Raw genomic sequence first — 288,358 nt, forward strand, 5'->3', positions numbered from 1 at the left:
ATACGCTGAAAAAAGAAACACAGTTCTATGAGAGCCAATAATAAAGGGACTGCAAAAAAACACCCCTACCCTTTGTGAGCCTCAGGAGTAGATATCACACAGGCAGTGAGTGCCATGAGCTGCTCAGTGCTGTGAACAGAACAGGAGGCAGAGTTAGAGAGTCTTGTTCTCAAGACAGACTTTTCCATCATGTCCTACAAGGCTGGAGGTTCCCAAGAGGTTCCAAAGGTTAGTTTTGTCCTTCTCCTACCTTGACCAGCACCTTCACCAGTCCTTTGCTTTCCTTTAGTCCATCTCTGACTTCTGGCCAGAGAAACATGCCTAAAGATCAGTTCCTGGAGTGCCTCACCCCTCCCAACACCTGTCCCAACTCCCTTGGATACTTAGGATTAAGACAAACTTCTGAAGTTTCTCCTTTACAGGTTGCATTTTTCTGCTTCATATTCATACAAAATTGGAAGTCCAAGCAGACAGTGCCTTCCATCTTACCAGCCTTCCACCAGTCTTACCAGATTTGCCATTCATTGCTCTTCTCCACCCCTAGACACCCTAAGATCCAGCCTCAGTTACTATTTTGTAGCAGAATTATTCACTTCCCTGAAGTAGGCATGTGTTATTTCCTTTTTCTGGGAAGCATTCCCTCCCTTTCTGCCTGGAAAGTCCCTACTTATCCCATAATATCCAGGGCAAGTGTAACCTCCTCACTGCAGCTTTCTCCTACCCCCTAGGGCAGTTAGTCACTTCTTTCTTGGTGCTTCCTCAGCACTTTGTAGCAGTTATACCTCTCCTCACATTGTACTGCATCTATTTGTCTTTGTGTTATTTCATAAATTACAGTGTGGACTTTCTGAGGTTGATGACTAGGTTTGAGGCATGTCCCTCATTTTTCTTTGGAACCTTTTCCAGGTGGGTACCTAATACCATGTTTTGCATACACTAGTATATGATGTGGAAGGAGTGATGTCTGTCTGTGTTTTTGTTTTTTAATTTATCACTAAATGATCGTGTGTCTGAAAGTCTACTGGTATGAATGAAATCAAGAGGTCAGGCGGTGTTTAAGGCCAAAACTTTGAGGTCCAAGTTAGAAAGCCCTATGATGCACAGGACTAAGAGTGGTCACTAGCTCATATGAAAACTGTGTATATTATACAATGTTGTCCTTTACTTCAGATACTTTACTTCTTTCTATTGGGATATTGTCATTATTTACTGATTTTGTTAGAAAAAAACATTTTTTCCAGCTCTCTGTAGTTGTGGGCACACATATGCAGCTGTATGGTCTCTATAATAAATCATGGTCACAAATATACACATACGTGATACCTATAGTAAAAGCCACAGCTTTGGACGTTCAACCTGAGTAACTACATGCAGTGGGCTTTTGGAAAGGCAGTATGTGCTCTATTATAAACAACACCAGATTCCAGTTTTAATAAAATAAAATAAAATAAAGTTACAAGTTGATCTTCAAATGGATACCATGATTTATGTCACGATCCATAACAAAGACCTAGAGCTTATCTAGAATATGGAGGCAGTTATGTGAGCCGTAGAAAAGAATGAGGGACCGCAAAGGGGAAACTGGTTTCTTCTTCATCTGAATGTCTAGGACACATTTTCTCTTCTTTGTTTACAGTTTAACCCATCTATACTTCGAGTCTTTGGATTAGTTTATTCATTCTATTTTTCTCAAGCGGAATCTTCTAGGGCTTAGTGGTACGTGTTGGACTTCATTTTAAGCCAGCAAATTATCTCTGGTATTGGTAGCCAACAAGACTGATGGATAGGGGTAAGAGGAAAAAGTCTCAACTGACTCCAAAATTGATGGATTCGGTGGAAGTGAAGAAGTCTGTGTAACTTACTGAAACAATTGTGGTAGGATAATATTTTATATCCATGATCATTATTTTTCTTGGCAATTTATCTACATGTTTCCACATACCTGCTTAATCAAAACGGTAATTGTTCTAGTGTTGTTGACTTCAGATAAATAAGTTTCTTAAGTCTAGATAAGAGACAAAATATCTGAAAGGAGACCAGTTGGCTTCCTGCAGACCACAGAAGTTTTCAGCATCAGAGAGGAAGTGTACATGACCATTCAGAGCTTCTGCCCTCACTGTGGCCCCTTCCCACAGCACCACTTCTCAGATCTTTCTGTGGCTCACCCCTGCAACTCATTCAGGCCTCTGCTCAATTGTTCTTCCCAGAGAGGCTTTCCTTGGGCATAATACCTAATTATAAACTCCATCTCCCACCCAACCCCTCTTATTTATTTTTGCTTTGCTTCAGTTTTCTCTATTGTACTTGTCAGTAACTGACATTGTATTAATTACTTATTTGTGTGTTTATTATTTATTTATCTTACTAGAATGTAAGCTAAATGTAAGGGCATGGTCTTTGTCTAACACCTCTCTAATTCTTGGCCTAGAAGAGGTTCTGACACCCCATAGGTGCTTGATGAATATTTGTTGTATAAATGAGTACATAAATTAAGAATGATAAATCATTGCTATCATGATATCATCATTGCTATCATTATAATTACTAATAGCCAGTATTTATTGAGAGTTTACCCTTGTGCCAGGACTAGTTATTGAAGGTTCTACTTGGTTACTTCATTTATTCCTTGCAACTACTTCCTTGCTCCCTGAGTCACACAGGTGAAGAGACTTTTGTAAAATTACTCAGCTAGAAAATGGATGAAACAACGTTTAAATCTGGGATGGTTAAGCTACAGTGGTTTTGCTACACTGTATAGTAATAGGATGTGTGGTAACCACCATGCTGTATACAGAAAAGCACTGGCACTGTGCCTGCAGGTTAGTCAATGATCCCTTGAACACAGATCACCAGGTCAAAAGGAAACTGGAGAATGTAGCTGGTAGTATGCCTTTGGGTTAAGGTCTAGGTACCCCCAGAATAATTTTGCTTTTTGCTTGTAGATTAAAAAAAAAACTTTTCTTAAATTTGTGTCCAGGCTTTGGTATATTTGATTTCCAACAGCCTGAAATTGTGGCTGTTTTTGGAGGATTGCCCTTGTGTCACAGGAACCTTTTACTGGAACACACAGAGAGCTGGAAGTGCCTAGGAGTTTTAAATGTCTTGGAGAATGCTTTACCAATGACAAGTATGGGATTGCAAACCTTAAAGTCCTCAGCTTCAGATGGGGATCTCTTTGAGGCAACCTGACATTCCATAATTCACCTTCAAGATGCAGCCATTCTGTCCAGGACTTTGCCTAATACTGTACCCTTGCCTGTTTGGTGTTCTACGCTTCCCTGTCCTGCTTTCCCTGCTTACTATTTTCCCTTGGGGCACTTTGTCAATAAATCACTTGTACATTATGAACTTTTGTTTCTAGGCCTAACAGTAGGGAATCTAACCTAAGATAGTGAGTCACTCAGTTCCCTTTCAGGACAAATGAGACTACTCTGGCCACACCTCAATTGCCTTTCAGGAGGCATTCATGCCTTTCTCTCCATTCACATTCTTCCCAGATTTGCAAATGTAAGATTCTTATTCACTGGAGCCAAGTGCTAGGAAGACTTACTGTGAAGAAATAACATTTCATAGCAAAATCACTTTGGGCATGTATAAATCCTAGTTCTTTGTTTCATGGAACTCAAGCACAGATTTGACCTGACTCAATTCCTCCTCACATTCCTGGCTGGTAGACAAGGGCAAGGAGGAAGGAGGAGCTGAGTCACTAAGGCTTAATTCACTTGCTTGTTCCTTGGCTCCTAGAGTTGCTTTAATTGAAGCTTTCAGTAGGATTAATTTTCTTGCATAAAAGCATTGTGGGTCTCCTTTCAGTTGGGCCTTTGGCTGTGTTGGAACAACATGAATACTTAAGACCTTTGAAGAAGGCAGAAGAAGACAGGTATTTTCTAGCTCTGATGGGACTGTTTTTCTAATTGGGCCCACAGAAGTCACCTTGCCTTGAGTCATATCTGTCTCTGCAATAGAAGCCTAGAAACAGCTGTGTCTGGATGCAGTGGCACAAACTAACTCCATCAGATAACTGGGTCAGGCCCTGTCCCCTGAAGCATGGGGGTGGTTCTCAAACACCAGGGAAATTTAGGAGGGAACAGATTTTCCTCTTTACCACATAAAAGGAACAGTGAGGTTGCCCTCACCTAATATCTTAGGGAATAATTTCCATTCTTGACATCTTGATGAACTGTTGCTTGGCTCAAGCCAAACTAGAGCATGCTTTGCACAAGAAAATCAGAGAAACAATTAGGAATGTTATTACAAGAGAAATATGGGAAGAATGTTGCAGTGGACATGAAGCCAACACCTTAGAAGTCAATCCAGATTGATCATGGACTACTTGTATGACCTCAGGATACTAACTCAAATTACCTAGGCAACATTGACCCGATCTGTAGAATGAGGTTGTCCCTGTAAGCTCACCATTGCCAGTGCTCTATGATTTTGTCATTCTCTCAGTAGTTTCCAGTGCTTCTATGGACATCGAATGATTCCTTTATCATTTAGACTTACTACAGCAGAGCAGGCACTTCCCCATATGGCATTCATTCCAACACATTAGCACTTTCCTGCTTCCCACTCCTTATCTTGGAAAGTGTAAAAACTGCAAGTTATTCCAGGAGAACTGAGCAATTCTCTGAATGTGAAGGATAGCTAACCCCAATAGCAATTTTTAATTGCTTAACTAAGCTGTAGAGTACCAGGAAAACAAACTTTTTCTAAAATTCTGTAATCCTGTCAGAGGAAAAAAACCTTTAAGCAGATGTAATGACCTCTCTTTCCTGTTCCCACTTTTATCCCTAGCTTTATGAAGCCACCTATTGACTGCCTCTCGTATTTTCATGCCGATATGGCTTTGCCTGTGATGCTTATCACACAGGGTAATCCAAATGCTGCTGCCTCTCTGATTTTAACTCAGATCTCTTTAATCAAAAGTATCTCTTCTTCCTCTAGACTGTCCAAGTGGTTATGCCATAATCCCACTGTGAAAGGCCTTACAGATATTTGTTTATGCTTCTGTATCTTCCATACCTTCTCCCCAAACTCTGGACTACATGTATCTAAAGGACAAAGGCCAGGTCTTATGCATATCCATCTTGCTCCTAAATATACTTCATAGAGCTTAGAACACATTGAAATTTAGGGACTTCAGAGTTCAGTAGCATTGGCACGTGTTTTATTCAACCATTGTAAAAGAGGCAGCAAGATGCAAAGGAAAAAAACAGACTTTGGACTCAGAAAAATAATGTTTCAAATCCTAGTCCTTCAACTTACTCTCTGTATGGCCTTGGTCAACTTTCAAATAGTCAAAGCTCTGCTTTTTCATCTGGAACATGGCAATGCCATCACTTAACATACAGGATTGTATAAGGGCAGAGAAATTGGATGTAAAAATAGATCTTAATAAATGGTAGCAACTGTTAGGATTAGGTTTATGGTTACTTGTCTCTGTGAAATGTATCTATCTGCACTATGGAAAATTAGATAAAAATGGATTGGACCTAAATTTATGATACAGATTGCTTTTAGCCCAAGGTAATGGCGGGGTGGGAGTGACAAGGAAAGGTGTATAAGCCTATAGATGGGAGATAAAGGGCACTTCGTAGAGTGTTTGATCCATAAACACAAACACACAGGTTTGTAGTAAACATGGAAACATGCTAACAATCATGATTTCTGGGCATAGGTACATGGGCATGTATCAGATTATTTTTTTAAACTTTCTATATTTTTAAAAGTACAAAATCTATGTATACTAGAAAAATCCTCATATACATCATAGGGCTTAAGGTATTCCTTGTTGACACTCTCTTATCCTCAGTAGGAAGCATTTATCTGGCAGGCCAACAGCCAAGCAAGGCGAAGCTTGAGTACATGTTAGTGGAGCTTCAGAATGCAGGAGAAAATGCAGATGCAGATGGGAAGAGCAGGTTAGATCTCTAATCCAAGTGATTATTTAAAAAAAATTATTAAATTTATACATTTCTACATTATTATTATTATTAATCCAGCTAAGAATTGGAGTCACCCCATTGTCATAGCTCTTTCCCTTCTATAACAGACAAGAGCTGAAGAGTTGATGCTTCATTTACTGTGACTGAAAAGGAAACCATCAAGGAAAAATTGTGAAGATAATATATAATATACATATTACTTAATATAATATATATATTATTTATGAAGATAAACTTTGGCTATGCCATCAAATTATCTCTCTACCTTTTTACTTCCTTACACTGAAAGCCACTCAGAGAAAGAAAAACATATTACCTGTTTTTCCTGTTTGCACAGCATTTGTTATAACTTAAAAACAATCCATCAAATCTTTATTTTATACTTAGTCTGTTTTAAGTATCTTATCTAGGAGTTAGGATACAATATTGAATATTAAATGGCCACTTTTCAACTTTTAGGAGATACAGGGCCACTAAACAAAAAACACAGAGCATATTGTTGTGACATCCATAAAAGCATGGGTTACATTCAGACTATTTAATAATCCATACGAAATGGGCACAGAACAGTTAGAACACACACAGAATTAACACCTAAAGAATTAATGTTTAGGGTTCTGAAGCAAGAATGATCTTTCCTGTGTTAAGGAGCACCTGGGTTTTTTCAAAAGGCATTTTGACAGATTGGTAATTGGAAATGTTATATTTGTCTTGTTTTCTTTTTTTTCCCCTGAGGGGAAGGAAAGTGTTGTTCATGTTCTATAAAACAGTAATTCTAATGCTCTTTAGCACTCAGAAACAAACCCTTTCTTCCCACAAAAAAAAAGAAAAAAGATGAGACTGGGTGGCAGATGTCATCCATACTGTACCATGGAAACAGAAATACAACAAACAGCTAGAGAGTAATTCCCATAGTGGAGAATCAAGGAAGCTTTGTTGTGAAGGTGATGTTCGAGTTAATTTTTAAAAGATGGGTAACTGAGAATGTATTGGGATGGATATGGGTGGGAAAGGCATGATAGGAAAGGATAGTGCATGGAAAATATCTATAATTGTTGTACAAATCTTTTACTTTTTATTCCAGCAATTCCCACAGTTTTTCCTTAAATAGTTTTAATTACTACGGCCTTGTAAGTTTAACTATGTAATACCAGTATATAGTCAAGTCAGTGTTGTCTTCCTCAAACGGTGGGCTGCCTCATGTAGAATTACATGTTTCTAGAATACTAATAATAGAAGGAAACTTAGAGCTCGTGTACTCTCTTAGAGATGGGAAAGACCGAGACATACACATTGTCCAGGGATTCATGAGTAAACAGCAGAGCCCAGGCTCCGGAATGTCCAGTCGTTGTCACTCCCATTCCTTGTTGTGCAGCTCCTCTCTTCCTATGCTATTATCTCTTCATTGTCCCAGATTCAAATTCCTTGATGCTCTGACTATGAAAGGGAAGGGTTTTTCTCAGAGAAAGGCATTGAACAAAACTTTGGTACAGATATGGAGCTTGAATATAAGAGGTGTCCAGGATTCATCTTTGACAGAGATAGAGCAGTCTTCTCATTCAAAAGAAATAATAAAATAAAATTGACATTAAAAGACCATTAACTATGCCTTAGGGTTTAAAAAATGCTTTGCAGATATTAACTCATGTAGTCTCACAACAAAGTTACAAAGTACCACAACTATCTCCATCTTATAAATGAGGAAAACTAGCAGAGAGAAGTTGAGTAACTTTTCTAAGGTCACCAGCTGGGAGTGGTAGAGTGGGAATATAGGAAGTCAGGTTTCAGAGCCTAAGCTCTCATTTGCCATTTTATTCAATATATATTTCCTAGACACAGTCTTCAGTGCAAAACACCAATTTTCCTATAATGTGAGAGTTGTGATATGAAATCATTAGGTCTAAGCATTCTCCAGCTTCAGGACATTTTGCAGCTGGGAAGGACATTTGCTCAGTCCCTCTAAGGGGGGCCAGGCATAAAGCAACAATGATGTCTTTCTTGGGTTGAAGAGCAACTATGTTTTACAAAAGGAATTTTTGATAGGCAAAGGACTTGGCTCTTTTTGCCTTAAAAAACAGTTTGTGAGGTCAGAGAAATTGTTGATCCTTAATCCAGGAACCATAGTGAACATTCTTTTTTGATTCAAATACCAAATCAAAAAACCAAAAAAAGATCAAATCAAGTGGCAGAGGCAGGGTGAGGTGATCTACTCTGCACCAAAAACATAGAAGCCTTTATTGATTCCAATGCCCCTATTGTTTGATTTCCAGAGAGTGCTTCAGGCCAGGGCTATTTGTGTCTAAACAAAAGCAGAGGGGAGGAGGGGAAAAAGTAAAGCAAGGAGAGAGGGAGAGAAAGTTCCACTTGTAAAAAGTATCCAGAAGTATTCATTGCCAAGTTCTATTAAGAAAGAGCAATAAAAAATAACAAAAACATGAACAGAGAAAAGAGACTGTGGCATGAAAAAGAGACCTCTTCCAAGTAGAGTTGGGTCATGCTACACTAACAGTGGAAAGAGAGGGTTGGGACCAGCCAGCTCCTCCTTGCTACTTGGCTATTTGGCTGCCGCCCTTCTGGGAGATATGATGGACAGTCCTATTTCCTGCCTAGACCTCAGTTTCCTACCCCATAATATGAAGATCTTAGACTAGATGATTCCTAGATTCCTTTTCGTCTACAGTTCTAAAATCATAGTACTGTGTTTTTCTCAAACCTGAGTTTCACACAGTGCCTTGGCACAGGCCAGAAAGTACCAAGGAAAGCTGAGCAACCCCTTGGAGAGGAAGCACAAAGGGAAGCCTCATATGACCAAAGCCACATGCCACCTCTGGGCAGACTTGTGCTGAGCTCAGGCTGTCCTGTCAGATTCTCACACCTGTCCAAAGTTCACCACCTCTGGTTTTCTCACCGTGAATGCACCCGATCCATTCATCATGAGGAGGAGAGCCTGGCATCACACAGGAGTGCCACAGAAATAACTGGAGTGCAGTTCTTAAGAAAACAATCTTTCAGCCAAGAGACAGGGGAGCTCTTTTCCTCAGGGAAGGAAAAAACACATTATAATCATGGAAGAGAGGCAGTCACCACTCCTGCCACCCTCAGCAAGGGAGTTCAAAGCATTACGGAGGCTGTGGTGATGAGCAAGACCATGGTATTGTACCTCAGGACTAGAAGTAATGAGGCTGAAGAGATGAAAGACAGAGAGCAGAGGTAGCAAAGCTACATTCTCATGAATAGGATATTATGTAAGGGAAGAAGAAAGGCAGTATCTGTGAAGACAGAACTCCCATTGATTGCCAAATCCTGACTGACTTCTAGCCAGCCATGAGACAATATGATGCCGTCTGCTATGCACTGGTGAGACTACACTTCAACGTGACTTCCTCCCCTGTGTGTGACTCTTGAAGGTATCACAGGTCTGAGGGGTGGCATCAATAAGAATGAGGTGGCAGGCCACTCCCTCCAAGGAATGGCTTGAAACTTCTGGCAAAGTACAAAGGTCCATGGCCCTACCTAGCAGAGAAGGAATTCCAGTTGCCTAGGAACATCAAGTTGGAGTGCAGAAAGGAATATGATGTGGATGTCTTCAGTACAGAGAAGAAAGAGAAACAGACAAGGAAGTGGGAATGTTCCAAAGACAACTATTCACATCATTTTGCTAAGGCTGTGTTGCTTATGAATAAACCATTTAGGATGAAACACCTTAGAGTCTCTGAAAACAGCAAAAGGCAAGGGAAAAGGACATTGAGATGCCCCGTTTCAAAAATAATAAAAAGAAACACACACACACACACACACACATAACTTTCTGGTGGCCTGAGAATTATTTTGAACACCAAGTGTTAGAAATAGATTTCTTAGGGTTGCTCCTGCCTCAGTAAGATTCACAAAAGTGAAATTCCTAGAACATTCTTTTACAACCTTTCTGTTGGATATTTATGAATACCAGAATTTGTTCTATTATACCAAACATGCTGGTACCTTGATGACATGGTAATTCCAGAGTCTTTTAGAACAAACATTTTGGACAAAACCAGAAAGCATTTGGCTGGAGGCCCTGTGGAGTGACACAGCACAATTCCTGTTCATTTCAAAGCCCAGAATCTGACAAAGGGCTGATCTTTGTGCTCTTTCTGCTTTTCATTCTCACTTAAAATACTGGCTCTTCTGTATCCTTGGTGTTGTGAGTACTTCCAAGGGCTTTCTCTAACTTTGACTCATTAAAGAAGCAGAGTAATATCAGGAAGTCATTGGTGAATTGGAGAAAAAATGGATACAACTGATGTGAACCTAGATAAAAAAAAAATGGTAAGGCAGAATGTCCAACTTACAGAAGGTAGTATCTTGAGCTTAGGAATATAAAACCACTATTCAAAGTCATATTTTCTTTTACAGATAAATGTGGTGTTCCCAAAATTACAGAGCAAATATTAGATGAGTTAAAGTGCCACAAAACTAATAATTTACTATCTGTTGTTCCCTATGTCAAGCTCTCTTTGCTAGAAATTTCTTCCTGTCTCTCCGTATTCTATATCTAACTTTTACTCAAATTACAAAATGCTGTACCTCCAAGGTCTGAGGCCTAGACTTCTGATCAGAATCGCGAGAAGTTCACTTGCCAGTACTTGCCACCCACTTGGCACATAGATTCTGGATTAGCGTGAGGAGTTACAAATCTTGTAACTTTAAAGTACAGATGCAACATTGACTCTAAAAGCACCACTTTAAACTAATAAATTATTCTTATCTGAAAAAAATATATCAATATATATGTATTTATATACTTTTTGAGCTTTGAGACTATAATTTCTCTTAAAACTACAGCCTCATATCTATGTCAGCAGAGTTGTTTTATGCCATCCTTCAGCTCTCTCCTAAAGGATATTACTGAAATACTAACAAACTCATATTACAGATGCTGTAACCGAAGCACAGAGGATTAAATAACTGGCCTATCACCAGACTTCTTTCAGTCCAATATTCTTTCTGCTTTGCCTAATTGCATAATCAGCACCAAGAGTCTGAAGCACGAGGAAAAAAGACAATGTCAATCAAGTTCAGAAAAGTAATAATAGATACTAAGGCTTTTATGGGTACAAAGAGGATGCTGGGAAATCTATACCCAAGACTGGTGGTGTCCTATGTCCTAGTTTACCTAGTAGGAGAACTGTAGAGTATGAAAAAGAGAGTTGGAGAATGAACACCTCCCCCTGCCAGTCTGTGGGTGCCCTGAGTCAAGATTAAGGGTACCTTCCTTGGGTCAGGAAGGTTCCAAAATGTACCCACCAGTCATGTACAGCCCTTTATGCCATTTTTATTTTTCTATCAAGAGAGCCTTGTATACCAACTAGGATCCATGGATTTCTTTCCTAGGTAATCCTAAATGTACCCAAAAGCAGATATATGTGGTCCCTGGCTTTTAGAAGTCTTCTGCAAATTTTAGATAATTCAAGAATGTTTAATTGATATTAAGTCTTTGGTGTTGTATATGTTATTAATATTAGGTAAGTTATTCTAATAACATTGAAACAGGAAAAAGAAAGTCATTTCCCATTATCATCTGGGTCTAAATAATCCTTTTAAAACTGTTATAGTAATTATAGGATTGAAATACAGAATAATGAGATAAAAATTTTAATAAGAAATTTTAATAAGAAGTATAGTAAATCAAATTTTTTTTTGTTTGCATTATTTTATATATACACAAAATGAAATGCTATTAACTGCTCATGAACTATCATGCAGTCTGGGACATAACCATTTTGTAAAGTTGATTTCAAATACATCTCTGACACATTGCAGCTTATCATTACTTCTGACATTCACTTTGAATCATCAAAATGCAATACTTGAAAAAAACTGGAATTATTTGATAGCTAATGATCTTGTTGAAGAGAGGATGATGATGTTCTTTGCACCAAAACTGCAAAATATTTTAATTTTTACATTTATAAACACCAATTAAAATTATCAATTCAGTGAGTTAAATTTCTACATCTATTTCTTTGAACTACTTTAGAGACATACTTACCTTCAGCATTTGTCCGCTTGTGAAGCATATGAGGTAAATTCTGTACAAGAATCATTAGAACTAAAGAATACTGTCACATGTCTTTTTAGAAAAGTAGGATTGTCAGGTTCTTGACCCAGAATTCATATGGTAAAATTCTACTTGCTGAATAAAAGTTGTACAAGAGTACCATATATCCTTTTTATCCTTAGAACTATATTCTCAACCCCTTAGCCTTTTGAAAAACTTCATTTAGTATATCATTGAATGTAGACTCAGTCTGAGATTTAACTTATAAAATGCATGTGACTGTCATCATTAGAGCCCAGAGTGTTACAGTCTCTTTGTATTCATCTTCTGACTTAACAATTTTTAAACATTTTCCTCTGTCAATTGTAATCTCTTTGCCATTGTGGGGATAAAATGAAAAATTCTGAATTCTTATGGAAAACTAAAAGCAGACTATGAAGATAAATATCTCTTGTATTATTCTATTATTCTATATTAGAGCAACACAGTAAGAAAACTGGAAAATTATACAATAGTAAGTTAATTTCATCACCCTTCTAGGTTTCTTATTACATCATCTTCTAGGCCAGTGTCCAATAGAATTATAATGAAAAACACATAATTTAAAATTTTCAAGTAGGCATGTAAAATATAAAAAACAGGTAAAATTAATTTTAATAATAGATTTTATTTAATCTATATTAACACATAATACAAATAATCAATGAGCTCTTTTAAATTCTAAGTGTCTGAAATCTAATGCATATTTTGCACTTAGAGTGCGTATCAATTTTCAGTAGCCACATATCAAGTGCTCAGTAGTCACATGCAGCTAGTGGCTACCGTGTCAGACAGCACAGTTTGGACAATTCCACCAGTCTTCCTTTTTTCCTAAATGTTAGTCTTTTATGCTTTGGCTCATTGGAATTGGTGACTGTTAAGTAGGGATCAAGTGATGCCTAGAATGGTAAGAAGAGAAAATGTCTTAAGATATGGAAAAACAAAATCACTAACTTTCCATAGTGCATTTTAAATTTATAAAAGGGTCTCACAGACTTTATGATAATTGTTAAGAAATAAATTTTATTCTTTTTTTAAAAAAGTATTTTTGGACTCTTAAAGTTCAATAATAGAACAAGCTAAAAAATGGGCCCAAAACCTTACCAGTCAACTAAAATAAGCATAGGGAAGGACATTCCACACATGTCATCAGTGAGCTGCAAATTAAAATGTTGAGATACCACTACACATCTATTAGAATGGCCCAAATCCAGAGTGCTGGCAACACCAAATGCTCTGAAGGATGTGGAGCACTGGGAGCTCTCATTTATTGTGAATGGGGATGCAAAATGGCACAGCACTAAGAAGACAAATTTGGCAGTTTCTTATACAACATATTCTTACCATACATTCCAGAAATTATGCTCCTTGGTATTTACCCAAAGAAGTTGAAAACTTATGTCCACAAAAGAAGTTGCACTGGATGTTTATAGCAACTTTATTCATAATTGTCAAAATCTGGAAGCAGCCAAGGTATGCTTTAGTAGGTGAGGGACAAGTAAACTGGTGCATCCAGTGGATTATTATTCAGTGCTAGAAAGAAATGAGCTATTAAGCCATGAAAAGATATGGAGGAAAGTTTATGTGTATTACTAAGAGAAAGAAGTCCATCTGAAAAGACTACACACTCTATGAGTTTAGTTATATGACATTCTGGAGAAGGTAAAACAATGGAGACAGTAAAAGTGGTTACGAGGAGTTTTTGGGGAGAGAAGGATGAGTAGGTGGAGTACCAAAGAAGTTTAGGGCAGTGAGAGTCCTGTATGATACTGTAAGAGTGGATACATGCCATTATAAATTTAACAATATCAGTACTATATACTATCCACAATGTTTTTCTGTAAAATTAGTTATTAATGCTATTCCCACATACAACCAGGGTAATCTGTATCCCACCCTTGCAGTGCTGAGGAGGTCATTGCTGAACACTATGGGAAGGTCACTAAATTAGACCTTAGGTATACTTATGGTCAAGTACCTGTCCCAAAAACTCATTCTGATCACAACCAAATAGAGTATTAAAACTGTGAGCATCTCATGCACCAAATGATGACATCTTCCTGGTCTTTCTTACTTAGCAGATTGGGGGGGGCTAAAATAATAAATCAATGATTAGTTATTCTGAGATGTGGTAAAGTTTCTTTCAGTGTCTCTTCCTCTTTCTTAATAATTTAAATAAGACCAAAGGATGGACGGACAGACAGACAGACAGACAGACACACACACACACACACACACACACATACACACACACAAACACACAAACACCATTTCTCAATGCATTTTTTATTTATTTTTTAATTTTATTGCATGTCCTGGCAAACATTAGTGGCTTATAGATTTGCCTCTGGCTCACCAAAAGCCCATTACACAAAATACCAAACGACAAGCAACTGAAGCTTAAAAAAAGTATTATATCTATAAGAAAGAAACTTTCAAAAACATTAATAAAGCATATAAAACATTTGACATTTACTTAATTTTTGTACAATTATAAAAATAATAAAAAAAACACAACCCTTTAACATTCAACATCCCACATACTGTATTTTAGGGGCATATCAAGAAAACAAAAGGTAAATGGATTTAATGAAGGAAGTTCTATTCTCCATTTCTGTTTCTAATCACCTTCAAGCAAAACCTATCCATCCTTCAGCTAACTGCATTTAGCTGAGGCCACCAGAACTCCATTAAGCCCACTCCCCCTTGTCTGCCCTTATTATGCTTTCACCCCTTATCCTAGCTATTCATACACTCAAATTGCATAATTTGCCACCAGGACACAAGATCAGTAGTTTTGCCTAGCCTTGGCTAATGCCAAACCCATGAGATACAGTACAGGAATTTCTGAGTCCCTAGTGCCATCCAAATAGTGCTAAAATAGCGCAAAAGAAGTCCTAGGTTTATTCAAACACTCAGGACACTAGAGGAAGCCACTGTCCTCAAAGCATTGCCAAGGCACAGCTTTCATTCTTCCCCTAATAGGTTTTCAAAGCTGCATGCTTGTTCCACAAATTAACAGTGCTTATTATCGTTTAAGCACAAAAACTTTGAAATCAAGGACTCACTCTCTTTAACACACAAAATAAAAAAAAATAATAAAAAACTACTTCCCTTTCCCCCCATCTGACAGTTACAGCATCTTTTCTTATTTGACACTGTAGTCTCACTAAATGGTGGTTCCATAAAAATATAAAAAACAATAATAATAATAAAAAAGTTTCAATTGTGGTTCTGGAAAACCCGCTATCCCAGGAAGAAAAAAAAAGTATGCAACTTCACAAAACACAAAGTATGCAAATTCACGAACAAAACATATATACACTTTTCAGATGAAACTCATACATTATATTTTTGAGCCACATTAGCCCTTTTGCACTTTAAATTAAAAATGGAAGCTTATGTGCAATGATAGCCCCTTACTAGAATTCATGGAAGGATTTTAGAGCTCATTAGCATATATACAAAATATCTATTTATGGTCTGAAAAAAATTGCTACAAAGTGTACTTGGAAGATCTAGGGGAATATTGTCATTTTCATGTTTTTCCAAAGTCTGAAAACAACTCTTGGTTTATGTGGTTCAACCCCTCTCATGGAAGACTCACTCCTGATCTCTGGGGACATTTTTATGTCCCCTGCACAGTCCAGAAGAGAGTGGTTCTGTCAGATAAAGCGCAACTCCTATTGGTCAAAAAAAGAAAAGTGATATAATGATGTAACCGATGCCATTAAAAAATTGATCATAATCTTATGTTTTCTGAATCACTGCTCCTATTTTAACCCTGGAAAGAGAAAGACAAAACAAGCCTCTACTTGGAGAATTTTATAAAATAAGAGGGACTTCAAATGAAAAATTTGCCAAATATCATCTATATTTCAAAAAGTCTTCCAAGAATTTCAGATCGTGGCTTTCTGAAATCTCATACTGCTTAGTGGAAATTCAATATTTCTATATGATTCCTGGTTTTCCTGGCTTTTTTTAATAGATATTACAACTTTACTATAAGAACTAGATTGATGGCATTCATTCCAATCAAATCAACCTTAATTCAAATAAAGGTAGCATATGTGTAACTGAGTTAGTCAGTCTAATAGTAAAATTTAATTTTAAGGCTTCTATAATGGCAACATACATTTTCCCAATAAATACAAAGAGATAAGGCATCTGGAATTAAATATGAAGCAGAAGTGGTGGTGGGGGTGCATTGCCAATATATCCAGATATATGATACTGGGTGTTTTTGAATTGGCTGCATGGACTTTTAAGAATTTTTGCTATGACCCACATTCCACATTCCCAACTAAAAGTAAGGGAGAGTATTTCCTTACCTCTAGTGTGTGATAGTGTGAACATGGACTTTTTCTTACAATTGGACTACCTAGTCCCAAGGTAAACCATCATTAAGAGTAGGGATGTCAGTAGCATGAAGTAAACTGACATAGAAAATTGTGCACATATGTATATAGTCTCACACACATAATAAGTAATGGTCAGTATAATCTGAATCTATCCAAAGGTTTGATATAGCATGTGCTTAGCATCAAAATAACTGGAGGGATTTAATATAGCTTTTTCACTCACATGTGCCATAAAACACTAGGTACCTATGAGCACAATGGTATTTCTTGAGAGAAGTATAGATAAGCCATCCAAAACAAGTAAACTAAAAAAAATAAGTCAGCAAGTGCAACTTAATTTCCTTTCCTTTAAATTACATTTTAAACAATACTCAATGCCCCCACCCAAAAATATATACCAGGTATTTATATATTTATATATATAGTCTTAGACTATAAAGGTGAAAATGCTTTACGAAAGTCCATGAGAGAGCTCTGCAGCTTAGGGAGACACCGACGGCTTTTTTGCTCACTTCTACCTAGCTACGACAACTTCGGTCCTGCAAGCAACAGATTTGAAGGCTTAAAGCCAGAATCAGAATCAGATGCCAGGTAGATAAAAGGTAGCCTCTCACTTCTCCTTCTCTTAAGAAATCAGACTGGGAAGAGAAAGGAGAGGAACTAGGAAGAATACATTGAATGTCAAGCAGTAGTGCCTTGCAGGGAGGTGTGCAGATGGGAAGAGACTGGAAGAGCTCACACTGCAGTGCTCACTCTCCCTCCTCTTTGATGCGCTGCTGCTTGTTGCGCCGAGCATCCATGTCAAAGTTGAAGTCATTCCACTCATCACGGGGAGGGAAGGAGATGGTCTGGCGGAGGGTGAAGCGCACAGCATCGATCACACGCTCGCCCCGGGTCTCACTGGAGCCCACGCTGACGGTAGAGGCACCACTTGGGGTCCGCAGGAGGTGGGGAGGGGAGGAGAAATCGTGGAGCTGCCGGTGGTCCAGGATGCCTTTCCAGATGGCATGTCGGAATTGCTCAGGAATTTTTAGACTTGCCAAATCCTGAGCAATAGAGAAGGGCATCAGGGAGAATTAGGACCAAGAGACAAGTGACCGTTTAGTCCACACCATTTGGTCATCCCCCCAGTGCTCTGGCTTAACTGACTTGAATTTATATTGAACCTTCAATTGTAAAATCAAGTTAGCTCTCTCATGACTTTTGGCACTATACATAACCAGGCACAAAGGCATAGCCTTAAGGTGCCATCTCTGTTGTGGATAACAGTTCACTTATTCTCTACCAATCTCAGTTTCTTCATTGGTATACAGGGAGAGGAGTTAGATCAGAGGGCAAAAAGTCCCAAAACAAAAGTACAAGATAGTTTTACTTCCCACTCACAAATCTACATGGCTCTAGTCAGTAGAAGACAGATATTAATGGAATGTCACCACCAATTAAAGGAGGCAATGAGAAGAAAAGATACTAGTCAGTACTGAACACAGTGTACACTCCAGGCACTGAACTAACTTATAGTCATGATCTCATTTGGTGCTCAGATTAGTGGTAGATCTTACTACCTATTTTATAGATAGAAAAGCTGAAGTTCAGAGAGGTTAAGGCTAAAGGTGTACAACTAAGTGAATGACTTGTAGGGATTCAGGACCACCTCTGAGCCTAAAACTGCCCTAATGGCCAAAAGGTCTCTTGGTGTTTGTATAAATCAGGGTATCAAAATGCAAAGTATGTGTCAGTGTTCTGTGGATGGTGGTGAAAGGTCGTCTTCCCAGTGGCACCTCTTACATTTATCTGTGTTAGCCCTTCATTAGCTTGTGTCAATAATGGCTCGTGTTTTTTATGGAGCAGCATTGTGGATAGGAAAATCATTGTGCTTGGAGTCAGAAAACTTGACAGAGGTTCTTATCGTGTCACTGACTGACTCTAGACCTTCACTGAGTCACTTGTTCTCTACTGACCTTCAGTGGTAAATTGGGATACAATTCCTTTTCTTGGTCAACATATATTGTGGACTCATGCGTAAGTGTGGGTATGAAAACATTTTGCAAATTATAAAGCACACTACATAAATCTTAACCATTTATATTATTACTATATTATATTATTATTAACCCATCCTTGCCTCTTAGAGGGGATACTTAATGAAAACTCCCCAAATTTAACCACATCCCTTTTCCTGAAAGGGATACCAAACTTAGACAAGCTGAAAAGAGGTATCTATTTCCAGTAATGAGATGGAAGAAGCTGAGGTGAAGATGCAGAAATTAGAGAGTTTCCCAATATTTTCCAATTCAGAATTTTGCAGTATGGGCATCCCGATTTCCTATTCTAGCAGAAGAATACATTATAAAGAAGGTAGTTCATAAATAGATAAGTAAGCATAGATCTTTATGCTTTTGAAATAAGCCCCAATAAGTCCAAAACTCTCTATATACTAGGTTCCATTAATCTTCATGACTCTCTGGATAGATATGAATTTATAAATGACAGGGGAGAAAGCTGTGGCCCAGAGAGTGGCCCAAGACCTGGCCAACACCAGTGGAGATGGGCTTGTGGAGAGTATCTGTGGATCTCAACAGCCAAGGGAGAGTCCTGACACACTCCCCAGGCAGAACAAGTGAGCAAGTGGAAGTTAAAACTTTAAAAACACAGGGAAGGGACAAACGCCCCATTTCATCATGTGGGGCTCTCAAACACAGAGTAGCTCTGCTCTCTTCACTGGATGGATGTCACTGTAAAGTTTTCCGAAACCTGTTGGAACTTACTGCAAGGCTCTCTCTCTATAGTTTTTACTGATCATTTATTCCATCAGGGAGCAGCAGACAGGGATGACTTATGGGGTAGCGAGGGCTGGGCATAGGGGCAGCACAGCACATTCCTGGCACCACAGGGCTGGGCACTGTCATGCTACAGGGGCATCTCTAGTATCGGTGCTCAAGGAGGGGAAGAAGGAGGTCCCAACTACAGAAGCGGCAGCAGAGGCAGAGAGTATCTTCTTCCACCAGGCCAGAGGCCCTCTGGAAGCTGGAAGAGAGGACAGTAAACCCCAAAGAGAGAAGCATGAAGAGTAGCCCAGAGGTAAACCAGCTTGCCATCAACCAAAACAATATGAGCTCCCCATGCAAAGTTGCTCAAGAAAAGGTGTAGGAAGCAAGAAAAAGTCCCCACCCATCCAGCTCATTCAAAACAAAACAAAACAAAACAAAAAACAAATGAAAGAATATCAAAGCTGGAAGGGAGTGATTTTGAACCCAGTTTGATAAACTGAGGCCCAGAGAGGCAAAGTGATTGATTACCCCACGTTCTCAGTGCTACTAAAAAGCATGGTTGGAACTGGAGCCCCTGACCAGTGATCTTTTCCTGTGTTCATTGCTTTGATAGAGCTGAAAATGAGTGAGCATACGGCTCTCATTGAGAGAAACAGATGAAACCCCCACCCCTACAGAAGGTCCTGTGTTAAAGAAAAGCAGAACAGGCCAGTTAACAGAGTTAAAGATCAGAAGCTTACACCTCAGTTTTCTAGTATTGGTTCCCTCATCAGCTCATCATGGCAAATGACTCTGTTACCATCTCTCCATGTTTTAAAGTGAGAATAAAATCAACCTGCTTCCTGTTTTCCTTCCTGGGGTCTAAACATTCAAAATGTTATCTGAATTCTTTAGAGATCACACATTCCTCGAAGGTGGGAATTAGATGTCTTCTTTCCCACTCTGCACATAGTATGCAATGGACAATGGTCGGCTCCTCAGACAAGCTGAGGACGACTGACTGCTAAGCTTCTCAGGTGTACAGGCTGAGGCCTAGGAATGTTTCTGATATGGGTATGGGTCCCATCAAAATTGAGGATTATGGCAGGGATAAGACAATAACAAATTTTAAAACCAAGAGGAATTGAACTACAGGGTGGCTGTCACCAGACGGAGGAAACGAAGGAGTGAAACTCAAGAGAAAAGTCTAACAGTTACTTACATCCATGGAGTAATGCTCAATCTGATAGATGGTGGTCAGCCCCTGGGTCGTGAAATAGTCCAGACATGATGAACAGCCCAACCTCGCTAAGAAACTGCAGAGGGAGGAGGGAAGAGGAAGGAGGAAACAGAAAAAGAAAAGTTCACCCCAACGGCATCGGCGAGGTAAAAGAAAACGCAACATTTTCCCCTGGATGCCCTATAAGAGTGACTGGGGCAGGAAATAAATATGTGGGCCTTGGATTTGAGGTTTGGGGATGATTAGTGACTTGAACTTCAGGTCCACAGAAATTAAAATCAACTGTGAGGATTCCTGAGGAGCAGTGATTTTCAAGCAGTAACTGATAGAATTCTAGGGGTTCTATGGAGGTGCCTTAGGGGCCACTGCAGGAGTGAAAGGAAGGAGTCCAGTCATCAGTGTCTCTGCCTGCTCACCTCCTGGCTCCTCACTTCCAAAAGAGCATCATCTCTACTCTAACTGTATTTGGGATTTTTGAGAATGGTTTAGAAAAAAAATTGCAGGCCACTGTACTACGAAGTTATAAATACTTCTTTTTCAACTTATGTCCTCTTCAGAATACAGACACCTCCTTATCAGTGCTGGTCCCACACTGCTGATGCCACCAGATGCTGGGTGCGATAAGCCATGCAATTCGCCATCTTGCTGACAGACCCTGCTGGCACTCTTGTGTCAGTCACATGGGGATTGACACACATTATTCCGGTGGACAAATGAGAGAATCATTCTGCATGTGAAGCAGGGGCAGATGACGTGCACAAGGCATGATACATGCCTCTATGGGAAATATCTGTCAGGTTCCATGCATTTCTGTCTTCTGGCTACCTAAACTTCCCTGCCTAGGAAGTACCCGTTTCCATATGGAAAAGCAGTGGAGACCGTCAGGTTCTTGAAAATGCCTGCCATTTTTGCTAACATTAAAATTTTTTTATGGACAACTGCAAAATGATGATCCCATGGTGGCTGAGAGCTATGAGGCCTAGAGAGCAGGAAAGGGAGAAAGATAGCAAGTTCATGGCCCTCTGTGGGAACCCCAGCCCTGAGCACCAATTTGAAGGCCACAATAGACAATGTAAAACTCTGAGGGAGGCAGCAGGGAGTAACTGAAGATGGGGAGAACAGGCATGAAAAATTATGCCTATAAACCTGCATTTTCACTTTTCTGCATGCAATTATAGTGGTTTTTCCTTGATTAAACACTGGTGATCATTCCACAGATCACAGAGAACAGTGGTGGAACTTCAACCATAGGGCTGCTTTCTTTCTTTCCAACTGTGCTATTGACTTTGACAGCATCCACCCACCACCACCCAGAGATGTTTTGGGCAGGCCCGCAGGGGCACATGCTGTGAACTCACCTGACAAGGCTGCAGTCTGTGGGGTACGGAGGTGGGGGGGTGCAGTGGGAGGTGGATGGCATGGAGAGTGGGGGAGGGAGGGCTTGGGTGGGGCTGAGTCCATTCATGTCTCCAGCCATTGGCATGTGGGTGCCCATCATAGGAACTGAACAGAAGCAGGAAGAACAGACAGGGTTACTGCAGTCATCACATCCCAGCATCCCAGGGGTCCATCTGACCTGGTTTACACTTACAAGGACCTATTCTACCAGCTTTCCTCTTGGGTCTTGTCCCTGTGTCTGTTCAAGCACCCTGCATCTCAATGAGCAAAGCAGTCACCAATCTCCAAACTAATTACACACTTCCTGATCCCTGGGCATTCTCTTAGGACAATCTCTTCCCTTCCTTCTCTACTTCTAAGGCACAGTCCAGTTGCTCATTGCTCCTGAGGTTAATGTAGACCCCTTTGTTTTTGCCTTCATGGGTTATATTTCTGTCTCCCTCACTAGACTAATCTCCTTAAGCCTGGAGTTTAGACCTTATATGTGTCTAGATACCCCCAGACTGTAACACAATGTTTGGCACAGAGCAGATGCTCAGAAAACTTAGGTTAGATGAACAGATGAACAAATCTGTGAATGACAGAGTGACCTTTGGAATATTTGTTTGGGAATAGGAAGATTTATTGTAATATTTGTAGGGGACCATAGGCCTAATAAGGAAGGATGCAATTAAAAATTTCAGCTCTTTCTTATTGTCCATTTAAGGGTTACAGTGATTGTTTTTTTTTCTAAACCATAATTATAAACATTCCTTTACAGAGAAGATAAGTTTAATACCCATGATTTTCATTAAACAAATAAGCAAATGTCTTCAGGTCAAAGAGCAAAATAGTAACATAGCTACAAAAAGATGAATGTAATTCCCCTCTACTTTAGTGAATGTTAGTGTGCCAAAGGGGGAAGGCCTCCGACGCCACCTGGCCAGCGAATGTGCACAGGCTTGTCGTGTCTCACTGGTTTCCCCTCTGACTTCCCTGAGGACATCCAAGGAAAATCGTGAAGTGTAAATGAGAAAAAGTGGGCAACATGGAAGTGACACAAATGTAAAGGATCATCACCATTATCACTATTGTGTCATCCCAATTAAAAGTTGAGGACTCTAAGATACCACAAAAAAAGAAAAGAAAGTGAAAAAAATAATTGATTCCTGTTCCTTTTATGGTCAAAGTAGCAGACCTGTCAAGGGGTCAGATTTTGAGCTTAAGGTGCATTTACCACTAGTGAGAGAGCAGACTGGCTCTAAGGTCACCATTGTCTCTCCAGGGAACCATGCCGCCTCTCTCTCATTAAAACATAAATAGCCGTCAGACCATAGAAAGTCACAATCCTAGCCTTCTTAATTTATTAAGAAAACAGTCTTTTCAAGATGATACTGAAATGAAAATTTGAAGGGTTTTCTTTAATGTTGGGAATTATAGGATAACATGTACTGTGCTCAGCCTTTTGCATCTCTGAGGACATTATACATCCTTCTGCATTTTTACCATCCCTTTTTTATTTCTAGTTTCATATCAAGTTTGCTGTATTTAGTTCTTGTGGGCAAGGCAGGTATATTTACAGCAAAGCTTTGTTCCAGTCACCATCCACTGGAGGCCCACTTCTCACATTGTCTCCTATAGCTATACTTTGTTGATGATGAGGAATTTGTGTGTGAATAAGTAAAAGAGAAATTCCTTTCTCTATGTCAATTCCTTAACAACGGTGGATGGTATAGAATAAGTGAGTCGAGAAGACGAAGACTGTAGGGACTCAGAGTTACACCGTGTCAAATGTGCAGAGTAATCGTTTCATGAATGGGAAACTGAGCATTAAAGCAGAGAGGTGACATGTCCATAGTTACACACTCATCTAATACTAATAGAGTCCAGACTACAATCTATTTCTTTAGATTTTAAGTCCACTGCACCATGCTACCTCCCACATGTTGGATATATTTCATTTTGACTATCTCAAAGGATGTAGGCCCCTTCCAGGTTGACCAGAAGTGGGCTGTTCTTTTCACAGAGATCCTTATCCCTACCTGGAAAGCAACAGCCTTCTCCATCTCTACCAATGTGCTTTGTAATGAACCACACACCTCAAAAGTGGGAAAAAGCTCAAGCCCCTCAACTTCCATCTGTTCTGTCCCACTGAGCTTCTTACTTAGCTTAAGAGCAAGCCTTTCCCCTCTCCCAGAGCAGAGACTTCCCCTCCACTAGCTCTGCTGGTCCATCAGCTGCAGCCACAAGGAGATGCTCTTACTGTTGGCTCCCATGCCATCAGGAATGGTGGTGGGAGTGAGGGCGTTGCGCTGCTGAGGGTTGATAAGCTGGCTCACAGAAGGCAGCTTGTTCATGCTGTTCATTTTGTTCAGAGGTGGGGAGCTGTTACCGTATGAAGACTGAGACTGCATCGAGGTCCTAGGAACATAAACATGGGAATGATGGTGAGCACGGGACACTGACGAGTGAGGACAGGTCATTTCCAACGAGTCTCAGACTAAAACATGGCCCTGAACTGTACCCTTGAAAATTATTCTTCCAGGATTGATGACAAGTTATTTGTGTATGCATCTGAGAAATTTCTGACTAGGGAGGGATCACAAGGCTATCATCAAATCCTATTTTTCCTGAATGTGTAGAGTACAAAGGTGAATATCTTACTAAAGCATCTCCTTTGTAAAATGGAAAATAATTGCATTCTCTGTTTTTCCTCTATTTTTTTCTCTATCCCTTTTCCCCTCTCTTGATTTTCAACTCAAACTAGCTTGAAAACCAATAAGGGAAAAGAACTGAATGAAGACCCAGTGGCTTAGAAAGACACAGAGATCCCCAGCTCAAATTGCAGCTGAGGCATTTCATTTGTAGCTTCCTAGGCCACTGGGGATATGCAGGAAATAACTGCAAAGCTGATCGCACAGGGCACTTAGCAGCACACCCTGCCGTCAAGCAGAGGCCCCAACATAGAAGCATGCTTTCTCAGCTTAAATGTTCATGGGCCACGAGGGAGCCCACCAGTATGCCAACAGCCTCTTCACACTAGAGAACCCTGGAGCCTAAAAGACTGTTCTGTTGACTTCCTGTGAGTCTCCTGTGAGACAAAGGGGAAAAAAACAGAACAGTTTTCTATTCTGCATAGCTTCCATTTGGAAACTTACTAGAATTGGTTTGTTATACTATGCATTGTTACATAGGAAATTCCCTACTCAGCTGCCATTCCTGACTTTTCCTTTGCATACAGAACTAGTGATTTCTGCTAGAATCAGGGAAGGATATAGAGTCAGAAAATCAAAGCTTAAGTCTTCTTCCAGCATATTTTAGGAAACTACAGGTCCCTGTGCAAGCCATCAAAAATCCCTGCTTTAGTTTTCTCAGATGAAAGCAGTATAAACTAAATACATATACATTTACCACATGAGTTAGATAGTAAAGGTAGGAAAACTAATAAGAAATGGTCTCATTTTAGAGCAGCTTATAGATTAGTGGCTACACAGGTATAATAATTCAAGCTACCTTGTAAAGGGTATGCTGAGAGCTGAAAAAGATGATGAGGAAGAACTTTATAGACTAAAGGCATTTAGGGTGAGTAATTACTATGACAACAGAATGAGGACTGGCTTTTGAGCATGTTTCTAAGCTATGGTGAGATACGTTCCCCTCTTACACTCCTCAAACACAATGAATTATTTTGTCTCCTCCTGCTGTAGCCATATTTATATTAGATGAGAGAGAAAAAAATGTAAATGTTTGATTTTTATTTGCATATATATCACACATATTTTAAAGCCTCTATAAATGAACTGAGGTGCCAAACAAAATGGTACAATAATGTTTGAAGAAAATAATAAAAAGTGGCTCTAGCACCTGAGTGCTACAGTGGTGTGCTTGGTCTGTGAAGCTGTCCGTCCGTATTCTCCATATTTACAGGAGCCAGGGAAGGCCCCATTCCATGTCATTGTAGAGCCACAACGAGAGGAATTCAAACAATATAATGCATATGTATTTACATAAATGAGTATGACAATTAATGTGCAATTACAATTTAGCTGCATTTCATAAGCACTACCTTTAAGGTAGGAAGATACTGATTTTTTTATGTTAACTCTTCTCAGGAACTCACATTATAGATCCATGTTATATAAACAGGTATTTGTATAATAAACACTCCCAATTGTAAGAGTCTTCAGATTACCAAGTTCTTTATCCATTTTCTGAATGATTCGCGCATCATGGAGGACATGGGGTGGCAGAAATTCCTATGCCTACATATACATGGGAAAACATAAGGATCTAGGAAATAAAATGTGGCCAAGCCACACATTGCCAAATGATAAGTTGACAGGTCACCTGGGTCCTAGCCCAAGAGTTCTTTCTTTCATTCTCTAGCATCTTCCCAAAAATAAGATAGTGATGGGCAACAGGTTACAGAATCAAGAAATGGGTAAAGTGGTAAGAGAAATGTAGGAGACCAAGACAGACCAGAGAGCAAAGGATGGAGTAAAGGAAGCCCACACTGTCATCAAATCTTCCCCGTGTAGGAGTCTTACATAAGAACACACTTGGATATGCTTAGGAACACCTCAAGTCCTTATCAGAGTACAAAAAAGCACAGGGCAAGGCGGCCAAGGCAAGCTTTGCCTGGTGCTGCTCCTCTCTTTCCCCATGTAAGATGCCAGGTTGCCCAGACCACAGAGACAGGTTGGTCCTCTGTCATGTAATGAAACCTCTATTCATCTCTCTTATTCCCCTATATCAATCAAGTGTATAGAAGATCTAAGTGAAGCATTGCTTGAACCATTAAGGTCCATCATGATAAAAATACAAATATAGGAAGGCTTTGATTTTTTATTTTAAGTCAATAAAAAAGCTTTGCATTTTCCCTGAACCCTTGGTTTTAGTAGATGCTTATTCCCAAATCCTGTTATAATTCCCTTCTCTTTTTCCATTTTTGACATTTAATCACTTCATTTATAATAGTCTATCTAAACTACTTTTAAGGAAGGAAGTTGGGTCAGAAATTGCAGATGAACAAAGAACTAAAATTTTGGAGTCCACCAAAACGTCTAGGTTCACCTTTTAGGTCTGACATAAATTAAGTGACTTGGATATATTATGCAAGTCTCATGAGTCTCATTTTCCGGATCTGTAGATAGCATGATACACACCATAAAAGAGTTGGTGTGATGACTAAATGAGATGGACATTGCCCCCTAACTTGTAGTACTCAAAAAATCGGTTCCCTTCCCTCTTCCCCTCCAGACCTAAATGTTTACAACTCCAAATCTGATTAAGGAGATAAGAGGCATCAGTTGAAAAATTAATAGAAGTAAGTGGCAAGAATTCTTAATGGAGCAAATCCAGGCATTCGGGTGAGTGGATGAATGGGGATAAGAAAGTCTGAAAAGGCCAGGAATTCTGAATGTGTCTCGTTTACTACAGAGGTGAGTGTGAAAGCCACAGGGAGGAAGGTCAGGGCAGTCATTTATTACTGTTTACAATGTCTGAAATAGAAGGAGCATTCTGGTAATTGCTATGTAATGCAGAAAAGGGAGCAAGGCTGAATACCTTTGTTGTAATGAAGAACAACCTTTTTTTTTTCTTTCCAATACATCACAGTCCTTGAGTAGATAATCCCAAAGACTGCTAGGGAATCTGAAGAGATGGAAGAAGTTTTTGAGGACAGCAGGACCTGTGCCATTATGGTTTTCTCTGACCTTCCACCACCAAAAATAGCCCCCAAAACAAACAAGGTAAAAACACAGCTCTCCTCAGAAAAATAACAAGGTGTAAGCCTCAAGCTGTTTTCTCTAGAGGTGTACTACATTTTTCTAGGAATTCAATATAACAGAGATGTAGAAAAGCATGTTCCATGTATTTTTTACTTTTGAGGAGAAATCCTAGTAAAGTCAAGCCCCAGGTCTTAACACTAATGATTTAATTGTCTATATACATTGTGCAGAATAAAAGTCAGTATCTCAGACTCTAAGTGATCTTAAGATTTCAGGATTAGAAAATGAGTTTCTTGATATCAAGTCCAGTGGCTATCTATGTGGTAGAGAGTCAACATTTTTGAGAAGACCTAAATGTAAAGTAATCTTCACCTGACTGGAGATGCCTAGAATTCTGCCACATATTCCTCCTTTTGCCTTAAATCTTCCATTGTCAACTAAAAAGCAAATCCATAGTAGAATCTGGTACTACCTCGGGGTAAGTATTTCACTAAACTATTTCTGGAGTGCATACTTTCTCTCAGAATCAAACCATTTCAAAGAGGAGAAAGGGATATTGGGGTAGAACAAAATACCTCTGGTATGAGAAAGGTAAAAAAAGGGAAGACATGGAACACCAGAAAAGGAATTTTTTTTCCTCTAAATTTTGCTCAGTACCTTGCTTATAACCTTTCTTTCTAATTGGGTAATTTTACTTGTAAAGACAAAAGGTAGCATATATTTCATCAGTTCAAATATATGCATTTATAGAAAATGTATATATACTATACACACATTGAAAACTTACATAAAAATAGCATGAAAGAAAAAATACTTCTGAAAGAAAAATTAAATGTTAAAAAACTTAACACACTTATTATCCCTTTAAGGGATTTCTGAATCCCTTAAAAATGATTAGAAAGTTATTAGATTAATTGAAAACAATTTACCAATATAACAAGATCTAATTTTACTAATATACTTTTATTGCTAACATAAAAAATGTTTTTTCTGAGGTATTTATCTAAGGTCCTTCCTTGATTAATTATTTTTATACGAGACAATTATTTTGAAGCTTTTAAAATAATTATTCAGAGATCAGAACATACTGTAATTTTTTTAAAGCATTAGATAACAGGGTTTACTACAGATTTCTGGATGAATATTTGCTAATGAATATGTCATGGAAGTCAAATTAGTTAATAAACTTGGATTTTATTAAACTCTGGTAAATTTGCAACTTAAGATATATTAACAAACGACACTATAGTGTCTAGCTCTTTATAATGACCTTAAACACACATAGGGCTAAAACATCTTCAGGTGAGTGTAGGCATTGAAATTTATTTTTAGGATTGTGACCTTGATACAGAATATCTTAAATAAAAGTGCCAAATACTGACAGAAGTGTAGACAGAACCAGTGACTGTTTTCTTCTTGTTCTTTAGACTTCTACATGTACTTCAGGCATTTAAATAAAAATATCTAGTGTTTAAGGAATTAAAAAAAAAGCAAAAGAGACAGAAAAGAAAAACTGCAAGATAAACCAAGATGCAAAAGTTTATTGAAAATTAAAATCACACATCCGTAAAGCAACAGCCTCAATAACAAGAAATCATTGCTGCGTTGACACAGAAAAAAAAGAGCTGGTGATCTGGTGTGGGGAGATGCAAGGAGGGGAGGAGCTTTTGTCTTCATACTGTTATTTTAAAGCATATATATATATTTTTAATGGAAAGAAAAACAGATTCGCTTTGAGCCAAAATAAAGTCATCTATGTTTAATTTTCTATGTTTTTCTATGTTTCATTTTTAGGCAGGAGTGTTGATTTTAACATGTGTCTGCTTGAACATCATTTAAAACTTAAATCTCCAGGACAAAAGATTTTGAACAGTGTCAGTCATCTGGCTAGTGCTACAGTAGGACTGAGGGATAGGAACGTCAGTCAAACAAATCATGAATTCAGTGAGAGGACTTTGACCTCCATTTGGGGCACTGAAGAATCATATGTAATTGTCTGGAAGAATGCTACTGAGGTGGTTTTACCCTTCTATTAAAATGAAAAAAATAAGTTTACCTGCCTTGGGGTCCGAACAACAGTTTGAGGGGTAGGTGTCTGGGGCTTCCAAGAGCAAGGAAGACTATCATGTCAGATGCTCCCCGGTGGCAGCGGTAGGACCTGACACAGCTCTGATGAACTTTCTACCTACATAGGAGAGGAAGCTGCTAATACCACTAATATGGCAAGTTCTCAAAAAGAAGAAAAGAACATCCCCCACGTTGGCTACTTAGGGTAGTTTTTTCTGACCAGCAGTACACTTGATACCTTAGTTTGTTACTATTTGCAATATAACTGCATGACCAGCATTAAAAGGGCCTGACTGAGTCTCTCAGTCACCTACAGTTTACTTATGCACAGACAATAACAACTTTTTCTCCTTTTCTTAAAAAGATATCTTAAGTTTGAGACCTGCTCAAAAGCTTCATTATGAGTTTTAGAAACACAACAGAAGGTAATAACAGAAAAGGGTTCTAATAAACATCTTAATGCCCCTCTTTCCAACCAGAGTCCCTCCCCACTCCCAAGAAACAACACAAAAGCTCACACACAAATGCAGGGGTTCCTGACTGACAAATGCTAGATCTGAGGATACAATCTCCAGAAAATATCCTTTCTTGTAAAGTTTTGTGTCCCTTCAAAAGATTTTCTCACTAGTGGCTGTGTTCCTTTGAGCAGTTGGGTCTCTGAGCCAAAGTGTCTTCAAGTCCTGCTTACAAGGGCTGTACACACACACGTACACACACACACACATACACACACACGACACACACACACACACACACACACACACTCAAAATACAGAGATGGGGCTCTATGGGTACACTGATCGGTTTGGAGGGCTGGAATGTCTAAAGAAGACGTCAGACTGTTTCGGGGTTTCTCTCCGGGGCTCCACAAGCTCATTCCTGAAGCAGGCTGAAAGGAGACTGCAGAGAGGAACCAGAGAAAAGAAAAGATGAAGGCTTAGGACTTCATATATTCAAATCAGTTGAATACAGAAACACATCCTTCTACCTTCATGATCATAGTGCAAACAGAACAAAGTGCCTGTAAAACAATGTTTGCTCCTTCTTCTCTACCCTCCTTTAAAATGACTCAGAGATGACTTCTTAAGATTTTTATGAAGAAGAAATGAGATAGTGGTAGTTAACTGGGAATTATCAGTGCAACTTAACAACAACAAAACAAAACAAAACAAAACAAAACAAAAAAAACACCTTCCCAGATCCCCTCTGAGACCAGGCTGGGCCCCAGTTTATATATTTGTAACATGTTCCAGGAGTGTTTCAGTTGAGGATTACAGAGACAAGGGAGGGCCAGGAGCTTAGCACTGTGCTTGGTGTATTGGACTTGATTAATTAAAACACAGAATGGAGAGACAAGAGTTACCTTAACTCTTTCGTAAAATGTTATCTGCCCAATTATGATACCTCATTACTGTTCCTGTCTAGCCCAACTATGAAGTATGAAGAAATAGGATCTTATCAGTCTGGGGACTGTGTCATCATGCATTTACAAAGAACTATTAATGAGCGTTTTGTATGTGCCCAGATTGAGATGGATAAGTATCTTAATCCTTTCAGTCACAAACTTGGCCTATAAATGCATAAATCAAACTCAAGAAAGCAACTTCTGCATAATGAAGAAATCAATTATGCCACAAGGATGCCAGAAGCAAATCCTTTTATTTTGTAAAGATTGTGCAACCCCATGAACTGTTGGGGAATTGTTTCCCAGATGGTTTTTCAATCACAGTCGCTTACTCCTTGCAAAGGAACAAAGCCATCGTTACTTGGTTAGGGAAGAGATTCTGTCAGTCACCTCGCTGGCATGAACTGGGGTCATTTTAAAGAATATGCCAAAATACAATTAGGAGGGAAGCAATTTTCTGTCAACTAAAGAACTATAGCTTTGACCCCTTGTTTGGATATTACATTTTGGGGCTTCTCTTGCAGTGAAGGCTGAATAAGACAACATGCAGAAATCATGTTTTCTTCATGATATGAATACATGGACCACAGGGTTCAAATTTTAGGACCTAGAACTGAGATCAGTTTTGCAACAAGATAGGAGAACTTAGAAAAGTTACTTAATCTATCTGAATTTAATTTGAGGTTTTCCTCATTACTAAGTCAGAGCTACTAAATTTCTGCCCTGACAACTTCCTTACACAGCTCTAAAGTTCAAAAAGGAACACTGTATAAACTCTAAAAGCTTAGGCATTTCCATGACCTGTAAGGCTGAACCAAATGAAACTGTCAATATTCACCTGTTGTTTTTTCTATATGAAACTCGCAATTTCAAACAAATATCTAGGAAATGTGGAGGGATTCTCAGTCAAACTTACAAACATGGTCTTAATCACAGTTATCAGTGAGATAGAGATTTGTGTCCTCTGTTCTTTCCTACATTGGTAATCCTGAAAACATTTCTTGCTTCTTCCTCAGACACATGCATCTAAGGAAAAATTAACAACATTCTTGGCTAAAATCCTAGCTCAAAGAGATGTAACTTCATATTGAAACCTCAAGGAGAAATACCAACTGACTGGTACAGAGGGAAAAATGGGATTAGATGTTTAGTTTTATTATTGTAACTTCCTTAACTAATGAAGCAGACCAAACATTGCAATGAGCTGTGTCTTTCAAATCTGATTTATTTGAATTTGATCTGGCTGTGGACTCTCAGCCATGGTGCCTTGGGCCTCAGTTTCCCCAGCTATGGTATGAAGGGGTTGGAACTATGGTCTTGAAGATCCTGCTCTGCTCCAATATTCTCTGACCTGTAGTATTAATGAGTCACAATCATCAAGTGACCATAAAGAAGGAAGAAACACTACTAAGGCTCCTTAGGATGTCAAATATTTGTGTTAAAATTAAAATGTATCTATACTGTAGAAACTCAAAAATAATTTTCCAGATGAAAGCAAAAGTTAGGCTAAGTAACGTTTTAACAAAGTGAAGTTGACCTGAGAACAGGATGGAAGCGAAAGAGAACAATAAACTACATAAATAAATAAATAAATAAATAAAAAGAAAAGGGTACTAGTCTAAAGTATCCACATCAAAATATTGCTTAAAAAGGTCTCAGGTGGCATTTGCAAAGCTGTCTTAAGAATTAATGTCCCTTGAAAATATGGAAGTCAGGAATCTAATGTCAAAAATGAGTTCAATTTGTCCATCTACTAGATCTGGCTTCTTTAAACATAACCCGTATGTTTATCCCAATGTGAGCCAATTGAGTAAAATCAAATTTCTTTTTTAAATGGTATAAAACCTATTTATATCTATAATAATTTGATTTAAAAAACAGTGTAAAATCTATATTCCATAAAGCCTATGATCATGAAGGTAATTGTGAAGGAATTTTTAGAAAAGGAAAACCATGCACAAATGCAAAGCAAGCAGAGAGAAACACATAGTAGGAAACTAATAGAAGTAATAAAACTAAAAATATTTCATTGCCACCTTGTAGAATGTGTATTCCCTTCCCACTAATTTTCCCTCTACTATAAAGAAAAACACAAAATATATTCCTTACCAGCATAAAATTGGTACTATGTTTTTGGAAGGGAAACCACAGGCTATTATAAGCATTTTCCAAGTTGATTTATTCTCTTCAAATGATTGCCAGAGAATTAGATTTCCATTTTTCTTTGTCTAGTCATTCATGCTTTTTCTTGAAGATTTGCATGAAAATAAAAGAGCTGAAAACTCAGCTGAATAATGCATCAACTGAAGAATTTTTATAAATGCATATCAATCATTGGAGAACTATGTATATATAATGTAACAAAGGCATAATTGGACCAAATGTCTATATTTTGCAAAGACTTAATTTTGCAGTCTGTTAGATTTCCATGCACAAGTAATCACAGCTGAAGTTAGCTCTTGTACACTGTAGATAGCAACTCCAATCAGGCAGTGGAACTTCTAAACTGACACCCCAGGGAACTATTAGGTCACTAATTCACTCTTTATCTGTGCACACATACACAAAAGTGACAATATGCCTCTAAAATCTTTTGGGCATTTTAAAGTAACACAATTTTAAGATATGTTTTCCTCTTTGATGAAATAGATTGTTTTATGATACATGAAATACAAAATAATATCCCTTCAGAGCAATGTCAGACAGACAATAAGCACGGGACAGATAACTCATCCTACGGGGCTATGTATTCTCAGACATGCCATGTTAATGAACACAAATAGCATATGGCCCTGACTGAGGAAGATCCTCTTGGCTTACAAAGTTTCTGAAAATTAACTATCCCCTTATTGTATGATCTAGACCAACTATTTAAAATTATCCTCTTTACTTACATTATACTGAGAATAAATTTCCAGAGCTTTCTTAAGATTCCAAAGGTGTTCTGGTTAGGAATTCACCACTAAATTGTAAACTATGGAAGGGTGGGAAATTTCACCTCCCTTATCCCTATCCTTAAAGCCTTTACATAACAGGTACTCAACAAAAATTTGTGACATGAGTAGACTTAACTATTTCAGTTTTAGCTGACAATAGGGTTGCATCATTAACCGTATCTTGTGCTGGAGGGGCATGCCTCTTCCTCAGACAAAAGAGATCACTGTGAAAGACTGTCATTTTATTAGATACTGAAATGTCACCTTAAAAATCACTTAAGGATTTCCTAAGACCTTTTAATACCTCTTTATTTTAGAGCACACGTATTAGCTTCAAAATATTCCTATAAAAAATCCGAGCCTCAAGAAGCAGTGAAGGAAGAGCCACTTATTTATCTATAACAAAAAATTGCAAACTACAGTGAATGGGTCAAATCTGGCTCATAGGCTAAGAAAGTTTTCTTTTTTCTATTTTTGAAAGGTGGGAACATTCAAAAGAAGAAAGATATTTTAAGACGTAAAAATTAAATTAAATTCAACTTTCAGTGCCCATAAAATAAAGCTTTACTGTAGTAGATACCCTGGTCCCTTTGCATATTGCCTGCAGTTGCTTTTGTATCACTAGGGCAGAACTGGGTAGCTGCGTAGACTAGAAAGCCTAAGACAGTTACTACTGGTGCTTTACAGAGAAAAAAAAATAACAGTTTGCCAACTCCTGTACTAGATGTTCAAATGTTTTAAACCACACCATTTAATAAGTATGAATTTGGCCTGATGGTACTTCCCCTATTAACTGGAAAACTGATGGGAAAGAGTAACAGGAAGCAACTAGTTCAGCATGAAATGCAGCTGTGTAATTCTTCTGAGGTCATTTTGGTGAGCCAGCATTTCCAGCGTGAACTGGAGGCAATCTGGGAGTGTTTCTTAATACCACGATTTGCATATCTTGGGGAAGGCAACTGTCCCCTCTGGGTCTATAAACGATGTTACAGGTCTGTTTCTTTGATCCCTGTTGATTTTATAAGACCTAAATTTTATACTTGAATATATTAACATTCATTTCTATTTGATACTCTAAAGATTCTATAGGATTGGCAATGGAAATTCTGTCTGCAACCTTTAGGTATAATTCTCCTTTGGAATACTCTGTGTGCCAAAAAACCTTCTGATTAAACTTTCCACCCAATCTTACTATAAAACTGTATAAGTATGATTTATAAAACTTTCATGCTAAAAGCAAATGGTGAGATCCCGTTCAGGCAAAAATAACTTTCAATTCTCAACAGGCTAAAGTTCTTGAGAGAGTACTCATTTTCTCTCTTGGCTATGGAGTGTGCTCACCCCACACTCCATAGCCAAAGGTGCTCAGAAGATGCCTCCTTCTATCAGAGATGCAGTCCAACCTCCTTAACTGCATTTACATTGGTTGAAAAAGAATAACGAGCCCTTTTTGTTACATTCCCCATAGCTATCTCTTTATAGGAGCTAATACATGGGAGAAGAATCACTATTTATCATTTATTTGCATTTCTATTATAAAGGACAATCTTTGCCTTACAAGATGGTTTTGGCTTCATTTCTTTTTGCCTGAAGAGTAAAGTCAAATGTTTGAATTACTCAACTGAGCCCCAAATGTATGCATTTTATATTTATCTACAGACTCTGGCAATACTTTCAGTACAGACACAGTATCTTAATTAAGCTAACAAGTGATTATTCTTAACCACAGAAGGGTAAAGTATAAATGGAGTCCTGATTTGCCAACTTCCCTTCCTTTACTAAGAGCTTTTTTATTCTGGTTAGTCATAAAACAATCATTATAAAAGATACAAGAGTCAAAGTAAAAATTAACAAATAAATAGATCATCTGGACATTCTCATGTGGTTGCAAAATCTGGCCCAATTTATATCAAAATGTATAGCTCAAATGTAACGCAGTACAGGGATGCTAAAACATGGCAATACAATGCTACTTTGCTGCCCTTCTGCACCCAGACGTTTTCCCAAGGAGCATGCACTAGGTCTCAGAATCCTCAGCACAGCACTCAGAGAAGTCACTCCTAGTAAAACCTATGTGCTATCCCTAATCTGCAATGATTTTCCCATAATGAATTGTATAAACCCCAGGAGAGGTATAAGATAATCCATTGAGATAAGGAAAGATTGCAGTTTTTAGGTATATATACATTATAACTAGAATAGAGTGTATACTCAAAATTCTTATGTTGACAGGATCCGGGGTAGAGAGGAAAGAACTGTTTGTGTGAGTTGTTCTGACTCACCTGAAATAGTTTGAATTCAATTTCAGAATATTGGTGGACTTCTCAAAGGGAGGGTATGATTAGGACATAAAAGGCTGTTCAAACTTTGGACGGGACGCACCCCAGTGCTTCTGAGCCTTCATGCCCTGCTGGCAACCCTCGCCTCCTACATCGCCACCTGCGGGCTGACCCCAACCCCCCACCCCGACTCCTGACCCCTGCCGCACTCACTGTTTCTGAAGGAGGTGCTGCTGCTGCTGCTGCTGCTGTTGCCTGTAGGTCTCGATCGTGTGCTGGGGCAGGTACTGCATGAGTTCCAGGGACTCTTTGATCTTCAGCAGCATCTCGTATGTCTCTCGGCCCCTCACCTGTGCAAAGGAGCACACGGAAAGGCAGAGAAGGCGAAATGAGGAACTGCAGAATGCGAAGCACCGCCGAGCCTCACTGTGCAGATCCGCGCTGCCCGCCTGCCTGCCTGCAAGAGTCTATCTGTGACGGAGCATAGACGCTGCAGGGCTGTGGCCCCGTGTGCACGGGCGACCCATATGGGCATGTGGAGGGATGGAAACCTGGGTCCCGTGTGCACGTGACCGGATGAGGCCGAACAGGGAGAATCTGTCTTCCTGTCCAGCTCTCACACTGAGGTAGGCGTCCTTTCCACGGTCTATTTAGTGCAACACTGTTCACTTTTGTGTGTTTTTTCATTGGTGAATTTGCCATTTAGAATGGTCCCTAGGTGCAGTGCAGTGCTGTCCAGCGTCCCTATGTGTGGAAGGCTGTCACACTCCCTGTGAGTAAAATATGCTCTAGATAAGCCTTGTTCAGGCATTAGTTATAGTGCCATTGGCTGAAAGGTCAGTGTTGATGAACCAACAGTATACATTATATGAAGTGTCTTTAAACAGAAACACACATACAACAAAATTATTGATCAGCAGCTGCTGAAATCACTGTGACCAGAGCTCACAGGAACCTGCCCCTGAATTTCCCCTAGGGAGCAACGTTTCAGTACTTGCTAGCACAGTGTTCACAGTGACTTTATAAAACAAAACAATCACAAAAAAATGAGAATGAACTCTAACTATCTCTGGAAGGACATAAGCTTTCAGCCAGGGTAAAATGTGTTTCTTTCTTTAAGAAAGTCTCTTAAGGGCTTTACAAAGGATGGGCAGAATCAGAGTGAAGCCAGCAAGGCACTGAGGGCATCTAGGTACCTGGGGGCCCTGAGAATGGGCACTGATTTACATCTAATCACCTAAGCACTTCGCTTGCCTCATCCCAGTCCCCTTTTTGAGTAGGAAATGTGGAGTTTGTCAGAATTAAGAAATGGAAAGATTTTCTCTACCTTATGCTCTAGAATCACCTTTGATAAGCTTTTCCTGACCTCTGTCTTCTAGGCGACTTTTCTGTCCCTTCTCGGTGCTCCCACAGCTTCCTGCCCAGCTCTAGTGGACCATCTATGTTATTACAATATAACCATCTCCTCTCGGAAAGCAAGCTCTTTACAGGTAAGAATTGTATCCTACTGATCTCTAAATGCTCAGAATCTAGCACATTTGCCACTCAACCCATTACCAATCAAATGTATGTTAAATGGAAAGACTTATTTATTAATTCACACAGTTCAGTTTGGCTAATTCTTCACTAAACTTAAGATGTAACTTAGGATTACAGGGTACCTCCTTCATTAGTATAAACGGAAACTTCATTAAAAAACAGCTCTTCAAAGTGTTCCTATCTCAGCAGCTCAAAAAATATTAGGTCCTTGGAGTATTTGGTGTATCAGGATAATGTAACTTAAAGTTTACAAGTCAGTTTCCATATGCAGCCTGAGAAACAAGACAGAGAATCTTAACCAACCCACCGTCTTTTCTCCCAGGCAGCAGTCTATTGCCCTGCAGGTCAGGGCTCAAAGCAGGTAGGGAAGCAGGGAAGGCACACCCAAACCTGTTGAGTTGCTTCAGCTTCAACCCAGGGCAGTAGCTCCCTGTCAAATCCTAGCCCTGCTCGACTTTGTCTTATGTCAGTTTGTTTAGGTGGCAGCAAGGGTTACCAAACCTTTGCTGCCACTCTAGATAGCAAAGATCTAAAGTAGTAAGAATTCAATGAACTGTGGCCACAGTCTGAAAAAGGGCACCTTAGTGGTTTCGAGAGGACTCATGTTTTTTGTGGGAATGAAACAAGTTCTTACACAGCAATTGAACAATTGGGCTGAGTCTGCTGGCATTCATGTTAGTAAGGATTCTGTCTTACTTCGCTTTTTTTATAGCACTCCCTAAAAGATATCACAAATGCTCTATAATTGGTATATATTACTTAACTCTGTGAACTCTTTCTGACAAGATTTTAGTCCTAAATTGGCATGGCCATGCTGTCTAGGATAACGATCATTCTTAGAAAATGAACTGCAAATTAATTTTAAATATTTGGGTGAGAAAAATTCTACAGAGGGTAGCTCTGACTGGGTGAGTAGTAAGTAAAGGAACCCACACTATTAACATGCTACAAAATGGTGGAGGAGAGTGATAATTTCCTGATCTTTTTAAAAACTATATTCCCTCTGTTTCCTCTCCCTAGCCACCACCTTTGTCACTGTCACACATAATCAGAAGATGGCCATCAAGGCAAGGCTCGGCCAAAGGTGAAAATGAAGCAGTCATGAATACCCAAGGGAGACTCACTGGTAAGTATAACAGTTCATCATCTGGAGATCTTCGTTTCTTGATGGATGTCATCTGGATGCCATGTGCATTCTGACGAAAAGCTGGTGGAGGGAAAACACGAGTTTCATCCTGGGAACCTTTCTGACAGCAGCACGAGCAAATCCCATGAGATTAGGGCTTCTAGTTTTAAGCATCCATTTAATTGCTGGTGATTGTGTTTGCATTAAGCATAAATTTAAAATAATGCGGTGGGACTTGGTGAGAAAGAACCAATGAAAGCCAACTGTTAGAATCAAAGCTCACAGGTTAGAAGAAAACATGGATCAGCGTTTTTCACACTGTTACCTAGAGGTCTAGGCCTCTGTGGGAGTGTACCTCATGGGCAAGGGATGGCTGCAGGTAGAGCATAGAGCCACAGACCCTGGCTCCGGTGCACCCAGGGAGCCCATTCAGCACCTCCATCAATATGATGGTTCTTCCAATTGGCTCTGGGGCCTCACATTATACTTGCCCCTTAGCCCTCACTCTTACTATACAGCTTATCAGATGTCACTCCCCGGTGTGAAGAAGACTCAACCCTGCCCCTCTTGGCCACTACAGCTACTTACGGCGCTTCGTACCGTCACCGTTCTTTGTGCTGTCCGTGACTTGCTGCTTTCTGATGCTGTCTTCATCTGCCTTCCTGTCTCTGCCTGGGCAAGCACAGATCCGGGCCTCAAAGCAGCGTCGGCCCAGGACTTGGCCACTAGGAATTAGAGAAGAGGAGAAGAAAGGATTAAACTGAAAGGAATCTTTAAAGCCCTGTGGAGATCCCCCACTCCCATTTGTGCTGCTGGCCACCACCAGCCAGCACCACCACCAGCTCAGTCACGGCTGCTTTCAGGGTGGACCCAAAAGCACTTGGCAGAACACAGAAGTGCTCACACTCCACAAGCAATATTAGTAAATAACATTCCATATGTTCTGCAAAGAATCTCCAAGCCACTAGCTGAACAGCTGTATTTAGCTACATATTTTGAAGGAAATTTAAGTGAAGCCAGTGGATGTCTCTGGATAAAATCCCCTTAGGCAGCCCAGACTTACTCAAAGAAACTGTTAAATGCCTTGGGGGCCACGTGAAAACAAACACTGTCTAATCAACAACTATTCCAGTCAAATGTCAAGAATTCAGGTATGAAGTGACTTGCATACCTTTCCAGTTCTTTTTTTTTCCCCTACTGTTGCCCACCCAGTTCTGTCTCCAGTTTCTTAGATCTTTTATGTAAGTGTCTATAGGGAGGAGTCAAAGCACAAAGGATGAAATCAAGGGTAGCTCTGCTGCACATGCAAACTCTACGACAAAGCAAACAATTTCACTTTGCTCTCTGACTATGATTTTTGCAGAATGACAGTTCTGCATGTGCCACTTACTCTCTGGTTTCCAGAGTAACAATGATTAAAATTGGACGGCGATTCATCCCTCCAACACAACTGCTGTTGCACATGAAATTGTACAAGACTGTTGTGAATTCAGTGCCGACCTGAATACGTGGAAGAGAGTTTGTGTTAGCAATGGTTTGAACAGATGCTCTTGCTTCTCAGTTCTTCCCTCTGTTTAAATAACCACACTTCTGATGAAGTGATACGCTCTTTTCTAGGAAAGCAAGCTCTACAATCCATTGTAGATTCCTCTTTGCCTTGCCTCTTGGGAAGCTGAAAACTAATGCTTGCAACATTGGATGGTACATGAGGTGAGATAAGCTTTAAAAAATAATGATCTTTGACCTCTTCAGCTGATTCGTACCACCCATTCACACGGGGGTCATCATATCTATCATATCACTGAAAAGGAAGAGCTGAAAGCATTACCAAAAATAGCAGCAATACTGCAAGGATATTTCCCCTATGTGGATAAAACAGTGTAACAGATTTGAATGTACATGTCTATAAATAGTATTCTGGAGCATAAAAGATCCTCAGAATTAAATCATCTAGTCCAAAGTGCTCATTTATGGGTTAGGCATCTGAAGCCCAGAGAAGGAAATTCATAAGCTAAAGGACCACACAGCAAGCCAGCAAGCTAAAAGACTGGTCTCACTCTGCTTTTCCAATCTGCCACCTGTTCATTCAAACTTCAGCTGGGAGGTATCACTTAGCGTCACTTGCAGACTAGGGTACAAATACTTGCATCCAGTGTTGGGGCATGTCTACTACTAGTTCAATTTCTAGGTATATTCTCTGGATACAATAGGGTTATGTGTTTACCCAATTGCCCGTTCAATTATTATTGACCTTTAAGATGGAAAAGTGAACCCCAAATCATGTTACCAAGTTCACTTAGTACCAATTTAGGAGTTTTGAAGGGGATAGGAAGCAGTCTGTGGAAAAAGGAAGAGAAGAAATAGAAAAGTTTATGTATTTAATGACAAAGACTAAGACAGAGATAGATGCTAGAAACACCCCCTACCACCAAACACAAATGCTCTCCCAAGTCAGCCTAGTGTTTATCTTTTTACCTGGGGGGGCTCATAAGGTACCAGCACACTCTGCCTTCCTGTGATGGGGTCTTCTACATACTGGGCATGGCTGTTTCCTTCTACTCGAATCAGATGACTAGGAGGGGCAATCTGTCCTGCAGAACAGAGAAAGACAAAATGGTTAGTTCTTTGCCCTCAAAATAAAACAAAATTAAACTGCGTAGACAGAATATTGGTGGCAAAAAATGGTTTGTTTAATAGAGGAAATATATGTCCTCGAGAAAAGAAACTGATCCTGTCGTTAGATCTCTAATGCAAGACAGTGTCACAACCTTTGTAGCAACAGAAAGGCCCAGAATTTCTCATTTGCATTTAGGGAAACAGTCCTGTGTTTCTGGTGCTTAAGGTTAATGATTCAGGCTCTCACAGAATTGTACAACTACCTCTCTGACCTGATCCACCCAGGAGATTTTGCTACGTTCCATGGGAAATGGAAGGAAAAAAGAACAATTAATTCAAAAAAATCAGCTTGAGAGATGATGCTGCCTAACAATTGACCAGCAAAAATACTAAATAAAAGGCAAGAGAGGGCAAGGACATAACTTTCACTTGGCCTCTTCTTTCCTCCATCACAGGCTCCATTGTTAGACCTTGCTGCAGCCACAAAGCTGAGAAACACACTGGTTCTGTGGTGCTGGAAGAGTCCCAGGTTGGAGGATAAGAAAAGGGAACCATGTTTTAGAGGAAGCCTAGGCAAAGTTTCACCAAGTTATTATACTTGACAGAGCTCCAAAAGAAAGGAGTTGATCTGAAAATTGGGAACCAGAAAGGTGTTCTTTACCTTTGGCCATGTACTGCCGTTCAGTAATGTGATATTCAATAAAAGCAAAAAGTGAAGTGTGTCAAGATGCTTTCTGAGACATCACCTATTATAGCCCAAACTAAAAGCAGCCATTATATCAAACAATGAAAAAACAAAACAAAATGAAAAGCAGTTATGTCACCTTGATGGATAGAGGGTAGTTCGGGAAATCTGCCATAAAAGCCTAGCTACAAGAAATAGCCTTTATGGCATATTGTTTAAAAGCTGTGTGGTATAATGTTGAAAAGCAAGACACAAAGGTATGGATAATGGGGCCATGTAGACAAGGACTAGAAATTAATATGCAAAAAATAGTTGTGTGAAGGTGGAAGGATTTTAACTTTATTTTCTCTTTTTAAATTTCTATCTGCCCTCTTTCTCCCTCCATTAATTTTTTTCCGTCATTTCTCCTATATTCACACATTCTACCTACCTACTAATCTTTCTATTTTTTAATATATTTTCTGTAGATAGTGAAACTTCCAGTCCTCCTACACCCTCACCCCCCTTTGATGAACCCTTATCTTTCTCCTGTTCCTCCTTTTCCACCTCTGTGGTCTCTACTTCCCTTCATAGAACCTTAGCATATCAGATGTAAGGGAATCCTTCCAGACAGTGAGCTCTTCTCTAAAGCTGTGGTTGGACCTGAGGCTCAGAACAGAGGGTGTGACTTATGCATGGACACAGGGCTTAAAGGTGGCCTCAAGATACCTGCTACCTGACTCCCAGTCCCTCACTTTACTGTCTCCCCTTCCAAGTTTATGTTCTAGATCTTCTGTTTATTCCTTCTGTCTGTTATTCATTTTCATTTCTTTTCCTTCTTTCTTACTTTCCTCTTCTACTTTTTTTGTATTTCTCACATTTTATGGCAAGCTCTTATTTACAGTGGGCTCTGATCCCTCTAGCTCTCAATTGGCCTAGCCTTGACAGTCACTTTGAGAAAGGCACTAAAGTTGAATGACACTCTAGCCTGGTCTGAACAGGCAGATGCTGCATGATTCCTCTTATATCCTCTCATGAAGAAAAAAAAAAAGGAAGAAGCGAAAACACAAATCTAGGTCATCTAGTAATTATCAATATTAAACAGTTCCTTCATTGTGAGAGCCACACATTTATTTATCATTATTCTCAGACACTCTGTGAGCAAAAAGGTAGACTGAGCAACCATCACATGGGCCTCAAACAGGAATCTCCGCAGGATCTCTGTTTTTCTGGAGCTTAGTTGAACAGCCACAGATTCTCATTTTCCTTACCCTCATTGAATTCACGGCTCAGCTCGTGGTTGGGACACCGTTTCACCACCTCAGTGACGTGCTCAGCCTTCTTGTAGACAGGCATGGCGCGGATGACAGCTCCCTGAGGGGGAGGGGTCATCACTTTGATCTGGATGGGACACGTCTTTGCAATTTGGCAGTACAGCTTCTTCAGTTCAGTGGAATACTGCTTAGAGATGGGCCAGTGGTGGAAGGAAGGAAAGAACCATCAGGAGATATTGTTACAGGCCAAATCAGAGCAAGGAAATATGTCTACTTTTACAGTCTTTATACCTGTACACTTACCCTTGGACACTATATGTATAACATCTGACATCTAGCTGTCTTATTAGAGAGACTTTTATTTGTTAATCAAGTTAATCATTTTTCCTACTTTTAATAAAATACTGCATCTACAAAAGGTTTCACATTTACCAAAACACAGTTGTGTCCTTATTTCCTGTTACCTTTTCTTTCGGATGAAGAAACTGTGTCTCAGAGGTGTTTAAATGATTATTGCCATGAGCCGCTTTATAGAGTACTAGAAACTACATGGAAACACAATGTTCTCATGTACTGAGTGTATTAAACAGATTATCATTTATTCTGCTCTTACAAATACTCTAGAGAAACTCACAGCAATTAGCATTTATGGAAATGTTTTCAAGACAGAATATCTGATGAAGAGTGAAGAGATTTTATCCAAAGCCAGCCAACTAGAGAACTGCAAAGCAGAAGTTCCCTAAACTATTGTACACTTATCTTCCAATGTGACAGCCTATAAGAATGTGAGATCCAGAAGGGGCCATTCAGCTACACCCTCATGAAGAAGAACTGGCCTATAGTAACACAGCAAAAGGGTTAAGAGGTGGGTCTTTTTACTCACAAGCAACTGAAACATTTCCTTCCCATACTTCCATCTATCCGCAGGGAGAGGAAGTTCAGTCATTTGTTGTTTGGTTGTAGAATTGGCGAAACAGGGTGGAGAAAGCATGATAACTAGAACCAAATACAAGCAAAAAGTTCTATCCTGTATAGTTCCCCTTTCTCACCTCTGAAGTGCTACAGAAAGTCCCCACCTGATCCTTGCACTATCTGAACCTTAGCAGCCTGGTCCTCTGGGTCAGTGTCCCTAGTAAGGACCTCCTCATTCTGATGCTGGAGTGAAAGCCCCCAGGCACTGGAATTGCCAGCCAAGAGTGGGACACCTAGGAACACTGACCCAAACAAAGGTAAACACACAGACACAGACAGCAGTCATAAGCTGGCAGCAATGTCCTTTCAGGGAAAGGGCACTGGGAGCCAGAGCCAGCAGGGCAAAGGGATTCATTATTGATATGTTCTGACCCAACTCTGACTAAAGGCAAGTGTTCCACAAAAAAGGAGGTTTAAAAATAATTGCTTTATTGTTTCCTTTTGAAATGTAATATTTATTTAAATAATCTTCCCTTTTTATCCCAAGCATTTCAGTGTATAAAATTTTCAGTTGAAAATTTCCCAGTTCTAGAAATGTATTGTGTAATCATTTCTCCTGCCTGCAGGTCAAGGATTAAACACAGCAAAAAGGTTTTACATAGCTTGAAGAAATAGGAAACACACCAAAAACTGACCACAAAGATAAAATTCTACTTGGCAAATAGTGAATGAAATTTAGAAGGTTATTTTTGCCTTCTAAAGAGTATTCTTAACCAAAGACTTTACAAACAAAGACACTGTCTTAGGTTGTGTTGAGAACTCACTTTAATTGAGAACTCCCAGTGAATAAGCATATCCATTTGTGTTTTAGCTAGCTGTATAATCTAACTCTGAGTTTTATACGATGCACCCAAGGAAAGATGACTGAAAAATAAGTTTGTAAGCTAATACCTGAAGGCAAATAAGGCACTCACCCAAATAGGTACAGATTTCAGAAAGAGAAGGATATGTTCAGAGTTGAACAGGTGTATGAGAAACATTCCATTTCAATAATTGATACACCATAAATCAAACTTGACAGACTGCAATATAAGTACCAAGAATAAACTTAGGCATTATCAGGTGTTAATCCTCACTTGTTCTCAGGTACTGGAGTGGGGGTCTGATTTTGGGGCTTAAATGATGATAAATAATAATAGTTTCACCATTTCCTGAGTTCTTTTGTAAGAAATTTAATCCTCACACAACCCTATGAAGAAGGTATTGCAGGCATACAATCTCTTATCTGAAACTCCTGGGGCCAGATGTTTCAGAATCCAGAATTGCCTAGATTTTAGAAAGGGAGTAGAGTTCATATAGCATATATTATAAACCCTTCCAGAAGAATTTAGGTCCATACCCATAATCAGACATTAACATTTCTTTAGAATTCATGAATATTCACACCAACTGGGTGACTAGAGAGCCTCAAAGCTCAGGCCAGGTTTCACCACCACATGAATTTGCCACAAACTTAAGAAATTCAAACTAAACCAAACCAACTTTTGCTTTTCAGAGCTCTTTGAATTTCAGAACTACAGATAACAGATAATGGATCAGTATTATTACCCCCATTGTATAGATAAGAAAATTGAGGTAGAGGGAGGACTTGCCTGAGGTCACAGAGAAGAGCCACTTAGCAACCAGAATTTAAGAGTCCATCCTAGTCCGGAAATAACAGTACCTCATCTCTAGTCTCTTAGCTCAGAATTGCAAACTTATGAAATTTTTATTTTACATTTTCCTAATTCCCAACAGTGTGGCTATTTTCTGAATCAACTTAAGAGTTACAGAATCTTTGCTGACATTAAAACAGAGTTTGAAAGTGGTCTACTTGCCATCAGTGATTCCTCTTTATTTCTCAGTATAATGTTGGCTCAATTTAATTGCAGGGAGAAATAGCAAGCGATAGAATTGCAAAATCCTGAACTAGGAGGAAGCTGAAAAAAATCCTGGACTGGAGTCTGGTACCTGCTGTACAATACGGACTTCTAGTATAGCTCTGGGGGATTCATGAATGGAGCACTGCTCTTCTACATGGTTCATTATGGCCCTCTGTGCTCTGGCCCGATCTCTCTCCTTTTCCTTTCCCTCAAAACACACACACACACCCCACCCCACCCCACCCCACGCTCTACTCATGCAAACCTTTTAATGCTTCACACACACCATACATTCGTCACCCACAGTTCAAACACGCTATTTCCTGTCTGGAACACTTGTGTTTTTCCTCTGTTCTCCACACCGTGCCAAGACATTTAGCCATTACTCCTCAGCTAGGACTGCATCTGGTTCTGTAGACCACATTTTCTAATTTTAGTGATGAGGGTTTCATATTGACTAAATATAAATATATGACTGTGGCTAAGACATATTCTGATTACGAGTTTCGGTTAAACTACCAGGCCTGCTTTTCAGTAACTAGAGGGGCTGAGGCAGTCTGGCACAGTCAGTTCTTTACAAAGTGGAGGTACTGCTACTCTGTTTCCTTTATTGTTTATAAATGGTTCTGTGATAACACTTAATATTTATCCACTACTAAATTTAGTCTCCATGGCCCATAGTATATTTACAATTCCTTAGACTTGTCTACTTCCCTTATCTCTTACCAAATAGCTGCTATCAGCCCCAATTTTTGAGGCTTCTGCAAGTTTACAAAAAAAAATGGGAATATGATTTATGCCAAGATCTTAAAATACCCTGGTGATTTCAAATCAGCAGAGATTGCAGATTGGAGCACATCTGGCTTCTTTAAATGTCTCTGTCTCTCTCTGGGATTTCTACTCAGGTCTACCTCTCAACTCCTCCCCAACATTGATGAATTCTTTAACTTTCAGACCTAATTTCTCCTTTTGTGGTGCGTATACTTTGTTTCTTTACTTAGCTTTAAAGTTTAATTTGCAGTTTTTGAATGCACAAGTTGCTGACTTGTGACAAAAGTGCACACTTATGTAACTACTACCACAGTCAAGAAACAGACTATTTCCACCCTTTCCCACCCCTCTCCCTAATCCCCACCCCCGCACCACGCTCATCAACATCCTCTTTGGCCCCTTTGCAGTTATCCCTCCACATAAATCCTTCCCACACAATCATGTATGTGCTTTGTCTCACTACACTTTGGCCTTTTTAGAAGTTTATGGAAATGGAGTAATGTAGCATATAATCTCATGTGCCTGGCCTCTTTCCCATAGCATGATGCTTTTGAGATTCACCCATGTTTTATTGTTTTGTGGAATTTCTTTATTAATTCAACTATTTCCAGATTGTATTTACTATGAATAAAATTCTTATGAACATTCATATACCAATCTTAGTGAGACATATGTTTCCACTTTTCTGGATAAGTACCTAGAAGGGTGATTGCTGGGTGATTACACTTGTATGCTTAACTTCATAGGAAATCGCCACACTGTGTTACAAATAGGCTGTGCCATTCCACATTGTCACCAGCAACAAATGAGGGTTTAACATCCTTCTCAGCACTTGGTATTGTCACTGCTAATGCCATTCCAGCAGGTGTACAGTGGTTCTCACTGTGATTTAAATGATCACTTCCCTGATGATTAATGACGTTGACCATCTTTTCGCATACCTAGTTCATATTTCTCTTATTTGCTGTTCTTTTTTGAAATGTCTGTTCAAACCTTTCATATTTAAAAAATTTTTTTAACTGGGTTGTTTGTATTCTTAATTTGAATCGAAAATGTTGTTTATATATTCTGGATCCAAGTCCTTTATCTGATTTAATTTTTAATATATATTTTCTCCCAGTCTGTAGTTGGCCATTTTTACCCTGTGTGCTTTTCCAAAACAGTTATTTTTGAGGACATATCAATATTTTTTTTCTGTAAGGCTCATGATTTTGTGTCCTAAGCTGTCTTGATCTAACCCAGGGTTAGAAAGATTTTCAATGTTTTCTTGAAAAATATTTATAGTCTTAGCTCTTTGCCTTTAACCCTATATTTATTTTCAGTAAATGATCCCCTCCGCTTTCTTGTCTTTTTTTAACAGGTATCCAATTGTTACAGTAACAGTTATTGAAAAGATTATCTCTATTTTTCCCCTTTTTAAATTGCCTTGGCATCTTTTTTGAAAATTAATTGACCATATATATTCAAGTCTTAATCTGGACACTACCTTCTTTCTATTGATTTATATGTCTATTCATATGTCAGTATCACACTGTCTAGATTATCTAATTTTACAGCAAGTCTAAAATCAGGTAATATGAATTCTCCAATTTTGTCTCAAAATTATTTTTGGCTATTTTAGGTCCTTTGAATTTCCACATAAAATTCACAAGAAATTTTTCAATTCCCTTAAAAATGCCTGATAGAATTTGGATGAGATTGTGTTGAATATATAGGCCATTTTGGAGAGAACTGATCTTAGCAATATTGTTTCTTCTAATCCATGAACATAGTATATCTGCATTTAATTAAGATAGCTTTAATTTCTCTTAGGAATGTTTTATAGTTTCCAGTGTGCAAATTTTTCACACTTTTTGTTAGATTGCTCCTTCAATATTTTTTTATTGTTGTAAATAGTCTTTCAAAGTTTAAATTTCGAATAGAATTTTCTAGAATACGAAAACATGTGACTTCTGTATATTGGCTATACATCCTGTGACCTTGAAAAATTTATTCATTCTAGCCTTGTGTAGATATTTTATGACTTCTACATAGATGACATCAATTACAACTAAAGACAGTTTTACCTCTTCCTTTCCCATATGCATGACTTTTAATTTGTATTCTTGTATAACTGAAGGAATTGAATTATAGGTCAATTGCTACTGTTTTCTTTTCCTTTTTTAAATCAGTATCTTAAGTCATTGATTTTAGACTTGCATATTTTCCTAATATAAGCATTTAATTCTACAGTTTTCTCTAAGCACTCCTTTAGCTATATCTTAATATGGAGGAACATATGAAGCATTTGTTTTGGAGGCTATGTTAGTCTTCATATCCAAATTAATAAAGGACCATGCTTCCAATACTGAGAAAACTAGTTCTTTATCTAGGCTTTCTGCTCATTTCAGCAGTTCCATTTCTAGTTCAAACTTATTACCCTCTTTGCACATTTTCTAACCATTCTGATTTTTTTTCATTGCTGTTACAAGGTTGTTTTTATCTCCAGCTAGGTTTTTCCTATTTACAGGTATCACATCAAGAACACACTTAATTTTACTGCAACAAAGAGAATCTACTATAGCTAAGAGCTTCTTTGATGAAACGAGTCCATTGTATTGAATTTCCAGTACTTTTTGGGTGGATAGTAGACTTATCAAACATATCAAACTTTATATATGGAGGTATAAATTATCTCAAACTGTAGTGCTGTCATTAGTAGAGGCAATCAGAAATGTTTTTTTAAGGCTTTTATTTTCCTCATAATAATAACAACATGGATATATAGAAACTCTGGTAAAAAAGAAATATATGACATTGTCCTCCAACTGAAAGATACACACCATTAATATTTTTTACTTTTTCCTACAGACACACACACACACACACACACCCTTTACAAACTGGGGCATACAATAAAATGTTTTTTTTAATTTAACATATCATGAGCATGCTGTAATTTAAAAATATAATTTTAAGGAGCTGCAATTATAGTATTAAAGAGGAATATACTATGATTTATTTAATGTCTTTTTTTATAAAGCACAAATTTTATTACAGTTTAGAAATATTAAAAATAACACTATGGAGCACATTTTAGAACACAAATCTTTAGTATATAAATAAGTTTTAGTTGAATCCCTTGAAAATGCATATTTTAGTGTTGTGTAGAAATTTGAGGTCAATTTGTTTGAATTTTCTTCCTTTAAATTAAGTAAACTGCTTTTTTTCCCCTAGACCCTTGCAGGCTTTTGTTTCCTTACTGTTCTGTTAGAAAAAGAAAAGTGAGGATGTTTCTTAGTTTTTTTTTCTTTTTTTACCTTGAAATTACTTGAAAATTGGTGAGCTCTTTCAACTTACATTGTTGAACTCAAGTTAATAAAAACTTTCTTTCCCTTTTTACTTTTATTTTTATTCCTTCCATTCTTATTAATTCCTAAGAACATGCAAGTCTTACATTGGATCCTCATTCTCTATACACCATACATTTTATACACTCAGACCCTAATAGCATCTTTTCCTTTTGTTTGCATTCTGGGAAAGCTTCTCAGGTTCGTTCTCCATATCGTGTACACACTTTTCTAGAGTTCATTCCGTGCTAGTCCGCTACAGATCATTTTAACTCTCCTCTTGCATTTTGCATGTCCTTCCTTATCTCCTCTACATCCCTTTGTGCCTTATCCAGTCATCTTCTCATCAGAGCCTGCTATTCCAGGTTTATCATCTTTTTCTCTAACTCTCTAGTGCTTACATTTTATTGCTTTGTACTGATGTAATCTTCTAAACATTTTTTCCAGTTGTTAGGATGCTTTTGCTTTCTTCAGTTCATAAAATGATATTCTCTTATACGTAGTTTAGTTTTGTGTTTGTTTGTTTTAATGCAGGCCCCTAATTGACTTTTGTAGTTTCCCATGAAGACAGCAAGATACAGCCACAGGTAGTATTTGGACCCTTCCTGTCAATCTGACATTTTTCAGTTCAGTTTCTTAAGTCCTTTAAGTAATAAAATTGATACAGGATTCTCAGTAGCTTAAGTATCCAATTTACTTAGACATTTTTCTGGAATTAAAAATACTTTATGGGAAAATTAAGAATGATTACATTAGAATCTGCTACTTCCTTGCCATTGGAAACTAGAAATGAGATCTGTTTATTTCTGTATTTGCACATCCATTCAATAATTATTGAACAGACATTTGTTGAGCACATACTGCAGGATCCAAGGTGCTCTGCTTTGTACTAGGACCAGAGAGAAGTAAGATTTAAAAACCTTGGAATGCAGAAAATATGTATTTTCACTATAGGGAAGTCCTTGAAACATAAACTATACTGAAAGAAAAAAATTACTTAGCTGTTACCCTCAAGTTGCTCAGAGTTTAGAGGCAGAGTAAAACACAAACAGCAGAAACACATTGGGTATAACAGAGGTATGTAAAAAGAGTTACTGAATTAAAGAGTTGGGGGCATGGTTTGAGGAGGATATTATTCCATTAGGGTTTTCAGGGGAGGATTTTTTGATAAGTTGATATTTAAAGAAAGGTATAAAGGAAGCATTGGAATGAACCATGCATCCACAGAGGGAAATAATGTTCCAATTACTGGGGACAAATGTGAAGCTTCTACAGTAAGTATGTCTGTCATGGAGGCCAGTGTCACCGGAGAGCAATGAGAACAGGCTACAGTGGTAGGAGATAAGATCAGGCAGAAACTAGAGAGACCATGGGGCTGGGGCCCTGCAAGACCTTATGGACCATGGTAAAGACTTCAGCTTTCCTTGATGTCAGATAGGAAGCCATAGAAGAGGTTTGAGAAGGTTATCATATTCTGATCTGCATTTCAATAAGATTCTGGCTGTGTTGTGAAGAACACACTTTATGAGTTAAAGATGGAAGCAGGGAGACCAGTAAGGAAGCATGCAAATAATCCAAGTAAAAAATAAGAGTAACACACAGCAGCAGAGTTGGTGAGAGGCAGTTGGTTGGTTTTCAGACATATTTTAACCAGATTTGCTGATGGATTGGATGGAGATAAGAGAAAAGTTAACTGTCTTCCACTAAAGCAGAGAAAAAAGGTTTCACAGAGGTAGTAATATTTCAACTAGTCCTTAAAAGACGAGCTATTCACCAACTAAACAGTGTACCCAAGAGTGGGAGGAAGGGACAGCCATGCGACTGAGAGCAGGCTTTCCATGAAGAGAGAACATTGTGAGTATAAGCAGAGAGATGTTAACTGCAGCTGAAATACAGATGGGCTGGGAAGGAGAGTCAGAGCAGAAAGAGTGAGCTAAGCTAAGAAGGCAGTTACCAGCTTCTGAGTGGCCTTGGATGTCGCAAGAAACATCTGGACTCTACTAGCTGTCAAAGAAGTGTCACTGAGGAGTTATATGTATTAAGTAAAGCGAAGCTAGTAGGAGTAAGACTGGAGCAAGTAGGAAGAAGGGAGATCCATAAAGAACTACTGATGCAAAATATGAGAAAGGTCTAATCTAGGGCAGTAGAAATGAAAGGAAAGGTGGAGAAAGGGAGAAAATGCTTTAGTCTAAAAAACATTTAGGTAGTGTTTTAGACTGAAAATGCTTCCTAAAATTCAGTCTTCTAGTTTTCATCGTGAAAGATATGCATGGAAGTACCAAAACAGTGTCCAAAAACTATTATTCATTACAACAAAAGATGCTTGCAAAGATAATACCAGTTATTCGCTTATGTCTTTTCTAAAATCAAAACAGAATGAATGAGAGTTAGTTTAACACAGAGCTCCCAATATTCAGTGGGTATATGAGACCTGGCTTAGTCAATGGATAGAGAAACTAAAATAGAAAAAGAAAAGATAATTAGCTTTAATTCAGGACAAAGAAAATAAAATGTGATGTAATACTGGAATTAACAGGCCAATTTTGTTGAAAAAGAAGAAACGGTTTAGTTCTCAAAGCCAAGGGTATTAGAAACCAACACCAACAACTGTAAGCAACATTTCCTGGAGTACGGGTCAAAAGACAATATTTAAATTCTGCCTCTTCAATTTATTCCCTGGGTCTTTATTTAGTCAGTCTACTTCTCACAAACATAAAATAGAAAAAATTTATAATATGCAATATATATCAATATATATAATTAATATTCTGATAGATACTTAGGTATCTAAATGTACTTACTCTTTTTTTGTATGCTTAAAATATTTCCTAATTAAAACTTTTAATGAACACATAGGCAGCACCTACCTGCAAAATTGTTGTAGACTTACGATTTTAGATGACAGAGATAAAGAAATAAGATGATAGAACCCGGAAGGGACATAATAGCAAGTCTTATCCAGACTTTCTCCCTTTAATTTTAAGATCTAGAACTTAGACTTAGAGGTGAAGTTGATTCTTTAATTCAGCAAATACTTACTGAGCACTGCTTCATGCCTGGCTCTGTCCTGGGTGCTAGGGAACTAGCAGTATCTGTTACCCTAAGAGAATTGGTTTAAAGAAAGCACTGACATTTAATGTTATTTCTAAAATTGTGATATATGTTCAGAAGAAAAAGTAGAGGGAGACAGGGCAAAATGTGGGGCTATATTTAGTTCATCATGTCAGGAAGTCACCTCTGAAAACATGATTTCCAAAGGCCACACAATGAAATCTAGGCAATGTGGGGATGAACTTGAATTTCCTTACTTCTGGAAGGCTAATACTTTTATAGCTACATCATTCTGTAATGACTGAGTTTTCGTAGAAAACCAAACTGACATTTTAAACCAAGGCCTTAGTTCTATGTTCTTCTTATGAGTCACCTGTTTCAAGGCATTTTTAGTTTAAGATATCGTTGCTAAGCTTTTCTTAGAAAGTTGGATCAGGAAAAGCTTAGAGATCATTTGGTTCAGCCGCTTCAGTTACAGAGGAGGAACCCACACCACACAGACAAGATTTGCTCAAAAACACTCAGCAGCAAGGATCATCTTGAACCACAGACCAATGTTCTTTTCCATTTACCATAGGATCTAAATGTTCATAGGTACGGGGCAAAAGTGGAACTGGTGTATTTGGTACCAGAGTGAATTAATATAACATATAATATTATTAGAAAAACATGTACAAAACTCAGAGGTCATCAAAAAATAAAATGTGATCACCAATTTCCTATTGGATCATAAGGATAATCTATACTGCTTTTTGATTCAATATCATATCCTTTTTGGTCTAGTAAATAAGTTTGCTAGGAATTGAAATTTACTTTCTTAAATTATAACTATGTTCTAAGATTAGGATCTTGAACATAAGAATAACATGAAACATCCACCAATTGTTTTAAGAACCAATTCTACTCCATCAGGTCCTAGATTTGATAAGTCAGCAGTAGACTGTACTATTCTTTTTACATATTTAGCTAAGACAGCACATGAACTTGTGGCTCTTTAATTTATGTAAATATTAATGTGAAATTAGAAAATGAAATACTGTGATGGATTTTAAAAAAAAGAAAGCACATGTGTAAGGATTTGCTTCTAAAGATGGAACTAATTGACTTCTCAAAAGAGGTCATGGACTTCTGATGGTCACTAACTGAGGAAGTTCAGACAACTTGCATGGTCTCCCTGAATCGTGAGCTAATCAGCCATAGGGGGAAAATGAGGGAGCACTATTAGGTGATCTACGGTGTTTCTTCTATTCTGAATATTTTATGAGCTGGTGCAATTTGTTAGAGAATCCGATTACCAGGCTCACATTAACAAGGTAACTCTTAAAAAAAATATATATATATGGAAAACAAGTTAGTCATCTTTCTGATTTCTTATCAGAAATACATAGGAAGAATAGGAATCAGTGTATGTGCTTATATATATAAGCACATACACATATTCAGTCATGATGATTATTCCTAGAAGTACTAGCCCCTTTGGGCAGAAATGAAGATTCATATTTTCTGTTGGGCCTCAACCAAATTTCCTCTTACGTGGTCTTGAACCTCCACATGACCAAATTGTTTCCACAGTGGCATGGAACCAAGGTGCCTCAAAACAACAAATGAACTAAACTCTTTGTTGCTTTACAATACCCCTGACAAAATGGAAAATCAAGCTTTGCCTAAGTTCTGTTTTCTTTCAGGAGGGAGGGGAGGATGTTTGGCATGTTGAGGAGTGAGCTGCTCAAAGCAAATATCATGTTTAAATAAAATAACTCCAGGGGATTTTGGAAAACAAGAGCAAATCAGCTCCTTTACTAATAATATGTTGCAAAGAGAAGGGGGAAAAAAGCATTCCAGTAACTATGACCCCACCGTCACCACCTGCCTCAGTAGACATACTATATTACATACTCTTGGCTACCAGACTGGTAATTCAGTATCACAATGCAGAGATGCCAGCTAATATCAGCAAACACCTGCATAATTTTCAACAGCTCCCTTTCCTAAAGGTGCATATATCCTCCCTCCCCACAAAACAAAAACTTTACTCTTTCCACCTCTCCCAAAAGAAATGTCATATTTTTCTATGCAAATCCCAAATCACAAGGCTGCCTTGACCCACAGATCTCTGAGACTATGGCTAGATTAAACTTCCAGAGAATAAGTAAATCAATACCTATATAACCCACCTCACTACTCAATTTATCACGAAAGCCATCCTGATGCTACAATGCCAGCTCTCAGATAAATCCACAGATGGTATGTTAGCATACTCATGGGAAATAGGTAATTTTTTTCCTAATATAATACTATGTACATTATGACCTATTGGCCATTAGCCCACAGAATTATCCTTAGAATATAAACCAGATACAGCTTTGGCCCACTAATACTTAGTACAAATTACCTACTGTGAGGATGGCTGGGTCTTCAAAGGAGTAAAACCTAAGCCAGGGCTTAAGTATATCAACAATATTTCTGGCCTTCTGCATATACTTAAGTTGATAAAAAGAAAAGAAAAATAACGAGATTTATGAATAATCTAAAAGACAACCACCATTCCCTAACAGGAAATACTCGGTGTACTTCTGACTTACGGTTCTTATCTACAGAGTTCAAAGACTATAGGACGTAAAAGATGGGATCTATCCTATCTCAAATAACCTAAAATAATTGGCAAGAAAACGAAAGGGGTGGGAGGCAAGCTCAAAAGCTCTCACAACTCCATTCATTCAAACTTAGTAATCATCAAGTGCAAAGCCTATCTTAATTTAGTCACAGCTATCCTAAAACATTCAGGGACTTAGTTTTTTAAATTTACTTTCTAAGTTAATTTTTGGGAATTGACAAATTAAAAAGGCCCTTTTATAAGAGTAAGAGGTTGATGAAACCAATAACTGGAATTGGTAGGAAAGAAAACAGATAGGATATTCAGAGGGGACAAAATAAAGTCTGGTCACTAACTTTTGGCTAGGGGAAAGATCACCAGTGGGGAGAAATGAGAGAAATACTTGAAAATAAAAATATAAGGGTCAAAACATAATTTTTGATCAAGAAGTTTTGGAAAATTAACTGTAAGTATTCATTCACTAAAATAGGAAGAGTGTTAGCTAGAAGGAGCCAGACACAGCTTCAGTATGATCTGCTTGAAGTATATTGAATAACTTTGTCACATGTAACCATATGGACCAATGACTAATTATGTGCTATATACCAGATTTATCCTCTACCAATCAACTCAATTGAGAAACATCATAAATTTTACATCCAGCAAGAGAGTTTTTTTCTTTTACTTTTCAATAATTAAAAAGTGATCATTTCAAAGATTTTAGTTAAGTAAATATACTTGAAATAGTCATCCAATTAATGTTCTGTGATGGCCACAATAGATGGTGCCTCAAAATACCATGAACAAAACTGGAGAGTGAAAGCATGTATATGGTTTTAGGTTGGGGTATGGGTCGAAAAGTCAACTTTAAAAGGTTAGGTGAACAGTAAAAATTTCATTCAAAAGCCAACTAATTACCCTTCCTTTGACTAGGCCACAGTTTTAGCACCCAATTTCTAGACTACATGTGTACAGGGAGGCACTACATATATTGTGGCCCAGAGGATGACGGACAGGAAGTCAGGAGGACAGAGTTCTACTCCTCTACCTGCCCACTGACTTCCTGTGTCACCTTAGGCAAGTCATTTCCCCGCTGTGCTTCAACTTCTTCATTCATATCTAAGGCATTCATTCCACTTATGACTGTCTACTTCAAAGGAAGGGGTAATCTGCAAAATGACCTTGCAGACAGGACCTGGCCACCATATCCTAGCAGGGCTCTCATAATGGGGCAGGAGGAGGTCCCAAAATTGGCCCCATAGTCATCTGGCCAGGTATCTACTTCTCCTCCCTGTCTTTTTCCTGCCACAGTCATCTAGCTGCCAGACAGGTACGAATTGTGTTCTTGATTGTTTGAAAAAAAACCCTTCCTCCAAGCACTTTTCCTGATGGCCCCAGCCAAAGGGCCGCCTGTTGCCACCTGTCAGTCGTGGGGATTAATTACCTGAGCTTCGGCTGGGAGCGGCACATTCTTCCCAGGGCCGCGCCCACAGTTGTTGACATCAAGCAGGTGGGCTGTCTGCTACCCTCTTACTGTGATGACTGTGGGGGCCTGGCAGGTGGGGGAGACGGCTGGGGGGACTGGGGCTGCACCACAAAGCCACAGAGCCCTGGCGGAGAGGAATGCGCCCTGGGGCCTGTCTCAGAGACACAGGCTGCTCTGGGGCCAGTCCTGGGCCCTGGCCTGGCCAGGGAGGCAGCCACCGCCTCCCAGAGGGAGGACAGAGTGGGAAGGGTGGGGGTGGAGCCGCCAGCCTCCATCCAGTTGCCTAAGGGTATGCATTTGGAAAGCCAGTAGAGAAAGATTTGACAGTCCTGATTGGTAATTTTGCAACTTTATCTCCCCAGGAGGGTAAAATGTCCTTTCATTCAGTGTCTCCTGTTAGTGCCACTCCCTGCCAACCCTGCTGGACTGTAACCCCATTCACAGTTCTCTTCACCACTCAGAAACTGGAAGACACATTGGCCACACACACAAAGCAGATGCATTTGCCAGAGTGACTGGGATATGGCAGGTATTCAATAAACGTTAGCTTACCTTTAATGTGTCCTGAAGTCAGGACAGCCATGAAAAGATACTCCTGCTTTACATGTGTAGACACAGGGCTCAAATATTTAAGGTGACACTAATGGAAGGACTGAGAACTGAACTTGAGGGATTTGTCTTCTCAGCACTGATTTAACTCCTGCAAATGTCTCTCTTGCAGCCTCTCCTACATGTAGGCCATGTCCCTCAACAAAACAAACCTGGGGAATCCTAGCAATTCAGGAAGATACAATTATCTGTGGAGTAACAATTCTTCTAGTGGGAATCCTGGCAGGCAGAGAACTCACACCCTTCATCCCCTGGATATATCTAGTTTAAGTAGATGAACAGATGACGGACAGCACAGACTCAGAGGGGAGGTCACACCAGAGGTCTGCAATAAGATAGAATTAGAACCTGTGACTCCTGAATTAGAACCTGTGACTTCCAGTCTTGTAATTCAATCCCGTAAAACACTGTGTACCTCTTCTCTCCAAGAAAGTGTTATCTGGCAGGCAGGTGGGTGAACACATCACAGAGCTCCCTGGGCATGCACACACTCTACACAGGACATGTCTACACCAACCATCCACTTCCCTTCTACTATAACAGTGCCACATCTGGTTGACCAGGCCACCCTCCAGGGCTCTGCTCTGGGTTTCAGCCGTCATTTGCCCTTAAGGGAGAGAAAGTGTCTTCCTTCCCCCTCAGGCTGACTCATTGTTCCCAGCAGCCTGCAAAGTTCTGGGCCCATACCAGTCATTCCTCCCCCCTCAGGGCCCAAACCTGATGCCACTGCTCCTTCCATAGCCTCTACCTTGACATATGGAGAAAATAGCCTTTTGTCATAAAGGCACAGGTCCTGCACAGAACTCAGATCAATGCTCATCAGGAATACATCCTATTCCTAGCCCAGGACAACAGCTTTCAAACTAGCAAGAGTCCCTCCCCTGGTGGCTGCCCTTCTTTAACTCTTAGATGCTAAAAATGAGAATAATTGTCTATACTTCCACACATTCTTGTGCTCTCTTTTAAAATGACTCCCAGATTTCTTTCTTTTTTATGGCTGAATAATATTCCATTGTGTGTATGTACCACATCTTCTTTATCCATTCATCTACTGATGGGCACTTTGGTGAATATAGCCAGTGATTCCGTAACACCCTATGTTGACAGATAGTAACTACACTAGTTGGAGTGAGAATTTAATAATATGGGTAACTGTTTAGCCTCTGTGTTATATACTTAAAACCAATATGAGTGTACATCAGCTATACTTCAATAAAAAGAAAAATAAAATGACTCACGGTGCACAGTTCCTACATCTTTAGTCCCAGCTAAAGGCTGTGTCTTTACACTGAACAGAAACAGATTTAGACATTATTCATTGCTGGATACTCATGTACCCCTTTCTGTACATAATTGGCCAGACACCATTTGAAAGGCATTGCCAAGCACAATCATTCTCTCATGTTCGATTCACTGCCTGTTTGGAGCTTCATTTGTAAATTGACTCTAAAAGTGAACCATCTATTCCAGTCATAGAGATTTGTTCCCATCTGAGGGACATGCTTTTTACTGGAAGGCTGGGTAAGCACTCTTTTCAGAAGAGATGGGAGAGTATCTAGGGATATCAGTAAGGGTAACAATTTCTATCAATTGCCATAAAGGACACCATCACCCACCAATCTGTGGAGTCCTTAACAGTTTATAGACCATTTTCATAGACACTATTCAGCTAACCTTATGAGAAATCATCTTTATCCTCTTTTGGTCATCAAAACATGAGAGACTCAAGTAGCTAAACTAGTTTGCTCACAATAAAACAAGGGTAGAAAATGAGGTCATGCCTATGCTCTAGATTTTAATTTAAAATCTAGGGCATCTACTGCTCATGTATATACATCATGCAGTACATTATATGATATCTCCTTGTGCATTTTTGGAGCCCCCGTTGTGTTCAAGTCACTATATGCTAGGACTATATGCTAATACTATAGTTCAAGTACTATATGCTAGGACACAAAGGGGTCATGACCAGGATCCTGCCCTCCATAAACTGACAACATGAGAAAGGTCAGTATAAATAAATATTACTGACACACAACAGAATATAAAATTAAGACACAAATATATTGCAGCATGAAACCAAAGTGCTTTCTGTCTTCAAAGTCCCAAAAGGTTATTGAGAGGCCTTCAACAAAAGTGTGTATCACCTCACAAGGATATAGGTTTATAAACAACAACAAATACCAAATCCTTACTGTGTACCCCTTTCTCCATACCCCCTTTTTTCCCTGTCCCACTGAACACACATGCACAGTTAAGCTCCATTTTATAACATCAAGAGTTCAACCGTTTTTCTCTTTTGAGAAGAAAAATAAAAAATTCATTCGTAAAACTATTGCATTCCTAAAACTAAACTTCCAATTTCAGGTTTCAATCAGTAGACTGAATTATGAATAGACATCTATAGTTCTGAGGATCACTGCACAAAAAAGAAAAATTTAGGACTTGTACCCTTCAATGAACCATGGCCTTTGCCATTGCTAATGAGTTCTCAAATATTCTGCACACCAGGAAACAGGATGCATCTTTACTGTATATTAAAGAACAAGCTAGCATTGACCATGATTGAGTCTAGTCACTTTGCTAAATTCTTTATGTCTTATGTAATCTTCACAGTAGATATTATTACTCTCATTTGCCAGATAAATAAACTGAGACTCAGAAAGGCTATATAAGTTGCCCAATCTTTCAGAGCTCCTGAGTGGCAGAACCAGTGCCCCTGACTGCAGCAGCCTGTCCCCAAACCTGCATGACAGCAGCTTAGGGTACCAGGGAAGACAAGTCTGATCAGCTGCAAGCCCTTGTGTGAATTTTGCCAAATGCTGTGAACTGCCAGAGCCTCAAGCTTCTCATCTCTAAGATAGAGGTAATACTGCCACCCACCATCAGCTTGCTGGGAGGGTAAAATGGGGAAAATCATGCAATGTTCACAGTCTAGTGCTGGGTCCCAGGAAATCCTTGGTGGACAAGAGCTCTCATCATTGTATCACTGCATTTAGTTTCAGTATTTCCACTGCACAGCTTTATTGCTAGTCCAACGACCAGCAAAATTATTTTAGTGACACAAAGAATTTTCAAATCAAACTTCTAAAGAATAATCTCTGACTCAAGTCCTAGCAAATGTATGGGAAGGTACGTTTCTTGAAGGAATCGGAAACAAAGAAGAAAAAAGTAGAGACAGAAAAAAGAAATCAGAAGGCCAATTTTACCATCATAACTGAAATCAATGTAACTGGATTCTTATTTCCATTTCTGAGGTTCCTAATCATACATCATGTTTTATTATATCTGCGTGGGAGGCAGCAAGCAGTACACGTTCCACTTTGCGCTTCTACCTACAGTATTTAAACTGTAATTCTACTGTACTGTCCTTCTGACAGGAACTAAGTCAGATTAGCAAAGAGTTTTAAATCTCTCCATGAAAGAGTACCAACAATAATTGTTCTCAGAGAATCATTGTTACTCTGATATTTTATATCCTTCTTTCCTTTCCCCTCAGAGAAATGGATGTCCAGGTGTAAATATAATAGGATTTAAAAATGAGGGAACTGAGTAGCAAATGGATTTCAAAACATAAACAGAGGCCCTGCTTGCTGAGCCACTACTACTTACTGTATTTTTATTACACTTAAGATACTAGGTGCTTTTAAAAATGCTATAATGTACTTGTGAAAAGTTTAAGGGACTTGAAGTTTCCTTCAGCTACAGCTGTCCCTAAAGTTCTAAGTGAACAATAGTAAGATGAATTTCTTTCAAGGCTACAGCATCTTATAGGCAAAATGCTGAGTTTCTTTATTCCAGATGAATACAGGAAGTCCATGTGCTGAAACACTGAGATCCTGAAGGTATTGTTAAGATACAGCCAAAAAGGAAAGGTGTAACTTAATAAATTAGATCAGATTTGCTCTTAATAACTTGAAGCCAAGTCTTAAACTTTTTCTCTCTTTCCCCTTTTAAAATAATCCATAAGAACTAAAATAATTTTGGGATGTCTATTTCCATTGTTGATAACTAGGAACTGCATGGGCCACTAATATATATGTGTCTATGTTTGCTGGGGGTGGGGGTAGGAGGTGGTGGGTGGGGAGAGATTCAAACCAACTCTTTCCTCTCCTTGCAACACCTCTCAAAAGCTTATCATAATGTTACTTCCTATTTCTTTACAGTTCATTTGTTTAAGGTGGAAACATGCTACATCTTGCTCAATTTTTCTGCATTCCTTATGAACTCAATATTCTAATTAGCCCCAGTGGGGAAAAGAATGCAATACATCTGTCTTAGTTATACCACAGAGGTACAGAGTATATCTATTAAAATGTTTTAGCAATACTAAGAAAAATAATAAACCTGTTAAGAGCAGCTGCTCTTGCCAACAAATGTGAAACATGATCAGGAAAGAAAAGAGGAAGGAGACACATAAGATACTTACAAAGGAAAATGAAAGCAGAAAGGAAGGGAGGGAGAAAGAAGAGGTGGATGGAGAGAGAGAAGGGGGAGGAAAAGAGAGAGAAAGGAGGGAAGAAAGCAAGCCCAAAGGCTGTGAAAGGTCAGTGTGAGAGCTCAGCTTGTATTTAAACTCAGGCACAAATCTTTTGTCACCTCACTAATGCTGAACCCAGTATGGTGAGAGGGATGAAAAATTCACCTGTACTTAAAGGGTTGTTGTTTGAGCTGAGAATATGGTTGCACACCCAGATAAAATTCAATTTCAAAAACAACTAATCATTTTCTAGCATAAATACATCCCCAATACTGGGATGTACTTATGCTGAATTCTTTTGTTGTTTATCTGAAATTCATATTTAACTGGGTATCTTGCATTGTGTCTGTGTGTGCATACGTATGCAACCCTCATTGAGAAGGCTGTAGAGAAATTTTCTGAAATTGTATTACTGAAATTTTCAAATGTGTTCGACTTCACATACCCATCACCTGTCTTCAACAGTTAATAACATGTTGTCAACCTTACTTCAGGATGGGGTGGGGGGTTTGACAGGTAGGAATGAGGGGGGGACAGAAAGGACTATTTGGACAGAAGGAAGAGCAGGAGACCAGGCATGGGATGGGTAAACAAACACCACCCATCTGATGACTGTGAAATATCACCCGTGGCCGTGGGGCAGAGTGTCTGTCCCCAATCAGCATGCTGTGAGGCACACAATGCTCACGGGCAGAGGCCGGCTCTTCTCTGCACCAAACTGGAGTGTAATCTCGAGAAAAGTTACATAACTCTTCATTTGAGAAGTGAAGGAAATACCTGCCAACTTGACAGGTTTGTTATAAGGATTAAATATGATAATATACACATGTGTGTGTTTTGAAAAATACAAAGCATTTTACAAACAGAAAGGGATTACTGTTATTAGTGGGAGATTGGGCCAAAAAGGAACACTTTGAGCAGAGCATGACATGCATAGAGGTCACTGGGCAGTCACCAAGAATGGGCCAGCAGATCCTTGATCTGAACTGTGGGTGAGAAAGATCCCCCCGCTTGAACACTGTGGAGGATGAGTTGGGAGGAGCAGGGATGGAGCAAATTGCACGGCTGAACCACAGGTATATGAGCTTGCTGTGGAAGAGGGACAGTGAGAATAGGTATAAGAGGTATTGCCAAAACTGAATCAGTGAGCTGCCATCAACTCTAAGTTTCTGCAGGAGTGAGATGAGAGATGGCATCATTTGGCGAACGATAACACTTTCTGCAAGTCACCGGACAAAAACTGTTGGGTGTGTCCGACCCTAGAAGCAATATACTTTCCAGTTGCCTACTAGTCCCAGAGCTAAAAGGAATTTTCTAACCAATTCCATTTCTTTGCATAAACTCATACATTAAACACTGATTCTTATAGACCTCCCAAAACTCTGGGCACATTCAGTTTCATGTCATATGCCAATTGAAATAAGAGTATCTACTCTTAGCTGAGAGATTCTTTGATATTGTAAGTTGATTTATCTCCTTAAAGGAACCAAGTAAAAATATCTCTTCTTCAAAACTGAAATTTCTCTGAATGTGGAATGTGGATAGAACCAAGTAAAATTACTGAAAAACAGCAAATACCCATTAAAAGATACCAGTATTCATTCAACCATGGAATGTATATTCTGAGCACTTGCTTCAAAGACAGACCTGCTGACAGAACACCTGTCTAGTAAGCCAACTCTTTCTTGATCCACTTCCATGGAACATCTCATACAGGTTTGAACCCACATTTGCTCTAGTTGAAGGCAAAAGCTGCCTACAGAAAGGGACTAAGCATGCAGTAAGAATGTACTGTGATGTTGTCATGGTCATTATATCTGAGATACCAGGAGACTGGTATATACACAGCACAGTCAGTATTTCCACTCATTTTATCTATGGGCTCCTGATTTATTTCCAACTAGGATTTAGACAGAAAACACAACAAAACAGTAACAAAAAATGCTCAAGGTGTTTCCAATCAGAGAACTAAGGTGAGAGAGCTGGCAGAGGTCTCTTGTTTTAAAGACTATCCTAAGCTATAATATATTCTTCCCCCTGGTAGTCTCTGTTAGTATTAAGAGTTGAGGTTTATCAAGTTTTGCCCTCCATCTGTGTTGCTGCAGACTGTACAAGTCACCCTATATGCAGCTTAATAAACTGCACAGAATCTGAGAATATAAAGCACAAAGGGATTTAATTCCCAAATCCTATAACTTTATATGTGTGGGATCCCAATCTGGGCACCAGACTGAATTCCACTGCAGTCACAGGGAATCAGGGATGCATCAATTTAGGAACTCAGGATTTCTGTCTTATGGGACTCTTTTCATGGGGTGGCACCACATATTTATATTACCATCAAGATTAAATTATTTAGAAATGCATGATTCTGTTTTCAGTTCTCAAAATTGAACGTGTATGCTTTAACAGCTTAGCAAAATTGTAATAACAATAAGTAAAGGAAGAAATAGATCTATAAAATTGACATCTTATTATTTTTATTTGAATAAAGTACCAAAATATACATGATTTTTTCTTTTTTTCAAAAGTGGATCCTTCCTAAGCAGAGATTTTGGTACAGAGATTTATGAATTGATTTCCTGATGAGAAAAAAAAGGGTGTGCTGGCTGTTTGGTGCACCAAACTTTCTCATCAAACCAGTTGGATTATGGGCTTAATCACCATCACGGATGAAAGTCACCCAGAAGTCCAGGAACTCACGGCGCAAGTGCAAGGGAGCATCCGCTCCATGGGAACACTAGGGGTGTAACTGGAGAGACACATGTGCAAAAAGTATGCAGAATTATGGCCTTGTATGGTGGCTGCCTTTCCGTAGAAATCCCAAATGGTAAATTCCTGATTTAGACTTTACTAGGGGGAGGAGCAATCCTATAAATTTGATGGCATAAAGCCCACTTTTCCCTCCTTCCTCGCAAGTGAATAAGCACAAAAATCTATGTCGTCCAAGTAGAATATTAACAAATTCCCCCGTCTCTCCTCTCTCTCCACACTTAAGAATCTGTCAGACTATCAAAGCATTGTCAGTGCCAGTAAAACACATCATTAAGGTGAGTAATTTTCCTGTTTACTTCAAACACTTTTTTTCCCAAACTCAAACCTGGGCAGGTCTGATCAGGTAAGGCTTTGGAACGAGTAAAAGCGTCCCCAATTTCTACATAAGCGCTGCAGGCCATGGGGCAAAGACAAGTCTCAACTGAGCACTCCACAGTAGTCAAGCTTCCCGGCGCCTCTGGTCTTGCCTCCCTCATACCTTACAAGTATCGTCATGTCTCTTAACCTTCAAATCTGTTTAATCTGTAGCACACATACACACATGTACACACGCATCCTACCTGTCTTCTTCCTTTTACCTGTAATTAATATATATATACATTCACAACAAACCTTTCTAACAATTCTTTCTTTCCTGTGCATCTTTCAAAATCAAGCATTTTCCACTGTGAGCTCATGGGTTGTTCAGGCAGAGTGCAAAAGAAAAAGCTTTTCTAATTGTTAAAACTGCTGTAGCTCTTAAGTGAAGTGGAAAAGAGATCTGAATTCTCTATTGTTTTTTCGAAGGGAACATGTATAGTCATCTTACAAAGAAACAATGTTTTCAGGACCTGCCCTTTAGGCAAATAAATATATTTATTATATAATTTGCATTTTCCTTCCTACAAAAAAGCAAATTAGAGAAAATTGCTATCTTTGACACCAGGTTAATCTTTCATCGTGGTTGGCTTCTAAGGAGACAGGAAGTTCAGTCTGAGATTTATCCTGTCTACATAGACAGTTCAGTAGAAATCCTTGAACTGACTTCCCAGTCTACAAAATGGAGCACTAAAAAAAAAGTGTCCCTAGATCACAGGGCTTTTGTGAATCCTACTATTTGCAAAGCACTTCACATTTTTGGGGTGAGAGGTGTTGGTCTTGTTATTAAGATACCACACTTACATAATCCTATACATGCTTACAAATTGGGAAGGCAGATTTCAAGACAAAGGTACAATGTGTTTTTTACCCTAGAGATAAACCTGTTACATACTGATCTAAAGCACTTACTTGTTCCTACTCATCTGCCCTGTTTTCTTCCTGATACCATCACTATCATCCCTACTGCTGACCCCCACCATACTTACTTTGATTTAGGTAGAACAGGGAAATGGAAAGAAAATAATGAGGGATACAGGGCTTAAATTGAATGAAAGATCATATTATTTTCCTACCCCAGGGGCAGGAATGAAGAGGACAGAGTAAAGGAACCAGGAATGGGGGCGGGCCTTAGCAAATCTGATCCAATTTAATCTCTGCCAATGGCAAATACAGGAAGACCCAGCCCACCTTTGCCCTAGCTCCCTTGATCTCATTTGAAGCAATTAAATTTGGGCAGGGATAAATGACAGCTATAAAACACAGATACAAAACAGTGAAAGTCAAGATACTCGTAGGAAGGCCTCTTGATTCAAGGGTCATTCATTCCTGAGTTTATATCACAGCTTGGCTATTTATTTGTTAGATGACTTTAGGCCTAGAGAGGTAAGTAACTGCATCTATAAAATATAAATATGAATCACTTACCTTGCAGAACTGTGGTATGAATCAGTTACCATAATGTTAAGTATCCTGTGGATTCTTGGCCTGATGCTCAATAAATGGTAACTACCAATTTTATCTCCATCATCTAAATGTTAGAGTTGGTCAGCATTTGCCAAATCCTGATACCATAATGCCATACACAGGAGAATAAGCATAATTGGCTATACTGCCACAGGTAAAAAAATTAAGTCAAACATTATGTTTTATTAGAAAATGAAGGAAGGAACAAACAACTTTTTAAATTTTACCTGTCTTTGCTAGATCATTACTGCAATCGCTGGTTTTCACTGGTAAACTGTGTCCAGCTTCTGTTGTACCTGAGTCTTACACTGAGGGAAGTTGGCCCTGCACAGCCTCCTCGGATTCAGGTCTCAGGCTCTAACAGCTGTCCGTCTGCCAGTCCCTGGGGCCGACTATAAGAAGAGAGCCCATCAAGCCCTATATGCCCAGAAGTCAAAGCTAACTTCCTGTTTGCATTCGCCAGTCACTTAGTAAAGAGAAGGAAAAACCTGAGTGTTTGCAGTGCCTGAGGATCCATCTCCTCTAAGGAGAGCATGGTGACTTTCACGGCAAACCAAGTTCCAGGCCAAAACCCAAAATGCCAGCCCGGAATATATCATAAATTAAAATCTACCATTTATTGGCCCAGTGCTTGCTTCTCTAATTACAGTGCTTCTGTAATAGTGAAATATGATTAGGAAAGGGGAGGGGGGTCAAACAGTGAAGATTAGGAACAGACTCATGCTGCTATTATAAAATGAGTACATGATCAGAAAACGGTCCAAACTCCACCATCTAGCAGCCTGAAGGCACAGGCTCCCCACTTTACCGGTGACCTTTTGTGCCCTCATGCTCATCAGAAAGATAAGAATAACTGCACTGCACTTGGAATGGTGTTGTGAAGCTCAAATGGTATCACGAAAGTGAAAGCTCTTCTTGTATTATTAATGTATAAATAAAACTATTACTTCAAAAATGAGAAACAGCCTCAAAGAGAACTGTGGAACTTTCTGTCTACTTACATGATCCTCTGTAATAGATTTATATTTTTTCGTCAGTTGATAGGATGGAGAATTAGTAATGATGACTAATCCATGCAAGAGGTACTATTTAATAGGCATAGAAAAAAGGCAGAAGCCACAGAACCTCAAGCAGCAGATTTAAATGACAATCTTCCACTTCAAATTTCTAGGATTTTTGTTGTTGTCACAGAGGACAAGCCTATTCTCACCTAACTAGACTGTGAAGCCGCTCTCTGTTTCCTCTTAAGGGACGCTGGCAGCGCTGGAGCTGGGAAGGCAAAGCACACGGACAGCAGGAAGACAAGCTGTTCCTCTGAGTCAGCACTTCCAGCGCATCCCATCCAGAAAAAGCTGGTGAAGGAACTTTGGGGTTTTTTCCTGTTTTCCCAGTAGTGCAGTAGGACAACTTTACGTAATGTTTTAAACCTTACAGAGTTCTATGGGATTGTTTTATGTTTCAGTTGCTCCAAACCCTGTATTTGATGTTCATTCCACCTTCACACATCTATTCCTTTATTCCAACAATATTTACTGACTGTTCACATACTCTCTTACTCCTTCAAAGCCCAGAGAAAATGTATCTTTATTTTTCCTGTAATATACATTAATTTGCCTTTTATTATAATTATAGGTCTTCATTTGTCTTCCCTGCCAAAAGACTCTGAACTTCTAGATGGAGACCTTGCCTTACCCATCTTTCACTGCAGTGGTAAGCATATAAAACAAGAACAAAATTGCGTGCTATGTAAAGGGAAATGACATGTAAAAGTAAAAGAGAAAAATATATTTAAGATTAATAAATATATCACTGAGGTCTGTTATATTTCTTTTTCATTAGTATGAAAAGAAAAGGAGCTAATGATTTTCAACTCTTGTTACTTAAATGGAAGTTTTTCACTCCAATAAAATTAATGTTGATATCCAATTTCCAGATTGTTTCAGAATGTTTTTTTTAATTTGATGCAATGAACTTTGCCCCTAACCCTTGCCATGAAAATGGGAGTTACAGTAAATAAAATTGAAAAGTAGATTTTGTTTTATTTTTCAAACCCACAAGTTATCAATCCTTAGTATCAGGAACTGAGACAGACTACTAAAAAGGTAGCTCTTAACTATAGTTTGTAAAGGTCTAGCTTTATTTGCCATCCAGATTCTCTTAATCAGATCTAAAATCTGAACTCCAGCTATTTTGAACTGTCTTTGTGTCAACAATAGTTTAATACTCTCTCACCAAAGCTCCCTCCCCCTCCTATTCTAATCCCAGTAAGTGGCCACTTGTTTTTCTTTCCCGAGTCTAGAAAAATGAAGGTTGACAGTGTAATTAATATTTAATCGGAATAATAACTCCCAAATTAGAGAAGAAATTATTGTATAACAGATGAGATGTGCCTATGAAATGAATACAAATTTACCCCAGAAAAATAGATGATCTTGACTGGAAAAATGTTAAGGTCACATTTTGGGTTGCTAATTAAAAGATTAAAAGGACACGTATTTGAAGAAAACTGTGAGAGAAGTGAAGGAATCATTGACACTGAATCTATTTAAAAGGTGAAATGAACTAATTTTCAGTGAAGTCATTCTAAACACTGTGTAGTTATAAGTTTAAAATAATGCATGGACTCTTCTCTAGCTCTTCCATCCCCTCCCTTAATATCTGGGTTAATAATTAGGCAGAGGAAAAGGGCAAATGGATTCTCTAAAAATTGACAGTTGGATTCTAACTTGTTTGCATGGATCTTTCTTTCAGAATAAGTGCTTAAAGCTCATAATCATATTATATTTAGTGTCAATTAGAGCAATCTATGTAGCAGACTTCTCAGAAACGGCATGTTCCAGACACTAAAGCAGGAAAGAACATTTAATCGATCTCCTGATTCCTCTTTTCAGATGCTTGGGTCTCTAGGCAGGTGATTTGCAAAGTCTTCTCTCTTGATTCAGTTCTTACAGTGAGATTTAGAAATACGGTATCTGTCAAGAATTTTGAATCCTTCTTTGGGTACTTGTAAAAACAAAAGTAGTTTGCTAACAGCAACTTCTCTTTCATAATAAACTCAGATCTCTCAGCAAAAAGGAATGAGGAGATTTTATAACTGAATTCACTAAATATTCACTGAGGGCCAACCCTGGGTCAAAGCACAAATATATTTTTTTGGTTACTGATTTTGTAAAATAGCACTGTTGTTTTTTTAATAGCATGCTTTTCTTTTTCACTATGCCAAAAACTGAAATGAAAGACATTTGCATTTTCTTTAAGCTACTACTAGATATATTATTTTTACTCATTAAAGTCCAAAAGTATGAATTCTTCCATTTAGAATAATGAACAGGAAGAAGGCTTAAAGATTTAGTCCAATCTGTTTCACTGATAGGAAAACTGAAGCCCAAAGGAGCAGAATGGCCTGGCCGAAACCATCAAGCCAGTGGCTGGATCCCTGGACTGAGCTTTTCCTTCTTTGGTCAATAAACGTCCTCCCAGATATTTCCAATGCAAGGCAGACCAGAGAAGAGGAGTGTTTCTTGCATCTGGTCAGCTACAGACATGTGGGTTGTCTCCCTCCCAGAGCAGGAGGATAAATAGCCAAGAGCAATCCTAGGGGACGACAGCAAAGCACAGCACCCCGCACTGCCCAGGTGCGTAAGGAGTGTTGTCATTTGACTTGTTTGGCGCTGCCGTCCTGATGAGAGGTGGCTCTAAAACAACGACCTAGGAAATGAAACATTAGGAGCCAACACATCACCTACGGGGAGTGGGTTTCCATCTCTGAAATGGACATTGCCAATCCACTCCCAACCTCACACTCTTCTCCATTTCCCCTTGCCCTTATCTCTTATCTGATTATTACAACAGCCTCCCCACAGCTCTCAGTCTTTAGGCTTCTCACATTGACACTGCTGCCAGTTATCTTCCTCCACCAGAGTAAGATGTCACCCCGCCGCCCCCCTGCACCTGCCCATGCTCAAAGCTCTTCCGTAGCTCCTCAGTGCCTGCAAGACTGGAGCCAAACTCCCTAGGATGATTCAGAGCTCCTCGTTTTCTGGCCTTGGGGACTTCTTTCTAGCCTCATTTCCTGCTCCTCCGACATTCCTGCAAACATGCGTGATCCGGGTCTACCAGACTGTTTCCTCCTGCTAGACATCCACATGCTCATGGCTCCATGCCTTTACTCACCAGGTTCCTCTACTTGTAATGTCTTTTCTCTTTTCCCCATTGCAAGCCCCTGCCCATCTATGGAGAGACAAATTTAAATGTTAAGTCCTCTGCGAAGCTGGGACTCACTCTGTTTTCTGTGTTGCATCACACTTTATACAGATGAGATATTATCTGAGAAATATTTGTGTACCCATTATATGTACCTAAGCACTAAGAAACAGAGATGAAAAGAAAAAGCTACTCCCTCTGAGTTCATATGGTAATTGTGGGACAGACATGATGTACACTGTGATTCTGAATATATGTACAAAGGGTAATAAATGGAAGAGCGGGAACTCCTGAGTGAGTGTGTGTGTGTGTGTGTGTGTGTGGTGGCGGGGGTGGGGGGTGTTGGCAGGGAATATGGCAAGGAAAGGCTTCGTTTTCAATTAAGGCTCTTAAAGGATGAGTGGGAGTCTGCCTTGGCAGACTAGGAGGGTGGTGGGTCGGGAACATTCCAGACAGATTATGGCACCTGTCACACTGAATTACAGCTACTTTCATCGGTTTTCCCTGATAGACTGTGAGCTCTTTGAAGAAGGGCTAACGTACCTATCTCTAATATGATTACCCTACAGCTTCTAGCTCTAATGATACCTAGCATGAATTATCAAGGGCCCGCTCGGTGGTACCACTGGACAACGGGCTTCTCACATTGCACTCTCAACAACCTGCAAGTAGGATTATTTACACCTGAAAGAGGAGGAAATTGCATCTCAGAGGAGTCTGCTCACTTCTTTAGTCAACCCTCCTAGCAAACTGTGTAGTTTTTCTTCAAAGTGCACCTCCTGTTGCTTAAGTAATATGCACATTGAAATTAAAAGTGTGGTTCAGTGAACTGTAATAGATGAGGCCTAGTAATATGGGGTCCTCAATTCAGCTTCAACAAAGGTACCAGGGGACATGTGTGCAGGTGCATTTGATACAAAATATACAGAGCAAGAGATGGAGAAATCCTATGAAAGTCATGATAAGCATATACTTGCTCATCCCTGTTTGGGTGGGTAGTAATTCTAGAACTTCAGAGAAGATCAAATTTAACATATTTCAAGAAAAATGTTTAATTCTGCCTTTTCCACCTAATAACAGAGCTCCCCACATAAGTGGTATTTCTTAAAACTTACTGATAAAGAATACTCTTTCTCTTTTTACTGTGGCATTTCACACATAGTGTATTCTGTTAATATTTCCCTCAAAAATTGTATGTGACTTGATGTGACAAGAAAAGCTAAAAAGAAAAAAAAGAAAAATATGCACAGTCTCCTTTCTTAGAGAGATCCATTGTTACCATTTTGGTGTCCCTAAAACCATTTTTAAAGTAGGTATGAACAAAAGGGAAATTCAGTTCCTGGATGTGAACTAATAATGCCTTTTCCAAGAAACTGATCAAATATAATCAACCCAGATTCATGTAAGTGACAAAATGTTTCTGAATTATCCAAGATAGAAGACAGTGTCTGTCTTTGATGCATACAATATTTACAGATGCCTCAGAAAGCATGAAAAGATTAGGTTTTATGGGCAAGAAACTTCATTATACTAATTTCCCTTTTAGAAGCTCAGGAGATTCATTTGACTGCAAAGAAACTACATTTTCCTCTTTGGAAGTTTCCTTACTTTTTTAAATCATGCCCTATCCTTTCTGTGCTTTCTTTGCCCTTTTCTCATGTAGCCCATGCCTTTGGCAGAATGAAAAAGAAAGAAGGGAGAAAGTGAGGGAAAGCCGGAGTCACCCAGGAGCGGTGGGGAAGAACAGTTGGTCTCGGGAACTCTGCATACTTGTCATAAATTCCAGCACATACCCTCAATCTTCTTCCCAAAAGGCCTGCCAAGAAGTAGATTCTTGCCACAACATATTGCTACTTTTAAAGCACATAGATTAAAGAAGGTATAATAGAAGCAGGATTCTCACTATCTCTCCCACAGGGCATTTCCTATTTTATATATATGTATATATAAAAGACAAAGGACAGAGAGGAGTAGAGACAATTAAAAATCCTCTCGGTTATTGATGTCAATAGTATTAAAGCTTCTTCTCTCTCACTGACTTCTGTCTCCCTTTCTGTTGTTCACTTTTTGATCCAGTTTGGAGCAATACCTCCAAGTATTTGGGAACAAATATCTAGGTATTTATCTTCTTGTTCTTTGCACAAAATCTCTATTGCAAACTCAAAAAATTTGGAAAGTGTAACTTATTTGTGCTTATTGCTTAATTGGTGGATTCATGAACTATTCCTGATATTCCAACTATTTTTATATCCACTTCATATTGACAACTGTTTTAATACCTCTTAGCTTAATGCTGTCACTACCTTCAGGGTATACACCTAACCAACAGGCTATTCATACATCTATTGTTATATGAAGAGATAACATGTTTAGGGGAGCCCTCTAAAACTTTACAAATCTTTTTAAAATTAGACATGTTTGAACAGGCAAACAAGTCTTGGCCCCATCGCATGCAGAGTGGGTTCTTTGCAGATGTCTTCCTGCAAGCTACATCTTGCCTGTTACAAGCACATTCATCTCCCAAACACATCATTTCACCTGCTTCGCCTAAAGCAAAGCAAAACACACAGACAAATCACAGGATTTAAAAAATATTATTATTAACTCTTAAAGAAACTCTTACACTCATTCACTATCCTTACAGAGGAGAAGAACCAAATATCTGATTTTCAAAATGTCACTACCTGATGATTGCTCAGTTAGCTTTTTCGCTGCGTGAGGCAAGGACCATGGGGGAGTCTGACCTGTGTCTTCATTCTCTTGCCTATGACACGACGCCCAGGCTGGCACTGACTCACAAAGCTGGAGACATTAGCTCATGGCAATGATTCAGTGCTGAGAATTCTGATGAAGGACTCTCCCCTCTGGTGCTTCAAGGGGGAAATCAGTCCCTGGAAGGTATGACTTATGACCCAGGCACAGATGTTAAGACATCTGTGATCAAGTACTCTGAGAAAGGGGGCCACCCTCTTGAGAAAATCGCTGTCTGCATGGGGACGTATCTGCAGCACACCCATTAGCCCATCTCTACAAAAGCCCTTATCACTTACAGCCAGCCATTCAGCAGTCCAGGAGAAGAGTGAATTCTATTCCACAGAAAGCTAGGGCTTCTCCTCAGGGGGAGGGGAAGGGCAGGAGGTCAAGTGTTAGGAGCTAGCAAGCTGGTGGCTTTTATTTCAGAGGTGAGAGAGCACAGTGGGAAGTTTTGAAAAAGGTTGGATAAGAATCATCTCATTCAACCAGCACCTTCAGCTTGGGCCTCAGGTAAAAGGATGTGAATGTTAATTTTGCATGACAGGAAGATGCAAGCATTACCTGTGCAGTGGCAGTTGCATGAGGAGAGACTTCCTAGTTTAGAAAACATTAGTGCCTCATTATCTTATTTGATCCTCACAACAGCCCTGGAGAGTAGGCATCATTCTCCTTCTCCCTTTCAAGATGAGAAAAGTGAGGCACCAGGGAGGTTAAGGGATTTGCAAAGACCCCAGCTAGAAAATGGCTGCCAACCCTTTATTAAAAGATCTCCTCTAGTAAGAGAATTAACCGCTTCAGCTCCTTCCCTGGCTGTCCATTCCTCCTCCCTACCTCTCCTGGTAGCTCCTGAAAGCAGTGACTTCAGCAACCAGCTCTTCTCGCCCTCTCTCATGTCTGTCTGTGCCACATCGCTGAGTAGCGTTCAGCCCCACCATCCTGATGTGTGCACTTTTCCAAACAGCTTCCCTTACTCCAGTCCCATGCCAACCAAACTCCTGTATGCTACTGAGTTGATGGGCTTAATACACAGATCTGAACATGATAATTCCTGTGCTCAAAAAATATCCAATATGAGCACACTGACTGACTGTGAGGTGTAGTCCAAATGCATTAACCTACCCAGCCTGGCTTGTCCTATGTTTTGAGCTTTCACGTCTGTAGTTCCCTAAGTACGAGCACAGCTTTTGGCAGAAGAGTAGAGTTTCTGTCTCAGAACTAGCATAGCATGCTTGCCTCCATGCTTTTACTCCACTGCCCTGTCTGGAAAGAATGCTCTCCTTCCCACTTCCCCCAGCTGCCTAGCGCACAGTAGGTCAGCTGCCCTCTTCCTCTTCTGGTCCAGTCACAAAGACTTCTCTTCTGGATACACAGAATTTTTAATTCAAAGAGAACCTCAAAGGACACTTGATTCAATCTCTCATCTAAAACTTGAGTCAGGGTCTAGCCTCTATTTCACACACTCCTGAGGCTGAGTCCTCACTACGACTGGAGGCAGCACATTCCATCCCTATAGAACACTACCATTCTTCACTTTCACCCTGGGATCTGTGGCCTTGTGATTTCCTCTCTTTGGTAGTAATTGTGCCCTCTGGGGCCATCTAAACAAGTCCAGCATGTGGGCAGTTACAGGAAAGCAAGCAATAAAAGAGGAGCTTTGCACAAGCGATTAACAGCTTACACATTCATAACATGATTTCTATTTCTTTTGGGGTTGAGGCTGGAAAAGTACTTCTTCCAATGTCCTCTCCCAGAGGATATTAATTTTTCTCAAAATTGTTCTCTTTAAAAAAGGTACTGTGTTTAAGGTACATGCACATCAGAAATATACAGAGCAGTGTACCTGGGTGCCACTCAAAGCCACAACATAAATATCCATCTATCTGGAATTTCATTCTTAAAACTAGTTTTCTTTATTTTTTTTGGTATCATTAATGTACAATTACATGAGGAACATTATGTTTACTAGACTCCCCCCATCACCAAGTTCCCCCCACATACCCCATTGCAGTCACTGTCCATCAGTGTAATAAGATGCTGCAGAATCACTACTTGTCTTCTCTGTGTTGTACAGCCCTCCCTGTGCCCACCCCCCACACATACTACATGCTAATCATAATGCCCCCTTTCTTTTTTCTCTCCCCTTACCTCTCCTTTCCCATTTATCCTCCCCAATCCCATTCCCTTTGGTAACTGTTAGTCTGTTATTGGGTTCTGTGAGTCTGTTGCTGTTTTGCTCCTTCAGTTTTTTCTTTGTTGTTATACTCCACAGATGAGTGAAATCATTTGATACTTGTCTTTCTCTGCCTGGCTTACTTCACTGAGCATAATACCCTCTAGCTCCATCCATGTTGTTGTAAATGGTAGGATTTGTTTTGTTTTCTTCTTATGGCTGAATAATATCCTATTGTGTATATGTACCACATCTTCTTTATCTATTCATCTACTGATGGACACTTAGGTTGCTTCCATTTCTTGGCTATTGTAAATAGTGCTGCGATAAACATAGGGGTGCATATGTCTTTTTCAAACTGGGCTGCTGCATTCTTAGGGTAAATTCCTAGGAGTGGAATTTCTGGGTCAAATGGTATTTCTATTTTGAGTTTTTTGAGGAACTTCCATACTGCTTTCTACAATGGTTGAACTAATTTACATTCCCACCAGCAGTGTAGTGGGGTTCCCCTTTCTCCACAACCTCGCCAACATTTGTTGTTGTTTGTCTTTTGGATGGTGGTGATCCTTACTGGTGTGAGGTGATTTGTCATTGTGGTTTTAATTTGCATTTCTCTGATGACTAGTGATGTGGAGCATCTTTTCATGTGTCTGTTGGCCATCTGAATTTCTTCTTTGGAGAAGTGTCTGTTCAGCTCCTCTGCCCATTTTTTAATTGGATTATTTGCTTTTTGTTTGTTGAGGTGCGTGAGCTCTTTATATATTTTGGATGTCAACCCTTTATTGGGTCTGCCATTTATGAATATATTCTCCCATACTGTAGGATGCCTTATTGTTCTACTGATGGTGTCCTTTGCTGTACAGAAGCTTTTCAGCTTGATATACTCCCACTTGTTCATTTTTGCTTTTGTTTCCCTTGCCTGGCGAGATATATTCATGAAGAAGTTGCTCATGTTTATGTCCAAGAGATTTTTACCTATGTTTTTATCTAAGAGTTTTATGGTTTCATGGCTTACATTCAGGTCTTTGATCCATTTCGAATTTACTTTTGTGTATGGGGTTAAACAATGGTCCAGTTTCATTCTCTTACATGTAACTGTCAAGTTTTGCCAATACCAGCTATTGAAGAGACTGTCATTTCCCCATTGTATGTCCATGGCTCCTTTATCATATATTAATTGACCATATATGTTTGGGTTAATATACAGACTCTCTATTCTGTTCCACTGGTCTGTGGGTCTGTTCTTGTGCCAATACCAAATTGTCTTGATTACTGTAGCTTTGTAGTAGAGCTTGAAGTTGGGGAGCGAGATTCTTTATTTTCCCTTCTCAGGATTGCTTTGGCTATTTGAGGTCTTTTGTGGTTCCATATGAATTTTAACACTATTTGTTCCAGTTTTTTGAAGAATGCTGTTGGTATTTTGATAGGTATTGCATTAAATCTGTTGATTGCTTTAGGCAGGATGGCCATTTTGACGATATTAATTCTTCCTAGCCAAGAGCATGGGATGAATTTCCATTTATTAGTGTCTTCTTTAATTTCTCTTAAGAGTGTCTTACAGTTTTCAGGGTATAGGTCTTTCACTTCCTTGGTTAGGTTTATTCCTAAGTATTTTATTCTTTTTGATGCAATTGTGAATGGAATTATCTTCCTAATTTCTCTTTCTGCTAGTTCATTGTTAGTGTAAAGGAGTACAACAGATTTCTGTGTATTAATTTTGTATCCTGCAACTTTGCTGAATTCAGATATTAGTTCTAGTAGTTTTGGAGTGGAGTCTTTAGGGTTTTATATGTACAATATCATGTCATCTGCAAATAGTGACAGTTTGACTTCTTCTTTACCAATCTGGATGCCTTGTATTTCTTTGTTTTGTCTTATATCGCCATGGCTAGGACCTCCAGTACTATGTTGAATAACAGTGGGGAGAGTGGACATCCCTGTTTTGTTCCCAATCTTAGAGGAAAAGCTTTCAGCTTCTTGCTGTTAATAAAGACTAGATTTTTAATGAGGTGAAAAAATAGATACACTTAAACACACTTTTATATTAAAATGAAAAATTAAAACAGTTTTATAAGAAAAATAAGACAAAACAGGACTTATATATCTTCTGCGGACTAGTTCAGATTATTCCCTCAGGATGCCCAAGGAAGAGATTCATTTTCCTCTTCTAATTGGGATAAGTTTAAAAGTACTGTTCTAATACCACACCCACCCCACAGTAGAAAGCTAGGCACCAGCAGCTAGAGTTACTCCATGGAGAGGACTCCCTATTTCATTTCTCATGAATCTGTTGGGGCAGGCTTAGTCTAAATTACAATCCTAAATTTATGAACCATACAAAAAAACAATCACCGTTTACAAGGCACACTTTACAATCATTATATTTAATCCTATCGGTAACAGTGCTACTTAAAGATTCATTAGCCCCATTTTAGGGATAAAGAAGCTGCCCTGGAGACAGTGTCTTCTTCACCAAGGCCACATAGATGGAAAGAGATGGAATTCAACCCCTGGTCTATCTTACCACAAAGACTGAATTCTTTCCACTTGTCACCCTGCCTCCTTAGGCACTTTTATTTGTCCCTGCTTTAGTAAAACAGCCATAGAGTGCTTGCAACAAGAGGCAAGGATGTGCTGGATATCCAAACACTAAGATAGGTCACAGTGTTTTTAACCTTCAGCCACATAAGATAACTAAAAAAGAGACACTGTACGTATCTCCCATATTTTACAGATTATGCTTTATATCACACCTTATTGCAACTTAGTGATTGAGAGAACATTTTCATTTTTAAATCAGGACTTTCTGGAAAAAAAAAGATCATTCTCTATTCTGCTTAAATGTTTCAAAGTATTTAATTTTCTGTTTCTGAAGTCTAAATTCCTATGTCAAACACTTAAGAAAGCAATAAATTAGGAGCTAATCTATGCCCCACAACCATATGTCCAAGTGACAACTTCAAAACAAATTTCTAAACCATTTATAAAAAGAAAATCTGTTAGTTTGGGAATGCTTGTAAGAAAGATTTAAAAGGATATAATCTCTCACTGTTCATATAACAGCATGAGCAATACACAGGCAAAATGTATCTATTCTAATTCTCCATGCAGTGAGCACAGCTGGCCCTCTATTGAGACCAATGACAAAAGACATCCAAGTAGCTCTGGTCATTTCTTTGTATATGTGGATACTCGTAAAAACTGTCCAAGGCAAACGGTAGGAATGTCAGAATCAAATCTAAACTCTGAAGTTAGGTTGTGTTCTGAGATAATAAAGGAAAGCTTAGATTCAAAAATAATTCAAGTAAAAGATACTTCTAAACAGAAAGAACATAATATAATCCATTACCAGGGAACATTATGAAAGAACAGTATAAATTTAAAGATTATCCATGGTTGATGGTTTATTTTTAACTGATTAAAATAGTTACTTGTCAAGTATCCAAAGGCAAAGGGAATAAAGTCAGATGAAAGCATTTTAAGAGAGTGTGTATTTATTTATACTTGTATAACTTCAACACATTTTAGGCATAAGAATAAGGAAAGGAGAAAGAGTTTACTTATCTATATGGGTTACTTGAAGAGGAAATTACTAATTAGCCCAGCAGGATACAATTTGTACACATCCATTCTAACTGTGGAAGTAAAGAAAAAATTATTCTAAATTTCTATTATCAAAATACTTTCTATTTTACCTGTTGGTCAATCTACTTTATCTAATCAACTAACCATTTCCCCAAAGACTTTCCAATTAATTCTGTGGTTTTGTACGGAAAGGTTGGGAGAGCGAGTGTAGGTGATAAAACAGTGTCTAAAGGCAAGCACCAAATCCAAGGTCTAATATACAGCTCATGTTCTTAAAGGCCTATCAATCACCAGGGCAAAGACACAGAATTCTCTCCCTTAACCCTGCTTGCCCTTCTCATAACCAGCTGTTCTAGGGGATGTTTTATCCCCTCAGGATCATTGTGCTTTCGAGAGTGTGATGGCAGGCAGGGATAGGGCACACATACAAAAACTGTAATTTCAAATTTGATAGAACCTGGTTTTTCTTTCTCTTTTTCTTCCTCAAAATCTTAATCACATCTTTAATAATTGATTGTGTTTTTTTAAAACAAAGGATGGTTTACACTATAGAAATTTTTTAAATGTAATTCTTAGCAAAAGAAATACATTTGGTACATATCCATTCTAGTTTGACTAGAGAAACATAGGTTTCTCAAATGATTACACATCAAATGTGTCAAAATTCTGGCATGCCAAAATGTTAATTGTATTGTTTATTATAATTGAATATCAGCTTTAGATAAGTTTATAAAAATAACTGTTAAAATTTTATGTTGTAAGTAAACTTAATACACATATGTCAAGGCATATAAGATATTTCAGCACATTTTATAAGACTATGATTCTCATTTTATTTTAAATGATTACAGTGGATTACAGTAGTCAGACTTTGCTTTTATTACATACAGTTAATCATACCTATGACTACCTGATGACAATTCATTGGTCAGAAATATAATCCATAATTATAATGTTGTTCTTATGGGAAAATGAGATTTGCTTTTCCAAGAATATAAAGTAGTAAAAAAAAAAATGTAGAGACAGTTTATGTTGTTTAACATCAGGGTTCTGTATTCTTAAATATGAAAATTTCAAATTAACACAGGGTAGAAGGAATTAGTAGGGAGAGAAAAGGAATACCTTTCAAGTCCAAATTATGATTAGTGTAAATTAATTTACTTGTTACTAACCATAGCAGTATATTTTTATTTGTAAAAAATATATGTAAATTATATTTTTGTATTTTTATGAAAAGGAAAGTAAATTTCTCTCTTAAAGACCTTGTAAAAGTGATCATAATATACAAGTTTTTTACTGGTTCTGTTGAAATGGTACCAGTAAAACACTGAGACTGTTAAGAAAGTAATTGATTAATGGTTACAGCATCTAATTAAACATGTTTTAAGAAGAAACTATTTTACATTAGAAAAAATACATATGTACATATGTGATTATGTGAATGGGTATTTTTATAAAAACATAAAATATACATATAAAACATGTATAATGCAGTTTAATCCCATATTTATTTATAGGGATTGACATATCGACACTGTTTCATTTCATGTCTGCATTTAAATGGAAAACCTCAGAAAACTGCCTGAATTATAAGCATGGATACAATGCTGTATTCAACCAGGTAAATTTAGAAATAAAAACCTAGGATAATATAATGACATATGATGTTTTTAGTTAGAGGATCATCTCTCAGGCTCCCAAACTACCTCATAAACTTTAATTAAACCTCACAGCAGTCCTGCCAAGTAAATATGATAATACCCATTTAACAGATGGTCAGAGACAGAGCAACTTGCCCCAGATCACACAGCTCATTAGTATCCAAAAGTTGTCCTTCTAAGCCTTGTGTTCTGTTCAATGATCTGTGCTCTTTACAAGCCTGTCAGATGACGTCTCAGATTCAAATGAGGACCCTTCAGCTAAGCAATCGTTATTTTTCCCATTTAATACAACCTGGCGACTATTCAAAGAAAAAGTCTTTTGAAATGGTGTCCCATCTTTGTTATGTTTTTGACAAGATTTAGTGCAGATGACCCTCATTAAACAGCATAAAAACTAAAGCAGAAATAAAAACGAAATGAGTAACCCATGAAGGAACACCTGTTTGATTAATGAACTTGAAAAGTCAGCATTAACTCTGCATAAAACAATTAGAAATTACACTCCAATTCTTCAGGCCTTACTAATACAATGACAAGGTGACAAGTTATACTGTTTTCTTTTTTTCCTACGAAGTCATGGGTCTTCATCAGATTCAAGCTAAAATGAGAAGACTCATTCTGTTTGTAAAGTGAAAATCCGTCCCTAATTTACCTCATAATAAATTAAATTGTGGGTCTCTGGCCAAATCAAATTTTCTTTTAAATTCCACGATAATGGGGTTGTAATCATTATTGAAAATCATGTGAGAGATGGTTGCTAAGATCATTACTGTAGGCCTCTGTGTGCCTAATTATAGGAGCCCTTGTACTAAAAACCATTCCATGAATACAAAACATCTGCAAGGCTTCAAAGAGTCTAACATTTTCCTTTACAACAAACTCTTTTTTAATCTCAAAGAATTGGAAGTTGTTGAGCAGGAAGCTATGCTTTCTCAACCCTCCTTCCAGTCACAGTGACCTGAGTAGATAGACTAATTATTGCTGATATAAAATATGAGGATTCATTTCATATGCAATTGCTTTCACTTATGATATGACAACTGATTGCTAAACACCTTTCTTGAGAAAAATTAATATATCTGCCTTTTTCCACCAGAGTGGGTAACAACTATTGCAAGACTTGACTGGGTCACAGTATGGAATGGATAATAGTGGGGGATGCAAACAGGAGAAAGCACAAAGCTCATACATGGTAATGCACCCAGAGCAACAATCCCACAGTAAATGGCACACATCGCCAGGGGCTGATTTTAAGGAATCTTTGTCAAGCTTAATGATATGCTGTATTTGTTTTGAGTCAAAAAAATCGTAAGACATTATTCCCTGTTTATACCTCAACTTTCAGATGAGTTTTGTTCCTCCCCACTGTGTGCCAATTAAAACTAAGTCATCAGTTAGTGAGCTGAGAAAATTGATTCGAAACTCTGTAAATCTACCTGCCCTTTTCTGATTGCAGCTTTAGCCAATTTTAGAGAGGTAAGTTACAGAGTTCCATACATTCTCCAATGATAAAAACAAAAGTCAGTTCCTTTCTTTATACAAAGGATATAACATTGCATTTCACTATATTTTTTATAAAATAAAAATTATGAATAAGAATGAGAATGTAGAAAGGTCAATTTTTGCAAGAAAACAAACTGGGAAAAATCTATAATCACAATGTGTTGCATAGTTTATTGTGGGAAAGGATTAGGCTACACATCTTTTTAAAGGGATAGAGAATATTTCTGAATGAAATATATTTATTAGTAACCTTCCCCTTAGATTCTTGCTCTAGTTTCCACTTACTTATTTAAACTTCAAGTGATCTTCCCTTTTCACTGTTAAATATATTTCAAGGACAACATCAGCCAGCCTATTGTTTTGTTTGGTCTACAGTGTTTTATAACTTTTTTTTTTGAATTATTATTGTCACTTAAAGATCCGAAATTTCACATGCAAATCCAGGTTTCTAACTGTTCCTGAAAAACTAATCTTTTAATACCAGGCCTACTTTTCCCTGTGATGACAGGCTAGGGTTGCACAGCAGCTGCCACCATAAATGGGGTATGTAGCTCATCTTGCCACCATCCTGTTCTCACCATTTGATTCATTTATGCGTCCTCCCTAACCCCCGCTGATTTTGGGGTTCTCCACCTCTATGGTAGCTCATTACTGGTAAAGTAATTTGTTAAACAAAAAGGGCCTGATGATCTGATTCCAGGTCTTGATGGTATTTCCTTGGTAATTCATTTGTATCATGACCCTCGCCATATTAACCTATCATTCCAGGAAAGCAAAGCTACAGCAAAAAAACAAGAGACTGAGGGCTGATAATATCTATAAAACCAAACTGGCCACTACTAATGGTAACATAGTGAAGAAGGAGGAGGAAAAGGGGGAACATAAGGAGAAAAGGGAAGGAGAGGAAGGGGAGGGTAGAGGACAAGAGAGGAGCAGGAGAAAGAACAAGAAAAAAAGAAAAAGGATTTTTGCTCTTAATTCTTTTTGAAGTAGAAAAAGAAATGGAAGCTTTTTAAAAACATCTGCTGTTTCTTTTTAATCAGTGGTTAGTTCTTGTACTATTAGATATAATAATTTTTTTTTCTTTTAGATAGAAACTCTACAGTGCACTCAACAATCACTCAGAATCGTGTGGGAAGGCCATAAACATTAGATTAGGCAGAACTGGCTTATCACAAACGCATTAACCTACAGTCAACTACCAAACTAGCAAACATGCTAATTAAGCCATTCTGCTCTGGACTGTACACCACACCCCTGCAGCCAGTCTTCCAGTGGAAACTCATTTGTAAATCCAAAACCTGAAATTAAGTAACATGCACTATCACCAAGAAGCTCCCAACCTTTATGTAAGTCACTCTTCCTCAATATTCGGTGAACTTAGAGACAGCTTGGATAACAGGTAAATATGCTCCATGTCATTTTTTTCATCAAGGGAGGGGCACAGAAAGGCACTCCTGTATGTACCTCAGGAGATTTACAGGACAGCTAGGGCAAGGAGTGAAAAGAGCCTTTTTGTGATTAACACATGTATCACTGGCAGAAGCCAAGTTACTGGTTTCTCTCCTGTCCCTCAGGAATGGAAGCTAACTGCTGCTCAATTGTATGACTAGCTCCAGCCCCAATCAAGGCTCAAACTTTGAAATGTGTTTCTTTTGTGAAAGGAAACTGATAAATCATATTTACCATAAAAAGTTCATTTGTACATCATGTCCTTTGATAGGCTATTCTAAAGAGTCCAAGATTCCAGAAGGCCATGCAACAGGCTGGCTTGCATTAGATTTCTGCAGAGCTGGCAGCTGTATTCTGGAAGTCTTACATTACGGGAAACCTGATGACAGGGAGGGTGGGCCACAGTCATGCATCTCAGCTCACCTGTGGAACCAAGGGGAGCGAATCTGCAAGACCCAAATTCTGGGATCAATGGAACTCTCAGGGGAACTGACTGTTCCCCTTACAAATGCCACCTCCCTAATCTCTCCATTCACTCAAGGCAGATTCTTCAAAGCTCTGAACATGATGTGAGGCTGGCATGATGAGTAAAGGCAAGGAAGAGTGCCCTCCGTAAGTCATGGGTGAAAGCCAAAGCATCAGACTCATGGGCAGCCAAGGGCAAAGTTGAGGGCTACTGCTTGGAACGATAACTGTTTCCTCTAACCATGAGGAGAAAACAAAGTTTCTTAATATTTATTAAGGGCTTACTGTATGCAGGACATTGTGCTTGGCGCTAGGCCAGGATGCCTGCCCTACAAGACGCTGAAGTATAGGAAAGGAGAAATCACAATAGCAAAAAGTCATTTCATGTTGAAACGCCAGAGTCATTATTCCAGACTGAGCACAAGAGGAAAACACTAACCTGAGAATTTTCAGTATTTGCACACAGAGGATACTGTGTGTCACAGGTCATGAAAAATCAGCTCTCGAACTGACAAAGGTGTGTGAAGTTGATCATGAAGGAAGACTGATCTATACTCACAGAGTCCTGGTCACCAGAGTTCAGTGCAAGAAAACACTCTGCCCCCCAGTCTTCTCAATTCTCAAGTAGGTGTCATAAAAAGCTTATCGTTCCCTCTCCAGCAGCTCCAAGAGCATTCCAGATGAGTGCACATGATTCTTTTTAATGGCCATATTTTGTTATATGGTCAGGCCACCATTTATTGAACCAGTTCCCTACTGGGGAGTGTATAGATTGTCACCAGTACTTTGCCACCACAAATTAATATGCCAGTTCTTCAATAAGTGAGATCCACTGTTATTCTTTATTTAACACAGGAATAAAAAAAAAGGCATCCTCATCAAGGAAGTGGCAGATTAAAAATGAGACATAAATGACAGAAGTCAACAGGTTCTTCAAACTGGAAAGGGCCCTTCCTCATGCTGCATCTGCTTGGGCAGGCTTAAGAGAGCAGCCCAGCCAACCTGCAGAAAGCTGCTCGTGGGAGAGCCTGTTATCGTGCTATGTCATCTATTCATGTATTTGAATAGTGGATAGTATCACAGCCCCTTGGGGCTGGAGTATGCATGTTAATAGTCTGAAAGAAAGCACTAAGGAAAAAAAAAAAACAAGTAGAAGACATTTTGTTTTGCATTCTCTCAAATTATTACATGTACAACTGAACCTTCAATGCAACTATAATAAAATTCCTTCACGAAACTAAGGAATTCAAATTCTGACTCAGTAAACACTTGTGTGTCTATGGCTAGCCAGATGCTGATAGGGGCACTCACATACGTCACATAATGCTCACGATAAGGAAAATATTAATAACCTCATTTGTAGGTGGGGAAAGTGAGGTTCAAAGAGGTTTGAATTCTTTGAGCAGGTTTTACATGCTGCTTATAAATTTCAGGGTTAAAATCTCCATCTACGTTTCTTCCCCTTCCCATGTTACCATTCCATCAACTGTCCCGTGGCTGATGGATGCCAGCTACCACACTAAACCATCCCTTCACTACAGTAAAGGGTAAGCCTGTATGAGTAGCTGCAATTACACTGTAGAAATGACAAAGTCTGAAACTAAATCCTAAATTCAGTGTTGGTTTGTGTGTGTGTGTGTGTGTGTGTGTGTGTGTGTGTGTGTGTGTGTGTGTGAAATAGAGAATATGGAAAAATGTTACAACACTTCACTTTATTTCATTGGAAGAAGTTTAAAATAAATGCTGATACTTTTATGGAACTGGAAAGATAATCACATTCCTTGTTTGAAACAGCAAAGGCAAAGGAAATGTGCCTATATACTTTAAATATATTAATTATATTTTGGCAGTAATTAAGCGTAAAACCAGAAATTAAAAGAGAAAAACGCAACACGAAAGGATGACAAGTGATAAAATGGTACTAAAAAGATATTTATTAAAGAATTACCAGAAGACTATGCAGTCAGCGCGGCTGCTCTAATGACAGCTGCTTCTGCTGCTTCCAGTTTGTGGGCAGTTTTAAAACACGGTGTCTTATTTTGAAAAATTGCCTTAAAATGCACAGATGCCTAAGAAACAGGTGTTATATAATATGTCATACAAAAGTATCCTCTCTCAGGGGCTCAGCTTCCTACCACACCAGGCCTGTGCCCCTCTGTATCTCTGTCCTTCCACCAACCAAGAGGAAAGAAAGTCCAGGGAGGAGTGTGGAGAGACCTGACCGGGTGTGAGGGGCTCCTGGGCTTCCTTTCTCTCCTTGCTGGTGATTAGCTATGTAATCTTTACATTCTGAGTTCTCCATATTTATAAAACTGGGAATAACAACCTGGTTTATAAGGCTCAACTGAGATTAATGTATGGGAAAATACTTCTAAAACTGTGAGGTCTACGTATAAATGTGAGGATATATAATTTGGATCAAAGAGTTAGATGTTGCTATGCTCAAGATATTGTGGTTCCAAAGAACTTACATCTTTTTAGGTGATTTCAGCAGACACTGAAATGAGGGTGCAACTGCCCTAGATTTGGAACATAGGCAAATGGGCTAAAATAAATCTGATTGTGAACAAGAAAGAACTTAATAAAAATATAAAGAGTACGTGATACCCTACTGGGAAAGAACAAACAGATAATTCAATCACCTTATTCTGTAAAAGCTACCCTGTAGACAAGTGAACAGAAACCCAAGAAATGCAAACTAGCTGGCCAAGGTCACTCATGAAGGGTAGGAACAATACTTGATTAGAACCAAAGTCCTTCAAAAAATTTTCTATGCTGATTATTAAGACTATCTCACCTTAAGAAAACAGTGGGTTTCACCATACTCATCCTTAGCCTCATCAGGGACACAGACTGAATTCTAGAAAGATGAAATCACTTGGCTAAGGTCACAAAGACGATGACAACTAGAATCCAGGTTTTCTGGGTCCCAACCAGTGCTCTTTCCCATTACCACAAAGCCTACCCCCTTTTCAGGGTACTGATGTGACTGTTGTCACATGTAAGGAAATTTTACCAGGTACTCCACAGAATACGGTCTCTACTTTTTAACCCACCACTTAGGTCGACATCCCGAACCTTTTTTGTGGGACAATTGATTTCTTTGAGACAGTGACTTGGATGGTTCAGAATTGTGCTGAACGTGAAAAAAGTTTTAATATTCTGTATGAGGAGGGAATGAGGGAGGAAAGCTGATTTAATGTCATCTTTGTATCAGGCTCCATCCCCATGATTTTTTAACCATCTTAGAAGGGAAATGATTCATCATTTAGCAGCCCTAATATGCCCACCATCCCTTCAAATGTGCTCACTCCTGATACAGTGGCCCTCTGCCTGTGGCATATAAGAAACCGTGTGCCTTGAAGTCCAGTGACTATGCACATCCAGTTCTGACCCCCACTCTAAAGCACATCAATGCTGCACTTCTAGAACAGTTATTCTAAGGTTCTTCAACAAAATATTATGTAGATCAGTCAATCAATATTTATTTAAGGCCTATCAACTCTTGAGTTCACTCACCTTTAGTGTCCATCTCCAGGTTTATTAATGTATAAACAAGGCTAAAGATTATGACACAATTGATAAGTAATACACGTAAGAGTAACCAAGTTTTAAGCTAATACTTAGACTTTATGATTAAAATATGAACCACGACAGAACTGCTTCTCACACCATGAAAGAAAAACATGGAAATACATTTTTAGACAACTGGGACATTCTGATGTGAAAAGGTAGAAAAAGAAAAAACACACTCCAGTTGGGGATCAGAACCAAATCCAGCTGCACACAAGGCTCTGTCACTGTAGGGCTATCACTTCACTCCCATATTCTTCAGCTTTCCTTACTAGTACATAGGAATTACAAAACCTGTCCTACCAAGCTTACAAAGAAGTGAGGACAAAATGAGGGAACACGTACAAAATGACTTTGGAATGTAATGTTACAAATGCAAATTATTTTATAAACTCTGTATAGCTGAATTAAAGCCTGAGGTGAACTAGAGGCTATGACATAAGAAGAAAAATTCTTTCCAAAGACACCTATTTGTCAAATAGGAGGGGAAAAAGTTAAAACAATTCTAAAGCTACTTCTCAATAAAATGATGATATTTGGAAATATTACTATAATCCGGGCAAACATTAAATTGTTTGACAAACATACATGCCACTTTGGTCTTGGGCATTCTTTGATCAATCAGTTAAAACAGAAACGAATACAGTCTCCCTTGTGTTTGAGCTTTATTCATATTGTGATATGTTACAAAATAAACTTTGGAATAGAATAAATGTTCTTGTACCTTTTAAAAATATTCCCATGCTTTCCTAGAAAATTCATATATGGAAAGTTTTTTCTTCTCAACATTTTTATTCAGAATCTCTGCACTAATTCAGGGCTCTGGTAAATACTTTTAGAGGCTTATCTGGGGGGCAGATTGTTTTTAAATGTACAGAACTTGCACATGTAAACAAATTTAGCCCCTCCTTAATTAATGAGCTTCTAATTTCTTATTACACCTTCTTTGTGATTTTACTTATTTTTTAAAATCACACCTTAACATGACTTTACTTCTCCCAAATAAGACTGGTTACTATCCCACATTCTGGGGACTGCAAACACATCCTATGACTATGCTACTTCTCCTTGGCATAAAGATTTATATTTTTCCAAAAACTTTCACACAAAGCACCTTCCAACATCCTGAAGCAGGCAAGAACACACGGGCTGAAATTGCTAGGTGCCAGCCAGAACACCAGAACTTTGATTCCCGGATCCAGGCTTTTCCCACTAAATGGTACTTTCTCTCTCTGGTTCAGGGCTAAGTATTCAAAAACAGTATGTTCTGAGAGAACTGGGAGGCCATAACTGCCATTCAGTATGACCTCTAAGCTTCAGTGGGGGAGAAATTCCTGAGGATAAGGACAATCCTAATGCTTGTTACTCATGCTTAAGGGCATAGAGGGGCCCGGTGCACTTACCGTCCAGGTGGCTGACTTGGCAGTGCTGGACTGCTGGAAGGACACATCGAAGCTGTGCGGCCCGGGGTAGTCGGTGTTGGAGGGGATGGCAGGGGATGGAGAGAGGGCGTCAAAGGTGGAGCTGGGCTGCGCGTAGGGCGAGGGTGCCGTGACGCTGTTCTGTGCGTGGTCTGTGTTGTAGGGACTGGTGGACGAGGAGCCGTTCTGAATCTGCTGGTCCATGCTGTTCAGGAGCCCCAGGTTCGTGTACTGTGGCTGCAGGACACCCAGAAGAGACCCCAACATTAGCCATTTAAGCTGTAAATCATTACTCCAAGGTAGGCACCATTTAGTGCATGCATTCTTTAGAAATCCACCTCAGGTGTGCAATGCCTCACATTCGAGGTAAAATGACCAACTCATGAGGTACAGAGAGAGGTCTGAGGCGTGTGTGTTTGGCAATGGCCCACACAGATCACACGGCTGTCTGTGCAGCCTTTCTCCCCAAGAGCATTTGCAGGAGGTGTGCTTATTTACCAACTGGGCAAAAAGTGCCAGTGTTCAGTAGTGTTGAAGAATTCTTTAGAATAAGTGAATACTACTTGCTGTTCCTTTTATTAATTTTTTTTCCCTCTGCCCTAGCATTCAGAATGAGAAAGACCACTAGATAGATATGTTCTAGGGAGGATTTAATCACCAAATTGTTGTATATGGAGCAAAATCAGATATCTCCCAAATTTCCTTTTAGTCTTACAATTCTAAATCCTGTCCCAGGGTACCAAGAGTTCCCCCCAAGGGACAGACTCATAAGTACTGAAGGACATGGATAGTAAGATTTGGGAGAGCCAGCTACGTATTTTAAAAGGCTACATGCTGGTATGTCATCTGAACACAGCCTAGTGTTTCTCTGTTTTTTTCATTTTCCTTGTAGCAGTTTATTCTTTTCTAAAGTGGAATGTTCAAGAGAAATAAAAAATGGTAACTCATAAGTATATCATGCCATGCAGTTCCTATGCCAGATGCTTTTATGTCTTCTGGGTGAATGGGCACAGTACAGGTACTCAATAAGATGTTTATGGAAAGAATGAACTAACTTCTTATTTATTCTGCAAAAAAACAACAACCCTTTACTGTGTTACTATCAAGGAGGGGAAGCAATTTGGCCGAACCCTGGCTAACAAAGAAAAGAGTGGGGATTCTGAAATCCAATCTTCTGATTCTGAGTCCAGGGCCCTGCCCACGCCCTCATACCTGTCAGCCTGATCAGATGATTCAAGTCATTCCTAAACCTGAGTCAAACTGGACACATTTCTGAAAGAGGCAAACTAGCCTCCGGTACAGTGTTCTCTTTGTGAAACCTTCTGACACATGGAAATCTCATTGTTTCTTCAAGTTAGCAAAAGGAAAACAAATCAAAAGCAAGAAGAGGAAACAGTTCTGTTGGTACTTATTTTATAAAGGAAGTGAGAAGGAAAGGAAACTTCAATTGACATAGAACTCTGAGAGTCCCCAACTAAGCAAAACTATAGAGGATTCACAAAGATACAGATGCTTGGAAACAATTTCAATTAAGCTTCATTAAAATTACTTTACTAAACTGTAAGTATTTCACACAGGGAGGAGAAACTACAGCCTCTGCCATTCCATTCAGTCCAGAGAGCATCTGTCTAAATGTTAACGGTCGCACGCCCATTCCATTACATTTATACATTCGCATTCCACCGCTGAATGCCGCGTCCCCATTTGCTCTTCAAATAACTCTTAATCTCTTTACACTCATCCCCACGCTGACAAGAGCAGCTGTTTGTCTTGCCTTCTCTCCCCTCTGCCTTCTGCAGCTCCTCGTCCTCTCCTCTCCTCCATCTCCCATTCCCCCTGTTGAGAGGGGAGGCCAACATGAAGGTGAGACAACTAGGGGAGAAAAAAAGGAACCCCGCCGGGCTCTGGACAAATGCCTGCACACCCCAGGCTGAGGAAAAGTTCTCTGGTGTGCACACCTGCGGCAACAGCCTGGAAAAGGGATTGAAGACATGCTACTTGTGTTCAAGTTAAGGGTCAGCAGACAAAACACTCCCGAGCATCCTGCAGGAATCAGATAATGCTCACAGAGGCACGTGCTCCCCTACAGCAGTACAATTAGAGAGGCAGCCACCCCTGACAAAAAGGACAAAGAAACTCACCGAGCACTTGCTCACAGGCAGTAAAAGGCCTCCTGGGCCACCCATTTCCTCCTCCTTCTAGCTACACAGAAAGGAACCTCAGCTAATTGTGGGCTTGGATGAGAACAAAGAAACGTGGCCCTTTGAATTTTTTTCAGTATATGTAAAGAGAAAAGTTTTGGGACTCAGCTTTAAAAGCCAATGAGCAAACACTCAACACTTCTTGAAGGACTTAAGAGACATGGAGACTCCATTTACCCCAGAGGCACAAAGGAGACCCCCAGAATGGCAATAAGACTGGCCCTATAGCGTGGCACTAAAGAAACAGACATGGTATTCTGGCTCTTGGACAGCAGGGAGAGTGCTGATGGTTACTCCGTTCAGCACCATAACTGTTAATTACATTCAGTTCAACTGGAATATTTTACTTAACAACAGGATTTGCTTCCAATGCTAATGCTTCAAGTTATGTAACCTAAAACTTTATTTCTTAGGTGTGGGCAAAGAGCTGCTTTTTATCAAAGTGGAAAACACATTTCAATTTAAACATGCCCCAAATTTTACTGTACAGAAACATAAGCCAAGTAGTTTGCTCAATTGTCTTAAAAAAAATAAAGAACAAAACCAACACTACTTTGAATTAGTTAGCCTAAACCATAAACAACAACAAATGTACTAAAGTAAGAATTGTATGATTGGAAATCTGCTTGGATACCTTTCTCAGGTTTATTAAAAATCAATGTTGTAAACCTGCATAGGAAATAGTACTTCTGAAATTAATTTAAAAAGCAGTTAGGTAACAACAACAAAAAACTGTTCTTATTTGCTCATTTCATTGATGTGAAGAAAGAGTGGACATGGTGACAGAGTACAACTGGGGGCCAAGGGCAGACCAACACAGCCAAGAAGAACAAGTGTTACACAGGCAGGACCAGCAAATAATTTGCATGGCCCGCTGCTAAATGAAAACGCAAGGCCTATTGTTCACACAGCATTAAGAGCATCAAAATAGTGGCAGCAGACCACTGAAAGCACAGGACTCTTCATGACTGTACCCTTTGCACACCTCCAAAGCTAGCTCTGTGCTGGATTAATGTAATAGTCATGCCTTATTTTCCTCCAAAATGAAGCTGGTGGAGTGAAGGGAGCAGTAGCTGTGTCCCTTCTTTACTTACAGTAATCCCATGAACACAGGGAGAAACTGGGGGCATGCTGGGGATGCTACTGCCATACCCATTGACAATGACAAGTCAAAGCATCTCAGAAGGTAGAACATGACACTCTCATATCAATCTCAAAAACTACCTCTGTGGAGTCCCCATTATCCCACATGTTTACATACAAAAGCTATCAGAATATTTGGATTGAAATAGGAAATATATTGTTCCTTTCTAACCACAATGTATCTTGACCTTGGAATAACCTTAACATGCACTCAATGAACTGAATACATGAAAAATGTTATATATCTACCCTACCATGTCTGAAAAAGGAGAGTCTTCTCTCCACAAGACATGAGCAAAAATGAATACAATGTGTCTGATGTCTCCTGTAAGCCTGATAAAGTAAAACAGTTGATTTCCTCTGTATTCAAACATATGCCTCATTTTCTATAAAATAACTTGGAAATAGAAGACTCATTGCCGGGACCCTCAAAAGTTACCAACATCTCTAGCTGGAATATATTCAGGATCAACACAGACTAGTTGATTTGACCACAGAAAGGATGACGCACACCTTGGTCACAGAGACCTGACATAGTCCAGGTCACCACAGATCACCCTGCGGGTACTCTGAAACATGGAATGGACATGATAAGTGTAGGGTTACCCAGGGGCTGAATCGCAAAACTACTTGTTTTCACCATGAGGAAAGAGCAAGTATAACTACCATTGCTAAATATAGGCAAGAGTGTTTTCTTGTTTTTGTTTTTCTCCTCTTATAAGTCCTGTTGTGATCTCATAGCCATCTACAGACTTTGACTTATTTCTTTACAGAACTTCAGTTTGGATGATTAGAATTAAAATAGTGATATAGAAGATGAGATTTTTTTCCTCACCAAGTACTACTTTAAAAGTGTCCTATACATGCAATCCCTTTAGTTTCATTTATTTTTCTTCCCTGGATTACACTGTTTAATGATCTTAAAATCTGAGTCTATTATGGGCCTGGTTTTTCTTTTCATCAGTTCAGTAATAATGTGGCAGTATATATCACTGTAAACAAAACTCAGTATTCAAAACCTGGGTTTATACTTAAAGTTCATGACATAATTACTTTTCCTATAAAAGAATTTCATATCAAAAAAGGATTCCAATCAAGATCAAGAATCATTTGATGAGTGCCATGGAAAGAGAGATGTAGGCATTATTTGTGTTTCTCAAAAATCTCTTTTTTCTAATATTATGGTGTGAGACATTTTCTAAGCTCTTTTTCCCACATGTTACTATCTGAAATAGCTAACTTATGTCAATATGACAACAATATATGGTAAGACGTTAATTACAAAAATGGGAATGAGAACCAAATCAGTGGTAGGAGAGGTTATAGTTAGGACATATCATCAGCATTTATTTATCTCACTTCAAATGTTCCCTTGTCACAGGAAATGATAACTTGCCCCAATTTCATTTGGAAGAAATTATATTTATAATCCTTGACTGACTGTTAGATGAGGCTAGGGAATTGAACATTCTTCAGCTCTTCTTACGTGCCTGAATGGATCCTAGTAGTGCCAAAGAAGTCCGAACTTAGCCTAGGTGATGTGGGGTGCAAGTCATGTGCCACTCATGTACTAGACACCCCTGGGCAAGGTCCTTGAACAGCACAAACCTAGTTTCCTATAAGGAGATTGATTTCTGAAGCTGAAATATAAGTCCTGCACCAATTCTAACATGGTAGATGTGACCATCTTCATTTGCAAAGCAATTTTAAAATGCTACGAGATCACTTTAAACAAAAATAAGATAACTCTTCTCCTTTAAACAGATTTGCCAGGCCAAACCTACAAATCTTAAGATATTTCAGGCAGCCTACACACTTTCCTCAGCTGATATAACCTTTCACCTTAGGCTTCATGGAACAGCTTTTGTGAACATTCTAAAGCCCCTCCTGGGAAAAGAAAACAGTTTTCTTCATGACCCAGGCTTTACAAAACATTCATTCGATTATGCTGTAGCAGACGGTACTACATTTTCACCCCCAAATATCAGCAGAATAGAGACTTCTTAACAAGCACTGCCCTAGGGAGAAATACTTGTCATTTTTTAGTTTTCCACCACCTGCCTCATCTGAAAGAATGATAGTTGTTTTATGCTAGAATCAAACACATTTGACTTAAAGTGCTTCGAAGAAGATATTTGTATCATAATGTCAAGTTCCGCCTTGAGAATTAGTTAGTATCACATTTTTCTCAAATCAGATTTTGTTAATGAAAATATTTTGCTTCTTTTGTCTTCCAAATGATCCGCAAAAGGGAATGTCTGGATGTAAAATAAACTCATACCCTACAGTGAACAAAAGGAAGAATAAAGTACCTGAACACACATGCACTTAGATGGACAGGTGGCAGGGAGTTTACTAGAATGTTTTATGTTCTGACAGAGTGTCAAGATTCCCTTGAAATCCAAGATTCCATAATTTAGGAGACAGCTCACTAAATGCCCCAACCATTGCCAAACAAGGGCAGGAGAGACAAATAAATACAAAGTTGGCTGACCAGGTGGGTAACAATGTTGACAAATTACCGACAGAGCACTTGGAAACCCAGAAACTGAAACGTATTGAAGTTAAAAGTTGACTCAAAGATACTTAATTTATATTGTATAGAGCTCAATTAGGTAAAGACAAAATTTAACTTCTATGATTTCAGTAATTATTCCCTTCTAGTAATAATGACAAAATTATAATCATGAGTATCTCATTTCTGAAAGAAACTGACATCACCTTTACATATGAAGGGAGCATTGGGCTTAGCAAAAAGTAGAAAGGTATCATTTTAATATTCAATTATTCTTGATTCAGAATGTAAGGAAAAATATATACAGAGTTTCAGTTTCTCCAAAATAAACCGAGGTATTTATTAAAGTTGGAACAAAAATGTGTTTGAGGACATTTTTAATATACAATCACTATTTAAATCACTTTATTTAGCAGATACAATAATGTGAAAAGACAGAAGTGCATAGTAATGAAAATCTTCAGTGAAGGTTAGGCCATGTGCATGGAAAGCATACCGTGATGACTTTTCAAGCTTATCAATAGTGCTTTGTTGGTTTTTAAAGTGAGTTTCACACATTGAAAAGTAATTTTGATAATCTATCTGTTTAGATCATATCAGAAATTATGACTGAAAACAATGGGGTGATTACATGTGATTAACATTTATCACAGGAGACAGCTTGGCTCACTACATCATGAAACTGCAGACATATCAATTTCAATAAAATAATAGTGACCATCAATATTATTAAAAAATCTGAAACATATTTAGCAGATATGATAACATATCTACTCTTAATCTTCTCTACAAAAATAATATGAGCTATTACTACTACTCCCATGTACACTGAGTCCTTACTATGTTTCTTATAGCATACAAGTGCTTTGTATGTATTTATACATTTAATCCTCATGAGTTATGTGGCATCATTATCTCATGTTTTATACATATTTTATAGATGAGGAAACTGAAGCTCCACATGATTAAGTAATTTGCTCAAGGTAGTAATTGACAGAGCCCAAATGTGAAGCTGGTAAATCCTGCTTGAGAACCCGCTTTCTTAATTATCCTTCATTCTGATTGCATGTAAATCAGTCACTTAAATGTCTGCCTGGAATTTTTATCTAAAAGTTACACTTAATGAAAGCATACCCCTTCTTCTACACCTTAAAATTTTTTTCCACTCATTAAAGACAAGATAAAACACTTTAACTATTCTTAGAATGCATGTAATTGCAGAGTTTAAAGTCCCAGCTCCTTAGAGTTACCACCTGAAACTCACCGCAGATCTGCTCATGTCACTCTCAAACTTGAACACCTTGAGTAGTTTCCTATTCTCCTAAAACGAAGGTCCCAAATCATTAAAAAGACATGTGCTGCAGTATCTGAAACTCTCCCCTTTGCTCACTAAAGAACAACTACATACAGGCAGTCTTTCAGTTTTTCGAAGGCGGACCTTTTCAGTCCAACACTCTTCTTGCATTTGCAGGCTATTTCTTAACTCATCTTCCAACTTTCAGCTCAATGTCATGTCCCATAAGAAACTTTCTTTTACTGCCCAAATAGGTATTCACCTTTGTTCACGTTGTCATAGCATTCTAACTTTCCCCTATAGCTATAATTGGAATTATCTGTATAAATATTTTTTAGAGTTGGTCTTCTCTGCTAGACCATCAGTTTATGTGTGATTAATCTGTCTTGTGTAGTGCTGAGTCTTGTATATGGAACAGTGTCTGAGACACAGGAGATATTCAGGAGATATTTATTAAAAGAATAACTGCAAAACATTTCAAAATGAAAATCACTTTCAGAAAGTATCTCTCTTATTCTAATACAACTAAGTATTGATTTTTATGCTGAAGTTAGACTGTTTCCAAATCAGATTCACCACATTACATACTACTGCCAGGTTATATTAGAGTGCATCTCCAAGTAATCTCTATGACCTTTTCTTTGTGTTCTGATTTGTTTTGGTGGGTGGGAATTGTGCTTTTAGCTTCAGTTTTTATGGGAACTAGTAGCAGAATAGCCAGTCCTGTCACTCACAAGGCAATGAGTAATACTTGGTAGTTCACACCTACCTGGGAAGTTTATTAATGAACTTCTACTTCCTTAAAACCTTCACATACACATTTTTGTGCCAAGGCAATTTTTTTTACTGAATGATCTAGATTTTGTTTCTAATGCATCTAGGTCAACAGTAAGTATCCTAATCTTTGTGGTTATTTAATTATTCACTTCCTGTGAATGCTGCTTGTGGCCAAATGTAGGTTGCTCTGGGAAGAAACCACCCAGAAACAAGCTTAGAGTAAGACGTTGGTTTCTGGTAGATAGGCTATAAAATTCGTCCCTCCCTCTCTAATTTCCATGATTTTCTGCACAGTTAGCTAGAATTCAGTTTAGGATAATGCTATAATGAAGGACTTTTAAATGCATGTTTTAAGGAACTGAGATTGTAGCTTATCAGACTCACACACAATTTCTTACAAATGGTCTAAATTCCTGACTTCATTTCCCATATTTTATAACACACAGAAAGACAATGAAACACTAACATTTATTTGCAAAGGGAAAATGTTTCATGAGTTCTAATTTGGTTTTGCTTGGCAAGTTCTTTGCTGATTGCTACATTTTTCATTATACTTGGGATAAAGTTTTTAGTGATTTGCTGTGCTTTGTAATTAAGCACAGTGACTTGATAATACTGAGTGTTCCTTTGTCACTTTTAACTGAAAATAATCGGTTTCCAGCTATGCAGAAGACATGCCTTACTTTGAAAAGATACCCATCTATTCATTTCATTCTACTTATCCCATTATAAAAGTATCAATCCAGTCAGTTTAATAATCACAGCAGCTCATTAGTATCTCATTTGAACAGAAAAAAAAAAAGACTTGGGACACTACTTTTAAGAACAAAATAACTTAGAAGATTTCTCAGATATCTTTTAGTAATAGCACCATAGAAAATAAAATGAGAAAGTGTTTGCAAATCATCAAGCTTATTCACCCAGATAAAATCCCCCCGCCATCTCTGACTATGATGGAGAGACATGCAGGGGACTGAATCAAGGGAACCGTGTGGAAGCAAGTAAACACTTTTAAAAAGTGACTGCAAAGCAAGATAAAATCTAATCCATTCAGTTTTTTAAAAAAATCAAACACATTCTCTGTCCTCATGGGTAATCAATTACGTGAGAGCAGCACACACTTCACACTGTTTACCTCTGTTGAGCACAAGTCATTCCATATTCAGGAAACTACCCTGTCTTTTAAAAACTTTCTTGCCACTTGAAGTATGTTGGAAATGAAACCTGGGCTCATTAAGAAAAAATAAGATTTGCAAGATGTCAAGGAAAACCATATGATTCAGAACATGCAGAAGGAGACAAGGCTGGCACGGTGTGTGTCATCTCTTTGCTTTTCGCACAGGTCAGTTAAAGAGTCATTTCTGTAAGTATACACAATATGCCTGCTTTGTATCTGAAGATACTCCTCCAAATAACAGCAACAGACACCTGCCTGCATCACACTCAGGGACATGTTTGGGTGGCCCTGGAGATGATACGGAGATGAATACCACATATCCTCTACCTTCCAGGAGTTTTCAATCTGGAGACAGGGAGAAGGCACCTGGGCCACATGGAGAGCAATGAGAACAGAGACGTTCTAAGAGTTCAGGGGAAAGAGGAATTATTCTGAATGGGGGATCTAAGGAATGTTTAAAGGTGAGGTAACCATCCAGCAAAGCCTTAACTGGAAAATATTTGACTGGAAGATAAATAGTTGATGGGGGTGGTGTTGGAGTATGGAAAGAAGGCCGGAAATGTGTATCTTCTCTGAAATCTTGCTGTTCTGATTTCCAGCCTTTCAAGCACTTTGGGATCATCTGTTGAAACAACTTACCAGGCCTAGGCTCATGGGCTTTCAGCTCCACTCAGAGTTCCCATTTCTCTCTGTGTATTTCTGTGGAATCCTCAATTTAAGTCTGGTGACAGAATCTCACATGGTCTATTTAAAAGTAATCTAGCCATTCCCCAGACATCTGATGTTGCCCTTTGAGAGGGTAATGGTTTTCCTTTTAATTCTGATTCCATCAATAGAGTGACACTAATCCAGACTGATTTGAGTAAACATGGCATATTCCCTATTGTCTCTGTGATCTGAGAAAGAATAAACTTGAGAGAGATCATTGCCTGGATTGGAAACAGCCCCTTTGGGTGTTTTGCGCAAGTTTAAAAGGAAAAAGAAAATGCCTGTACAGAGTTCTTTCCAAAAAAAGCTCACTTTGGGGGTGGTAATTCTCATAGGGGTATTATACTAAACTGCACCTATTAGTGGCTTTAGCACCAATAAGAAAGTAGAACTATTTCTTTTGTAGTGTTTCCAAAAGAGCTGAGGAGAGTGTTTCATAAATTTCCGCCTCTGGCAACTCACCACAGTTTGACTCAAAATTCCCTCTTTTAGCTATTAAAAGTAAATCTTTTTTTCCATTTAAGAAACATAGACAAGATGCAATTCAGATCACAAGTTTTGCATGAGATATCAATTTACACTCTATATACATCAACCAACATTCCAAAAATGTTTTATTCTTGCCAGTTATTCCCTCACCTAGAACCAGCAAGTACTTTATCTCAACATGGAGTTACTGAATTTTAAATGACAGGTAAATATTATCTGGTGAAGCCACTTCATAATCTGCATGACAATCCAATTTTACTTTGTCTTTGGAAAAGAAACTTAAACACAGTGTATAAACTTAGTCATTGTCAAACATGAAATAAAATTAGAAATAAGAATTTTCCAAGATATATAGATATAAATAAAGATATATTTTAGAAGATGGAAAGGAATGCTTTTGAATAAGATAGGTGTGCTGTATTACCAAACCAAATAAGAAAAGCAAATGTGGAGGAATATAAAGTACTGTGTCTAAAAAGACTTTACAGACACTTCATTTAACTACTTTTCTTTCTGTAACAGAGGTTGTACAGTGATATAGTACCTTGTACAAATTTACCATTTCCCCTAATATCTACAGAGAGTTAAAATCAGTACAATCATATTTCAACACTGGATGTTTTCAAAATCCACTTTATGCTAGTGGAAGATGAGGTTGATAGGCAGAGAAAGGAATGAGATACAAGGTTAGACACCCCCACCATTTAACATAAAGCCCAGCTCTTTCATCTACCCCTCCCTCCACCTTTAAATCAAATCACTGAGTTTCCTCTCCCATGAACCTACCCTCACTCACCCCACTATTATCCCTTTAATTGCTTACATTTTCTTCCTGGGTCAGATGGAAGAAATGAAGGAATTTATAGGAGAGGATGTTAATGTAGAAAATATTTCCTCCAATATTTCTGTTCAAATCTTAAACGCAAATGTGTTCCCTTTCCCCAAATGAAATATGGAAAATTTATGGCAAAGGTTTTTAAATTTGAGATATGAAGATTTTTTTGTTTGTTTTTCAATTTGGGGAAGTTGTTTGCTTCTTAAATGGGACATTTGTATTTGTTCTGTTCTATTTCCCAACTGGGATTCTTATCTTGAACACATGTCATACTTGGTATGACATACTCTCTCACATTTCACTCCAGGATCACTATTTGAATTTAGAGCAGTGACCAGAGAAAAAAAGTTTTCTTGTCCTCATTCTAAGATGGTGATTTAATAAATAAGGTTAACCCTAATTCGCATAGAGAATCAATCTGGATTTCTTTTGTAGCTTCGACTAACTTAAAAATGTAATGACCAAGTCCCTGCAAAGGTAAGATCCCTTATCTGTCTCTATAGAGGTCTAAGGAATGGGAAAAGGAAACCTTCCTTCTCACCTGGGCCATGTAATTATTCAGGCTAATTTTTCTAGTTTCCTGTAAGCTGACATCTGTTTTTCCTAGAGCATGTAGACAAAGTTTTGAATCTTGAATACCAAACATAGCCCATGCTTTTAAAATATGCATATGGGTTTTCAGGTCTTAGTGAGATAAAAGCCCCTACTATCTTGTTGCTGTGGCTATTTTTCCTTGTATTTTTATTACTTAGCTACCTTTACCCCAAGTGATATTCCTCCCTTCCCACCTTGGCTACATTCTGGCCCTCAAACTACGTGAAACATTACTTTCATACTGAATAGTTTGCACCCACTTCACTGTCTTTGAGAGCCCTTTGGTGTCTCTCAACACGCTCTGCTTTATGCTGGAGGAATTTATGAACACCTTTTGTCTACTCCAGGATTGTGAATTCTCAGAGGCCAGTCGCACAGCTTACTCACTTCTGCTTATCTTCCAGGGCCTAGCACCATGACTGTGCCTAAATAGTTCTCAGTAAGTGTTGGGTTATAAAGAAATGCTTCTTTTCATGGAGAGATAAACCAAATGGTTTGTGGCTGGGATATCAAAATCACTGTATATGGTCTACAGCCAAATTCATACACCTTTTTCATTTGGGCCAGGGTGTTGGAGGAAAATAATGAAATAAAGAGTGAGTCTTTTTTTATAGGGTGACCCATATACTTTGTCTTCTAAGTGGAATCCTTTTGAAAGTGAAAGGGATGCTATTAAACTTCATTTGAATAACATGCATTAATAAGGACAAACCAAGACCAACTGCAACCAACTCATCAATAGCGGGGCCCACAGCTATTAAATAAAACTGTAGGCAGAGAACATACAAGCCATATGAGACTTCACAAACAATCCATTTCTGGCCTACAAATGGCTACAGAGAAGTGACAGACATTCTTGCAAAACACGCATCCAATGTGCAATGCAAAGAAATGTGTTTTCATCCTTCTAGGCAGTCATGAGCAAAGCCATTTATGCCCCATCACCAGGGTGCCTGGCACAGCTCCCATCACAGCCCTCCTCTGTTCAAAGCACTTCCATGGGTTGTCATGGCCACCATAGCACTGGTCACAGCCCTGCATGAGCCTCCCTATCTTACACCTCTAACTTTATTTCCTAATTCTTCCATACTTCTAATTCCACCTAAAGTATTTGACATTTTGGAGTACACCGGCAGGCTTCACCCTGCCTCTGTGCCTCTTCTGATACTTGTTTCTTCATCTGAAATCCTTCTTTTTTATATTTCTAGGAATTAAAAAGTTCTACCTATCCCTCCAAGTGCAGCCGCATCCTAAATATGCATGTGGACTTTCTTGATCCTCTTGCTTCAGGGTACTCTCTCTTCCTTTGATCCTGTATGTACCTTGCTCACACCTCTCCTGTGAACTGAAGAGCTGCCTTGTGTTATACCTTCATGTGTTCATCCCCACTATGAACTGTAAACCGCTTAATGTAGGAACTGCTTCTCAATCATGTTAATGTCCTGTGTACCATTTTATACATAGTCGATGCTCAGTAAACATTTATTTTAAAAGAGTCAGTGAGTCTTTCTTCTACTCTAAGTTTCTCATCTTCTATTTTGCTATTCATGAGTATTGACAAAGTAATTCAAAGGCATAAGTGAAAACTATAAAATGTCTAGAGAGTGAGCATATCAATAAACCACATTTCACTATTTTCTTAAGTCTCTAAATCGTGCTAAGATTAGGAATAAGACTTGTAGCTTAACTCTTGGATCATCTGTTTGCCCTGATACTTCAATTTGTTCTCTATCAGAACCAAAATCCATGACCTTACCAGATATCCTTCAGAGGCAACTCAGTCCACTAAACTGGCACTGGGTGCTACTACTACATCAGTCATCTGGCTCTTTTCTAATCTACATTCAAAAGAAAATTCCGAGTTCATTGAGCTTGGAAAAATTTTCATCTTCAAAATGGTAAGACTTTCACAGAAATAACCAAGTTTTTTCACTGAAGTGTCTTTTTGTTATCTGTGTTCATTCTTCCTTATTTGTTGACATAGAACAATTAGACATGAGCAATGTATACAATAAAGGAAAAAAGTTTCATTTCATGACATTGCCATGAAGAGAGGTCTTTTATCAATACCCCTCTACCCTTCCAGCTCAAGTCCCACCAAAGCAATGATAAGCCCCTCAAAGAAAGCTCAGATTCATTTGTAGTAACATATTTTTCAACTGATTGACCCCTATCTTTCCTTGATAAATATAAAATCTCATGACTTCAGATATATACTCTTTAATAGGAAGGTGATAGAATCTAAATTCTGTATATGCTCACTGTCTAAGAAAAACCTTAGCAGCTTTGCATTCAGGAAACGTATGTGTTATGATGAAAGAGTAACCCAGATTTTTTGGTTTTTACAGCTAACCAGACATCCATTCATGCTTCCTACTGTCTCCACACCCCGTTGAGGATCATTGCTCTTCTAAAAAACAGCAAACCAACCATGTTTTTCCCTTATCTAGGTGAAGGATAAGTGATTTTTATTATCATAACTCATTTTTCCAATAGTAGTGAGGGAAGCTATGATCTATGACCTGTGATTTAAGATCTCTTTCTCCTGCTCCCCTCTGGGCTTGACGGCAACCAGTTGTAAACAGAGCAGTGAATCTACAACCACAGCATGAGCAAAGAACACATCCTGGCTGACACCTGAATTATATCTGCAGCTTCTGCTTTTACCCTACTGTGCTTTTATCCATGGTGCTAAACCTCTCAGATGCACAACATAAGAAAACTTAACTATTAAGAGAAAAATCATACTCATGGAAAAATATGATTGAGCCCTTAGAAACAGTGTTAGGATAGGAAAGACAATTTCCCTTGACCGTGCAGGCCCAGAGGTCAATTAAATGGCAGTGACATGGACTCTGAGAGCTAACACTACTGCTTCAGCACTTGTTTACTTGCTCTCAACTAGATTTGTACATCCGTTCTTTACAGAAACTTTTTTGGAGCATTTACTATGAATCACAATAGCCCTTTTTAGAGTGTATTCAATCTTGACATTAAAGAGAAAGAGGTTAAGTAAATGGGACTCATTCATACACCTATAGCTCTCTCAACTACAGAAAGAAAAATCATTCACCTCAATTTGTAAAATGAGGTGTTTCAGTATATGAGCCTTGAAGTCCTGTTTAGATCTGAATACTGTAACCCATTCACCAAAGTACCTTTTCCTTTTCATACAGAACACCAGATGGGGACTGGAATAAAAATGTCCATTTAATAAAAGTGTCCTTTCAGAGTCTGTCTCTCTCAATCTCTTTCTCTCTCTCTCTTTCTCTCTCTCTCTCAATCTCTGTCTCACACACACGCACACATACACAAGCCCAGCTTGTCAAGAAAGTTGAATGAAAATTTAATCTGTGAAGACTTTCCTTTCTTTTAAGCTTCTCTCTCCAAGTTTCTAGTCTCCCCAAGTCCCAGAGACTGTCATGCAGAGCTGGGCTCTTGCTTGAAGCTGCTCCATTATAACCCAAGGGTGCAGCCTTCAGCGGGGCCTGCTGCATCCTGCCTGTGTTTGCCTCCCTTCCGGACCTTTTCATGTTCACTCAGAGCTCCCCCAAATCTAGCTCTGCTTGAGGGTAAGAACTATAAAGTTGTGGGGAAGGGAGTACAGAAGGAAGAGTGTTCTTATATTGTTTTGAGTTACCAGGCCAAAGAAGTTACTAACAAATTAAATTTAAAATATTTGAAGTCAAAGAATGGGTTATAGCTCTAAAATAATTTTCACTCTCAATCTGTCCAATTGTTTACAATTCTTGTGTGATAAAGTAGATTGCTGTTTCTGTCCTGACAGTTACTATAAAACATTATCCTAGGGCAAATCTCAAAATGTTAGAACTGTAATAAATTGCATGATTCTCAGGGCCTTGTGGTCCCAGGCATTTAATATACTCAGATGTAGAACTTCATGTTTACAAACGACTAGATATTAAAGTAACCCTAAGCAGAAAAGAAAGCTGTTGTTAAGCCGTGGCATGGAAAGTAAGCCATGAAAATAACACAATACACACTGGCGAAAGGGGATAAAATTCGAGATGGCAATATACAAAAAGACTTCCATAGGAAGATGGGGAACTTCAGCCATATTTTTTCATACATCTCCTCCACATACCTGAACAGTATTCCAGGGAAAAACAGATAACTGCTGTCTCTTGAGCACCTGACCACAGATCTGCCTAATGTTTTGAAAAATGCAAAACCACATAAAGGTATATTCTATTATCTTAAGGATGCTGTACTCGCACATGTGGCATGACTCTTTTGCCTAGATAAAAGGCAATAATTCCTACAGATGTCTTCTAAGCACAGCATTTATACAGTGTTTTCTTTCCGTTCATGAGAAATAACCATTTCTTCCTACTTCATGTCAACTTCATAATTTCTTATAGGTATCTTTAAACCAATGCTTGCTTCTGCTCCTTTATATTTAGACACATAAGCAGATCTCAAGCTTGCTTGTAAATATGTGCTCAGAATAGTCATGAACAAACACAAAGTCTGATATGATATAACAGACATCATTTTTTTTAATGATTAAACCTGTACTACATTAGATCAAGTAGAAACAAGATAATCTTAAAAGTTACCTCCATTTTTTTTTTTTTTTTTAACTATTTGGTAACATTTTAAGCTACTTTCAATATTAAAGCCAAACAAGAAACTCAAGTTTCTCCGCTGGGGACAGGCAAGCCTACACTAATGTTTTAAAGGAAAAGAGGCACTTCCTTTTCCTTCTTTAGATAACTTGATATTTCCCCTGCTATATTGACACAGTTCAGGTGTCTAGACAAGAGTGTGGTCAATATGACAGCACAGGCCCTTCTCTGTGGCCCTTTGAGAGACTCTTCATTTTGCCGCCTGCACCAGAGCATTCTGTTTTGATTTTTAAGGAGCCGGGTTTGAGTACTCCAGTCTAATTTCCCAAGCATTCGCCTGCAAGCATTTTCATCTGAAACACTGAACTCACTCTTTCTACACTGCACCCCCACCCCCCAATCTGATTAGTGTCAACACAGCTGCCCTATTCTGAGGAATGTAAACTAATATTGTTGTCAGACCTCCCTCAACCCTTAGGAAACTTCCTCAAAGCTTTATAGTCTCTTCAGGAGTTTTTTCTTATCCCTTTGCCCAGTGATTTAAGTCCCTGGGACAAACTGGCTGAGGAGAGATCAGAAAGGCAGATCACCAATTCCTTAAATAATATCCTGTATAATACTGATTGCCATGTCTGCACATATTAATATTTTAATATTGCATTACTCCAAAATAACTTTGTTATTACACAGCAAAAGTCTGAATCAATCACCAGACAATAGGGACAATAGTGAAGTCTCCTCAAGATTTAGATGGGTCTCTGGATTGACAGAATTCAAAACAAAAATGGCTTTAAAAAATCTCACCTGATTATTTTGAAAAAAGCTTCATTTGCTTTTAGGATGAAGTCTGGAGACAGAGCTGAGAACTTAACTGAGTTAAGACACAGCCAACTAATTAGTCTTACTGGTACATGAATACCCAACAGAGGAGTCATTTCAATGTATCTAGCAGAATGCGATCTGCTCTCTCAGTCTGTTCTTATAAAAAGTGATTTTATAAACTCCTGAATATTGGATTTCTTTAAATATGTAATGTCACCCAGAAATTTTTCTTCTCCCTTTTCTACTGTTTCATCTCCTACTTAAGGAAAAAAATCTTACAGTCACCACAGAAAACATTAACCAAGAAAGGAAGATTCCCATATACAATTTGCAAAAACATTACACTGGGTGACCGAGAACCATAAATATATAAACTTTTATTTAAAAAATAAAAATGTAAAAGCATCCCTAGATAGAGTGCTAAAATCTAAAATCCTTACCTCACTAAATTGAGTCTGGGCATTGTTTTCCAGGTACAACATGTTAGCTGTAAGATTGATCAATGCCGCTGTCCTCTCTTCTGGCTCCAGGATTTTGCCAACCCCCCCACCCCCTCTGAGACCCTTACAACAGGAATCTACTAAGAAGATAACAGAACTCAAGTCCCTCTCTCTCTTTTTCTCTCTGTACATAATTTTAGGTTCCCTAATATATACCCAACTATAGGCATGAGGGGGCGGGACTCTTCTCTTTACCTGTCCAATCCATCAACTTCCACCTGGACACCTCCACTCCAATGGAGAGAGGCCTCTCCCATCTCATTAAGTAGTTAGAATTCCTTATCACCAATCTTTAAAAGCAAAAGAAAGAAAGAGAAAAAAAAAAAAAGCAGGGGAGAGACAGACAGGTAAAACTTTCCCTTGTCTCTTTCATAAGAAAGTACACTCTCCTCAAAAACAAAAGAATATCTCCCCAAACAAATCACAAACCGTACTTCCAGGACTTACAGAAGGCATTCGGAAAGTTATTTTACACTTTGCAACTGAAAGGCAAAACTCCAGGGAAAGCTTTTAGACGGTTTTTTGTTTGTTTCTAAACCTAGATGTGGAGTTTCAAGAATGATCACATGAGTTTAGAAATGAAGGGGAAAATATTTCCTCAGTATACAAATTAAAATCCACTGTCTAATAAGTAAAAAGTTTTCACCTTATTCTTCCCAGAGAAATGTCAGTGGTTTCATACAAAACTATGCCAACATAAGCCACTGGATTTTTCAGAGCATGTTTCAGTAACAATTTAAATCACTGGACCCGCTAACTTGTAAAAACAAACAAACATCCATATTATGTACAGGAAATAGAAATCCTGGGAAACATGCCCATTTTTTTAAAGCCCTTAAGAAAACAAAAACATAAAAACACTGCTTGTTTCTGTGATTTCTTGAGACATAGAATTGACACAACAACTAATCTATGTGATTATTTTACCTATTGTATCTAGTTTTTACTAATATTTAAATTTTTTTATAAACAGGTAATAAATTACTAATAGAAATAATACAGCTTAAGATATGACAGACCAACTACTTTTTGCCTTAAAAAACATATTTACATAAACACATAAGAACATTGAGGTGGGATGATCTGATCTTGGTTACCATAACTTAGTGAAGATGAAATACACCTTGATGGTTTTCTTGTGATTCACTAAAATATTCTCATTACTGCTGAGTATTCTATGTAAATCACTTAGATTTATATCTCAACAACATTCCCTAGACCCCACTTAGGAAGCCAGTTCCCTCTGTCTTGCCTGAAACTTATAACAAATAGTTTTAAGTGAATATTTAGATTTGTTTTAAAGTTTAAAACATAAGAAGATTAAAGGAAAATTAGAAGCCAGACTAGATTAGTATATAAACTTTAGGAATAAATTTTACAAACATATTCATGACTTTGGATTTGTCTCTTTCTTAATTCCTCTTTTTCCATCCTCTAAATGTATGCACATAAAGGATGTCGTGATCATTGGAGTGATGCTTATTTTAAAGCTCCCGAATTACCCGTAAAAATGTTTCATTTTTTGAAAAAAATTTCAGTAACATCATTTGATCTCAAGTGTCAAAGAATATAACAACACTTTGTAACACAACAAATTTACATCAGATATAATGTTCATTTTCATAAAATATTACCTATTACTACCTTTAATTAACCAAATGAATGCCAACAAGGGAAAAAATAAAAGCAAAAACAAAAACAAAGCAAAAGTAAATTATTTACAAATAAAGTATAATTATTTGTACCATATATTTAAATTCTATATTCACTGACAGCTTCAGCAGAGAGCAGATGGTTGCTTCCTTCAGCTATACTTTGCTTTAGTGGTTCAAACACTTGGGTGACCCTGAGAATCATTCAGGGTGCTTCTTAAAAAATAGATTTCTGGACCTGACCCCAGATCTACTGAATCATCCTCTCCAAGGATGCAGTCCCTACCTCTTTATTTCACACAGCCCACTGGGCAGTTCTGAATGTATCTGGTTTGGGAACCAATGCTTTAAAGTACATACCATTAGCACAATTGCCCAGGAAGTCAATACCGGATTCTTTTATACTCATGCAGTAGTGTAACCATTTGAACCCTGAAATCTAGAGTTCACAAACTCAAATGTTGATGCTGTTCTATCAAAATGTAAACAAAATTTCATTTTTCACAGAGTCAAAATATCACCCGCAAGATATGAGGACTAAAAAATCAAATTCCATCTATCTACCACCTCAGCCTTCAATATGATCAACTCTGACTGTGGTCTCTATCTAATGTATCTCCCAAGATTCTGGACAAAATCTAAGACATGTATCTTGCATGAAAGATATGATGTATCAGTCACAGCTGCTTGGGTGCTTTAAGTAGCTGAGGGGAAAGAGCACTGGACTGGAAGTCAGGAGGCATCAGGAGATAAAGACTTGATTTCCAGCTCTGCCTTGAGCTGCTCTATGCCCTGGAGGCAGCTTACTTAAACACTCTGGATTCAGGCTCCTCATTTATGAAATAAGGGACAGGAGTAAATGATTTCTAAAGACCATTACAAAGAGTGGCCAGACTTCATGGAAGTGATTTAGAGAATTATTCATTTCTCTTATTTTACTTGGATATATTTGCCTCTATTTGCTCATCTCTGAACTATGCAGTTGAAGCAGCTGAGTTGCATAGATACTAAGATGCTTAAATGACATAAAGAAAAAGGTACAATGTATTGGGAGAAAAAGAAAACATGCTTTTTGGCTTTAAGATCCTCATGATAAAAAAGTAGCTATTGGCTACTAATCCATTTAAATTAAACCTAGCACAAATAATAACATTAAAGAGCTAATTAAAGAACAGCTGATAATGTTTGATTTTAGAATTAGTGAGTACCTGATATAACATGGCATGTTTATGCAGGGGTTTACAGAGAAGCAAACTTTCTCTGCACTTTCCACACAACAATGCTTATCTGTGGATCTCAGAGATATAGTAATGTGCATTAATTTTCCTAACAACCTAGTGATACAGGTAAGTGTTACTATCCTCAATTTGCAGATAAATAAATTAACTCAAAGATCTTATGTGGGTTTTCCAAGTCTTCAGCATCAGAATAACTCTATTTACAGCTCCTAACTTTCCATTTTCAGTAGTTTATCTCAGATTACTCGAAACCTCATGGCCTCAATTAGGGGTGAGTATAGCCCGCTCGGTGAAAAGGCCACTGTCATAAATCCAGCACATTGGGAGCAGAAGTTGACCAACATGTGGGATCAACATGTATGCTTTCCTGAAATTATGCTGTTAACATTTTGTTAACTTTGTTCTTAATGTTGTTTTTGTAGGAGCTCTTTTTATAGTAAAGATATTAACCTCTTATCAAAAGTACTGCAAGTATTTTTCTGTCGTGTGTCTGAGTGTGTCTGGTCTTTCAAACCTGTATATGGTTTTATGGTTTTTCTTTTTGATGTAAAAGAATTCTAATTTTTTCTATAGCCAAATTTATCATTTTTCCCTTATGACTATTATTTTTCAAACATAGTTTGAAAGGCCTTTCCCAGTCGAACATTAAACAATTATTCAGCCATATTATCATCTCATATTACTATGTTTTTTTTAAATTTCACATATAAATCTTTTAACTCTTTGGAATTTGTGTTAGTATGAGAAACAGATGAAGATGCACTCCCTCCCAAATAGATGAATTATCTTCATCATTTCAATGAATAATTTTTTCTTTCTAATTTGATGTGCCATCTTTATAATATACTAAGTGTCAGTGGCTCCATTTTATTTCTCTATGTGAGAAAGTGAAGCAAGTTTAGGAATCCTTGCATACAGAAAATTTTTGTTTGAAGTTCCTAATCCATGATAGGTAAGGTTGGGTAGGGAACAACAGGGTACCTGTAACATTCTACAAAGTAGAAAACGGAAGCAATTTTGTGTTCTTGGACTATGTCTGCCCCCAGTGGCTGGGGGTGTAGAGGGCAGGGAAATGTTTAGGTTTCACAAAGCCAGGCAATGAAGATTAAGTGTTTTAGTGGGTTCTCTTGTGAAGACCTCAATTCTATTGAATTGACAGAGAAGTTAGAAGAAGCTTGGGCAAATTTGGCTGGGATTAGGTGGTCATTGTTAAAGTAAACAAAGATTGGTGAACTGTTTTTATAGTAGCAGTTGATACTCCAAGAAATAATATGTACCTGGTCCTAAACATACCAGTCCTTCTAGCTTTAACCAAAAATCTACCTGAATGAGGTAGGGAAATGAATGTCCCCACTTTCTCCCCTCTCCTTTAGAGCTCCCTCAGCATCATTTCATCTTTCCCAAAGAACTCCTCAATATCTGTTGTACTTTCTGCTACATGCTGGTCTCTGCTGGCCATTTCTGCCCCTCTGCTTAATCTGATCCTTCAGTTTGGAAGGCCTTCATTCCCTCTACCCAATAAATTAAAACATACCAGATTCTTTAAATGCCACCTTCATGAAGATTTCCCAAATCCTCTAGTTCAAGTTCAATCTTCTCTTACTTTATAGGAATGGATATAAGTAATAAAATATTACCTTACAATGCAAAAATGTGTCTCCTCTAGGCTATGGCTATGAACTTTGAGGTTAGAGTACATTTCTGTTTATCATATCACACTGAGTGCCTAAAAGCTTGGTAAATGTAAGTGCAAATGAATAGTTTGATTTATAGAGAAGAATTAGAAAAGTCAACAGTAGATCTTTTCCCCAAACTATTTATTATGTCACAGATGCCTCTCCTTAGAAATCAATGCACAGTATCTAAAATAGAAGAGACAGAAAAATGATGCTTTTAATCCAAGCACAGTACCTCAAACCTGCAATAATGATTTGTCAAAAGGGAAAATTGTCAGCATGATAAGGCTGCAGTAGTAAAAAATGATTGGGGTTTTACAGAGAATGTGTGAAAGCCAAGAAATGTTGGGACTTTTCAAGCTGCTGTAGTACAAAATCAATTAGATCATTTTAATGCCAGCTACTATAAAGTTAAGGAATGACTGACAGAACACAGTGAGTAGCTTTCAAAGCTCCAATCTCCCCCAAGTGATTTCTTTCTCCTTTTGCTCCAGATAGGTGAGAAGAATTAGCATTTGCAGAAACTAATGAAGGCCAATAAATTACTTGGCCAAATCAATTTTCTCTTTGGTCTTAGGCTAGATTCCAAAGCAAGATATAAAATCACATCTATTTTAGGATCACTAGCTAGCTCTGAAAAATGAGTGAGCTTTATAGGCACAGAAGTGGAAATGAGTTCTGTCCTAAATCTTACAGCTGTATTCAAGCTATAATTTGTCCTTAAATGTTTGTAAACCATCAAGAAGAAGGAAAAATGGTGGACAGGGTTTTGACTCTCTCTTTGTATTTTTTATGTGCTGTGTACCCTCCAAAGCATTTTATATGTATCAAACTAACTTAATTCTCATAAAACTTTATGATATAAGAACTGTTATTATTCCTACCTTACAGATGAAGATTAAGACACTGAAATGCAGACAAATATGAAATGGTAAAATCACATTAGAACTTATATATTTGGGTCCCCCAATCCACACACTGTGCTACATGGATAGATTGTACCTTCATATCTTCATATCTTCTCCCACACTTATATGTATCCTACCTTCAATGTCATGTCCATAGCAGTCCTACAGCTCATTTGCCAGATAGCCCACTCTATGATTATACTAAAAACAGTATTTTTAACTACTTCCTTAAATTTAAGTTATTTAGATAGTGCCTTAATTTTAAAGGGTTCCTTAACAGTCCAAGTAAATAGGTACACAAATGCAGAGATGAGATCATCTCTCCTTGTATTGTCTTTAATTTACATTTAAGCATTTTAGATTATAAAACTAATGTGATCTTTAGAGACAAACCCTGAAAAATTAAAATTAAAATTAAATGTCATTTATAAACACACTACTCAGAGAGTTATTATTAAAAGTTTCTATAGTCTTCATCCTATATTTATGTATGTATTCTGTAAACAAAGTTAGGTTCATATTCTACATATCTTTCTTTAGTTGTCATGAAAATGAATTATGTTTATTTTCCCATGTTAAGCATTCCTACAACTAAAAGTACTGGGTCAAAGATTATGGACTTAAGTTACTTGATAAGTATGGAATCAAGTTATTTTCCAAAAGGAGTTCATCAAATTGCATTTGATTGAGGATAAGCACCATAGTATTAAAGATTATCTTTTCCAAATTTGCAAATGAAAAAGATTTTTATTTTTATTTTAATTTTTATATAAATCCCCTTGATTGTGAATGAGATTAAGTATATTTCAATATGTTCATTAGGCCTTTGCATTTCTTCTTTGAACAGTCTATTAATGTCCTTTGCCTTCCCTTGAATCCCTATCCCATTGGAGTGCTAGTGTTTCCCTTATTAATAAAGATATTAACCTTTTGACATATTTGTCAGAGATTTCCAATTTTCTTTGCTTTTCAGTGTTTATAGATATTGAAATAAAAACCCTGATTACTTTATTACATACAAATGACCTGAGTCATTCATCCCGGAACCTAGAGGTAATCACTATTAAAAATTTCGGCATATTCTCTTCCAAAGAGCCGTATTTCACACAATTCTGTGCATAGGATAGTGTATATTTAAGATATATTTTATTAAATATGTAAATATGTGTTGTCTGTATGAATACATGCATATGTCTATTTTAAAAATTAAACAATATGGGTGCATACTCAAGTCATTACATGTATTTTTTTTAATGCTGTATTTTTAGCTTGCTACATAGTCTGATTGAATGAATGTAGCCATTTTCCATTAATTGGACATTCAATTTGCTTCTATTTTTTCTTAACACTATTATCTTAAAGCAAAAAATATTACACTATTCACTAAAGAATATTACTAGAAACTGAATCATTCAATTAAAATATTAAAATATTAAAATATTTTAATGGTCAATATATACATTCATCGGTTTCTGGATATTATGCCAGTTTGTGTTTCGACCAACAATGTAAAACAGCTCACCTCAGCATCATTAGGAGCTACTATTATTTAAACTATTTTTAATATTTTAGAGTAAAAATACAAAAAACAAAATAAACTTCCTCCTATGCTATTATATATTATTCATTAAAATGAACATACTCATCTTCATCCCTATTGAGTGGTCTCTTTGGAAAGAGCAGGTTTTTAAGCCAAACCAACTTATGCTTAACTACTGGTGTATATTCACCATATTCTTACATATTCTTCTAACCATAATCTATAAAATCAAAACATCACCCCATATTGTAACACTTAACTTTCTAACCAACCTTATAGCAGTAATTAGTTTATGATAGGTTCTAAATAGATTTCAGTACTCATGTATTTTCTATATTTATTCATAGCTGTAGTTTTGTAGATGGCTACCAAATATATTTTATAAATTCTTATTTTTTAATCACCATATTTCCTACTGTTTCAATAGTCTGATGAAAACTATTTCATTCCTTTCTTTTCAATTTACTGCCATATCCTCCAAATGGCTGCTGCCACAGGAAGTGGTCGTGGATGATACAGTTAATAGCCAGCTCGGAATAGTGGCAAGAGCACTGGAAGAAGACTTCTGGGGTCCAGGTCTCAGTTCTTTAATGTTAAGTTAGTTTATTTTGTTGAATGGACAGATAACAAATATTTTCACTTATAACACATCATGGTTCCTCTGGTCCCACATGGGGATATATTCCAATACAACATCAGCTTTTAAATAATTTACTTTCAAAACCATAGGAAAATCAACCCATCTTGTCTTTCAGGATCAAGCATGAAAAGTTATCATCCCAAAGGTCATGGACTTCGGCTTCAGTTCTAGTTCTACTGGGAAATTGATAATGTTACCTAAAGCAGACACGTTGTCTTGTCCTCCAGTTTTCCCATCTATTCATTGGACTATGTTTTCTTGCATATTTGGCATCCTTTACTACTGTGACTCTAGTCTCCTTGGAGTTCGTATTTGCCTATTTAACCATGATCTGAATTCTACTACTGATGAAGACAGACAACTTCCCTGTCAACTTTATATCTCACATCTTTTCCTTGTGGGATTTCCTTTCTAAAGAGCCTGTAAGGCAAATGATCATATAGACCAGTTGATTTCTACCAATCTTCCAGCCATGGAAATTTTAGGCCTCACTTTTAGCTCTTCGGTTTTTCTCGTCTCAGCAGGAATAGTAGGTTGGGCAAAGGATGCCTCATTCTCCCTGAAGGCTGTATTTTGAGGCAACTCAGCTTTCTTTCTTGCGTAAATCCTCTCCACCTTTTCCAGGAAAAAAAAATCTCTAGGCAAAATAAAAAGGAGGTGTATCTACTTCAGAGTCCTGGATGAATGCCAGGGAAAAATCATATTTTGCCTGTTTTAATTTGGACTCTTAGAGAGTTCCAATGTCCTGTGGTTTAACTCACTGGTCTACACTCACCTTCAGTTATAGGATATGTGACCAATGGTAAACAAAGTATAGCTCCAGGAAAAAGGATGGAAAAGTCAGGGGTTTGTCACTTTGGGAAAACTTCAATTATCCCATCTGTGAATCTTCTCCCAAGTTACACAACTACCTTTGCATTAGGGACTGTAGGGATTGAACTGAACTATTCTGGGAGAGAGTGTGTGTGTGTGTGTGCCATTTTTGTACCCTGTGAGCTGCTACTTGACTTTGAAGTAGTTATCTAGCTTCTCTTTCTCAGCCCCCTACAACAAACTGTTGGCCAATTACCATGTGATTTCTAAGGCCCTTTCTCGGCCTGACAGTCTCATATTCTTCATACATTTCTAAGGGACACTACTCTCTATACAACTGTTTCGATAGTATGTGTTTGGGTAGAAAACAGCCCTTTACCACAAAATGCCACATAAAAAGAGGAAAGACACATTTAAGAAAGGAAGTCAAAATGATCAAGAAAAAGACTGCAGCCTTAGCCGGATCCAAGGTAACTGACATCTCTACCGCCTCCTGCAGAGAGGGGCAAGTAATTTAGGTATTACAGACGGGTGGTTTTCAGAACTGGGAGAGCAGCATTCACTGGCTACTCTCCTGGGCACACAAGTCACCCACCTGTTGCAATCTTCACTTGGGGACAACAGGCCATGGGAGAAAAAGTACCTGCCTCTGGAAACCATTTCCATTCAGTCTAGTATGATACATAGTACAGTACATAGGAAGCCTTGGTCCAAAAAAATAATAAGACATAAAGATAAGTGGCTTGCTGGTGTCATTTTTTTTTGGTCCCAGGGACCCTGAGTACAGAAGAAAGTGAAGCACTAATGGCATTAGATAACAGGGCCTAGTATGTTAAGGTTTAGAGGTGACCCCTGAGGATTGTTTATCACAATGGAAAATCAAATCAACTTTACAAGTACAGGAAAATGTTGTGGTAAGAACTCCATGATCAATTTGAGCTTTGCAATATCCTATATGTCTGTCTAGATTAGTCATAACTGAGTACTCCTATTGAGAAAGTCCTATTAACATGCAAAGAAGGATGCAGTTGTTCAGGGCTATATAACCAGAGCATTAGGATGCATATCATGCACTGTAGCTTAAGAACGTAAGATTTCACAATTTTACAGCTTTCTATACCCTGGTTCCTCTGTTCCCTCCAATGGGCAAACTCAAACACATTCTTCAATACCCATATCATTACCTGTTTCCTTCATTTTATGTGGCACCTGAGTGTCTGCTCTGGGCCCAGAATTGTGCAAGCATCTGTGGATTTCTTGTCTCCACTAGGCAACCAGTTACTTTTGTGCCCAAATTTTTACCCAGTTCTGGGATAACAGATCTCATCTCATTACTTCTTAAATTCTGTTTTCATATGACAGCCTCTTCAACAGCTGTTATTGGCAAAACTGGACAGCTACATGCAAGAGAATGAAACTGGATTATTGTCTAACCCCATACACAAAGGTAAGCTCGAAATGGATCAAAGACTTGAATGTAAGTCATGAAACCATAAAACTCTTAGAAGACAACATAGGCAAACATCTCCTGAATATAAGCATGAGAAACTTCTTCATGATCCAATCTCCTCGAGAAAGGGAAACAAAAGCAAAAATGAACTCATGGGACTACATCAAACTAAAAAGTTTTTGTATGGCAAAGGACATCATCAAGAAAACAAAAAGGCATCCTACAGTATGGGAGAATATATTTGTAAATGACATAACCAACAAGGGGTTAACATTCAAAATATATAAAGAACTTACACACCTCAACACCCAAAAAGCACATAACCCTATTAACAAATGGGCAGATGATGTGAAGAGACGGTTCTCCAAAGAATAAATTCAGATGGCCAACAGGCACATGAAAAGATGCTCCACATCACTAATCATCAGGGAAATGCAAATTAAAACCACAGTGAGATATCACCTCACACCAGTAAGGATGGCCAGCATCAAAAAGACTAAGAACAACAAATGCTTGTAAGGATGCAGAGAAAGGGGAACCCTCCTACACTGCTGGTGGGAATGTAAGCTAGTTCAACCATTGTGGAAAGCAATATGGAGGTTCCTCAAAAAACTAAAAAGAGAAATACCATTTGACCCTGGAATCCCACTTCTTGGAATATACCCAAAGAATACAACTTCTCAGGTTCAAAAAGACATATGCACCCCTTTGTTCATCGCAGCACTTTTTACAACAGCCAAGATATGGAAGCAGTCTAAGTGTCCATCTGTAAATGAATGGATAAAGAAGATGTGATACATATATACAATGGAATACTAATCAGCCATAAGAAAGAAACAAATCCTACCATTTGCAACAACATGGATGGAGCTGGAGGACATTATGCTCAGTGAAATAAGCCAGGTGGAGAAAGACAAATGCCAAGTGATTTCCCTCATCTGTGGAGTATAACAATGAAGCAAAACTGAAGGAACAAAATGGCAGCAGACTCAGAGACTCCAAGAATGAACTAGTGGTTACCAAAGGGGAGGGGTGTGGGAGGGTGGGTGGGGAGGGAGGGAGAAGGGGACTGAGGGGTATTATGTTTAGTACACATGGTGTGGGGGGTCACAGGGAGAACAGTGTATCACAGAGAAGGGACATAGTGGATCTCTGGCAATTTGCTGCACTGATGGACAGTGACTGCATTGGGCTATGGGGGGGACTTGATAATATGGGTAAATGTAGTAACCACATTGTTTTTTCATGTGAAACCTTCATAAGAGTGTATATCAATTATACCTTAATAAAAAAATTTTTTAAAAATTCTGTTTCATGAACCACATACTAAAATATGAGCTCAAGGGCAAGGGTGATGCCCATTTTATTTCTGTTCTTTTGCAGCTTGGAAAGTGTGCAGAATAGGCACTCAATTTCTATTTGCCAGATGACTATTCTGGTTTGATCTATAAGAATTATCTGGGAAGCAGGCATGGCCTTATTACCCCAATTTTCAGACAAGGAAATTAAGTTACAGAGGGATTAAATGTTATATTCAAGTTCACACATAAAGTATGCTTCAGGCTGCATGCATTCCTGTGCCACACAAGTTGCCCTGTCACAGAAGAGATTACCGTCTTGCACCCATGCCCCAACAATGGGGAGGGATACAGTCTGGAGCAAATCAATTTGTCTGCATGCTCTGCAGGAGTTATGAGAGGTCCTGTTGCTGCAAATGACTTCTGAAGATAGTCCTTCCCCTTTACCAGCTTTTTCCCCTTAATGTTGATCTCTTGAGCTTCCTACTGTTACAGAAACAATAAACTGACTTAGTTCCAGCTTTCTAAGCCTGATTCACATCTTGATTAAAAAGTGGTGCAACCAAATAGGTGTGCCTCTGACCCAGGTGGTTAAGCCAGATCTTCTGGCCTATGGAAATCACTGGTTTGATTTTGTAAGAAAATGTTATTTGCATCGATCATTAAGTGGGCAACTCTGCAACAGTCATTACAATGAGATTAAAAAAAGACTAGAGTGCTGCATCTAAAAAATATAGGTAATTTCCAGCAAAGACTGAAACTTGCTTTAGGATTAAAATACATGTCTCTTTTAAGTAAAGGGAAACTAAGTATTACCGTCTCTTAACAACAATGAAGAAATCATTTCTTCAAATGGAAAACACTGTAGCTGAGTGCAAATCATAGAAAGAAAGATGTGGCAAAGTCAAGCTTCATTATGAATAAACTGAACATAGACACACACACACACACAAGCTGCGGAGCTTCGGGCCTCAACACAATGACAATACATCTGAGGAATTTTTTTGTACCTCGGTTGCTAAGAAAATGAAATGGATATACTACTCCCATGTTAATCAGCTATGTATGCTCTCTTCTTTATTCCTTTTTACTCAGTAGGTTTTATAATTCAGGTAGTTTCTCTGCAGGAAAAGGGGTTTAAGCTATACTGTCAAAGGCTAAGTCGAGGACACTATAACTGGTGTGTCTTGAATCTGTGCATAAGTTTACAGTCAAACCAGAGCACTGATACTTCAGTCTGTGCATCTCTTTAAAAGATGTACTCAGTTTCTTCTCTGCCAAGTCATTCTTAAAATGGTCCATATTCTTACAGTTTTTATTTGGCCATAATAAATTCTTAGTCATGGTCAATAACTGGAAGACTAGGAAAATTAAGACTCATGCATGATCCTCAGACATCAGAACACCTCTCCTTTTGATCTCCACTGTTAACTTTAGAGAGGAATAGGTCAAAGATGCTTATTGGTTTACCTAACTGGGAAAACTGTCCATTTTGAGTTTTACCTCCTCTTTCTGCCTAACTGGGAAGTCTAGACAGAAAAATGAAAGTAAAGGCTAAAATAAATAGTAGCTGGCTAAAAATTAGTTGACTTGATTTTATTCTAAGTTAAAATCAGAGGTCCATTTGGGATTTGTTAATGCTACAAGGGTTATTAGAGATCATCCATTAGAGACCATTTAATTTTTTTTCACATACACACATGCACACATATGCATTTCATTTTTAACTTTAATGGGTCCTTTATTGAACATGGTCTTGCAAAAAGACCCAAAAAAGAATAGGATTCAGTATCTGTCCTCAGACTTCCTGATCTATTGGCAGAGACATATTAAAAAAACAAAACTAATATGCTTACAAAGTCAGGATGAAGTGTACATAAATTATTAACTAAAATAAATACTAATGAAGTTACAAGTAACAGTTCTATAGAAACACAGGAGAAGGAGTGATTAATTCTCCATGAGGAGATACAAAGTTGGGTCTTTAAGGTTGAGAAGGATTTACGAGGAAGAGGATGACATTCCTAAATTAAATCAACAGTGGGAGACAAAAAACAGAGACATGAAATTATGTATTCAGAACAGTAAGATGGAGTTAGGTGAGCAAGGGGGAACATGGAAGATGGAAGACGGAGTAGGAAACATAGGTTCAAATAAGACTGTGGTGGACTTTTATCTTTATCTTTCTTATATTTAAGACGAATAAGCCTTCGTGATTTATAATTTATGATTTAACTTCTCTGAAGATAAAGGTCAGGGCTAGATCAGCTCTTATTTCCTATGACTCTATTTTTCTAACTTCTTGAATTAAAAATGTAAAACCTTGAGTGTGAATTGAAAGGATATCAAGGAGACTCTAGAATTAGATGAATTGTCCTCTGCAATTGCTATCACCAAAGATCAACGGCAACTGCTCTTCTCCCTCTCATCCTCTCTAGAGAAGTGTGCCTGCCAAGTCCACCCAACTGTCACAAGTGCATTTGCCCTCTGACCTTCAGTAAACAATGCGCAGAATGCCTTCTTAAACTGCTAGATGTTACAAGGCTAGAGAGTTCAATGTTCTGCCCATCTGGGGCTAACATTTACATTTAATACTGTAAAACCGAACCAATCCTCCTGACAGATCCACAGCCTTGGCAGACTCTAACCCAGCAAGGGCTGGCCTATGTTCTTGAGATAATTTAAGGATTCAAACACAAGGACACATTTCTTCATCATTACTCTTCAGTAGTTAGCAACCAATTAAGCATTTGCTCATAAATCCTTTTCCCATTATTTCCTAGGATTATAAGTGGACACACCCATAATGAGTGTCACTTTCTCTCATTGTATCTCAGCAGGAAGAGCTCAGAAAGGAGAAAGATCTCTGCCAGTTTCTCTGGAGGGAAATGTGATATTCCAAAGACAAGGGATGAAGGAAAATGCCTGGCTTATAATGATGATAATATGAGCAGCAATTCTAAACATTGGTAAAAATAGATGCTACACCATTAAGAGACTTTAGAAATCAAATAACCAAACCTTTTCATTTTAGAGAGACTGTAAAAGACAAACCCAAAAATGGAAAATAAGTGTCTCATTGCGTTGCAACTATTTTGTGATATGAAGTGGCTCTCCTCATTCTTAGTATCATATTCTTATTTGAAAGAATTACAGGAACCACTGAATTTAACTAAGAAATACACATTTATATATGTCACCATGACTGGTATTCCAAGGGAACCAGAATTAAATCTCATGCACCCCATCCAGCTGCCTCAAGTTCTGCTTTGAAATCTGTTAAGTTTTAATCACTAGGACAGGTTTTCTAATAAAATCTGTTTCTGGTGAAAAGTTTTTCAGTTTTCAGTTTGGTTCTTCTAAAAGATAAATGAATGTAACTCCAGGGGAAAATCCTGGGGCAAAATACCTTTGAAACTGAAAGCAGTCAAAGAGAGAAATAAAGTGGGAGAAACCTGTTTATTGCTTATAAGCAGTTGTCCACTTCTGCTCTCCTGTGTCTCTCAAGACCCGGCTGCAGAAGAAAAAGAAAAGGGGTCCCACCCAACCTCTCAGGTCCAGATATGCCCTCGCTCCCCCTTGCAATTACCTACTGATATGGAGATGGACTACCTCTCTCCACCCCTTGAAAACAACTATTGATTAAGGCCAGGCAAGAGATTCTGGAAATATTGAAATTTTACCCACAATGAACTATGTGAATTAAACGAGGAAGGAAAAGTTAGATATCAGTTAAAACTGATGACAAGATGCCTAAGACACTCAAAGAAATATAATGGGTGTTCAAGTATTTTGGAAGTTACCTTACAAAAGGTTGGCAGCAAAGAGTACACCCAAGCCAATAGAATGACAAAATTAAATGGAGACAAAGACGGGAAAAAAGTGACATTAAGATTTAGGTAGCTGTGTAGAAGGTAGTTTTCACTTCACACTGAATGCATAGAACTTAGAATCTAGCAAGAGGAGGAACTTCACTGGGGGTGAGGGTAAAAACAAGGAAATAGACTCAGTTGGGGAGAATGAGTTTGAGGTATAAAAACCTTATCTATATATTAAGCTATATCAAGTGGGTTCAGTTCATGGCAAATTGTATTCGTGCATAGTTTTAATTCTACTTCCTTTCTGAAGATTTGCACACAAAGTGGCCAATTGAGTGCATGGGTCTTGAGGATATTGATGACAGTATTTACTAACCTTTTGCACAGCATTTCATAATAATAGACTGATGTGCAGCACCTGATGCTGTATTTGAAAGTACTTTGAACTTCACTTGGAGATTAGTGGCTGCAAGTCAAAGGCCTGCTTAAGGTCCTGGTTATGATATCTGCTATGTCTGCAGGCTCAGGGAAAATCTGAAACTCCATTTGCACATTTATTAAATGAGAATGCCACCTTCTACATCACCTCACTTATAAGGATTGTCAAATGAGACAAAGTGTTTTATAAAGTGAAAGGAAAAACAGAAGAGCTCAAAATTACAATAGTATATTGAGGTTGCCAAAACCATGAGACATGCAATATCTGTATGCACCCCTTATCATACTCCTTTCCCCAAAACACAGGCAGACAAACACACAACTTCTTTCACATTTTGTCTTTCTCCGGGTTCACAACCATCAGCTAAACCATCAGCTCTCGAAAGAATTCGGTCACAGTGAAAGATAGCTGAGGAGGCACTACTAAATCTACCTAGCCCATTTTTATCTTCTGCCAAGTATGATATTTATTTTAAATGAAATACAGTTTATAAAAGAAAGCAAATTTGTCTTTGAACAAACCATAGAATGTGAAAAATCTGGCTGTGAATTTGGTGTTTTTTTCTCCACAGCCAGTGATATTTTCCTGATCTTCAGGGTACACAGACTGGCTGAATCTGAGTCCTCTTGTGTCCTTTCTTCTTCCCACAGTTATGCCAGTTACTTATTTATTATAATTATAGAGCTAAAGGCCAGATTGCTTGACTGGTTAGATCTGATGACATTTAAGGTCTCTCTTAACCCTAAAATTTCTATGTCTCAAGAAAAAACAAAATACAAAAAACCCACATTCAACCACAACAAAGTTTCACAAGCAAAAAAACAGAGATGGAGAGGAGGATTCAACAATATTTTTGTGTCACTTAGTATTTATGTTTGTTGGCTTAATGTCTAGAAAATTATTCTAGTCCCTGTTAAATAAAAAACAAAGTTATCTATAGAGAAATGTGGTAGCCAGTATTGTATTCTAACTTTCCTAGGATTTGGCTTCTGAATTTCAAGCCCTGGTCTGCTTAAAAGGAAATAATTTTGGCTGGAAATTCAACCTCTTTGTCTGAATTAACAAGATGTGTTCAAAATTAATGAAGGCATGCTCAAAGAGATCTCGGAGTCCATCAACCTTATTAAACACAGCTTCACTTCACAATGGTTTCTTGGAGCCATAATGGCCTGAAGCTGTCTTGACAGATTTACTGTCTAAGGACTTTGACCTAAAATAAGATTTTCAAGGGAAATTTTAGAGAACTAAAATAAATGCAAGAATGAGAATTACTCAAAGGGAGTGAGTCTGACATGATCAGAAGGGATTAAAAAATACAGTAAATACCTTGGTACAGTAGAATTTTCTTTTTTCAGACCCAAACATTATAAGGGAAAGTACATACAGAACATTGCATCAAGATCAAGATAACATTTAGAGCTATTGCTTCATATCCTGGTGGCTTAGCTTCCCAGAAAAAGAAAAAAAAAATCTTTACCACTCGTCTTCCTTTGGAAAAGTTTTCACTGATTTATTGATTGTGGAGGGGCCAACAAGTCAAAGGAGAGGCCCGTTCTCTCTTCACAGTGAGGGGCCTTGATGTTTGAGGATACACCTGCCTTCAGATGCACAGATAAAAGACACTAAGTGCAAAGTAGTAGTATTATCTGCTTATTACCCCCACTTATCTGCTTATTCCTTCCTTGAAGTCCTACTTCTGTCTACAATATCAATCACTTCTCTGGCAGCTTGTCTCACTACAAAGGGAAGATTTGATCCCCTGCTTAGCCCTCCAGAAGCAGCAGACTCGTGCAAGACTAATTCATCACACCACCAAGGCTGCAGGACGGGATTATCTGGTAGCTGGGGGTGGCATGCTCTTAGAGCACAAATTTTTGAAAATGAGGCAGAAATGCAAAGTACTTTTCCATCAAACACAACAGTCTGTGCACTAAACTTGGCACTGAGTAAGTAGTGCCAAACACCTTAGAGGAAAGGGCTTTATACTCTCCAAGCAAATACGAGCTGTGGTTAGGCAAAATGACCACATGAGAACTATTTAACATTATCCAAAAAACGTTGATAGTCTCAAGTGGATACATATTGATTGGTGAAATATGGAGTTCCTTATATTATATAGGTACTTAAAAAAAAATTAAGGAAGCATCATAGAATAGTGAAAACAACCAGGAAACCTGGATTCTAGGCTGGTTGCTTCACCAACTGGCTATGTAACCTAGAGTTTGTCACTTCACTTCTCTGAGTTTCAGTTTCCTTATTGGCAAAAAAGTATTAGCAACTAGATGATCTCTAAAGCCAGTTCCATCATTGACATTCTGAGTGAGTAGAGTTTTAAATCATTAAGAAAAACAAGCTGGCTTTTGATTAATTTCAAAATAAGTGTTCTGTTTGGGAAGAGATGTGTAAAAGTTTGGGCCAGGGACAAGAAGCAAATGAACAGGCTCTGTCTGTATGAAGATGCATTTCTGTTTATTTAACTGTCTTCATTAGCAGCTCTTAGTACATCAAAGGAGTGGTTTCCAAACCCTTAAAATTAGCCATGTAAACAAAGGCAAAATTTATCACTTCACCAAGCTCAACAAACAAGGTTTCTGATACATTATCAAATCCTACTGAGGATATAATATCCTGACTAAAAATCATTAAGTTAGGCACGAAAATATTAAACAGGGTCTTTACAGAGAAATTTTTCAACATATTTTAAGAAGTGAATCAATCGATGAATTTGCTGAATGTTGATGAGAACTGACCTATCGATTGGTGCAAACTGACATATCCCAGACATTTTCTGCTTTAGTTGAATGAAAGCCAAGATCTCTTTCTCTGATAACCAAGCTTTCAATCAAACAAACGCTTACTCAATCCTAAGTAGTAGCCATACTATCAAGTATGCCTAATCAATTTAGAAGGACTCAGAGTCTGAAGTATTACTAAAAAGAAGGCAATCATAATAATTAAAGAAAGTGAGGGTTTCTTCAAGGCCAATCAGGTGATCAATGCTGAAATATCTTTCATGGTTAGCTTTATGATGAATGTCAGCTGCACATAGAACATGAAACAATACTAAAGAACATGTATCTCCAAGATCTTATTCTTTTAACTTAGAGCTCCAGACAAGAGCTATATTTTCAACTGTTCAACAATAGAAAATATTATGGGTGCCATTATGGGTGATTTTGATAACATTTAATTACATCAAAATCCCAGACAGTTAATGTCCTTAAAATGGCATGAGATACAGATTGTATGTTGTTGTGAAGATCCACGGTGATAATGAATGTGAAATAACTCTTTTAAACTGGAGAAGGTTATTCAAACATAAGATATTTTATTTATTTGCTTGTTTTTGATGAATAGGTATCATTTTCTAAATCCTTACTGCAATTAGCTTTGATTCATGCAAACGAAAACTCTGACACAGAGCGTGATTTATGCAGTGGAAGTGACTGATTAATTTCAAGAGAAAACTTGCCACTAAACGTTTTGTCCTGCCTAACAGTCTTTAGCAGTGACTTGGATTAGCGTCTACAAATTTGCATAAACTCAGAGAAAAATGTTCTTCAAAGGAAAAAAGAACAGCCTGCTAGGCACAATACTTTTTGATAATTCCCCAAAGGCCCAAACTTCTGCTGCTTGATTCTATTGTAAATGGCTTAATAGATGTCAAAGAAGCATTTTACATTAATATCTATACATTCTCAAGGAACAAAAAAAAGCAATAGCTAATATCTGGGAATAGAAAAACATCCAAGAAGGATGGACAAGAAATTGTTGGAGGACTAGCTTCTGGTTCTCAAAACTCATATCAAACAATGGCAATTAGAACCAACCCAATGTTAAGTTAACAGAATATTGAGGGCCACTTAGTATGTAGTCTCCAGTAAATTCTGCATGGCAGTCTGAAGCCTCAGATTGCACCAATTCCTCACAGAGCTGACAATTTAAAGAGATGGGGCTCACTGTACCTTCAAACCATCCCACAAACATTGCTGAGCACTAAATGGTGCCAGGCTTTGTAATCTGTTTTATAGAAAAGAAAGTAATGATTCCCACTTTCATGAAGCCTACAGCCTGGTGAAAAATATGTTGTAACTTATTAATCGATTTGTGACTCATTATTGGAATATAATTAGTAATGGTGACAAATTTTCAGTCTTTAATAAAATTAACCGGGAATGTATTCAGCACTGCCAAATTTAATGTATAAAGTGAGTGATCAATGTGGGTTAAGATGGTTCTAATTCTGAAAAAAATTAGCATTAAAATAAGGAGATATTTTCTAATGCCCTGACAAGTTTTCACTGAAGGTAAGTGAAAGTGACAAGGGGGAGTTCACTTTGAAGGACGGCATGCTTGGATGTCTGCATGAGTACAGTCATTTAAAAAATTCTCTTTTGGTGGATCTTTAATAGGGTACCTAAACCCTGAAGAGTGTATGTTTATTATAATCATATTTTTACTCAGAGACCATATTATTTTATCTATTTGATTAATTCTAAACAAATTATTATGCTTCAAATGAAGCATAAATGGGAGAATACTAAGGAAGGATCAAACATAATTCCTAAATCCACTGGGCATACAATCTCTCATCCAAATAGTTGGTAGAACTGGTTTGTCAGACATAATCACAACAAAAATACACACACACAGATAGCAATATCTCTAACATGTTTTACACCCAGTATTCTCAATTTTACCTTTGTTTTCACCCAAAATAAGTTTTTGCTCTGCTTTTTAATTTAATCATTACTTAGAGTCATAGTATTAGAGGATGGTATAAATTTTAGAATTTTAATATTAAACATTTAAAATATATGCACAGCACAAATAGAGTTAGCAAACAACAGCAAACATTATTAAGCACCTCTTAATTCTAAGCATTATTCTTAGCGCTTTCTTTGCATGGTCTGATTTAATACTTACATCAGCCTGTGAGGGAGGTACCATTATATTCTAAATTTTACAAATGAGGGAATCAGCATAGGAAGATGAAGGAACTTGCCGCGTCACATAATTAGGTAAGTAGTAGAAACAGGCATTGAAAAGGGCTTCTGCAGCCAAATTACCTTGCCTTTGTGCTGACCATGAAATGAAACTTCTCTGGCCATCACTGCGTACATACCTTTACTTCCTGTAAATGTCATGGGCTAGAAATGTGTACATGTTCTTTTTTTCTCAGGCCTCCACTTTATCCACTATATGCACTTGAATCTGTACACAAACTCTCACTATGGCATTGAAATGCCACTGTCAAATACATTTTCAATACATGCCTTTGTCACAACCTAATGTTAAGTCAGCCATACAATGACAAGTCAACCCTTATTGCATAATTGGTACTATTATATCATAGGTACTTTTAGAATTTTTATGGTCACATAGTACACTTGGGATTTTTATGGTCAGAATTATTTATTGTTTTTAATAAAGAATGGAAGCAATTGATTCATAAAAGTGTTTTGACTTTTTCTTTCTTTTTCTTATTTTTTACTATTTGTCTTTCAGGATTTTGGAGCAGTTTGACAATTACTAGAGATTTAAAATGAAAGTTAAAAAAATTACAACTACTTGAACACTTTGATTCAAGATTTTTTAAAGAATTACAAAATAATAACACCACTACCAAAAAAAAAAAAATTGAATCTTGAAGCTGGCAAAACATTGTAACTTCTATATAAAAACACCCCTTAAACTGTTTTAAAATTTATTTCAAACAACCCATTGTGTTTCATGATTGGCCTAATAAAAGTTATGTTAAATAAATAAAAAGCTAACATTCATTGAGCAACAATGCTTTTGTGATAATCTCTTTATATTTATCATCTCATTTAGTTTTTGCAGTAATCATACCATGTTTATAAAAGAAAAAAAAAGACCAAAAGGTTAGAAGAGGATAGTTATTCATACACCCAGGGTATTTGAACTCAGGGCTCAAAGAATTTAACCTTGAAATAAATCTCTAATAATAAATTATTACTTGGTTTGCTTTATGTGTTGGTATACTACATGAGATTTCACTCTTACGGGTTATTCTAGAATACCCTTGATATCTAAATCTAGATATCAAGATGTCTATGTTTGAAGATGAGCTATCTAATTATTTTGTAAGTGAAGAAACTGTACCTAGAGAGTGTGAGTGATGTGTGTCCAGCCACTCAGCTAAATGGTGTAGAATCCATGACCAGGATTTAGGCTCCCAAACTTCTAAGGTAGCACTCCTTTCTTCAACAGTCTTATTTTTTATACAGACTGTACAGTCTCCAGGAATGTTTGACTCAATAGTTTCTTTCTTCTTGTTATTCAGTCGTATGATAATGGTTCCTTTTGTTGCCCAAAAGACAGTTTAGTATCATAGACTCAGCATGGTAAAAATTAAGACTCATGGTTTTCCAACCATCAGCTACATTCTAGCTGAACTTGATAGATGAATAAGACTGGTTTCATCATGTGGTTACAGATGAGGAATTAGAAATTAAAACCAAACTTCAAATTTGCTTACTCTCAAATGATTCTGGATATTCCTTCAAAAAGGAAACGAGAAAATAAAATGTCTATTTTATCCTTTCCCATTCAGACTTTCATCAGATGAAGCAAGAAACTCAATTTCTATAATGCTATGAATAGCATCCCTTTTCTACTGCACAAACTGAGAGACTGGCACACTTTAATTCTTTGTCTTTTTTCATTTAATTTAAGTTATAAACTATTCCTATTTAGTTACAAACTATAGACAATCAGAATAAGAGCACATTATGTGGGTCATTACCACTGAGAATTTTTTGGTAGAACTAGATAAGCAACTAGGTCAGAAAAGGAAAAACAAACAACTCCTGACACCTCAGTCATTGATTAAAATTCTATTACACAATGAAGAAAAGTTTAGGGGTACATACTCTATAATTATTAAATTTCCCTCACAGATAAAGAACTTTTTACATGTTTGTATGAAGGCATGATTTGTTACATGGCCAGATTTGTGTCAATCCATAGTTTATATCTTTTGCTTCACATTTCATTATTTATTCATTTAAAAGTACCAGCAAAGACAACATATACTTAACATTTTCATAAAATCTCCCCTAGGCTGTAGGATGAGGGATCCAGGAGGTGTGCATGTGATGAGGAGGAAAGATTACATCGAGAGAGCTTAATTCCTGTCACCTCAAAGAACAAATGCAACCAAGACAAAAATTCTTTTTAAAAGAACGAGGCAATTGTTGCCCTAATTGCTTTTGCTTCTGTTGTTGTTTCAAGGTGGAGTTGGTAGGTTGGTACACTTTTTTAAACCAAAGGAGAGATTCTGTAATGCAACATATACCACTGTTTTCTGAAAATTGTGATTTATGCGCCCAGGGAGGTTTTTCAGAAGAAATCTGAATGAGGAGACAGTCTGTAGAAAGACATTCCAATGAACTGGTTAGGCAAGTAGTTGTTTGGAAGGAACACTGCCTCGGGACTTGGAGGAAGATAGAGGTAGCACATTAGTGGAGGGAGTGGGAGAGTAACAGAAGGAGTTAGTTACTTCTTCTTTCACCAGCTCCAGACAGTATTCATACTCATGACTAATCTGTATGAGTGCAATCCCTCACCGCCCACCTCGCCTCCACAAAAAGCACTGATTAGGAAGTATGCATTTTCTCAGATATAAAAATGTTGCTTTTGTGTTGATTTTTGCAAATCCCTCCATTCCCCCTTGCCCCAGAGAAGAGAAAGTTAAATAAGCTCTTTAGATTCCTTGCCTCACAGCCATTATTTAGAACAGGTTTTGGTTATCCATTTCAGAGCACACTAGTTTATATGTGCTTTCACTAATGATTCTGGCAAGTGTGTTTGCCTGTGCTATGTTCTCATCAAAGCCACAGTAAGGCATAAGTGGCCTAGCAAGACTGAATTCAGAAGCCAGGAACCGGTGCTTTATCTATTACAGGGGATGTAGGAATTGAGTAATCACCTTGTCCAGCTCCACGTTTTTACACAGAAGAAAGCTGAGACTCAGAGGGGGACGTTATTGGTTCGATAACAGAAAGCCAGTTAGTGACAACGGCATGAAGACTAGGAACCAAACATCCAGACTCCCAGGCCAGTGTTTTTTCACTAAACCTCAGAACTGCTAAAGTTTGAGTGCTTTTCAAAATGCAAGAAACAGTAAATTTATAAAGCTCCAAATTTAAAGCTCTAAATTCCCTTCCTATGCTAAAGGACCTCCTAAGAGCTTAATTTTACATGTGATATGTTCATTCTTGAATCTCAAGAAAGAGACAACATACTGGGTTGTGTTTGTTTTCCAGTATCAATTATTCACAAAATAGATGTTTTTTTTCCTTCTCTGTAGCTCCCTGAGTTTTCCTTCTATTCCATCAATTTTAAGCCACTGAGCTGTCTCTTTTTCTAACAGGCTACTGATATGAAAGGCAAATAAAACATTTTGGTTAAATGAGAGGCAGCTGTGCCTATTTAATTCAATAGCAGAGATGGTTTGTGTTGATTCCCTTCATCAAGGGCAGCCAACATCACTAAATCCACAAAGCCCTACTGAAGTTCAGGTAATAGAAAAATCATCTTTGTACCCAAACCCAGAGATCTAAAATAGATGGCTATTTTTAAAAGCCATATTTTATAAAGCTCTGGTTCTAATTTGAGAGAAAGCATGTAGTAACATCCATTGGGACGAAGCATACTCAATTCCAAGGCATATCATGTGGGTTTTATTTTGAATGTAGTTTCTGCTTCACTATCTTGTGCCATAGAGGCACAAAATTGAGATGTCAAAATACCTGCTGCTCTCTTCTACTTCGTTAAGAGGGTGTGGTGAGAATTGGCTTGAATAATATCCATTAAGAGCTCTTCAGCTTCTTGGGAGAATGATAAGCAAACACATGAAGTAAGAACTTTTAAACTATAGATGAATTTATGTCTTTTCTAAACACAAAGAATCACTTTGATAGAAAAAAGAGATCAAAATGAAGCTCACATCCATGTAGACAATATACTTTCAATAGGCACCTCACTCAGTTAACCTCTATCCACAGAGGCCCATGCTGCACAAACTGAGTGTCACACACATGCACACAGACACACATGCACATGTATTTTTTTCACATTTTACCTTTTATCAGATGAAGGCTCCCATTATCATTCTAATAAAAATCACCCAGCCTTGTTTCTATCAGCCTTATTTTTTATCTCCATCCCAGCATTTTATCAACATTATGATGTGAACACTGTCCTGAAGTTACACAGCCGATTGAACTCTGGCCTGTCGCTCAGTGCTGGGCACCCATTTATTGTCTTTTGTATTTATATCTCAACAGGTAAGCAGCAAATATTTTCTTGTGTAGGATCATTTAGATCATTTATAATCTAGTGCATTAACTTCATATCTGACTCCCTTGCCAATTCTAAGATACAGGTAATGATAATAGACTCAGCTCTTTTAAACTTTGTACCCCCAGTAGAGTATCTTGAACTTATGAATAATCAGTAAATTCTTGTTGAACTGACAGGAATACAAGCTTGAAATTTTAGTCATTTGGCAGGAAGATTCTTATGAACCATCTCTATAATTAAAGAAAGCCAGGTATGAAACTTGTTTAACAACATCTTACTGATAAAGACACATGTAGCCAAGCACTTAATATATTTAATTACTCCTTCTAAAGTATTACATTCTGCTGTTTTTTTTTCCTGTGGCATAAACCAGCAGAACTTCCCACATGTTTAAAGATGCATCACAATTAGAAATACGTTTTTTAAAGTAGAAATTGACCTAGAAGTTTCTTCTCTGTCATTATGGCTGTGCAACCTTGGGCAAATCACTCCTCACTCAGAACCTGAGCTTCCCCAACTTATGAAAATATATATGTTAAAACACTGGATTGTACCAGTGTTTTTCCAGTGTCAGAATCACCTGGAGGATTTATTGAAAGATTGTTGCCCTCCCTGTCATTCTATTTTCTGAGTCAGTAGATCTGGAATAGAACCCAAGAATTTGCATTTCTTAAGTTTTTAAATAATGCTGATGCTGCTGACTTGAGACCACATTTTGAAAACCACTGAATTAAACCATCCAGGAGTCCATGAAACTTTAACTTCACTATCACACTAAGATTCAAAACCAGGTATATCACTGCATCCAATTCCAAAGCTTACGCTCTTAATTAGTAGGCTGGAAAAAAATAATACTTTATTATGTTACAATTACTGAATGATACCCAAATAACTAAAATAGCATTTAGTAATTAAAATGAAACTGTTTTCTGTGAGTTCTATGAGTCCTGAATTGACACAACGGTATATTGGCTTTTAAAAGAAATCTGCTTCAAAATTTTATCTTAGTTTGAGGAAAACTCAATTTTCCAAGTTTCAAATGGGAAAGGATGCTCCAGAAAGATTTTATAGCAGCATGCTAGCGTATCTTCAAACATTACTTCCTTTTTTGGAAATACAAATCTATACAAATTTCATTTTTTTCCTCATTAGAATTGTTCTACTTGGAATTAATAATTTCCTGTTGCCAGATTTATCACGTTCCAGAGAGTAACAGCAACAACTGCCACTGAAAACTGGCCATGCGTGCTGACTGTTCATGCCTTATCTCGTTCTCTAAACAGCTTTTCTGTGGTGTATCACCAACTGCATCATCCTCATTTTGTAGATGAGGAAACTGAGGCTCAAAGCATACCGGCATTTAGCCACGGTAATCAGAACAGTGGATGACAGAGCCGGATACAAGGCAGACAGCCATTTACCTCTTGAGCTTGAACTCTTCACACTATATCTTACAGTAGGTGGAGAGGCAGGTCTAGAAATCCTGAAAGCAGGGTTCAGTCCTGGCTCTTCCACAAACACTATCAGAAATAATGGAGAAGGCAACACTAATTGACTTGGATCTTCATTTTCCTGTCTATTAAAGGAAGATTTAACTAGAACTCAATCATGTCTACAGTTCCTAAGACTAATATTCTAGAATTTTCCAATTTTCACAGATTTAAACTATATTAAACTGGTTGCCAAGGCAAGGACAGGTGACTAATAGCATGTGTATTACTTCAAACAAATCAGATTCTCTTTAAGCCGGCATGCTAGGATTTCAACCTGATCAGTTTTTAAGAGGATGCAAGGTCAAAATCAGCTCCTGCGTTTCTGCTAAAATCCCTTTCTGTTTATCTGCCCTCTTCAACTTTGTCATTCTGAATGCATACACACTGAGCACAGTGTCTTAAGTAACATTACTGAGGTTACACCAAAGACAGGTGTTAGGCGAACTATTTCCCTGGGGCTATCATTTCCAACTCTCCCTTCTCAGAACAGAGGGAGGGGATAGAAGGAGAAGGATTTCTTTTCAGATTCAACACAGGGACTGCAAACACCTTCCCCTAGGCAATAAATTCTCTGCCAGTGTGCTGCAGTTTACCCAAACACCAAAGCAAAAAAGCAAACAGCCCCTTTTGTAAGGGAGGAGCTGTCACCTGTCAAGTGATGTTTGTGAATTTCTAGAAAAGAGGAAAAAAAAAGAAAACCCTTTCCCTTATTTTATTAAGCAGATTGTTTGTTCAAGGTTTGAAATGCATACTTGTATTTAAGGTAAAGTCCCTGGCTTGGCTTGGCACTCTTGAACAAAGTGGTGCCTTCCGATTGGCTCTGCTATACAAAGAACAGAACAGAAACACAGTGTGCCCTTCTGGGGACGCCTGAACCGTCTAAATCGAGTGGATATTGAGCTACCTCATCAGAACCTAAGTAACTACAAACACATTTTCCAAAAACTAGAGGGATTTTCTGTGGGGATTTTATTTTCTTGTTTATTTCATTTGTGCTGATAGAACTAATATACAAAAGGCCTATTTGGCACAATTACGGTTGAATGATTGTTTTAAGAGTATTAGAGATACTGCAAGCAAGACTTAAGAAGTGCCAAGTGGAAAAGGAGACAATGTTATGGCCATTCCCGTGTTCAGGGCTAATCGTAGGAGAAAGCTCAGAAGTATATATACTTTGTCTACCTCTCTTTCTCACCTCTTTCCTCATATAGTTTGTTCCCACCCATCCCTATTCGGCCTGCCTATCCCACTCATAGGTGCTCCATCATTCAAGATGTCTTTCTCATCTCTAGTCAAAATTATCATCACTTCCACAGATTGCAATAAAAGGTTTCTCAGGAAAGAATGTTTCATCTTGATGTGCAAATGACTAGAAATTCATTTAATTATCTAGAATATGTGCATTTTTAAAGATGAGATTATACAAACCAAAATTGATTTCAAGTTTATAGACACTTCAGTTGGTGTAAGGGTATACTGAAAAAATAAAATCATGAAAAGAAATTTGATAATAACTATCAATAACACAGGTGTTCATACAATTTTTTTCAATAATTACAATTTTAAGCATTTAGCACAAGAAAATGTTATATATAAATGTTCTTAAAAATATATAGAGTAGTTAAATAAATCACTGTGTGTCTATGTAATGTGATATAATACAATTAAAGTTGTTTTGAAGATTAGTAAATAAGAGAAAATGTTTCTCACAGAATTCAAAGGAAAAGATTACAAAATTTATATATAACATGATCCAAATATGTCATATAAAAATTTATTTCTTTTAAAGAAAAATACTAGAAAAAAGACTAAATTTGTTATAATTATTATCACTAGGTAGGGATTATATATGTTTTTGATAATCCTAAAATCATTTTTAATTAGTATGCATTGCTTTTATAATCAGAGCAATTTTTCTATTTGTATTATAAAAAGTAATACATATTTACCTGTCTTAGAGTTTTTATAAAAAATAGCATAGTCAGACTAGTGATAACAAAAATACATTTTAATTGACTGTATATTTATATCCCAGAAACTCTGAATGAAAGCAAATCAGATAATGAAAGAAAAAAATCACAGTTCTCTGAGTCTGATGATAAATGTTATGTCTATCCATACGAAAGAGGAAAGAGAGACTCATAGAGGTTATCAAGTTCATACAGGTAAAACTGGTGAAGACATAATTCCATCTACAGTGTATCTTACTAAAAATCATATGCCATAATTCTAAAGTAAGAAATTATAAATCTCTATATTAAATATGAGGTAGTTGTCAAAGTTAAAAAATAAAAGCCTGCATTCAAATCTGCCTACTCTGAACTCTAGACGTTTTCTGGAAGACACCAAAAGAGGGAAGTAGAGATGGGAGAAAACTAGGAAACTTGGAGCAAGAGAATGTATAGGAAGAACAAAAGGAAGGGGATAGTGGTGGTAGGAGGGTTGTCTGGAGGCCCTATGGAGACCAAAGTGGGACAGTAAGGGAAGGAAAATAGGGATGCCTTCCTTGAAGTGAGCTCTTGATATCACAGTCAGATGTAGAGTTGGATAACATTGTACACCACCAAGACACATAAAAAATGATTGCTCTTTGTATGATACATCAGCAATCATGTACTTTCCACCTTTGATCCAGGAAGAGGCATGCAGGAAGGGTGATATAGAATGTTGGAGTGACTCAGGCAGCAGCGTTGTTAACCAGCCTGACTGTGGTACTTAATGAAAAATACTTTGTTCACAGTGTGTTTAATATATGTATATATTTTTAAAGAGTTACACTTATCAAATGGATACATAAAACAACTGATTAAAAACTATTTTGATACAATTCTATAATGCTAGGAATATCTATAGGTGTGGTTCAAATTGGGTTATATGTTAGTCTGTGTGTGTGTGTGTGTGTGTGTGTGTGTGTCTGCATATAGAGGCAGGGAGGGAGGAAAGGATGAGGGATGTATAGAAGCAACATTTATAAACTTTTAATAAAAAATTTAGTAAATTCTAGCTTTTATATGGTTTATATTCCCATTTATAAAACATAAGTATTTATATTTATTTGGACAAATTCATTCTGATGAAAAAAGGGCACATGAAATTCCTTATTTTTCCTGATAACATTCCATCAGAAATGTAACAGTAGTACAAAGAGAGAGCAACATCTATGATAAATATCCTTCAAATAAATAGACACTTCTCTTTAAAATATATTTGCAATTTAAAGTAAAAATTATAAGACAATCTGAAGGAGTGTTTGGTGTACATAGATGTAAAATATGTGACAACTATAATAACATGGGTTGCAGTTATGAAGCCAAAGTTGTGGTAAGTTTTCTACATTCCATTTGAAGTTGTAAAATAATGATTCTCAATATAGAAAATTTTGTGAATATTGTGAAAATTTACAAATATTGCAATCTTTAAAGCAAACACTAACAAATAGGCAAAGAGATATAGCCAAAACCAAAAAACAATTACAATCAAATACTAAAAAACAGATCAAATAATCAAAATGGTAACAGTAAAAAGAGAAACAGAAGAAAATGAAAATGAAGGGAACACACAAATAGAAAATAAATGATAGACTAAAAAAAAACACCATCAAAACAAAAACACATTGATAAACACATTAAGTATAAATGATGTAAATATGTCAATTAGTAGACAAAGAGTGCCATGGATGGTGAAAAGATTTAACTGCAAACATTAATAAAAATAAAGTTAGATGACTATATTAATTAAAATAAAGGCAAAGTAGACATCAAAGCAAAGTATAATAAGAGGGATAAAAAAGATATATAAGGATAGAATATCAGTTCACCAGGAAGGTGTACAAACTTAAATATGATGGATCTAAAAACAGAGTTCTAATATACATGAAGCAAATTTGACAGATTTAAAAGGAGAAAGTTGAAGATATTGAAACTCTTTTCTCAGTAATCAATAGAAATATCAGACAGAAAATAAGCAAGGGCATAGAAGAACTACATAATACCACAGACCAATGGGATCTAACTGACATTTATAGAACATTCCATCTAACACAAACAGAATACAGTCTTCTCAAGTGTCTGTGGTGCATTCACCAAGATAAACCATATCTAGACTTATGGAAGAAACCTTAACAAATTTTATAAAATTGAAGTCATACATAGTATCTTTTTTTATCATAATGAAATTAAAGTAGAATAATGGAAAGATAATAAAATATCTAAATACCTGGAAATTAAACAACATGCTTGTAAATACATATTTGTCAAAGACAAAGTCTCAAGGGAAATTAGAAAATATTTTAAACTGAACAAAAATGAAAATACAACATATCAAAATGTATGAGATGTAGCCAAAGCAGTGTTCAATGTGAAATTTAGAAAAGTAAACATGAATGTTAAAAGAGAAGAAATATCTCAAATTCATTAATTTAAATAACCAATTTATGAAACCTGTAAGAAAAAGAAGAACAAATTAAACCTGAGAAAGCAAAGAAAGGAAATACCATAAAACCAGAAATAATGAAGCTGAAAACAGACAGTAGGGAAAAACAGTGAAACCAAAAAGCTGAGCTGGTTCTTTGGAAGATTAATACAATTGATAAATCTCTAGCAAGACCAACAGAGAAAAAGGGAGAGGCTGCAAATTACTAGAAATGCAGCAGGATATTATGGATCCCACAGACATTAAAAGGGTAATAAAGGAATACTCCCCAAAATTCTACACACATACAACTTCAAAACCTTTGATGAAATTAATTCCTCAAAAACCACAATTTATGACAACTTACACACACAAAAATAGATAATCTTAATAGTCTCATTACAACTAAAGAAACCAAATTTAAAGAGCTCCCCTACAAGAAAAAAAATACTGAGGCTCACATGGTTTCACTTGCAAATTCTACCAAATGCTTAATAAGAAATAATATCAATTCTGCATAATACAGGATATAAAAGATACCTCATACAAAATACAGACAGTGAAATCACACTGAGGTTCATAAACAAGAGGACTGCCAAGACGAAAATGACCATACATCATAACTACTAGTGCCATCTCTCAGTGGTGAGCTTAACCCTCATTCCTTATAAACTGTAATTTGTTTCCTATCTGAGTCCAAAACTTGTAAAATCTATGGGTTTATAACTGGTCTTTTCATTTTAGATATTATAAAGAATGCTGCAATGAAGCCTTCATTTTTGTTCATGCATGTGTATGGGTGTGTGTGCGCATATTTATTTATATTGAAATCACTTTGTGGAAAAAAATTTCCCATAAACAGCACTTATGGGCAAAGGGCTAGTGTCTTTAAAACTAAATAAATTATGGGCAAATTGCCCTCCAAATACATTATATCAATTTATAATCCCACCAGAAGTGAAAAGAATGATTGTTTCCTAACCATCTCACCAGCACTAGATAGTATCAATCATTCAAATCTTTGCTGACCAGAGAACTGATAAATAATCCCATTGTTTCAAATCAGAATTTTTTTTATTATTAGAGAAGTTGAATATTTTATATCTGTTAAACATCTGTGAATTATTTATACTCTTTGCCAAAGGGGGAGATTTAATCTTTCTCTTATTAATTTTTAAGTATTTAGTTTATTAGGGCTATTAAACTTTTGTCATGTGTTGTAATTTTTCTATATAAACATCACATTACCCAAAGTTTTCAGTTTTATCTCTTAAAATTTCTGAGCTTTACATTATGGTGTTTTAATAAATTATTTTCATAATAGCTACCCAAATTTAAACTACTTTTTCCTTTTCCTGATTTGATCAACTGACTCAAGTCTCAATGCCTAAATAAAAATCACCTTTCTGTAACACATTGCCTGTCACTCTCAGGCATATTAAATCATTCCTTTTTCATGCCTTAAAAAAACATACATCTGAATAATTTCATAAGTGATATTATACATTCTGGCCTTTCTGCTGGACTGTGGTCTTTTCAAGGCGAGAGACCATGATTTGTTCATCTGTATCACAAAGGACATAATGTATAGTAAGTGCTAGCGAAATGCTTGTGGCCCGATCTAGTGGATGTACTTGAAATCTTATATGACTCTTGGGTGCTAAGATATGTAGGGGCTCTGGCATTATGCTGTGGCCTGAGCCTTTCCAGATACAAACACACAATCTGTTCTTTTCATACGTAATGCTGAAGACTCTTCACATACAACTGGGATGCTACAATAAGAATTTACAAAAATGGATGGTTTCAAATAATTACTACTCAGATACTTGGGGAAAAACGCCATTCAGCTAAACAGGGCTTCCTTCAAAGTACAAAGGAAAAAACAGATGCAAAAGTAAGAGTTATATGGTTTCCATGAATCATTCTGGGAGACTGTTCAAGTGTATCATCGTCCACTTCTTGAAGACATAACAAGAATGTTTAGTTTATAAATAATGCAAAGCTGATATGTAAGTGTATTAGACAACAGAATTAACAGCCAGCAAAGATCTGGGAAACAGAGGTTAAATGAGGAATTTTTTGGAGAAATCCCACTCAGCTGCATTTGCTAATCCAATGCAGTCATCCTTCAGTGACATTAAAATCAGTCTAATGAAGAAGGCACATGCATTCTCTGCAATTCAAATTTCCTTTGTTAATAATCAGATAAAACCATTATGATTTCATTTCATAACTGTTGTTAAAGTGAAGGTTGTATAAAAAACTAATAAAATGGAATGACATTCTCAATTTTAACATTTCTGTCCTTAATAATCTGACATGTTGTTTCATGCCCAAGATTCATATTTCTTGCATAGTGAGAGAATGCTTGGCCGAGATTCCACATTTTAAAAAGTATCGTATGTGTAAGGAAAATAATTTATTTGCAGAGTTTTGGAACTATTTAGTTATTAACCTATACACAGAAAAGTGAAAATTTGCTGCCAAGTAGTGGAACAAAAAGGGCATCACATCACTTTCAGCAGCAGTCAGTTTAGGATGAGGAAACTAAGAGGATCCTTGTTCTAATTTTTCAAAGCTAACGCTAGTTGTAACATCCTGAGGAGACCAACATTTTGCAACTTGTGTTGCTAAGGATGATTGCTGTTATCTAGTCCCACCTATGTGGCCTCCATATGTGGACATACATGATGATGTTGGAATAGTCCTAAGGTAAGGGAAGACCCAGGATTTATATAGACCTATAATTTATTAGCTCTGCCTTACTTCTTTGGAGATAAAAACAGGGTAGCCACAGATAGGCAAGTCTGCTTATTTAATTAAGTTCATTCTCACTCTACTTGTATATTTCTTTCAATATAGTTGCTCCCAAATGACCTATTTTGTTTCCCTCCATTGGAAAAATCCCATTTCATTCCCATTTCATTATTTTCCAGCTCTTTCTGAATCAATTCAGCCCCCATTCCTCGCAAAATTTTCTGTCCTGGATCCTATTTCCTCATTTCTGGTTATTCTCAATTAAGTTGTAAAAATTTTCAAGTCACAGGTGCTAACCAGTGATGGTAGAACTCTGCATTATCATTCATAATAGCCAATGGCGTTCTGTGCTTCTCCAGGGGAGAAAAATATTATGGAGATTCTCTACTACAAGAACATTCTATGGGGAAAGAGTAGAGGTTTCTCTACACACACTTAAAATACATAGGAATAGACAGATATTTAAGAAGAAATAGAGCTTAAGTTCCTCTCAAATACCATACCTTGGAGGAAGAATATGAAAGGAAAAGATTGAGTTCAGGAAGTTGGATAGAATACTGACATTGCTGCTGACTGTACATATCATCTTAAAAAGTCATGTAACCTCTTTTGCCTTGATTTATTAATTTATAAGAGGCTAATAAATTCAACCTTATAAAGCTATTAGAAAAACTAAATAAAGTATCAAATATGTTAATTATCATCAGATACTGATGCCTAAGAAAAATGCAATTTCAAAACTTTGTAATTTAGACAGCTAAAAGGAAGATCTGGTTCAATTTCAAATTGAATATATCCAGTTTCAATCAGGTCACCCCTCTTATGAGCATTATTAAAAATCTATTTCAAAGCATTCATGTCAAGCATATTTACTAATAACTGATGCTCAGGTAATAATGTTGAACACAAATGGATAATCCTCTTAAATATCAATATTTCTCAAATAATAATAAGCTAAAAACTATATGGCAATGCATTCTTAGCTTGACAAGACACTTAGCATGAGAGCAATTATGTCTATGCCTTTCCTTGGCTTGCTCTCTTTCTTCATTCTTACCTTCTTCCAACATTATTGCAAAGCTTCTCTGACTCCATTCAGATGCTATACTAGGTCTTCTTCAAAGTTCCCTTTAGGTCTTTTATAAAAAGTACTAAAATAGACTCTAAATGACTGAAGTTTTAGGGCTCAAATCTGGGTTCTTTCAAAGAGAATTCAGAAAACAATAGAGACAAAGACTAAATAATTAGAAAGTATAATATTTCCTGCAGGGATACAACATAACCAAAAGGGAAAGGATACAAGAGGAAGATGGGACAGGAAGATTTGCTGCTGTGACTGTTGGGGAAGAGAAAAGCCCCACTGACTGGAGATTTCTAGGTGGGTGCTACTCAATACCAACCAACTAGCGACATGTGCCAACTAGAGACATGTGGTAATTTACATTTAAATTGACTAAAGTTAAAATTAAGTTCCTCAGTTGTAGTAGCCACATTTCAAATGTATACATGTGGCTGTTGGCTACTGTGTTGAACAGTACAGATAATAGGACATGTCCATCAATGAGAGAAATTTCTTTCGGACAGTTCTTTTCTGTTTGAAAGAGAATTTTTTAGAACTTCCAAGTTTTATTTCCTATGACTTCAACATTCCCTAAAGACTTCTTATATGCCAAATACTGTAACAAATACTGAGCATGACAAAATATGGTCCCTCTTTCCTTTAGAGAGAGACAAATTAACAACCGTAATATTGTATAATAAGTAATATGACTAAAATATACCTAGGTCACTTCAAAGAAATGGTCTCTAATTGAAACGGGTGGAAAATAGTGATATGAAAAATCTTAGAGAAGGTAGGACAAATACGTGTTGAGAGATGGATAGGAACTGGTGACAGAGAAGAAAAAATAAAGTGTGTTCAAGGAGTAAATTTCTAATAATACAAAGAACTAAGAAAGAGCATGACACATTAAGAAACTACATGCTTCAGTGTGTGAAAGATATTAACAGGAACTGTAAATACAAACCTTGATTCTCCATTTTAAACTTTATGTAACTTGCTTACTTTTAAGTGCAAGAGTCAGCTGAAAACCCCTGGACAGAATATAAAGAGATAGGTTTTCCTATCCTGGTGTTACTCAGCAACTGAGAGGTGATATTACTAAGTAAATTGGGATATACTAATTTCTGAGTCTTTGTCAAATCAGAATTTACCCATATTTCTGTTTAATTATAGTACATTCCATGGTCTTCAGTTACCTGCCCACTGATTTATCTGCCAGTTATTTATTATTATTATTATTATTATTATTATTATTATTATTATTATTATTATTATTATTATTATTATTTATTCCCTCTCTTCACCAGCTCAAGAATAACTGAGAAATGGAAAGGGCCAATGAAGGAATTTTTCCCTTATCAACTAAGTGACAAAACATCAAGGTATTTGTAAAGTTACAGCTTTCCATATTTGGTTGTTTCCACTCTCATCTCCCCACTTCACCTTCTCCCAAAATTAAAACATACAATTCATATAAAAAAGTATCTAGTAAAAACTCCAGTAAAATCTTATTATCAGACAAGAAAGCCATTTTCTAAAGGAATTTCCAAAATCAATCAGGTCAGCATATAATCTATGACAAGTCAACCTCTTTCTCAGCTGTTTTTTTTCCTATTTATATAGAATTTTTTTAATGGAAAATCTTGCAAGATTTAAAAAAATCTTGGTGAATGAATGATTTAAAAAAAAAATGAAAGGAAAGAAACCCACCAGCATGATGTACTGTGCAAATAAAAGAAATTTCCTCTAAACATCTCAGAAAGGTTTTTTACTATCATTAATCCATTCCACTCCTTAACTACCTGGGAGGTATGTGGCACAGAAGGTCTCCCCAATTTATAGATTAGAAGTTTAGGCCTCAGGTCATGAGTGACTAGATGGTAAAGTCAAAAAAGAAAAAAAAGCCTGTGCCTGTTTAATGTATTATTTTCTGCCCTCTTATTCTTTTGCCAGGTACTTCATCTATGCATTTTCACATACAATTTACTTCATCCTCCTTCATTTAAGAAGGATGGCTCCTTGAGATGCTGTTTGCCATACTGGCAAGTGTGTTTTTGAAAGAATTCAGATCTAGGATCTGGTTTTGACTCTTGCCTCCACAAGCTGTAAAACCTTAGACTGATACCATCCTCTCTGAATTGGGACAGACAATGAAGAGCAATTCAGATAAAGGATGTAAGGAATTATTTTCAATGCCCTTCTTCACACCAGTGAAAACATATGCATTGTGGAGAGTAGAGGCAGACCCAGAATCCACAAACTCCTCATCCCTCTGCTGACCACACTGACCCTATTTCCAATGGCTTTGCCTATTTGGGACCACCGGCCTTTTACTATGTCATGAAAACGACAGGTTTAACAGAGATGTGGATAGCATGGCACACAGATTAGAAGGGAAGTTCATGCCACTCACCCACATGGGGTCCCCCAGATCTGAGTCTTGCATACGGATACAATCCATGCTAATCTCAATCTTGTTTCTTGCACCATTTTCTGATGGTTCATCCACAAAGTTTAAGTCGATGGGCTGAACTGAACATATGGGCCTACCGTGAAGGAAAAATAGAAGTGTGTTAGTTGTGGAAAGAGACTAAAACACACTTACCCATTTGGTAACAAAGAAGTCTTTTTGCTTCAAAATTGGCAAATCTGGTTGGTTGGTGTCAGAAACCACAGGTTTGCATCCTGGCTCAGCTACTTACCAGATGTGTAATTCCAGGCTGTTCAAACCTTAGCCCTATTTATAATATGTGAATCATGACCTTGTATTAGTTGGAAATTGCTGGGTGGAACACAGGAAAAAATGGGGGTGTCAGGGAGAGTATTGTATACCCTTTCCTTTAGGGTCCCCAGTGCTCTGATACCCTTTCACCTTCCCCTAAATTTACTCACTTATCAAATGAAGTATAAATGACCAACAAATTTTAGTGTTTTACTTCTCAGGAAGTATTTGCTTTGTAACAAAGTAAATATGTCTTTGGGCCAAAGGAATAGATTTTGTGTATCAGGGAGTCATTGGGGAAATTGTTTGGGGTTAGGCAGGAGAGCTCTTTTGAGCCTCCAAAATTATATCACCTTGGAATAACAATTATTGTTTGTTGTTGCAAACTGAATAAATCCCCACTGAATTTTGAGCACAGAGATACTATTGGAAGCAATTATTATTTTCCAACAACATCAACTGATTTTTATTGATTCTAGTATCATGCCCTAAGAAGCAATATTTTGACAGCCCACATTTGCCTATTTATAATAATTTAACTACAACATTTTTCGCTTATTTGATACTTACTGTTCCAGAAAATCCCAGATATGCTGGAAAACTTCTGGACTGAGGAATTCACTTGTCTGTGTGCTCTGGGACATAGTGGATCGGTAATAACTTTCTTTCCAAGAGAAATGAGTTGGGGTTTCTCCAAACCTTAAAAAGACAAAAATGAAACCAAGATTATAGTTCCTGTATTTAAGATACTGAATATTAAAATTAAATCATACTCAATTCAGAAAAAACAAGTGATTCCCCAACTCAGGCACGCATATATTGTAAATTTTACAAGTTGCACAATTGGTGTTTTTTCAGGCAGTGCCATGGATCCCATTTTGCCGTAAAATAAGATAATCATATCTTCCATCCAAGCTCTCCTTTCCTAACTAATCATGTTGTTACACTCTACACTTCCATTATCCAATATCTACATTCTGCAGATTTCAAAAAGAAAATAAACATTCCCTCATTAAATCTGATAAGTCTGACCTATTATTAAATCCATTTAATAAATGTCTCAACTAATTATCTGCTCATTCTGCCTCCAGCAGGTAAAAAGTAGAATAAAAAAATAAACAGAAACAAGTTGAGAAAGTTTCAATTTCACTCTCAGGATAATCACCCTTCTCATAACTACCACCTTAGCATCATGCCCATGGACCATAAAATCAAACCTCAGGACGTGGGTGTGTGTAGGTTTTTAATTGGAGTATAAAATTCTATGTTCGACTAAAAGACAAGAAAACATCCAAATACTTTACAAATGAATACTATGTCTGTTTGCTCCATTTTGTTGCTAGGTCTTCAAGTTTGCCTTTACTTAGAAAAAAGTAACCTTGATCCCTATATATGTAAAAGAAAACATGAGCTTTTTCAGGTGATATTGTCTCCAAGTGTGCATATTATCTGCACAAATCATCATAGTATGTGATTCATTGTGATTATCGGTAGACTAATTTTACCCCAGGATGAAATTAGCTAAGCTCTTAATCATCACCATGAATATTATAAAGAGTTAAATAATGTACTAGGATAGTCAATCATCTTAAATTTGCAAATGAATACCCTGCTCTAGTTGAATTATAGAAGATAATAGCATTGAATTTACTGTTGATAATTTCCAAGCTATATGGAGAAGCATATTCAGGTATTCAAGACAAACATACATAGAACATGTATAATTTTCCAGGAAGCATAACAGACACCTGAAATAAAAAATGAACAAAACTGCCTCATCCCCTAGAAGGTCATAGTGTAGAAGGTAAGGCGGGAAGACAAGCCTCTAAAAAATGCAGCAAGAGTATGTCTAACACTATAAAAGCACAACAAAGATGAAACATGTTTCATCTGAGAAATCAAGGAGAAGAGCCTTAGCAGATGAGGATAAATTAGCCATGCCAGGTAAGGACTAATGGTATGAGTGAGCATTCTGCAGCAATAGCATATATATAATCCTAAAATGGAAAAGAACTTGGTGTTTGAGAGCAAATTACAAGTAACTTTATGTCAGTACAGTGTAAATATTTGGGACAGAGAATGCTAGGGGATAGAGCTGGAGAGGGAAGTAGAAACTTGTATGCTATCTTAAAAGCAAACAAACAAATATTTCAATACTTCTAGTGAGAATTGAAGGATATTTTTTGTAAGACATTTTGAAATGAGCTTTTTATTTTGAGATAAATGTAGATTCACATGCAGTTATAATAAATAATACAGAGGGCATCCATCTCCTCTTTACCCAGTTCCCCCAAGGGTAAGTAGCATCTTGCAAAAGTATCACATAAGATTACAATCAGGATATTAACATTGATACCATCTACTGATCTTATTTAGAAATTTTCTATTTTACTTGTGCTCATTTGCATATGCAGACATACATGTGTTTGTGTGTGTATTTAATTTAGTTCTATACCATTTTTTATCCCATGTGCAAGTTAGTATCCACCTCTACAGTATTAAGGTATTTGAAACATAGGATTAACATAGAATATGTTTTATACTGATATATCTGGAAAATGTGTGCAGGAAGGATTTATAGCAAATCAGTTTATAGGCAGCGTAGTCATTTAGGAGTTGTTGCAGCCATCCAGGTAAGATAATAGGATGAGAGCAGAAGCTGATATGGAGACTATAGGGACAAATTCAATTATTAACAAAAAGGTTAAATCATATATTGTTTATGTTACTAAAGGAATGACAAGAAAGAGTCAAGGATAACTTTAAGTTTCCAGCTTTCTTGGCCTGAGTGGTTGGTGATTTTACTACCTAAATCAGTAAATACAATTTGAAGATCCAGCTCAGAGAGAAAGGAGAAGTGATGAGTTCCATTTAACCATGAGTTTGAAGTAGACAGTTAAATAAGCCTTCAACACTGGGAAGAGGAATGGGTCAGAAGTTTTGAAGCAGAAATCTTCATTGTAGGGTGAAAATGAACACATGCAAGTGGAGACAATGGTCTATGCAGAGCAAGTGCAATTAGCAGAGGAGAGGCCTTACTGGAGACTCTAAGAACTAACAAGCACTGAGAAGTTTATGGCATCTTAGAAGCTAAGGGACAAACATTTTTAAGAAAGGATCTACAGCTGGGTAAGAAAGATAAATGTGGGGGATGGATCCAGAAATGTAAGAACTGAAACATACCTACTAGGTTTGACCTGAGGAGGTCATTGGTGTCCTTGCCAGTAACACTCTGCAAATTCATGAAGGCACAAAGCAAATTTCAGTGATTTTAGGAGTACATAGAGATATAGAGGATATAATCTTTTGATATATTTGGATGAAAAGAACCTGAATTATACTTAAAGAGGCAAATCAGAAAGGAAAGAACCAGACAGGAAAGGGTCAAGGACATAGGTAGAGAGGATGGCCTTGAACTTAAGCCCTAAGCTCCTCATTTCAGGATGGACTAAAGGAGACAAAATGAAGGGTGGATATAAATGTGTTTAAAGACAAACAGAGACACTGCTTGACAGCCTCAATTTTCTTGAAGAAGCAGAAAGCCAAGTTATCTAAGGAGGGAATAAGGCATTGAGTATTCAGTTAGATGAGAAAGATGAAGGCTTAGAAATGGAAGTGAGGTCTGGAAATATGAATTTGCCAGAACTAACTTAGCACAGTTCTGTGATTCTCTGGCTCATACCACTTGAGAGTAGTGGGGAAGAAAATAGATAAAATGACTCTTAGTATTGTTTCACTCTTTAGGTCATGGGTGTCAGAGAAATAAGGGAACTGTGAAGACTAGTTTAGGGTCCAAATTGGAGAGGACAGGAAAAAGGCTAGAACAGAAGTAAGAATGGAGAAACAAAATGGCTTTATTGATGTTGCAAAGCACATCTATAGAAAGAATGAAGTGAGAAAGTTAGCCTGGTTGAGATGGAAGTAAAAGTGGGCTATCAGAGTTTATGATATCCTGATAGCCACATCTAGAAAATTAATCTCTAATTAGAAGAGAATCTGAAAATCCAATATCTTTAAATTAAAGGTATAAATTAATTACTGTTATTTCATTTCTGGACTTGGGCAGACTTGGTTTATATACTCCCAATTGGTGAGCAGAAAGGAAGCTAAATTTAGTGGCTCTAATACTGAAGTGAGTATTATGAGAATAATCTCATGGATGACACTTTTGGATATTTTGATTAACATTAAAATTTCCTCTTCAGATAAAATTAGAGAAGGAAGTAGGGAAAATTAGAGTAAAAGCAATTCCTGGCTAGTGACAAAAATGGAGGTGAACAAATATGACTTATTCAAATCCCCAAATGCAAGTAGACTTTCATGTGAATTGTCTCGTACGTGGCCCTACAACCATGTCCGTAACTTCCGAAGAGCCAAACCCTGTGACTGAGCAGCTTGACAGCCAGGTGGACACCAGAAGGTAAACACAACAACACAAAGCAGATTCTCAGCAATAATTATTTCAGTGTGTGAGATTCCATATAAAACAGTACAAGAGTTTTTAAGATGGCAGAAATTGAAGTGAGGTTTTTAAGAGATTGGTAGACAATGTGACCTATATTTTAAATATTGAAAAATATGAGACTTATTAAAAAAGGAAGAGAGTTAGATGGAAGGAAGACACTATCACTTTATCTAAAGCAGAAGAAACAAATATTGCCAGCTGTGGAGTCATTATTTCTGCTTTTTCACTATTTCCACATGAAGTTCTGCTTTCTCTGTGTGTTCTCCCTGCCATTCCTCAGTTTCACATTTTTCCTCAAGTTTCTCTCTCGCCCTAAGTATCTTCCCTATAAATCAGCCAGCTGCAAAACCTTGGACAAGCCTCTCAAAGAGAGCTTCAGCTTCCTTGGATGTGACGTGGGGATAATCCTGTGCGGGAGCCTCTGTGCTGCCTCCCAAACGTCTACCCAGTCCCCAGGGTCCTCCTCTCCACAAAGTAGTTTCTGGTCCCTTTTGGAAATTAATGCTTCTTCAAACTTTCCTGGTCTTTTGTTGCATCTCAACAATGTTAATTTATCCTATTTTGTTTATACAACAATTAATCTACTGTTACAGGATTTTAAGCAACTTGCAGGCAAAACTCATATCTCTCATCTTCACATTTCTTGTGATTTTATATTTGTTTGAGGTTAGAGTGGAAGAAATGTGGGTTCTGAAGTGAGAAAGACTTGGGTTCAAATCTTAGCTCTACTACTGACATACCATGGCCAAGTTCATTAGCCCCTTTGTACCTTAAGTTCATCAACTATGCTTCCCTCATAGAGTGATTGAGAGTCTTCCTTGGAATCTTGTGCTACCTGTCTTCTGTACAGTGGCTAGTAGTCAATATATTGGTCCAATTAGATCAAGTACTAAACAATTTGTATCCAGGAAATACTTGCTGAATTGAACTTACTGGCTAGTGTATTTGAAAGGCCTGTTGAAGCTGTAAAAGTGCCACACAGAAGTAAACATATTAAACCTGAATTAGCCCTCATTTCTCTCCAGTTCAAACTGATCTTTCTCTGTCTGAGTCCTTGGGCCAAATAAATGTTGCTGTCACCTGTCACTTTCTTCTAGATCACCCTTATCTCAGGCTTGCTACATTCAGTTGGGCAACCTCCCCACCTCAGAGTCTCAAGCTTTAAGGGGGCTTCTTTACATTAGAAGGGTGGGGTTTGGAACAGATCAGTGGCTTTCAAATTGTGTTTCACGAGACTCTAAGTGTGTTCACCAGATGTAAAGAAATGGCTTTACTGGGAGGCCTCCAGACCCTCCTCCTTCTTAACACCATGAAGTTTGGCTTTTTCCTGAGTTATGGTGTTTTGAGCAAAATCTCATTTGAAGAACAGGTTCTTTTAAAAAACAACAGCAATGGTCTATTTCAAAGGATCTGCAAGTTCTCTCCCTTGCAATCTCAGTACTGATTCCCATTCTCTGAATAAGGATGTAAAACATAATTGGTAGGATGGAAGGGAAGAGGGCCGGTGCCATAGGGCAGGAAGAGTGTGTAAATCCTACCGTCTTCCAAGACTCTGCCTTTGGGTGAATCTCAGTATCAATTACTCATGGAACAATCACTCTGTTCAAATAGGTTTGTCAAACCAGTCACACACAAAGGTAGGAAGCCTAAAGACATTGTTTTTTCTTTTCAGCTTGTTTTTCATGGATTAACTATCTTATACTCTTTATATTAACCCACTGAATGAAAAGAAGCCTACTCTTTGTATAAATGACCTGAAAATATAAAGGTGTATCTGCTAACATTTTTGTGTTCTTTCTTGCTTTTCCTGTTCTGCTTGGAAACTCAATAAAGTTTGTCCTCTATTTAGTTTTTTTATATTTAACTCCTAACTCCTGAAAATCTCCAAATCTCTAACATTTTAGAGTTCCAAACAATCTTAGTTTAATGGATGGCTTTTAGAATTAACAGACCTCTGAGATGATCTAGCTCAGTTTGTCTTATTTAATAGATAAAAAAAACTGAACTCTAAAAAGAACTGACTGACCCCAGTTATACTGTACTCAACATAGGCTTTAGTCACAGCAAGAAGAACAAAGATATCTATCAGATTAATTCCTATCATGAATTATCCAAATCTTAGGCTCTTGTTGCAGTTCCCATATTTATCATTTTCTGGATATTTAAAGCCTCCTTTCCCCTTTACAACATCCATCTAAACTTAAAGCTTTAAGACAAGAAATGTGCTTGATTTTACACAACTATCCTCTAATTCAATATACTTAGCAAAATACAACAGCATTCATAGAGATGCAGACCAGAAAAATCATGGGCTGCTCCTAGATTTCCTGAATCAAAGACTTCTGTGACATGGTGTCAGTCCTTCTGATAGACTATGGCATCAAGAACCCCCAAGAGAGCAGGCTCAGAGGGATCCCCTCACCCACTGTCCTCCCACTTGGGAAGATAGGGTCACACATGAGTGTAAACCTTTGAGGACCTCATAGAATGTCAAAGTTGACTCTCAAGAGACTGTCTAATCCTGTTTCCATATTTCATAAGGAAACTGAGACTCAGACCTGAAGAACTTACTCTAGATCCATTGTTTTGAGTATTGGCTACTGAAAACAAACTTAAAATTTTCTGGGATTTTCCAAGCCAGTTATTAAACATAGTCTTATTATAATTATTACAAAGCATTGAACTTTAAATTATATTTAAAAACAAATATAATACTCAAAACTAATCACTTACTAATTACTTTACTGTTATCTCTGTTTCCGAAAGCCATTTAAAAAATAATGTAGTCAATTACAGATTAAAAAAAAATAAAATATTTTGTGAGTTCACTTATCTAATAATGTATTTCAATTAAAGGTTTAGTGCAAATGATAGTTGGGAGAGAAAGAGAGAAAATCTATTATGTGAAAGGCTATGTGGAGGATTTAATGATGCATGAGATTTTGATTTTTTGAAAATTTTCTATAATCTAGTGCTAGAACTAGAATACACCTTCAGTGTTTGTTTAATTGTTACCTTTTGTTAAAACCTTTTGTGCTCCTAATTTTCTACTTGACTGTGGCTTTCTTAAGGGCAGGAAAACCAGCATGAGCCATTTATTTGGGTTTGTGCTCTATTTGTCTGGTGATTGGCAGGAAAGAACTGCTATTGATTGTGACAGGATTTTACTTCACTGGGGCTGCTTTTCCAATCTACCTAAGACAATGTTTAGGCTCTTTCAGTGTTAGAACTTTTATCTGTCAAGAGAACTGAGGACATTTACTCAAACATTACTTGAATTTCTTCTTTCAAAGATTTAGTGTATATTCACTATGTGTGAAATTGTGGTGTATGTTGAGGACTTGGAGTCAAATAAGGTAGTTTCTTGTTATTGTATCGCCCTTCAGGTCTCATGGGAGATATGTAAGTATTATCATGTTTCATTATGGTAAGTCCTATAAAAAGAAAAAATAGAGAAAAGGGGCACAGGAGAGCAGAGGAAAACCACCTAAATTGGACTGTAGGCTCCCCAGGGTGATGGCAAATCATGCTGGTTTTGTTGTTGTTTTAAAAATGAATATAAATCACTTAAATCTATGAATATAAAAAAATGTTACCATAGAACATCATTCTCTTATAATCAATTCATTAGCTAATACTCTTCTCCAATCTAACCTAAAATCTGGAATTCAGTAGAAAGTGATGATAAGTGAGATTTCAACCCATCTTATTTATAATGTCATTTTTAACATATAAATACCTATACGTGCGTTCTTAGGTAAACACAGGGTATATATATCCACAAACTGTCTTCCAAATAGAATTTGGAAGCCATTTGCATGGATGTAATCACAGTGACGATTGGTTTTGCACCAACGTGAAGACCTGAGAAAATGTGGCATCCGTGACTCAGATAAATGAGCATAGGGTTCTGGAAGGACTACAGAGAAATAGAAATCTACAGAGGAGTTTCCTTAGGATTAAGGAGTGTGCTAGATTTAACTGAGACAAAGAAATCAATTTAAGAAAATGGAGGAAAATAAATAGCAGGCCTTTTTGGAGAAAATTATAAAATCTCCAGGTTGGAAGTGCTTCAGTGCTCACCTCATCTACCTAGAGAACAGAGATAGTGGATAGAGATAGAGATCTCTCCGTCAGTGACGGTAATCTTGTAACCTTAGCGGAGATGGAAGTCACCATCAGAAAGGGCTACTCATTCTTTGTTAGTCAACTCACAATGTTGAGTAAGTTGTTTAGAAATCGGGGAAAGGTTCACTTCCCTAAAACCTCCAGAAGCTAGCCTGATTCACTCAGAAAAGAAACTATTTGCAATGATGGCCTTCAATCTTTTCTATATTCTACCTATTTTGGGAATCTCATCACAGCAAAAACAAAACAAAACAAAAAAAACAGTCACACAATAAATACAAAGAAGAAGAAATATACATATTAATGTGCACATAAATCATATATTTTTGTGTTTGGTTTTCAAAGATTTTATAAGCTGCCTTCATATTTCCAACCCAAGTCCCATAGCTGGAATCTAAGTTAAGAATTATCTGTGTAAGCTTTTATCTGGATAGGATGTGGACCGTTCACCATCCATGGGGCCAAATCTAGCCTGCTGCCTGTTTCTGTAAAATTTTCTTTTGGACACAGCCGAATTTATTTGTGTATTACACATGGCTGCTTTGAGCTACATCAGCAGAGTGGAAGGAGTTGCGATAGTGACCATGCGGCCCACAAAGTCTATAATATTATCAGGTACTTGACAAGAAAGGTTTCCAAGCCCTGATCTGTATGAAAGACCTAAGATACTAAGACATGTATAGCTTGAATTGATTAACACTGTGTGAAGGTGGAGATACTTTCTCCAGAGAAACTTTCTTTTGGACAATTCCATTGAGGAGTATAAAATAGGGGAGAGATCACAATTTTCTCACCATAGCACCCAGGGAGTGACAAGCAACTTGGAAATCAGAGATGGACTTGGGAATAAGAAGTGACCTGGACAAGTGACATAAAGCAGTGAGGACTCAAGGACATGCTCCACCTGACAGGTGCCTGCAGACTACCACCTGCACATCTATTCATCAGACATTACAAGGTAATCAAGTATCATCAGATCCAGTCAAAGGTTCTCTTTCCTTACCTCAGTGAACTCTTTACTTCATCTGGTAATTATTTATGTACTTGCCTTATCATTCCCATTCATATTTTAGCACTTTAAATATGGGATGATAGCCCATCTTGTGGAACATATCTCACATGGTATTCATTATCTTATCACTACCTAAATAATGATTCACACTTTATACACTTTGATATGAAATTATTTTCGTATACATCTTATCTGATAATCATATTCTGAACAGTGTATCATATTAAACCACATGAAGATATTATGATGTAGGTCAAAAATTGTCCACTAGTAGCAAGTTTGTGCAGTTCAAGATAGAATGGATATTATTGTCAATATACTACAGCTGAATAACTGATGAAAAGACTTGTTAAGATCATACATTACATCAGTAAGTGGCTCATCCCAGTCTTGAGCCTCATTCTTAGGAGTGATTAGATTAACCACCCCCCACAGGACTATTGAGTGATGTTTGTATTAAATAATAAGAGTTAGTTACTTACTTTTTAAAATATTGATTTGCTTAATTTGTATGTTTTATTCTAAATATTATCTACAAATTACAGGAAATAATTTTACGTATTATGGGACGTGTATGTAATGTGTTAAAAATTAGTAGTAAAATAGAAAAAAAAGAATTATGGTAGAAAGTTGAAAACTCATGAACAAAATCCTTGAAGCTGAATGTTCTGTTTAGCCCTCCACTCCCATATGCTGGGTTATCTTACGTGGTCCCTTTTAAAATGATGGAATCATATATATTGATCTTTCCTGCCTCTATTTATTTCATCTGGATATCGAAATTGTTTAAATTACAATTTTAAAAGTATACTTCATTTTCTCATAAGAGAAGATAAGAATTGGGTGGTATAAAAATCAAAGTTTTTAAATATCAAAAATCAATGCACTTGCTATTCATGAAGAATTTTCTTTCATTAGACAGATTTTACTTATCACACCTAATTAACTGATCCTCACAAGTCCCTTCATTTTCTCTATCTTCATTCTGTTTGCTTTAATCACACTTTACTCTTTTTACAAACGTATTCTACAGGGTTTATCTTGTGTATAAAGTTCCCATTGCCATGTTTATTTAGTTTCTTAAGATTCAATATAGCAATTATTAATACTGTGTCTATTTTAATAATTTGTCCTGGTCAATTTTATTCTAAGTAAATTAAACACACAAATTAATTAAAGGGAATACAGTTTACATAGTAAGAAACCAGAAATTCTGGGGATTATTTTACACATGTTAAAAGATAGTATGTGTTAAAAGTTGTAATAATGTCTGAAATTTAATTAATAGAGCACAAGAATTTATTACTTAAGCAAAACATTTATGGATATCATTCTGAGAAGCAGGATAAAAATAAGGAGACCCTCCTGAATCTCAGGTTCACCCTCTATGCACTTCCGTATATTTTTTAGGTTACTTTACTGAAATGTATTATATATTCACTTGTTTATTGTCAGTTTTCCACATTAGAATGTAAGCGTAATGGGAGCAGATTGCTTTGCTCACTGCTGTGTCCCACAGCCTAGAACAGTGTCTGCTAGTACACCCTGATGCTTGTGAATAAACAGAGAGAGTGTCAGAGATGACTGGAATATTATTTGCATCCCTCTCCTGCTCCCACCAAAAAATTACAAACACTTCAAAGTTACTTATTGCCTCAGCTTTACTTCAGAGATGTGAGGAAATTATAGTTATGAATGATTAAGGACCTTCTACATTATTATCTCTCACAGACAGAAATTTCTATGAATATCTATTTGCATCTGTATAAATAACAGAATTCCTGACCTAATAGTGGAGCATTCATCAACTTTTGTTGAATGAATGGCCTTAGTTTACACAGACAAGCAAGTTTGTTGTACAAATACAGGTTGGATTGGCTCCCAAGTCTTTATTATTTCTGACAGATCACAATAACTCCTGTGAAGAGGGAAGTGGATATTTTGCAACAATGAAAGAGAAGAATTTTTAAATTTAAGGACAAGAACAGAGAGACAAGTAAATCTCAGAAGCTCCTGCTGACTTTGATATAATGAGACAACCCGATAAATAAGGTTCCCAAAGGTGATCCTGAGTCATTAAGAGGAGTTTACATGGTATACACTATTCTCTGAACTATATCTTATTTTCATAAATATCTACGCTCCAATATAAAAATGAAATAAAATGCTATTTAAAGAGTATATGTGTATATAGAAAACTCAGTTACCCTGAGTGACACATTTCCTATGGGCTCCTAGTAGATAAGTTTTGTTCTTGCTAAAATCATTATGGCACTTTATGTTCCTTTCTGATCAGTATCACATCTTGACTTCTAGCACAGTTTCTTATTCTTATTTACAGTTTCTACTGAAGTGCTTGGTACTTGGCGATAAGAACCTCATTTATTTCAGTTTCTGGCTTTTGCAACTTCATAGTCTAGCACAGTAGCTGACATCGAGTGGGTGTCAAGTAAATGCTTGTTGAAGGAAATGTTTAGAGGGAGAGTACAAATAGCACTGCCAGTGTCCTGAGCAGAAAGCACAGCTAACATTTGATTGCTTCTATGGACAAGCAACTCGGTAATGTGCCTGACATGCATTCATTTTCACAACATCCTGTAATGTAGATAACAGTATTATCCCATTTTACAGATAAGGAAACTGAAGCCTAGTGATAATTTACATCTTCAATATCATACAGTAACTCAGAGGATGGTGACTCTGGAGTCTTAAGATTTGGCTTCAGAGTCTCTAGTCTGTTATTCACAAAGTTAGTGACTATAGGCAAGTTATGCAGCCTCCCTATGCCCCAATTTCCATATCTGTAACACTGAAAAAGAGCAGTTACTATCTCCCAAGGAGAGGGAAGACCTTGCTTGGATCCTTACTATAGAAGACTTACTCCAGTCTCCCCAGCAAGGGACAGTAGGTGTCATACTTTACAGTTCAACAAAGTCATCTGGCCTGCATTTGGAAAATACTGAGTCCCTGTCCCTACCTCCAAGAGATACTATTTCAGATGATCTGGAATGAGGTCCAGGTATCTGCTCTTTAAAGAAACTGCACATGTAAACATGGCTTTTGGATTCGCCTGAATTCTAATCCCTTTGGCGTTTTTATTAAAAATAGAACATCTTTAAAGATCTGCATTTTCTCCAAATACCCATCCTCATATAGGCAAGGTACTATCACCCTGTTGTTCACTAAGATGTCTTTTTTGTTTTTTGAAGAACATTATGTTTACTAGACTCCTCTCTTCACCAAGTCGCCCCCACAAACCCCATTACAGTCACTATCCATCAGCGTAGTAAGATGCCGTAGAATTAAGATGTCTTTTTATCACTTGAATAAAACAGTATAGTATAATAATTACAGTTAATATTATATAGCACATGCTAGGCAGATATAGCACATGCTATGGATATTAATTAACTAATTGAATCCACCCAACAATGAATGATAAAGTTAGACTCTTACAATCCTCATTTTATAGATGAGCGAATGTGGCACAGAGAACTTAAGTAACTTCTCCAAAGCCACACACTCAGTCAGTGAGGGCAGTACACCCAGCATGCTGGCCCCACAGCCTTTGCTTTTAACTATCCCATGATGCTGACTCTCCCAGGGAGGCACAGAGGTCAGAGTCTGGCTTACAGGTGATCCCGGGCAAGTCCCTTTCCCTCTCTGGGATTCAGGTTCCTCCTCTATGAAGCGAGGAGTCTGACTCCAATGATCTCAAAAGCTGCCTGGCCCAAAGGTCACAGGAGAGCTGTGACCTTGCTATCTGATGAACTAAGGCCTTAGGATTGCTGACAATAAGATGCACTCCCTCTCTAGAACTTCCCCATTATTACTTTTTGTTTACCTGTCAATTCAAAAAACTTCCTCCTGAGTCATTCATCCTTTGTTGTTCCTGCTTGCTGAGGGAACCAAATGTACTCCAGGGCAGAGAAGGCAGATCTGTCCTCCCAGGTCTCCTTCCAAGCCCTGCTCTCTTTGTTTAATGAGGCCCCTGGACTGCTCGCACCTGTGCCTGTTTGACCCTCGTTACCCTCCCAAAGAGGCCCACCAGCTTCTTGGCCCTCCTCTCCTCCTCTCCTCTTGAGCAGGGGCTCTCTTCCGATCTAACTCATCTCAGGACCATCCCTCCGTACTGCCCTCTATACCTCTCCACTTGCGTGCTAGTGTTCTATTCCAGGATGAAACTCTCAGGCTTCTTTAAGCCTTGTATTTTTCAAATGGCTGCACATTAGATACCAGGGATGATTTGGACTCAGATGCCTGGGAACAATCCAAACCGATTAAATCACACTTCTGAGGAGAGGAATCCAGGCAGCAGTCTACTTGAAATTGTGGAAGTTCCACAGGAGATTCTAATGTGTGGCGATGGTTAAGAACCAGTGGTGGCTGGCTGTGGAGATTCTCCAGTGTGGAAGATACACAAATTAGGATCACCTGGGTAGCTGGCTGCTCCTCACCCCCAGGGAGGGAAGTCTGGGCATGCAAAGTCAATAAGGAGACACGTTCCAGGTAATTGGAAGAAACCCTTTTATCAAACAAAGTTCTAGCTGAACCTTTAAAGCAAGACAATCCCTGCAGCCTCCTGTCACTCATCTTAGCAGAATGACCCTAGACTTCTCAGTGCCTCCTGCCCCCAGTTATTACTTCCAATCATGAAGAGCAATGTAGGGGAAGAAGTACTTGACAGTAAAATCCATATTTTGTTTGTCTGTCTGGACTAACTGGCTAGGTAACTTTGAGGGAATCCCGTTTCCTCTCAAGGCTTTGGTTCCTCTATGTGTAAAAGAGAGTTATTGGATTACTTCTAAGTAATCACTAAGCTTCCTTCCTATTTTATTGTTCTATTATTTTAGGGTTCAAACCTGTTGCTTTTCAACTATTACATAATCAACCAGTCCCAGTTCATTTTTACATTCAGCGGGCACCAATTGGCAAACCTAGTCCTGATCTCTCATGAACACTGCCCATTGAAGTCAACGCCGGGGTTGCAAAGACTTCTTCAGACTTCCCTACTGTACCGAGAACTATTGCTGCCCAAATTTCAGGTCAGGTCTCGGAATCTTCCCAGAGACCCTCTCTATCGGTGCCCTCTGATAGCAATCAGCTTCTGCATTTCCGGCCTTCCTATTTCCTCAGGAAGGCTGCCTTTCTGAACACGCCTCCGAGAGGTGAACCCTGTTTAGGGACAGGCCCTCTGCTCTTCCCCATCTAGATTTCCACTGATGTGAGGAAGTGGCTACAGCACCACTCGAGTGTGGCCCTGGGAGCTTTGTACCATTTGCCAGGGTGGTCTTCGGGTGAAATGTGCTGGCTGATGGATGTGCAGTGCAGAAGTAGCCAGAGTCTCCCCCCTGCCCCTCCCTGCCATCTTCCTATCTCTTTAATGTAGAAGATGCACTATTTAGAGGGGTTGGAGAGAGGGCAGCCTCTGAGGACACTCACAATGAGAGTCTTTCTTGGTACCATGTATACGTGTGTGGGTTTTCTTCCTCAAGTACTTGAAATATATCTAAGCTGACAATGATAATGAAAATAGTAAATATAATATTTGAAAATGAAGGAATGTTCATGGGTTGTGACCTGCTTTTTTGTGGCCCAGATTTTCCTTTTTGTCCTAGATCTTTGACTTTTGAATCTGGGAATGGAGGAAGGAGGGAAGGGAAGAACAAGCAAATAAAGCCAGGGTATTTTAGTCAATCCAAAAAATAAAGTGCTCTGAGTCAGAGGTGACAGAGAAAAACTGAAACCTTTGTGAGTTTAGCTTGCTGGGGTGAAGGGATTTGGGTTTGGCCCAGGAGAGATAATGGAGTGTAACATGTGAAGACAGGAGGGAAAAGAAAGGAGTGTGTCAGTCAAGGTTATGAGTTGGGTCTTTACTATCCTTCCAGAGACAAAGGGGAATGAGAATTTAAAAGAATGGAATTAAACAAATGAAAATTCTTTTAAGTTCTATTTGATTGCTTTGTGCTAAATGCCATATCACTTAGACAGCCAATGTAAGCTGGTCATTAACTCAACTGCATGTGAAGCATAATAATACCAAAGACATTTATCTACATTGTATGAAAGGAGATTTCAAAATAGTTCTAGAGAAAAGGACAGGTATGATTCCACAGAAAAGAATCTCCATGGAAATCTGGCTCAGGATAAATGGAAGACCCATCTAACACAGGGGTCTTCAAACTACTTTGCACAAAACTACTGTTGCCTGTTTCTGCAAAGCTTTTTGGAGCACAGCCATGCTCATTTGCTTAGGTAGGGTCTGTGGCGACACTTACATGGTAATGTCAGAGTTGAGTAGTGGTGACAGAGACTTTCTGGCATACAAAACTGGAAATATTTACTATTTGACCTTTTATAAGAAAAGTTTGCTGACCCTGACTTTAAAAATAAAAGTTTAACCGCACTATCATGAATCCTTCAAATTATAAAGGAGTGACTTGGTAAATGTGTCAGTCAGATATGAAATGATCTGGAATATAAGAAGATTTCTGATAAATCAGATGCAAGAAGAACACTTATGAAAATACAGGCCCAAAGTCAGGAGAGGAGACCAAGTATGAGGGCTGCTGCAAAAGTGGATCAGGTACTTTATGACTCAGCACAGGCTGCATTCATCCCCAGAAAGCTACAGATGAGCTTTAAATAGATGACATATGAGCAGGTATAAAAGGAAGTTATGATGACTGGGAGCTGCATGACTCTCTGGTCACTGCAAAGTTTTCCCTGGAAATTCCCTCCAGAGACTTGGTATCAATGTTTTAAACTCCATCCCTAAGTAGGTGCTTGTGACAACTCCTGTGATTATTGTTACAGATTAGCACTTTGTTTTGCCAATATGCATCCCCTGTCCACCCGAGCCTCTCATTAATGTTACCTGTCTTTAGCAACTTTTAATTTTAGTTTCCTGGAGCCTGAGGGAAACAGCAGATCACATAGCAGGCTTTCTCCTTTTCCCACATGAACGCATTCCTTAATTCTATCCCTTGCATATAATCTGTTTGCTATTACTACTAATTTTATGTCTTTTCTGTCTAAGATCAGGGCAAACACTAACTCTTAAAGGCTGTGGGGGGGTTGGGGGGGTTGGTTATCCAGTGCAGAATGGATATCTTCAGGCCTAATTCTCAGATTCTACAGAAGCAATAAACAGCTTAGAGGTTGGACAAGTATGAGTAGTTGTGATTAATGAAATCAACTTCACTTAAACAGGGTATTTTTACCTCTGATTTCAGATATTCTCTGTCACCTACAGGTTTATGAAGCCATGTCATTAAGTATATTGAGCTTAGAAAAATTCAGATTTATCAAATTTGTATAGGAAAAGCTATAGCTATATAAAAACAGTATAGTTGTTATTATTTTTCCTTTCACCCACAACCTTCTAGAAAGTCAACTGCTATCTCCAGCTATGCTCCCCACATCTCAGTTGTCACAAAAACTTTATCCATTTATTTGTCAAAGTCATCACATTTGTTGCAAGTGTCACATACCACTCCTCTCTTGTATGAATAGTGTGAAAGATGATATTTAGTACATTATTTATTATGAGATGATCAGTGATTACTCCAGATGAGGGAATTTGTGTGTTAGGTTATTGAATAGTAGTAGTAACTATGTAATTTTAAATACAGAGGTGCTAAAACATGGTGACAAATTTAGGACAGGAAATGCTGTGTGTGTGTGTGTGTGTGTGTGTGTGTGTGTCCACATTTGTTTAGTTTGTATGTGTGTACATTTATGTTTCAGGGAGTTGTTGGAATCAATGACTATAAATTAATTCTAAAAAGTCTTGGAGATTCTGATAACTCTTCTTTGGAGGAGACAAGTGCTGTGATAAGTAGATGGAATGAAGAAAAATTCCAGAGATATAGGTTAGTGCCATATTGGGAAAAGACTGGGAATGAGATAGTTTACCTTATTTTACATTATTTCTAAAGATTTGGCTATCATTATATCTAAAAATTAAGACTATCATTAAATTCTTCAGTCCTGTCACACTGAGAGCTATAGATTTATTGCTTCTCCACTGTGTTTAATGACATGAAAACTGAGAAGTTGCTTTTCTAATGAGACCATTCCAGTCTTGGTACTGAATGAGAACAATAAGAGAGGTAAACCTTATCTATTCAAAAGAGATGTGATCATGGGGTACAATGACAGTTGCAAAATTCAGACTAAGTGGAAGATTGCATTAAAATGTGTAAACTATCTCATTGTTTCCACAATGTATTCAAAGTCCAGTGACTGACAACCTAAGAAAACTTTTATGATGTAAACGCATTACAACGAAATGGTCTTGAACAAATATGCTAATCCCTTGGAGTATGACCTCACTTAAGAAAAGAGGGAATAAAAATAAAAATACATTTCCCAAAAGGTAGTGTTATACTACATAAAAAGGAAATATCTAATACAATTAAAGAACATAAAGGCCCTAACAGGAGCACTGAGCACGGATCATGAGCATGAACTTTGGAATTCTGGTTTTGCCACAGTACAGATGTTTGACCTTGAGCAACTTACTTAAGCTCTCTAAACCTCAGGTTCCTCATATGGACACAAACATGTAATGTGTTATGTTACTGTGAAGTGTCTATACATAACTTGGCAGGTACTCATCAAAGGTAGGTAACGGCTATCACTGTGGTCTACCGTGAAATCCCCATCCCCTGTGAACGATGAGTCACAGACCTTACACGGAGGAGCATGGGTCAGCTCCAGGGAACCTCAGCTCTCATGGAGACTTGAGTTATTTCTCAGACAATTTTATGGTCTCTTGACTTGTTTAACAAAAGAAAAACAAACCAAATTATGGCACATAAAATTTATGCAGTGATAAATCTTTACTATTCTACACTAAGATTCATTATGGGTTATGCATAGTACCCAAACTCTTCACATGACTAGCTGCTCTAATTTTTTGCATCAGGTTTACATACCATGGTGACCAGACCCAAAACCACCACAGGGATGGTCTCAGACTCAGCACTTGTGACTTTATCAAGGGGATAGAGTCATTTACCATCAATGGCAGTATATAATTACAATAATATTTTGTTGACATGTGCACAACTAGTAGGTCTTTGTGTTGATCAAGGCATATTCCCTAGAAGAACAAAAGTAGCACATTCATAGAAACCAAATCTACCTTCTCTGAGAACTTCATCTTCTAGCTGGCCAGGACATGCCCTACATGATCTTTATTTTAGAGTAAAGGCTACTTACTGTAAAAAATAAGCACCATCATCTCAAAACAAATACCACAATCAAACTTTATTTCTCATTCACACAATCTTATGAGGATATTTCCTCTCAGGCTGCTTCCATGTGCAGTGTCCTATAAGTGGTTAAACTAGAGATGGAGAATCCTTTCCATCTAGCAGCCAGGCTATCCTCCAGGGCCTCAAAAGCTTCTTCTGGTTCCTCTTTATCCAGGCTGTAAGTGAAGAGAAAAAGAGAGGGGAGAAGAGAGGAAGGGAAAGAGCATGCAAAGGTTCTTCTGGTAATCTTAGAAAGTCTAGAAGTAGCATGCAGCACTCCAGTAATCAGCACTGGTTTGAACCAAGTCGCATGGACACATCTCACTTTAAGGAGAGCTGGAAAATATACAGAACTGAACCCAAAGGAAAATGGAACAGTTTGGTGAATGCACAACAAAAACTCTTTCTTGGATTTTTTTTTTGGAGGGGAGGGTTTTGGTTTTAGGAGAGTACATTTCAAAATGATGACTGTGTGTGTGTGTGTGTGTAAAATAGACTCGCTAATTCTGAGAAGCATCCTGAATGAAATCTTTGGTGTTTGCCCCTTTCTTTCATACTCTCTCTTAAGGAAAGGGAAGTCTGTCAGTTTTGAGAGAATTTTGAAAAGATGTAAAGGGTGATCCCTAACCAAGGAAAATCTATCAAAGACTGTGGTGAACACCAAGGAGAGAGAGAATCTTGAAAGAGAGGTGTCTAAGAAGCAAAAGAGGTCACTCAAACCACACCAAAGCATCCAGAAAGGAAACTGGAAACTTCTCAAGATTTCTAAGCACTTGATTTATATACCCCTTAACAAACCTCTGCCAAAGCAGGATTTTTTTCTTTTTCTTTTTTTGCCCCTGTATTTATCCTTTGAATATTTTTATCTCTTCAGGCAATGAGCTGGCACTATGTGAAGGGATGACTGGAGCTGCGACCAGACCTAACGTCTTTGCATATGTCACACCTACTAGGGGACCAGCAGGCTGATACTCGCCTTTTCTGCCCAATTGGCTCAGGCTGGGGTCTAGAGGGTTGGGCCCTCGGTGTCTGCTCAGAGAAGTGGTAGGGGAGCTGTCCAGCTCGCTCTGCTGGGGACTGGCTCAACAGGGGCTGTGGACTTGCTTTTGGTGTTGTTTAAAACAAAAAGGGAAAGAAATTTTTTTTTAAGAAAGTTCTGCCCATTCTGGGTCCTATTCTGGATGAGTTGGGACAGTTACCAGATTGCTGTTTTAATTTAAAAAAAAAGTAGGACAAAAAATAAAAAGCTTTCTGGACAAGCAGAGCACTAGGGTTAGGAGAGAACACTGGGAACATGACCACATCTCAAAACGTTATGGCAGGGAAGAGATGAGCCCAGAACATTGAGGAATTTTATAGAGCCTTTCCACATTTCACCTTATGATAGTCCTGTGTTGTCATACATCTCACACACACACACACACACACACATTTTCATTTACATGGTGTCTTCAATTTGCCTACAGGTAACAAAATTCCACTGAGTATCTATGAATACCCCATGTAACCTGGAGAGTTGGAAACCCAACTTTACTCAGATTGCTTTTAGGTTTCAGATGTATTAAGCAAGAATGGAAACTATTAAAAACATACTCTGGAGGGAAGGAAGACCAATATCTTTCCATAGTTGATAAAAAAAGTTTTATTTGATCGAATATTTCCTAATTAGTGCTTTGTAAAATATCTTAAAACACTTAGAAATTGATATGAATGTATTATAGTATTATTAGCTTGTTTATTACTATAATATGCACTATATAATATTATAATGCAATACATAGTACTATAATTGTTAATGTTATGAGAACATCAATTGCAATTGTGAAAAGTGATGCAAACATTTTTCAGGAAATAGACACCTAATATGATATCAGAAATTGAATAATTGGCTCAGCCAATTAAATTATAATTTAATTGTTCAACTGTGGTATTCATAAGAGAAAGTTTTTAAAATATATTTTGTTATTTTATGGCACCCTTCAATCCCTGATCCTTTCACAATTCAAAGAGAAAATAAATCAGGGAGATGTGAAGCTTGACTTTGTGAAGTTGTAATGGGATCTATCCAGTGAGGGTGTGGAGCCCATTTACTACTGCTCTCTAATGGTCTGGGATAAGATCAACTTGATTCAAGCAGCTAGTTTTCCAAGAACTCAAGGGCCAAAGAGAAACGTTCAAAGGCTACTTTTCTGTCCTGCTCAAAACCAGATGCTCATGTGCAGATTGTTTACTCAAGAGCTAATAACCAGGCTCTTCCCCCCTTGTTAAAACAAGTTAGTAGTTTATCCTTTCATTCAGCAAACATTTACTGAGTACCTATTACTTGCCAGGCAGTGTGTTAAGTGCCAGAAATACAGAGAATAAATAAGATGTGATTAGAGCCCAAGGGTGGAGGTGGAGATGGAAATGGAGGGGCCATCAAACCTATAGTAAAAGCTGGGTTTGTGCATCTCAATGCAGAAGTGATCTTTAAGCCAGATAATAAGGAATTTCAATTCTGACCTATCTCCCTATGCTATGGTGATCTGAGGAATTCCACATAAATGTAGCTCTCTCTTGCAACTATAAGATGTGGCAATATAGTAGTCCCCCTCTGTCTGAGGGGGATACATTCCAAGACCCTCAGTGAATGCCTAAAACCATAGACAGTACCAAACCCCTATATATACTGTCTTTTTCCTACACATACATACCTATGATAACATTTAATTTATAAATTGGGAACTGCAAGAGATTAACAACAATAACTAATAATAAAATAGACCATTTATAGTAATATACTGTAATAAAAGTTCTGTGAATGTGGTCTCTAGCTCTCCAAAGTATCTATACTCACCCTTCATGTGTAATGATATCAAATGATAAAATGCCTATGTGATTATGTGATGAGATTAAGTGAGGTGAATGAAAAAGGAATTGTGTCATAGCATAGCCTTAAGTTACTACTGACTTTCTGACAAAATGTTAAAAGGAGGATCATCTGCTTTTGGACTGCAGATCATTAACAGAAATAATCCACTATTTCTGGATTAACTGCAGAAATTGAAATAGTGAAAAGCAAAACTTCAGATGAGAGGGGATTAATGGAATGGAGCACCCCAGTACCCCACCATGGGTTTACACATAGACCTCACTGTGTCACTTCCCATCTCAGATAACTTTAATGGCTCTCTATCAAGTATGAAGTATAAACCCGATGCTGTGACTTTGAAGATGCTTGATGATCTGACCCCAATCTCATTTTACAATAGAATATAATTGTGGGGTAAATAGCAGAAGTTCCAGAATCTCCTGTATGGCCATAGTCCATTTACATATCAATGGGTATTTCCCACTGCAGCCTACAGTTAATAGAGAGCAAGGGGTGGAGAGAAAGCCAGTCTTTCCTCCGTTCCTGGTGCCTAATTGGTCTGGTGCCAGTCAGTCACCACAGCCTCACCTATAGAGTTCCTGATGGAAGGGGTGGATGGGAAAACAGAGTGTGCCCTGGCTGCAGAGGAACAGAGCATGGAGTGGATTTTACTAGGAGGAAATGGGGAGAAAGGACTTGGGGAGCATGCATGTGGCAGCTGGAGGGATGGCCGGAGCCCAGCCTAGCTAGAAATTTTGAGTGAGCTGTGAGAAATAAAAATGGTTTCTCCAAACCTTCCCTTCCCCTTGCCTTAACTCAGTTTCGTCAAATTCACAGGGGACTTTGTTCCAGGAGAGGAACCCCCTAACTCCTGGAGCTACATTTGGCATAGTTGGCAGGATCAGGTGAACCTAAAATCTGTCTTTATGGCTATGATATTTTGGCAGGCTGCCTCTATAGGTGGTGAGGAAATGCCCTTGGACTCCCCCTATGGGTGGTGGGGATTCACCCGGGGGTTTCTCTGTGGGTGGTGGGGATTTGCCCAGAGATTCTCCAGGGGGGATTTGGGCTGGGGTAAGGTGCCTCCTAGAGGAGTGGGCCCCTCCCCAGATTTGAGGATGGGTGGGGATAGCAGAGGCAGTGGAGTTGGTCCTCCACAAAATAGGGGACTCCTTAGGGGAACTGAATGGCCATAAAGGTGGCAGGAAATGTGGGGGGGTTGTTTCTCATGGCTTTGGAAAGGGTCACCAAGGAGAGAGATGTACTTCAGCTTCAATTAGCAGAACAGGAAGATGAATTGTGGGATATTCTGAAAGGGAATGAAAGCTATTTAAAACCAAAGTCGCTCTAATGAGAGACATACTAGTGGCACAGGAGGGTCAGCGGAAAAATGTGAGCTACAAGAGGCTATGAAGGAGGTAAAGAAAGGGGTGGTGCCGTCAGCCCCAGAGATGGTAGAGGAGATGTCAGGGGAGGAGGAGCTGGAGGAGGTGAGGGGGCAGGGGTGAGGGTGGAACTGTTGTTGAGGCCACTGCCTGATGTACAGACCTTCCCTATTGAAAGCACACCTGCTCGTAGTTAAGAAAATAAATACACAGCAACCACAGGTTCCTTGGAGAAGAGGAATGCCCTCCCCACATAGTAGAGCACTCCAAGCTCCACCCCTATACTCAGGCTGAGCTGGTGGGTTTGAGCACCTGGTTTCAGCAGAAGCCCTCAGAGGCTCTGCCCACATAGCTTTTGTGTCTTTGGGATTTGAGAGTAGAGACCATTGTTCTGTCCGGGTCAAAAATAGGTAAACTGGCTTCCCTGACAACTCACCCATCTCTCCAGCAGAGGTTGCAAAATGTCTGTCACATCCGTGGGAATCATGCGCTTCTGGATTGGCTGACAGTAGCCGTTAGGGCAGTTTGGCCTAATCAGGGTGATTTACCACATTTCCCCACTAGCTGGCAAACATATGCAGAGCAACAGCAGGTTTTATAGGAGTTGGGTATGAAAAATATCTATAATATGGACTCTCAGGCCCTGATGAGGAGTTGGTTGTTTACCATGGGGTTAAGAAACCTGCTGCTCCATACAGCTTCTCCATTCCTCTTTGGGTCCCTAGTGACTATTCTTGCCCCTCATGCAGTATGACCTGTATTTGAGCTTACTCATACTATAGCGGATCTAGATGAGGTTGAAACAATAAAAGCTTGGAAAAAATGTCCTACTGCTGAAAGAAGAGGTCTAAAGGCCCCATGAAGGCCTCAAGGACCCAGTTGTGGGTTGACTTGATAAAGGTGGGGGCAGTGAAAGAAAAACTTGATGGACAGCCCAATAGAATCTTGTTTGAGCTATGGCACCAATTAAAGCCAGAGCAGCAGTTCCAACTGCTGGGGTCCAAGACACAGAAGCTGGAGGCAAAGCCCCATGTCCAGCCCACGTGTCTGTAGGACTTCCTGGAGGAGGACATGCAGAACCTGCCTGTACCCTTGCCAGATGATAATTGGGTGTTACAGTTTGACTGAGGGCAGGGTCAAGGCACTCACCTTGGGGAGTGTGGGGTCAAGGCACTCACCTTGGGGAGCCACACTTGGCTGGGGACTCTTGCAACAGAGTCACCATGTTGAGTAAATGACCAGTCCCCAGTGAATGTATAGTGTGTCCTGGCTTTGGTGGACACAGGATCTGGATGCTCCCTAAGTTACCGTGACCCTGAGTGGTGTCCTGGTGTCCACACTGTTATATAGAGGTGGAGCTGTCAGGGTGCAACAAACCTGAATCCCCTTGGGAATACAGGAATATAATGTTGTATCTGATGTTATGCTCACCTTTGATATTCGTATAGATAACTGTGGCATTTGGGTCTTGTAAGCTACTGGAGAGTGTATATCCCACACTTGGCACAAATTCTGTGGCCCTGGTACCCCTTGATATGCAAGAATATCTGGTGGGCCTTGGATAAAATGTGTGCAGTTACCTCCACCACTGCAAAATGGACAAGCTAGATGTTCGTGTGACTGGGGCCTATGGCAGCAAATTGCAGGCCACTTGCCTTGGCATCCCCATGGAATGATAAAGCAGATGACTTGGTCCAGAAAAGAAGACAATGTGGACTGTAGTTCTTTGGTGAGGCTGGCTTCTGACATTTGGAGAAGTCAGTAGAGCCTGGCAGGAATGCATTGCTACTGAGTCCCCCTGCAACCTGGAGACTACATGGCCTTGAACATCTCGACACATGGACCAGCAATGGCTGGCCCTTCTGGCACCCTGGGGACAAGGCCTGGAAGCTGGCTTCCTGTGTATTCCTGGAGTAACTATGGAGGGGCCCCCAAAGGTCATGGTAGTGCACCCAAACAGCTGGAAGGTAAAAGCACTTTGTGGGGGAGTTTGTCTTATTATTGCGTCCAGTGCATCTGCTTCCAGTAGCCTACCTGACAGACAAGAGTTGGTATCATTAAACATGTGTTTTATCACCCTTAAGATTATTTTCTTCTACAGTTTTTGTGGATTGGGCCCACCCCCTAGCCACAGCTGCTGCTTGCTGAGCATGCCCAGAGCCCCCTTCCAGTTCAGCTGCTGACATCCTGTGGAATGGACGAGCTATGGGCTTAATCTGAGTAGGAATTTGAACCCAGCTAGGTCCTCAGGCTTGACGATTGTCATGATTTTAATGGATTCTGCATCATAATTTCTGTTATTGTATGTTATTAGTCTGGTTGCAGTACTCCAGCTTTCTCACAAAGGGGCCATTATGAGAGATTGGAGGTACATAGATTTTTTAAAGTGAGAATTCTGGAGGGGTGGGCTGTGGGTAAATGGCAGAATTTCCAGAATCTCCTGTCTGGCCTTAGTCCACTTACATACCAATGGGTTTTTACCGCTGCAGCCTCCGGTCAATACGGAACAAGGGGTGGAGAGAAAACGGTCATTCTCTCTTTGCCTTCATTCCTGGTACCTAATTAATCTGGTGCCAGTCAGTCACCATGGCCCCGCCTATGGATTTCCTGATGGAAGGGGTGGAAGGGGAAAGAGCACACTGTGGCTGCAGAGGAACGGAACACAGGAGCAGATTTTGCTAGTGGGGATCATGGAGAAAGGACTTGAGGAGCATGGGTGTGGTGGCTGGAGGGACGGTCAGAGCTGGGTCTGGCTAATGAATGCAAACAAGCTGTGAGCAATAAAAAGGTTTCTCCCAGCCTGCCCTTCCCCTTGCCTTCCTTCTGTTTCACTGGATTCATTGGGTATTTTGTTCTGAGAGGAGAATCCTCTTATTCCCAGAATTACAAGGATTCATTAATTTCTTAGTCATAATTTCTGAAATAGTTCTTGCATTTTATGGCCACTTTCTTTGCTTCTTTCCTTCAGTCAAAAATACCTTTCTACATTTGTTTACTAATCAACAACATAGCTAATCTTTACATCTTGTCACAAACAAAATTCTTCAGAAATGTTTCTTATCCCTGACCAGTCAAAATAAATCTGTTTTCCTCCATACATCCATGGCAAACCGCTAGTAGCTCTTACCAAATTTCACCAATGTGATAGTTGTTTTACACATCTGTCTCTGTCCCTTGTATTTGGGGACAAGGAACAACATATTACTGCATCTGAATATCCACCACAGTGTCTATTACAGTGTTGGTGCAAGGCACGTGTTCAATAAGAGCACATTAATTTGAACTGTTCTGTGTTCTCCTCATATTTCAGATTGTGTACTGAAATTCTCCAGAAGGTAAACTCAAAGTTAGGCCTATCCACTAGCTACTACTTTTTTTTCCAGGGGCCTCCAGACCCTATTCTCACTTTGATTGTTCACTCACTTGCTCTTCCTCTGCGCATCTGCCCACACCCAGACCAACAGCCTACTATTACAGGAGCCGCATGGACCACCTGTCTCCCTCAGATTCTTTACTCAAGCCCATGGGTCACAAATTCAAATGCCTACAACTGCAAGGCACATAATATCAATACATGAACCAAGCTGGTACAAGATATGAAGTATATGGACCTATCTGAAGACAATACGCCTACATAAAGGCAACCAAGTTGTTGTTTTTTTTAATTGCCAGACAAACGATACTGCTTGTATTACAATGCAACCCCTTTAACACAAGACAACATATTGTTCTGACAGTCCACTAAACTCCATTTTCCCTAACTTTGTTGGCATTTTTTTTTTCCTTTCCCTGAAGTGCCTCCATCTTTATCCTTCAAGGCCTGGGGCCAATGTTACTTTCCCCTTGAAACTTCTCCAATCCCTCTCCACGGAATTTGCATTTATTTACCCATATTCTCATTGTACCTTTTTAATAAATCTAGCAACCACTCACCTCCCAGCATACCTTGGAGTAGACCTGTTAGTGTTACTAGTCTTTTCCTACTCCGCGGTTGTCCTCTGCCACACTCCGCACAATGACTTGCACACATAAACTCTCAATATATGTTTTGATTTAAACCCACATTCTTTTAATTCCCCCCTTGAGCAGTAGTAATTGGGTTCTTGGCCCTACATTCTACAAGACAAGCTTCTGAAAGGCACCACACCCAAATTGTGGATGGGAAAATCTGTTTCAAATGATTAACTAATGGTCCCTGACTCAAAAGAAAACCAGTGTCAACAACAAGGTCAGAAAGCCTCCCCAGTTACATCCACCCTCTGTGTGGCCTGGGACAGGGCCCTTACTGGTGTGTCTGTGTATTTCAGACTCTCTAAGAGAATGGAGAGGCACTATATATTGATAAATACACTCTTGATATTGGACTTATTTATAGTTTTTGCAGGAGAGGGAGGCAGTTTGGTGAGTGTGCTGTTAAAACTCTAGGAACTTGGCAGCAGCCAGTGTACAGGAATTCCCCCGCTCTGCATTTTAACACTGCCATGATTTGTAGACATCACAATTTAATGAAGCACACAGCTGTGCAAGAGCAGGAGGCGGAGTTTGGCAATAAAGGGTGGGCAGGAAATCTGGCAATCCTTGTCATCTGGAATTTCCCTAACGCAGTCAGGCTGCCCCTCCTTCTGTCGCTCTCCTGCTCAACCTCCAGTCACTCTCCAAAATGACCGTTTTAATTAGATGAATAGCCATAGCAGATAAATTGCAATATAAGTCCTGGACTTTCACTCACCTTCAGCAAGTATATTTTTGTAAGTCCAGAAACTGGAGTTGGGCAAACCAGTAAAATAAAATAAGAAATGATCCAAATCTTTAGCTAAAATGGCAATGGAAACATTGAAGGAAGCCAAAAAGAAATCTCTTTGGGTAATATTATAAATAATTTCTTTTAATTAAATTAGCCCTGCCCTTTCCTATTTTAGCTGCAAATAGAAGTTTCCAAAGCAACAATTTGAAAGTTGAGAAACCTTGTAGTGTCTTATAAAGTCGTATTGTAGTTAGGTTCTAATCCTAGCTTGGTAACTTGTGGATTGTGAGACATGGGCAAGTTATTTGGCCTCTTCGGGCTGTATTTTCCTTTTCTACAACATATACTCAGTGGAGTTTTACCTGAGAAAGTATATTTACAAGGTTTGGCATCTAGAGAAACTCAGTTAGTATATATTTTCTCTTTTCCTTTCTTCCCTTAACCCTTCCTACCAGCACAGATGCAGATCTCCATGACTTAGTAGTACAGTGTAAGTCCAGTGAAAAATAGATTGCTTTTTAAAACATAAGAGATTAAAGTAATTACCTGATAACTGGGGTGTCACACAACAAATTCTTCTTGCTATTACTAAGTAAGCGATATGATAATCATGTCTTTATTTCAAGAATTCATTCATTGATACATATATTTATTCATTTCCAAAATATTCTCATAAAGTATAAGAAAGGTCATAGGTGTACATCTTGCAGATAGAGAAAATGGGAACAAAAGTTAAGTTGTGTGACCCGAATCTTACAGAAAAATTATGGGGAAACTTGCAGGAAAACTACAATCCCTGAGTTATGTAATCTCTTGCTGTAGCTTTCCCCATAATACATTGCTTCAAAGTATCATCTTCGTAGTTATAAATCAAAGTCAAGACCAATCTACAGAAATATTTACTAAAGATATCATAAATAAGAAAGCAAATGTATTCTTAAATAAGGCAAAAAAAATCAGGGTTCTAGTCATTATATTTCCATTAAGAATAAATAACATGAACGTCTATTAAGTAAAGACAAATTTGAAATAAAGACTAGTTAAAGTTTTAACAACATACACTTAACTTTTTTAGATTTTTGTAGCCATAATGGAAAAAGGAAAGAAAAGACAAAGGAATAATGAAAGGGTTACACAGAAATACAATCCTGATGTTTGCCAGTCTTCTGAAGTAAACTATAATTCATGAATTCAACTCTTTTGGAAAAATAAAAGTAGGATTAAAAGTAGGAAAACATCACAATAAATGTGATAGAAAAGCAAATTTAAAATACTATCATAAAGGGAAAAGTAGTAGTTGATTTAATATAGTATCCTCCTTGTTTCTGATAAAGTGAAATAGTAATTACTGACTTAATCACGGGGGGAAAAATCCCATATCACAGTTGAATTGTAAATTTAAATGAGATACAAGACAAATATACTATATCATAATGGATCAAAAGTGATTTGAAAGAAGAAAAAGAAGCTGAAAACTAATTAATTCCATAGGGATGTGTAACTACATGGAGGTATATAATAAGATAATAATTTATATGCAAGATATGTGAGATAATTGCTTTTTGTGAGAACATATGAAAAAATAAATTAGGACTAAAATTTCTTGAACAATGGAAAGGTTCATAATTCTACTCTTCTATCAGTATCTCTGAGCCACAGAGCAATTTGTGGGTATAAAGAACTCAATGGGCAGTAATCATATTTTAATTATTTTAAAAAGTGGAAGGTGTCCTTCCCTTAATTATTTTGCTACTTTCTAGCAATGTTCATTATAGTCTAGTAAAATAGTGGATAATGAAAAAAACCAATGAAAAAATCTGCATTTCTGTGTGCCAGGTGGCCTTAGGGATTTAAGTCTCCTGCCAGTGTACTCAGAATGGGTGTGCATGTGCTCCCCTTTATAATCTGTTCATCTGTGGTCAGCAAACATTCTTTAAGGGTCTAATTTATGGCAGACCCTATTAACCCTTTGGCACACCATATCTCAGTAAGCCTTTGCCATTGGATTTTTTCTTCAGAGATTAGATATATTCAGGCCAGAGAAGATATTAAGCAACCAAGCTGAGTGTTGTTAAACACCATCAGGGAGAGTTCAGATTTTGGTATAAAATGTATGAGTGACAGAACTGAAAATCAAATTCTAGCTAATGAACAAAAGAGGAAACAGAAAGATAGATTGTTTCTTTGTTTTAGACTTTTGTCCTTAAAACAACAGGTTTGTTTCCTTAAGTGAACATATTTGTCATGACTACCAGTCTACCACCACTGGCAGAGAAATTAATTGCTGAAACGTTCCACATTGGAAGTTAAAAAATAGTATACATAGCTATTTGAATTCAATGTTAGTAAATTATTTTTGAGTTCTACATATTATTAAGACTGCTTTCAAAGAGTATTTATCAACCTACTGATAAAGATGATGAAATCACTTTGGTGGGCTACAGCTAGCTTAAGGAAAGAAAGAAGGTGAGAGAAAGAGAAAGTAAGTGCTAGCAAGTAAGAGCAAGAGATGGTATGGAATGGAAACATCACAATAGAATAAATGGAATATATCAGATTCCATTACATGTAGTATGAGTAAGTATTGTTTTATAAAATTTGGCCATTCAACTTACAGATATTTATGAGTCTATGCATGTATGTGTATGTGCATGGTGCACATATGCTACATAAAAAGAATGTTCTTACGGTTAGTGATCAAAAATACTGGAAAGTCATGCAAGAGAATAATTAAGATCTATTTTTAATTGACAGAGATATAACAGTTACTATAAATACAGTAAATGTTTTAAATAGTTTCAAATGTAGGCTTTTAATATGTCTACTAATTTAATTATTTTTTTAGATTGACATACATTATATTAGTTTCAGGTATGCAATAATAATTCAAAATTTGTATATACCAACTGTGAGTTTGTACCTTTTGACTCCCATCACCCATTTTGCCCCAAATCCCACCCCCTGGGATCTTTTTTGTTGTTATTTTTGTTTTTAGATTCCACATATGAGATTATACAGTATTCATCTTTTTATGTGGCTTATTTCACTTAGCATAATGCTCTCAAAGTCCATCCATGTTGTCACAAATGATGAGATAGATTACTTTTTTATGGCTGAATTATATTCTGTTGTATATATGTACTACATCTTTATCTATTCATCTACTGATGGACACTTAAGTTGTTTCTATATCTTGGCTATTGTAAAAAAATGCTACAATTATATGAAGATACATATATCTTTTTGAGTCCATGTTTTCATTTTCTTCAGATAAATGCCCAGAAGTAGAATTGGTGGATCATATAGCAGTTCTATTTTTAATATTTTGAGGAACCTCCATACTGGTTTCCATACTGACTGCAACAGTTTACATTCTCACCAATAGTGCCCAATGGTTCCCTTTTCTCCACATCTTCACCAATATTTGTCATTTCTTGTCATTTTGATAATAGCCCTTCTAACTGATATGAGATGATACCTCATTGTGGTTTTGATTTGCATTTCTGATTCTTAATTTATAATGTTAGTAGTTATAATACTTATGATAGGAGTATTAATATTCATAATATTTTTAAGTAATCATTTTCCAGGGTGGTGATCTAAATTTCAAATCAGTGACATTCTGCTTTGTAACGCTTTACTCTGAAATATATAAAAGAACAAAAATTTGAATATGTTATAGCCATAAACACATTCTTATCCTTTGTCACAACTAATGAATGCCTGGGGTTATTTCCAAAGGAAAATTTTCAAAACAAGGAAAATATATTAATGTGCATAGATGATGACTACAGAGTTGTTAGTAATAGCAAAAAGTATATAACTCATCTAAAAATCAGCATAAAAGACTGGCTTTTAGTATATGCTGGCAAATATACATAACTATTATAGGTAGTCCTTTAAATATTCTTTCTGTGGCAAATTAAAAAAATGCATATATGATATATTTAAGTAATACAATTTTATCTGTGCAGTGATTACAACTATTCAAATATTATGCAAGCATCTAGCTAGATATTGGAAGGAAACAGGAGAACAGAAATGTTTAATTTGTTGGAGTGATAAAGCAGTAGATACTTTTAAAAAAATTCTGTGTTTAGCTAATGTTACCATAAAATGTTGATAATAAAAAATTATCATATCTGAGTATGGCTCTAAAATGTGATCAATGTTGAAAACAATTATCAGCAAAGCTAAAATGTTTCATCCACATATGTATCGCCAATATCTTTTGAAATGAGCTAGCAAGAGTCCTTTAACAAAAAAGAGACATAACAAAACAAAATGCAGCGGGACCTATCATGTACAGTTTGGGGATCTTTTTATGTGTAGAAGAAATTATGCATGATGTGGAAGATCATCCCCCAGGATTTGGGGGGCTTTTTGTTTTTTCTTGAAGCAGCAGGGGTCTGGGGTCCGAACTGCTCCTGCTCTAGGCAACATTTCAAGCCCTTCCTCTGGCCCTACTCTATCTATTAAACGAAGCTGGTAATAACCTGTTTGCCTTGGTAATAGAAAGCTTTACCTTTCCCCTGGCTGATTTGCAGGACCTAGGTAATTCTGGGTCTGATTTATTGGTGTTGGATGGAGAAGTACAGGAGCATCAGGTGTATGGCTGGATGTCACGAGATGCTGAGAGCCCTCAGGCGGAAGATAGGAAGGGACTCTAGGGCAAAAACCAGAATTAAGGACTAAGGTCACAGCAGTAAGCTGATCTGTTTTCTTGCCAAAATAGTGTTTGCTATAAATGCCATTGTGCCAATTATTTGTATTGGGGGTGCACAGAGCTAAAACTGGGGAGTAACTGTGAACTATCACAATGTGATGCAGAGATTTTCTCCAAGCAGAGAAGTCCATGCCTTGGTAAACATGCTGTCTGATGGGCAATATAGGCATTAATAAATTATCCCTTATTTTTATAAGGCAGGTCAGTTTTGGCCTTCCTTTTGGCTATTCCAGGTCCTGACATGCTACAGACCCTGTTAAAAGGCTGCTGGCATTGTTATCCGCAGCCGACTGATATTTTCTCCTTCATACGAGCAACTGAAAGTGGCAAAGGATCTCTTCTCAGGTCTAAACCAGTGTTCCTTTCTACCTTTAACATACAAAAAATCTTTCATACACCTGGAGATTTCAGTGAGGATTTTCCTGTACTGAGAATCTTGAAAGCAATGGGTTCCTTTTAAATTTTACAATATAGAATTATGTCTTATATTAAATCTGTTTTATGAACCCCACATGCTCTCCAACCTACTAGAGATTCTGATTTAACTTGAAGATGGGAGGTATCAGCCCCTCCAGGTGAGAAAGGTAACTCTGTGCTAAGGTGAAACTTCAGGTGTAGTAATGACATGTGCTAGACAATACCAACTGCAGGCTAAAAATGAAGAACACTGAAATAAAAAAAAAAACAGATGGCAGAAATTTACCTGAGGTTAAGACAGTCACTTGTCCTATAGGAAGGTCTTTCAAAAGTATACAAATGTTGAAATGTTTCATTCATTTCACTGAAATATGCCAGGCCCTTAAGTGTTTGATCTTCAAATTCATATGGGAATGTTGAGCAGAAAGGGTATATCTGAGAATTGATATATTTGTTCAACTCCCAGGACGCATATTAGAATCATCTGGAAAGCTGTAAAAAATATTTATTTATATATTCATTACTGGAGTACAGACCCCATCCCAGACTTAGTAAATCAAATCTGTAGGAATTGGGTTCAAGACATCAGTATTTCTCACAAACTCCGCAGGCAGTTCTAACATATAGCCAGAACTGGAACCTTCTAGGTTAACAGATTGCAGAATGTTAGAGGGCAAAGGACTTTAGAGATAATCCTGTCCAGTGCTTTTTCATCTGTGTTTCCTCCACTCCCATCAACTGGTATTTACTGAAGTTGTCTCTGTTTCCTAATAAAATTTCATTTAAAAAATTCATAAGGAAGAAGGATGAAATATAAAAAGCCTAGACCAGCCAACCCTTTCCTTTCATTAATAAGGAAATTGAGACCCTACAGAGAGACACTTCTTTGCTAAAGGTTATAATGTTCCAGTTAAGAGCAAAACCCTACTTTCTTTATTCTCAGGGCCTAGGGTTTTTTTCTTTCCCAGCAGTGCCTTGCTCTTACTCTTTGGCTTCAGTAAAAATAAGCAGAAATTAATAAATCCAACTACCTAGCAATGATGATACTATTCTTGTGGTATTGATATTCTTATTACAAATTAGGATGTCACCATCTGGAATCTATTTATGGAAGGATTCGTTATTTGACATATTTCTTATTTGAATACATATAATGCACACTAACTAGAACTAATGCCCTTAACACTTGTTGAAACAGTTGACTGACATCTGTTTGATTTCATGGTCCTTTCTTTTCTTGCCTCAAAGTCCTAAAAAAAACAGTTGGATAAATTATTTTAAAAAATAAAATATATGTTTTATTATTTTAAATATATTTTTAAATAATATATATCACTATATGTATATCATTATATATATACATTATTACATTTGTGTATATTATAATAATATAACATCATATTATTATTATCTATTTTTCTCTTATTAAATTTTACAAGGACATTTTTTAAGAAGCTGAGTAGCTAGAAACTTTTTTTAGCTCAAACTTACTCACCACTTACTATATGCTAGATATTGTGCATTATTAACCCTTGTTACCAATTAACCCTTATTACCCATTAACACTTATACCAATTCTGTGAGGTAGGTCTTATGATTATCCTCATTTTACAGATGAGAAAACTGAGGCTCAGAGTGCTTAGGCAATTAACCTGAAGGACACACCCAGAAAGAGGCCAAGCAGAAACCATAATCCATTCTGATACCAAAGTCTAAGCTTAGGCCTACACTCTACAGCTTCCCACATGGCTTGGGCTTAGAAAAACCTGGGCTGTCAATTACTAATTAAGATTTTTAATGAATACAATTCATTGTATGTATATATAAAACACTGTATTGATGTGACAATACTCAAGGGAAGTCACATACTTGGATAAAAGTAAATCAAAACATCATACAATTTGTGTAAGTATTTGGAACATTAGATTTCTGTGCCTTTTGCGATTTTCATCTCCAAAAAGTAAAAGTCATTCCTAGCAATTTTTCTAGCTGCCCAGATTTATCAAAATTTCAAAACTCATGGGGGAGGGATTTTAGTCATTTTATTTATTTTAGTCTTTCAAAACTCCTTTTTTTAAGGGCATTTTCTAAATGTCAACATTGTATTAAACTCTAAGGAAAAACATTCAATGACAGTGCCAGAAGTTTAAAAAGTTATGTATGATGCAAAATGACACACACTACTTGCTCATTCAATCAAGAAATATTCATCGAGTGATTCTTCTAGGCTGAGCACTGTACCAGGTCCTGAGGAAATGGAGCTCTAGACTAATGAGACCTGTGCCTCCTGAAATTTAGAAGACATCCATTAGATACAGTAACTGCTCTTATATAACTCTGACAAGTGTGCATGAAAGTAAGAATAGAGGGCACAATGTTTACGATTAGCACCTATAATGTAGGGTTGGGGGCACAGGGAGGGCTGTGCAACACAGAGAAGACAAGTAGTGAGTCTACAGCATCTTACTATGCTGATGGACAGTGACTGTAATTGGGTTTTGGGGGGGGACTTGGTGAAGGGGGGAGCCTAGTAACCATAATGTTCTTCATGTAATTGTAGATTAATGATAATAAAATGAATAAAAAAAAACTTGAGAGAAAAAAAAAGAATAGAGGGCACAATGAAAATATGCATTAGGGAGCCCTGAGCCTGATACCAAAGTATTTCCCTGAGATGCTGACAATTAAACTGAGATTTGAACAGGGGGCAGATGTAATCTAAGGGTTGGGTTGCTCAGAATGCTAAAGAAACTACTGTATAAGGCTATGGTTGGTTTCACAAGGGAAGTGATGGAACTGAGGTTTGAAAAGTTAATTCAGTATTGTTACATAGAGAACAAAAACATTATGGGATAAAAATTGAAATAGGCTAATGTGACTTCCCCACTGAACTTTTCCAGTCAGAGCAGGACAGAGACCCATTCACATGCATTTACACATGTACACACACTCCCGCACACTGACCACCTTCCTGCCACTGTAGCTCTTCTTTCTTCCGCCTTCAATGCACAGGACTCGCTTAATATGAGTGTAAAATCTGGTTGGTAAGGGAAAAGGGTTATGTGTGGCTTGGCTGTCCAAATAAGAATTCAGAGAAATGTTCTCTGGGACAGGAAACAACAAGGTGCCTTTAATTCACACTCAAGTATAATTAATTGCTGTAACATTGTTTCCAGTGAGTACATTTTTATTAGAGATCTTGAGGCTATGTCATTGATTATAGCCCCTCCACTAGACACTAGGATGAGACTGTACACAGTGTGGTAAACTGATACACTGGAGACTTGTGCTTTGGTCTTAGTTTTCACAAAAACTAACTAGTGTGACCCTGGATAAGTCATGACTACTTTTGAGTCTGTTTCTTTGGAGAAAGAAAGACAAGCAGCAGGGCTCTAAGTTCTCCTATGGATCGCTGATGACTTTGCGACCAAAATATAAAACATTGGTACACTTCCTAGCTCTTCTCTGCATTAGGATTTAAGGAACTAGATTTTGAAAACTATTTTTACTTAAAGCCCTAAACATCCCTGTCTTCTCTCTCTCTTTTCAATCCCATCAGATGCAAACCCTACCAGACTGGCAGCCACCTGCCTAGTCGTTCCCTCTTCATACAGGTAGAACTTTGGAGAGGGCCCCATGAAAGCAGCAACAGAGAAAGTGGTGTGTGAATAGAAGGTAGGCTTTGGAGTAACCCTGGCTCCAGTTCTGTCTGCACCACTCACCAGTGGCTGGAAGAAAGTTACTAAACCTCACCAAGTTTAGTGTTTTCTCATCTGCAAAATGAAAACAACAGCACCTACTTTGTAGATTTCAAGGGAATGAAATGTGAAAATGCATATGGAGTACACCATAGCATGATGCCTGGCGCACACTGCCTGAGTCAGTGCTCCGCACCTGTTGTTAATGATACGATTTATTAATTTCCTACTATTCCCTATATCCATAACACTTCAAGACAGAAATTATTTAGTGCAATTTACAGAAAAGGAAAGGAACACCAGAGAAGTTTATTAAATTTCCCGAGATCACATTTCAAATAACAGAGCTAAGACTCAAATTCAAGTCTGTGCTTTTTGCTTTACTCAGTTCTGACTCTTTACCTAGTTAAGTTGAGTGGCAGCCATGGTAACCACCAGCGCCACTCAACCTTGACTTTTTCCTTTGGCTTCCCTGTGGCATCTGCCCTGCTCATTAAACCCTTGGCATAGCTCAGGCTGGTTGCCTTGGGACCCAGGCAGGGGAGAAAGCTTTGTGGAATGCACTGTCAGAGGCCTACTTATCTTCTGAATGAGTAAAGAATTTAAGGCCCTAGGGAAGAGGCGACTTACCAATCAAATCTCTCCCTGAACAAGTCAAGAAACAGTGGAGAAATAATCTATGACAGCAAGGGAAAACCTCCCTTTTCAAATTTTCAAAGTCCCAGAAGGCCCCCAGAAGGATTCAAATCTGAATCATTTGGGCTGAGAAGGAAGTTGGTTTCAAGTGAACTTTTGGAAAGTTGAGATTTATTGTCAATAAATCTTCCCTAGAGTTTCTGCCTGATGTTGCACATTCAGTTAAAACCTTAATTCCCCTGGCAAAGTTACTAAAACAATGAGAGGCCCCTTGGAAGCTTAATAATCAACCCACTAATGCAGCTCCAGAACCACAGAACCACTGAAGGCCAATTCAACAGGACTGACCCGCAAGCACAGGGCCCCCAGTGCTAATTTGAGAAGAATTCTTTAGCTACCTTTATACTGTCGAAGGCCCCATAAAATAAGTCACTCACATTCAGGAATTTTAAACCTGCAAAGGTTACTCACTTGCTCAATTTATTAAGGGTAAATCATACTTGTGGTGTTGATCTGCATAGGAAAAAAAGAAGAAAAAGGAAAGAAAAATATCTAGCACAAATCAAGAGAAGTTGTTCAGAATCAAAGAATGCATTCAATTAACATTACTGAACATAACTGTATGCCAGGCATTATCACCCCTGCTTTGCAAAAGAGGAGAACAAGTATAGAGACAATGAGAAACCCTACTCAAGTCACTTACCTATCTCATAGATGACAGAAAAGGCATTGAACTCTAGACCAGCAAGTTCAAGTCTATGCTTTTTTTGCATTGGTTTTTGTGAACTTATGAATTTTTTAATTTTTAATTTTTATTTGCCAAATAATTACTCTTCTGTAGTAATCCCACATTTGCTACTTAGCTTAAAAATTATATATATACATCCTGATGTTATAGCAAATGAGTTCTTATACACCAGGCTTCCTGAAAGATGGCTTCCAATATGAAGTTAACTGGACTTTCCCCTGATCTCTCATTCATGCTGGGTATACCTCACTTAAATTTCTGTCTTATCCCTTTCCCTAAATGACACCCATTCGTTTATTGTGAATTTTAGAAATAGCAAAAGAGGAATTTTCAAAGCCTCCACATTCTCACATAAATAGACCAACTTTTAAATCCTTTTTATCACACATAACTCACTAGGAACAATTACTGGAGTCATCTTCCTGTAATACAAAAGCTTTCTTAAAGTACAATAATGATAGCAGTAATAAAAACAATTAATAACATCTACTGAGACTTAATCTGTGGTAGACTCTAGATACTTTTGTATTTATTTGCTTATTTAATCTTCACCCTAACCATATGAGACAGGTACCATTTATTTCATCCTATTACAATTGAGGAAACTGAGTCCTTACATTTAATAACTTACTCTGAGCAACTAATAATCTGGCAGCAGGAGGGAGCAAGTAGTATTAAACTAGGCTAATCTCTGGAGCCTTTGTTATTTAATCTCCTTTATCATAAACTATGGAAAGATAATAGCCCCAAACTTCATCTTGTCATTATAAGGAAACATAGTTTCATTTCTAGTTTCTAAGTCTCCCTTTTTAGAAAACTCGGAAGCCAATCTTAACTACACTTAACGAAATCACAGATCACAGATTTTCTGGTTTGGATGGACCTTGGTTATCTGCCTAACCACAATTTATTAACATCACATCTGTGCTACATTATCTGTCAACAAGATTTGGAATGGATTACTGTGACCCATTCCTTTTTATGTTCCTAGAATGGGATGATATTACCATCATCACAATCATTCCTAAAATTATTCATGGAATATTTACAAGGTATAAGAGAACTCACTTTCTTCCCTTCAAGAAATGGAGCAGTCAGTGCTCCCAGATGTTCCTGTTTCTAGTTCTCTGTGCCAACTCTTTTCATTAGAGTACATCAGTTCTAAGATGACATGTCATTGCCATAGCTATTGTCATGACTTCCAAGTCAATGATTCCCACCAACCTCTGATCCTGAACAGTGAGGCCACATTCAAGCCATGATACCTATGTATCTACCCACCCCATACTGGAGTTCCTGCATTGGCAGCTAGAAAACTGTCATGTTATTTACTGGTCTTTACTCTCTCATTGTAATTTGGGGATAATATTAATGCTTAAACAGCAGTGTTGTAGTGAGAACAAAATAAGACACAGTATAGGGAAGCACGGGACACTGTGCCTGACCCAGAGTAAGGTGGTCAATAAACGTTATTGCAACAGAACCTGTGAGTGATGGGATGACTTTTTCATAAAGACCATAAAACTTACAATGGAGACATATCAGAAAACTATCCTGCTAGTTTTTCCCTCCACCAGAGTGCTGCTCCAACAGCTGCTGCTTAACAATCACAATTACAAAAATTCAAACGGATCATTGTTAGGAGCCTCTGGGAAGGCATTTAGCCTCAAGTTAATGCACAACCTGTTGATCCACCTTTTATCAAGGCTCACTCCAGACACTTCACATGTCCATGTAGATTAAGCCACTAGGACTTCTAAAAGGTACAAGGGGATTGATTTATCCATTCAGCACTTCAACCAGACAAGCGTCCCCCTAGTCACCATGCATCATCAGCACATATAACTCCTCTAAGACAATATACTTACTGCCTGAACTGGGAATTTAAATCCAGCCAAATCCGACTAACATCCAAGTTGTTAAACATTTAAATCCAAGTTAGTAAACATGTGTATAAGGCATCATAACTCAAGTTTAATTAATTACCTAACATTAAAACTTTTAATATGAGGATGTGTTTCCTTTTCCCTTTTCCTTTCTGGTCAAGGAAATTGAAATTCTCTGTATAATGACAAAGGTGAGTTTGAACAAAAATGCTAGTATTCATAAAGCTATGTCAAAATATCTAGACTTTAGTTTTGCAAACTCTAGAACTTTTTCACATATGTAATTATGTGAAAAATATAACAATATCATTTCTTTTTGTATCCAAAGATAGCATATCTATATTGATGAAGTATAGTTATGTCCTACTTTCCTAATATTTAGTCATTTGGATTTTTTATGTCATTTCTATGGACAGAACAGTGGACAGTTGGATGATTAATTGATGGTATTTGCATCCCAACACTATATTTTAGAATCATTGGAATATAGTGTCCAGCTTCCTTTCCTATCCCAACACAACATAGGAAGGGTATGTCCAAACTTTGAATTTGGGTGTTTTATTGTCCATATTTCACATGCATGAAGTTAGTAAAATTTTTTCCAGACGTCACAGTAGGTTAAAGAATGTAGAGACTTGTACAAAAAGAGCCATAACTTAAGTCAGGCAAAGTGAGTGAGCTTTAATCATTCACTGGTTTTGTGGCTTGGGGCAAATCTTCACCTCTCTGTGCCTTAGTTTTTTTCTTCATCATTTAGGATAAAGATAGCAAGGCATCCTCAAAGGGTTGCTGTGTTAAAATAAAAGAAAGATTGTGGAATTCTGGGGACAGATGAGGCATTTACTGTATTTTGTGGAGAAAGAATTCATGAATTAAAAAAAATAGGAACGTTGTTGTTTCTTTCCTGTGACACCATCAGCTCTGTGAAAAGAAGCCCATTGTGCATTTCATCATCGTGTGCCTGCAACTTCACTGTGCACTTGGTTGGCATTGAGTAATAGTTTAATTGAATCTAGTTGTATTAATGTCTGTTATTCCTTTTATTTTTGTGAGACAGATATATTAGGTAATACTCTTTCTACTATATACTGTCATTTCTACAATACTATAGTTCTTTATATAAAAAAAGGTATCATGTATTCAATTACTTTTTAATTATCTTGAGCAGTAATTTAAATACCATTTGGTTTAAATAAAATCAAGAGACCTTCACTTAAGAGGGGAAAAGTAATGTGCTAAGTAAGTAATGTGTGTGATAGAGTTATAATAATAAACATATTTATATAATTTCCTATATGCAGATACTGTTCTAAGAACTTTACATGTGTCAGTATACTTAATTCTCATAAGTCATGTCCTATTATTAGTCTAGTTTTACAGATAGGGAACCTGAAGGAGTAATCTACATATGGCTTCACTGTGAATCAAAAAGTAAAACTGGATTGTGAACTCAGGCATTCTAACTTTAGAAAAGTATTATTAATTACTCTCTCTAAGTCCCCTCCAGTAGGTGTAGCCCATAGTCCCTGTCTTAAGTGCAGGAATGATTACCACCTCTAATTGACGTACAATAAAATTGAGGAAAGCAAAATATGAGGAAGAAAGGAGGAAATAACTGCCTAATGAAGCTCAAGAGACATTTCAATTTAAACTTTCAGAAATTATTTGACTATATAAACAGACTAAAGGAATAATAAATATATTATCATAATAACTGACACAGTAAAAGGCATTTGATAATATCCAATATCCATTCAGGAAACTAGAAATAGTTGACTCCCAATAGGCAAAAGGTGTTAAAAGGTGTTGTAGCTAGAAGGTACAACTCAACTTGATCAAAATATCTAATGTATTATATATATATATATATATATTAAATATATATATATTATATGTATAGCTCATGCTATATGTAATGTCAAAAAACTGTATACTTCCTAAAAACTTAAGATTGTTAACAAGGCCAGGATGTTCTCTCTCACCAGTCCTGTTCAAAATTGCACTGGAAGCATATAAAATATATACAAATTGGGAAGAAGGACATGAAACTGCCATTATTCACAGATGATATGATTGTCAATGTAGAAAGTCACAAAAAATCTATAGAAAACTCCTAAAATAGTAAGTTAGCATAGCAAGTTTACAAAATAAAAGTGTACACTATAAAAGATGCCTTCCTATATATCAGAAATGAACAACTGGAAATTAAAAATTTTTAAAGTACAATAGTACCAAAAAGAGAAATATTTAGCTATAAATCTCACAAAATAAATATAGGATCTATGTGCAGCAAACTACAAAACTGATGAAAACTCAAAGAAGATCTAAGTAAATGGAGAGAGATTCTGTGTTCATTGACTGGAAGACTCAATAATTTCAATTCAAAGATATCAATTCTTTCCAATTTGATCTATACAGTCAACATAATCCCAATCAAATTAACAGCAAGTTATCTCTGAGATACTGACAAATTGATCCTACAGTTTTTTGTTTTTTTTTTAATGTGGAAAGGCAAAAGATCTGAAACAGCCTATACAAACTGAAGAACAAAACCAGAGGGTTCACTCACCTGATTTCATGACATACTGTAAAGCTACAGTAATTAAGACAGTATATTACTGGAAAAATAATATACATATAGATCCACAAAACAGAATAGAGGGTTAAGATACAGACCCACAGAAATATTATCAACTGATAAAGGAAATGAATGGTAGATGACTGGAAGCCAGGTTTCTCAGAGTTAGACTGGGAACAGACAAGCTAGAACGATCCATGTTGTATAGGATCCAATGATCCAAGTTGCTGACATCATTATGAATTTATATTTAGCCTAAATAGATACAGATAGTTATATATAGAAATATTTATACATATGTGTATATACAAGAGCTAATATATACCCGTATATTTCCTTGCTTTGCCTGCTGAGAGGGTATAGCAGCAATGACACCCCTCAGGATTGAGAACACATAATGTCCAGGTTTGGGTTTTTATAATACTATTTTCCCCTAAAAGGAATCAGAGATCTTTGGATAAACAGCTGACTCTAGGACAGAGGCAGGAAGTACACGTGATGAGCCCGGATCATATTGCAGAACCACAAATCAAGGAAGAGCTAAAAAAAATCTAAAGCAAAAAACTAAAACAAAACAATAACATACTCACAGTAAGAGTTGTCAAAAGGAACACAGGAGCTAACTGAAAGAGCTCCCCATGGCCAAAACTGGAACAATTTGAACAACTAAATATAGTAGTATTGAATTATAGCTCAAAGGATAAAATAGCTATGAGTCTATAATAATATAGGTAAATAAATGATTGAATAAATAAATAAATGTGGGATTAAAGACAAATCTTCTATGCAGAAGAATTCCAAATAGTTTATGCAGATACTTCACCCTCAAGGAGGTAGAAAATAACTCCCCAATTCTTAAGTGTGGCCCTAATTAATGATTTCCTTCCAGAGTATGGTATGGGAAGCTGGGTGGATGAACAGCTTTACAGTGGAGAAAGGTGAAACATAATACTTCAGCCAGTATTAATATCAGCAATGATCAGTCAAGCTGATAAAGTATATTCTTAACACGATGTGAGGAAAATGACACTTTACCTCTGTGGTCTTCCCCCTCAAAGCACATAACCCCAGACATATCATGAAAAATATATATCAGACAAATTCTAACTGAAGGGCATTCTAGAATATAGATGATCAGTACTCCTTAAAATAGTAAAAGTTATCAAAATCAAGTAGAGCCTGAAAAAATATCACAGCACAGAGGATCCTAAGGTGAGATGATCACTAAATAGTATGTGTTATGGATGGGATCCTGGAACAGAAGACATAGGTAAAAAAGAAGAAAATATGAATAAAATATATACTTTCAAAATCATTTATCAGTACGGTTCACAGATTATGGCAAATGAATCATAATAATATAAGATTAATAATAGCAAAAACTACATGTGAGATATATGGGATCCCCCTGTGCTATCATTGCAATTATTCTGTAAATATCAGACTGTTCTAAAATTTTAATTTGTTAGAAATTGCAGTAAATATTCAAGGGAACTTAAGAACTGAACTATTGTATTGATTTTACTTGGTTAGCCAAACCTCTGTTTCTGGCTTCAATATTCTAGAAGAAATAATATACAAATGTTCCATAGTTCCAGACATTCTTATATACATTGCTCTTAAATCTCATGTAGAGCTTACATAATTTTATATACATATCTTGCATCTCTAAGAAAATATGGCCACATAATGAGAACAAAATTAGTGTTGCTTAAGTGTCAGAAACTGTTCTAAGTGATCTTCATATATTCACTCATTGAATCTTCAAAACAACCTTGTGAGGCAGGTGAATATTATCTTTTTATCACCATCCATATTTTATAAATAGAACACCAGGCATAGGGAGATTAACTAGTCTTTCCCATATCACACAGCTAATGATGAGAGAGCTATAATTCACCCTAGTTCCAGATGTGTGTTCTTTCCCATCACATTGTATTGCTAACCATTTTTCTATAGCCACATTTATTCAAATAGGCAAAAAGCAAAAGCCTAGTTTCTATGAAAATTCTCTTATATTTTAGGTTAGTAAAAATTCAAAATAATTGTCCTACCCAAATTCCATTCAGGGACTCCTTTCTGGCATACCTGGCAAAACTGCATTCCATGCTTTGTAAAATAATCGGTTGGTTACTAATGCAAAGCCATATTTGGATTTAGCTATTATCACTCCCCAAATAAACACTCATGTTTCACTCATTGTTTTACCAAGATTACTTCATACAGAAAAACTCTCCTACCTTATTCTCTTCTTGCTCGGTTTTAATGTGTTCTTTGAGGGAAAACATTTCCTTGAATGTCCATTTTTCAAAATCCAAAATGGAAGTATGGAAGAGTTAACAAATGTTTAATGGATTAGTCAAGTAATGTAAAGAGTTAGTTGGATACTAAAATGTGTGTACATCATGCAGCACTTCATATTATACTGCACTTCTGTTCATAGCCTTTATAAATTCTCATGTCAGAGGAGTGGTCATGTTGTGTATTTCTACTTCTTTTCCAATGAAATCATGCAAGTGGATGCTTGAGATAGGGCTATAAGTCAAAGATTATAATTGGTACATACAACATAGCTAAAAACAATGATGATTGTTTTCTTTCCTTTTTTTTTTGAGAGGAAGGGAAGGTCCAGATATTTTCTACGCATTTTATAAACTCTTGGAACTCTATAGGACATCACTCCTTTGAATTTGTCTTGAGAGCACATTAAATAGATTACAATACACTTGCTAAAGGCTTCCCTGGCAATGACCCAATCCATGCTAGATCTGCTGGATGGAGATGGAGATGATGAGCTTCAGTTCCATAGACAGGTCACCACTTAGAGCTGTGGGTGCATTCTGCTCCCAATACCTCAGTTTCTTTGTCTCTTGCAGCTCTAGATATTTTCTGATTCAATGATTCTATGGTAGCCATGTTCTTTCCCTCACATTGCTCAACAGTTCACAGAGTCTCTTTTCCCTCTCAAATTCTCAAAATTCATTTATATATCATTTTTGTGCTTTCCTTATACTTCATTTAAAAGTGATGTAGAATTTATTTTCATATATAGAATGAGTAAAGGCTCCATTTTTTCACCATGACTGTCGCCTATTTTTAAACTATTGCACTGTTATGCCACATTTCTTTTGGAATGAGGTGTAACCTATATAAAAAATTGAAAGTTTGGAGAGGAAGAAAAAGGAAGGAAAAAACTCAAGATGTAATAAAAAGAAATACAAAGACAGGGAAGAGGAAATAAAGAATAGGGAAGAAAGGAAGCAAGAAATAGATTAGAAGGAAAAATAATGGAAAGAATAAAGAAAACCAAAAAAAAAATGGAAAACAAGGCATGTCCTAAGAGGAAAATCTAAAATCTTTCAAAAGTATTTTATATGTCTTGAAAGGAATGTCAAATCCCTAAGGAAACAACTTTTAAAAAACAACCTCTTCGGAGCAGAGATCAGATTTGTGGTTGCTAGAGGTGGGAAGTGGAGTGTGGGGGAACTGGGTGAAGGTGGTCAAAAGGCGCAAATACCCAGTTACAGGATAGCTAAGTTCCAGGGATATAATGTACAGCAAGGTGACCACAGCTAACCATACTATTTTGTATATTTGGAAGTTGCTCAGGGAGTAGATCTTAAAATTTCACATCACAAGGAAGAAAAATTTATAATTATGTGAAGTGATAGATGTTAACCAAATTTATTGGGGCAATCATTTTGCAATATATACATACTATCACATTATTGTATTGTACACATAAGCTTATACAGTGTTATATATCAATTACATCTCAATAAAGCTGGAGAAAAATAAAACTAGTATGTAGACATGAATTTGTTAAATATTCAGTCACCTCAGTATCAAACCATAGCTGATGTTTATCAGTTAAATAATAGAGAGTGCTAGATATAATGTTTTTAAGGTGAAATTACAGATGCTTTTGAAGATGAAAACCCAAAGCAATAGAAAAAAAAATCAAAGTGTGACAGACAAAAAAGGGTTAAGCAATCTGTGTTCCAATCTTGGCATTAACAAGCTTGACCTTGAGCAGATCACTTTCTATCCCTCATCTCAATTTTCACACTTGAACATGAGTGTCTTGGGCAAGATGATATACTTGAGTGGCTCTAGCTCTGATGCTCTGCATTTCTATTAGTCACATAATTAAAATAAAACTGGCCTGTTTCCATAGTAAGTAGCAATCGAAACACAAAAGACAATGGCAGAAGAACAAAAGAATATCTGGTGCTGCGATACCAGAGGACAGTGATACTGACTCTTAAGATTCCTTGAATGGGGAGTTGGCTTCTTTTTTATGGACAGGAATCCTGAAACTTCAATAGAGAAAAGGATCATTTAAAGTAGTGGTTCTTAATCAGAGGTGATTTTGTTCCCCAGAGAACTTTTGGAAATATCTGGAGACATTTTTGACTGTTACTGCTTGGGGGATAGGCATCCTACTGGCATGTAGTGGGTAAAGCTGCTAATTATCCTGCAGTATGAAGAAGAAACCCCCACCTAAACAAAGAATTATCCAGCCTCAAATATGGTGTCAAGGTTAAATAGCCTTGAGTTGCCACAGGTAGCTAGTTACCTTTCTATGTGATTAGCATTAAGGAAGAAGGTCATATTACCTATGTACTGTGAATAACTTAAATCACTTGTATTTTGCTTGTCATGATGGAGCAGAGACTGAAAATTCATGAGAGTGTCCGCTCCAGTTAAGTTTCCATTATATAACACATTGGGCTTAAGAGTGGTCAAACAAGCATCATCAGGACACATTTCAAACATGTGGAAATGTATTTCAGCTCTACCTGAAAGCATAAGGGATCACATAGAAGAATTAAATATGCCTCTAAAAGTAGTTCTGTAATTATCAGCAACTGCATTAATAGAGAGATTCTACAAAACTGACTAATACCTATATTGAGTGGGTCTGGACAAAGAGGAGACTATAACAGAACAATTAAGCACGCCAATAACAGGCCTAAGTCATCCTTCCTCACTCCCCCTAATTCCAGCCAAAATGGGATTCCTTCCTGAGGAACACAGTTCTTAGGCTCTGAGGGTATTAACCAATATCAATTAAAAGAAATGTATCTCAGGAAACTCTACAGGTGCAGCTCTGGGAGAATCAGGCAATGACAGTAACTTCCATAGATCTACATGGGACAGAGAAGGTTAGACGTCAAAATGAGGAAAAGCTCACTTGTTCTAACTACCTTAACTTTCAGACAAGGAAACAGAAGTCCTGTTTGGGGTGTGGAAAAATGTGACTGGTCCAATGCCAAACATCAGGTTAATGCCAGAATCCTGTTCTGACAGCTTGGCCCTCACTAAACTGATGGTAGATATGCAGACTAAGTAAATAAGTAAGTACCCTACCTACCATATACAATCCTTGTTGGGTTCCTTAAGTGAGGAGTTTTGTTTTAGAACAACTCTGCCACTAAGTAGATGTATGACCTTGAACAAATTAAATGTACCTCAGTGTCTCCATTTCTTCACTTATAAGAAAATAGATTTGCATGTTGGCCACTCTGTCATTCTATGTCACTGATGGAAACAGCAGACTAAGGTGGAAGATATTCCAGAAGTCAGAAAAACCCATCTGCCTGCAGATGTGTGATTCAAAGAGCTTTACTTCCCCTCTCTAAGGCAGAGTCTCTGCAACTGTAGAGTGGGAAATTAATACATGACCTGTAAAGTACCTTTCAGCTATAATATTTTGAGATTCTTAATTTAGGGAAGAGTAATGTGTAGCAGGAAAGAGCTTTATCCCCCTAATAAGCATGCAGAGCTAGATTTGCCTGCTCACAATAGAAGCCCTGCCAGGACCTCTCATGCCACCACTTATGTAGACAAGACATCATACTTGCGCCTTGCTAGCTCATTGGGTGTGACAGTGAGTAGGGATGCTGTAGCAGTGCGTATCAGTTTTTTGATCAGCTAGCTCCCTTGCCAGGCTTTGTGGCCTTAAGCCCCTGGAGGTCTGAACCCTATCAGCAGCCACATCTTCACTTGCTAAGAGCACAGCTATAAGGATTCAATTGGAGTTTTGAAGAGAATGGGTCAGGAAATCACCTCAGAGCTAGAGGAAACTAAACAGCTGTTTCTTGGACATGGGGGCATTGTAGCCAATACAGAAGTATGTGGAAACTGCATCCTCTTAAGCAACCAAGTATGTTTGCAATCAAGGAGCTTTCCCCAGGCACAAAAGGATAGGAATAAATCTTTCTTATCTCAGGCAAGATCATGCCCTATAATCACATTCAATGATAACACTGAGAGCAGAAGATTTGGAGTCTTGAATTAAATTATATCCTTTTCCTAGGTCTCAAGTTACTCATCTTTACAATGGTGGGGGCGAGGGAAGAGAAAACAAGACTGCCTCAAAGACATTTTACAGTTTGAAGATTTCTAGTATATTTTTCTCAAAACCAAACTACTTCTTTAGATTCAATCTTCCCAACCCCCAACTCTTTTTAAGAAACCAGACATTGAATCTTCTTTCTGGACTTTTTGATATAATCACTGTTTCACTTTGTTCTCTAATAAAATTGCAGAGTTATAATTGATGAAGCAAGTTGCAGCCTTTCAGACCACACTGCACTGAAGATTTCTTTGAAAGGAAAAGGCAGTAACATACTCTAATCTTGATAGATGCCCTTCCAAGGAGATCTCCAACTGTTTGCTTCACAACGTACACGTTCACCGTTACTTTACACCTATTCCTTTTGGACACCATACCAGAGCATTGTAAATAAGACACCATTTCTGCTCTCAATATGCTTATGGTAGAGGAGAAGATACTGGGATAATGAGGACACAGTGCACACAGCCCCTCTACCACAGAGTTTTCGAATTTTAAAGGGCACCTAGAACAACCACCTGTATGAAGCTTGACCTTCCTTGATAGTGGCCGTGCCGTGTAGTTGCCTTGCTGGTCTTTGGTCAACTCAGATAACTGGGAATTTTATTATTTCTTGTATCAGCCCACTTCATTTTCATTTCTAATTCCATATTCCTTTAAAATTACACATGAGCACAAACTACGTTCCTATTTATGAAGTAAGTAAAGGCATCGATACAAGGAGAGCTGTTAAGGGGCCATAGAGATCACGCAACAGGATGGCATCACGGGTAAAATACAAACTGATTTCCAACACAGAGATGAGCTTGTTCGGAGTAGGGTTTTCTCATTTCTTGTCTTGGTTTTCCCATCTCTAAAATTATGGATTTGAAGTGTGGATTTCTGCTCTCAATATGCTCATGGTAGAGGAGAAGATACTGGGATAATGAGGACACAGTGCACACAGCCCCTCTACCACAGAGTTTTCGAATTTTAAAGGGCACCTAGAACAACCACCTGTATGAAGCTTGACCTTCCTTGATAGTGGCCGTGCCGTGTAGTTGGAAAGCTTTGCATTTATATGACAGTTGTGTTTCATCACAACTGAGTCAAATCAAGTGAAGGATCAAAGATTGTGATCCTCCAGACTCTGCTGAACTAACTGAATACCCTTTCCTGACCAATGAACGACAGGAATTCTTTTGCCCGGCTGTGTACCTATGGACTAGGTCTCCCTTATTCAGAGTACAAGTTTTCAGCCATCCTTAGCCCAATCACCATGAATCTCCTTTTTCTACTTAAAAACTCTATTTTTCCCTCAATGGACTTCTCAGTGAAGTTTTTCACTGACAGTGTGTTCCTTTACTTAAGAAGTTAGTAAACTTTGTAATTAGTTTTTAGCTCTTGGTGATTTTGATTTATTGTTTTTCAAGTAAGAGGACTTGAAGATCCTGCCCAGCTCTAGCAGTCCATGAATCTGTTTCTTAGAAATCCAGAGTCAAGGTCACTTACCATGCACTCTTTGACAACCAGGATGTCAGGGTCTATGGTTTCAAATAAGTGAGGACATTCTGCTGTGCCATGTCTCAGATTCTTTGCATGGCATTTACTGCTTTGCTTCTGAGAAAGTTCTATTCCCAGCCGCTCTAGATCTTTTCTTCTTCACTCCCTCTCTTTTACTCACAACCTCAGTGGTGAGGAGAAGAAGCTGCAAAAGACTGATTCTAAAATATTTTTTGTCTAATTAAAGAAATAGATAAAAGTTCAGAGACAAATTCAGAGATGAGCGCCTGGGATGGATCTTGGCCTAAACATTTAGAGCACACGTTCCCACCTTACTTCTTTTCCTTTCCCAGAATGACTATGCCCAGCTTTGTATCATTGTTCCCTCTCCTCCTACAACAAAATCTAACAATTTACAGACCCTCTAGCCAAGTTCCTTATTTTATAGTGGAAAAACCGTAAGTCAGAAATGTGAAGTATAGTATTCAAGGGTGCAGAGCTACTTAGTGCAAAGTGAAGGCTAGAAGGTGGGGTTTCCACCCCCCATAGCCGTTCTCTCCTCATGTTCCATTCTCCTTTTCCCTGTTGATTTGCTTTTTTACCTAGTTTCATTTTTTGTTTAGTTTGTATTGTCTCAGGGTTGTTGTATTTTTTTTGAGAGAGAAATATATGACCTCTGATTCACCCTTTACCCCTTTTAAAGTTAAGACCACTGGGAGGAGATAAAAGCACTGAATAAATATTGTTATCAAATTACTAATTCTATAGAAAAAACAGCTGAGAGAGAAAGAACTTTCTTACCGTTTTTTCTTTCTTATCCTCTCCTCTTTCTTTCTTTGAATACACACTTACTGAAGATGAACAAAGAACCAGTCCTGGAAATAGGCCCCATGTTGGTTGCTATGTAGGACAGCTGGGCCCTTACAGTGTTCACAGGGAACCATGTACTACAAGACAGGTTCACCGTAAGTGCTATGGGCATTCAGAGGAACGAGGTCTCCAGGAGTGGCTCTGGAAACTCCCTCCTGAAAGACCTTAGAGAAGAGAAGAAGCTGGATGAGAAGGAAAAAGGCAGGAAGAATGCAAAGAAAGTAACACTGAAGACTAAGAAAGAAACTGCTAGCATATTCAAAACAAAGTGAGCAGAAGAAACACACGCAGGGGATGAAAGCAGGAAAGTAACTCAAAACCAACATCTCCAGTCCACTTGGATCTCCATCTTTACACACTGTAACTTTTCCAAGCCTTTTAATACCCTTTACGTGCCCTCTGCCCTCTTCCGGACACTCCACATGTGATCTCTCCCCATTTTTAAGGTCCCTTCTGTGCTACCGTAATCTACTCACTGGTTCCTTTCTTTGGTTATTTTGGAAATAATCTCATATTTTTAGGAAAGTCTTATTTCCTCCACATTCTGCTTGATGCTTCTCATTTCTAGTCTGCCTGTGGCCTGTCATACTTTATGGCCTTGCTCTTCTCTTCCTTTTTTTAAAAATATTTTACTCACTATTTATGTGAGTGATTGTCTTCATTACATACATAATGCATTAGTACATTCTCGCCATAAAAATTCGATTTATAGAGTAAGACATGAGACCCAGTTACCACATTTACACTTCTCCCCTCATAGTTAATTTTTTTTTTTTTGAGAGGGCATCTCTCATATTTATTGATCAAATGGTTGTTAACAGTTAACAACAATAAAAGTCTGTACAGGGGACTCAATGCACAATCATTAATCCACCCCAAGCCTAATTCTCATCAGTCTCGGATCTAATATTTTTAACTAACATTTTCCTATTTTTAGCTCTATATATGTATGTCTTTATACTTACATTTTGTGAGAGTAAATAATTGTGGAATGCCCTCAAAATGCACAGATTAAATCTAGTCTCCTTAACATCACCCATAAAGTGGCACCTTTTCCTTCAGAGCTAATCACTCCCACTGCCTGTCATCAGCTTCAACCCCATTAAACTACCCACAGTTCTCATGACATGGTCTTATTCATACTTTCATGCTTATTTACATGTACTTATGCTTTCTGAAATTCCCTTTCCCACCTTTTTTGACTTCCTGGACTGGAGCTGCTCGCTCCATCCATGTAACTCTCAACAGTCTCTATCCAGCTGTCCACCACAGCATTTCTAATATGTATGGCAACTGTTTGGTTAACTATCTCTCTTCCCTTTAGGATGTTATTTTCGAAGACAAAGAATGCTTCTTGCTCAGCTTTGTATTACTGGCACCTATCAAAGTACCTAGCATACTATCGAAATCAAATAAATACTGAATTACTGAATGAAACAATAAAGAATGAAAGGAAAGCATTTCTTTTGAACAACATAACCCTATATTCATGAGAGGTTGTCAGAATTCTATAGGAAGATCACATCATGCTTTGGGCTCTCTTTCACCCACTCACACACCATATTACAGACATAATGATATTTCACCAACCTACTTTCCTGCAGTTATTGAAGTTGCAAATGTCTAGAATGTAGTAAAATATTGCTAGTTTCCAAAACTTAGGATGTAAAACCTTACTGAACCTATTTTTGCATTCTAGGTGACATGTCTGAATTGTGCAGATTTCCTTCTGGTGAGAACATTGGGCATTTTAACACTTTGAGAGCAGGTGTTGAGCTGTTGTTATTCCAGGTCATGCAAGACAGAGATTCTATAAATTCAGAAGTAGTGAGCAGGGTGTACTACTGGCAGGCTACTGGGATGACTTCATGTTCAAGTATAAAGAGGAGACCTCGTTCCCAACGAAGGAACAGAGGATGAGGTCATCATCTTGGCTGTATTTGGGAACTGAAGTTGTCCAAGTATATGGTGAGACATTCAATATGCTAAATATGATAGGGGATGGAACTGATTCACCAGATGCTGGGGAAGAAATACAGCCCTTCATGTTTTAGAGATGGCATTTCTCCTGCCTCCTACGGTGTCTGCTGCTCTGGCATCTTATATTTCAGGAACTGAGTTTTCAAAGAAAGGTTTGTCTCTAAAGGGTGTGAATGAGTTGAGCATGTGTCTAAATTGTTATCAAAGCATAGCACAGATAGTAGAGGCTTCACAATACAGCAAAGGGTAATGCAGGTGGCTTGCCATTTAAAAGGCATTAGACCTTGGGAAACATACAATTGCTCTATGCCTATTTTCTCATCTATAAAATGGGGGTAATAATAGCATCTATATCATGGAACTATTTTCAATTTTAAATGAACAGATACATATAAAGCACTTAATACAATGCTCGGCCATGGTTATCTAATATGAATTAGATATTATTATTCTTTTAGGTAATGTATTTATAATCATTAAATGTTTGAGCTATAGAACAAGATAATCCTAGGCTTATATTTCAGCTTTGCCACTTAATAGCTGTGTGGATCTAGCAAGTTAATTAATGGTCAGTCATAAGCTTTTTCATCTGTAAAATGGAATGATAAAAATATCTAAAGCATAAGATTTTTGTAAAGATTAAATGAAATGCATATGGAAAGTGTCAACCATGATTCCTAGTGTATTTGAGTTGCTCATTAGTATAGTTTATAATACACTCTATATTTGGTAACTGAGACTCCAGGGATCCAAAGATTCATTGTCTCTAAGAATCCCAGGCCAGTGTGGGAAGTGAAGGGATGGTTTTGCTGCAGTGGGCTGAGGAGTACCCTGGAAGTTGGTAGAGAAGACTACAGGCTCATAGGCAGGAGTGTTGCCTCTGTTACTTTTGAGTAGGAATTTTCAGATCAGAACAAGGGTGAGAGGCCTGCTAGGCAAAATCAATTAGTTTAAAGCCATAGAGGACATTTCATTATTGATTTTCTTTAGTTTGTTTTTTGCTATTATATATAATACATCAATGAACAACTTTACACACAGTCTTTATCTGATTTTTTTCCTTAGGATCAATTCCCAGCAATGAAACTTCTAGGTCAAATGATGAACATAAATGCTTTTGCAAAAGAGTGTCCTATTTTCCTCCAAGGTGATATAACAATTTTAAACTAGGAATGTAGAAATTACCCACATCCTAGAAACCTCTACAGCAATGGATAGCAACTTTAAAAAGGAAAATAAAAGTGCCATTTATTCAGCAGAAAACGGAAGCTCATTTTTAGTTTGCCTTTCTGTACTTTCTGGCAAAGTTGAGCATTTTTCATATGAGCCATTTTCAGTCTCTCTTTGTTAATTTTCTTTTGCATCATCTATGTTGCATTGATAAATATACGTACATATTAAGAATATGAACACTCTACCATGTATTGAAATGACTTCTCTAGTTTGCCTTTTCAATTTATATATGGTAGCATTATTTCAGCATAGACAGAATTTTAGTAATGAAATCAAATTGGTCTTTTCCTTTGGTATTTCTACTTTTTTTTTTTTTACCACAGTTAAGATACAATATTATATTTGTTTCAAGTATATAACACAGTGGTTCAATAGTTACATACATTATTAAATCTTAACCTCAACTAGTGCAGTTACTATCTGTCAACATAGAAAGATGTTATAGTACTATTAACCATATTCTACATTCTACACTTACTTCCATCCCAATTGCCAATTTATATTACAATTGGGATTTTGTTCCCCTTTACTCCCCTCCCCCTCCCCACCTACCTACCCCAACAACCACCCCTCCTACCCGATGGTAGCCACCAGTAACTTCTTAGTGTCTCTGAGTCTAGTGTTGTTTTATATATTTCGTTTTATTTTTAGAGTGCACAAATAAGTGAAATTATATGGTATTTGTTTTCTCCACCTGGATTATTTCATTTAGCATAATATGCTCTAGGTCCATCTATGTTGTCACAAATGGCAGGATTTCTTTCTTTGTATGACTAAATAATATTCCACTGTGTATATGTACCACATATTCTTACCCAATAATGGGTTAATATGCAATATATATAAAAAAAACTCTACACCTCAACACCAAAAAAACAAATAACCAAATTAAATAAATGGGCAGAGGACCTGAACAGAAGAAACTCTTCTCTTCCATTTCTCTCTAGAATATTGGAATTCAGACTTTAGGTTGACATTGAATAGTTCTAATTTTATTGCTTTTGCTAGAAACATCACACTCACCATAGAAATCTATTGCACTATTCTCTGTCCCTCTATTGCATAGAAGGAATGACTTCCTGTAATCATTCTTTTTGTACTAGTTGGTGTTAACTTTTGTATGACACTCCTCAGGGAGTATATAGTAGAGTGTTTATTTCTTCCTTATTAAATAAAAATGGAGTGTCTCTATTAAAGTGTCAAATTTTAACAGTATAAAATCTGATCTCTAGGTGTTGTTTCTATAACTATTAGAATTTCCAAGGAATTGGAAAAATGATGCTTAATTAAATGCTACTCATCTGTTTCTAAATAAAAGGCATGTTTACTGATAATATATTTGATAAGTATGTTATAGCTATAAAGAACTCCCAAAAGTAAGAAACACCTCATAAATATCTAAATAACTGGGTTCTGCTGTCACTTTCTTTGCTAAGGAAAACAATATTTTAAGTTGGATATCAGACATTCAACATATTCATTAGTACTCATAATTATATGAATATATATTTGGAGTGTTCATACTTTAAGTTTCTCTCTGGTTGGGCTTCACATAAAGAACCTAGGTTCAAATAACACTTTCAAATACTGGGGGCTATTATTAAGTCAAAGTTGAACTTAAAAATAAAAAAGACAAGACTTTAAAATAGAAGTGTTAATAAGACCTTAAATGAACTTACCTGACTGCCTTGACTGTAGATATTAGCTGACTTTAATCTATAAAAAGGGTAATTGGTATATTAGGTAGGTTACGTTGTGCTGCAAGTAATAAACACCCCAATTAAAAGTGGCTTTAAAATAATATATGTTTTACATAACAAGGCATCTGTAGTGTGATTCCAGAATTAATTAATTTGGGGATTCAATAGAATCATCAAAGACTAGAGTTCTTTTCTTCTCTGCCACCCTCAGCATGCTGATTTATGCTCCCAGACATGTCCTTATAGCTTCAAAGAAGCAGCAGTGGCTACGAGCATCATATTTATCTCATCCTCAAGTTGCTGAGGCACCAATCTAATAGGGATGCCTACACAGAACATACCAAATTGGTACTTGATTCTATACAAAAGCTGTTCAACAGGTGTAAATATAAGATTATAATAACCAGGTTTGACATCATGGCTAGCAGGGGTTGATCAGTATTTGTTATGTCCTTATACTCCCAGTGGTATGATGATACAAGTTTAACAACTGAATCTCTGGGATAAAATACTCCTGAATTTCAGCATATTTCAATTGCTGTCATGTAAATCCTCCCAGCATGGCTAATTTTTAGCGGTGAAAATGATGTCGTTGAATGCAGAGTTGAGGAGAGATGCATAATAGCACACTCTTTAAAAGGAGTAGTTTCACTGTGTAAATACAATTAGTGTAAACCTGAAGAGTATAGATCATAGAAAAATGTAGAAAAATTAAGAGGTGATGGGTTTTGATTATTTATTGCCTTCCTTTTTAATATTATTTACTTCATTTTAAATTCATATACATAATTTTTTAATAATGGCTGTGTTTAACAACAATTTCTCAGGCTTTCCTTGTTTTGTTTTTTTTTTAGGAGAGATGCAGTGAGAGGACAGACAGAGCTTCTGGTGTGAGCCAGGTGGGGACAAGAGAGCCCCACTTTCCTTGTTTTTGATGATGATAGTTTTGAAGAATATTGGTCAGGTATTTTGTAGAGTGTCTCTCAGTCGGGATATGTCTGATTCTTTCTCATGATTACATTCAGGAATAGTTCTTTAAAAGGAAAACCAAAGAGGTGAAGTTCCATTTGTATAATATTGGGCTAAGGGCACATATTATCAACTTATGGTTACCGTTGATTTTATCCTGATCACCTGTCTGAACAGTATTTGTCAGATTTCTCCACTTTGCAGTTTTTCTGTTTCCTGCCTGCCATACCATATTCTTTGGAAGTCATTATGTGCAGCCTACATATAAGGAGTAGGGATTTATGCACCAGTTTTTTTAGGGCAGTGTAGTTACATAAATTATTTAAAATTCCTTTGCTCAGGAGGCTTATCTATTTTCCCACATTTATTTATTTACTCAATCATTTATTCATATTATGAAGGACTCATGGATATTCATTTAATATTTGGAATTACAATACTACTTTTTAAATTTTGTTACTGAAATTCTTCTAGTTATCGGCATTGGAAGCTCTTCAGTTAGTGGCTTTGTCCTTTTGACATACCGCCATCATTGTATTTTGTGTTTTATCTTGCCTTTGTTTTAAGCAAATCTTTATTTTTTAGGACTACAAAATGTTCCCGGTTTATCTTGTATATTTCTTGTCTCAGTTCAAGAATTAGCCATTTTTCCAAGGAGCCCTTATACTAGAGACAGGTTATTAGAAACCAAGTTTTGACGTTTATTTGCTCATTGCTGTTGGGATTCCATTGCTTCTTGTTTCTCAGATGATACAGCAAGGAAATGTATGGGTATGTAGCAATCTTTAATATTCATATATATGTAACCATCTGTATCTATATTAAGCTAAGCATACATGAATTCATACTGACGTCTCCAACTCTAATCCATTACCATGAGGATCATCTTAGTTCTTTCCTTTGCTTATCAACAACCTCCCACTACATTGTTGTGAAATCTGGTTCTACCATACACCATCACATTAATTTAATTATTCAACTCCAGTACAGCAATACTGGTTAACTGTTAAACAGTATCTTCTCAGTAAACAACTTTATCAACAATGCTTCTTACGTTCAGTTCCTTTACCTTTTATCTTACAGACTCCAATTATTTCTAAAGTTAGGTTAGCACCTTTATCCCCATCCCCTTCAGTGAGGCATTTCATACATTTCTAATACACAGAGATTGTTTTGTCATATTCTGAATTCCATTGGAAGATATTTTTATTTCTTAAATGATTTCTTAAAATTTGTATTCATTAAGGTTCATTCTTTGTGTTGTAAATTTCTATGGGTTTTGACAAATTAATATTTATCATGTATCCACCATTTCAGTTTCACGGAGAATAATTTCCACTGGCAAAAAGAATCCCCCATGCTTAACTTATTCAATAATCTCCTCCTTATCCCGAATCCCTCGCAACCACTGATATTTTTCTTGTCTCTATAGTTTTGCCTTTTCTAGAATGCCATATAATCGCAATCATATAGTAAGAAGCCTTTTCAGATTGGTTTCTTTCACTTAATAATATGCATTTATGACTCATCAGTATTTTTATTTGCAGGTTTCCATATTTTTTTTTCTGAATAGCATTCTGGTGTATGGATGTGTTACAGTTTATTTATCCATTCATCATCTTAATGAAATCTTGGTTGTTTCCAGTTTTCAGTATTGGAGTTTATAACTGTAATAGTGAATTTGCCTATTTCTCCCTTTAATTCTGTTGATTTTGCCATATATATTTTAATGACCTATTTTTAGGTGCATACACATTTAGTATCATGTGTCTTCTTGGAAAATTGATCCCATTATTAGGTAATGCCTCTCAGACTTCCTTGTTGTGAAGTTGGCTTTCTTTTCTTTTCTGTCTGTTCTGTATTACAGATAGCATGCTTTATCTTTTCAATATCTTTACCTTTAACTTATCCAAGTCTTTATATTTAAAGCAGCTTCTTATAGACACCATATATATGCATATTATATTTGGTTTACTTTTTCATTCCTTTCTATCATTTAATTGGTATGTTTAGACCATTCACATTAGGGTGACTATTAATTTAGGTGGGATAATATCAGCCATGTTTGTAACTGCTTTTTATTCATTGCATTTATTATTTAACACAACCACCCTTTTTATTCATTCTTTGGTTTTAATTAAGCACATTATACCTCACCATTTTGTCTCCTCTTTTTATCTATCAGTTGCAACTAAGCATTCTTTCAGTGGTTACCCTAGAGTTCACAATATGTGCTTTAAACTAATCTAAGTCTGCTTTCAAATAACACTATACAACTTGATGTGTACATTACATACCTTATAACATGAAACGTCATTCATTTTTCTCATCTCTTAGGACACTTCTGTCATTCATTTCACTTAAGTATATGCTTTAATTATCCAATACATTGTTACTATTATTGTTTCATTTATTCTTTCACCAATCATCTTCCTTTCTTCAAATAGAAATGATACTTTTATTCAAGTATCTTAACTCTATTGTTTTATTTCTACCTTTTGATGATCTGATGGCAATGAATTTCCTAAGTTTTAGTCTGAGGAAATCTTTATTTTTTGTTCATTTCTCAAGGATAAGAATTCTAGGGTTGTGATATGCTTTTTTTTTTTTTTAGCATTTTCATCATTTCATTCACTTTCTTCTTGCCTGAATGATTTTTGAGAATTCTGCTCTAATTCTTGTCCTGGCTCTTCTATAGCTAAGATGAGTCCCTCTCTTTCCCCTACCCCATCAGCTTTTTTTCAAAATTTTCTGTCTTTTGTTTTCTACAGTTTAAAAATGACATTCCTGGGAGTGTGTGTGTGTGTGTGTGTGTGTGTGTGTGTGTGTGTGTGTGTGTGGTTTTTGGTGTTTATCCTGCTTCTAATTGTCTGAATTCCAAGGTTTCTGATTCTTTGTTTTATTAATTTGGGGAATTCCTCAACCACTATTACTTTAAATATTTTTTCTGCTTATTTCCTTCTTCTGATATTCTAATTACAAGTATATTACACATTTTGCTATTGTCTCATAGTTCTTAAATTATCTGTTTAATTTTTTTCCCCAAAAATTGTTTTTTCTCCTTCCATATCAGTTTGAGAAGATGCTATTGACCTATTTTCCAGTTCACTGATTTTTTTCTCTGGCTGTGGGCTATTGATGAATCTAATGATGAGCCCATAGAAGGCATTCTTCATTCTTGTTATCATGTTCTTTGTTTATTTCTTTAAATAGATATTATTGCTAGAAAAGCTTTAGGTACATAATTAAATTGAGCATAAGGTACAGAGATGTCCCCATATATCACATACTCCTACAAATGCAGTCTCCTCCGCTGTCAAACAGAGTGGTACATTTGTGATACTTGATGAATCTGATACATCCTATCCTAAGTTCATAGTTTACATTAGGCTTTACTCTTGGTTTTGTACATTATATGGATTTGGTCAAATATATAATGACATGTAACCTCCATTACAGTATAATCCAGTAGTTTCACTCCCTTAAAAGTTCCCATTGGTCTGCCTATTCATCCCACCCTCCTGAAAACTCCTCATCACCTCTGACCCTTTTACCATTTCCACAGTTTTGCCTTTCCTGGAATGTTATATAGTTGGAATTATACATTATATAAGCCTTTCAGATTAGCTTCTTTAACTTAGTAATATGAATGAAAGTTTCCCCTATGTCTTTTCATGTCTTGATAGCTCATGTTTTTTTAGCACATTGTATGTACCACAGTTTATCAATTAACCTACTGAAGGCATCTTGGTTGCTTTTAGCATTTGACAATTATGAATAAGGCTGCCATAAACATCCATATGCAGGTTTTTATATGGACATAAGTTTTCAACTCATTTGGGAAAATACAAAAGAGCACAATTGCTGGATCATGTTGCAAAAGTATGCTTAGTTTTGTTAGAAACTGCCGAACTGTCTTTCAAAGTGGCTATGCCATTTTGCATTCCCATCAGCAATAAATTAGAGTTCATGCTGCTTCACATCCTTGCCAGCATTTGGTGTTGTCAGTGTTTTGGATTTCAGCCATTCTAATAGATGTGCAGTGGTATCTCATTTTAATTTATAATTCCATAATGGCATATAATGTTGAGCATCTTCTCATATGTTTATTTGCCACCTGTTTATCTTCTTTAGTAAGGTATCTGCTTAGGTCTTTTGCCCCACTTTCTCATTAGGTTGTTCATTTTCTTATTGTTGAGATTCTAAGAGTTGTTTATATAGTTTAGATAAGAGTCTTTATCACATATGTCTATTGCAAATATATTGCTCCAGTCTGTGGCTGGTCTTCTCATTTTTTGACATTGTCTTTCACAGGGGAGAGGTTATAATTTTAATGAAGTCCAGCTTATCAGTTATTTCTTTCATGATTCACACCTTTAGTGTTATATCTAAAAAGTTATTGCCATACCTAAGGTCATTTATATTTTCTCCTGTTACCTTCTAGGAGTTTGAGTCATTTTAAAGTCTATGATGCATTTTGAATTAATTTTTATGGTGTTAAAGTCTGTATCTAATTATTTATTTTGGGGGGGGAGCATGTGGTTGTCCACTTATTGAAAAGACTATTTTTGCTCCATTGCATTACCTTTGCTGTTTTGTCAAAGATCAATTGACTATGTTTATGTGAGTCTATTTCTGGATTCTCTATTCTGTTCCATCGACTTAACTATTATTTTATCAATACTATACTGTCTTGATTACTGTAGCTTTATGTTTAGTCTTGAGCTTGGGTAGTGTCAGCCCTCCAACTTTCTCTCCTTAATAGAAATATGCCTACTATTCTGGGTCTTTTGACTCTCCATATAAACTTTAGAATCAGTTTGTCCATATCAAAAAGAAATTTCCTGGAATTTTGATATGGATTGAATGTATGAATCGGGTTGGGAAGGTCTGAAAGGTTAACAATATTGAATCTTACTATCCATAGACACGGAATATCTCTCCATCTAATAGTTATTCCTTGATTTCTTTCATCAGTCTCTGCCAGGACCGCAGTTCCCAGAGGTCTTCCTTGGTTAAGCTAGTTGACACAGCCTCCAACAATTAACATTCCCCATTAAATGTTCCTACTATCTATGGCTTCTGCTGCCACTAAAAGGATCTCTATTGTGTCCTTCTGGATGAATTTTTCTCTTCAGATTTTAGGTGGCCATTTGTCCTGAAAACTCACTTCTCTGATGGGTACAAGAAAAGTTATTGATTTTGTTTTTTCCAGCTTTTTCTTGTTGCAAAAGAAAAAGTGATCACCTCTGAGCTCCTCACATGTTGGAATTAAACCAGAACTCTAATTTTTAAAGATTTTAAAGAAGCAGATGTCTCAATTTCCATTAATTGTTTCCAATAGACTAGCAGTAGCTTTTAAAATATCACTAATATTCCTTTCACTCCTGGAAATTCTGTGAGTCTGTAAGAAGATTAGATGGCATTTCTTCCTAACTGATGATTAAGGGTTGCAGTACTATGAAATTCATTTGTGTTCTACAGTTCAAGAGCCGTCCCATGATTTTCCCACTCAGGTGTTCTCAGTGGAATGCAAAAGCTAAACTTTGGCTTCTTTCCACCACCCCAATTAAGATCCCTTCCAGCTCATCAATTTGAAAAAAAAAAATTATATTGAGGGCATGTGACAATGGAAAAGAAGAGGCAAAGGCATGAAAGAGTTGTGCCAAGAAATTTTATGTGGAAATCTGAGTTGCATTACCTCAGTACATGAGAAATTTCTGAATGACTGGGTCACTAATGTACAAAAGAAAGGGCTTTGTAATATCTAGATCTTTCAATGTATTTATTCTATTGATCATTTCAGTCAGCTTTTTTTAGATAGGTATGTATTTCTGTAAAAAAAAACATTACAACATTGGTATATATGAGTACTCTAGTCTCTTGCAATGTAAATATTAGTGATATCATATCTCTCCCACAAAGACTGAGCTGAAAATACTTCTTGAAACTAGTTGATTCAAAAAACATACATACCAAAAGCTTGTACATTTTTTACCCTTAGTAAATTTCCAAAATAGTAACCTCAGATACTTTTAGGTTCTAATATCAAAGTCAAAAAGCAAAATTATGAATTAATTCTAAGATTAAGCTGATTTTCTTGTCCTATAGCAAATAGAAGAAAAAAGAACTTATTTTTTCTCATGTATTCCCATTTTAATAATCTATATTTTATATTGTCATGAATGATCCTTGTCACTTGTTTCTTTAGAATGCTTACAATTTTTTTATTGGTGTTAACATTCCTGTACTTAAGTAAATATTTATTTCATATGTTTAATGGGATATTTCAACTGGTTTTGTACTTAAAGACATTTTGCTGGCAAACAGGTCTCATGCTTTTCCAGCTTTAGCTAAAAAGTTCAAAGTTGTCTCACAAATAAATGGGAGATTAGGTTTATAGCACTGACTATGAATAATATAAACACACATAAAGAGAGGATCTAATCATCATCTGAGTGTTTAATCTCTTTATCCCTAGCGGAGGGTGAGCTGAAATTCAACCATTTCTCCCCCAAGCACAAAGGACCACATGAAAGACTTGAGATGCTTCTCCCTAACACTCTCTTTTGGTGCTAAAATAACAAAGACTAAGAATCTGTTTAGATTTAATCACTTAAAAATATAAAGATTATAGACAACTAGACAAGCATCTTACGATAAATGAAACATGGTTTAGGGCCAAAGCTTTAAGAAAATTAAACACTCAAAGACTTTTTGTTTAACAATACAGTTTGTGAAAGGTTGTCTACCATATGTCCAAGAAGATCTATTGTAGGTAGAGTCACCTGAAACATCTGGAAAATTAAGTTGAATATCATGATAAAGAGAACAACAAAAAATCACAATCAGCAGGTACCATGATTTGAAAGGAAAACTCTACTTATCTTGATTCATTCTAAATTTAGCAAGTAACTCTCTTGAGAAGAGTTTTAGGAAAATTATATAAGATAGTTCATAATAATGACATATAATGGTGACAACTCAAAAACTGAGAAACCAGATCCATTCATTGCCTTCTGTGAGTAAAACAAAAATATAGTGGATGTCATTGGCAAAGTCACCAAAGAGACAAATCACTTCAGGTGAAAATCAGAATGAAATCTGATTTATTAACATATCTAAAAGGAATAATATATTAGACAGCTTAGGGTAGAGAATTTGCTGGTCCTTGGTCAGGCCTGAGAAATAAGAAGAGAGTATGTTCTGTTGGGTCTCCAGCTCAGTCCTGCAACATATATACAATATATATATATATATATATATATATATATATATAGCAATTTCATGGTGTATATCTATATGGACATAGATACTAGGCTATCAAATTATCCATTTACCTCCTGTTTTTTCTGCTATGCCACATTCATCTACAATATTCTGAATATAATTTGCTATCCTGTACAATTTATCTACAGGAAAATAATATGCTTACTGGTCAACAGAAGCTTACTCAAGATGGTCATATTTCTCATTTTAAGAGATAATACATTTCATATGTCAGTCTCAGAGAGTTTGGTTAACTAAGAAGTTTCTCTTTTCAGTCTTATAAGCTGTCAAGGTTGAAAGCTATCTTTGGATTGACATATATTCACTCAGGTAATGCCATGCTGTGGGAATGAGATGCCCTTTTACATATGAAACCCTTGCCTGCGGTCGATCTATAAACTTCACCAATTCTGCTGGTTATCTTTTGAAATATGCCCACTCTTTACCAACTTAATACAAAACACCATCAACTCTCACCTAGAAAAATAGTGCCTGGTCTTGGTCTCTACTGCCTATTCCCTACAAAGCACACAGCTGAAGTGATTCTTTAAGATAAAGACAACAATCAAAATCCTTATGAGAGAAAAATTAGCCCCTTACACCCACTGTCCATACACCTGCTCCCTAACCATCAATCCCATCTCTTGTCTTTCTGCTCTTGCTCACTCTGTTCTAGCTGCTCTATATTGCTTTCACTGCCTGGGATTCTCTTTCTCCTCCAAATTCCTTATTCCCTTCAGATTTCCACTCAAAGGTCACCTCATCTAAAAGGACTTCTTAGATGACCATCCAATTTAATACAGTACTCCTTCCAAAATTGCCATTCTCTCTATACCCCTTATCTTGACTCATTTATATGCAGAAACTTTCAACTACCTAACACATCATATACTTATTTGTGGACTGAAGATGTAAGTTCTATAATACTAGGGATGAGGTTTCCCTGCAATAGGGCTTGGAACATGGTTCTCCGTACATTTTTTTTAAATGAACAGTTGCAAGAAAGAAATATATAATAACAAAAAGGCTATTTGATTTGATTCTAAGAATCTAATTCCACCTTTGCCCTCAATTAGTCATCTGTGTGACACTCAGCAAGTCATTAGCTCTCTGTCTTCAGGTTCTTTATCCATAAATGGAACTAATAATAGCTCTGTGGTTTAAATACTATATGTGAAAGGATTTTACATGAAAAAACCCCTGAACAGATATGAGAGGGATTTGGACAAACAAGGTGTCCAGGATTACAACAGGATTGGTGGCAAAGTTTAGAAAGAAAAGCACTAAATTCTGAGTTAAATGCTGATTGTAAGTCCCATTTCTCTCACTGACCAGCTCTGTGACTTTGGGTGAGTTACCCAAGACTTTAAGCCTCATTTCCCTGATGAAAGAATATGTTTTTTTTCTTACTAAGATCTTTTTCACTCATTTCAAAAGAAATTGCATCTTAGTTTTCAGGAAAAGCAATATAAGTAAAAGAGACTAAGGATTTTTTTTAATGAACTGTATCTTATTCAGACAATAATTATTTCATGAGTACCCATGCACATCAGGGATTGTTCTAGGAGTTTGAGGTAAATCAGTGCATGACATAGACAAATCTACTGTCCTCATGGAATTTACCTTCTACTGTGGACAGATAAGAAACAAACAAGTAAATGAAATAGTATTTCAAAAGGTGATGTGTGTTATATGGACTAAATAGCACAGTCAGGACCTAGGAGGGCCAGATGCACGATGAGATGGCTGTACCTTGTAGGAGGAGGAAAATGTCAAAAGGGAAGTCAGTTTCCTGAGAATAAGCCATGAAGAGTTTTCAACAGGTTTCCAGGCAAGCACAAATCAACTGATCTCTCCATTTGCCTTGTGCATTGTGGAGTGTGTCAGGAGAAGCCACTGGAGGAGAACCTGTTGAGTTGTCCTTCTAAGAGGGAGGTTGTTGAAATTATATTATATGCCATATTTAATGACTTTGATCAATTGCTCATCACAGAACTTGGGCATATGAACAGACTGACTGTAAGTTACAGTCTTAGCCCAGAGATATACATTTTTAGAAATTGTTAGTGCCCCAGTGAAGATCTAATCTTTAGGGCATGACTGAGAAAAACAGCAAGAGTGACAAAATAATCACTTATACCTTAAAGTCTTAAACTGAAGAACCACATGAGCATTTAGGTTGCTGGTTATGGTTACAGTAACCCTCTTCTTTGTTTATTAAAAACTATCCACCTGCAGGTTGGCAAAGAGCATTGTTGTCTGTTTGTTAGGACTTCTGGAGTTCTTGGAAGTGACAAAGTGCTAGACAAATGCTATTATTTATAGTTTGCCCCTGTTCAATGAAAAGGATCCATGGGCACTGCTGCCAAGAGTAGCATTAGTTACCCTGCCTGACAATTTCATTTTAGGATCCTCATTGTTTCAGACTGAACAGAATTCTTTGGGCAATGAAAACCACGGCACTCCCTTGTGACTAGAGAAGCCTATTTCAGACCCGAGCTGCCGTTGGTTTCCGGCAGTGTTGGCACCACAGTTTCTCACGTGGTTCCACATGCTGACCAAAGCCATTTTGTCAGGGAACAAATTACAGGCCAGCAACCAACTCTACTCTCAAATATTATCCACTGGCTTTTCTCACTTTCATTTTCAACTTTTTTCCCTATTATTTTTTCTGTTGCTGTAAGGAAACAAACCCCAGTAGGTCAGGTTCCTGATTACCTTGTATCTTCTAGTTGGTCTTCTAGTTTTTCTGAAACAGTATGTCAAGGAAGGGAAAGGAACAGAATAATAAAAATATAGAAGGAAAACATTTCAAATTAAATAATTATTGAATACTTAGTATGCACAGTACTCAAGGTTAAACATGGTATATATTCAGAAATCATTAAGCACTTAGTCACTTAAGTGAGTAAATATAAATACCTTGTGAGAAATACAAAATTCTATGGTACATCACACAAGGAATATATGATCATTTATGATAAGAAACAAAATCATCCATCCATTTCTTGTGCATTTGTAAAGTACCTACTATATGCCCTTGGAAATATGAAAATAAGCAAGACAGTCTCTCCTCTCAAAAGTTGTACAGGTGAGTTCTGAAACTTCAGTGTGCATCAGAATCTTTTGAAGAGTATATTAAAACACCACATTACTGAGCTATGATTCCAGGTGTTTTGATTCAATAGGGCTCAGATGGGGCCTGAACATTTGCATATCTAACACATTCCTGGGGCTGCTCTTCTGTGTTCTCAGGAGCACACCCCAAGAACTACTAGGCTAGAGCAATGTTTTTCAAGTGTAATAGGTTCATTAGTCCCCTTGAGTTCTTATTAAAATGCAAATTCTCATTTAGTAGGGCTGATGTGGTCCCCTGGATTCTATGTTATTCCATGTACTTCACTTTCAGTAGGGAGGGCCTATTAGGTGGCCAGAAACTTGTAAATAAATGTGCACGAAAGACATGAGGAAATAAGTAAAAATTAAGACACTCCCTGAAGAAGGTATCGGGTTTTTGCAGGGGAGATTTCAAGGGTGTACATGGGGAACAGGGTCAGTGTAGGCTGCGGGTGTGAGAAAGGTGAAGGGACAATAGATTGTGACTAAAAAGGGAAGTGTAAGATGGTGTGGTTTGGGGCTGGAATAACTTGAAGTGACGTTCAAGTCCAGGGCATGGCTGTATGGACTGGTCACTACAATGGGATGGGAATGGGAGTGCCTCTAGCTCAGGAAGCTGAGGAACTATAAGACTACATTATGGGAAGTTTATTAAAACTATAGTGGAGTTCCCAAAGAGTTACTAAGAGCCTGGAAAATGGAACCTAGTTACTGCAGAAAATCTCCTGAAAATGGGTGTGTTGTCATGAAGTTTAGTAAATCACTTTGATGGCAGAGGTTTCAGGAGACATGAGATTGCTCAGGCATAGTGGGTGAGCAATGATCTGAAAACAGCAGTATTTAAGTAAAAAAAGTTTCTTCTCTTTGCCCTCTGAATGAAAGAGTGCATGTGAAAGAAGACTGCTTCTACTAAAAAACAATGAGTCATGTGTTTTCTGAGAAAGCGCAGCTAGAAGTTAAGACAAGCTAGCAGTGGAGTCGAAAGGAAGAAGAAAGGTCAAAGATAGAGGGAAAAGTTTGTTCAAAAGATGGTGGGGAGTCAAAACACCACACTGGAAAAACAATACCACATGGGTAGAATGGAAATGGGGAAAAAAGTAGGATTAATCTGGATAGGGGGGTTGAGAGTATGGGGAGGAAGATTCTATGTCAGCAAGATTCAATAACAGAAATCAGGGAATGAGAGATTTGTGAGCAATCAACAGCAGTTGGGGATCAAAGGAAGTGAGGAAGAAAAAGAAAAAAAAATCAATAGAGGAGAGTTTTTAAATAACTGGTCCCATGTTTCCAAATTGGTCAACTCCAAGCTTTCAAAGTTGAATCCCTGTGTATCAGGTCCTAGTTATAATAACTGGAACTCATTTATTTCCAGAGATGGAATAGATTGTCCTCAAATTTGCCTCTCCAGGGTTGTATTAATGGTAAAGATGATACTTAGTGGCATTTCCCCTCCTTAAATTCAGATCTTGTTTCTAGAATCTTAAGTTAGTTTTTAGAGTTTCTAAAAATTTTTTAAAAAAGACAAAAAATCATTCCTACATTGGATTTACTGAGAGTTTACTAAGGCCTTGACCAAAAAATAAATAATGTGATAGAAATCAGGAATCCTACTCATCTCCACCAGTGCCCAGCTCTTTTAACCTGGGAAGAAGGTTACATAGCCTCTCTGTGCCTGGATTTCTTAGTCTATAGAATAAGGATATTAAGGGCTACTATCTATATAGTGCTTATTATGTGTCCGCTGCTGCCTTAAGCCTGGCAATTAATTCACTTAACTCTCAAAGTGACCCAGTTGGATAGATACTACTATTAAGAAACCCAAAAATTGGCAGAGAAAGAATCTGAACCAAGACGTACTAGCCCCAAATACCAGTCTCTTAAATATTATACTACTATCTTTTGGTCAGCAATAGATAAAATCAGGAAATGCCTCTGAAGTTGGTTTGAGGATTAAATGTATAAAATTAAATATGTTAACTGCTTAGAACAGTTTCTGGTCCACAGTAAGAATCAGCATATATTGGATATCTAGCTGTTTATGTTTCATCATCATTTAAAAAAATATAGGATCAAAAACTGATATCTCTTAAAATTAGTAATTGTAGATTCTATAGGTGGCTTATTTAACGAAACAGTACTAATTAAAACCACATGTTATTTTACATCTATTAAAGTAACTTAAAAACATCCAAAGATGGAACTCTGTGGCATGATATATTGGCACATTCTTGTAAATAGTATTGTTTTCCAGAAATGTTTAAAAGTATATACTTTCATTTGCTAACCTTCTCATTATTTAGGTGGCAGCATATTGTGGGGGAAGCAGCTAAGTCCTTATATCAGAGAGTCCTAGGTTCCAATTCTGACTCAGATAAGAATGAAAATACAAAGAATTTCTTCCATTTACTAGTTAAGTCACCTTGGTTAAGTTAGTTATCTCTCTGAGCATCATTTTTCTCATCTGCAAACTGGCAATATTATTTAGCTTAAAATAGTATTGTATGAGATTATGCATGGAAATTACATGATACTTTGTATGGATTGAACATCATTTAGTTTGCTTTTCTTAAATACTGTTCTATGGAATGATACGAAGGAAATAATTCAAAAGAAAGGTGCCTATATATTTAATTTATAATAAAAATTACAACTAATCTAATTGCTCAATAAGGGAAATGATAAATGCATTTGGTTGCATTGATGATGAGATCTTTATGTAGTTCCTTAGGATAAATGCAAAAATACGTGATGAGTGGGAAGTTCTTACATAATTTATGTAATGAATAAAACATTGAAATTATTTTACTATTATTTTTCTATGTGTAAATACTATGAACCTAGAAGACAACAAGTAAAACAACTGTTTTACTAAATTTTCTTTGTTGGCTTCCATTACTATTGAGAACATATCATTTGTCTAATAAATTGTTTTTGATATCATTAATATCATCATAACTACTTTTATCTGAATATGCTTCATCTGAGAATACCAAAAGTATGCTGATATTTATATTTCCATCTGAGCTTCAAAGATCTTCCTTTGCCATGCATTTAATTCAGATGATTCTAGAACCAGACTTGTTACAACAAAAACAAGTACCAAAAACATTTTGAATTTTTAAATTTATTATATATCCAGCATCTAAAATTTAGTAAATATTTACTGAACATTGTTGAATAGTTTTACAGTTTTCAATGAGGTTGAACTATTCAAGGCATTAGCATTTACCTCTATATTCCTCCTTGTCACCCCAACCAACAGTATTTATCCATTTATTTAAAAATACAGCTAATTTTACAGAACTCCTTTAAAGTGTCCTTGCAACCCAGATAAACTAGAAAATAAAACCAACTTTCTTATGAAATCCAAAAGTCATATATTTTCTCAGTTTTATTTGTTTCTGTTTTTAATATGTTGGTGTCATAATTTCTCACTTTTCATCTACAAAATCACCCAACTGCACTTTTCCAAGCAAAGCTTGGACTGGTTGAAAAAAAGTGCTTTGTGATAATTTTAGCTTTTTCAGATATATCCCATCTTCCCAAGAAACAAAGAAACAGTGCCTCTATGAAAGAGAGAAACTGAAGAAGGAAGGAATAAAGTAGAGAGTAAAAACCAAGCACTCCATCTTACTGCTTTGAAGGATTCAAGATTTAGCAGTAAAGTTGTATATAAATTTATTTAGTAAAATAAGGTGGGACTTCACATGCCAGATACAAGGGTGGGTAATATATTCATAGACAGGACAACACTAAATGCTTTGGCGCAGTGAGAAGACATGATTCAACAGGAGACTGTATGAAGTGGTGCCAGCACAGACACATCTGGGATGGCCTACACTCACCCCAGAACTAACAATGATAAGGCATTCATTAATATTTTAAGTTTTAGTGAAGAAATCTCAAATCCACATTAGACTCTATAGGATACTAAAAAAAATAGCTGATACAAATGCAAAGAGCCATCATATGAGTATCAACTAAGATTCTGAAAAGAAAAAATTATTTTACCTTGAAGTGTTGATTGCTCATAATTTAATCTGAAAATCCTATCAAGCAGAACATTTTTCATTCATTGCCTGAGATGACGAAAGTGTTAAAAATAAAAATAAAATAAAAGCATATATTAGCACTTTTGGGAAGAGGATGCATATCATGGAAAAGTTTGAAGAGTATGAGTTTTCTCATTGAAATCTCCAAAATATATAACTATTTATGTAGTTAAGAAGCAAATGAAACTATTAAATTCAAGCATAAAAGTGGAAGATTTTTGAGCCAGAAAAAAAGGAAGAAGAAAGAAAAACTGATAAATTTCAAATGAAATATTTAAAGCTTGGTATTTTTAAGCAAGCTCTAAAAACCATCTTGATGTAAAGACAAGATGTGATGGGGGTCAGTCAAAAGCCATCAACAATCTTAAGGCATAACATACTTAACTTCAGAAGCAAAAGTCTCTATTATAGTATTATGAATTTATATGCATTCTATTATTTATTTCAGTCTATCCCACCATCCATAAAAAAGGTTACATTAGTAATATACCCTAAGCAACCATGTGGCTGATTAAATTATCACACCAACTCCCAATTTTGTACTTAACTCAAAAATGCTTTATCAGTTTTAACATTATTATGATACTGCTTTGCCCTCAATTATGACAGAACTGCCTGAGTTAATGGAAAGTGAGAATGGGTGTTAGCTGTTCAACTTGACAAATTAGGTTTGCTCATTTGAAACAAAAGAAAAAGGTACTGAAAATTTTAAAGTGGCAAGGGGATTTTTGAGCCCTCACATTGCTCTAAGTTTAACAATTTCATTCTGAACTTCAAAGGGTCTAATCAGTAGTAAAAAGACTCAGGCATAAGAAAACAATAGGAATGGAGTGACAATTAATTCTCTCCAACTAAATTATACCTCAAATATTATGGCTTCAGGTAGAACAGAAATGTTAATAACTGTCATTTCTAAAACCCTGACTAACCAATAAGTACACATTACCCCATGTCCATTTTTCATCCTATTTTAAATGGAACAAAGTGACTTTCAGAGGTTGGGAAGTGCATAATTACATAGACCAGAGTCTTTGGACTTTGATCATAATTATAGTGCTTTATCCATCCATCACTTGTTGCTTGAAGACTATTACTTGTGAGTTCTTTCAAGGAGATAGAAACCCTGTCAGGACAAATTCGAGCTGCAGAAAAGCTAGTCAGGAACTTGGCTCTTGTGACTTAAAACAGATTGAAAATTGCCACTTTAATCTTATTCCATTTGGCTTTTAAGTAGAGTGAGAATATGAAGTCTCTCTTCAGGAAGGCATGGTGTGTGTTGTTCATATCACTGGGTACATTTTTATAAGCTTAATATATTGGGACATTGGGTCCAAGTTTGCCTCACTGCAGGTAGTGGTTCTCAAAGATGGGTGTGTCAGCAAATGAATCATCTGAGGTGCTTGCTAAAAATGCTGATTTTGCATTCCTTCCCTTCACCCTCAGTTTCTCAGAGGGAGGTATCAATGTAATTGTAAACCTAAAGTTAACCAGGAACCTTAAAGCACCAGAAGGTCTAGAGTTGTTTCTTTAAGACTGGTCTGAGAACTACATGAATCAAAATTGCTTGTTTTTATTTACAATGCAATTCCAAGGCACCCCTTATGCTTATCAAATCATTGTTTCAGGGTGTTGATGTATCAATATCAGAAGTGCACAGGTGTATTACTGTGTTTTCCTGCATCTGAATTTGGGCGTCACATTCTCAGTACCCTGTGTAAAGGATCTTGAGGAACTTTAACAGATGTACAGACAAAAATCGCCCTTCCCATTTGCTGCCTCCAGGGTGGGGGCTTTGCACTTGCGTCCCCCGACAGCATGTCCTTTGTCCTTTCTTGCACCTCTGTATTAGTCCTATGCACATGGTTTCCCTTTGGATTCCATGAGGTCTAAGATTGTATCTCACATATATCTTCTACCTTCCTCACTCAGCACCAAAATCTATATAAGTTCATGAAATACTTTAATTAATATATCAAAACCAAAAATAGTTTTAGTTTCCGTATCTGTAATTTAGGGATACAAATCCTTCACTGGGTGAATCAGTTACCACAGACTTGTGGCTTAAACTAATACAAATAGATTGTCTTACAGTTCTGGAGGCCAGCAGCCCGAAGCACGTCTCACTGGGCCGCATCAGGGTGTTGGCAGGGGTGCGCTCCTGCTGGAGGCTGGAGGGGAAAATATGTTTCCTTGCCTTCTCTATCTTCTAGAGTCTTCCAGCGTTCCTTCGCTCATGATTTCCTTCCATCTTCAAAAATCTGCTGAGTCTTATCTCACATCATGTTACTCTATTTTTCTACCTCCCCCTTTCACTTTTAAAGACTCTCTTGAGTATATTAGGCCCACATGGATAATCCAAAATCATCTACTTATTTTAAGCCAGCTGATTAGCAGCATTAATTCCATCTGCAACCTTAATTCCTCTTTACTGGGTAGCATAACATAGTCACAGGTTCTGGACATTAGGGTGTGGTTGCCTTTGGAGGTTATTATTCTGCCTACCATACCTGCCCACATCCCAGGTGGATCAGATACATAATGTAATGGGAAACACTGTCAACTGTAAAGTTTAATAGAAATCTAATAAAATTTATGTTCTGTAGTAGAAACAGCATTGAACTGGGAGTCCAGTTCTTGAATTCTAGACCTGGTTCTGCTACTCTTTTTTTATATGATCTGGGAAAATCATTTAACCCCTTTGGCATTCAGATTTCTCAATTCTAAAGTACAAGAATTAAGAGAGACAAAGCAAGATCACGTCAAAACCCATAAGGATCTTTGTTCCTAATTTAAAGACTATATAGAAAAATCTGGAACTCAGGATATGCCTCTGAGGACAGACTTGTTGCTGGGAAGAAATCCCCAGTCCTCTGGCATGCTATTCACACAATAGGAGAATAGAGTGTCAGCCTAGGAGATACATTTCAGAGTTTAGTTGGGTTCATTTTTAACTCTTAAAGTCCTAGTTGTGCAGTAGATCAGAGGTTGTAATCCCCACTTACCTTGTGAGGAAACTGATTTAAATAGCTTCACTGATTCTATGAAGGTCACATAATGTCTGTGGTGGGGTTAAGACTATTCTTCAGATCTTTTTTGACAAGTCCTACATGCATTCAGCTAACAGACTTCCCGCCTATCTGCCATTTAATGCGCTCACAGATCAGGAGTAGCATACAGAATTATATAGCATCATACTTTGACCACAGTAGGTCATAAAGATCTTTTAGAACTTATTCTTGTGAAAATTACAAGAGTTGGAAGCAGTTTTTTATTGTCTACAACTGGTGGATACATTAGTCTCTATTGATAAATTGTACCTTCATATTTCTTTATGAAACAGTTCTTCCTGCCTCTTGCCTTGCTTCATTCCAAGGAGTCACAGACAGCAGCATATTGGCACATTCGTTTCAGATAGAGAAACTCATTGTTATGGAGATGGCTAAATTTATGGATTAGCTTTCCCAAAAAATGGTTTGCTCCCTGAAACGGATGGATACATCCTTTATAGCACATCAGAAATTATATTATATTATTATATGTTAGACATCAATTTTGGAAGTCTTCACAGGCACATAAACAACACCTGGGCATATTTTTAATTTTTATGCTTGCCATGATCTTGACAGGAAAAAGAGCACTTGAAAAAATTGATTAATTGAAGACAGTTTAATAGGGGGATTATTTATCAAGTTATAAGGGATATGTGTGGCTTTTTGGAGTTAGCAGTGGCTGGGAATGTCTAGCACCACTAATCCTGAAGGTAGAGTAGGAAGCAGTTACTCAAACACAACACATCTGGACCTGTGGCAAAAGCCCCTGACAGGACCTGCATTCTTGAGTAAAAAAATCCAACAGGGAAGTGGCCAGAGAGACTTATACCAACATCACTCCCCTTGTGCCCTTCAAACCTGACAGGAAACAAAGGGGAAAGGACTTGTCAATGCAATCTTTAGAAGTCAGCTTCAGGGGTATAGAGCCAGAAGGTGAAAGATGGAGGGCAGATGGTGGAAAGGCGAGAAGAGGGCCCCAAACACTTCTCTCTGTCTGTTTTCATGGGATCTTATCTGACAAATGAAATGATGCTCCACTGTAACTTCACTGCTGTCACACTTCCTTCGGGATATATTTAGAAAGCACAGTTAATAAAGTTGACCTTTAAGCTAGTAAAGCATAAAATCTACAATCAATATGTAATTTACACAGGAAGTACTTCTTACTCATCCATAGAGTACTTTAACAGTTTGCATTTCTTCTGAGTAGAGAGTAACTGAAAAATTAATACAAAATCATTTTGCAAGTGGTTCAAATTGGAATATGTTTCATTTTCTCTTATTTTTAGCCCTCAGCTACCATATTATTTCAAAATTTAATCTTGATCAATTTTTATCATTTTAATGGGTTATTTTCAACATGATATTATGAAAGAATATAATCTTTTAGAATTGATTGGTTGAAAAGTCTATTTTAAAAACTAGATGGCAATTTAAAAAGCCAAAGTATGAAAGAAGGCCCAGTTATAACCCAACCTATAAATCAACAATGATTTAGCTCCTAAAATGCTAGACTTTGAGTATTTACCTGATAAAAATACACAAACAGCACCCATTGTTTATAGTTTTCATTTATAAGGAAATGGCAACTTACCTGTTGACTCTTACTTATTGATTTTGCATAATTTTATCTATGCTTCAATATTTTTGTTAAAATTAAGTTGGCAATAGAATGACAAGACTTGTGATTTTGCTCACCTTCTCTCCTTTGCAAGGGTCAATATCATCAAAGGGGAATCTAAGCCCTATAGTTTAACTTCTCTTCTGATTTTTAGAAAATTTTTGCAAAGCCTAAAGTAAAATTAGCATCATCAGAGCTCAACTAAATGCATAATATGTCAATATATTCAGGAACAAAGGGAAAAAAACAGAAAACAAAGGATGAAATCTCAATTTTAACTGAATGATTATCATCATACTTTGAAATGTATATTGGCTTTTTGGGAATTACATTAACATTCAGTAGTATGATAATAGCATCTCTCATTTATTCTATTCTGTGATGGGAAGAAATTCATGCATTATGGTAGTTTGGAGTTAAAAATAACAAGATACACTGTTTTTCCTTTTTTGAAGATTACCTTACATTATTTTACTTATTTCTAAAGACAAGGTAGGAAAAAGACCAATTTAACTTATAGATGACTATGAATATGGAATGATTAAATATGGTCTTTCTTAAAATAGATTTTGTAAACTGAGAACTACAAGGGTTGTCTGCTTAGAAAAACCAACTTAAACTCATCCACCCACCAGGCATCAAAGAGAATATTATTTGCTTCCTGCTGTGAAATTATATAGTTATGGTAGATTTCTTATAGAGATATTTCACTTACTCATTCATTCAGTAAGTAAGTAGTAAAGAAGGGAAAACAGTAAAATTCAGTCCTTAAATTTGTGACAAAACAGTTAAAATATTTGAGGAAACTATATCAGTCATTAAATATATAAGTATTGTAGAGTCAAATAAATGAACATTACAGCCATATCTTCTTCATTTTTGTATTTACAGTGCCTTGTACAGAGTAGATGCTCAGCAACAAATGATTTTCTGCTCTTTATTTGCCAGTTTTCATTACAAATGGGAAGTACATAATCTTACCTAAAAGAATTTATTAGGCAACTAAATATTATTCCCTATCTGCTCTGAACCACAGTCTTACAGCCCCTCAACATGCCACCCTCTTTTTACCAAAAGTGACACCATAATTAAAACTCAGGGCACTGAGCAAAAGCAAGCCTGTTTTTAAAGTACTATTATCATTTTGAATTTTACAATCTTTCAAAAACTGAGATGATATTTGTTCCAGGAATTAACAGGGTGTTGGGACAATATGGAAAAGCAATTTCCCCATTTATTTATATTTACAGGCTTCTCTCATAATCACTAGTAATGCCTCTAGAAGAGGTCCAGAGGATTGTCACATGAGTTGCTAGTCAGTAAAAGAAGTGTCTTCAAGAGCTGAGGTACAGCTAGTACCTACTTTTAAAAAGGTGTGCTCAAGGAAAGTGTAATACTGCTAATGTCTCCTCAGAATTATGCTTTTAGAATATTATTTCTAAGATTTTTAGTAGAATAGAAAATCTTGAGGTGGGGAAAAATTTGAGAACTAGAAAATATTCAGTGTTTTGCTCCTTATTGACCTAATCCCCACTCCAACCAAGTTGAATTTTCAAGTTATCCAAGAACATAAACTCCAGAGCCATTCAGTTTTTGCTAATATTGTTTTGTCGTAAATAGCAAGGCAGGAACCTTCACCATTCACATTCCCCATTTCAACCTGGAAGATCATGGGCTTGCTTCCTCTTTCTTTCTTTCCCTTTTCTCTCTCTTTCTTCCTACTCTCACCATCCCATTTACCTTTCTGCCTGACTTTTCCTCCTCTGCTTTCTCATACAGCCCACCAGAAACCTCACAGGAAGAAAAACAGAGTCTACAGTCCCCATTAGTATACTGCATGGTGACAAATCATATTAATGAAAAAAGATCACACATCTTCCATCATTGCCCAAGCAATGTGACCGTCAGTGAGCCCTGCCCAGAGAGCCCACTCCACGTCTGGTATGAGGCTCCAGGAGGCACCCAGGGTGAATGACAAGTTAACCCCTTTGCAACCCCAGCGTTTTCAACACTCACAGGACCTCTCTCATAATCCTACAAAATAAAGTATGAAATTCCAACATCGAATCTCATGCTGTTGAATTAACAACATCACACTGGTACATATGACTTAAATATCTCCCATAACTTTATGACTGGAAAAACACTGTTCAGATTTCATTTAACAGTTTAAAAATAGCAAACCCTAATTTGAAACACATACACACACATCGTGCATGCTCACAAATATTCCCTCTAAGTTCTAGGCAAATGTTCCTTCCTATAAACATAAATAAAATCCAGTATAATTGTACATTTTAAAAGTCAGATTTGTCAAAAGATGATGTTTGTTATGAAACAAATCAGGAGGAAAATATTCCTTAAAGCCAAAATGACAAACCACAATCTGTTTGGTATAACAATGGCTATTTATCTATTTTTCTTTTCTAATGTACAAATCAAAATTAATCTGTGTTTATTTTAACTTGAAAATAAGCCACAGATTATCATATCCCTGTGCAATGAAACTTCATCTTCTTGGGAGGGTGAGTGCTGAACAAGGCAAATATTCATGAACTGAAACATCTTAAAATGGTGTGACAATTTTTTAAGAAACCACAGGAAGATTGTCTTCAAACTTTGTCACTTTGTAGATCCAGACATGAACTAAAAAAGAAAATTAGAGAAGATGCCCACAGACCACCTTAAGTCCACAGAAAGTCGAAAATAATATCACTGTGCTCATAAACGAGGGGCTGCTCTTTGTACACAGCAGAAGCACTAATAATACACAAGGCACTCACGTTTAAACTCACCGCTGGATGTAAGGGTCGGGACAGTACTGTAGGGTGGCACACCGTGGAGTTTCAAAATTCATTTCCTTCAACTGTTTGATATCAACAAGTGGAGAACAATTATAACATACACACATACACCTGTGTATGTATAGATATAAAGACAGGAGGCTAAAAGCAATAGGGTCAAATGCTATCAGACATAAAAGTTTAGACGCTTCTCTCCCTTCACACACATTTGCAAAGAGGCGGAGCGTTTCTTGGTTTTAGCCAATGAGATTTACCAAGTGACTAAAACATCAGTAACAGTGGATTCTTACCAGCTGGGCATCCTCTCTATAGTTGTTCTTTCCCCGCTACCATGGCTTTAGCGTCCTTGATGTATGGTGGCCACACTTGTTGGCAACTTGGAGGCATCTCTGAACTTCTGGTCTCTCTGGTGATTGGATGCTAGCATGAATGGCATCAGAGTTTAATTTCAGCAGCCTGGACTTTTAAAACAGAACTGAGCTGAAGAATGTCCACCCTGCTCCAGCTAATGAACGTTTCCTTGTATCTGGACACTGATTTGATTTGAGGACTTCTGTCACTCCTTCTGGAGCTACACTTTTTACAGAGCTGCTTAGGAAGTTGCGTGTGTGTGTGTGTGTGTGTGTGTGTGTGTGTGTGTGTGTGTATGTGTGCGTGTGTTTTCATCTCCACCTCCTCCCCGCCTTCCCCCACGGCCCCCCCTTCATTCTCCCTTTCAGCCAACCGCCTGTTGTGGTCACAATCTCAAATAGCAAAGACAGGGAAATTCCTTGATTATATTTAACCTAGAACTCACTCTTCGTCTCAACTAAGAGAAAGAGATATCCATTCACATCCCCTTAGAAGTTTCGCCTGCCCCAGATAAAAGAAAATAACCTTTACTGAGTTTTTAAAATATCCTACCTAAACACACACACACACCTGATTTTCTTAGAGCAATATTAAAATGGAAAATAAATATATATTACAAACTTTGTATGAAGTTTACAAAGTGATGACCAAAACCCTGTTAATCTAATGAAAACATTCTAGTTTATTTCAGTCTCTATCAGTCTGTCTTACTCTCTTACTTATGTCATTGCTTTTGCTGGGTTTTGGTTTTGGTTTTGCTCAACCTACTTTGGAGTAAAACCACTAAATGTTTACATATCCAAAAATTTATATAATATCAGAAAAGTCTACATACAGACTAACTTACTTCCTTTCTGAACACAGGCTGTAAGCCTATCCTGGTTTTGTGGACTTGGAAATTAAATGAAATATGATTCAGAAGCTAAATTAAAATAGACACCAACAGGAAAAAAAAAACAGTTTGTGAGCCCAAGTGTCTCTAATATGGCAAGTTCTCATCCTTCATTCAGGTCCCCTGCACACTGGTGACATCAGTAGCTGTCAAAGTTGTGAGGCAATGCAAAACCCTTTGCAGAGAAATTTGACATTTCCTCATAAGAAATTCTGGTTTAAAATGTGTTTCATGAAAATATTTTATTTGTTGCTTCAGCCAGGATAGAAGGGAGAAGCTATTTAAAACTTGACATTCTCTTCCCTTACTTAGCCTGAGTGTCTAACATCTGTGAATTGTGAAATTCACAAACATGCAGCCCAAGCCCCAGCCAAATCAAACAGCTTGTGCTATAAAATGTGAAACTGAAGGGAAGATCATTTTACTAATTAATTATAGATTTGTTAATTGGAGTTAAAGTGTTTGGCTTTGTTCCCTGCTATTGGAAAATACACATGACAGGAATATATAAAGTTCTTAAATTGAAAACATGCACTTTCCTTTGACCATGGCCAAGTTGTTCCATCATACCAGGCCTTGCTGTCTACGTTTATAAAATGAGAGGAAAAATAATGATTTCTGGTACCATGCTTCTCAAATGTCCCTGCACTTGGGAGTCACCGGGAAATCATGCTGATGCAGATTCTGCTTTGGTAGATTCTGGGTGTGACCCGAGACTCTGCACTTCCAACAAGCTCCCAAGTGATGCTGGTTCTACTGGTTCTTAATCCCACTTCGAGCAGCAATACCTAGTGCTCTTTCCAGACCTGCTGTTTATTTACTCTTAGGAAATAAGCAGAACTCTTCTAAATAAATTACCTAGACTCCCAATAAATTATCAATTTGCAGACAATCCTAGAACGTTTTTAATTTCAAAGGTGTATAACCTTTTTTATTAAAGAAATTAAAGTGTATGTGTTGAATCAATAGTTATTTTTAAAAATCCTAAATTTGCCCAGCTAAAAGGACAGATAAATGGCTCAGTTTTATATAAGTAATCATGAAAAATATTGGGTCCTATTGCACTGGGAAAAGAAATTCAAAGAGATCGACCAAGGGCAAAAAGGCAGACTGTTTAGGATTCAATAGCACAACAATATCACACAACAATCCAAAACTTAGGAAAATAAGTGACAATTCTATTATAATTACTGCAATTGCCACTTACATTAATATTTTATCCCTCTTCCCCTAGGGGCTCAGGTTACTATATAAATGCACAAATCATTTATTTGATGTAAAAGTTAGATGTTTCCCAGGACCATTAAGTCTTTTAGGTAGAGATTGTAATAGAATAAGGTACTCAGAAGCCTAGTAGAAGGCAGTTGCTTTTCTGGGCATGACCTACATATGTGAATGAAGTTGTTTGTGAAGGCTTTTGATTTGTATGAAGAAGAGGAGAAAGTAAAGGGCTTAGGGAAACAGCATGATTTAGGACCTCTAGAACTCTGGACATAATGTAAGAGAAAGCTATACTTTCTCCTTCTCAGCTCCCAGCGGCCAAGAATGTGCACTCTGCCAATCAGTTATGCAGAACACAAACCCATCTCACTTACATCCATGTGAATTGTTTCACAGTTGCTCTTCTTTATGCACTCTACCCACTAGGTTACGTACCTTTCTGGTTAGTCTCCTGCCTTGGATTATACTTTGTCCATCATTCAGAATGTTTCTAAACCCCACAGGCATATATCCAATTCTCCCAAATCCTTTGAAAAAAGGAAGTTTTCCTTATCTCTATAAGTAAAAGGAAGCTCCACCACCTCTTGTGCCCTGAATCATTATGTCTGCACTCTTGTAAGTGTACCTGGCTACTTTTTTCCTGGATCTAAGCTCTTTTTGCAAGAGACCCATCTCCCATATTGGACTTTGAACAAGTTAAGGGTGGGTTTGCTATCCAATTTGTCTTTCTATTTCCTGGAACTAGCAAAATATGGTTTAGTGGATGAATAACATGTTTACATCTTTGTAAAAATCATCCCTCCCAGAGAAGCAAAAATCATCTAAAGTACCATACATGATTAAAAAAGAACGTCCATAAAAACACTTGACTTTTTAGAATCAACTAAATCAAGGTACAATTGACAGATGAAGAAATCTGCTAATTCTAAGTGTTCATTTTGAGGAGTTTTGACCCATTTTATACCATGTAGCCTTCACCACAACCAAGATTGAGAATATCCATTACCCTAAAAGTTCCCTTATAACCCTTTGAAGTTAATCCTTCTTCATTGTTAGCCTTGGACAATCACCCTCTTGCTTTTTGTCATTATATATTAGATGTGTATTTTTCAGAACAGCATTATACAATGGAACTTTCTATGATGAAGGAGGTATTCTCTATTTGCACTGTCCAACCTGATAGCCACTGGCCATATGTGGCTAATGTGACTAAGGAACCAAATTTTTTTAAATTTAATTTTAATCAACTTAAATTTAAATAGGCACATGCAGCTAGCAGTTACCATGTTGGACAGCACAATGCTAGAATATCAAATAAATGGAAGTACATAGTATGTATTCTTTAGTGCTGAGGTTCTTTCAATCAACATATTGCTTCTGAGATACCTTCATGATGTTATCTATATCAGTAACTGTTTTTTTTTATATGGCAGTTGAACATGTAGTGATTATTCCTTTTTTTTAAGAGCTTAATGATAACTCATCCTACCAATCCCTTAGTGTTCTGAAATAGCTCATTCCTTCCCAGGTTGCTGCAGCTCTAGAGGAGGTAGCAGCTACAGTATAAAGAAACTGGCTAAACAGGGTATAGTCTGAGCTCTAATCCCAAGCTACTCCCTGACCTTAGGCAAAAAAGCTTATTCTCTTTGAGCCTTAGATTCTTGATCTTTAAGAGAAAGGCTGTATCAATGAGGATTCTTTTATTATAAGCAATTGAAACTAACTCTGGCTAACTAAAACTCAAAATGTGAAAAAAATGTAAAAAAAAAAGTCACAGACTGGAAGAAAAAGTTGAAAAATAAGGTTTGGGAAAGGGCTAGGAGCCGGATAACTTTAGGGATCTAGGTACCAGGAATAAATAGAACAGGACTTTCATGATGTCACCATAGGGATAAGTCAGACCCAACCAGGTTTTTTGAAATTGAGTCAAAATCTACCTTAAGAGTCAAATTCTCATAAGGAAGATGCCATGTTTGTCTAGGGGAAGTCTGAATACCTTGATTGGTAGCCCCACCAAGACTGGGGCAGACTTTCAAAACAATAAAGGAGGGGGGTGATTCTATCACCAAAGAAAGGGCAATAGGTTCAGGGAAATCAAAAACAACAGATGGCACCACAAGGGGCTTACAGAGGACAATCTCGCACATTCCTTAGAGTTCTGCTGCCTGTAGCTGGGCGACTGGAGAAATGAACTTCTTCCTTTCAGGGTAACTGAACCTCATGTCCTGTCTTCTCCAAGTCATCCTGACCTGCACTTCTTTTATATATGGGGATCAGGAGAGAACCTTTTAGCATAGGAGGGGGTAAAGTAAACTCATCAAGTGTCACCCAAATTGAAGGGACTGAGGGATTTAGTGATTTTTAGCTTTAAGATACTTTTCTGTATATAACTGTACAGAAAATTTGGTGACTTTTGGTTTTAAGACACTTATGCACATAATTGTACTGTTCAACCTCACAATCTCTATTTTATAGAAGTGGACACCAAGTTATGCTTTTGGGGAGAGATCCTGTTAATTGTTCTATGTGCTCTATGACTAATAACTTCTGAATTCAGGCATTTAGTATGAGTAAGGTCAGGCCTAGAACTTAAGTGTGATGCATTAAGGTCAAAAGTTTTTTTATATCAATGAAAAAACAAATGCATTGCAAGTTTAGCCATGTTCTGATTTGGCCTCCACCTCCTTACAGGTCACTGAAATTCATCAAACAGAAAAAAAATGCATGCTAACATCTCAGTGTCTATTGAGGAGAAAGAAGATGCTTCATGGGGGTGTCTAAGGAAAGGGACTCTTTTCTAGTCAGGGAGCATGCAAGGAAACCCAGAGGGCAATTCAGGAGGGAGGAGATTGGCAATTTCCCTAACAGACAAACCTGATACCCTCCAAGTCACACCCAGTGTCCAAAAGCAATGTGGGTGGGCTTCTTTTCCAGACATCCCTGAACAGCTGTGTGGGGCTGCTCCTCAGTCCCAGCCCTCCTTTCCTCAGTGCCCACGTAGGAGAGAGATAAAGAAGAAGACAACAGGAAGTCCTTATTTGGCATTTTCCAGATTTGTTTTCCTGACCCATTTGTCAGCTGCAGATGTGATGTACCTTTACTCAAAATATTCGGTTGTGTATTTCCTAAAATGAGGAAATGTCTTACATATTCACAGTTCAATAAATGAAATGAGGATACTCACATGGATAAAATATATTACTTTCTCTACATACCTTATTCAGAGTTTGCCAGTTGTCCCCTAACATCCGTTCTAGCAAGAGAAAATCCTTGATGATATGCTGAATTCAGTTGTTCTGTTTCTTTAGTATTTTTAAATCAAAAACATTTCCTCAGTCTTTGTGGTTCATGAAACAGGCATTTTCTGCAAGGTGCAGGCCAGTGATTTTGAAGACTGTTCTTTAGTTTAGGATTGACTGGTGTTCCCACAATGGACTTAGTTATGTACTTAGAAACCTCACAGAAGTTATACCATGTCCATCTCAGTACAACACCTTAGCAATTGCTCAGCTTTTAAAGCCCACTAAATAGTTTCCATAGGCTTCATCTCAGAAATAGATTTTCTATTAACCTAACAAAGTTTACATGGCAAGACCTTATTTGCACAGTCTGTTCTAAGTTCCTGGGGATTCCCTTAGCAACATGGTTATGTGATCATTATGTTTCTGTAAAAACATACAAATGGGTGATATTTTTAAGCACAGTCTCCTAACCCTATGATCCTTTTTTACTCCACTTTTCTCTTCATCACTTCTCATCTCACAGAGTGGTGATGCAGTGGCTAAGGGTTTTTTAGGATCCAGCTAAGGGCAAGTGGAATAGGGGATAGTTGAGTTTGGGTTTCAGGGGGACACATATATATGGTTTGTAGTTACGTTTATGCAGAGTTAAATGATTGTTATTTATCCTACTGTGGGAATGACTTCCAAGAATATTCTTCCTGCACACAATAGCCTTAGAATGTTGTTACACATAGCACATTTTATCTACTGAAAGAATAAGGGACGAAAGATAACATACCTTGAGTTCTCCAAGTAAATTGAACTTTAACTTCCAGTCTCTGAATTTAATGTATTTGTTTGATCCCTTATTACAAATAAATAACAATGGATAACATTGTAAGGAGACCTGAATATCTAGTGGTTTCCCGTATAATTGTCTCACAAGACACTATGGTACTCATTAATTTGACAATTGATTAATAGATTCAACATGCATATTCCTTGAGGGTTTCCTCTGTTTGCTGGGTGCTGTGGGCAGCAAGTGTATCAATAAGATCCATTCCCTGCTCTCAAATAGCCCCCAGTAGAATTGAAAGTGATTTTTTTTTTCCATTTTGCATGTTAAGCTTCATAGACAAAGGAATGACTGTGGCATAACTGTGTCCCTGAGTTATTGGTGACCTACTTGCCCACTGGGCTTTTGGTTTGGGGTATCCGGTACCTGATAATATTGATGAGATAAGAATACATTTGCTAGAATTTATGAAACGTGTGTAGGTGGGAGAGAACAGAATACGGCATTCTTATTTCCTTTCCTGTGGTTTGAGCCCAAGAGAGACAGCTGCAGCTGAACCTCTCCCTCAGAAACAGATTAGTGAATTTGTGCCTTATTGTTTGAGTACTGATCATCAGGAAGTCATAAGCCGTCATTTGTGAAAGAAAACAAGGTCCGATCTGTACATCCCAAAGACTATGGGATGGATGATGATTTCTTACCCCACCAAGTGCTTTTGTCGTGTGTAACTTCCTGAGATATACTGTTTACCTATGGAGCACCAGTCCCCAAAGAGGGACCGAGACATTTATAAGTACCTTTTTGTTTTTTTGAAAAGTAGCTACATTCAAAGTTAAAATGCAATTCAGAGATCATTTACTTAGAAAAATGTCCCAAATAAACAGAATGACTAAAAAATAACAAGCCTGTGTAGAGTGGTTTAAATTTTCCATACCACTTTCACAGACATTATTTCATCAGAGCCTCCCAACTGTCATGTAGATGACTGGAACAAGCGATGGCATTACCTTAATTTTATGCACGAGGAAGCTAAGACCCAGACTGTTTAAGAAGCAGAAGCACATGGGTCACATGATCACGGAAGCACAGGCAGTGCCCTGTACTGGACCCGGCTCTTCTTACTCACAGACCTGAGTCCATCACTCAATAATATGACATTAATTAAATGCCTATGGTATGTCTGGTATTGTGCTGGGCTCGGGAAAAATAAACATAAATAAGAAAAGTCCCTTTCCCTCTTTCAGTACACTTCTAAACACAGAATCTCTTAGTGTTTGATATTTTATGTACACTATCTATTTAGGCAACCACTAAAAACCCCTAAGAATTTGTCAACTTAGGCATTATTATCTCCATTTTATAGGGGAAGAGACAGTTGGTGAGTCTGCATTAACCGTTCAGCCAGACAGGGATAGAGTCATGATCTGAACTCAGGGAAACCTGCTTCCCTGAAATTATTGCCACACTGTTAAGCCCAAAAAGATTCAGAATATATTGTGGATGTTTCATATCTTGGAGTCTCTAGCACACATCTTTCAGTGTCTTTCTCTTGGTCCAGATAGCCTGTGATAACATAAGCACCACAAATGCTGGCCCCCAAAGGAAGGCATGAGCTCATGATGAGCACCCACACTTGGGCCAGGAGTCAAGAATGTTAACTCTGCTTATTTTGAAATCTGGATTGTGCACACTGTTTAAGCATGTGGGAGTGGATGCACTGATAAAATGCTTCTGTGGGATGGAAGTGATTCTCAGGGCATTTTGCTGGGGAATCAACATGGGATGACCTTTGAAGGGGTCTTGTTTACAGCAACGTGTCTGTGCCAAGTTTCTAAGGAATAAATTTAAAGAACAATCTTGAAGGAATAACACCAGTCTCCAGTCTGTGTTTTCAAACACAGCTACTCTTGGCTGCCTTTGGTTAGGTAACACACTATTCTGCTGCTCAACTTCTGGTCCATTTAAACCATCTGGATTCATATTCAGTATCTCTTATGTTATACTTCTGAACAAAATAAATAATTTTTCCCATGGACCTGACGTCAAATTATCATTCTGCATCATTATGACAACGATGGCAAGAAATGTATTTTCAAAGCAAAATTCATCTTTGCTTTTTCAGATCATGAAAACCTGACTATATATACATGAAAATAACGACACATGTAGGAAAAAGGAAGAGAGAAAGATAGGAGATACAGTGATGATATTTACATAGAAATGCATGTATATTTGTATGTATATATGTATGTATATTTATATATGTTTATATGTATATATACTATTTATGTGTATATATTATGTGTATACTTATACACATATATATTTCCAATAAGTATATACAAATAGATGTATATACATAATATCTATATTCAGAGAGATATTTATTAATCAATTTTTCTCCTCTAATTTGCTTCTTTTCCTCCCAATATTCAAGGCAAAAAGTTCAAGTCAAAATTATTAAACAATTTAAAATCCTCTAATGCAAGAAATAAAGCAGTTTAGGCAGTCTATCTCATGGCCTGTAAAAATGTATATGGATACTATCACAAAGGGAAAAACAAAGGCAAAGAAGTTCATGAACTCTTAATAGCAATTATTTCTGCGTGGATGGGGTTGTGGAGTGAAGAACATATTTTCTTGCTAATACTTTTCTGTAGTTTACAAATTTTATACAGACAACATGCATCATCTTTATACTCAGAAACAACCCATACAAAACAACCATTAAAAATACTTTCCTGTAAAATTGGACTCTGGAAGGTGTAATAGAGGACGACACATAGCATTCCAGGATGAATGAATCTGAAAGAATGTGTCCTAATTCCCTGATGGATTTGGGTCTGCCTGGAGAATTTCTCCTAAGGAATGGGAAAGCCTTATTATGTTCACTCTGATTTGAAATAAGCCCAGAAGTGCCGTGTTAGAGACTGAATGGAATTCAAAGAGTTTACATGGGTTGGCTGGATGAGAATGGAATTGCGTGACCCAAGGTCACCATGTTGGGGTGCAGTGTCTCACTGAGTTCTCTCCATTGACAACTACTGGCTCAAGGTGGGGCATGGGCATGGCTCCTGTGAGACATCTGTGATGTGGAATGTGGTAGCAATGGAAATAACCAGCTCAGCCCTCCTGATGTGGAGTGCATAATTAACTCTCAGCCACAGCACTCACTGCTCCTTCCATCCGCATTGTTTTCTCACTGACGTCACATTACCTCCAGGCTCTTCCCAGCCATGGACTGAACCTTGCGGGGTTACTAACCCAGTCCCATTCTGGCAACACAGGGGCACCTTTGATGAGAGAATTGGCTCAAAATGACTCATTGGCCTTCTCAAACCCTTCTTGACACTGCACATCATTATGAAACTCTTTGCTGAATCCTCCTTCTTTTCCCCTCTTTCTCTTGATTTTCACAGAGTATCATCTGAAGTAACCAGCCACCCCCACTTCTTCTGCTCTCTTCTTCTTTATCCTTTAAAGACATGCTCCTCAGCAATCTTTTGCACATACAATCTCATCTTGGGGTCTGTCTCTCAGATGACATAAAGGAATACAAGTGGTCCTGAGAGTGGTCAAAAAATACAGATCAAAGTGTTGATTCACTCTTTATTTATCAAGCAAATAGGATGGCATCTAGAACTATGTGGAATAATGGATAGTTTCTGGCTCAATGTGGGGGCTCAATTGCTATAAATTTTATTGATATTCAGATTACTAGGAAAACATCCACTGTAGAGGCAGACTCTTGCAAGTTCTAATATTTGGACTTTAAGGAAGATACAGAGGCAATGGCACCTACAAGAAAGTGGAACTGTATGGTTATTGCCAGGTTGCACTGACACTCTGAAGAGAGAAATTGAGATACTCTGATCAAAGAGTTTGAGTGTGGAAGCCAGATGGCTTCCTTGGTATCTTACAAAGAGATGAGGGCTTTCTTGCAAAAAAGAAAGAAACTTAAACAGAAAACTGAGAACCTGATTAAGTCAAAGAGCTCAAGAAACATTTGAATGCTCAGCCAAGGCTGGTTGGAAATACCTGAGACCCTGAAATGTGGTACAGGGACCACTGAGGATGTCTTTGATTAGTTGGTTCTATAAACTCTGTCTTAGTCAGTTAGGAGCTACTTCAACAAAGTAGAACACACTAGGTAGCTTATAAAAACCAGAAATTTATTTCTCATAGTTCTGGAGGTTGGAAGTCAGAGATCAGGGTCCCAACATGGTTAGGGGGAGTCCTCTTCTAGGTTGAAATCTTCTCATTGTGTCTTCTGTGGGGTCTTTTTTATAAGAGTAGTAATCTTATTCATGAGTGCTCCAAACTTGTGAACTAATCATGTCCCAGAGGCCATACCTCCTAATACCATCACACTGGGAATTAGGATTTCAACACATGAATTATGAATTTGGGCAAGAACACAATCATTCAGATTATAGTACTCCCCTAAATCTTCAGCACTTATAGAGATGGACCACACTTTCCTAGAAAGAGCTAGCATTCCCTTCATACTGGAAGATGTTACAGGGGACTTATCTGAAAAAGCAACAGGTATTTACCTCAGAAGTGCCTTTACTTTCCCGCTTGGCTGCAAATCCTCTAAATAGAGCTCAGTCACAGAAGAACCCAGGTGACCATGGATAAGGAAAAAAAATTAATTAACAAAGGAGTTTCCAGAAGTAGCTAGCATGTTCCAGCAAAAGTCAGGGAAATATTCCTGGGACTGGATTTTTAGGGTACTTGATTGAATGGGCTAGAATATAAGACTACATAGGAAAGAGTACATTGACTTGAATGTACTTCCTCAAACAGGGTATTTAGCACCCTGGTGAGGACCAACGTGGGTGGGTCAAGTTTACTTGTAGAGTGGCCTTAGACTCTTAGAAGTCTGGAAAAAGTAATGAACAATGGTGAGTGAAGAGGAATTGCATGAGTTTCCCTGGCAGATGTTAGATAAGGAATGAAGAGGCTAAGGGAAGTGGGCATGCAAGAGTGGATATATAATGTGAAATCAGAAGATCTGCCAGGGAAATAGGTTAGATGGGCAAGGCCAAAAAAGACAGGATTCTCCAAGGCTGTCAGAAATGTCCTGGGGAGAAGGACAGAGGCATCACTAAGAATTCAGTGCTTGCTGTGCCCTGAAGCCAAAGGCTGGCGGTGGGAGGGATGGGCAAGGGCTGGGCCCCTAAATAACAGAAGCCAGGTGGTGGCACTTATCTATCTGCCTTATTCCAGAAAGTCATAATTACCATGACTACCGAGGTCAGAGGTGCAGCCAAAATCTTGACCACAGGGAGTTGTAGAAATGGTCAGTAGAACACGGCACACCTAGGGGCAGCCAACAAGGGTTCTGCTTAAATCTACAGGCAGAAAAAGGCAAGAGCGAGCAAACGGGAGGCTGAAAGAGGTCATCCAACACAAAATTACAATCCCCTGCTTGATTTGTTGACCTAAGTCAATGTTTAGATCTAGAATCTATTGACTGAAGAGGTAGCCAGATCCCTAGGAAAAAGAAACTTGTAATATTATGGCAAGTACGTACTGTTGCAATTGTTCCAGACTTCCCTAAAGAGACCTACAGCCAGGGACAACTTTAGGAATGTGTATTGAACTCTATACTTTGAAGGACTCCTCACTTGGAGTTCTTAATGATTTTAAGTAAGTGGTACCATGTTTTCATTTATATTAGACTTTGAAAATATACAGCCTATATTGCCCTAGAGCTACTGATCTGAGTAATTATACATTGGTACAGAGGGTCTGAATTGACATTGATACCAGGAGGCCTTTAGCGTAATCATGGTGCCTTGTTGGAGTAGGGGCTTACACGGTTAGGTAATAAATAGAATCCTGGTTAAAATCACAGTGGGTCCACTGTGTTTGGTGACCCACCCAGAGGCCATTTTTCCAAGCTAAATATTTAATTGGAATTAATGTACTTGGTAGTTAGAGTGATGTGTACATTGAATTCTTGGCTTCTGGAGTAAGAGCTATCAGACTGAGAAAGGTCAAGTGGAAACCTCTGAAACTGCCCTCTACTCACTTGACTAAGGGAGTAAATAAGTAGTATTATCACATTCCAGGAAGGATGATGATAGGTGCTATCATGAAATGGTTAAAGAATATAGAACAGGAGTAAGTGGAGTATACCTATCATAATTCTGTTTAATCTCTCAATATGGCCCCTGTAGAACTCAGACAGACCCTGGAGTCTGAGTTGTAGTCTCTTAACAGCTCAGTCGGGTAATAACCCTGATTTCAACTGTTGTGCCTGAGGTGATATCTCTGCCAGAGCAGAGCAATAAGGTGCCAGGTACATGGTACACATACATTGATTTGGTAAATGTGTTCTTGTCTATTCTGATTATAAAATAGGATCCTAAACAGTCCACATTCACGTGGAGCATGCAACAATATTTATGTATAGTTTGGCCTCAGGGCTGTGTTCTGTCCTGCCCTTTGTCGTACTGTAGAGTGTAGATATCTGGGCTTCCTGGTTAGCCCACAGAATATTACACTGATACATTGTATCAATAACGTCATGCTGATCAAGCAGGACAAACAAGAGATGGCCTTGATGGAGACCTTCTTAAGACACATGTGCTCCGGAGGATGGGATTTAAACCCTACAAAGATGTGGAGTCCTAACATTTCAGTGGAGTCTGTAGGAATCCAGTGGACAGGAGTTTGCCAGAATTGCTTTACAAAGTAAAAGAAAAATTGCTGCATATTTCATCCCCTACTTCAAAGGAAGCAGTGAGCCTGATGGTTCTCTTCAGTATCTGAAAGAAACACATCCCATGCCTAGGAATAGTGCTCTGGCCCATATGCTAGATGTCAGGGAAGACTTCAGGCATCTAGTAGAGAACAGTGCAGCATGGACCTTATGGAAAATCCCAGTGGGAGAGTCACAGTGCAAACCCTGGTATTCTGGAGTAAGTCCACGCCACGCACAGTGGAGAAAGTAATATGTCTTTTGATAAAGCAGTTCCTGATTACTAGGTCCTTGGTAGCAACAGAAAACTTGACCATGGGACATTAAATGACAATGTATCTAAAACTACATATCAATAGTTGGAATTTTTTAGTTCTTCCAAATCAGAAAGCCAGCCCAGCATCAGTCAAGCCCAAGCAGAACCAGAGCTTGGTCAGTTGCAAGAGCAGGTAACTCAGAATCCCTGTCACCTACAGCAGTTGTACCAGCAGCCCCCTTCTACTTTGCACCTAAGAACAGCTGAAAGAGGTAGGAAAGACTGTCAATGTCCTCCAGCCACAGAAATTGGTTATGCCTATAGCTAAATGAACCAGATTTATGATTACAGTAAGGGAGAATATACACCATGTGGCTCTGGGGTGTCTCAGTAAGGGCATGTTAGAAAGAATATACTGTAGAATTTGAGTTTCTGTTAGCTTATTTAGCACAGGGTTCAAGGAATTGGGTCTTTATTATGTACTAGATCTTGTCAAGAAATACGGTTATTTATGAATCAATATCTTGATAAACTTCATCTATAAGATGGCATGAATAAAGTGGAACTAAAGTTGTAATTGTTAGATAAAGAAGCAGCAGTCATTCGCATTACTGGGCTGCAGATTGTGTGTGGTCATTTTTTGTGGTTTGGCTAATGTTCATCTTTTTTAGTATGTTCTTAAGTGATTACAGATGGGGCTTATTTTGTCTTGATCCATCACATTCATGGAGAGACCTTGCTTAATGTTGATGCTTTGTGAAACTGTATTTATTTTGTTCAATAGGAGGATACCAAGACCTAGCTTTGAATTTCAGGCCAGCTTCTAGCAATGTCAAAACTTGGTTTATGTGCCTGACAAGCTTCTCTCAGGAGCTGCTTTTCTCTTCCTCAAGATAAGACATGGTTCACAGACTTGTTAAGTGGGTGAAGGACAAAAATTGACAAAGAACTGCATTCTAGAACATCTGAGGATAGTATTAAAAGACATAAAAGACACTAGAGAGGAGATATCTTCCCAGAGTGGAGTTATGAATAGTGAACATGGTCATCTACTTGTGAGGGAGGAGATCACTAAATAGATGGGAAAAAATAGATGTTTGGGCAGTGAATAATGGCCTGGCTATCATATCAGGGGTCTTGAAAGAAAAGAACAGAAGCCTGGTACACGGAGGTTTAGAGAAGAGGAATGGATGTGTGGCACAAAGTGTGAAGATTTTTGTATTACTTGTTAACTCCTAACAGAATTCAGGAAAGGAGATCAATCAAGGAAACAAAAAATTGTGTTAATATAACAAGAAAGAAAGCTGACGTTATGAATAATGGAAGGGAGAGGTGGTAGCAGTGGTGGAGACCTACTTTAGATAAGATAGTTGGGAAAGGCCTTTTTGAAGAAGTAATTTTTAACTGAGATCTGGGGAGAGAAAGGAGTCAAGTGAAGTGGGGGAAGAGCACACCAGGAGGAGGGAATAGCATAGGTATATACGGCTAAGAGTTTGGGAAAACTTCAAGTATTCAAGACATTGAAAGCAGAGCAGGCCAGGAAAGAGATCTGCATTTTATTCCAAGAATCGTGGAAAATTTTGAAAAGTTTCACACAGAGAAGCAACATGATCCAATTAATGCTTTTAAAAGATTATGCTATCCTGCCTGTGGAGAATGGCCTAGAGGCGGGGCAAGAGAGGACCAGGAAGCTTACCTAGGAAGGTACTGCAGTCATCTAGATTAATGACTATCCACATCAAGACAGGCCCTCACTCTACCTCGTGAATGGGTTACATTGTCTGCCCTTGAGTGGGAAGCAGCTATGTAGGTGGATGACACAGCCTCTGTCTGATATTCCAGTGCCTGACATTCCAACCAACTTGGTTCCTAAAATGTATACAGCATGGAAAACATAGTTCAACAGGATCAGTACGGGTGTAATATTAAGAGCTTTCCCCTATGTCATATCCTCTCAAGTATCACCCCAATGTCTTATCTTTTAAACAACTCCTAGAGTCAATTTCAAATGAAATATATTCCACATGCACTTCTACTTCTATCCTGTATTGAAATAAAAAGAACCAAAGTGATGAAGGGAAATTAAAACTTCTGTGTGTGCATATTTCTGAATATATGGAACTTTTTACAAAGGGATGAATGCAGTTAAAAAAAGGGAAAGAATAATTTCCCACTCAGCCTCCTGTGGAGCCAGTGAAGTTGCCTGGGGTGCTAGCAATACAGGGCAACACTCCCCCAGAAAACACAGAATCCTCAAGAACATTTCTTAATCCTGGGTTTGGTCCATTGGATTACTCTTTAAAATAACAAAAAGTCGATCTGTGATGATAGTATGTCTACTCTGATAAAAGCATCACACTTTGATTCTTATTTACTCTCTAATAATGTAATCAACACATTGACTATTACTGTCTTCCAAGAGAAAAAAGAGAAGCATTCATTTGGTTAACCTCGGCTACAATTTGTCCTGGGCTACATGCTGACAGGGTGATCCATGTATAGAAGAACTCTAAAGGAAGTTTTAAAGAGATAATTAAGATTCATACTAAAATGATTTCTCATTTATAGTTTGATTATTTTTCATTGAAAATCTGCACTAAACAGTTATGAATTCATAAAATATAAGAATGCAATGATATAATGAGGCTGGTGATATCTCAACTTGATAGTAAGAGAAGGGGAAAGAAAAAAAATTCATGATATGAAACTACTGTATTTTTTTCCCCTGAATCCTAAAATTGAAACTAGTTGTGCCCATTCAGTAAATCCATGCTTAAATTTCCACATTTTGAGGAGGTGGCAGGTTATTGTATATTACTGAGATGCAGGGCATTTGTGAAACTTTTAAAATGTATTCTTTTGATTTTCATATTGAAATGTTCAAAGGCATTAAAATATTCCTAATTATAATACTAACAAAATACTTGGGGCTTAGTGTCTGGGTAATAAATTACGGCATTGCTGATTGGCGCTTTAACTTCAAGTTGAAAAACAAAAAACATAGGATAAAATATCTTCAGGGACAGTTTATGCAAATAGCTGATAATGTATTTAAACCACATTCTGCCTTTGAATTGGTTTGTAAATGAGGTACAAAATGAACCAAGCCAAGTTAAATGAACAGCTTAAGAAAATAAAATTGTAAAATGTTTTTACATCAGCTGCACTCTGGGATTTTGCTCTGTCATGCTTTGATGTCTTAATCATTGCTTTGTCTCATTTGGTTTCTGACTGTGAAAGACACTGTGGCTTCAGTAACCCTGGTTTATCACATATCCGAGAATTTAGGCATATGAGTTGAAGGATAAGCCACAAAAAAACTCATTTCTAGAACTCTAATGGCAAATGACTAAGGAGGATGAGAAGTAATGAATTGAAGTTCTCACGATGGGCTCGACCCACTGCTCTGATTCATTACAGACTCTCTTCTCTCAGTCTGATGATGTACTTAAATCTCTCCCCAAGATTTTTCAGGGATTTTCAAGAGTCATCTATACTACCTATTCCTAACACACACACACAAACAAAAATACTCCTATCTCTTTCTTCTCTGCTTTAATTAGAAAGAGAAACTCGATTACCTCATTATTTTATTTTAAAAAGCCAGGTTATAGTATTAATTAACTCATTACCTAATGTGATCAGAGATCCTTGCATCTCAGGCAATTTGGAAATTTTTCCTTCTTTTTATAAAGGTTAACTAACCCTCCCAAGTCCACTGTGTTTTCTTCAAGTCGAATGAACTTTGAGTTATGTTTGCTAGCGTTTCATTAAATTTTACCATGGAATAATAGAATGTTAGAATACTGAGTTTTAAGAGATTGTGTATGGTGTTAAAAAATATTTTATGCTCATCTTAAAAACTACATAAATACATTGAATTGGAAAATATTGTAATTCTTCCCTCTACTATTTTATGTTTTGGTATTTCCTTGTAGACTTTGTTTAAGGGCCTATAAATTTATGTCTGTGCAAGACTTTTAAACATATATGTGTGTGTGTGTATATATATATATACACACACACACAAATATGCATATATATACATTCATAATGACATACACTAAGTGTTCTGCTTTTTCATTTAACCTTATATTAGAAGAAAAATTTTATATATTTACAATAGTCACAATGATAATTTTAAACTACTCATTCTTTTGACTTGTAGTGCTCTCATGTACTTGGCCATTCTACTATAATAAAAATTTAACCTTCACAATTTTCACAATTGGGAAAAATGTTAAGTTATAATATATAAGGTTGCAATGAATGCCTTCAAACAAATAACCTTTCTCCTATTGAGTTAACTTCTTAAAATAAACTTTTTAAAAAGTTAACGTTTGAAATAATTTTGATTTACAAAAAAGTTGCAAAGACAGTAGCAAAGTTCCCATACACCCTTCACTGAGCTTCCCTAAATGTATACCAATTTGCCCACTAATGTATTCTTGAAACTTCTGGTTGATGGCCTTCCTTAGTTCTGGGAAATTGTCAGCAGTGGGTTTAAAACATTGACTGTATTTCATTTTCCCTTTCTTCCATGTTGCATTTGGGTCATTTCCTGAAGTGTATGTTCTAATTTTTTAAATTCTCTCATCTGCTTTGTTAATCTGCTGCAAAGCCCATCCCCTGAGGTTTTCTTTTCGTTTTTATTTCTAGAAAGATTTATATAGTACTTTTCCAAAGTATTTGGCTGTTTTTTATAGTTTTTATTTTGACATGTATTTTTCAGGCTTGTCTTTCATTTCTTTAAAAATGGTAGTATATTAGTTATCTATTGCATAAGAGATTATTTAGCAGCTTAAAACAACACACATTTATTAATTTCCAGTTCTCTATGAATCAGGAATCTAGTCACAACTTAGCTGGTCCCCTGCTTTAGGGACTCTCCCAAGTTACCATCAAGGTATCAGTCAGGGCTGTGTGTCTATCTCAAAGCTTAACTCATCTAAATTGGATGCTGGTTTCAGTGCCTTGTGGTCTGTTGAGTTAAAGGCCTCAGCTTTTCAATGGTGGTTGACTGGACGTTACACTCGTTGCCTTGCTACATCTTTTTACATCACATCAGAGCCTTTTAAACATCACATCTGGCCTCATTAAAGCAATCAAGTAAAGGGGGAGCAATGTAGTGCTGGTAAGACAGAAGTCACAGTGGCACATTCTCATGGAGGAGACATTGCATCACTTCAGATGTTTTCTGTTCATCAGAGCAAGTCACCACATCCAGCCCTCCCACTCAGGGGCAGTGAACACTAAAGTGAGAATCATTGAGGGCCATTTTAGAAAACTATCACAACTAAATAGATATTTTATGGACTCCACCTAGTAATTGCAGTATCAGAAGGCTCTTCAGTCCTAGTTCTGCTCTGTTGTTTTTACTGTTTCTCACTCATGGTGCCATGCTTCCTTGTATGTTTTGTTAATTTGGACTGAACTGTTCATCTTAATCAGTTTTATCTGTGAAAAAATATATATTTTTGAAGTCTGAAATGAAGGTGAATTCTTCTAGCAACTGTTTGCATTTGCTTCTACCAGATGCCTATGGGAATTACCATTCATTATGCAATTAAGTTTTCATCTTGATGTGTTTGAATCAATAAGGTAGTATGAATTTAGGCTGAAAATATGCATAAGAATTAGCCTAGGATTCCAAATTATGAGTAGTAATGTTTTCTTCCTCTACTCTGTGTTTATGTCTATGACCTTTGATTTCCCTTTATATTTCCTCTTGGGTGAGAGGGGATATATTTATTTTTATTTTAATATTTTGTACTGTGTATAGACTTGGGTACCCCAGTTTAATGGCAGGATAATATCTTTGTAGATTCTTTCTATTGGGTACATATTTTATCTCTTGCTCTTTATGTCCTTTGAATCTACAAACACCAAAGCTCAAGTTCACCCTGGTCAACAAACACCCTCACAGTGAAATTTGCCTTTGGTATTCTATCACACTCCTGTGTTCCTACCTTGACTTGTTATTTTGTCTAGAAAGATTTCCTTTTACTTTTTCACTAGCTATTGATGCATATATTAACAATTTGTTTTTCTGAGATTCTTAGTTGGTTACAATGAGATTTTATCTAGTTTCCTAGCCCATCCTATTATCAAAAACTTGAGGGTCTCTAATGGTTCTTCATTTTGTTTAATGAATATCTGTTGATCAGATAATAGTTATCAAGCTCTATACTAGACTTTGGAAGATTAGACACTGCAGGGAAAGCAGGTTAACAGCTGTGCAAATCATGACATAATACAATGTAAGTTTTGTAGTTGAGGTAAACATCACCTTGGGCACAGAGGAAGGCACATAGCTGAGCCACAGCAGAACTCTGTGGTGCTTATATAGCTTTCACATTTGAAGGAGGATAACTCAGATACTCTAGCATTTCTCTAAATAGCAATAACAGATCTTTGATGAAAACATACTTCTGATGAAATGTTTACTAATGGTAAGGAGTTTTTGTCAAATTTAAATGAAACAGTCTATTGACTTGGAATGAGCAGTGGCCTAACATCAGGAGCCCGAGTTACCTTCTTGGCTTTAATATTAGTAGACAAGGAAGGCATCTCTGTTTTCATTTCATTTGTAGGAAATTGAGCCCTAGGAGGTCATATGCCTTCCCTTTTCTACTCTGTGTGTGGTCTCAGTGAGAAGAAATGACATGACAGTACCAGAGGAGAATCAAGCTGCTAGAAATAATACAACATCAGAGCCTGGTCACAGGCGGGAATTAGGTGGAAGGAGGAACAAGATATTCCAGGAAAGCCCTTCTGCTTACTTCTTGGGTGGCTTAGAAAAATAACTTATTCTCCTTGTCTTTCAGATAAACAGAACATGTGAAGTACACTTCTTACCTCTCTGTATCCCACCATTTCTATAGGATCAATTAAGAATTAATGTGAATGCTTTACAACAGTTTTACAATCTTTATATAAAGGAATTCTCAGTTTTGTTTCATAGTTTTTGCCCAGAAGTTACATAATAAAATACAGTGTAATTAAATGGTTCATTTTCCAAACTCAGTCCCAACTTTCCCACCTCACAGGCAAGCTAAGCCTTGCTACGTCCTGGTTACAAGTTGGGTACCTGGTAGCTGAGAGATCCTGTTCCACCACGCTTTTAGTCAAGACCTTGTCTACATCTCCCTAGAGGTTATCTTCAGCTAAATATCCAAGAAAAGAAATTCGCAGAGGTCTAAGTTTCTCCTTTACCCATTCAAGTTTGTGTGGAAAATTTCTAGTCCCCATTCTACTTTTTAATTCTGACCAAGAAGGCTCTCAGTTTGGCTAAACAGATAAGGATTTAAGTGGGAGGTGATAGTAAGAAAGTGAGAGCGTATTTTTAAAATGCATCAGCTGGATGGGAGCTAAATGGTAAAGGGGATTTCATGAATACCTGCCCACCAAACACACTATATTTACTAGGTCTAATCCTTCCGCCCACTTTGCAAGGTGGTTTTATTTTTTCCTATTTCACAGATGAGGAAGACGAAATTCAGAGAAGTGCAAAAACTCTCTCCAGCTCACACCACAATGAAGCAGCATATCTAAAATCCAGACTCAGGACTCTGACCCCAAAGACCATGTTCTTTGCACAATGTTTCCTTATGATAGTAAAATAATTATGTCTTTTCTACTAATTCTTGATTAAGGAAATTTTTTTTTCAAATGCTCTATTAGTCTATTTATTCAGAAGCTGACCATTTAAGATAAATTATAACTAAGGACTCAACTGGAAAGTTACCTGTTGGGGCTGATCCAAGAAAGAGAAAGAGGGATTTTTGTTTGTTTGGTTTGGTTTTGGTTCTTTTTAATTTTTTTTTCTTTTTTTTTTAATGAGACCATGAAAAGGAAAACATTTTTTTTTTCCAGATGACAGATGAAGTCTGGGGTCATTGACTGATGAATATACACTTTGGTTAAAATAACAAAAAGTGGTTTAATATTTAAAGAAAAAAATATGTATAGATGAAATGCCTAAATAAATCAGAAGATGTGGTGAAATCATGGGACTTCAGCCTGTGCGTCTTTTGTCCACAAAGGCACTAACAATTAGAGTAGAATAACACCCCCAAAGTGACTATCTGTTGCTTACATGGGGTGCCCAATGGAAGAAGAAAAGCAGAAATCCATTCAAACCACTGATCTCTCACCTCCTTTGGCAACAAAACAAAATAAAATAAACTCTCAAAGAAAGAAACCCTTGCCTTCTCATGCTTCTCTCAAGAAAAATTAGAATTAGTAATGGTACGTTTACTATGGAGGAAATTGGTCTTATGGCATCTCAGGGGGAAAAGAAGAAGAGAAAGAAAATGAAAGGCCCACACTGATCATGCAGTCCAGCTTCTACACTTGATAGGGAAGAAAAGTGAGGCCCAGAGAGGCCCAGTGACTGGCCTGGGCCAGTCTACACAAGAAGTTAGAAGCCTAGTTGGGATTGGCACCACAGCCATTTGCTTTTAGACCAAACTGGTTGCAACTGCTGCATTATTACTTAGGTAGAAGGGAAGAGAAATACACATTCAGCATTTTAGAAATCAGTCTGTGTGCCTGTCCACCTATGTCATTGGTTTTCAGCCTTCTTATATTTCTAGAAACAGAGTCTTGCGTAAAAGAGATTTTTTTTTTTTGCATTATATTTATTCTTCGGAGCTTATTTACTAGTGCAGCTGAAAAACACATAAATAAATTCTTAACCCAGGAGGGTATCTATTGCAGGGCACTAGCTCTGTGCCATGAAAGAGGAGCATGTGCCTCTAATTTAACAGTGTTCCTTATTAAAGAGCAGACTCTAGGAGCTGTATAATTGAATACAGTGCAATCCAGAATCCATGCACAGACCTTCTGGCACAAAAAGAGTGCATGGAATCAGTGTCATGATGCAAGAGCCATTCCCTGCAACCCCAAGAAAAGGCTTAGAGGCAGTCAGAGAATGAATATTTTCTGGCATGAATGCATAACTGGCTGCACAAGGTGATTTCACTGTGCATTATACTTTAATTATAACTGTGCTGTAGCCATCTGCTCCACTTCATTCCCTAATTACAGATGCAAAAAGCATTTCACAACTCCCACCCATAAAAAGATCTGAGGGATTTCACGGCAAGGCAGGCTTGCTCTGAGCTCCTCCCTCTTTTCTTGGCCTGTGAACTCTCCCTTCAACGGTACATTTGAGTAGACCAAGAAAATGTTTATGATGTACTGATCAACTCAGAAGGTCTGGGGTGTCTGAACTTGTTTCATTCATTAACAATTCTCCTCTACTGTTATTACACACACTCTGGCCAGATCTTCCTATGCTATGGTTATATATGGCTTCCTACTTATATATCTTTTTCTTTGTTTTCTAAATTTTAATTTTGTTTACTTTGTTGAGATAAAACTAACATACATCATTATACTAGAATCAGGTATACAACATAATGATTCAATATTTGTATACATTGCAAAATGATCACAACAATAAGTCTAGTTGACATCTGACATGCCTTTTTCTATATCCACTCTCCTTCCTCTCAAAAAAAACCATGTAAACAGTGGTCATTTAAAAAATGAAAAATTTAATTTATTCCCAATGCTATCATTTCAAGCATCTCTCAATCTCCCTCTGAGAAACCTACAAGGTTGTTATTGTCCTCCTTTTTCATTAAAGAGGAGAAATTGAGAGTTTAAAGGTTTTTCTTTAAGGTGACACAGTCGGTTGGTGGCAGAATAAGGTTTGAAATCACGTATATGGATATTGATTCTCACTCTTTCAAACTCATTACTGTCAAGCATCATTTGAAGGTGGCATTTAAATTCCCAATTGGATAGCAGAAGTGTGTGGAGCCAGTTCACACTACTCCACAAGAGTAATTTCTAGGTAACTCTTTCCAAACTCATGTTCAGTGACTCGAGTTCAGTGAATTTCATGTTGGAAACTTGAAGTTGCTCATAGTAGGAATATGAAATTAATACACACTAAAAATCAGAGCTCCCCCTGCTTCTCTGAGAGCCAGGTATTAATCACTTATTGGAATGCCCCTGAATATCGAAACAAGATCTACATAGTCTCAGCAACATGACACAACCCAGAGCACAATGCCCTCTTCATCTGTGAACTCGAATAATAAAAGCATGAACACTACACCTAATGAGGACAAGCTGAGCTACTCACACTAAACTTTCCGTCATGACTCTTTCAATATTTTAAAGATGGATTAGTCACCTACTAGAATGAGGATTCTAATTCCAGGTGGTGAATTCAGAATTTTTGATTGAGCCCTTTGGCTTTACAAATTGTCATGGTTTTAAAAGCAATCAACACTCAGAAGTTAGGTGTCCAGGAAGGCTCACGATGGCACACAACAGCCACAAAGCAGGAGGCTCCAGGAAACTGATTGGTTCTTGGCATCCAAGTTCACTCCAGTCAGACATGAAAGGTGTGTGAGGGAATGCTTTCTAGAAGCTATATTTGAATATTTCTGAAGAAAAGTGAGTGAGTGCATGTGGCTTTTTAAAGGGTGCTAAAAGGGAAACAATTTAGAAATTCCCTTTCCCTTTCACCAAAAATTCCTGGGTTTTCAAAAAAGCTTTCATAAAAGCATACATTCTAGACATTCACAAGATTGCAGTTCAAATCCAAGAGTAAAGTCATTTAAAAAACTTTAGCAACTTCTTAAAGATTTGAAAGTCGACTAGTATTCATATGTTGGTTAACTTTCTTGTAAGCCCCATGATGGCAAGACTTAAAAATGAATTTGGGAAAAAATTGAAAGAAATTAGGTTATCAGGTTCTGTTAAATTGTTATATGTATCTCACTTAAGTTTTTGTTCATTAATTCATGTCCACCCAATTACATAAACCCAATTTGGCAGAAGAATAAAAAAATAATAGTGACTTAAAAAAAAAAAAAAAAAAAACTTTAGCAAACCTGAACTGAAGAAGGGATTAAAACATCAGCTATGGTACCAAAAATAAGCACCAACTTTCTAGACATAAAATGAAGTGTAAGCTTTTTTTACCAAACTTCCAGTGCAAATCTCAAATCACAGAGTAATAGAAGCACAACACTAAAATTCAGCACATGTTATACTGATTAGAGATTCAATTAGGTTCTCTATATAGCAAAGACAGCTGCATCGGATGGTATGTATGCTTCCTAATGGACATTTGAATTTATATATGTGCTGATCTCAAAAAATTTATTTGAGGTGACCTCAAAATTGCTTTGTCAAAGCTGATAGGAAGGTTAAGTAATAATATGCAATCGCCAGATTTTGCAGATGTGTTTTTGCAGCCCTTACTGGACCTACCTTTGGAAAGCCCCTAAAAGGCAAGTTTCTTCAGTTAGTACAGTCCTGATACTCAGGAGTTTTGGTAGTCCTATTTTGGTGTGGGTAAAGTGAAGGGTCTTGTGGCCAGGATTCTCACCTGGCCTTGGTTGGCTAGCCTACCACACATTACAATAGCAACATGTCGCAGTTAAATCTACATAAAGAGCCCTGCCCAGTGCTCTGGGCAACATGGTGGCATGGCTACAAGGCTGCAGAAGAGCAGAGCAGAGGCTGGAGTGGTGGCCGCGCCAAGGACAAAGAGGTCCAGAGGACGGCTGTGCAGGCCGAGAGGACCAGAGGCAGAGAACAACGTAGTGCAGCAGACTCACTCTGAGCGGACGGGATTTTAGTGATTGACCTGCCACCATGGAAATAAAGTTGGGTATAACCCTTTCACCCCAAGAACATTCTACTGTCATTTCTTTGGTCACACTGAATCCATAGTGAACTTGCCCGGGGCTGAAGCCAATTGGCAAGAGATTTGGACATTAATTAAAGCAAAGGCTTTAGAGAACGTCTTTGGGAAATGGACTGCCTGATTTGCTCCCCCATCTCTGATACTTACCAGCTGTCAGACTTTGGGCAAATTACATCAACTTTATGTATTGTGGTGACCTCATCTGCTAAATGGGCACAAGAACAGAATTGCATTCCTTAGAATGATTGTAATAATTAAAGAATTATACATGTAAAGTACTTAAGAATAAGAACTGATATGCAGTATATGTCTAATAAATGTTCATTTCTAAGTCTTCTCATTTTATAAGATGAAATACTGAAACCTAGAGAGGTTAAATGCATTATTCAAAGTCACATAACAAATTTGAGGTAGAATTGGGATTAGAACTCATGACCTCCTTTTCACTGTTCCACCCCCTTCCCAATAGTGCTGAATAGGTGATTGTATTTATTCAATAAAACAAATGTTATCAAATACTTCTGGGAATTGAGATGCCCTAAGCACTTCCTCTAATACAAAATTAATGACCAATTTAATACTCAAACAAGGTCTTATGAAGCCAAGTGAAATGTTTTCATCTCTTGTTACCCCTTCTCAGTTACATGATTTTGGGAGGGATATCTTATCCATTTGTTTGTGAAATGGGAAAATTCCTGTTTAAACAACAGTAACAGAAAAGATTCCAGAAAGCTTATGTGTGTGAATGATGTAAAAGTGTTTTGGTCACTGTTGAGGGAAATCAATACATCCCACCAATGAAGAAGAAGGAAGAACAAATGAAGGACAAAACTGGCTAAAAAATTTTAAAATTCAGTCTTTTACCCAGACAAGGACAAAGCCAGCTACCAGAAAGATTGACATGGAGGCTTGCTCTGTGTCCCTAGAGGCAGGAAACTCCTGAAAGAGCTATGAAATATGGCCAAGCACCACAGAATCTATTACTGGTTTGGCTTTGCTAAACACCTAAATCTGCAACCTGAAAAACATCTCATCAGGCGGAAACTGTCAGGCCTCACTGAGTGTGACTGTCACTACTGCTCTGCTGCTATCACCAGGTGTCCCATCTTTATTTACTTTAGTGTTCTTCCACTGAAAAAAGATGATTGATCCATTGTTTTCTTCAAGTTCTCCAATTTCAAAATGAGGCTGGTAGTAGAAAAGAACAGAGGACCTCTTAGAAATCAGGCTGTGGGTGTAAGGCAAAGCCCTGGTAAACGGTGGGTATTGCTAGGTCCAGAGAGTTTAAAGAATCTGAAATCCAAGAGTATTGATTACCTTTCAGGGTCAGACAGATAAAGGTATGAGCTTGAGTCAGTGGCTGGTGGCAGGAGAAATGTCAAAAATTAAACCTGTAGGCAAATTCTAAGAACAAGGACTAGGAAAACAGAACCTAGACAAGATAATTATGCACACACAGACAGAAGTAAAGGTAGGGAGAGAGGGACTGAGATGAGGGGATGTAAATACAAGGTGGAAGCAAGCTGCAGATGTAAAGTGTGGACAACTAACAGGTGATCAGAGAGTTGGAGGCACTCAGAGGCATGCTTGGGTATTTTCCAAACCTGCTGAATCTTCAGTTTCTGCTTTGCTGTGACCTAGGTCGGGGTGCCCTAGATGGAGCCTTAGCAGTGATTCCTTAGGCCTTGGGAAATCCCTTTCTCTCTTTTTCTTCTCCCTCCCTCCTCTCTTCTCATTTTATAGTCCAATCATATGTTAGATTTTTTACAATTGTGTCTCCTTTGTTTCTCAGATGTTTCTCTTTATTTTTCATCCTTTCTTTTCTTTTGGTGCTTTCATCTGGTTATTTTCTGCAGAACGGTCATTCAGTTCACTATCTTCTATTGCTGCTAATCTGATACTAATCCATCTATTGAATTAATAAATTCAATTTAGAATTATACAGTTCAACATTTTCCATTTGGCTCTTCATAGACTTTAAGCTTCTGGTGACATTATTTATATTTTCCTCTATTTTCTTACATATTAATCCTAGTTATGTGTAAGTCCCTGCCTGATTACTGCATTATGACTCTGTTTCAATCATCTACTTTTTTCTTTAAGGTTTTGGTCATCTTACGCTGTTTTTACCATGTTTTAAAATTTTTTTTAATTTGATTTTGTATTTTTTGGGCAAAACATTTAACAGATTCTGAATAATGTTACCTGCCTCCAGAAAGGACTTTGATGTCCTCTGGCTGGCTGGCAGAGTATCTGCACATTACCTTGATTTGTTAAGTGCTGGTTTTGGAATTTCTTAGATCAGATCTATTTCAACTTTGCCCATACTTAGAAGGCAAAATGCTTGCTCTTAATACAGTCTTTTCTCCTAAACATGGTCCTTTCTGGGGTCTCAACTGAGAGCCTGAGTATGTACCAAGGTTCCTCCACCTCGGTAGGGCATGAGCTCCAATATCTGTGCCCGTAGTACTTCCCAGTTATTTTGCTCCCTGGCCATGTCTTCAATCCCCAGGCTACTGCTTTTATATGTATTTCTTTTGTCTGGATTATTAGTCCTGACATGCCAAATTTGGAAGTGACAAATAACTCCAATAATACATAATTTACATTATACATTGGACTTCACTTCTGGGCTTTCCACTTCTTTGTAATTTTTTTACTTTAAACCCTAGCCACTTTGGTAGCCACAGATACCAACCTCGGGCTCCTCTACCTGACAACACTGGTATCTTCACCACCACCTCCAGCTGCCCTACAGTGCAAATTAGAAAATTCTTCCAGGGAAAATGCCAAGCACATCTGAAGTTCAATCCTTACTCCTTTATTCTTTCAGGGTTCTTAACCCTCAAATATATGCCTGCATTATTTTCTCTTCAATGTCTTCAAATACTTGTTTTATACATAAATATAAAATACACACATTTTAGTAGTTACATTTTTCAGTGCAGTACAAAACTATTTTATCATGGCTAAAATCTAAGGTTTATTAGACAACTTTGAATATGTAAACAAATGTTTATTTCATAAACTATAATTTGTTTTGTATTTTAATTAAAAACTTAGAAAAAAGTCCATTTGTGAAGTTTGCTTGTTAAATTTTAAAAAATTCAGTATTGAGCAAAAATGAAGTAACCAAACATATTAACCAGAAGGTTGATAATGGTTCTATGAATACATATCATATTTGAATCTGAGTTTCCAGGCAGACTAGACAAAAAAAGGAAATATTATCCAATATGTAAATCTCATTATCAAAAAAGGGAGAGTACATTTATTACTTAAATAGAAAATATAACTTTTCATAATTTGGAATTTTTAAATAAAATATTTTTTATGAGACTTTCTAGAAGTGTTCTATTTAAAATGCTGAAGCAGTTTCTTGTCTGATGTCATGACATAGTAACAGAATAAATATGTTTTGCATCAACACCAGATAACAATGACCACTTACTAAGACCTGAAGGATAAAATAAGCTTCCTTCTGCTATGATGTTCTTTAGGTGTATTTTCCTTCTTAAACCTTTAGAAGATATAAATAATGAATGGAAATCCCTCTTTACTTCATTATGCATTTAATTTTTAACATCGACTAACATTTTACATATTTCCATTGAACATTCTAACATTTAACATATTAACACTTTAATATCTAAAGGCATTGAGGCATTGATTCTCACTATATAAATATAAGCACAAGTCTGATAAACTAGAAACAGGTACTTAGGCAGACTGGCATCAAGAGATCAGTATTATGGCAACAGAAAGATGATATAGAAGAAGTCTGGTCAGACTATATACCTGCCATTGTAAGACTGCCCTGTTCGTTAGTGGATGCAGCTGTGTTTCTACCACAAGTATGCTTGTATTTGGTGAATGAATGTACATATCATGCATGAATGAATAGATAAATGAAAACTGATTTTGGCCGCAGACTTCAGGACAGTGCTCACGTCACAAATGGAGTTAAATAAGTTTTGGAGAATGTGGTGGGTGATGAGCCAAGCTTCTCAGTACTCCACTTCCCAATTTCATTGACATCTTTGATAGGCCATCTGTAACATTATAGTGATACAGCAATTAACAAAGCCTTTGGAACAAAGCTCCTTTATAATCAAGTTGGCAGCATTGACAGCAGCTCATAAACATGCAAGATTGCTACCATGTGTCATTTAGCTCAGTGACAATGTTCCAATTAAGCTGCATGTATGCACATGGCAAAACACCATTGTGAACAGCTACTGTTGAGGCACATGGTCATTAGCACTGACCCAGTGTTCCTGCCTTTTGTTTAACTGGCATCTTCCATTGGCTTTTATTTATTTATTTTTTTTCTGATTTCCGTTCCACATTTAATGGTCCTATCTCCTTCCCACTCAAATGAGCCAAGCATCTGATGTCTTTCTATTCCTTAGCTACTCATCCCAACCTTTTCTAACTTTACTTATTTCCAAGGCTTTACTGACTGATCTTAGTTGCCTTTCACATTACAAACTGGGTGAAAAGCATTTTATAACCACACCCAGTAGTGCTGGGCATGTATAACAAATGTTTTAGAAAGAACACTGTTGAGGCACATGGTCATTAGCACTGACCCAGTGTTCCTGCCTTTTGTTTAACTGGCATCTTCCATTGGCTTTTATTTATTTATTTATTTATTTATTTTTCTTATTTCTGTTCCACATTTAATGGTCCTATCTCCTTCCCACTCAAATGAGCCAAGCATCTGATGTCTTTCTGATCACAAACTAGGTGATATGCATTTTATAACCACACCCAGTAGTGCTGGGCATGTATAACAAATGTTTTAGAAAGAACACTGGGAAGAGTGTTGCATGACTGATGCTATGGCTGAATCCCATGCTCTTCAGAATCAGTCTTTTATGCTCAGCCTGTTTCCACCATTACAGAATCAGAAGATTGGTGATCTCTAAGGATCCTTCCTTAGAAAGAATTTAACTCTCTAGGATTCAAAATCCATAACTAAAAGTATGTGGAGAAAATGATTTATCTCTTACCCATGTCCAAGAGTGGTGAGAATTGGAACTGTAAATTCAGTTTGATGTTGTTTTATGGTTCTGAGTCACAAAAGAAGATAGATTTCCTTGATAATACTCCTACTGAAATATAAAGGATATTCTCTCTGAGATGCTTAGTGATCCCTTAGGGAAAAAGAAAAAAAAAAAAAGCAGAGAATTACAAAACTCAGTGGCATGACACCACAATCTTCCCGGAATCTGGACCGAAGTTGCAAGAGTTGGGACATGGTACACCATGTTCTTTTCCCCTTGCCTCTGCAGTCATGGAGGTATACATCAAAATGTTGCCTCTCGCAGCCTCTGTGCCTGGCTGAGTTTCTGTGATGAGCGTAGCTTTCTTGTTTACTCTTGCTGGGCTCATAATGAGTGGGAGTAGCAGTAGGCTACTGAAGAACAAACCAACCGACATAAATGTTGTGAGTTGTCAAACCGTGGCTGTCTCTCACTCTGGGTCTCCCGCCCCTACAGCCAGCCCCAGGCATTTGGATGGTGAAAGGAGGAAGTCTAAGTACCTTACATGGTATTACTGGAATAGTCCTACTGGTACGTAACACTGGGCATTTTTCCTGTAACTCTTCAGAGAGAACACACCAGGGGCTGTTCTTGGACTTAGAATTTTACTACCATGAAGGTACTTAAAAGGGTAAAAGTATATTTTCACTGATGCTAAAATAAAATAAGTAAAAGTATTCTTTCTTTTCTTTTCCAGTTATTCTGACCTTACAGAGTTCTAGAACCTCAAATTGATAAGGGCCTTCTAGGAAATGTTATCAAATGTTGGCTCTGATACAGAATCTTCCACATGCCTTTGAAGTGAAATCCAGCTTTTACCTGAGAATTCAACAGGGAACTCTTCTCTTCGCAAGGCAACCAACTCTATTTACGTGTAGCACTGACTCTAACAGAGTTCATTTCTCTACAGTAAAGGGACATTGCAATTTTTAAAGTGACATTGCAATGCCATCACTGCAATTTTTACCCAATAAAGTTCTTGAATCCTACCTCTTGGGGCCACATTTTAATCCTTACTCTTGAAAGCCCTTAAGATATTTTAAGACAGAAAACAAATATCCTGAAATGAAGTTTCTTAAAATTTTCTCCCAAATTAGGAACTTCAGTTACAAAATTGGTTTAGAAAGATGACAATTATGGAGATGTGAAATGATTTCCAGGTGGTCACATTGTTGTTGTCATTATTGCAGATGGAGTGAAAATTAGAAAACAGAAAAGAAGTGAACCCTTCAAGTCCTTATATCTTATATATGAGTTGAAGAATCAGTTTTTTCATCAAAAACAGCAAGAAACAAAAAGCAGTTAGCAAGAGGTCTGTTTTGACAGGGAAATCTCAACTGCGCATTCCCCTGTTTTCCTCTAATCTCCTCTGACTCTTTTCCTTGCTAAAATGTCTTAATGAAATATTCTGCTGTAGATTTAGGGATGACAAGGAAGAAGAGAGAGAAAGAAGCTGGTAAAGTTACAAAGTTACTATGGACAAGCTTGTAGAAAAACAAAGGAAGGCATAGAGGATGATACAGTCAGGGCACAAAGAAGCATTTTCCAGGTAGGAAACAAGCTAAATCTAACACTTTAAAACTTAAAAAGAACAACTAAGGTGCTCCGCATTTTGCTTAGACACAGAAATGCAAAAACACAAAGGGAAGATAATGTGACTAGCAGAAGCAGCACGGGGGGGAAGATTCAAGATTTTTGTGCTTTTTGTAAAAAAACAGAATAGTGTGGTCACTAAAAAATAATACAGATGCAGACCGCATTCAAGGCAGGATGTTTCCAAGTACATGAAGCATAGGGGTTGTGGTCAAGACCACAACCAAGGGCACAATTGGAGTATCATGGCTTTCAAGAAGAGCAAACATCCTGGAAAGTTTTAGGAGAAATTTGGTGAGGCTGATAAGGTAATAAAACCATACATTAAGAAAGAGGAATAAAGGCTTTTGATGTTCATGTTGAATCAGAAAGAGCTCATGGGGAAATGTAAATGGTTCTTCTGGCAAAGATGAATGAAAACTAATATTAAGAGGAGAAAGTTGCAAGAAGCAAAATAAGGTTCAATATAAAAAAGCATTTTATAGACAATAGGGATCATCCAACAATATAATAAGACATCTCAGATGTTAGAAAATTGAAGCTAAGAGTTGTTAGGGCCAGTTCAGGCATCCAATGAACATTTCAACTCAGTAGTTCCTTAAAATATAAAAACTGACCTCAGACCAGATGGTCCCTTCAGAATTGGGTTTGCTGTAGTCTTAAAGGGCTCATCTCAGTAGGAGAGAGGGCCCTTGACTAGGGTTGTTTTGTGCTTTCCATGAAACAGTTTTGTGATTCAGAAAACCACTTTCTCTCTCCTTTTCCTTCTGCAAAAGACAGGGGTTTATACTTAGATCAGTGTTTTTCAAACTTAAGCCAGAAGTATAAACAAAATAAATTTTTAAAAAATTTTAGATGTACTTGAACTGCAATAGGAGGTCTCTTTTCTCCCCAAGGCTTCTCAAGGCAACCTCTGCAGGGACTCCTCATGATTCCTTAGCTCCTCTAAGCAGCACGGGTTTTAGGCCATCTTCCCATTGACCCCTGAGAATAGGGGTTGGTGTTCTAAGTATAATCTAGCATTTCCTATTTTACACCACCAGGAAATGGATAGAGGGCTTTGAAAACCATCAGGAAATAAATTGCAGGAATTATTTACACACTTTCATGTACAAGTCCCTGAACATTCTCTGCATCTTACTATTTCTGAGCCCTGGTCTATTCTTCTTCCCAGGTATGGAATATATTCCCACTTTCTTCCACTGGCCCAAGCCCTATACATTCTTCAAAATCCCCCTCAAATTTGCACCAGAAAGACATAAAATCAGCTCTCCTCACCCTACCCCTTTTGCAATTCTGTGGAATACCAAACTACACATACTTGTTTTGTCATCCTAAAGGATCTGTAACCTGCTTAAGGCAGCATAGTGAGAAGATTTGGGGTTAGGAGTCATAGCTTCTCCACTTCCTAATTGTGCAACTGTGGGCAAATCACTGAACATCTTTGAAGTTCAGTTTCCTCATCTCTCAAATAGGAATGGCTGTACATGCTCAAAAGGGTTTTTGTGAGGATCAAATGAGATAATACATACAAAAAAACTACTTGGCACAAAGCAAAAGCTTGATAAGTTATTAGTTTCGATCATATCCTGCCCCAGAGGAAAGGAAATGTAAGCATTTCTTGGGGAAGATATTTTCGTTTTTTTGTGATTTAGAATCTCTATTCCCTACCTTGCTTTGGCTGTATAATCACTCCAAGTTTATATGCACTGAAAAAAGTAAAAAAGAGATTGGCTAAGTAAGGAGGAGAGAGTGATCTTTTTCAATTGCAATGCTTTATAGAGGGTGTGTTTATATATCTGATCTCATATGATCCTCACAACACCCTGTATGGGTATTACTGTCTTTCACTTCTAGCTGAGAAAATGGAAGCTAAGGATTGTGTGACTCACCCAAAGTTACTGCCTGTTAGAGAGAAACTGAGATTGAAAACTGGTCCTTCCTTATTCCAAAACACAACTTTTCTATTTGGTTTTATTGCTTAAGAAGAACCTTCTGGATTTCCACCTTTGGGAAAGTTCTAATGCTTCCTTGTAGTGTGGGTGCTGGAGAAGAGGAGGTGACATCTCACTTTAGATCAGAAAGGGTAAAGAACAGCTTGGATTGCTTCGGCCTTACAGGAAACAGTTTGAATTAGCCTCGCCTCATCTGTGGGACTCCTTCCCGGTAGAACCGCTCTGGAACATCGAGATTTACAGCCTTCACCCATGGGAATAACCATGTTCCACCTTCACTCTTAAAGCCTGTGTCTGAAGAGTTAAATGCTTCTCCAGAGGGGTTCTTTATTTGTCCCAGCCTTTCCCTTGCTTGTCCAGATTGATCCACTCTCTATCCCCCCACCATCCCCTCACCTTCCCACCCCAGGTACCTTGAATTTTGCAATTGTCCTCAGGCCTTTGGAGGAAAAGTTATGTTTCCTCATGAGCTTATCCCCACAGTTCTTTAGGGACTATTTCCCCTGGCAGCAGTTATGATGTCCCCTAAGTCCTTGGCTGAGACTCACAGGTCCAGACGGATCATTGAAATAAGCCCAGGCAGTTCAGAAACCCAAATTTGGGAGGTCTGGGTATAGGAAAACACAGAAAACATTTGATGCAAGAGTTGATGACAGATTTCACCTATCTCCCTTCACTGCAAACCCAGCCGCCCACATCTCACCCTGATATGTAGTCCAGAAGAAGGCGCACGTGCTCCTCAAGGGAGAACTTGGCAGCAGCCCTCCTCCCCCAGGGCATGGCTGGGGATTATGCACAACCGGTAAGTCATTGCTGAGGGTGCACAGCAAGAAGACAGCCATCTCAGGCATGGCTGGATTTCTTTCTCGACATAAGACAGACAAATTCATGACATAAGAACAGACCGCTGGCTCTATCCTGGCCTTAACTGGAACAAACTGACCTCCCTTCCTCCTTCTAAAGATAGAAATATGCCTAAAAGCTCTCAACAGCCGACCACCGTTAGTTTCTTCCTTGCTGTGGTTTAATTGGAAAAAATGTCAGTGGAAATGGAGATTGCAACAAATGCACAGGGTTTGCATTTAAGAGCCACTCCCTTCTGAAAAACCTCAGAGAACTCAGTGTTGGTGAGGACATTTCAAACAAAAAGTGTCAGAACAAAACAGGAGCATTGAGCATGGTCCTTTCTACCTGTCCAGTATATTCGGCAATGTTACAAAAAATGAAAAACTCCCCAGGCGTGCTGAGGCCTTTGCCCTCTAATAATAGGGAAGTTGTAACGCATTTTTACCCATACACTCTGTGGAAATACATAAATGAGGATGCATTGCTTGGGTACTTACTATTTACCAAGTATTTTCCAAGCAGCTTATATGTTTTCTTTACTTTGTCTTTACAACATGTGAAGGAAGTGCTATAATGACCATTTTCAGATGAGAGAATTGAGGTCAGAATGCCAGAAAGTGAGTAAGTACAAGAGTCTATATTCAAACCCTGCTCCATCTGACTACAGAGATGGACTATTCCATTCTGAATAAGTAGGCATCACCTTCTAGATCTTTAGTCCTTCTAATTGTTTGCATTCTAGGTCTTTGGGAAGTCACTGTAGTCAACTTATACTGAGCACATCCATGTACCCAGTCCTTCAGACGAGAGAAGTAGAAGACAGCTAACACCCTCTCCTTGAGAGCTTTCAAAGCTAATTGCAGAAAACTACATGCAAGAAATTGGTAGGTTCAGAATTATGTGGTGAGAGGCAGACCGAATCTAAGTGCCAAGGGCATGGATACTCGACGAGGGAAGGAGGCCATGCTACGGTAGACAGATTATAGACTATAAAGTGGGGCTCTTGCCCTGGCTCGGCTGTATGACTTAGCAAGTCTTTACCATCACTGGTCCTCAGTTTCCCCAAGAATAAAATGGGATACTGGAAGGATCGTTAGTGAGGTTGCTTCTAGTGTTGGCATGACACAGATTCTCTCTCAGAAAGCTCACCTTTCTAAGAATAGTGGAATGAGAGTCAAGAGCCATTTCCCAGGACTGATACAGGCCTGACTAGGTGTTTAATTTTGGATGACTGTTTTTCACTATCTGAATTTCATTTTCCCTATCTATAAAATATCCAAGCAGGAGGAGTTCTGTAAAGTCCCTTTCCACTGTGACATTTAACAAATCTAAATACTCTATCTTAAATTATCTCTAATAGAAGTATCCATTTGGATAAGAAAATAAAAGATACAAAATAGACCTCCTGAAGGCACCAAATTGAATATTTGATGTTATTCAATTAAATTGGTTTTGACTGGAATATAGCATCTTTTGCACAAACAATGACTCAGAAAATTAATTAGCCTCTGCTTTAATTAAATAATAATTCTGTTTCATGCCAATTAAAATACCACATCTGAGTCAGTTCACTGCAGCGAAGTATATTTAATGAAGGAAACATGCTCCTTTGCCATGTGGAGCTGCGTTGATGACTGAGGTGTTGGGGCTCTTGATTTCCAGATAGGCACCCAGGGCTCCACCACATGATGAAAATTTCCAGAGGCCATGGGTGCAGCCTGCTCTGATGAAATCTTGCATACCTTAGCTTTCCTCATCAGATTATTTGGCAGGTCCTGTTATTAGCATTAAAGTAACAGAGACTATCTAATAACAGTGCTGAATTGTGCAGATCATTTCTAGAAACCAAATCATTCTTGTCCAGAAAACTCCAGTTATAGCTGGACTACAGAGACATTTTGACTTCTGTGAACTTGAGTATAATATCACCATTAGGTTCCTACATAGGTGAGATAATGGAATCATTGAATAATAATAATAATAAAGCTTTCCCTGCTGTTGCAACCAGATATAATCTTTCTTTCCTTTCAAACATGTCTTTGGTTTATGCTAGTTTAAGTCAGTCACTACATCCCATATTTTTTTGCATAACTGTGCTCTATCCCATTCCAATTGTGTCTTATTTTCTTGAGTCAATAGCTCTGTTAATATAAAAGTGGTTTACAGTATGTAATATTTTCCCATGTGTTAATACTTCCAGAACCTCAAAACAATTTTTAAACTTTAGGCAGGTATTACTGTCCCCTTTTCACAGCTAAGATGATTAAATCTCAAGGAGTTGAAGTGGTTTGCCCAAGCTCACAGATCTAACCCTACTTCCGCCTAACCGCCTCTAGATGCTTCTCTGCACATAGTGGTAATTCAATTATGTGTCAAAAACGAAAGGATGGAAAATTGCCTTCTTCCTTTTTAAGGGAAGTCCCCCAAAGAATATAGAATTTTAGGATTGAATAAGGAAGATCATCTTTGTTGTCTTTCCACACAAACAGGCAATCATTAAGGCCATGTGTAGATGCACTTGTTAATAGTCCCAGCTAATCCTAGCCCACCAGCCATCACTGCTAAGGCACAGGATATGTGAACAAAGCTGTCTAAGGGACTCCAGACCAGCAATCTGCCAGTTAAATACTATCAATTGACCTTAGTTAATATATGTGGAGTAGACATATTGCTCATCTGAGTGCATCTAGAATTCCTGACCCACAAAATCATGAGATTTAATAAATGGCTGTTGTCACTTAGTTCTGGAATAATTTGTTACTCTTCAATGGGTAGCTAGAACACCAACTTACAAAGAAATAGGAAAGGGGGTAATCAAAACACCATGTAATGTACTGTTTGTCTTTTCAGTGAAATAAAAGGTTAAAATGTGTAAGTCATGGCAATTTAACTACTCCTTTCCCCGCAAAAGTCCAAAAGTCAACTATCACTGCCCAAGTCCAGAATTTTTTCTCCCCTTCTTTATAAATTCAGCAAACCTGTTGAGAGTACCACATGCTAGATATCGTACTAGAAAGGGACAAGACACTAGAGACTTAAAGTTTCATAAGGGACAAAAATGTATAAACAGATTATAATAGAGATCATTTCCATAATGGTTAAGCATATGTACTCTGCAGGAAGAATATCAGGACTGAATTTATTTCTGCATCACTTTCTAGCTATTGATCTTGGGCAAATTTTTAGCCTCTTTATAGCTTCAGTTTCCTCAGCTCTGAAACAGGAGTACTATTGGGTATTATCTTAAAGATTTATTTTGAGGATTTAATGAGATATAGCATATAACAACTATTAACTATAAATTATTTAAGCAAATAATTTCAACCTACTATATATGTAATTGGGGTATTCAAAAGGAGCATTGGGAACATCGAAGAGGGACCTGCTACACTGAGGACACATGACTCCTTAAGGGCATCAGGGATAGTGAAGCCAGCTGAGGTGTGACATATAGAAAAGCAAATCCATGCCTGAAATATAGATATCTTTCCTTGTAGGGCAAACTGCAGGCCTTTCTAGTGCGCAGGAGGTAGTCAAACTGCCACCAATGTCCAGCTGCTATCCCGGAGGGCTCATTATTGGTCTCTCCTGCTCAGGTACTGGGTATTCAGAGGCAGCAGTACTTGAGTCAGCCTTGATTACTGGGAGTCTGTGCTGTTGAGCCCATGTGTAGATGTGATGTCTGCTACCATGTCTACTCCGCTCATTGCCCTCTGTTCCAGTTCTCCAGTGGTCGAGGACAATGAATGCCTAACTTCAATTGGCCAAGTTATTTTGTCTATGTGGTTGCTCAGTGCTATTTCTTTAGTGTTGTCTGGTGGGCATAAAGTCTCTCAGATAACTTGCCAAGTGGTGGGCACTAACATATTGTGCATAAATATTCACACTTTATGTCCACATCCATAACCTACATCTCTTTTTTTCTGATATTCCTGACCAAACAGAAGGCCATTGGCAACTACTCAGAGATCTTTTCACCTTCATCCAGCGGGTACTTCTCCCACATAAAAGTTATCATCAGGTTTGTTGCTCAGCTTCGTGCACCAAAAATATTTTTCTTCTCAACTGTCATGACTACCCCTGCACATAATTGTAATACATCACCCTTTATTTTTTACTTGTACCCCCAAATCAAGCTAATCCACCTGTAACCCAAGTGTGGAATTTTCCCTCCCCATTCAAAGTTTCCCATGTGATCATACATGCAAGACAGAAGAGGGCATGCAAGTCACTGATGCAACAGTGGTGAGTGACAAGAAAGTCCGGACTACATGCTCATGTAGGTATCATGTCCCCAGGACTGCTCAGGCTCAATTACAGATACATCTTTTCAAATTTACAATGACTACTGTTGGGCCCATCTTATTTTATTATGTGATGGGTGTCTGAGAAGCCAGCTCATTCTAGATAACCCAGATTCATGGTAACTTGATAACCCATGGTAAAATATTCTTTCTGTATCAAGGACCAGTAACATGTCAAAAGCTATTTTCCAAAAGGTAGGTGATTCTCCATTGCTGCTAGAATAGCCTTCCTTCAGAATCCAAAGTGCCTGTGCTGCAGTTCCCCAACTGTAATTTGCTCTAAGCTCCACACTGTATCCTTTGCCACCACTGACACCTTCACTTCATAGAGTCTCTCAGATCATTTGCCAAATGTCAGGGCTGGTTCTGCTGTGGACTGGCTCTGCTGCAAGACCCTTTCTGGCACCACACTCCATTCAAGGCTGGAAAATTCCATGTCATCCAGGATATGGGCCAGAGCAGTAGTCCCTGGTGGATAATGCCTTGTTTCTGGAACCCAAAGAGGTTTGACATGTGCTGTGTTCCCCTCCTTGTCACAGGGGGTATAAGATGCAGCAGTTTTTCTTTTACTTTGAAATAACTGCATAATTCTAACTGAACCCAAGTGAAGGAGAGAGGGAAGGAAGGAAGAAAGAGTAGATGGGTCTGAGGATGTACAACATGGTGAATATAGTTAATAACACTGTTTTGTATCATTGAAATTTTCTAAGACAGTAGAACTTGAACGTTCTCACCAAAGACGTAGTGATGCATGTGTTAACTAGATGAGAGAAATCCTTTTACAATGAATGTATTATATCAAATCATCATAATATATGCTTTAAATATTTTATAATTTTGTCAATTATACTTCAATAAAGATGGAAGTTAAAAAAAGAAAACCAGAAGTATGAATTCTAAGGAAGGTTCAGTGAGGCTGTCAGCAATCCTCGAGCACAAGTTGCTCAAGGAGCCCTCGTCATCTGTGAAGGATCTGAGTTTGGTCCTTGGCTGGGGACAGCTGTGGAAAGCATAGTCTCAGTGCAAATGCTGTGATGGGTGTTGGAGTTCAACAGCTGAGGCCATGGTCATTAATACTCTCTACAGTCAGAAATCAGAAAAAAAAAAAAACAACTTTCTCTTACTGTTCCATGGATCCAAATTCAATTGAATTCAGAAACAGATACCAAGTCATATTGGCACACAGTGCCTGCAAGTAACCCTTTAAATAGGAATTGTTCCTGTATTTGTGGAGAGAATCTCCCAAATCCCCTAGGCCTATTCCCATCTACGCTTATACCCTACTTAAATCCATCAGTTTTTGTCATTGCTGGCAGGCAAGTAAAAAAAATGCCTTATGGAAATTTCAGTCTGAAAAGGAAAGATAATACATTTCACTACTTTCAGGCTTATCACGGAAATCATTTTAGAAGTAGTCCATAAACAGTCTCTGTGCTATTGTACCAGAGTTAGCACATTTTTCATAGGGGGTCAAATAGTGAATATTTTCGGTTTTGCAGGCCATATGATCTCTGCTGCAACTCTGCCACTGTAGCAAGAAAAAAGTTATAGACAATATATAAACAAATAGGTATGACTGTGTTCAAATAAAACAACAAAAAAGGCAACTGGCTAGTTCTGGGCCATGGGCCATAGTGTTCCCATCCTTGCTATATGGAAAAGGGACCAAAAGCTAAGGCACACAACTTCTGTTCTTAACTTTTCTAATCAAACAAATGTTACCCTGGTAAGCTTATTTTTCCCTCAGTTTCCCCATATGTATCATATCTCTATTCATAGCACCTAGCACAATGCTGGATGTATGTAAACCATAAAGTTTGCTGAGTCAACAAATGCAGAACTACGCAATAGGCTTTGGCTGGATGGTTACTACTTTTATTCCAAATTTAATATCCTCTGAAAATATCATCTAATCTAGGTAGTTAAATTTATTTCTAGACCTCTACAAATCATGGATTTTGCATGTCCCCATGCTAATGAGATTAAACAAAAATGCAAAAGGCTCTAGACATCTAAATCAAGTATGTGTGGGCCCACATTCAAGGGCATTGTTGAAGAGTTTGAGATGTCTCTCTAAGCTTGCCAATCATTCTGACTCAAAGGAATCCCAAAGGGCAAAAAAAAAGTCCATTTTGGAAATCAACAAGATAGGACTCATGTAGCTCTTGACCTTGTACCCATAATCCTATGTTCACTAATACAACGTTAGCTTTTTTGTCATTAGCTACTAAGCAAGTCCATCTCCATTCTTCTCCTTTGTAACAAGAGAGCTCTAATACCATCTTTTTATCCATGTCACAGGAAAAGCATAATAAATGAAACATCAGACAGATTTTAAGAATTCTGCTGAGGATCTGAAAGTGCAAAATCATAGAATATGAGACTGGTAGCAGCTTTATATATAATCTAGTCCTCATTTTACATCAGGAAAAGTAAAATTCAGATAACCTTCTAAAAAGATTGCACACCACATCAAGCCACTTTTCTATTTAAAATTCTTCAATAACTTCCTGATCTTTCACTCAGTTCTGCACAAAACATACTTTTCCTTTTTTGTGAAACTTTTATTCTGGTAGGAAAGAAAGGCATTAAAAAATTGTTATAAAATATGATTATTAATCTATATGGAAGTGCTATAAATGAAGAATGCTATGTAAAACACTGTGGATGAACACTCAGATATTTAAGCTACAATATGAAGGACAAGTAGTGGTATCCTCAGCAAAAGCTGCAAGTAAAAGCACATGAAGTAGAAGGGAGAAGAGCATATGAGAAAGCCCTGAGAAGAAAAAATGAATTGGTTGTCTTTTATTAACCAACTATATAGTATATCAGGGTAAGGATAAAAGTAGTATAAAATGAAGTTAATGAATTAAACAGGGGCCAGATCATGGAAGATCTAAAGATCTTATTAAGGTTGGGAATCCAAAAAAACTTTTCTTTCATGAGTGTAATATAATAACATTTACATTAAAAATGATCTCCTACTCTGGCTATTGTAAAGATGCCTACTAAGAAGAGATAGGATTAGAAGCAGGGTGATGAATTAGGAAGTTACTGAAGTGATCCAAGGGAAGATGGTGATAGTGGGGAGTAGTGCCATGACAGAGAAGATGGAGAGTCATTGAGAGATCTGGAATATATTTTGAATCAACAGGGCTTGGTGATCATTGGAAAAGATGACTTATGCTATATATTATCTTACCTGTGCAATATGATATAAGAAAGGAACTCAGTAAAAATTTGTTGACTTAATGATTAAGACCCCACATGGTGAAGTGAGGCCACATGGTCAAGGAGGACAGAACATAACCTAGAACCTGGGTTTCCTTCTTTTTAATACAGTTTTTTTAAATTGACATTTAGTAGATAAATAATATTATATTGGCTTCAGATGTATAACATAGTGATTAGATAATTATCTACATTATTTAATGCTCATCCCAATGAGTATAGCTCCTGTCAACCTAAAAAGACACTACAATATTATTGACTATAATCTCTATGCTGTACTTTCATTCCCAGGATTAATTTGTTATAATTGAGATTTTGTGCCTTTTTATCCCCTTCACTTATGTCGCACACCCCACCACCTCATCTCCCATGATAATCACCAATCTCTTCTCTGTGACTAAATCTATTTCTGTTTTTAGAATCTAGGTTTCTTAACTTTCATTCATGGGCTTTTTTCAGTCTACTATCCTGCCCTTTGCCTTACCAGTGGTAGAACATTGGCATAGTAGTTCTCCTATACAAAAGAAAATCTGTACAATTTTATATCAACTGGACCTAAGTTTGAATTCTCTCTTCTTAGCTTGTTATTCAAGTAATTTTTCAATCTCTCAGTGAATCAATTTCATCCAAACATGATGATAACTCATTAAACAATAATTTACTGAGTATTAATTATCAGACTCCATTCTAATGCTAAGAAAACAGGGGGAAAACTGTGAAGTTCACTTCAATCTATTCTGGAATTTATTCTTTTGTTGGAGAAGAGTAAATGTGCAGGTTATTATCTCTGCTTGCTTGTTGTCCCTGCAGTAACACACCCTGCTGGGTCGGTCCACTCACGACAGCAGGAGTCACCATACGTATCTGCAGCAGAGAACATTCATTATAAGCATTTGTTTACAAAAAAGTTGAAAGAGCTGAAGATGAGAAGAGGAAGAGGGTACCGATCCAGAGATTAGAAATTACCATCCTAAACTAGAAAAGCAAAAAAGAAATTGTTACCCAGAGCAAATGCACCACCCGTGTTAGCTGTGTTGCTGAAGCTCTGCAGAGCTGTCACTTTCACTGCCACTCCTGTTGGAACTTCAGCCACTGCTGCTTTGCAGGAAGCTAAGGGTTTCTACTCTATTGACAAGGAAGGTGCCCCAAGCACAAAGTCTGTCACCACTGGTCCTAAGATAGCTTTGCTCCCAGAGCTGCTGGTGGCACATGCTGTTGCTTCTGTCAGAATCACATTACCTGGGCAGGTGCCCTGGGACCCCAGCTGCTGTCACTATTCAAGGTATGACTAAACACAAAATAAAATGCCTTCTGCTTTCCTTCTGTTCTCTACTCTCCTGACTGATCCCCTCAATAACAGAAGGAAATCCAGAAGCTGGGTGGTAAGGAAATCTCAGAAACACAATTTGCAGGCTTCCATCCTTCTGCCATTTATGGAAAGGTAGGGATAGGGCCGTGAGCCAATAGGCAAATACCAATCCAATAAGCAAAGTACGTAAGTAAATTTTATACTATCTTAGAAGGTAATGAGAGCACTGCAAACATAAAGAAGGGAAAAAGTGAAAATTGCAATGGTGAAGGGCAGGGGAACAATTTTAAGTTGCTTAAATTGGGCTTAATTGAGAAAGTGACATTTGAGCCAAAACTGAAAGGGCGACGGGAATAAGTCATGCGCTACGTGGATGAAGAGCACTCCAGGGGCTTGGGGCTGGCACTGGCAGGACCACTGGGGGCGTAACGAGAATGCCAGGATGGCTGGAGAGCACTGAGGCCAGATGGTGTGCGGGAGGACCCAATACCGAAGCAGTGCGAATGGGGCGGGGAGAGAATGGCTTTATAAGCCTTATAAGGATCTCTTCTCCTGTCTGAGTTAAAATGGGAGGAGCCATGGAAGGCTTTGAGCAGAAGAGTGATGCTACCTCTGTGAGGATTCACTTTAAAGAAGTGCAGTGCCTCACCCAGTACAGGGAACACAGTCACACGCTATTGCTAATTTGTTTCTCAGAAAGATTACTAGAAATTGTAAATACATCTTTTGATGGAATTTGTGTTGTTCTGATCCTTTGGAAATACAAATCTTTAGAAAATGCGTATCTCTAAATATGCAAATTTCTTCTTGTTACTCCAATTTAATGTTTAGTCATTGTGCTGGTTTGTGTGTCACTTTGGCTGGACTAGTGGATCCAGGTAGCTGGTAAAGCATTTGTGAGTGTGTCTGTGAATCTGTTTCTGGGAGAGAAAAGAATGTGAATGGCAGAGTTGAAAAGCCCTCCAATCCATTGAGGGCCTGAGTAAAACAAAAGGGCAGGGGAAGAGGGATTTTTCTCTTTGCTTGAGCAAGGATACCTATTTTCACCTACCCTCTGATATTAGTGCTGATTCCTGGGCTTTCAGACTCAGGACTGCAACTACACAGCAAGAAGGCAGCTGTCTACAAGCCAGGAAGAGAATTCTCACCAGCTATAGTAGCACCTTGACCTCAGACTTTCAGCCTCCAGAACTGCAAGAAAAGAAATTTCTGTTGATGAAACCACCCAGTCTGTGGTATGTTGTTATGGCAGCCCTAGCAGACTCAGACGGCATCTTAGTTTAAATACGGAGTATGGGGTAGCATTGCATTCACACAATCTATTACAATGTGAAATTTCTTTGAAGAGCTTCCTGAGATCTTATCCAGAAAGATTTATTATTGGGACAACTTGTAGTACTTCCGTAATATTTCTCTGTTCCTTTTATCATGCTCTATAATCAGTTTCTCCAAACAGATTAGCTTCTCCTTTAAGCAAACTTTTGATGAGCATTTGGTGACTCCAGGAAAACTGAACTAACTGCAGTGTGAGGATGGACATGGGTGCCACTTAAGATCAAGAATATTGAAGTCAAAAAAGAGAAGATAAAAGCTTAGATGGGGAAGATGCTGCAGATGTGGAAAGAAGGAAATGACTGTAGATGGCATTGTGAATGCACAGACCTTGTTTATGGAGAGAATGGGGGACAGTCCCACATGAATGATGTGTAGAGATGATGACTGAAATGAACAGAAGCTTGAATGAGACTTGCCTTCTTGGCTTGAGGAGCTTCACTTCTCACCAGAGGACTGAGGGGCTTTTCTCACATTGGCCATTCAGTGACTCTGCTTATTTCTGTCTTCTGCCTCACTCGGAAAACTTGTGCAGTCCTGCCTTCGGGTGCTGGGAAAGGAGTAAAAACTTACACTCCAAGCAGGCAACACTCCTCTGAGGGTAGAAACATGTCTTCAGCCCAGTTAATCTTATATCAAAAAATGTCACTCTGTGTCTTGATGCCGCTATTTACCAAAGGTCAACACAACCAAAGTTCACAAGGTGAGGGTGAAATAAGATAATGATGAATAGAACTATTCACATGATGTCATGTACTGTACATTCATTATTAATCTTTAAAACTCTTGTATTTTATTTATTTCTTTATTTAGAAGGCAATATAAATGCTTTGATATAACAGGAAAAATGAACAACATAATCCTAGGTTTGGATTCACTAGGAATGATGAAGTGAAAGCGGACTTTGATTCTTGAATGAGTCTTGACAGGTCACCCTGAAGCTCAGTAGACCCACTCTAGCCAACATTAGTAAACTACAAGTTTTCTGATTCAGGTTCTTTTAAGGGAGGTTTACTAAGACTTGTGACATGACAACATAGCAGCACTGCTTTGAAAGAAACCAGCAGTGTCGCTGCTGGCTCCAAATGAAAGGCTGCCATGCCCAAGCACTCCTTGTCATTTCCTCTTCTCAGTGTGCTTTTCTTTGCCTCCCAAGAGTCAAAACAATGGTAACTGAGAAGCTGGCATCAGCATGAGTGACAGTAAGCGTTCCAAGATGACTAGCTGCTTGATTGATGGACGATGATGAATGTTGTCTAAAATAACAGAAAGCTGTGTTTCCTTTCTGAAACCATTCAGATTTGGACAAAATAGGCCAACAATCAGATATTTCTAAATTTCATGTGCATACCATTTCCAAATATGCACACAGCGATCAAAACCACCGCCCACCGGGAATCACATTCATTAATAAATGTCAAAGTTATTCAAACATCAGAAAGCTCCTTTTCCACCTGCACAGATGCCACAAGTCCCAGTTGATGAAATGACACAGGAGAACACAGGTATGCAAATTCTAGCGAATGATAATCATAGCAAAATTTCACACCTGTAAAATAATTTCTCTTCCTCATCCTATTGTAAACTCTGTAGCTGGTGGCTGGAGAATACACCTTCAAGATCACACATTCTTAAATTTTCATTTTGTTATATATGGACAAGACCAAAGCCTTAACAGGGAAGGTCCCTCAGCAAACTATTGGCAGACACATGACTAATTTGGATCCTTGTCTTCAAAGTTCAGTGTTGTTTGTATTGAATTTCTACATCAGGAAAGGTTCTGATGGGACCAGATTATCCTCAAAATAGGATAATTCAAAGTGGGTTTATCCTCAGAAAGAATAAATACAAAGGTGTAGGTGGGGTTTAGGGGAAACACAAGAGATAGAGCTGAACCAAGGCTTGAAGTGGTGTCAGTGTCCCATCCAAAGACCCAAAGAGTCAAAGGATGGGAGAAATTCACTTGGAAAAAGAAAGGCCTGCAGAGCAGCTGCCTTGAAAAGAGCAGGTGACCATCTAGGAAGTGACTTGGCCAACCTGAGTAGATTTAGTAGGAGGTAGGGATGGGAAATTAAGAGCCTCACTTCACTCTTTTCCCCACTTCTGACTTCCTCCTGGGGCTACCTACCTGTTGAACTCAAATGTTGATGTAGTCCATGGAAACAGGTTCCTGGGGCAGAGAGCAGATGGAGAGTCGATAGGAAAGGGGAAATGGATGATATCTAGTACAAAGGCATATGTTATTTCATAATACCCATGAGAACAAGAGAAAGACACACAGGAAGAATAGCAAAAAAGAAATTGATAGAGCAGAACATAACTATCTAGGGCAGGCTAAAAAAAAGCTGAGCAGGGGACTTATGGGAATTTCCCATTGACCACCTGCTCTTGAATGTGTATGGGGGAAATTCTAAGAGGCTTTAAGAAATAGGGGCTAGAGTCAAAAACAATCTTTAAAATTGCAGCTGCAGTTTATTTTTATTTGAGAAACTTGATACACATATTTCAACTTAACTATACAGATAGGGTCACAGGAGAGCTAAAACACACAATTCTGGGGGTGCTGTCAGGGTATAAACATACATCCACCACAGAGACTTCCCATATGACAGAGAGAAAAGTAATTATTTAGAATAATACCATTTCATTTAAATAAAATTATATGATATCTGAAGTGCTTCTATATTCATCATCTCCCAATAGTTCATGAGACAACTGAACCAGGTGTTTTTATTTCCATTTTACAGAGCAGGAAATGGCAGGCAAAAGAACTGGTAACCTGACGGAGCACAGCTAGAAAGTGGCCCCAAACCCAAGCCTTCTGGTGACAATCTTGGTGGTCTTTGCACTCTACTGCACACCTCCTAATTTGTACTTATTCATAGCATCAGGAAGTATGATTTGACTTGTACAGACTCAACCTCCAGCATGGCTAAGTGTTGAGCATAGGCAATGCGCTGTACTCTTTTTCAGTCTTTAGATGATCCTGGCAGGGAACTTGAGAGTTTGAGCTGATAATTTTCAGCTTGGAGGCACCATTTAGAAAAGTGAGAGAAGGTATTTTGGTTATCACAGTGACTTTGGGCATTTTATTAGCATTTAGCAGTCAAAGCCAGGGATTCTAAACATTTTCCAATGTGTGGATCAACATATACAATGAAGAACTGTCTGTCCAAATAAATACCAAAACCCTCTCAATGAGAAATACTTCCATTTAGATTGCCTCTCTACAGTTAGCCAGGACTCTATCTAGCAAGCATGCATGCAAGTGTTATACATAAGTTTCTCCTGAAGCATGTATAGAAAATGCAGATTATTTGGACTCACCTCTAAAGATGTTGATTCAGTATGTGGTATGTGGCCAAATTCCACATTTTAAAATGTGTACTCACTTAGTCTGTAGATAAAGCTGTGTGAAGCACTGGCCCAAGCTTATCAAGAGGGAGCATATCCCAATGGTTCTGATGAAAATTTATATTTTTATCTCACAGCCCAGTAGCCTCTTCTTATCCATCTGTCCATCCATCTATCATCCAATCCACATTTCCACTTAGTTCTGACACAAAGAATCTGTTTCTTGGGGACCATTTTTCCTAATTACCTCTCCTAGCTTCTATCTTTTGAAGTTCTGACCCCACCAACTAAATCGTAGTATCTGCAGGTTTGTCTTGGAGATCAGAGATAGGTATTTCTTAAAACTCCCCAGCTCATTTCAATGTACATCCAAGTTAGAGAATCAACAGTTTAGACGCTTGCTATTCAAAACATGATCTGCAGACCAATAGCATATAAATCATCTGAGGATCTTGTTAAAATGCAGATCTGGATTCATTAGGCCTAGGGTGGGACAAAGAGTCTGCATTTCTAATAAGCTTCTACTTGAGGCCAGGTGAGTCTCTCAGATTCCTCCCTCTGTTTCTACCCCAGACCCTGAACTTGGGCTTTGGTGCTATTCAACCTGTGTTTCTCTTGGACTTGCATGGGATCAGACCACCAGGTCTCAGGCTCAAGATTGTTGACTACAGAAATTCTGCCGACTGACCCCAGCCCTACAGAGGACTATTCCAGGCACTGTGTGAGACTCCAAGGCAGAGAGGTTAATGATTAATTTGATAACATTGGAAACCACTACAGATTATCAAGCAGACACATCTCTGATCTGACCTTTAATGCTTCCTAAATACAAGCCTCCACCCCCATTATCTGTCCAACCCACTTCTTGAACATTTGTTGGTTGTGTTTTCTACCAGTATCAATCTGATGATTGTCAGACCTCTGACTGCCAGCAGAAGGGTGGTGAATGGAAGGAAACTGGCACCCTTGTCTCCAGTTAGAGAGAGAGTAAACAATAATCAACATCTCCCCTTCTTGGAAAAATCTTGTGACCTCTTATCCTCAAACAGGACCAGGGTGTGTTCCCCTTTCAGGGCCATTTCCTTTACCTGGAAGATCCTTTCTCAACTTCTTCACTTTATGAATATCTATTCATTCTCCAAAGCCCTACTTAATGTGATGTTCTCTCTCTCTCCTTGATTTATCTCTACCAGGCAGAATTCATTATTCACTGGAATCTAGGGTCTAACATTATCCTATCACTATAGTATTTCTTATATTATATCAAAAAGGTGTCTGTTAATTCTGGAGATATAGATGATATTACATTATTAGTTTTATGTATTAGGAAATATATAAATTATTATGCATTATATGCCTGTCAGGTAGCTAGGCAGACATGAGCAGGTCCCATCCTGTCCTGGACAAGATCCTCCCAGTTGTCACCTACCCCTTATCACCAGATGGCAGAACACACCCTAAACCCCTCCTGTTTATGGCTCAGTCTCATGGCTTATCAGGGTGTAATGAGATGTAAAAAGCCCAACCAGGCTTTCAGACCACCAACTTGGGTCAGTGCCAATGTAGTAAGACCCAAAATATGACCCAGAGTTACCTTAGGGTTCATTATACCATAATTTTAATAAGTTTACATAGCAGTTTTGCCTCTCCCACAACTTCCATGGATTTCACTTAGGTACTTATGGGTGGTCTTCTGTTCACTGAGGTTATATAACCTGAAATTGTCAATCAACATGTCAATTAAATGATGTCAGATGAGGGAAGGGACTTTCCACCATTTTAAAGATCAATACTAATCCTAATCGTGGGGCTGCTTCTGTTTCCAGACAGCCTGCTCTCCACTCTTCCTCAGAGTGTCCTTATTTATGCTTTACTTAATAAACTCCTGCTGTTTAAAACTGTTCTAAGTCTGTCTCCTGATTGAAGTTTTTCCTTCAAGAAGACAAGAATCGGGGAAAGAACATATTCCACCAGTAACATGCTTATGTTTCCAGACATGGACAGTCCATATTCATTCACACTAATTCCTTTGTAGACTTTACGTTACCAGAGTTGACCTCTAGGCTTTGTCTAACTCACTTTTCTTTTCTCAGTTTCTAGCACAGTTTCTCATCCATTTTTAAAGTTCAATATAGTTTGTCAAATTGAAATGCAGGTTGATCGCTCTTGATAATGACTTTGTCAATAGATTCAACCAAAGAAATGACAAGAGACTGCTCATAGTATGGAACACAGTTCCTGTCAAATGTTTAGATGTAAAGGAAGCCTTCTCAATGTCTTAGGCAGCAAACACCACAGTCTCTTATTTCCAAAAGTAACCTCTGTATGGGGCCTTTCATGGTAGATGTACAGAGGGCTTTTTTTATGGTAATCTGCAAGGATAGAAGTATAGAGACAGTTTAAATAGGAGATGTTTGTCCTATAGTCAAAATTCCAACTTTGAAGTCAGAAGCTTGAGGCTTTTTGCCCAGAGATGCCAAAGAAGTGCCCAAACCCAGGAGGTCAGGCTGCCCCAACCCTTGTAAATGAATATAAATGAGAGGGTGTTGTCTTGCTCTTTGCCACGCACAACCTTTCACTTGGGCTGGAAAAGCCTCTGAGAACATGTTAAAATAAAACTTCCCCCAGGGTACCCAGTCAGAGCAGAAATGCCTGTGGGTAGCCAAACCCCAGAGTCATCATCCCCAGTAAAATGATTCAGTAAAATGAGTCAGGCTCTCTCTGCATTTCCACACCAAGGCACAGAAGAGAGCAGCCACCCGCGGGCTGTTCAAGACGGTGCGGCATTTGCATAGTCAGAAAAAGTGCAAACACAAGGAATTCTCCTCCTCCCAGGAGTGCCCTCTTAGGTCACACTCACACCACTGAGCTGCTTCCAAATGCATCTCTAAGCAAAACAGCTACAGTTCCAAGGATTCTGAGCACTTGCAAGTCCTTGAATCACCAGATTATGAAATTCATGAAGTGCTGAAATAGTATTAGAGATGGGTTTTATATTATGCTCGGTGTAGATTAAATACAAATAAGCAAAGGAAGATAAGCAAAGGAAGAAATCAAACCACCTGAAATAAAAGCTCAGTAACACTTTAGAGTCTGTATTTCAATTGTGTGTATGTGTCTATCTATTTCTGTCAAAAGTCAGATATTACTGTATATAGCTTTAATAACTGCTATTTTCACACCAACACAATGTATCATTGAAGTTGTTTCATGACAATTATTAATATTTCATTATGGAAGTTCTATGGTTGCTTAGTATTCTGAATGCATGTAAAAAGGTTAATCAATTCATTCTTGCAAGACAGAAATTATGTAAGATTAAAACAAAGTTTCTAGTTGCTTATTAAATATTATATATGCATACATATTTATATATACATACATCATTATTATAAATAAAGTTGCCTCAAACATTCTCTAAGCTGCCTCTTTCACATGTCTTTCAATCCTACATTAATATGAATTACTACATATTCATATTGGAACTGTGAGGGCAAGTCATGGAGAACACTGCCAAGGAACCCTCCCAAAAGTGTGTGCCAATTTACTTCCATCAAGCATATCTGAGAATCCCTTTATTTCCCCCCATCACCTTCCCAAGGTTATCATTAAAAAAATCTTCAGATTTAAAAGTATGATACCTTATTTTAAATTTAATTGCTGTTATTACTGGTGAGATTATTTTGCATTTTATTGGCTATTTGGATTTCTCTGTGAAATTTTTGTTCATGACTTTCGCCTATTTTTTTTTTTTACTGGAGTATCATCTTTTTCTTATAGATGTAAAAATTATTTATGGATTAAAGCTATTCTTTGAAATATTCATTGCATATATTTTCCTATTGTCTTTGTGAATGATGCTTCTGTACAACAAAAGTATCCCTTTTTAATGTAGCAAATTGACCAATCTCATTTATATAGTTTCTGCCTTTTGTTGTTTAAACTTTTATAGCAGGTTACCTTGTGAAGTTGAAAATTAACTCTAGAAAAATTGCCATTTTAAGAATTAAGTATTGCTTTGTTTTGAGAAAATTACTCCAGAGGGATGATTATATGGAAATGTGAATATAATACCCTTATTTATGGTTCACATTTTATGGATAGACAACTCCCACTGGAGGGAAATGAACTGGTATCTACCACCAAATGCCTTGTAGGGGCCAAGACAAAGATGCACAGGAGGAAATCCTATATATGAATAGGGTCTGGGTTTATGAACTGTGAAGGTAGCCCAGTGACATACTGCTAAATGTTTAGCAGTTGGTTCTCTGTAAAAAAATGAATGCCTATTTCTATTTACTTAAGCTTATTATAAATTTTAATGATATAATGTTTACCTAGCACAGACTTTACAAATAGTAATATAATATTCTTTTTCTTAACTCTTGTATAGCCAACTCATGTTTGCAAATGGTGAATGGATATAATTCCAATATAAATGTTTGTTGCTATTTTTGTTTATGTCAATGTATAAAACAAAACTCAAATAACAAAAGCATTCTTCAAAGCTTTGGTTTGTCAATGACTGAAGTAAATTATTGGCTGAATCAGATAATTGTTTTTAAATAATGGAATATTTTCTTAATTTTTTGCACTATTCACAATATAATTATTACAGACATACAATTTTAAATTCATCTGCATTATTAACATTTTCTTAACCATTGACAAAACAATAAATCAAGCATTGATTTGTAGTACTTGCTGATTTCAATTGTGTAAGTACTCAGAACAGCCAAGTTCAAGCTGTAAACATGATGTCACTGAATATGGAGTTGGGAAGAGATACAGATTTCAATGAGTGAATATAGTAAAGTAGAAAGTGACTGGTTTTGAGTATTCAAAGTATTACCTTATTTTTTAATGCAATTTAATTGTAAAAGTGTATAATTTAATTTTTAATAGTAATTGTTTAACTACTAGGTTGTAAAATTACTGGACATTTACAAATTGGCTTTCATGCGTCAGCAAAAGACAGCTCCAGCACTCACTGGTAACAATCACATAATCAATTTCAAGATTTTTGTTTCACAATTTATATCATTTGTCCTGAAGCCTTCAGAAGTCTTATTGTTGCTGAAGGAACTGAAGGAAGATTCTGTGATTAAGTTTTGGGTTCAGGGGTAAAGTATGAGCAATAATTGCCTAATTGTGCTGGCCTTCAGACATCAAGTGGTACTCTAGAGCAAAACCCTGTGGGGGGATGAATATCAGATTTATGGTTCAAGTCATCATTCCAGGGAATTCCCTAAATAACCTGTTACTAGTTTGATTTCTCTGCCTTCCAACAACTTGTAAGCTCAGGACTCATCTTTGATAATTATCAGCAAGAAAGAGTGATATATTTTCATGAACAGAAAAATTTTTAAACACCTTTATTTCATTATAATTGGCACACAACAAACTATACAAGTTTAAAGTGTACAGGTTGTTGTTTAGACATATATACCTATCCATTAAAATCTCACCATGATCAATATAATGACATTTCTATTAGCCCCCAAAGTTTTAATACTTCTTTTTAATCCCTCCCTTCTGCTGTCCTTCTCACATCCCTGGGCAGCATAGTACGGATATGCTGATTATACAGATCAGCTTGCATTTTCTAGAATTTTATGTAAACACAATCATACCATATGTAGCCTTTTTGTCTGGCTTCTTTCACAGCATACTTATTTTGAGATTCGGCCATGTTGTTACATGCATATCATGTATATCAATAGATTTTTTTCTCCAGCATAGTATTCCATGAATGTACTGCAAGTCACCTTTTTCCCATTCACCTATTGATGAGTGGGTTGTTTTCAGTTTGGGGTATTACAGATAAAGCTGACATGAAGTTTTGTGACAAGAGTTTGAGTGAACACATGTTTACATGTCTCCTAAGTGAATAAACATCTAGTAGTGGAATGGCTGGGTTATTTTATAGGTGTATATTTAAATCATTTAACTTTTAAGAAGTGGCTGAACTACCTTCAAAAGAGTTTTGCCATTTTACATTCCCAAAGAAACATTTAAGACTTCCAATTTTTCCACACCCTTGTTAACACTTAGGATAGTCAATCTTTTTCATTTTAGCTCTCCTGATTGGTGCATAGTGGTACTGCCTTTTCTTTTTGGACTGTGTTTTTCTTATGTCTAATGTGGTTTAGTATCTTTTCCTCTACTTATTTGCCATCTGTATATCTTCTTTAATGAGTTATCTCTTCACTGCTTTGCCTATTTTTGTATTCTTTGTTTCTATAGATTTTACTTTTAAGAGAATGTATTCTAATACAAGTTTGTTACAGATAGGTGATTTGGAACTGTTTTCTCAGTCTGTGGCTTTGTTGTTTTCCTTCTCTTATTTCTTAAAGGATAGAAGTTTTTAATTCTGATTAAGTCTACCTTATTAATATATTTTTGTGTGTGTGGATTAAACTTTTGGTGTGATACTTTTGGTTAACCCAAGATAACAAAGATTCTTTCCTATGCTTTCTTCTGTAAGTGTTACAGGTTCAGGTTTTATCTAAAGAAAGTTTGTTTGGTCATTTTTAGTATATACATAGTATATACATATGGGTATATATTGATTTATTTGTATTGTTTAGGTTTTATATGTAGGTCTTTGATCCACACTATAAGTTACTTTTTATATATGGTGTAAAGTATGGCTCCAAGTTCATTTTTTACATATGAATATTCAGTAACTCAGATAATTTCTTTTGAAAAGACCATCCTTTTGCCATGAACTCGCCTTTTCACTTTGTCAAGAATCAGTTGTGTATATGTGTATGTGTCTATTTCTGATATCTCTATTTTATTCCATTTATCTATGAGTTCAGCTCCAGGCTACAATTCTATGTGTGATCTATCAGGCTCAACCACAGGCAATTACAAAGCTTTGTGTGGCAGGCCTTATAGGGGAAGATGCCCTCCCCACACCAGGCTTGGTATACAGCCACTTTATTTTAGTTTCTGGAAGGAACTGCAGTTTAAGGACACAGACTCCCCACACACACACCCCAGGGCCAATCATACTTACATACATATGTGCATTACTGGCCCTGGCACTTCCTTTAAGGAACTGCTTATGAGCACCTTGGCTGAAGCACTTCCTAGGCACCTCCACAGAATCTATTTATGAATGTGGAAGTGGAGCTGGGTGGCTTGGCCAAGGGAGTTTTCCTCACTCTGACTCCCTACTTTTCCACCCCTAGACCTTCCCTCCTCTAAACCCTGGACGCTTCAGATCCAGAAAAAGGCAGGAACCTCTTGTTTTGAGCTATTCAATGGTGATATTACTTCTCTTATTTGTGTTACATGTTATCTGACCTTACCCAGTACCATTTTGGGGGGAAAAACAGGCTCTGGGGAACCAGCTCTTTTTCTTTTTCCTCTTGCCTGCACTGTCACAGTGAGTGAACAAAAACTCAATGGTTACTTTAAGTTTGGATCATTATCCTTATTGACCACCTTGGCACCTGCAGCTTGATAATCTATTTATCTATTTTTATGTCAATGCCACATGCTTTTCTCTGCTCTGGAATGATAATAACTTGAGTCCTCCAACTTTTGTTCTTCTTATTCATTGTTGTTGTGAATATTATAGGTCCTGCACATTTACATATTAATTTTAAAATCCATTTTCCAGTTTCTACAAAAAAAAAGTCTTTTAGGATTTGGATTGGAATCTATAGATTAATTTGGGAAGAACTGAGATCCTACACAGAGAGGTTTCTCACCCATGACATACTGTATCTCTCTATGTTCAGGTCTTCTTTAATTTCTCTTCATAAAGTTTTGTATTTTTCAGGCTATAGGTCTTGCACATCTTTTGTCAAATGTAAGTATTTAATATTTTTGATACTATTATAATTTTAATTTCAATTTTTCCATTATTAATATGTATTAATATGCATTTACTTATTTATGTATAATGATGAAGTATCCTGCAATATTGCCAACCTCAAGTGGCTTTTTTGTAGATTTCATCAAATATTCTAAATAAATTATCAGTTTTCTGTGATAAAAAATATTTTTGCTTCTTCCTTTCCAATGTGGATAACTTTTATTGTTTTGTCTTACCTGACTGCACTGATGAGAACTTCCAGAACAATGGTGAGAGCAGAGATCCTTGTCTTGTTCCTAATCTTAGATGGAAACCATTCAGTCCTTCACTAGTAAGTGTATTACCTGTAGGCTTTTCCTAGATGCCCTTTAGCAAGTCCTCTTCTATTCCTGGAATGCTGAGAGTATTTACTCAGGATTTAGTATTGGCACTGTCTCTACTTTCTTTGCATCTATTAGGATGATCATTTGTTTTTACTCTTTTTAGTTAGTTACTATGGTAAATTATGTTGATTCATATGTGAAAAATAAACCAGCCTTCTGTTTCTGGAATAAATTCTGCATGGTCATCATGAATTTTCTTAATTATATAGTATTGGATTGGATTTGCTAAAATATTGCTTAGAATTTTTCCATCTGTCTTCAAGGGAGAATATTGGTCTGTAGTTTTCTTTTCTTGGAATATTTTTGTCTTATTTTGGTATCGGATAATGCCTTTCTCATTGAGTAAGTTGGGAATTATTTCCTCTTTTTCAAATTTCTGAGTTTGTATAGAATTCATATTATTTAGTTCTTACACGTTTGATGAAATTTACTAGTGAAGGCGTTTGGACCTTGAGTGTTTTTTCCTTTTTTCTTAAGGGCATGTTTTTCACTAGAAATTCTATGTCTTTTACTGATTACATCAATGTATATATTTCCCCAAATATACATATATTCATGTTATATATTTCTCCTTGAGTGAGCTTTGATAATTTGTAGCTTTCAAGGAATTTGTCCATTTCATCAAAGTTGTTAAATTTATTGGTATGAGTTGTTTATATCCTTGTTATCCTTTCAATATCTGTCAGATCTGTACTGATGGCAGCTCTCGCATTCCTTATATTGGTAATTTGTGTTTTCTTTTTTCCCTCTCAGTTTGACTAGAGGTTTATACAGTTCCTTGATCTTACCTAAGAATCAAATTTCAGTTTCATTGATTTCTGTCTGATCTTTATTATTTCCTTTTTCTCTTCTTGCTTTGAGCTTAGTTCGCTTTTCTTTTCCTAGTTTCTTAAAGTGAATGCTGAGTCCAATGATTTGAGACCTTTCTTTTATAATACAGGCATTTGTGTTACAAACTACCACCACCAAGTATGTATTAATAATATCTCATAAATGTTTATATGTTGTGATTTCATTTTATTCAGTTCAAAATACTAATTATTTTTTTGATTTCTTCTTTTACACATGGGTTATTTAGAAGCATGTGACTTAATTTCCAAATATTTTGAGATTTTCTAGAGTTCTTTCTGTTATTGATCTATAATTTAATTTCATATGATCAGAGAGCATGCTTTATATGACTTGAATCTCTTAAGTTTATTGATCCTTGTTTTATCGCTCAGAATATGGTCTATTTTGGTAAGTGCTTCATCACACTCAAAAGAATGCATTCTGATGTTGAGTGTAGTGTTCTAGAAATGCTATTTAAATCAAGTTGGTTGATAGTGTTATTCAAATACTCCATATCCTAATTGATTGTCTGCCTACTTATTCTATTGATTATTGCAGTGATAATAACTATTTAATATTTTTTGTATGATAATTCTATCACTTGTATCACTTCTTGGTCACTTCTGATTGACTGATTTTTTTTCCTCTTTTTTATGGGTCCTAATTTCTTGCTTCTTTGCTTGCCTGGCAATTATTTTTCAATATACCTTTAAAAAATTCATTTTAAAAAACTGACATTGAGGAACATACAATAAAATGCACAAATCTTAGTGTACATCTTGATGAATTTTGACCTGTGTATATACTCATGTAACCATCTCCCAGATCATCACTTGGTAATTTTTTATTGTAAATTTTGCCTTGTTGGGTACTGGCTAGTTTTGTATTCCTAAAAATATATACTTTGACTTTGTTTTGGTATACAGTTGAATTACCAGGAAACAGTTTCATCTTCTTGGCTCTTATTATCAAGCTCTGTTGGTTGAGACCATTGCAGCATTTAGTCTAGGGTTAATTTTTCCCTACTACTGAGGCAAAACCCCTTTTAGTAGTCTTATACCCCTATGAATTATGAGGATTTCCATCTGTTTATTGAAACAGACACTATTTCTCTGTATAAGCTCTAATTCCTTTGCCCTGTACTTTCAGATGTTTTCCACCATGGTTTCAAAAAGTTTCCTCACATGCACATACTAATCAGTGCTCTGGTGAATGCTTGAGGGGAACGGTGCACATCTCCTCAGTTCTCGTCCCAGGCAGCCTACTCCTCTCTGGCATTCTGACCTGTAAACTCTAACTTGCTTGGCTTCCTCAGACTCCCAGGTCCAGCTGCTCAACTCAAGCAGACATCTGAGTTCTGCTTGGATATCCTTCACTGCAAGTTTGAAACTCTCAAAGCAGTGAGCTGGGGTAATTACAGGGCTCACTTCATCCACTTTCTCTCAGAGATCACTGCCCTTCATTTCCTGATGTCCAATTTCTTGAGTGCCACTGTATTATATACATAGTTTTTTTGTTGTTTCAGGAGAAATGGGATTTCAGAGTTTGTTACTCTCTTTTGACCAAAGGCAAATGTTGAGAAATACTAATTTTGATACCTTGAAATATATCAATATTTTTATTTACAAACTATACTCTTTATCTGATTTAATACATCTTTCTCCATTTTCTTCTACAAGTTGTAAACTGCTGTTATTAACATTTAAGTTTTAACATTTAAGTTTGTATACAACTTGAAGTAGATAATTAAATTCATTTATTTCTCTCCTAGTAAACTTGCTTATTTATTACCATCTATTAAATGGAGTTTAATTTCCTTACTGATATGAAAAGACAGTTCTGTCATATACCAAAGTCTGACATATGCAAATATTTAGTTCTGAAATTTTTTATGTTGCCTCATTGGTTCATTTTTCTATTACTGATTTTTTATATATATTAAGTATTTAAGTTTAGAATCTTAAAGGAGAATAATATATTTAGTTCAGTCCCAGTTTTTTGTCATTAGTATAGACTTTATATTGCCAATAATTTCTCTAATTGCTTATATCATACTTCCCTGTGGGGTTCATCCTCCTTGTAAATATATTTCTGAAAGTCTTAAGCTCATGTCTCCTTCTAGCAGAATCCTTAAGGAAAAGGATAGGCTAAGTATCTGTTGATCTCTTTCTTAGTTTCTTCTAGTTTATTCTGGGATTTCAATTACTAACAATTGAGTCCAGGAAGCCCAGCATACTTTTCAATTATCAACCTCCATGTATCTCCAAATTCTAGAGTTGTTGATCTTGTTCCACTCTACATTGCCAGTTTTATTTTCTACTCTTCCTTCCTTTTTCAGTGAGTGATGCAGTTGGTTTGCTTTAATTGCTATTAATATTGGTAAACATTTCAAGTGCACAAAGAAGTAGGGATGTCTTATTATAAGAAATGCTCATAATTTATAAATCTTAAGGTTTTTTCATATTTGTTTCAGATTTCTCTCCCTCTTTCACTCTCATTTTTATTTAAAAATGAAATCATATGGATCCATTTAAAATCAGTCCTTCCCTCCTTTCCTCTGCAGAAGAAGCCACTGCCCAAAATTAGTATGCGCCCTTTCAGTCTGTACCCATTCTTTTATGAAATGTGTGCATCCATAGTCATTTACTGTGGTTTTATGTGTTTGAAAATTTACATTAGTAGTATGCTATTATATGAATCAGTCTTCAACTCACTTTTTATACTAAGCCTTCAGATTAGAAATCCATCCATGTTGATGTTTTTATATTTAGTTATTTTATTTTAAAACCTGTATCATCTTTTATCATACTGCCAGATAGTTTGGTGACTCTGGTTTTACTCATCTCTTCTCCTAATTAGAATGGCCAGTAACCACATAGCTTGTGTACACTAGACAGAACAAGATTTTTGGTAGTTCTGTGTTATAGCAAGACCCCCCAAGACATGACAGGCAGTCATTCTGCATATTATTGAACAGATGAATTCCTTTCCTCTTTCCTTCTCTCTCTCCTTTCCTTTTCTACCTCCTTCCTTTCCTCTCTTTCTTCCTTCTTTCATTCCTTCATCTCTCCACTCTTTCTTTCATTTATTCTTTGACAGCATCCAGTTTCCACTCTCAGTGTGTTGCCAGACTGATTTTCTCCTCCTTCCATGCATATATACTATATTACAGGCTTCTGGATTAGTCTCAATATGCTCTGAACTGGTATATCCAAGTTTTTGTTCATGATCTTCCCCTATTTAGAATTCTCTTTTTCCATGTCTACTCAGTCTTCAAAGACCAGTTCAAGTATCATCTTCTCCATCAAGTTAGCTTGGATCATCTCATCCATACAAGCTCTTTTCTGTATTCTATGCAGTTCAATATTATACAGTATAAACAGCATAATGGTTCTGAATTTGAGGCTCAGTTCTACCTCTGTCTGTGTAATTTTAATCAATCTGGTAGTTTAGGGAGTCCAGTATCTTACATATAAATGAGAAAAGTAATTCCTTTATCACAAAGTATTATGTTGGATCACAGTAACTAATATGAGGATGAAGAGTTTGAGACAAGTAGGAGACCCAACATGGTCCCATAATATAATAATTTAATTTGAGAAAACACACAGAAAGAAAAAGTTCACATGTGAGCATGAAGTGATGCATGTGTTGCTTCTATTTCTTTGGTCAGTTTTAGTTCCTGAGTGCCTTGGATTTTATGATCATCTCTCTGGGCTGCATGCAAGACTTTTAAAGTTTACACTTACAGCCTAACTGCAAATTAACTATTTCATCTGTTATTCAATTAAAGACACAGCAATCTTTTCCAGCCCAGATGAAAAACTGGGTGCCTTGGATCTATTGACAGACAAAGCAAATCTCCAATCTTACAAAATTGTAAAGTGACTATGGATGATTCCAGATTTTAGAACATAGTCTTTTCCAAAAATGTCCTATCTCTGTCCTGAGGAAATGACTGAATGTGGAGAGAAAGCTGAGTCTTGAAATTTCCAATTTCTAGCCTGGGAAGCTGGGTAGAAGATAGTGCAGTCATTAAAACTAAGGTAAAAAAAATACAAAGAGGATAGATTAAAGATGGCAGCGTGAGAAGAGAGACAGAGGCTTCCTCCTAAAACTGGATACAATTAGAAAATATAGTTAGCCAACTAATCCTGAGAGAGCAACAGGAAAGAGAATGGCGCAAGACTGCATACAACTGGAAAAATGAGCAGACCTCACCGAATGGGGTAACATACCAGAGCTGTGGCTCCCTGACACCTGAGCCCTTCCCCCACCCCAGCTCACCAACGGGAGGAAGACAAACGGAGGAGGGAGGGAGTGGAGGCCTGGGACTGCTGAATACCTAGCTCCGGAGATCTGCTCTGGGAGCACAAACCTACATTTCATGGTGCTTTCATGAGACTTGCATGACTACTGGGTTGGAAAGTTAATACAGGCAGAGTTCCTGGGGAGACTGGGATTCTGGCCGCTTGTAGAAAGCAGGGATCCATATCTGGCTGCTTTGAGACAAAAGCTTATACCTGTGTGCTCGGCCCACTGGTTCAGGCAGTGGAGACAGGCACAGAAGCCTGAAAGTGGGGAACAGCTCTTTCCTCCCCCCAGGCACCAATACCACTCCCCTGCAAACCCCAACATTGCTTCAGGGGCTGAGCAGCTCCAGAATAGAGCTTCTGGACACTAGAGGGCACCATATACAAATATGAAATGCCAAAGAAACCTGATCCAGAGTAAAATTATTAATACAACTCCCAAGAAAGATTTAAATGATATGGACTTCGTGACTTTTCCTGAAAGGTAGTTGAAAACAAAAATCATCAACATGTTAATGGAGGTACGGAAACACATTCAAGAACTGAGGAATGAATTCAGGTCTGAGATCCAATTGCTGAAGAGCACGATGGAGGGTATTAGAAGCAGGTTGGATATGGTAGAGGAGATGATAAATGAAATAGAAATTAGAGAAGAGGAATATAAAGAAGCTGAGGCACGGAGAGAAAAAAGGATCTCTAAGATTGAAAGAATATTGAGAGAACTGTGTGACCAATCCAAGTGGAACAATATTCGCATTATAGGGATACCAGAAGAAGAAGAAGAGAGAGAAAGGGATAGAAAGTGTCTTTGAGGAGGTAGTTGTTGAAAACTTCCCCAATCTGGGGAAGGAAATAGGCTCTCAGGCCATGGAGATCCACAGATGTCCCAACACAAACGATCCAGTGAAGACAACACCAAGACACATAATAATTAAAATGGAAAAGATCAAGGATAAGGACAGACTGTTAAAAGCAGCGAGAGACAGAAATAAGATCACATACAAAAGAAAGCCCATTAGGCTAACATCAGAATTCTCAGCAGAAACTTTACAGGCCACAAGAGAGTGGCATGATTTATTTAATACCATGAAGCAGAAGGGCCTGGAACCAAGATTACTTTATCTGGCAAGATTATCATTTAAATTTGAAGGAGGGATTAAACAATTTCCAGATAAGCAAAAGCTGAGAGAATTTACCTCCCACAAACCATCTCTACCGTCTATTTTGGAGGGACTGCTATAGATGGAAATGTTCCTAAGGTTTAATAGCTGTCACCAGAGGTAATAAAACCACAGCAAAGAAAGTAGAACAGCTAATTACTAAGCAAATGCAAAATTAAATTAACTATCCCAAAGTCAATCAAGGGATAGACAAAAAGTACAGAATATGATACATAATATATAAAGAAAAAGGAGAAGAAACAGAAAAGAACCTTTAGATTGTGTTTGTAACAGCATACTAAGTGAGTTAAGTTAGACTCTTAGATAGTAAGGAAATTAACCTTGAACCTTTAGGAAGGTAACCACGAATCTAAAGCCTGCAATGGCAATAAGTACATACCTATTGATAATCACCCTAAATGTAAATGGACTGAATGCACCAATCAAAAGACATAGAGTCACTGAATGGATAAAAAAACAAGACACATCTATATGCTGCTTACAAGAGACTCACCTCAAACCCAAAGACATGCACAGATTAAAAGTCAAGGGATGGAAATAGATGTTTTATGCAAACAACAGGGAGAGAAAAGCAGGTGTTGCAGTACTAGTATCAGACAAAATAGACTTCAAAACAAAGAAAGTAACAAGAGAGAAAGAAGGACATTATGTGATGATAAAGGGCTCAGTCCAACAAGAGGATATAACCATTATAAATACATATGCAACCAACACAGGAGCAACAGCATATGTGAAACAAAGACTGACAGAACTAAAGGGGGAAATGGACAACTTCCTAGAAAAATACAACCTTCCAAGACTGACCAAGGAAGAAACACAAAATCTAAACAAACCAATTATCAGCAAAGAAATTGAAGCAGTAATCAAAAAACTATCCAAGAACAAAACCCCCGGGCCAGATGGATTTACCTCAGAATTTTATCAGACATACAGAGAAGATATAATGCCATTCTCCTTAATGTTTTCCAAAAAATAGAAGAGGAGGGAATACTTCCAAACTCATTCTATGAAGTCATCATCACCCTAACACCAAAACCAGGGAAAGACCTCACCAAAACAGAAAACTACAGACCAATATCCCTGATGAACGTAGATGCAAAAATACTCAACAAAATATTAGCAAAATGAATTCAAAAATACATCAAAAGGATCATACACCATGACCAAGTGGGATTCATCCCAGGGATGCAAGGATGGTACAACATTCGAAAATCCATCAACATCATCCACTGCATAAACAAAAAGAAGGACAAAACCACATGATCATCTCCACAGATGCTGAAAAAGCATTCAACAAAATTCAACTTCCATTCATGATAAAAACTCTCAACAAAATGGGTATAGAGGGCAAGTACCTCAACATAATAAAGGCCATATATGATAAACCCACAGCCAACATCATAATGAACAGTGAGAAGCTGAAAGCTTTTCCTCTGAGATCGGGAACAAGACAGGGATGTCCACTCTCCCCAGTGTTATTCAACATATTACTGGAGGTCCTAGCCATAACAATTAGACAAAACAAAGAAATACAACCAATCCAAATTGGTAAAGAAGAAGTTAAACTGTCACCATCCGCAGATGACATGATATTGTACATAAAAAGAATCCTAAAGACTCCACTCCAAAACTACTAGAACTGATATTGGAATACAGCAAAGTTGCAGGATACAAAATTAACACACAGAAATCTGCGGCTTTCCTATACACTAACAATGAACTAATAGAAAGAGAAATCAGGAAAATAATTCCATTCATAATTGCATCAAAAAGAATAAAATACTTAGGAAAAA

The 288,358-nt window shown here is 37.5% G+C and overlaps 1 protein-coding gene and 1 long non-coding RNA gene across 10 annotated transcripts; both read right to left on the minus strand.

Annotated features, from left to right (window-relative positions):
* Nucleotides 1-14,297: 14,297 nt before the first annotated feature.
* Nucleotides 14,298-224,456, minus strand: TP63 (tumor protein p63). 7 transcript variants are annotated; one of them, XM_037024257.2, is made up of 15 exons: nt 224,156-224,456; nt 223,857-223,927; nt 145,391-145,519; nt 144,512-144,644; nt 89,909-90,163; nt 43,385-43,571; nt 41,309-41,424; nt 40,224-40,333; nt 39,422-39,558; nt 38,832-38,914; nt 36,382-36,518; nt 24,016-24,173; nt 21,734-21,878; nt 20,358-20,451; nt 14,298-17,434 (listed from the first exon to the last, which is right to left on the minus strand). In XM_037024257.2, the coding sequence occupies exons 2-15, from the start codon at nt 223,916-223,918 to the stop codon at nt 17,138-17,140; spliced, it is 2,043 nt and encodes a 680-aa protein (XP_036880152.1). In that variant the 5' UTR covers nt 223,919-223,927; nt 224,156-224,456; the 3' UTR covers nt 14,298-17,137. The 7 variants fall into 7 exon arrangements, with proteins under 7 accessions (XP_036880152.1, XP_017507953.2, XP_017507954.3 ...); XM_017652464.3 differs by lacking the exon at nt 223,857-223,927; XM_017652465.3 differs by lacking the exon at nt 224,156-224,456 and having other exon boundaries at nt 39,434-39,558; nt 223,857-224,019.
* A 17,655-nt stretch (nt 224,457-242,111) lies between these two features.
* Nucleotides 242,112-276,571, minus strand: LOC140848438 (uncharacterized). Of its 3 annotated transcripts, XR_012129298.1 has the most exons (4): nt 258,061-276,571; nt 256,310-256,459; nt 254,067-254,210; nt 242,112-253,103 (listed from the first exon to the last, which is right to left on the minus strand). It is a non-coding gene; the product is annotated as an uncharacterized lncRNA (long non-coding RNA). The 3 variants fall into 3 exon arrangements; XR_012129297.1 differs by having other exon boundaries at nt 242,112-256,459; nt 258,061-268,260; nt 268,392-276,571; XR_012129296.1 differs by having other exon boundaries at nt 242,112-254,210.
* Between the last annotated feature and the right edge of the window lie 11,787 nt (nt 276,572-288,358).

The sequence above is a fragment of the Manis javanica genome, chromosome 3, assembly GCF_040802235.1.
Source record: "Manis javanica isolate MJ-LG chromosome 3, MJ_LKY, whole genome shotgun sequence".
Classification (NCBI taxonomy): Eukaryota; Metazoa; Chordata; class Mammalia; order Pholidota; family Manidae; genus Manis; species Manis javanica.

Excerpts from the sequence above, each read along its gene's own strand:
- TP63 (XM_073231918.1), bottom strand. The coding sequence starts at position 223,972 with ATGTGTGTATGTTATAATTGTTCTCCACTTGTTGATATCAAACAGTTG. Across the intron at positions 21,879-24,015 it reads TGATGGCATGGGAGCCAACA|TTCCTATGATGGGCACCCAC; the intron begins GTAAGAGCATCT and ends GCTTCTGTTCAG. Across the intron at positions 17,435-20,357 it reads TTGAGCATTACTCCATGGAT|GATTTGGCAAGTCTAAAAAT; the intron begins GTAAGTAACTGT and ends TCTATTGCTCAG.